Here is a 243,793-nt window from a genome sequence, read left to right as displayed (position 1 = left end):
GTATCTTTTCATGTCTTTTTTGTTTTCAGATCACAGTATCACATATTGTGTTTTCATAAATAAAAGTTTTATTTGCAGCTATTTATTGGCTATTGTATAACACACCTTACATTTAATATGCATGGTGGATTTATTCCAATTCCCAACAGTGTGAGATACAACCACATATATATTTAAATCCAGGCACCTGGACAGATGTAAATCACACAAATATTCAACTTGAGGAAAATATCACTTGAAGACCATTTCTTTCAAAACAGATTTTTTTTTTTTAAAAAAAATCAGCTTTAAGGTTAGCAGTGAAATGATTTACAGATTTTGAGACTTTTAGAAACATTTTGAGAGCAGGGCATAAAGAACTTTCTTTGAGCCCTGAGAGGACTTGACTTCATAATTCAGGCATCCAATGGCTTCTTGAAAGCTCCAACCAGTCTGGACATTTATTCCAAAATTTCTAAATAGGTCCACCTGCAAATTCCAGTAGTTTGCTAATCAAGACTAAGTGGTACAGAGTAACTGCATAGGGAAACTATGAAAATAATGCAATTTGACTATAAATATTGTTTAGGGGCCAATAGGTTTCCTTGATATATATATTTTGCTTTGAAATTGAGTATTTTCTACACTTTATTAACATATATAAAGTACAGGGATATGTCCAAATGAAATTGAAGAATTTATATTTCTGGGGAATGAAAGAATATCTTGGAGATCTGCAATTTAATTGCACAAGTTTAAACCCTGTATGATGTAGTCAGAGCTTAAATTGGTTGTATCTCTTCGTTGAAACCATGTAGAAGATTCTTTAGAGCTTTACATTCCCAGCTTCCATTAAGCTAATCATAATCATGGCTTGGTTAATTTATAGAAGACAGTTGTCAAGACATCAGGCACTCAGAAGGAGGAATGGTACAACTTATGAAGCGACTGGTTTTGTGCACAATCAACTGCTTTGGAACAAAAGTTTCATGTGAAGGCAGCTAATAGCTTCAGAAGTCGAATTGATTTTAGAATAGCCTATAAATTAGCCTACATCAATAAGAATCAGCCATCCTTAACTGAATGCAGCAATAAGTACATGCAGGTTTTAAAAAGCATGGTGCTGTATGCTGTATTTAATTAATGATTCTAGATGGCTTTGTGGAATCTTCTTAGAGACTGAATGTAGAAATTCCTTCACGTTACTAAAAGTGCCATTGTAAAAGGGTACACTAATGAACATGATCTATCCAAATACATCATACTCTTCTCAGAAATATGATGTTGGAAATAATTTTTAACTATCATTTATATTTGCTTTCATTCCAATAATTTATGCCAAAGTAACTTTGCTTACATCCATGCATCTTACAAAGAGAAAGAAAGGTCAGTAGCTATCTGTAGAATTCTAACAAAAATGTCCTATTTCATAGAGACAAAAATGTTCTATACACTGCTTTTAGAATGAAGAAATGCATGGTACTTCCCAGTTTTAAATTTCTCTCCGTGAAAGGCACAGCAGAAAATCTCGGGTCCTCAAATCTGTATTTCCCCCATCTGTTCTGAAAACCCAGTAAACAACTATGGTTCTATCATTTAAAATTACTCCTCAGATAAATCAGATTATTATAAATATGAGAAACATTTATTAAAATTTACATGCTCCTATCTCACTGTCTAAAGCAGTTTAGAAATATTTGGAAGGGGGGCATATAACCAAGTCAAAAAGATGTGTGTTTCTTATATATATCCCATTTATAGCTCTTACTATTTTGTGAATTTCTTTAAATGAGCAATCCAGATTTAAGATAGTTCATCAAAAGGTAGAAAGTGTAACAAAGGCTGAAACAAGATTAAAACAGGCTGACATCCATGTTCAAAACCATTTCTACGATATACTGAAACTAGCAAAATTTGTTTAAAAATGCAAAATTGAGAGAAAGTACCACAGGAATTCCGAAATATGCAGTTTTGCATTTTGGCTGAAAGACTTAAATAACATTGTCCATTTTCACCTAAACTATGGGATAATGGTTAGAGATATAGCATTGTCCAATTTAGTTATATAAAAATAAATAAATAAAAGGAAACAGTACCTTAATTTTTCTCTAGAAACATTTCTATCAACACAGTTTATTTTAACTCAATTACCTTAAGGCAAAAGGTTTTTAATGCAATTTTGGGAACACCTTCATTTACCGTTGAAATGCTAGTGAGAATACACGAGTTCAACCTTTAACAAATGTTCTCTAAGACATTTTTTTTTCAAAACACTGAGTGTAAAAAGGCCAAAAAATTAGTCAAAAAGCCCCCAAAGGCACAGTCCTCTGTCAGAATAACTTGCATAAGTCTCATTAAGTGAATAATTATGTGCTGATATCACTCCCATATTTCCATGAATAGAAGGATACACCCTATGGGTATGACCAAAGCCCATGTTTCTACAGGAATGACAATTTAGAATTGGCCAAGAGAAATTCGTTTTGATGACATGTTCCTGCAAGTTTCATGAATGTAAAATATTAAAAGTTACACACAAGGAACTGCATGACAATATCTTCTTTATTCAAGGCACTGCTTGGTTGCAAATCATGGCTTAGCTGTTTTTTTTTTCCCCAGGTATAGCATGCATCCTGCATAACAATTTAAAATTGGGTTTGGGTCATTTTAAGAGTGCAACAATTTTTTTTCTATCAGTAGGACTTTGGATGCAATTTTGTATTTTTTTGTGTTAGAAAAAAATTCTTTCTTCGGACTTTGCAACTGCAATGGTTCATTCCCATGAAAATTAAAAACTTCAAATATTAATAACAATATTAATAATAAAGGCTTTCATAGAAAGCAGCATTCATAGTCTAGAAACAATTATCGATATATTTTCTTGCATTAATCTCCAAGGAAACTAAAAGTCTTCTTGTCTGGTCGGTCTTGACTGAACCACATTTCTTTCCCTTGGAAAGGTTTCTGCCCCAGTATGCAAAATGCTTTGCCAAAATCTGTATTCAAGGTTCATATTACTGAAGGCATGTCATTCTTCTTCCTGTCTCTTTGAAACACAGAAGGAAAGTCCATTTTTTCTGAGCTTTAGCTTTTGTTAGCTGAATCAAAGCTTAATGTCCTGTGACTCTGACATTTTGGCAAGTGTTTTCTTAACTCGCAGGGCTGTGAGCCGGGAAGCAGGGTTATGAGCCCAGCATTCATTCATTAATTTTCTCATTTGTCGTAAGCACTGTGAAAAAGAAATAGGTATACATATATTTACATCTCTATACAAGCATTCTATCTCTCTCTTTTGCACTCACTCTCTCACACACACATATCAAGAATATTTCATAAGCTAATATTATCTATCTGGCCTTATAGACAGACCTCTTCAATATTATTGAAAAATCAAAGAACTCATCTGAGCAAGGAAACTTATACGAAAAAGTCACATTATTTTGCTCTTTGTTCTGATTATGTAGATGTTACTAGATTCTTTGTGTATATTCTGTTGAGACTTGGCCTCTGAGAGAATCCCACTCTCCTTTAAAATGAGACTAGATCAATGGAATTAATAACATTCAAACAATATGTTTGTTCTTGAAGCATTTGATGATTTTTTTTTCTTTTTGCATTGAAGAGCAGTCTGTGAAGATTACACCCAAAACGTTCTAAGACAAGTGTTCTTAGCACAAATATCCTGCTCCTGCTCTTCCAATATGGATTCAATAGCATCGGATCTCTTAAAATGTTGGGGATAGGAAGATATTTCTGGGATTGGTTTGAACTTACAAGAAGAGACCTGCAACTTATATAACATCACTACTCAGTTTTGTGTTATTTTAAACCTGAATTTCTGGTTAGGTTGCTGAAGATTACAAAGTAGTCAGCAAATGTAGTAAGCAAACATCTCTGTGGAATTTCTGCAAATTTACTCTTATTCCCCCGCCCTCCCAAACACACACTTTTTTTTAAAAAGCCCATTTTGTGTATGTCCCCACCATCACTCACTCAAGATTGTTTACAACTCTTGCCATTTTTAAGTCTTTTTAAATCTAATTGCAGAATACTTAAGTGAAGACTGCTATTCCCAAATCACAGCTGTCTCCTACAATAATAGCATTACACTGTACCACTTAACAAGATTAATGACCTCTGCATAGCATCGCCATAACTGTCGGCAGATTTGTCTGCAATACATCAATTACTAGTCTACTGATTCCAAAACACAATTTTGCTTCATTATAAATTCTCAGTGGAAAGTGTACAGACTACTTTCTCCCTCCTTCCCCTAAAGGAAAATATCAGCATATCAGCTTCAGAAAAGCAATTTCCCATATTAATTTACAAACAAGGAGCAGAAGATTCACAGCATCCCCAGACTATCTATTGCAGGGCTACTATGCTGTTTAGCCAGTTTGTAAAAATAATTTATACGGATCCATATTCTACAAAGTCTGTAGAGATTCTGAGTCATCCAGGTCATGGTTGTCCCAACAAAGTTTTTTGAGGACTTTCTTGTTTTCTCTTTGAAGACTTTTTGCTTCTCATCCAAGAAGCTTCTTCAGCTCTGACTGGATGGACGGTGGAGAATGGAAGGATTTATACTCCTTGCAGAAAGCTGGTCATTTGCATCCTTTTATAGGGTCGTTGAAGCACTAGGAGGTTTATCTGTGTCCTCAGGGCCACCTGAGTAGTGAGCTATACAATTAGCTATACAATTTGGGATGAACACCCTTTGAATGGTATGGGAGTTAAGAATGGATTTCCAGAGAAAAAAACTGCAGACTACAGGAACCAGGAGCACTACTCAGGTGATCCTGAGGACACAGATAAGCCTCCAAGTGCTTAGACCAGCTGTCTGCAAAGATTATAAATCCTCCCATTCCCCACTATCCTGTCAGAGCTGAAGAAGCTTCTTGGATGAGAAGTGAAACTTCTTCAAAGAAAAAACAAGTAAGTCCAGTTGCCTCCTGAAAAGGCACTTTTGGGACTTCATATTCTACAAAGAATTTAGTAGGACTGTATCTGGGAGAATATAAAGGGCATAGAAAAAAACACCAACCTCTCAATTCCCTCTCTCTGGATCATATATCATATTATATGATCCAGTAGTTATCCAGCCCATATTCTTGTCTTCCCACTTATCAATCCATCTCCACTCCTTTCCGTGCAAATTTTGGCCATCCTAGTTAGGAATTCATAGGGTTAAGATTTCCTCACACACTGAAGTTGAAGAATTAGATGGATCTAGTCAACCAGTGTACTTGAAAGGTAGCCATGCCTATAAATGGGTTGGTTGGATGGTTGCTTTGTTCATGAGAACAAACTATTACAATATTTCAAGCAAATATGTCAAACCACTGAAACAGCCTAGAGTATAAAAGTTACAATTATTTTTTATTCAGTGCTCTTAAGTTCAACCTGACTCCTACTCAACAATCCATCAATGCTTTAGAAGTGGCTTTTCTTCTTCCTTTTTCTAGAATATATTTTTTTTCAATTTCTCACTCTAAACTACACCTCTGGATTTCCATTATTAGGGTTAGAATCTCTTTTTTGTGCCTATATTTCATTAAATAATTTTCAAAAGCATTCAGTACAGGTAGTCCTTGACTTACAACAGTTCATTTAGTGACCATTCTAAATTTCAACAGCACTGAAAAAAAGTGACTTATGACCTTTTTTCACAGTTAGACCACTGCAGCATCCCCATGGTCACAAGATCAAAATTCAGGCACTTGGCAACTGATTCATATTTATAATGGTTGTAATGCCTCAGGGTCAGTGATCCCCTTTTTCAACCTCCCTGTCAAGCGAAGTCAGTGGGGAAGCCTGATTTATTTAATGACTGTGTTGCTAACTTAACAGCTGCACCAATTCACTTAACAACTGTGGCAAGAAAACTTGTAAAATGGGGTAAAATTCACTTAACAAATGTCTCAGCAACCTAAATTTTGGTTTCGATTGTAGTCGTAAGTCGAGGCCTACCTGTAATGGATGGATTGAAAAGAAAATACTTTACCCTAAAGTAAGAATAATGTCTTAACATTTAGGTATTCCTTTTCTTCTTTTTAAGCATGTGATTCAAATTTAAAAAAAATTCACACAGAATTGGGATAAAAAAACCTCCCTATTTTTGAAGATGATCTCCGTACCTCATCACTGCTCCATCTATTGGGAAATGAAGGCCGTAATCTTTTGATGCATACTATTTCCCTCATGTCTTCATATGAAGGATCACTGGAAACAAGGTCATGATAAGGAAGTTGGTATTCCTCAAAAATACCTAGCAAGGAAACCATTTGGCAAATATATAAGTTACGTTCAATTGAACATTCCTGTGGGATTAAGAACTTACAAATTTAACTAAACTCAACACAGATATGGATAGCAGCAGGAAAAAAAACCAAGCTATATTTTATCCTGATCAATATGATGAAAGAGAATTTATTGTAGAAAGTTGGTGGGCTTCAGAAATCAACAGAGACTTAGTGATTCTTTGAAGCAGATTTGTTTATCAATTCACACCTACAGATATAATCTTGACAAACTAAAGCAGACTACACCTACATGAAATATATATTCTGGGAACTCTCGGGGATGGGCTGTCTTCACCTCTCCCTGATCATCCCTCATCAAAGCTGATGAGCCCTGGTGATTAGAATGTAGGATTGCAGGCAAACTCTGCCCATAGTTTGGAGTTTGATCCTGACGGGTGTCACAGTTGACTCAGCCTTCCGATGTCAGTAAATTTAGGACCCAAATTGTTAGGGGAAATATCTCACATTTGTAAACCACCCAGAGAATGCTATAAAGCACTGTTGGGCAGTATATAAATCTAAGTGCTATTGCTAAAGCTGAAGGCCCTTTTCCAGTAATAGGTTTATAAGTCTCATGACAAAAACTTTAGAAAGAAAATTAGAACCTGGTCTTTTCCAAGATTAAGCTGTCCTCTGATTTTTTAGTAATCGGAAGTACTACCAAAATGTCCAATTTCCTTTTTTTAGATGACTTCAGATTATTAGAATAGATCTGCATGCTATGCCCCTTTAAAATGGGCACTACAATATGCCAATTTCACTTTACAAACATTGAAATGTTAAACATTCTTAAGACAAAGAATACAATAAAGTAAAAAAAAAATAGGGTTAGCATTCCAAATCTTCCTGAATCCAGAATTAATTTTCTATCAGGGTAATCCTACACACTTCCAGTCCTTCTAAAGTGAAGTTAACACCTGTGTTTTCTATATTTTTGCTCTTAAATCTAACTAAATTCCTTGCTAATCATGGTACCTAAGCAAAATCAACCTCATTGTATTTTTGCTCAAACAACAGCTGTGCTCTTGCTTTAGCGGTAATTTTTATATCCACAACAGTTCCCATAAATGAACTCCAAATTCCCATTACAATTATGAAATATTGCATCTTTAAAAGAGTCTATTAAAATAGAGAATAAATCTTTATAGGCTAAGTAAGACCTTCCAGAAAAGGAATAATAAGTCCCAAGAGTAGAAAGGGACTTAGTCTAGTGCCACCAATTATTTTTTAAAAAGCTATTATAATTCTTTTTCTCTGTTATTAAAAAAAAAAAAGCACACCCAAACATTTTCTGGAGAATAGTTTGGGTTAACGGGTTGCAGCAAAAATAAATTTTATGGCACCTTAAAAATCTAACTACAGGTAGTCCTGGGGTTACAAACCATTTATTTAGCACTCAACGTCACTGAAAAAAGTGACTTATGAGTGGTCCTTGTACTTAGGATTCCCACAGTCATGTAATCAAAATTTGGCCTCTTGGCAGCTGGCATGCATTTATGATGATTGCAGCATCTCAGCATCATGTAAATGATCTTTTGTGATCTTCCCAGCCAACTTCCAACAACTAAGTCAATGGAGGAAGATGGACTTGCTTAACCAATACATGATTAACTTAACCACTGAAGTGATTTCACTTTACAACTGGGGCAAATAAGGTCGTAAAAGTCAGGTATGACTCGTTTAACAACCAGCTTGCTTAGAAATGGAAGTTATGTTCCTAGTTGCGGTCGTAAGTTGAGGACCATAGGTAATACATTCCAACACGAACTCTGTAGATGCTAAAAGGTGATAATATGATGTTAAAGGCAGGCAGCCATGCCTAAAATATTTACCTCCAGAAACACATCTCCTTGCTATTTCCCAAAGGATGAGCCCAAAGCTGTACATGTCAGCCATAATATATGACTGAAAGTGATTTCGATTCAAACTTTCATCCAGCACTTCTGGAGGCATATAGCGTTTTGTTCCTACTCTGGTGTTTGGTGGGATATCCACTTCATTTGTATCACTGGAAGAAGGGGGGGGAAGAGAGAGATACGGAAATTAAGTATGCAAGCAGTTTCTCTTCGAAAACCAAAACTGCTCTTAAGAGAGAAACGCCCACTGCTTTTCAAATTAAAACGATATCTAGGCAAGTCAGAATTAACAGATAGTCTCAATGGAAATTATTCTTACAGAGAAAGCTTGTCAAGTCTTAACCAAATGCTCATTTTAAAACACAATCCCTACCAAATGTTACATTAAGCATTAAACTGCAAAATTCAGAATTCAGCAGAGGATGCTGGAGACTTTTCTGAGAGTTTGCTGGCAATAAATTGGAATTCTGATGGTGAGAATTACAATTATATTTCTCTTACAAGTGTCTTAAGATGCCTTAGATGCTAATGCCTTCATATAGGGTAACAAAAAAGCTGAAGAATTACTATTCATGATCTTAAAGAAGATATACTGTGGATATAAGATACATAGTTAATAAAAACGATGTTTAAGAACAGAACCATTTATATTAATGTGTCTCTACCTCACCATCAGAATCAAGCTGGAAGGGACCCTGGAGGTCTTCTAGTCTAGCCCCTGCTCAAGCAGGAGACCCTGTACCATTTCAAACAAGTGGCTCTTCTTAAAGACTTCCAGTGATGAAGCCTTACAACTTCTGAAGGCAAGCCATTCCGCTGGTTAATTGTCCTCACTATTAGGAAGTTTCTCCTTAGTTCCAGGTCCATTATTTCTTTTCTTGCCTTCTGGTGCTTTGGAGAACAGGTTGACCCTCTCATCTTTGTGGCAGCCCTTCAAATACTGGAATACTGCTATCCTGACACCCCTAGTCCTTCTTTTCTCTAGACTAATCAAACCCAGTTCTTGCAAACATTCTTCTTATGTTTTACCATGCAGCCCCTTAATCATCTAAGTTGCTCTTCTTTGCACTTTTACCAAAGTCTGAACATCTTTTTTGTAAGGTCATGACCAAAACTAGATGCAGTATTCCAGGTGTGGTCTTACCTTAAAGGCACTTGTGCTGTGGCAGTATAATTCAAACTATTGAAAAAGACAGTCTTCCATTTGAAAACATATTAGTTGAAACTGGTTTATTTGCATCATGCCACAAAATTCACACAGCCTCCCCCTCTACTCCTCCTAGTGGGTAATATGATTATAGGAGAGCTTCCAGTGGCTTTCGGAAATGGTAGCAAACTTAGCTGTTCTGACCCGGCTCCCAAACAGGACTAACCCTCTGTAGTAAAATAAATGTTTCCTTTATTAGGAGCCAAGCAGTCCCAGCAAAAAATCTCTGTCTCTCTCTCTCTCTGTCTCAGTCCCTCTCTGTCTCTCAGTTCCCACCCCCTCAGTCCCCCCCTCTCTCTCACACACACAGAGCAGGCTAACAATCTGTCCACAGGGAGATCAATAGTTGTCTGCCACACCTACTCATCTCTGCCCCCTGCCTTTTATCTCCAAAGCTAGGGTAGGGCTTCATTAGCAATGGTGGCTCTTCTGTCCCAAGGATCAGCCCATAGATTTCCACTGCTCTTCTCTCCTCTCCCTTCTGTGCATCTGCACATGAGGCACTGGGCCCAGCTGTTCATCCTCTTCCTCATCAGCCACCTCCAAACCCGGGAGCTGTGGACTCTGCATCTGAGGGCTGATGGACAGCCCAGACTCTGCTTCTCTGACAGCTCCATTCCCTCTTCCCCCTCAGAGCTCTCAGGTTGCCTTGATGCTGACCCTTACTCCCACGCCTCCTCCTCCTCTGATTCGGCTGTGGGAGGGGCCTGTGGCCAACAGGCCACAACTTTAGCTGCGGTATTCAACTCCTCAAAACTGTTCACTCCTACCACAACAGCTTGGCTGCTAGAAGATGGACAGCATTCCCACCTGATGTTCATTTCAAGGATCTGTATAACCCCCCCCCTTTTTTTTCCCTTTAAAAATGTTTAAGAGACTCAGCTTCCTTAAGATATGCTGTATTTTACCCACCTAATGAATTTAACCGCCAGACCAAGATCTGCTACACAGCAAGTTCCGTTTTTCTTCACCAGAATGTTTTTACTTTTGAGATCCCTGTGAGCAATTGCTGGTTTGCCTTGGGTGCTAAAAATCTCGGTATGCAAGTGACACAATCCACTGATAGAGGAATATGCCAGTTTCAGCATTGCTTTTGTATCCAAGGTAGTAGATTTTAGATAATCATAGAGAGATCCATTTTCATGATAATCAGTGATAAGATAAAGTTGTGTCCAAGATCCAGTACCTTTAATATCTGCAGCAATAAATCCTGCAAGACAAAATTAAGACAAGACTTTTCTAAAAGGTAAAAGTAAAGGTTTCGCCTATCCAATCATGCTCACCTCTAGGGGGCAGTGCTCATCTCCATATCTTAATTGAGGGAGCCATCGCCCAAAGACACTTCCCGGATCATATGGCCAGCATAACTATATGCCAAAGGAGCCTTGTTACCTTCCCACTGAAATACCTATTTATCTACTCGCATGTGTACATTTTCAAACTGTTAGATGAGCAAGAACTGGGGTAAGTAATGGGGGCTCATCCCGTCGCACAGAGCTCAGGTCTCGAATCCAGTCTGTCAGTTTTCCAGCTGACAATCTCAGTGTCTTTAACTGCTGAGCCAGCTCACCCTCTTAAGACTTTTCTAAAGTAATTAGTAATTTTAAGAAACAGCAAACCCAGATTCCCTAGCAGAGGGGTGTCAAACTGGCGGCCTGTAGGCTGGATGCCTCATGCGCAGGCCACACCCACCCCAGCTCTGAGAATGGGATAAATGTCATAAAATGTCACGTGACAGCAACATGATGCAGCGAGTTGGACATCCATGCCCTAGCAGATAAAAATGTAATAGGCATAAAAATTTAATAAATAAAATAAACCCTTAGCATTGCATGCAGCACCCTATGCCCCGTACAGTTCATTAGAATGTGATAGATTCAGAATTCTTTGTATTTAATCCAAAAGTACATTAATATATTAAATTGTATTCATTTCCCAACAATACAATTTATAGTTAAAGATATTAAGAAAGCGTAGGACAGGTTTACATTAGAGTCAGATTAGCAGCCAACCGTTTTTAAAACATTATCTTTGGCATCCAATACATCTGGAAAAAAAAGGTTAGTCTCATCTTAATAGCACAATATTACATACTTGATAGTCTTTTAGCCATTAGCCACTGATTTCTTAACATGAGATAATCCAAATTTTTATTCCAGGATTTTTATTCATATAATTTACAATAATTTTAACTCAGTCACATCAGGACAACTGATGTTTTTCTTTAATTGCCATGTGATCTTTACTATACATCATCTGCTTCTGAACAAATGAAACCTTCTGGAGAGGAAGATCTGGAACTATCATTATCTTCTTTTGTTTTCTATTCAAGGATTTCAGCTTTTAGTGACAAATGCAGAACATAGTCCTGTACTATAAATCTTTAAAATCTCACAAGAATGCTAGATTATAGAGAAAAAAAAGAGGAAATAGAAGCCCAGCTATAAACAGGTTCAGTTACAGTGTATTCTGGCTGCAATGATAACATCTCAAATACTCATTTTTCCATGAAAGGTGTTACACTCATAAGGGTGTGTCAATTTTTTCAACTTTCCCTTTCCAAACATTAGGGGTGCTCAAAAGTTGTGACATGCTTTTGGTGATTGTAAAGATATTTTGGTTACTTTAATATCATTTAGATGTGCTTGGTAAGTAACTACATACATATCATACTTTTTAAAGATTTTGTTTGCTTCATTTAAAATGGTAAAATCTGGAAGAAGGATAATATATTATCCTTCTTTCCGTTCTATCTTTCTGCTTGAAACCAATGCTCAACCCCATGGAAAGGGTAACCTACTTAGAGCTGCAATCAGTCTAGAAACAAAAATGAGTAATTCTTTTTCCGTCTTTTTTTTCCTTCCCTTTCTCTATTTTCTCTCTTCTAACTTCTTCCTCTCAATTCACACTGACATTCTGTCCATTTCAGTCTGCATACACTCCAGAGACTGCTTGCCTCTTATGTTAAGCTTTATATTATGTAGTGCTTTCCTTTTCTCTCCCTTGAAATGAAAAGTGTCACAAAAGATATGGGTGATGGAACCATTTTCTCATTTTCTTCTGTATTTTAATTCAAAACTAGAGTCCAATGTTTTGGTCACAGGTCTTTAACCTTAAGGGAAGATAATGTTTGTCAACATGTTTAGGAGTGGTATTGGTGCTTCTTGTATGGATTTTTTCTTCAAAGTTCAATTTAAATAAAAATGCCCTGAATGCTGAGATTAAATTGGGAGTCAGAGAAGTTTATCTAAATTTCCAAAGGTCTCAAGGTACTAAGACCTGGAATCCATTTCTGGTCTCTGCTAAAGGAAGTCAGCAAAAATAAGATTGGTTTACTGTCACAGATGAGAACAGTTTGTACTGCACCTTTCTGAATTAGAGAATTTTAAGGCCAAGATGCTTTACCAAAGTCATCCTACTTTCTCCAGGAACAGCTCAGATTACTCCATATGCTACATTTCTTTCTAAATATAAAACTTTACATCTACAAAATTAGAAGCACCATGGGATTTTTAGGTTTATTACCAAACCTGAAATTTGTCTCAGAACAGATACAGATTAAAAGAAGAAAACCTAAATTTTAAACATGAGTAGAGAAATTTATTATTTCCCTTTGTTGTCTCTCAGTTGAGTACAGTATGGAGTTGTGGCTAAAACTGACAACATAAGAAATAATTTTAAATTCACTGTTACTTTTCCACTTGTGACTTGAAAATAAATTGGGAAAATTACCTGCAGTATGACAATTACTTGCATGGAATAAATGCCAAGTATTTCATGCATATGGTTCACAGTAGTTACCAGTTTGTCTGTTTTAGGAAAACAAATTAAAGTACCTGGTCTAGCACCTAATAATATTACATAAAAAACTTTCAATGTAGATGTAGAGATCCAGCTTCCCACTGGAAATGATGCTCTAGGCCAGGGTGTCAAACTCGATTTCATTGAGGGCCACATCAGGGGTGTGTTTGACCTCAGGGAGCCAGGGTAGGCATGGCAAGGGTGGGTGTGGCCAGCTGAACATCACTTATGCCAAGGAGCTCAGGTGGGGCCTGAGCACTCTGCCAGTGAAAATGGGCTCCCGACAACCTGAAAACTTCTGCCAGTGAAAATGAAACTCAGGAAAGCAGCACGTGACCCTCCTGAGCTCCATTTTTACTGGCAGATGCACCATCGGCCAGTGCCACACTGTTTCCAGGGCAGCCCAACAGGCCAGATCTAAGCACCCCATGGGCCAAATCCAGCCCCCAGGCCTTGAGTTTGACACCCCTGCTCTAGGTCATAAATTTAGGATAGTTAATGGGCTTTTCAGCACACTGAGCTGAGAAATGGCCAACGATTCAGTCAAACTAGTGGAAGACCCGCTTCAAAGCAGTATCAGCTACTTCATCATAATAAAGTAGCAATGGGATGTATAACCCCAGCAATGTACTTGTTTGAAGAACCTAGCTCTACTATGAAATTACTAAAAATATTTATAATTATGAACAATCAAAATATCAAAAAAATATAAAAAAAGAACTTTTGCCAAAGTAAAAAGTACAGAAGAAATGTTAACAAATTTAAGAGATCAAAAGGAATGAGGCAAACTTCACCTCAGGGGAGACAAGATTGGACAATGCGGAGATTACATTTAGCTATGTCACTCACCCAAAATATTTTCATGCCTCATCAAGACAGTCTGATAGATTTCTGTCTCTCGAAACCAGCTGGCTTCCTCGGTGGTGAAGAAAACTTTGACAGCCACTTTTTCTCCTCTCCACTTTCCCATCCAAACCTCCCCATAGCGACCTTTCCCAATCTGCTTCACCATCTGAATCTGTTTCGCTATAGTCCTCTGTACCTGTTAAGAGACATAAAATGTTGGCATTATACCTACTTCCAACCAGACACCATTTTTGAAAATTTTCAAAGGTTGGAACCATTTTCAATACTTTATATTTCTTCTTGAGTTAATAGCATTAGGTCTTTTTTCTGATCTTGCAGGTCTTCCTTTATCTAGTACAGGTTTCTTTTCTCTCTGTGCCCAACAAATATCTTCAGTAGGCCAAAATCAGGACAAAATATACTTTCAGTTGTGTTCACTAACAAATGACGCTCAGATATTTAGTGGACTTCTATGGTTAAGTACACACATGCAATTGGATTTTCTTGGTCTTAGTCAATCCCTTAACCAAATATTTCTCAACTTTAGCAACCTTAAGATGTCTGGACTTCAACTCCCAGAATTGCTAGTCTAAAGTTGTCTACCTAAAGATGCATCTCCAATGTTTTTATACCAAGTTCACCCTGAATATTCATTCAAGTTGTGAATATTCAGTTGGAAAGTGAAGGACAAAGCTCATTTATAAGATTAAAATTCTTTCAACTTGTTTTGAAATGAAAATGAAGTTTAAAAATACAAAATTAAAATGAAGATTTTGTAATTTTAAAAATGGACAAAATCCAATCCAAATAATAAAACAAAAGCAAGAACGGAAAACCTACATAACTGAAATCTTCTTAGCTGTTCACCTGCAGCCTATAGATTTTGTCCTATATTTTTCATGAAACACTAATGCTGTTATTTTCTTTAGTTGAGATATGATGCAAACAAATTGTGCAAATAGTGACAATTCTTATATTATAGATTGACCATTATAATTATGATCCCAGTACTCTTCTCTTACCAATAGAGGGAGCCCTGAACCACTTCCTGAGCTCTGTGACTGCTCAATGAGGTCTTTCAAGGATTCTCCTGGTGGAATATATGTCTCATCTTGTTCAAGTCCAATGCTGTAAGGAGGAGGTCGCCGTCTCCTTTCTAGTCTTTTATACCTGCAGGTGTATATATAAGAATAACTACAGGTGATGCTGCCAATACTGGTTGGTCATGAAAGCAAGCAAAAGGTAATGTTTCCACCATTGTTTGCTACCATTTTTCCATCGTTAAATGCTATGAATAATTCAGCATTTTAAAACCTTTGTGACATTGTTTGTCTCTCTGTAAATTTGTACCCTTCTCATTATTATCATTATATACATACATTATAACTATCTGATTACATTTAACAATGAGCAAAAATCTATTACTTCTGTAATAAACAGGGACAAGCATATGGCAAACGTTAACTCCTGAACCGCCTCCTATCTGAAGGAAAGGAGGCTAAAATTACTCAGTACTACTAGCAGCCTGGGTGAAATCACAACCATCCTTGCAATGAAATTGAAAAACACATGCTGCCATGCAGCTGGGAGAAGGAAGGAAGGAAGGAAGGAAGGAAGGAAGGAAGGAAGGAAGGAAGGAAGGAAGGAAGGAAGGAAGGAAGGAAGGAAGGAAGGAAGGAAGGAAGGAAGGAAGGCCTCTTTTTCTAAGACACTGTGTTACTCAGAAAGAAAGAAAAAACAGAAATCTCAGAGACTTAAGCATTAAGAATGTACAATGATCCAAATTCAATAGGAAAAAGGATGATCTGAATTACCTATGAGCAAATGTGGCACACCTGCCCACCACCTTCTTAAATCCAAAATATGTTTCCCATGGCCATGAGGGGCAGTGGCATATACTCAAGAAAAGAAGCAAAGTTTAATCAGGATGTCCCAATGTGTGTCATACATGCACTTAAGTAAGTCTCAAACCACCCCACATATAATGGGATATATGCCTCTAGGCATGTCAACAAATAAATATATAGAAAAATTAATGATGCCTTTGAGAACAACACACTGTATACTGGAGTGTTATTTCCATGAGCCTAATTCACAAAACAACTCTGCAATATTTATTTCAACCCTGGCACAACCCGAAGAAGTAATGAAACTTTTAAAATTCATCATTAACCGGAAAAAAAAATACAATTTGATGTCTAGTCATGTTTAACTGATAAATCTGAATATTTTAGACATTTCAATTTATGCCTGAATATCAAATACTTTTGGAATTATAACCTCACCTCAAATCCTAAAAATCTCAATGCTCAATAATTTAAACCAGCATTTATGATGATTTCTAATATACCACGCTTGTTTTACTTTATTCACAAACCCACTTTCCATTTATCTCATACATACAGGCTCAGTTTTTGTACATTTTCATTCTGACTGTCAAAGCTGTGTCAAAAGTACTATTAAAACCAAATTGTTCTCTCAATCTTCATACAAACGCAAGAAATTAGAACACGTTAAAATGATCTTTTGTGTCAAATTGTGCTGTAAAGAAACAGTCAAGGATAAAAGTATAATTTTCTTTTCCAGACATACCTGAAGTAACAGAATATGATGATGCATACCAAGAGTATGCTACAGACAATCACTGAAATTAGCAGAGCCTTCTGGTGAACATTTCCCTTTGAAAAAACTTAAAGAAGAAAACAAAAGCCTTTATCAATCAGAGATAATGAGAACTTCCGTTTGCACATATTTGTGAACAGCAAGTAAGAGGGAAAGATAAAATTAAGACAGTGGTGACATTAAAAATTGCAGCACCCAGATGTGATTTATAAAGTTTCTCACATTAACCACTGCTATCCAGAACAGGAGCTGGAACAAAATCAAATTCAAAGAATATGCCTGTTCTGAATTTTTTGAATTCAACCAGTTTTATAATAGTCTGAATCATTTTAAATCCAGATTTCATTGGTAATTACTCCCATTCTTCTTTTTAATAGTTTGGGTATTGGACAATTCTGTGATGGTAGCAAATGCAGAAGTGACGTAAAGTATCCATGGTAAAATACTTTGCTGCACGGATGTCAAATTCACAGTGTCACATTGCCGTCATGTGACCTATTGTGACATTTGCGGAGTTGAGGTAGACATGGCATACGCGAGATGCATCCGCTCGCGGGCCACCAGTTTGATACTCCAGTTTGATGCTCACTTCCATGGATTTGCATATGGTACAATTATCAACTACACATATTGTGAGATAGGCAACTTATCTCTAAAAAAAATGAGGAGGATGGAGTGGAAGTTAAAAGTTAAAGTTTACAGATAGTTTATTCCAACTTTCAACCACCATTAACATTTGACTCTACATAAATTTAGTGGCACAGAAATTTAACAAAGAAAAATCAAACATATCTGCAGTGGGATTTCCAGGGCTAATGTGAGTCTACAAATAGACATCAGGACTCCAGAGATAGTTAGCACTCATAAAGGACTGGTCAAAACTTAGGTTAGAAATTAGAAGCGTGTTTTTATGAAAGTTACATTTACATCAGAAAAAAAATATCTAAGCCAGCCTCAGAACATCCACACAATAAATCATGACATTTGTAAATGTTTCCGGTGTAATTGTTATTAGCAACTATGCACATTCAAGGAAATTGCATTTTTATTAGGAAATGTTGAGATGTGGGAAGGTTAGGAGGAAAGAATATATTCAGTTTAAAAAATACTCCCTAAAGAAATGAAATACTAAAATATTTCATACTGAAATACTATCCAATTAATATAGTAGCAGCAACAAGATTTACTGTGATTTACAGTATATATCTCTAATAGCCACCATCACAAATATAAGACTTTAGGAGATTATGGTCTCTATTTCAAATATACATTTCTTTATCTGTGAACTGCAAACTGATCCAGCATGCATCTGGTTGTTTGAGAGAGTAAGAGGAGCTCTTTCGGTGTTCTATATAGCAAGACAAGATGAAGAGAAATCACACCATAAGCTGCACGTCCTCTATCCTTATTGATCGGCCCTGGAATATGGCTATTGTATTTCGGATCTACCAGCATGATACAACAAGGAGGTGCCTAGGGGACTCTTAGCTTTCTTATTAAGCACGTTTACTTCTAAGCTCTGATTTCATCGTCTATTTTGGCCCCTGAACAACATTTCCTTTCTGGTTTGCCTCTGAAGTGAGAGGCAGACAAGGAATCTATCTCCGGTTTACATCAGGTTTAATGTTTTCATTTTATAGTATCTACTAGTAGTGTAGAGACCAAACAAGGCTGGTGATTTTGAAATTGCTTTTATGAAAGATATGAAAAAATACTTTAGTGTTCATAGCTAAAAAAAAAAAAAAGTCGCAAAATTCCAACTTTTGGCAACTTTTAAGTCTTGTGGACCTCAATTCCCAGAATTTGCTTTGCTGGCTGAGGAATTCTGGGAGTTGAAATCCACAAGACTTAAAGTTGCCAAGGTTGGACACCCCTGTCCTAGAGCTTGAATGAGTTAAGCTGCATGGGTGTACACACTGGACACTGTTCCACAAGTCAGGTGAGTGCGCATGCACACTGGCCCGTTGCTCACTGGCCCAGTTCCAAATAATCCACGTCCCAGTAGTGGGTCATGGTCTGGGGTTTGGGAAGCAGCCATGTGGAGAGAGAAGCAGCAATGTGGGTCATCTCATGTCCTCTCTTTTCTGAAGATGTTCTGAAGAACCAGTTTATTCACTGGTTTGTTTAGTCCTTGCTACAGTTATAAGCTTTGCATTCAGAGAAATGTCTTCTGTTTGCCATGAAGACAGTTTGAATATTTCCGAGATAGATTCTATGCAATCTCCTGTAAAAAATGTATCTAAGGAAATCTCTCTGCATTTCAGAAATACCTAATATTTTCCAACTAATTTTCTTCATTCATAAACTAGAAGCATGTTCAGGTTTACTACGGTTGCAGTGAAAGTCTGCAATGAAAGCCTATCAAACTCAATTTCATGTCCCCACTTATTTCATCGCTAGCCTGAGAGCCAGACATAGTGGCACCACCATTGCAAGAGCATAAAATCAGTAAAGACATTTTTTTTAAAATCTGTTCTGCCTGAAACTTGCTTTTTTCATATCCAATATTTTTATTCTTTCCAACATTATAATGGAAATTAACTGTTTTTCCTGCTTGTCTAATAAGTATCCTGCCTAACCAGGGTATGGTCTCCTTGTTCTTACAAGGACATTTTACTGCGTAGGAAAGCTGTTTAAAACCTGGAACATTGAGTGGGGGTGAATGTTCTGTTTTTATCTTGTTTCCAGTAAATTAAGACTTTATTTTTTTGCCTTTGTGTTTGGTTAGCTTTCACTCTGACCTATCCATGTATATGTATTTCCTTCATATTTAGAAAATGATAGCACGAGGAAAAGCCCTTGCAAAGTACGGCACCTTTACTTTTCCTATGATCTCTTCTGTATCTCAGTTAATTTGTAGTTTAAGGAACCTACTACTAAAGGATTTCTTTAGACTGTGCCTTCCCTTGAGATATGACCCTGGGTTATAAGCTTTTTGAACCAGAAACATCTATTTTTCACATGACAAGTGAAAAATGCTTGTGTCTGGAAAATGATTTTGCATAGGTTGTTTCCTGTTAAAGAAAAATATTGAGCTGGAGGTTTAAATTCTTGATTTTCAGAATAATGAATTAAGAGAATTTTGGACAACTGACAATTGATAAATCAAAACAGTTCAGAAATTTAGTAAGATTTTCAGTTGTCCTTATTTGAGCCGTGGTGGCACAGTGGTTAGAATGCAATACTGTAGGGTACTTCTGCTGACTGCTGGCTGCCAGCAGTTCAGCAGTTCAATTCTCACAAGGTTGACTCTACCTTCCATCTTTCCGAGGTCAGTAAAATGAGGATCAGATTGTTGGGGAAAGTATGATGACTCTGTAAACCACTTAGAGAGGGCTGTAAAGCCCAGTGAAGTGGTATATAAGTCTAAGTGCCATTGGCATTACTTCTCAGCACATTGTAGACTTCTTGAAAAAAATTATCACTTCATAAAGAACACAATGGGCTAAAGACCTGTGGCATCAGTTGTCTGCTTCTGTGATTGTAGATAGGTAGAAGCCACAGAATATGTTCTTTGTTGCTCCTTTCATAGAAACATTTGAACCAGGTCTATCCTCCTTCTTATCAGCAGATATCTTGATTGTTCTGATCCTGCTCTGAAGCTGCTCACAAATTAATTGCCTTTTATTACAGTGGCTAAGTTTTGCTCAGCAGCATGTAAGGTCAAGCTCCTGTTACATAGATATATATTTATGTTATTTCAACCAGGTCTTCTAGTCTAACCTTTGCTCAGATAGCAAACTCTATCATTTCAGACAAATAATTGTCCAATCTCTTCTTAAAAACTTCCCGTGTTGAAGCATTTATAATTCCACCGATTAACTGTCAGGAAATATCTTCTTAGTTCTAGGTTGCTTCTCTTCTTGATTAGTTTCCATCCATTACTTCTTGTTCTGAATTCAGATGCTTTGGAGAATAGATTGACCCCCACTTCTTTGTGGCAACTCCTGAGATATTGGGATATTGCCATCATAATAAATAATAGCAATAGCAATGAGACTTATATACTGCTCTACAGTGCTTTGCAGACCTCTCTAAGCAGTTACAAAATCAGCATATTGCCCCCAACAATCTGGGTCCTCATTTTACCCACCTCAAAAGAATGGAAGGATGAGTCAACCTTGAACTTGGTGAGACCCGAACTGCCCAACTGCTGACAGCTGGTGATCAGCAGAAGTAGCCTGCAGTACTGCATTCTAACCATTGTACCACCGCAGCTCTTAATAATATTTATAAGTATATTTATTATAATATTTATAATAAATAAATAATAAATTGACTGAACTGAACATCAGCTTAATTACTACATGGTCTTTAATTGAGTGGAACTCATTGAGTGCTTAAGTGCTTAAAGAAAGAGAATCTAAAGACGAATGGGTTCACTAAGTAGATATACTGCACAAATGAAATTTCACATATTCTTCAAGGAAAAACATTTTCTTAAAATGAAGTCATTTTAACCATATGGAGTATATTGCTACATATAAACCAGTCATCTAGTTAAATAGAAACAAACAAGTAATTCAGTCCTGCATTTTAAGGCTATATTATTAGATAAGTTTTCCTGATTTCAGAGGAGCAAACTATTTAGAAAATCATCTTAGGTTGAATGAAAAAGGGCACCATACAAAATGCTTACATTGTCGTATCATCCTTGACAAACTTACGTAGTCTTTCTCAAAAATGGATATGTATTAAGATATTAGGATTAGTAATCTTTATTACCTGGATGTTCTAATGGTGGTAGAGTAGGGTGAAGATCTTTATTACAGAAATCCTGATCTGTGCAGCATGCAATTAATCTTCTTGGTTGAGACAATGGAGTGTCCTGTAATAATTATAGATAACTTTTATATAAAACAGTTCATGACAATTTTCAACTATAAGGAGACGTGTGCATGCAAACCGTTCAAAGTGCTTGTCTTAAAAACTTAAAGAGTGCACCTATTTCAACATGGATGCAATGTATAACTCAGGTTGCTTATCATTATCAAACTCCTTTGTATCTTTTTTACATGTGCAATTTAATTCCTAAAACTTACGAGGAAATGTTTTAAAAAACCATTAGGATTTGAGTTTCCATTAAAAACCAAGGGCCCCAATTTAGTGAAGACCTTACTAATGACAAATTTGGCATTTGCAGCTAGATGCAGTTATCTGCTTGTGATTTGCTACCTTTTTTGCCAATTTCCAGCAAAAACGACCCATTGGAGAAGTTGGATATGTTTAACCATCGACAAAAAATGTTGTCAAACTGGGTCCAACTTGAGTTACCACTGCAACAACTTAGGATAGAAATTCCAGTTCCAATTGTGGACATAAGTTAAGGTCTATTTGCTTAGTAACTGGGGTTAAAACAGCACTGGAAAATTGTGACTTATGACCATTTTTTCATATTTACAAATCCTGTGGTTGCATGACCAAAATTCAGATGCTTAGCAACTGGCATGTATGCACGACGGTTGCAGTATTTTCATTGCCTTTTGCAACCTTCTGACAAGCAAAGTCAATGAGGAGATTTACTTAACAACCATGTTACCAACTGAACAACTGCAGTGATTTGTTAATAACTATGGCTGCTACTACTTTTACAATTCTGAGCTGGCCTTTTCTTAGCATGGATAAGTTGGCTGTGGTTGTGTTTCTGTCAAACACAGAATATTTCTGCTGTTCATATTAATGGCAATAATATTCTCAATTTGTTTCTTTGACCTTGTAAAAATAATGCAGAACATTAATATTTTAATTCCCGACAATATCCAGACCGATTCTGAAAGGTTGAGTTCACAACATTTTCTTACTCGGCACTGGAAGTCAGAACCTTCTAAACCTATGCAGCCAGTAGTAAAACTCTGTCCTCCAGTATCTTCATCTTCCACCATCGCAAAGCAATAGCCATCCGTGCTGAATACAAGAAAAAAAGAAAGATATTTCATTTAGCCTTTAATATTCATGATTCTCATAAGTGTTGTTCATAATTCATGAAGCATCTGAACCTGGAAATCATTAAATCAAGTGCAGTAAACATTTATTAAAAGCCAAACTGTGTGATGCTCTGTGGCTAGCCATTCTTTGCAGAAAATCGCTTTTTCTCCAAAAATCTGGTACTTCTGGTATTTGAGAGTTATTTTCCACTGGTGTTTGACTAGAACAGAGTAAGCAAGGCCTGTGCAGCATTTGTTAACTAATGATTATTATTATATTCAATTATTTGACAAACTGTTATTATGAGTTTTCTGTCAGTGACTTCTCCTCATTCCTACTGCTCTGGGGACTGCCAGGAAAATGGATCAGAAAGAGGCTGGAAGAATGCATGAGCTGTGTCTTGCTATGGTTTGTTCACATCATCCTTAACTTTGGCTGTGCACACTGCAAAAAATCACAGCCAACTTATCAGAGCAAGGAAAATCAGCTTTACAATCTAGATGGATTCAATTTGCTAAGGAAGAATTGAACAACATAGCACATTCCAGCCAGAGCTGCCTATCACAAAGCAAAAGTGATGGCTGGAGAGCCAAAATGTTTGGGTTACAACAGACTGTACAATTATGCAAACTACATGGGGCCCCGACAATCATTTTTTAAAACATCTTTTTGGTGGATGATTTTTTTCAGTTTATGTTAAGCTTGCAGTATGTTTTATACTACAGTGCTACAATACTGTTTCCTGCTTCCAAATGTGAGGAAGTAGCATCCCTGTTTCTTTGGCAAACAGTCTGATTTTTAATAAGTTGTTATGACTGTGCTGGAATTCAGGATGAAAGATGCAACATTTAATTACATTAGAAAGAGGCTCTAACTGAGCCAATTCAGGTATTAATCAGGGATCCATGAACTGAAAGCAAATAAAGACCAACCCAGGCACTTCCCTTCCTCAGGAGCCTAATTTTTGTATAGACATTCTAATCTTATTAAAAAATAGGATGCTCTACAAAGTCAAAATAAGGAAACTGAGATAAAAAAAAGTTTCCAACAATCTACAATATGAAAACAAAGACAAGATGAATAACCAAAAAAAGAAAAACTTCATTATGACTTATCAGCTGAACTCAAATGTTCCTGATTTTTAAAAAAATGCTGGCATATTTTAGCATTGATGTATACATGCTCATATCAATTCTACAATCAAGTCTGAATGGAAACCGTTTTATTACTACTTTACAGTCTTGCATGGAACAACTACGAAAGCAGAAATGAAGTGTGTTGTGTTCTATGGTCAATAGTGGTTTTTTAAAATATTTTTTTTAATTTTTGCTATATAAAGAGCAACAGTTTCAATGTCTACACAAACAGTGTGTTGTCTGGTTACAGTTAATTTTAGCAATCATAATCATAGTAATAATGTTCATTAGTAGTAGTCATATAATAACAGTATTTTCTTGACATAATATTAATACTTATTAACACTAATTTATATTAATAATAAACATATCATAATAAGCCCTCATAGTAAAATTAATCCTTCTCTTGCAATTTTAAATATTCTAACTTCTGATTCTGTTGGTTAACCATTGTTAAAACAAAATCTCATATTTCAAAATATTCCGTATCTTCCTTCTCTTTAATTTCAAGTGTTAATTTACCCATTTCTGCATATTCTAGTATTTTTAAAAAATTATTATCGTCTTTTCTGTAGGGATCTCCACACCTTTCCAATTTTGTGCAAATACAATTCTGGTTGCTGTTAATACATGTTAGTATCAGATACGTAGTCCCTTTCAACAGTAATTTTTAATAGCCAAAGTAAACATCTGGGGGGGGCGATAATAAAACATGTAATAGAATTACTGACAGACCCTGAAAACAGAAGTTTTAATTAAAGATTACCTAACCCATGGTGTAACTCAGGTGTTTACTAAATGTAAAAAAAAAAAAGGGGGGGGGGACGGACATAATCCAGAAATTTTGTAGCTATTTAACCAATATCATTATCCAGTTTCTATTCTACACGTTGCAATATCTTAAATATTGATCAAGAGTAAAGAACTTGGAAGGTAATTTTTGAAAAAACCTCCAAAGGATTTTCAATTCCAATCCAGAGGAAAATATATATTATTCTTCTCCACACTGAGATAGTAAAAAGAACCTTTTCAATGGAATCAGTTTGAGTAACATTCAGAACCTTGAAACAATAAAATTATTGTCATTTCTCTCTACTCAATCCACCTTTTTTTCTTTTGTTCTCTCCTTTTGTTCTCTCTGCCATCTGTTTTTGCTTTCTTCTTCCCTTCCCCCCACCCCATGCCTTTTCTCCTTTTTTTCCCCCACCAACTGGTTTCCACTTCAAGCAAAGATTTTCAAAGCTCACTGTTCTTTTTTGCACTGACCTCATCAAGCAAACTGAAACTTCATCCTCCTGCAGACTTATTTTGAAAACTGTGCAGTCTCTTTTTCATAGGACTCTTTGGGATTGAGTGAGGCAGAACCCAAAGTGGGCAGCTGTTGCAAGCTACTGAAATTTTAGCCACATGCAACAGATACACTACTACTGATACAGGCTTTAAATACCAAATATTTCAATATATACATATTCTTCAAACATACCACATAGATCCTGGATATGATATAATAATTTGTAGCTACAGGTGAAACTCAAAAAAACTAATATAGGAGATAGACTCATTACATGCAAAGCAAGATAGTTCAAACCGTGATTTGTCATAATTGAGATGATTATGGCTTACAGCTCATGAAAACCCCAAATCCACAATCTCAGTAAATTAGACTATTAAATGCAATCAATAAAACAAGGATTGTACATAGAACAATATCGGACCTCTGAAAAGTATAAGCATGCATACATACTCAATACTTGGTTTGGGCCCCTTTTGCAGCAATTACTGCCTCAATGTGATGTGGAATGAAAGCTATCAGCCTGTGGCAATGCTGAGGTGTTATGGAAGACCAGGATGCTTCAATAGTGGCCTTCAGCTCTTCTGCATTGTTTGGTCTCATGTCTGTCATCTTTCTCTTGGCAATGCCCCATAGATTCTCTATGGGGTTCAGGTCAGGCGAGTTTGCTGACCAATCAAGCACAGTAATCCCATGGTCACTGGACCAGGTTTTGGTGCTTTTGGTGTGTGGGCAGGTGCCAAGTCCTGCTGGAAAATGAATTCAGCATCCCCATAAAGCTCATCTGCGGAACGAAGCATGAAATGCTCCAAACTCTCCTGGTAGACAGCTGTGTTGACCCTGGACTTAATGAAGCACAGTGGACCAACACCAGCAGATGACATGGTTCCCCAAATCAACACCGACTGTGGAAAAGTCATACTGGACTTAAAGCATCTTGCAGTGTGTGCCTCTCCATTCTTCCTCCAGACTCTGGATCCTTGGTTTCCAAATGAGATGCAAAAGTTGGTCTCATCAGAAAAGAGGACTTTGGACCACTGAGCAACAGACCAGTTCTGTTTTTCTTTAGCCCAGGTAAGATGCTTCTGACGTTTGTTGTTCAGGAGCACCTGAAGAAGAGGAATACGACATTTGAAGCCCATGTCCAGGATCCATCTGTGTGTGGTGGCTCTTGATGCACTGACTCCAGCCTCAGTCCACTCCTTGTGAAAGTCCCCAACATTTTTGAATGGCCTTTTCCTGACAATCCTCTCCAGGCTGCAGTCATCCCTGCAGCTTGTGCACCTTTTTCTTCCAAACTTTTCCCTTTCACATAACTTTCTATTAATGTGCTTTGATACAGCACTTTGGGAACATCCAACTTCTTTTGCAATTACCTTTTGAGGCTTTCCCTCCTTATGGAGGGTGTCAATGATGGTTTTCTGCACAACCGTCAGGTCAGCAGTCTTTCCCATGATTGTGATTCCTACTATACCAGACTGAGAGACCATTTAAAGGCTCAGGAAGCCTTTGCTGGTGTTATGGCTTAATTAGCTGATTAGAGTGGGACACTTTGAGCCAAGAATATTGAACCTTTTCACAATATTCTAATTTTCTGAGATTGTGGATCCGGGGTTTTCATGAGCTGTAAGCCATAATCATCTCAATTATGACAAATCACAGCTTGAACTATCTTACTTTGCATGTAATGAGTCTATCTCATATATTAGTTTCACCTTTTAAGTTGCATTACTGAAATAAATGAACTTTTGCACGATATTCTAATTTTTTGAGTTTCACCTGTATAAGATGTTAAACAACCTTGCTTTAATTTTTAGAAATATATATATATTACTTCAGGTAAAAGAAGTTTAATTTGTTAGTGATTACATATAAATGGAACTACAGTATGCCCTGAAGAAATATTTATACTATTTATCTCAGAAGTCTGTTCATAAGACCTAAATTCAGTTTAAAACTTGTTTTGGATTAGACATAATCCTTCTAAACTGAGAAGCCCTTACAACACTGTCTATATATTTATTTGGCACAAGGAATTACTCTCTTAAAGTATAATAACTCTACTAAATCAATACACCCAAGTTACAATAGTGCAATCTGTGGTAAATAGATTTCACTATTGAAAGGTTTTATAGCCACTTTGAAGGCTACAAAATCCATATGAAAGAAGCACATTGAGTCAAAAAAATCCTTGTGCATGATATAACTTATATACGGTTTAGTACTAGGTCATATCTATTCTGCGTAGTATAGATAAAGAAACCAATAGGACAGATACATTCTTTATTCTGGGCATATAAAAAAACCCTGAGAGTTCAAGGGAGAGAAAAAGGTTAAAAATGTTGGGGTTACATTGACAAATATAAACTCTAAATTGTTTCAAAACAATTTTGCAGCTGTGTGAAATGATATTAAAGATGAGATAATTTGCAATTATCTTCCTTGGGCAGAATCTATGTAAATAAGGTGAATATTTTACCAAAGATGTTGATTTTATTTCAGAGTTTACCAATATTAATAACCAACAGTCCATTTCAACAATGGCAAAAGGGAGACATTTATATGACATTTATATGGCAAGGGGAAAAAAACCCAAGAATTAGATATAAATCTGCAAGATGCTAAAGAAAGAGAAGTTTGGGGTTTACTAGATTTGAAATTGCCACATGAGGTTTCAGTTAACAATTGCTGGTCTCAATGGTAACCATTAAGTGAGGATTAACTATATAAGCAAGGTATTTTAAATCGGGGCTTTTTATATTTAGATTGTTTTCAACAAAAGAAGGATAGTGACTAAAACATTTTTGACAGAAATAAATTACACAACTGTTCTTTCTTATTATGAGAACAAAACTTGCTAGATTTTAAAATTGACAAGCATATTTTTTTTCCTTCTCAAAAGTGCCTTTATAATTATAGGGGTGCTTAAACATTTCCTAAAGTCCCTTTCCTGTCCATTTTTAAAAAATTAACATAATGTAGAGCTGATTCAATATGAAAAGCACACTTAACTTTGTGAGGAGAGTTGTTGTCTACTTTTTATAAGCATCAATGGCTCACAACTTTAAGAAGATGTCTCAAATTCAGCACCTCAAATAAGGGTCATGGTTGTTTTTAAATATGGTCATCTCTCTAAAATGAGCATCCGCTTGGCTGCTAATGTTCACAATTCAATGCTTTTAGAGAGATGTGTGAGTGCTTTGATAACATCCAGTGGTGGGGCTGCTACCAGTTCGGACCAGTTCTAGTGAACCAGTAGTTCCAACAATCAGCTGGCCCCGCCCCTCTGTACCCGCCCTTTCCTGTCCTATATTTCCATCTTTTTCAGCTCAGCTGATTCACATGACACAGTAGATTTCTGCGCCTCCGCTGTTCTACTTACCAGGGCTGCCCTAGAAGGTAAGCTGTAGAGATTCAAATTGATGTTTTTTGAACACTGTGCACACTCACAAAACCAGTGGTTAAACTAGTTGCAGCCCACCACTGATAACATCCAAGGTTTTATTGAAGAAAGTTGTTCCTAAAGGGCTAGGAAAATAAATGTGTGTTTGGAACTTCCCAGGTGCAGGATGTTTACATGATGATGGTTCGTGTTTGCAAAGGCTGAAGGTTAACATAACCTTTACAAGCCCGGGTTTAGGAAATGCTTTCAATAGCTTTCACCTCTCCCAGTAAAAGGTCCTTGTTAATCCATCCACCTGTGCACTCAGCCATCTCTTCCTGCAGGTAGGTTGACAGTATTTACATATTCTTTGTGGTGATTCAAGGTAACAGAGAAACCCAACACCACGGCCTTAAAAATATACCAGAGTCTGTGGGTTTCATTCTGAGCCAAAATTAAATGCTTTAAACAAATCTCGTCCCCTTCTTGTGAAATTCTCCAAGTATGATAAAAAATTGCCAGCTCTCACTAGGTGGCACTTGGACAGATAGGTAGACGTCTTATGCACTCAAGTAAATATTTGCAGTTAGATGTTTCATGTTTGCATTCTTCACCGTACAGACCTTATCTGCATGAAGTGGCACAAAAGGAATAACTAAAGTTACACTTTCTATGTCACAAAGACCGGCAACTTCTTAAGAAAGTTAGAAACAGCAGGAACACTTTTTAAAAAGTGCCTAAAAAGTGAGTTTATAAAAGTCATTGTCACATTCAACAATACAGACATCCTAATTTCTTTTGAAAGAACTGAGTGCTGAGATGTACAAACATATATTCTGTAAAAAGAAATACTATAAGTGTTTTAAATTCTGCCTATATAGAATATTGTGTAAACTATATTTGCAAGCTATGAACTTTGTTCCTTGATTTAATTCTAACAATAGACTTTAAAAAAAAAAAACACCAAAGAATTGGGTGGTTTCTTTTTAAGTAACCCAGACATCAAATATATTGTTAGAAAAGGAAGGAAGGACAACTTGAAATCCATTCAACCTTCACCTTAACTGAATGAAAAACTTAACTACATCAGTCTAAAATGTACTCGTACATTTTGCCTTTTTATTCTATCAAGAGCCATTCACCTTAAATCAGTGTAGTATGTATGATTTGGGTTTCTCTGGGCCTAAGACTTGTAGGAAAATGTGCTAGCACAGAACAAATATACTTAATATTTTCTCTTGTATTAATCAGTATTAACTCCAAATATCAAATATAAAGTTTAAAAGGTTAACAGAATCAACACCATATGGAAAGACATTTGTCTTCTTTTTCTGCCAAGACTATAATATTTCTGTAATGTAAAATGCATTATCCAGAAAAATTACCATAATAGGAAAATGAGCTTAGAAGGAGAAAAAAAGAACCTATATAAAAGCCTCCATCATATATATTAAGCAGGAGCATAAGTTAAACAACAGTTAGACAAAATTTTCCTTACCAGGTGATCCCTTTCTTTAGTAACTGATATTTACTGATCCTAAAATCTCAGTATTCATTTGGGTAGCAAAATTAACCATCATTTACAGATACATTTTTCATTATTTGGTTTAATCTTTTAAAAGCATTTAAGTCAAATGGGCATGATACCAAAGTGTGTCAATTGCACAGTGTGTGAAGATTTCTCCACCAACCTGCAGGTGTTGTTTTTTGAATTTTCGGGACAGTAGTGATGACAGTGACACCAGAGCTTCTTCTGGGTAGGAGCAGCTGCTGTGCTTCCTCCACCTTCTTTCCTAGCATCGATATTTCCTTTCCCAGAATTCCTCAAGGGCCTGCTGTCTAGAAAGTTTGCTACACAGGAGAAGAAAACAACAGCAATGCAAATAAGACTAAGAATTTTGAGTCGGCAGTCCAGAGTTCTGGAAGATGCAGGTCATAAAGGACTCACACACATAAATGACAGATGTACTCACTGTTGAAATATTGTAACTTTTTGTAATTCATAGCAACAAGATCACTTATTTTAAATTTTTATTTTCTTTACTTTTGATTATATAAAATTTACTACCCATCATCATAACTTATCTACCTGTATTTGAGAAACATTCCTATTACAGATCCCTTCCCACGTTTGACTCTGGCATCCTTGATATTTATGATATTAAGGGCTTTTCCATACAGTATTGTTTGCACTACCCAAATTCTTAAAGCTGAGTGCAGAGATATTTTTAGTTATGTAAAACAAAAATTCTATAGCTTGCAAGAAAGTGAATTAAATTTAAATAGTTTTTAAATAGGACAATATATTTAATACTACATGTTTTGACGGCAGCGAGAATTGTATTTGCACAACACTGGAAAAATGAGGAAACTCCTACAGATGAAAGTATCATTTAAAAAATATTAGATTGTGCAGAAATGGATAGGTTAACATTAAAGATAAAAGAATAAAGAGGATACAGAATATTTTTCAAGATGGGATTTGTTTTACCAATGGTTAGATAGTAGAGGTAGAAATTAGAAGTTGGAAGAATACCACTATGTACAAGTAAATAATATTATTATTACTATTATTATGTATAGCTAAATTCAGACAGTACACTGTTCATTAAGCACTTATGTATGTTAAAGAAAAATGCATAAATATTTTTTTTTAAATGTAAATAATTCTTTATTCCAATAGACTACCTGATCCATTGCTGTAAAGGAGAAGCTGCAAAGGTTCCAAGTCTGCATTTCAAAGTCTGTAGCTAGCTCTGAGGGAAGGTTTTGAATTTATGTTTACCAACAAAGAAATAAAGGGAGACTAGTATAGATCTATTCCAAGTTATTTAGTTCTCATCAGCTAGCCATACCCTCTTGGGATTTGAATGCCGGAGCGGAAGCAGTATGCTCCCTCCTATAATTGGTTGCCCTGATAGACCGGTCTCACACTCTGAGGCAGGAGTCTTCAAACTTGGCAAAAGTTTAAGGCTTGTGGACTTCAACTCCCAGAATTCCTGAGTTAACATGACTGGAGAAGGAATTCTGGGAGTTGAAGTCCACAAGTCCTAAAGCTGACAAGTTTGAAGACCTGTGGTCTGAGGGAAGGTATTCTGGGACTTTTGCAACCAGGAACTGCACTGTGATTTACCAAATTATTGTAGAAACTATGCAGCATTAAACATAAAGCAAGTGAACAAGATAACAGTATTTCTAGACTTAAGGCAATGGTTGACTACATATATTAATAGGATTAAGATACAAACATCTTCAAGGTGAAGTGCAGACAATCCACATTTAGCAGCTGCCCTGTTTAGTGATCATTTGCAGTTACCACAGAGATAAAAAACCAAACCTTGCCTTCATGACCTTTGCAGGTCTGTAAAGCAAAGGAAAATTTAAGATTGTAAGCCCAACCGCTGCTTCACTTAGTCACTACTTTGCTTAACAACCAAGTTGTGATTCCCAATCGAGGGCTGCCTGCATTAGCATATTGATTTTACCTTTCTTCAAACCACTAGTTATAAAACTAATTCCTGATTGGGGGGGGTCAAAGGTTTTGCTTTCAAAATATTTGAGTTTAACTTTCTGAATATCTGAGCAATATTTAATAATTTTTGTAGAGTCTCACATCAATACATATAACAGACGGAGTTTTTTAAAAGCTCTTTAACCCAGTGTAGAGCAGAATATATTAATAGCTACAAATTTAAAAATCTTGTTTTATATATTGAAAAATGTATTTACTTAACAAACTTATACAAGCAGATTTCTTATTAGGATAAGTAACTTCAGTTATTTTGGCTCTCTAAGAATTTTTTAGAACTTTGTTTTAGATAAGCTTTCTCACACACAATAACCCGTAAAAGATTAATTTTTGCATGATTAGGGCATTTTAAATTCCAAACTACAAAGGACAATTTAACATCAACAGATGTTAGCTTTTTGGGTCAGTGGAACAGAGCCTTTTAAAACTAAAGCTCAATTTTCAGCAAATAAGCACAAAACTGGGATTGTGACTAACATTGTTATTCATGGACAGAAGACTGACTTTTTACAAATGTTCTAGGCAGAAGTTTCAGACATCTGGCAAAGTGAAATTTAAAAAAAATTAAAATAATAATAATAATGAAGAATTAAAAAGGTCAGCCATGTACATGTCTTTTTAAAAAATGTGAATATTTTCTCACTTTTCTGAAATTTACAGAACAAGCAAATTCAATCTATCTTGCACATAACTTATCTCTCACACACAATCACCACAAGCATTTAGGAACCCAAACTAATCAATTTTTAAGATTTAAATCACTCTTTAGGATTTAGTAGAGACAGGTCACTGACTGTAGAAATAATCTATAATCCAGACTCTTATGTAATTCAGACTTGGCTACTAAACTAAAATAGCTCTTGCAAAAAAACAAAGACAATGTATGTTAGACACCTTCTAAAGTCTAAAGAAGAGTAGCTACTAGAAAAACAGACTCTGAGTTTACTTTATTAAGGCAATTTCTCCAGAGAGTTCCACTGATGTTCATCCATCCTTACATTCAGGAGGCAGATATAAACTTGCATGAATAATTTTCCAGATGATTAATTTAATAACAGAGCCCTTATTGTGTTAACATTTTTCTGTGTGATGTGCTTCACCGATTATGATGGTTTGTTTTAATATTGTCCCCAGTTTTCTGGTTTTGCTTGTGAGGATTCTTTTCACCATAGGACAACAGGCTATTAATTTCAATGTAAGGAAACAGGATGTGTAATTTTTTTTGACAAGACAGAAAAGCAGGATCTGAAGGAGAGAGCCTAAATCCACTGGCTTAATGTGGAGCCTGTTATAATGGCTAATCTTAATGATTACAAGAAACAACAATGAGCTTTCACCCAACTATAATCTGCAAATTCACTCCCAAACTGTACAAATGTTTCTGCTTTCCAGAAATTCAGAGCAGCTGTTAAATTTGGTTATGCTGGAAGCACCCTAGCTTCCTAATATTCTAACAGGAATTCAGTGGGATCTCTTTGCTCTTTTGGCAGACAGCCAACAAGCTCAGAAAAGAGGTAACATTGTAAGAAGAACTCTAAAGCCATAGAAAAAAGTGCTGTGTCAACTAACTAGTTCATAATACTTGGCTCTAGACAGAAATAAAAGAAACACATGCCAGACCTTTTCACTTGCTTTTCAATCTATAAAATCCTGTTTGCATGGATGGATGGATGTAAACGTTTATATACAGACTTTGGAGAAGGAAATCTCAGAAATTTGAATTAAAATATGAAACAAATGTTTTATCTATAAAACATGGCAATTTAACTGAAGCTCTCAGTCACAAGGACTATTCAGACATAAAGAATCCAAACACAAAGAAGTAGAAGTGGCTTTTGTTATTACTTCTGCACTTTTCCACACTACAAGGAGAAAGAAAGAACTGGAATCAGATATCCTACATTTATCTAAACACAGGATCTCATCAATCCTATAAAGAAATTACTGAGGTGACATCAGGTTTCCTGTGCTCTAAGTACTTGGTTTATTTTATCCCTAGAAAACCAACAGCACTGCTTTTGTCTGATGGAAACACCAGATTACTGCAAATTAACAGTATTTTAGCTTCTTCTGGAGAACACTGTGTACCAAGAGACAAATCTTGGAGGCTGGTGGAAAGTATGAAATGGAAGCTAGTACATATAGGTCTGAACATCAGATATTAGAAACGAAATTGACAAACTAGAACATGTTCAAAGGAGAGCGACAAAACTAATCAATGATCAGGAAAGAAAAACTTACATGATATGGTTGGAGGCATCCCAAAGGCACTTTTTCAAAAGGCAACTGGACTTTCTGGGTTTTCTTTGAAGACGTTTCGCTTCTCTTGGAAACTTCTTGGAAGAGAAGTGAAACACCTTCAAAGAAAAACCAGAAAGTCAGCTGCCTCTTGAAAAAGCACCTTTCGGACAACCAAGACCTGGATGACTGAGAATCTACAAAGACATTTAGTTGGAGGTATGTTTAATCTTGGAGAAGAGAAAACTGAAGAAGATGGGATAGCTGTTTCCAGGTATCTAAAGCAGTGTTTCTCAACAATGGCAACTTAAAAGTTTTGTGAATTTCAACTCCCAGAATTCCCCATTCATATGGCTGACTGGGGAACCCTGAGAATTGAAGTCCACACATTTTAAAGCTGCCAAAGTTGAGAAACACTGATCTAAAGAGTTGATGCATATAAGAAAAGGCAGAATAGTCAGACTTGTTCAAGTATTGTAATGAATTTAAATTAAGAGATAATACATTTTCATTGAACATCAGGAAAAATTTCCCAGTGGTAAAACATGTTCAACAATGGAAAGGATTACTTTAGGAGTAAGGGGCCATTTCCACTGGAGGTGTTGCTACTGAAGGTTAATGGTTATCTATCAGCTCTGCCGTGCTAACAAATTCCTGTCTTGAGCAGAAGATTGGACAAGATAATCCAGAGGAAGAGCCATGGTGGCACAATGCAGTACTGCAGGCTTCTTCTGCCAGTTGCCAGCAGTTTTGGCAGTTCAAATCCCACCAGGCTCAAGGTTGACTCAGCCTTCCATCCTTCTGAGGTCGGTAAAAGGAGGACCCAGATTGTTGGGGGCAATAGGCTGACTCTGTAAACTGCTTAGAGAGGGTTGCAAAGCACTGTAAAGCAGTATATAAGTCTAAGTGCTATTGCTATATAAGTATGTGTGTGTGTGTAAATAGGGACAGTTGAAGTATATTTAAAACAATGATGGGGAGCTAAAGATACCTTATACAAATGGTAAGAATCTTGTGACTGGCATCTCACTATGTCTGAAATGCTTTAAAAAAACTTTGACCAACTTATCTTGTAATGGTGATGACTCCTTTCACTCCAATAACCTGTTCTTGGTGATTTATTATGGCTTTGGCCCCTGATTGGTTTACCTAGCACTTAGGTTTTCTACGGCCTGCCAGCAATACAACTTTTGATTGAAGCCTGACTTTCTCTGATAATGAGAAAGCCTTGGCCAGGACAGCGATTGATGCAAAAAGATGCAGTCAAAAATGAGCATTCAGCCATTCTCACATCCAGGGTGGATTTGATTTAAATCAAGTCGGTTTAAATCACAATTTAAATCATGATTTAAATCACTAGTAAAAAGGCTTGATTTAAATCATAATTTTTAAAGAGCAACTGTCATCTCTGTCCCATAGCAGCTCCTCCTCTGACCTGCTATTGATTCACCAACAGTCCCAATATTGGAGAATATACAGCTTCATGCTACATGACTAAGCTCTATTTTATGCTGAATAAACTAAATTGTTAATGTATCTTAAATAGAAAACTATCTTTAGATAGACTTGTACTCCAAAAGCATTTTATTAAAATAAATTTGTAAAAATAAAAAAAATCAAATTTAAATAAAAAAAATCTGATTTAAATTTTTTAAAATCCTTTTTTTTAAAAAAAAATCATTGATTTTTATCTTCCCTGGTTACCTCTTACCAGGCACAGAAATGGATAGCCATTCTACAAAACCTCCCAAGAGGTTAGCTTCTGAAAACAGTCAAGTTTTCTTGGATGCTGCAACAGTTTGCTTCAAGTGAAATCACTGCTCTCCCCTGATAATACCACCATGACTACTGTGTTTCTCATAAAATAAGGCCGGGTCTTACATTTTTTTGAGCCCTGAAAAAACGGCTAGGCTGTCTTTTCGGGGGTGACTTGCATCCTCATCTAGAGTGCCCCGCGGGCAGCCTCACCACCAGCCGCTCCTAATGGGTGATCATGGCAAAGCGCAGAGAGCTCCCTACTCCCACCAAACACCTTTGCTGCAGACCCAAGACCTTTGGCACCCGCTGCTGTTGCTTTCCCTTCTGCCCATTCCGCCACGTTTGGAGCTGCTGCTTCCATGTTTGGAGTGCTGCTACCATTTGGAGCGCTGCCGCCATTTGGAGCACCGCCGCCGTGTTTGGAGCTGCCGCTTCCGTTTTTGGAGTGCCACTGCCATTTGGAGCACCACCGCCATTTGGAGCACTGCCATCATGTTTGGAGCTGCCACTTCCGCGTTTGGAGCTGCCGCCATGTTTGGAGTGGCAGCAGCGCTCCAAATGGCAGTGGTGCTCCAAACAGTGGCAGTGCTCCAAACGCGGAAGCGGCAGCTCCAAACACGGCGGCAGCTCCAAATGCGGCATGGCAACTCCAAACAGCGGCAGTGCTCCAAACAGCGGTGGGGTTCCAAACGCAGAAGCGGCAGCACCAAACGCGGCGGCAGCTCCAAATGCAGAAGTGGCAGCTTCAAATGGCAGCGGTGCTCCAAACAGCAGTGGTGCTCCAAATGTGGAAGTGGCAGCTCCAAATGCGGCGGCGGCATGGGCAGAAGGGAAATCAACAGCGGCGGGCGCTGAAGGTCTTGGGTCTGCCACAAAGGTGCTTGGCAGGAGTAGGGAGCTCTCCACGCTCTGCCATGATCTCCCATTAGGAGCAGCTGGTGGCGAGGAATTGCTGCCTGCGGGGCACTCCTAATGGCAAGTCCCCCCGCCCTTCCCATTTTGCATGTTTTAAAATAGGCCTAAATTTGGGGGGGAGGGGCTTAATTTCATTTTATGCCTAGAAAACATGCTGGGTCTTCCTATTGGGGGAGGTCGTATTGTTGGAGAAACACGGCATTTTTTAATAAAATATTTCTAACCATCTTTCTCCTTTCTCCAGAATATACTATGATATGTACTAATATATCAAGAATGTATAATTATTTTTTTAAAAAAAACTCTTCCTGTGTATATTGTTAAAAAAAAAAAAATTATAGTATAGACCAGGGACCTCCAATCTAGACAACTTTAAGACTTGTGGACTTCAGCTCCCAGCAAAACTGGCTGAAGAACTCTGGAAGTTGAAGTCCTCTAGTCTTAAAGTTGCCAAGGTTGGACGCTCCTGGTATAGACCATGCCTATTTACATTCATTTTACTTTGGCTTGTTACAACCTTGCCAAATCTCCATCCCCAATGAGAATCATGTGACCAGACAGTAAAACTACTGTACTGCTGCTAAGGGAGTTTCCATTAACAAAACAGAGCACCTTATGTTGGGTTAAGCCTGCACCTGTGATCAGTTATTCACCAGTTAAGAAATGCAGCCCAGGCTTGGGTGCTTAATCCATCTCAGCTGTTCTCTCCCCAGCTTCTATTCTCTTTGATTGCACAGTTGGCAAGCAGAAACCTGTTTGACTAGGCAAAGAGCTGCCTGTGTGATTTTTATGTTAATTATTTTATTTATTAAATTTTTCAGCCTCCCATCTTCCCTATAGAGTAAATCTGGACAGCTTACAACTGGTAAAACAAGTAGAAAAATAATTCTAAAATATTAAAACTACACGGGTCAAGATTTGAAAACTAAACTGAAACCAGAACTAAGAAATAACGGGACAGGGATGAGGTCTTCTAACTCATCAGCTAAATCCTCCATCATGTGAAACTGTCTAAATGACAAAAGAAAGCTGAAAGAAAAAGAATTTACTGTGGGAATATACAGAGCAGCAGTGTCAAACTGGTAGCCCCTGAACTGAATGCATCACACACAGGCCACGCCCACCCCAGCTCTGTGAATTAGAAAAAAGATGCAACCTGCAATAGTTGAATCTTCCAAGTGATCTTCAAGGAAAGACCCAAGTTGTTGTTGTTGTTGTTGTTGTTGTTGTTTCTTCTTCTTCTTCTTCTTCTTCTTCTTCTTCTTCTTCTTCTTCTTCTTCTTCTTCTTCTTCTTCTTCTTCTTCTTCTTCTTCTTCTTCTTCTTCTTCTTCTTCTTCTTCTTCTTCTTCTTCTTCTTCTTCTTCTTCTTCGGCTTGGTGGGAGTGGCATGGCTTGGTGGGCATGGCAGGGGAAGGATACTCCAAAATCTCCATTCCCTCCCCAATCCTGGGGGAAGGTTACTGCAAAATCCCCATTCCCTCCCCACCCCAATAACCTGTTTTCGGGCTCCATTGTCCTGTGCAGGGCAACCAAAGAAGACCCAGCCAATCAACTGGGACTCCGGAGACAAAGAATAGATGGGGGCAAGGCCAGTCAGAAGTGGTATTTGCTGGTTCTCCAAACTACTCAAAATTTCCACTACCGGTTCTCCAGAACTGGTCAGAACCTGCTGAATACCACCTCTGAAACACTTGTTATAGTCATCCAGAAGCCATCTTTGCAGTTTTTCTGGCTAAAGAATTCAAAATATTTGCTCTTGAAAATACTAAGAGCAATTATTTGGATTACAAGGAATGAAGAATCTTTCACCAACTGCCTTCCTCTGAAGACATCATAAATAACATCTCCCATAATGGTGTGCCATCTCTAGAATGCTTGCCGTACATTTTAAATCATTTCACACCAAGCACAATATTTTTCAACTATTAGGCAAACCTTGTTTTCATTCTGAGGTTTTCTTTAATTTATGCTACTAAACTTAGCTATATGGTGCGTTTTATTTGTTTTATAGCTGTCTGCAATTAGGTTGCCAATGTACTTTATTTTATAAATATGTCAGCAGTAAGTGAACATTAGAATGTATAACAGCTTTACAAATGATGCATAGATGTTCTACACAGATTCCATAATAAATGTAAGCTCTCCATTTCATTAGGAAAGAAAAATAAATACATCCTTAAAGCTCTTAACTGATACATAAACTATGAAAGGTTTAGAAAGGTTGTCCCAGTTATGAGGCAGAAAACAATGTTTTTCTTGTGTTACGAAAAGGTGAAGGTTTCCCCTCTTCAGTCATGTCCAACTCTAGGAGATGTTTCCGAGCCAAGGGAGCCAGCATTGTTCCATGATCACATGGCTGGCATGATTGTATGCCAAGGCACACTGAACGCTGTTACCTTCCCACTGGAGTCATACCTATTTATCTACTTATATTTGCATGCTTTTGAACTGCTACGTTGCTAGGAGCTGGAGCAAAAATGGGAGCTCATGGCATCAACCAATGCTTGGATTTTTGAACTGCCAATCTTATGGTTGATAAGCCCAGCATTTCAACTGCTAGTCCAGGGGTCCCAATCCCTGGTCGTGCCCAGCACCAGTCTGTGGCATGCCACAAACTGGGTTGCACAAAGCGAAACTCCATCTGCAGGATGCAGACAGTATGCAAAACCATGCCCCCTCCTCTAGTCCATGGAAAAACTTCGCTCCATGGAACTGGTCCCTGGTGCCCCAAAGGTTGAGGACTGCTGTGCTAGACCACGCCCCTTCATGAATTACATTATTCACACACACACACACACACACACACAATTTTACATGTGTATGCACTAAGCATATTATGTTTACAATATAATAAAAAGATAACAAGATTATTCAAAACAATTAAAAATTCAGAAAAATAAAAGTCCAAGAAACCAAGAGGGCAGCCAACATGGAGGTGGAGTCCTTTTTAGACCTTTGTTACAAATTATTTACATAGTTATAATGAATAATATCTCACATTATTTTAAAATATTTCCTTTACAGTTTATCATTCAATTACAGTAAGTGATAGGTTAGGATAGTATTTATCACATTCTGTTCTAATAAATGCAAAACAGTGAAACTCCTAAATAGGGACCACTATTTCAAACTATCCACAACTTCAACTTCCGTATGAAGTTCTTCTTCTGATTTCTTCTGTGTTGCAAGCCAGCAGATCAGTAGTTATGACTAGCAGAGTCTCAAAGATAGTATGTTGATTATTTTTATTTTTTTACCTCAGGAGCAATTTTACTGCAGTGTTTTGAGAGCTACCTATCTACATTTTTGTAGCATAAACAGGAGTCATTCTATTCAAAAGTGCAAAAATTAGAGTTACTGTTGTCATTCCACAGTAGTAAGTTTAAAAAACAGTGTAAATAATGCGTTTTTAACTGATGCAGTCTCGCCCGAGATAAATAATACTTAGGTAAGTAAATAACTAAGCTGCTGTACCCAAAAAAGGTCCATTTGTCATGACAATTCATTTAGAAAATCCACACTGGAAGGCACAATTCAAAAGACTAAATCACAAAGTAAGTATTAAGTAACAAGATATGCCAAGGACACTTAAAGTATGCTACAATCAGACCTGCCTACCAGAGTCTAAAATGTTAAAAGATAACTTTGCTGGGTGCTATGACTTTGTTTTTAAACTGTGATTTAGAAAGCAAAGCTTTTGCTTTCAAAAATCCTAGTCTTTTTAATTGCATATACTATGTATTCTGCAAAAGACTATTGTAGCTTTTTCAATGCAACATTTTCACTTTATGATAAAGAAATTAAGTGGAGTCATGAAACAAAAGAGCATATTACATCAGTCATCTGCCTTGTCACTCATCTCTTTTGGCTTCTCTATTCATCTCAAGTACTGATTTAACTTTCCATACCATGTTATTTCTATGTTTTTAAGATTGTGCTATATTCACATTCACATATAAAACCTATAGTGATGCTGTGGTTAGAATACAGTATTGCAGGCTGACTCTGCCATTGCCAAGAGTTCGATCCTGACAGGCTAAAGTTTGACTCAGCCTTCCATCCTTCTGAGGTTGGTAAAATGAGAGCCCAGATTGCTGAGGGCAATATGCTGACTCTGTAAACCACTTAGAGAGGGCTGTAAAGTACTATGAATCGGTATATAAGTCTAAGTGCTATTGCTATTGCTATTCTGCAGCTACCTCATGTAGCACGATGGTATTTTCCATATACAAATATAAGACCCATTGGGATATTTTAGGTTCATGGGCAAACTTTATATTTTGAGATCTTATGAAAACCAATCCAAAATAAAGGAATTTAGAGAATATAGACCACACAGTCAAGATCCTGGAAAAAATTGAATAAAACAACTCCTATTTCTTTGAAATTTGACAGCTCTGTGTCAGAGCTTTTTTTCCTGCTTTTCTAGCACAATTGGATCCTCAATGGAGTATTTTCTTTGGATAGTGTGTAAAAATCTCTAAACTTAGGGAAACAAGTAAATTAATAATATAGCCTTTCCATAGCCTTTCTAAGCTTGTGATCACAACTGTGATGCCTAGAATTCATGTTTTTTTTTTCTCTGAACTGTCAGACCCCTTTGTTCTCAAGGTTAAATGTAGTTCTTTCTTACAGAAAATAAATAAGGTATACCAGCTCTTCCTTAATCAATAGCATCCAATATTAAATATTTTGCATTCAAAATATAAAAAACAAAAAAATGTATTGTATTTATTGTTTACTGTACTTATATCTCCCCTGTTCTCTATTAGGAAAAATGAGGGTTTCACTTAAATTTATTCCTGTAATAACAACTCTGTCAGGTAGACTGGACTGAGACAGACACAATGACAGCTCTAAAGAGTACAGCGATCTGAGTGATTTCATTCAATTATCTTCATATTTATCATTTTTAATAGAAATTCATTTTCTTGTAGGTATGATCATTTAGGTTGCGTTCTTTTCAGTCTTTCATAGAGATTCTTTTAGAAACTGAATACATATCTTAAGTCAGTGTTGACTCTTAGCAAGTACACTACTACAGTTTCCCCAGGTGGATGTATTCTCAATTTCATCCTTTAGATCAGGGGTAACAAACTGGATTTCTTCAAGGGCCAGATCAGCATTGTAGTTTTCCTCCATGGGCCAGCCGGAGGAAGGGGGATGGGACAGATGCCTCCTGCAGCACCTGCCAGCACCCCATTTTCAGCCCCACCTCCATTTTCATCCTGGATGGCCTCCTGCAGTACTTTACCTTCCAAAACGGAGCACGGGGTGCCCACACAGGGCCCCCTGCACCCTATTTTGGCTGCCAGAGGCATCATGGGCTAGTCTTTGCTATCTCCAGGCCGGCCCCACAGGCCAGATTTAAGCACCCAGATCTGGCCCACAGGCCTTGAGTTTGACACTGCTGCTTTAGATGCTGCTGTCACTGTTGCTGTAATTGAATTCATCTTTTTTTCTTCTTCTCTTCCATCTTTCAATCACAGATGGGATGTAGGTTCTCACACGTGTTCAAATTAAGTTAATTTGAATCTGTATAGTTTGGAGATGGATTATTGTAAACCTTCAACACGATTCATGCTCACTGGAACTATTTGTATCCAGCATTTGGAGAAGTATAAGTTGTATAATCCTGCAAAACTGTGCTAAATGTTGGACTACCTCCAAATTTATCATCTCATTAAACCCCTTTTTTATTCCAACTGGCTGTCTCAAGGTGATCATTACTCTGCTTCATGATAAACTCAAACAAGGAATACATGACTGCTGAAATTATATTTCTCCTACTGGTTATGTTCTCAATATCACCTTTTGTGGGAACTCTGAGAGCTGAAATTGCAATTAATCTGGGAGACAGACAGACAGACACACATACATACATACATCCCAGCCTGGAAAAAGACTGCAGTATTATCAGTTGAAATGAAGCAAATTATAATTCTTATTTCTCCATCAACAAACAAAGAACCCAAACCTTGCACAAGATCTACTCTCCCATTACAAGTGTCAGGTGTTACAATGGCAGGCCAGAAGTGAGAATACCCAGGTGTGAATTATGTCACTAACTGAAAACAACTCAGGTTGTCTGGAATCTGATACCACTACCCACACATTCCTCTGAGCATTACACAAGCCTCCCTAAAGGAATATTACACTAATGCTGCTGACTTCTTACAAAGTCTTTGTATACCATCCCTCCTCCTTTCCCTAGATTGTCCAAAGGCTGGAAATGTGGAGATTGTTCAACTAAAGGGTTTTTATGCTCTTTTCAGTCAGTTCTTCCAGACATGCAATGCACAATCTCTTTTAAAAATATTTCCCTATTGACTCATTTATTATTTCAATTTACATTATGGTAACATCCTAGTATATTGAAACACACTGGTCTATAAATCACAAATGTATCTAAAGTCCTATTGTCTTCTCAATATGACATAGAATGACAACTTCTTTCCCTAAACAAATGCTGCAAACACATGTATTTGCTAAAATGACCTAAGTTTAATTCTGGCTTGTGAAAGAAGTGTACCTGGTACTAAATCTCAAATTATTGTCCTTTACGCACATATTAGGTTGTGATGAATTAAAAATTATATGCTGATACTCCTGGAGGGAACTAGGTTGAAGAACTCTCATCTACAGTATTTTGAATACAAAATATGTATGAATCTGTAAAACCAAGTCCAAAATATTTTTTTTTAAACGTGCAAGTCACATAAGAGCACATGGAAGAGAAAATCAAAAAAATCCTAAACAAGTCATTCTACATATTTTTGTCATCACACAATCATGTGTGATGATTACGTCACTTCAGGTAATCCACGGAGCTAACCAATATCTCCTTTTGTCTGTGTTCAATTATTTTCCCCACTTATGAATGCCTGAGCTATCAACATACAGACAAATGCTAGAGGTAATTCTTTCCCTTGAGAACACAGAGATTTCTTTTCTGTAGGGTGGAAAGTACTAGTATTGCTTCTATTGATGATTTACTCGTTTTTTTAAAAAATGAATCAAGCAGAAACAAGGATTAGTATTAAGTAGCTATAACAAAACAACGTTAGATGAATGCAGTGAGCCACATCTGATGTTCACAAGTAGGATGGTAGATGGAAAGCCAGATCCTTAGTGATTGAGATAATGTAGTTTAACAAGGTGTGTATCCTAATAAAATAGTATGCTTAATACCTTCCAACCCATTCTCAGAAGTCCTGTTTACATTAACTGTTATTCCTTTAAGCAAAGGATAAATGATTGTACTTTAGTGAGAATTACAGTTTAGGTATTTTCACCTTCCTTTATGTTTTCTCCTGCAGAGATAGAAACAAACTGTTTTCTTCACACAATACACCTAGTTGGCTTTATGGCAGACCAGTAACATTTTATATCACTTTTTACAACTTGTCCCTTGCCATTCTTGTATTGTAGAAAAATATGGTAGCTTCAGTTTATACTATTTTCTGTGCCCTTGGTGCTCTCTGAGGTTTGCTGGCAAACATACCATTACCTGACTAGGTAACATCATCAATGTGTGTGAGTGTGGAGTTTACTTCTTATTTAGATATAGGTAGCTTGACTTGCAGGATTGTTGGGAGTGTGGCTTTTTCCTTGGTGGCCCTTGATTAGGATATTTCTGCTTGATTGTTTGGCTGCTTTCAATCCCTGCTAGTCTATTTATGATTTGAAATAGTGTACAGGTGAAACTCGAAAAATTAGAATATGTGCAAAAGTTCATTTATTTCAGTAATGCAACTGAAAAGGTGAAACTAATATGTGATAGATTCATTACATGCAAAACAAGATAGTTCAAGCCGTGATTTGTCATAATTGAGATGATTATGGCTTACAGCTCATGAAAACCCCAAATCCACAATCTCAGAAAATTAGAATATTATGAAAAGGTTCAATATTCTAGGCCCAAAGTACTCTAATCAGCTAATTAAGTCATAACACCTGCAAAGGGTTCCTGAGCCTTTAAATGGTCTCTCAGTCTGGTTCAGTAGGAAGCACAATAATGGGAAAGACTGCTGACCTGACAGTTGTGCAGAAAACCATCATTGACACCCTCCATAAGGAGGGAAAGCCTCAAAAGGTAATTGCAAAAGAAGTTGGATGTTCCCAAAGTGCTGTATCAAAACACATTAATAGAAAGTTAAGTGGAACGGAAAATGTGAAAGAAAAAGGTGCACAAAAGCAGCAGGGATGATTGCAGCCTGGAGAGGATTGTTAGGCAAAGGCCATTCAAAAGTGTTGGGGACTTTCACAAGGAGTGGACTGAGGCTGGAGTCAGTGCATCAAGAGCCACCACACACAGACGGATCCTGGACATGGGCTTCAAATGTCATATTCCTCCTCTCCAGGCGCTCTTGAACAACAAACAACGTCAGAAGCATCTTACCTGGGCTAAAGAAAAACAGAACTGGTCTGTTGCTTAGTGATCCAAAGTCCTCGTTTCTGATGAAAGCAACTTTTGCATGTCATTTGGAAACCAAGGATCCAGAGTCTGGAGGAAGAATGGAGAGGCACAAACTGCAAGATGCTTTAAGTCCAGTATGACTTTTCCACAGTCTGTGTTGATTTGGGGAACCATGTCATCTGCTGGTGTTGGTCCACTGTGCTTCATTAAGTCCAGGGTCAACACAGCCGTCTACCAGGAGAGTTTGGAGCACTTCATGCTTCCTTCCGCAGACGAGCTTTATGGAGATGCTGAATTCATTTTCCAGCAGGACTTGGCACCTGCCCACACACCAAAAGCACCTTGACCGTGGGATTACTTGATTGGTCAGCAAACTCACCTGACCTGAACCCCATAGAAAATCTATGGGGCATTGCCAAGAGAAAGATGACAGACATGAGACCAAACAATGCAGAAGAGTTGAAGGCCGCTATTGAAGCATCCTTGTCTTCCGTAACACCTCAGCACTGCCACAGGCTGATAGCTTCCATGCCATGCTGCACTGAGGCAGTAATTGCTGCAAAAGGGGCCCAAACCAAGTACTGAGTACATATGCAAGCTTATACTTTTCAGAGGTCCAATATTGCTCTATGTACAATCCTTGTATTATTGATTGCATATAATATTCTAATTTTCTGAGATTGTGGATTTGGGGTTTTCATGAGCTTTAAGCCATAATCATCTCAATTATGACAAATCATGGCTTGAACTATCTTGCTTTGCATCTAATGAGTCTATCTCATATATTAGTTTCACCTTTTCAGTTGCATTATTGAAATAAATGAACTTTTGCACAATATTCTAATTTTTTGAGTTTCACCTGTGTATTAGAGATGGAAACCCTTTGAGAGCTGAATGCAACAAAATCTCGTTTTAATGTATGTCGATTAGTGTACATTCAAACCAGTGGTGGTATTCTACCGATTTGGCCCGGTTCTGGCATACCGATAGCACCTAAGATCAGCTGGCAGAGAACCGGTTCACTCCAAGCCTGTCTGATGCTGTGCAGTTGGGCCCACCCACCCAGCCCTGCTCCTAGGTGCTTTTTAACCTCTCAGCTGTTTGCTGTGGCAGAGAGGATTGCTGTATTAAACAGTTGAGAGGCACAGTAGCTTAGTTTTTACTGTTTTAATTCATGCACAAAGTATGCATTTTGAGTGTGCGCATGCATGATCGTGTGAATTGCACAATCTCACCCCTGAAGCCACGCCCACAGAACTGGTGGTGAGAACTTTTAAATCCCAACACTGATTCAAACTGACAATAAAATTATTCTAAGTCTAAGTCTAATCTGGTTGTAGGCTGTTGTAGAGCATCAGTTTTGGTGTTTTGGTGTGTCTTTCTTCGCTTTTTAAATTACCACTTTTGAGACAATATCCAAATGCCAAACCTTCAGGAATTCCCTAGTGTTTTTGGATTTAACTTAGTCTAGGATGCACATAGCTTCCCAGTTGAATTATGGTTGAGTCTGCACATGTGTTGTGATATTAAAAAGTTTTCATCATGTCTTCTGACTGCTGGTTGATGTTTATCGATGCATTTTGCTAGTCTTGCCTGTCAGTCCTACGCAATGGCTCAGCTAGAATGAGACATACTCTACAGTGGTCTAAGGTTATACACACAAAACCAGACTTTCCTTCTTACTCTACCTGTCCAAGCAGAGCAGAAGTAACAGTGATCCCACTTTGCATATGTAATCCTCCCAATTAAGAACTCTAATTTATTCTCAACCCCCAAATGGATTCATAACAGTTTGAGGGCATCTGCTACAGGAATACAGCCTCATTATCTGCATCCTACTCTTCATAAACATATCTCAAGATAAGCTTTAATAATAGAAAAAATGAATTGGGAGAAATGAATATTCTGGGGTAAAATTAATCTATGATTCCAACAGGAAGTTCTTTTTGTAAAGACTTTACAGAACATTGGAAGCTAAGAGCAACAAAGAGAAGTACAGGTTGGGAGGTTTCAAAGAAAGAATATGAAGGAACATGGTATTCTCAGGACTCTTTTTATGAACTGGGACTTTGCACCACTGTGTGCCTTTCTATTCGACATCTATTTATGATAAGCTAAAAATACAAATGAAAACACATACACAGTCACATGAATAAAAGGTGGCTTTGAAAATTGCTTTTTTAAATTACATTTTAAAAAAACTTAGCACGTAAGAAGTGAAGAGCATGAAAGACACTCATAGTTTTTTGTATTAAAGTAGAAACAGAGAAAAAAAAAGATGATTTTTTTCTGGAAAAAAAAAATTCAGAAAATTTTCTTTACAACACATTGGCACATGAAAGTAGCAACTGTCTGTGACTCCTTTAAAGCCGCTGGATTTGTTTCCAGAGTTGATGGATATTTTAAGTGTAGTGTTCATGTTATGCATATTCCTAAACAATTTTTTTCTGAATTTTATCTGGAGCATTTCACAATTCCTGAAGCACCACAAATAATTTATAAATATGAACCGTGCACTTTCACATACTCCCTACAGTAATTATGCAAGAGACTCTGAAAATGAAGTTTAACTGCCGATTATTCTGTGTAGATTAAGTTCAGAAGAAAAAATAATAAAAGACTATTAAGATAGTTCCTACAAGAAACATATCCTTTCACTTTTTACCCAAATGTATTTAGATTCTTTTAATGAACTCAGTAGAACTGCTATCTGAATGCTAATATTCATTTGCTGCAATAAAAACAGTTGGCATACTCAAATGAACTATGCTAAAGATTAGTACCTCTTAGGTTTATATTACATTGTATTTTACTCAAATGAAAATACTTTTTATTGCAGCTGATACTTTTCTGTTTCTCGCCTGGCAGAGGAATGAATGCTAACATTTATACTACATGTCTTTAAAGTATTCATTAGCAAATGGGCAAATCAGTTACTAAGATTCATTCTAATTAAGTTTGTGAAATCAAAAGCATAAAGTTCCTTTTATAAAATATGTTTATCTGCATTATGGCATTTATGGTTGATATTTGCACTGAAATATTTTCAAGTTTTATACAAACATGCCTGAAATAACAGGCGTGACAATTCAAAAAAATATGCAGAAAGCACAATGGATCCTTACTAAACTGTGTGGGATTCTGGAATATTTTCAAAAAGGACTGTGACAACATCAAAGAGATTCATTCAAACTGATCTACAGTGAGAAAAACTGGCATTCCCACTCTTCACTGTAGCTGTTAACAGGTTTAGAATCATCATAATTATAAAACTAGGTTTTGCAATCATATTTAACCAATCAGTTATCATACAAAGGTAAACTCATTTCAGTCAATTTACTTTAGAAGAAAATTAATAAAGGAAGCACAACTGCAAAGTTATTTGATATTAGAATCTTACTGCTCATATTAAGATTTCTAAATCTTAACTCTTCCTCTCCTACACAATATCTTTCATGGAAAAACAATTACCAACCTTCGTACCAAGCAATATGGTAGTCCTTGTTTAGCAACCGCAGTTGTGACTGGAAACTCCACTGCTAAGTGCTGGGGTTGCTAATCATGTGACTGCAATGGGCTTACCACCTCATTTTCTCTTTGGTCATGAAGTGAAACATGACAATTGGAACAGACTTACAACCTCACATCTCTTTTGGTTATTAAGTGAAATATGATGTGACTGCAATGTATGGTTTTATTTCCACCTACACTATTAACCCTGCTTGCCAGATGTGAAACATTCAAATGGTGACCACAACACACAGCAATGGTTGTAAATGCATGCATTGGCCATAAAAGCTTTTGTTGTGGCCTATCGACCACCAGCCCGCCAGCAACCGAATCAGAGGAGGAGGAGGTGGTGTAGGAGTCAGAGTCAGCATCAGGGCAACCTGGTCCCTCCAAGGGGGAAGAGGGAATGGAGCTGGCAGAGCCTTAATATTAAAAATTGGTCATACCCGACAGGAATTCTGAGAACTGAAAACCGAAATTCAACATGGAAGAAATATTATGTCTGTTTTCCCAAAGTTAAAGAAAGTGAGATGAGCAGAAAAATGCTCTTTGAATGTTTCATGCGTGAAACATGTTTGTATCAAAGACTACCCATCTCCAAAGGTTTTGTTTAAAAAAAAAATACTGGTCTCCCTTTGTTTTACAAACCCAAAATGTCCTTTGTGACCCATAAACAGAACAAATACAGAGTTATCTGGTTAGTTTTTAATGCTGTTATAATAACAATCTTCTAGTAAGATGGCATTTTGAACACTCATAAGTAAAAGCAAAGTAAGTAGTGACAGAAAACAAAATAATCTGGTCACACTCAAAACCAACTGAACAGAAAGCAGAATATTTGCAGATGCCTTTGCTTTTATCCGAACAAATACAAATCTTTTATAAAAGCAAATGTACCATCCCAAAAAGAAGCTGAGGGATTGTTATTCTTATTCTTGTTACTGAGGCATGTTTCATTCTTCCAGCTTCTGGTGCCACAGTTCAATCCAGCATTCTGAAGAGAAGTAAACTACAGAAGCTCTTGCTGTAAATTTCTTTTTCTGACTAGATTCCAAAAACCTTCCTGCACTTTGTTTTGCTTATATTTCAAATATTTCTAACACTCCCACAGAAGAAACACTCAGGAAAGGAAGCTGAATGTTTTTAACTGAAGAGCATCTCAGTTTGATTTATGCTGTCAGAGGGAGAAAAAACTCCTGAGATAAATACTGTTGGGATTAGGTGTTCCCCACTTCTCAAGAGCATACACAGTAAATATACCAAATACAGAAAGCTCAAGATTTCACTGTGCCCTCCACTTAAAACAAGGCAGGCTTAACCAAGAATAATTCTTGCAGGAATTGTGCCCATTTAAGATAACTGCCACCAACGTAGATTGCTAATTAATATAAGTCCTTCTTTTTTCTCCCATGCCCAAATACCTCTTCCATAGATGGCATTTATTTATTTTTATTCAAAATCTATAACCACTCATCTCAAGCAAATGACATTTGAGACCAAAGGCAGAAAATACTGAGAAAACATATGCACAGCTGGAGCATATGACTTCTGTCTGAGAGATAGGCAAAGAGGGAGAAAGTCTTAATATTCTGATCTTACTTTGCCCAACTAATTTTTAATTACTACATCACTTGATGAAGATCTTGAACTTCAGGTTTATAACAAATCAGATGTTATCTACCCCTATCCCCCAATGTGATCATATAAAGAAGCTTTAATAGAATCCTTCAGACTGATCTATATATGGTGTCTTACATGACATAGCCTATTGGCCAAGCTCCTATTTCCAGAAAAATAAACCTCTATCAATATTATATGAGAACCTGAAAATGATCAAGCTGGAAGACATAACTGGGTTTATACACAGTTTCTCTCAAATGGTAATACTGAGAACGGTAAAGTTCATTTTCACAACCAAAAATTGAATTCCAGGGGGTACTAAGTCAGGTGTGCATGCAATGGTTCAGAGATGCATATATTATGCCCATCATGGCTGGCATGTGGCGTAGTTCAGAACACTATTTGGTTTGTGAGTGTTGTCACCAGTTATAAAAGCTGGTAAGGGTGTTGAAAGATGTCTGTCATCAAAACATTCCCAAGGAAAGCATTTTTATATAAAACTCTAAACCCTAAAGAGGTAGCTCCTGAACCTCCTAAGTCTAGCAGACTTTAACCCTCCCAAACATTTTGGGAATGTCATGAATAATTGTGTACTCTATACATTTATTGTATTTATTTATGTGTTTTGTCGATCACTTACAAGGTAATAGGTATAAGTATAAACATGAGTAAGAATACAGGAAATAGGTACGAATAAATGGGGACAATAAGACAAGAACAGTAGGCATGATTGTGCACTTATGCACGCCCCTTACAGACCTCTTAGGAATGGGGTGAGGTAGATAGTGGATAGTTTGTGGTTAAAGGAGGTTAAAGGTTGAAGGAGTGTGGGTTACATGTCTGGAAGCTCTTCAGACTTTTTTTCATTTGCTGTCTTTCGTTGAAAAAGGAAAATAATGGAAGAGTGGAAGAGGCATGTGCTAATGTGGTTAAAAGGACATCAGCTGTAGGATCAATAATAACACTCGATATTTTTTTCTATTTACATCACTGATGTTGTTATAAAGTCAATTTTTATAGGGGTAACTTTTCAGCTATTTTTTAATCCCACAAAATAGCTCTGGACAGCTCCTGAGCACAACCGCTTATCTACTCTCATACAAGTATTAGATTTTGCTCTTTTAATTAAACAAACATCATTATTCTTATGGTCTGTACAGAGTAACTGGATTTGCATGAAATTGCATTTATGGGCCCTCACTGCAACCTTCTGTGATTAATCATGTGCACCATGAAAATAGTTTCCTCTTTAATAAATATATATGAGTGATTTCACTTGTTAAATGCTATTATTGTACTGTGCACATGGATAATGGCTAAAAGTTAAAAGGGAAAGAAAGATGGGCTGGAATTAAAGGATCTGGTGTTATGGGGAAGTGATTAGTTGGGTGGAGGGAAGCCATTTCCAAATACTATTCATGGCAGATGTGGATTAAACGATACATACTATTTATTCTTCTATCTTCACATTGCTTTTAAACTTCTAGGAACTTTGCATGTATTCATATAAAGTTGAAAAGAAATATAAACGATTGACACATAAGAGGGAAAAACATGCCACATCAACCAAGTTTCTTATTACAACAGTTTATGTACAAATATATTGCACATAATAGCAATAGAATAAGCACCACATAAACAAATGCTATGCCATTAACTTCATTTTCAGCTAATTGTAAAAAATCAGTGCTTCAGCAGTGGTAAGTAATCTAAATATGGATGTAGTTCTTTCTCTTCTATGGTACTGTAGCATTTTAATATTCATCTGGATACCTGAAACTTTCAAAAAGTTACAGATATTCACTAGTTGTTATTTATATACTTGAAAAACATGGTGTTATATCAGATGTTTGTGGCCATTGGGCTACAAATTCCAGCTTACATTCTCTGGTGATGTCACTGAAGAAGCTAGAGGCCATTTACTTAGGTTTATTTGGGTTTTAATATGCCCAGATGGTTTTCTATCAGAGGAAAAATATCTGTCAGTGTTCTAAGTAATGCACCCATAGAAAACAAAACTCCCAGGCATACAAGTTCTTCAAAGAACAGTTTATTGGAAGCCGACTCTGAAATTTCTTGTGGCTCTCACCTGATTAAAAGTAAAAGCTTCCCCTTTCCCACCAAGTCACTGGTCACAGTGTCCAATCCAAGTGCTGGCCAGTCACTTGGTTACTTGCTGCTCCTCTGACCAGCTCCACCTGTGAGAATGTTCTTGGTTCCCACAGGAAAACTTTTTTCTTTTGGGCTGCAAAACCCTCTCTAACTATTTTCCACCTCCCATCATTGTGTGGCAACCCTGAAGCCTCAAGATGGCATCAGCCAGGTTCACTTCAGGGTTGACAATATCCCTCCTTACCCTACTCACACATATGCATAAGCACATACAAGCATAAACAGAATTGCACACAAACAACCCTACTTTGGTTATTCTTTGTGTTTCTATGGATTCTGATTTTTATAAAATCTTTCTTCCCAAAACTGCTGTCAAATTAAACTTATATTTATGTTGATAAGCTACCTAATAAAAATTGCAGATCTGCTTAGCAATAGACTCTTTACTATTTTAATGCATTTAGATTTAGTGCACAAATTTGTAGCACAATTATTAGCAAGACAAAATATGCCAACATTATTTGTGCTCCAAGCAGTACTTCAGAAGATGGATATTGTTAATCTGGCTGGCAAAGCCAGTAGATTCTCTACTATCCATATCCTGATCCCAGTGAGTCACAGGCAAGATAAGAACTTGTGCGATTTAATTTCATTAAGAGTCACTCAAATACATTTTACTTATCACTATCAGAGCAAACACCAGAACATTTTGTGTTTCTATATTCTCGCAAGAGCTAAAATTTAGTTTATCACTCCCTACTCTCTCAAGGAAGATAGATAGAAGGTATTATCTTAAAATGCTTCTGGGCAAAATAATGCTAAATCTCTTCTTTGGCTCAAAAAAAGCCTCCTAAGGAAATCACCTAGCATAGAATTGTAATAAGTCCTGTGATTTAAGATGATATCAATATGCTTAAGCATACACACCTGAACTATACCACTATTCTCAGGACAACAGCAAAATTCTACTGGTTTTCTATCTCAACTGATTCTACTCCAATTGAAAGCCTGGTGGTTCCCTTGTCTCTCAGCACTCAAACCAGCTATCCTGTATTCTCATATGGAGTAGCCATCTGGAACAGATGTGGGCAATCACCCATCTTCTCCTTATCTATTATGTGGGATCAGAGTTTCTGTGGGATCAATCCAGGGGTGGGTTGCGGGGGATTTGCAGGGTTTGGGAGAGCTAAGATTCTGTGAAGTTTGGAGAATCCTACTCCTGTATGGCCCCGCCTCCCTCTCCCCTCCCAGGAGTCTCCATGCAGCCCATTTTGGATGCAGGTAAGTGCAGGGCATGCACGGAGGCTCAGGGAGGGAAAAAAACAGGCCTCCCGGAAGTTTGGGAAGGCCGTAAATTGGCCCATTTCTGGCTTACAGAGAGCCACCGGATCCCAGGGAGGCTGTTTTTGCCCTCCTGGAGGCTTGAGAAAAGCCTCCGGAGCCTGGGGAGGGAAACCCCCCACCGTGGTGCAGGAGGCCGACTAGCCCACACCCACCAAACAACCAGAGAACCTTTTGCTAAAATTTTTGAACCCTCCCCCCGCCGATCAATCTACCTACTAATCTTCAGTCTTAGCCATGGTTGCCATCATTCAGAAATGCCTTCGCTTGCCAAAAGGTCTACCTTTCCTAGAGAGGAATCATACATGTTTCTTTTGGGGCAGATATTATGTTCCCTCTCTTGGTAGATGTTCTGTAAGCCTCTTGACTATTTTATAAATGGATAGATATCATATATCTTTTTAAATTAATCAGCAGGACAGAAATATTTTTGAGGACAGAAGTAAGCAAGGATGTAAGAATGTGATTTTCACATTTCAGTGCCATATTCCCTTATCATGCTCTAGTACCTATTTCTTGCCAAACAAAGACAAAATCTGACTACTTAAAAAGTCCCTCCTCCCACCTCCCAATTTTTTATTTTATCATAATAACACAAAGTAAAGTTGAAAGGAAAAATATAAATGCATGAAATAGAAGAACCAACATTCTTTAGCATAAGCTTTGTTTAAATTTTCTTTTAAAGATTCAATATTAAACAGGTGAAAATAAAGAGAAAACATCATATCCAAAAAACCCACAATATACCGCCTGCGTGCATAGAAATACAACTGACCAGCTTGGTCCTTTTCCAAAGGTAATTTATTGCAGGTCTAAATATAAAGTAGGTTTCCTTGACACAGGACTGTGTAATGTCTACAAGACAAAACCCAGCACACATTGTTAGACAGACAAGGGGATGGATAGAAACAACTAGTCAGAGCTTTGTTGGCTGCCTGCCATTCTGCAAATGGTACAATTATGAAATATTTGAGATCATGACTTTTTATAAGATTAAATGCTGAGCTGTGTGCGATCAACACACAAGTTTAACAATAACTCACCTTGGATACCAAAACCATGGCCTCCAAATGATAAATTGCACATCCTTTGCGTGCATAAAGCAGTCCTTCTCTAGGGATAGATAATGCACAGTAATAAACTGCATCCTCTCCAAGAAAACTGTCATGTCAGAACAAAGCTAGGGGCTCTTGATTTAAGATAAAACTATTTTACCCATGGAAAAACATGTATCTGCAGCAGGTGACTTGCTATATCCTTCTACACTGATGAAGAGAAACATGACACCACGATATCGTGATTATAAACAGTTACAGGGATAAGTTTAGCTTTAGGCCACAGACAATGCCTGTCAGAAGGACGATAGTATTAAGAGAAACTAAAATGCAGTTAAGTACTTTCTGATTACATCACAATCGAGATGCAAGTTCATTATTATGACATGCTCAAAAAGAATGGATCATAAGGAGCTCATTAAATCTGATAGAATCATACAGTCTTTATATGTGATTTGCCCATCAACAATAAGTCAAAATGTGATGACCATTAAAGAATCATACAGTCTTTATATGTGATTTACCCATCAACAATAGGTCAAAATGTGATGACCATTAACAAACCATTTCCAATAGGCCAATTTATAGGAATATATCTTTCTATTTTTTTAAGAAATCAATATATTAACAGTTAATGATTGCACTCATCATATGATAACCTGATTATCTAAAATTCACATTACAAGGCAATTCATCATAGCAGATTTATGTCTATTTATGTCCAAGGTACAGGCAATGAAATAGGATGATACATGGAACCCACATCACCATAATTCCCATGAATCCTGGAAAAAAAACATTAAAATATTCCAAACTATCTTTCTCTAACCTTGTGTATTCCTGAATTGTGAGCCTAAAACCCTCAGAATTCAGGAGGAGATAATTACAACAAGCTACATCCTTAAAAAGTATGGCAAATTACACACAACTCTAAATTTCATGAGCATTCCAAAGGAAGAATGAAAAAGGCAAAGCAGACATTAAGAGAAATAGCACAGCAAATAAAAGATACCTCAAAAATTGCTATTACTATTATCCTTCCCATGTTTCCTATTACAGTGGTGGGATTCAATTTTTTTTACTAACAGTTCTGTGGCTGTGGCTTTGTGGAAGTGGCATGGCTTGGTGGGTGTGGCTTGGTGGTGTGGCAGGGGAAGAATACTGTAAAATCTCCATTCCCTCCCCACTCCAGGGGGAAGGTTACTGCAAAATTCCATTCCCTCCCCACTTCACTAATCTGCTTTCCAGCTTCCTTCTCCTGTGCAGGGCAATAAAAAAAGACCCAGCTGATCAGCTGGGACTCGAGAGGCAGAGAATAGATGGGGGCAGGGGCAGTCAGATGTGGTATTGGCCAGTTCTCCGAACTACTCAAAATTTTCGCTACTCGTTCTCCAGCACTGGTCAGAACTGCTGAATACCATCTCTGTCCTATTACCTTCTACAATTGATATATACTATTGATATCACTATATTATTTTATTGTTTGTGTGTACACTGAGAGCTTATGCAACAGAGACAAATTCCTTGTGTGTCCAATCACACTTGACCATTAAAGAATATTCTATTGTATATTCTATTCTGTATCCATTTCTCTTATTATAACAGCAGACTTTTCCACTTCAAAATATTCATTTTTTTTCTCTAATGCAGGATGGGAAAAGAAACAAATGCTTGCATTTTAAGCATTTCTAAAATGCTTTCAATATTACTATGGTCTGTGTCAAAAAGAATTTCAGCAACAACAATCCTAACAACATAGTTTAACAATAATTCTGCATATTTTCAAAGAGGACGCTGCATTCAGCATTATTCTTTGGGAAGGACGTAGATGATCTGTGGAAAGAACAATTCATCTCAACTTGGCACTAAGACGTTGCTGCTGCTTTTGGAAATGTTTTCAAGAACCTTCAACTCAGTTTGCACATTTTGAACTTGCATTCTCTCCTTTACCCCAAGTGGCTAACTGTAAAATGTTATGGATAATTTTAAATGACTATAAAATATAATAAATTAGGGGACAATGAAACAAGGAGAAGAACAAAAAAGAAGGGATGATTAAGATTTTATAAATTCTGCTAATGCAGATAAGCAGGATAGTTTTTAACCCTATTTCCTTAACTTTCATTTTCTTAGGCTAGCGAAATAAAAGAATTTTCCACTTCTGCTACATATATCAGAGCAAGCAATTCTAATATAGTTATGAAATATGCATACACCTAAGAACGTTCTGCTCTACTAATCTTCTTCATAGAGATGAATACAGAAATAAGAAGTAATCCTGAACTCTACTATTAAAGGATGAATTGGAATAAGTGTAAATCTTTATAGCAAATCCAAGAATCTGTACTGAAATAATTACAGTGATAAGCTAGGTGAGGTCTGATTAGTAAACATATAGACAACTTTTAAAAGTAGGCTTGTAAAAGATGATATTCACAACAGTGCCAGTCTTATAAGCAATTATATTGGGGTACTTTCCAAGTATGTACTTCTCAACACCTGTCTACAAGATGATGATTCCTATCAAAAGCACCATTAAAACTGAAACCTTAGATGTCATGTCTCTAGTCATGCCTAAAGAGGTCCCAAAGTTCACACCAAATCTCTCTATAAATTGCCTTTTGATTCTTCAAAAGCAGTAATTAACCTGTTGAGTGTGTTATATTCTAAAAAATTATGGAGTCACAGTGATTAGTAATCCATAAAATGTCACATTTCTAAGATACTTACCAGCCATTCAATGCTTTTGATTTAATCTCTAAAACAACGTTTGGGAGCATGTGGGATAATAGGTGTGTAATTGGAAGGCCCAGACATTATATCACCAAAAAGCTTTTAATTTGGTCATCAGAAGTCTTGTAGGAAATTCAAGGACTATCCCCTAATTACTGATGTAGAAAATCAATTGCATGGGATTAATTATATTAAATTTGTGTTAAAAAAATTAACTGAGGTGATATTTTACTGAATGAAACAATATCTTCTTTCTGTAATGTGGACCCAAGCAGTTCATCCAAAGACAAGTACAGCCTTTAGCTAAAAAAAGAAGACTGTGCAGACTTGATGCACATATTAAAAATTGAAATGGTCCCATATATTGACCAAAAGCATAAAAGGATATCTTATGTACAACAATGGAAAAGAATTTTTCTTTCAAGAGTTTTGCTTCCTGTAAAACTTTTGGTGATTATGATAGATCCCTTCAAACTGAACCCAAAAATAATTTCAGAATGACTGTATCATATAGCCATCTTGAGAAATATGAAATAACAGCCAAAAATCTATGAGATATGCTCAAAAATATTCAGGAAGCAAAATATTTGTTGATCAATTAAGGCAACTGCAGTGAATATTTTGCCCTTTATTTTTTTTCCTTTTCTGTTGCACTGCTTAGCAAAACATTCAAAACCAGTGACTTTTTTTTCAGTACGCTCACCCTTCTATCCAAGATACTAAGAGTGAAAGGTAAATCTTGTCATTTTCACTAATAGCCTTGTAAAGACAAAATGTTATATAGCAACTGTACCACATCTTTAATTAGCTCTTTAAAGCACTTCACTTATTGAACATGGGATTTAAAAGCTCAACCGCAAAGCCAAAGTGCGTATTCATTCAAAAGCTGCAGCTAAGATATATACAGCCACTAGAAGTTAAAGCACAGAATTTGAAAGATTTGCAAGCTCTAGGGGGAAGAGATTTAATTTTTAAAACAATGTGTCAACATGCACAAGTGTATATTTCTGATAGAAAAATGAAACTAATTATACTTATGTTATTAAATGGGATAGAATTAATATTGCAATATTAGAATTCAATTTAAATATCTGATAGGCAGAAAGAGACTTTAATAACAAAGAGGAAGAAAATGCTTCCTGGAGTTTTATAAATTAAGAGGGAAGATATGCATATAAACTACCCATTTTAACATAACTATTAAAATGGAAAAAGTTACACAAATAGTTTTTTTTTTAAAAAAGAACAAAATAACTTTTTATACATGTATTATTTTCCACTTACATTGTTGCATTTGAAGTTATTCATATGTTGCAAAACTTGCACAGAATGTAACATCCTGCTACTACTAAAATTATGATTAAAATAATTTTAAAGGTTAGGTAGTTCAAGTCAAACTATTTTGTCCCCCAGTAACTTCCACAGCTACTTCTGAAAGTCAACAGAAATTATCAATGTAATAATAATCATGGATGAATCATGTAATAATCATGGGTGAAAATGATGTTTCTTACTTCATCCTAGGCCAGGGGTGTCAAACTCATGGCCCGCAGGCCAGATGTGTCAGGTACTGGCCACACCCATCCCCTTTTAGGGGATGTGAAAGATGGGCAGTAGCTTCCGTGTTGCCTGAGAAAGAGCATAAAGTACATAATTTGTGTAAGAATAAATGCTTAGATAATTTCAAAAATCAAAGCATGAAATAGAAGCTGAGTAGCTCCAGGTTTCCCCAAATTGTAGGTGGGAAACAACTTAAGTCTTTGTGGAAATGGGAAATTCATCTTTCATAGCTAACTCGTTATGATAGTCTTCAGTTTTCAAACAACCTAAGCTCAATTAAGTTGACTCTATTGAAGATACAGGTTGTACAACACTTATACAACTATCGTGAATATTATTTCTTTACATGTGGCTTACATGTCAGGAATTTGAGAAGCAAAATACCCAGATAACAAATCAAAGCATTCATTTTGATACAGTCCCTTAGATCTTTACTGGAAGGGAGGGAATACTTCCTGGTGAATCAACATCTCAATTTGTTTCTATTATTTGTAATTCGTATAGGGAATGTAATTTCTTTGCATTCAGCATTGATTGCTATTCAACAGGAAAAAACATATGTAGCTCAGGCTGGGGGCTGTGTTGTCTTGGTTGTTTGTTTGCAGATATTTTAATACTAGACTAGGTAACATCATCAGTGCCAGTAACTGTGGAATTTGGTATAGTAGCTTGCCCTGCCAGTGTTGTTGGTGGTGTGATTTCCTCCTTGGTAATTCCTTAATTAGGGTATTGTTTTCTGCTTGATTATGTGTCTAGTACAATCCCTGCTTATCTGGCTATTAGATGCTGGTCTTTTTGTCCCTTTTGTAACTTTTTTGGGGGGTCTGTATTGAACTGTCCGTAAATGTAGTTTATCTCTATGTGTCCATTGATCACTTATTTGTCTGAAATGCCAAGCTTCCAGGAAATCCATAGCATTTTTGGATTTAGCTTGGTCCAGTACATTCAGTGTTTCCAATTGAAACTATGGTGGAGTCTGTCAATGTGTTGGGTTATTAAGGAGTTTTCACAGAGTCTCCTAACTCCTAACACTCTGCTAGGCTTCTTCCTGCCTGTCCTACTTAGTGGCTGTTACAGTCCTTACACTCTATGTTCTTGTTTTGTTTAAGGAATCATTTACAACCTATGCAACCAAATAACCAAACTCAAGAGCATCAGGGACTGCACATTAACTACATGTCAGAAACTGTGGGATATAAGCTGAAATTGTAAAAAACAGAATTACACAGATGCACTTGTGAAAGTTTTTTCTCTAAGTGAGAAATAAGTATATTAGTACTAATATACATACTAAAAGTACTGTATATTAGGAGGTTCATCCTCAACTCAGTATAACAGAGATAGGTATCAGGCTCTTTTTTTTCTGATGTTTATATTGGTTTTACTTCCATCCTTACAGCTGGCACCAGCAGACAAGTCAAAGAAATTACCAGACTTGTTATCAAATTTCATCACACAAACAAGGTATGGTGCATACTTTGTCGTATAAACTTTAAATGTATTTCAACTACTTGGATGCTCCCAGGGCTCTGCTTCCAAAGATTTGTTCTACTGACCACAAACATTCCTTTTTAGATTAAGTTTATTTATTGTCCCCAGGCTTTATTTAGTCCACTCTCCAAACACACTATTTTGCTCTGTATCTTTAAATTGTAGAGTTTTGAGGCTGATGCATATCACAAATGGCATTCTGTAAAACCCCATTTTCAAAACTCACGCTAGTCATTGGATAAATAACCAACAAATTATTTTAAAACATGAAGCTGGAATTCAGGATGGATTATGCCAAATTATAGGAATTTCCAGCTACATCTCAGTTTGTCACTATGTGTTTTGCTTTGTTTTACAGAACTATTTGCAAAGTCACCCCAAAACAAATTACAGCAGTTTCACTAGCAAAAATCAGATATTGCCTCAGAGTAAACCTAAATAAACAAATCCCAATTGGCTTGGCTAAAATATTAGAGGTTTGTGCAATATATGGTTTAGGTAGGCTAAATGAGGCAGAAGAAGGAGATACAAAGAAAAAGTAATTGTGCAGAAAGAGTGATTTTAAGCTTGCACAGAAAGGGGGAACTGCTTTTCCTGCATTCAAATGCACTGAATTATAACAGATTACCTTCCCCCCCCCAAAAAAAAAAAATCTGGTCTAATGCTCAAAGCTTATACATTATAGAATTTTACCAAACAGTTTGAAAACCTAACTGCCAAGGCAACTTCACTCCTACTTCCCAAGAAAACAAACACATCTCCTTGAAGAGCACAGAAGCTACAAAATGGAGCAGTAGGGATAATTTTGGGTGTTCCACAATGCACTGGTGTATCATCTGTGACACACAAGCTGATTAGCTTCCAATAGGCCTCCATTCAAGATGTTGGTTGTTGGCTATAAAAGCCCACAAGGGTCAGGGTTACTTCTGCGACCCATTTTCGATTGTCTCTGTTCATCATACTAGAAATGTTCCAGCACCCATCTATTAAATTGTGCCACCTTATGAGATCTAGGAGTTGTGTTTTCTCTGTCACTGGACCTTCCCTGGGGAACCTCATTTCCCTCCCCCTCCAGATTCAGGTGGCCCCAATTCTGCTGGCTTTTTTGCAAGGGATTAAAAATTTAAAAACCTGAATGTTGCCATATATTTTTGGACTAGCAAGTTAATCAAGCTGATTACTGCTGGCCAATTGCTTTGTTTTAGTGACAAAGGGTATAACAAATCTACATAACTATTTTTGCATTCTTTTTAGTAGTCAAATTTGGTTTTGACATTGGAAAATTACAATATAATTATCTCCTGCTTAAGCAGAAGAGTTGGACTAGAAGACCTCCAAACTCTGTTTTTTATTATTCTGATCAGAAACAATGCTTTCTGATAATCAGAATAAATGTCAGATGTCATGGATGATACAGCAGATCTCACTGGTTCTATCACATCTGATATACAGTTATTGTGTGGAAGGTTAGAATATTTGCCTATGCTCCCCATAATAGATGGTATACCATTGGACCAAAGTAAAATGTATCCTAAATATATTTAAAGCATTATAGAAAAATAATTGTATGTATATTAACATATGCCATGATTTTGGGGGGGAATACAATCTCCTTCAAATTACTAATTCTCCTCATGGATGAGGAAAACATATCCACATATCCATCTTTCAATCAAAGCCTGAAATCGTGAAGACTCAACTCAGCCCCAAGAAAAATGCAGCCAAGCTTTAATGCTACAAGGACATTTGAAGTTCAGCTCAAATCATCAAATGGCCAATCATGAAGCAAAGGATCCAGACGAATTTCTTTTCAAAACCCAATTGATTCAGTTCCATACACACAGCCCATACACACATCCCACTTACACAAAAGTAAGCTCCAATAGGATTTACTCCCAGGTAAGAGTTTAAGACAATCTGAACATCTAAGCAGCCTACACAATAGGTGCCTCAAAACTACATTGTTCTATTTCAGTTTTGCTCTGGATTCCCCAAACTTCAGACATGCAAGGCTATTTTTTAAAAGCAGTATTTGATTGAATTATCCATGTCCAAAACAATGTGCATTGTTTTGTTTTGTTTTGTTTTAATTTATTTTAAAAGAAGTAATCATTTTTATAAGATTAGGATCAAAGACTGGAACATTCTATTTTGTGATTAAAACTCAAATATATTGCAAAAGGCACTAAAGAGATATTGTAAGTAGTCCTTGACTTACAAACATTCATTTACAAATGGGTTACATTTATAATGGTCCTAAAATGTGACCTACAACCTTTTCTCAAACTTATGACCACTGCACCAGCCCTGTGTTCACACAATAGTGATTTAGGGACTTGTTAAGTGGCTCACATTTACAATGATTACAGAGTCCGTCCTATAGTCATCCGATTGCAAATTACAACTGTTCCACTAGCATCCAAAAAGTAAAAGCAATATGAAAAATTGTGTTTGCTTAATGACCATGTGATTTGCTTAACAACTGTAGTAAAAATGGTTGTAAAATTGAGTCAATGATGACTTGCTTAATGATCACATCACTTAGCAATCAAAATTCCAGGACCAAGTGTGTCATAAATCCAGGACTACCCATGTTTCCACGAAAATAAGACCCTGTCTTATATTTTTTTTGCCACCAAAAAAGGCATGTCTTTTTTTTTTTGGGGGGGGGGATGTCGTCCACTAATTCATTTCACTTGCGTGCATTGCCCCCGGCCTCCTTTTCGCTGTCAGAGGCCTTCAAGAACTTCTGTAGCCAGTAAGGCTTGCAAAGCTTTCCTAAAGGCCTCTATAGTCAATAACAGAGCTCTGGACCGATTCAGAACTCTGTTATCCACTGCAGAGGCCTTCAGGAAAGCCTTGCCAGCTGCAGAAGAAATGAGCCAGAAAGGCAGGTGTTGCGGTGTGCAAGGCCTGGCTGCAACTGTCTAAAGTTAAGTAGTAGGACAGCTCCATTCCCACATCCCCAGCCTAATTTTTACCCGTGCACCCTGGGTGGGTGAGATCTTAATTAGGGATTATTTTGGAAGTAGGGCTTATATTGGGCACATGTGTAAAAATGAACCTAGGACTTACTTTCGGGGTAGGTTGCATTTTCAGGGAAACACAATATCTCTCATATCATTCTTTTTCAGAACTGAGCTACATCACACCAAGAGAGACTGGCCACGAGAAACACATTCAAATACATGAAAGTAATAACCATTTTAACCATTGTAGAAAAGTGATTTGAGGATGAAAGCAGGCTAAGATATACAGATGAGCAAAAAAAAAAAAAAAAAAAGGATTGGTACACAAGATCCTGATTTCTTTCCTCCCCAGTGTTGTGCTCTCTCAGGAAGCCACATATAACCTAAAAGAACAGCTTGGAGAAACAAAGTTCAGGGGAAAATAATGAGTGGAGAGAGATATCTCATTGTCGTTACGCTACCTTGAAACTTCCCTTCAGATGCTACTGATTTCCTTCTGTTCTGCTGACCCTAGACCGCCTGGGATTATTATCTCCATGAGTTGAGATATGCAAAATATATCACAGCTTTAACCTTCTAAATATTTTCTCTACAGGATATGCAGGAGCTGCCAAAGACTGGAAGGACTGGCTAAAGTGTTAGCTTCCTCCACCGCAAGAAAGTTAAATGTTTGAGGTTTTAGGATAATTTACATTCTTTTCAAGTAATACACCAACATGACATCAATCTTACAGAAAACAACATATTTATTGGAGTGTTGTAGAACACCACAAACGAGAAAGGAAGATAAGTTTTTGAGATAATATAATGAGAGACCAGCTTCCATTTAACTCCAAATAAATCAGTTTAAAGTATCCACTTAACACAATCCTTTAGAAGTGATTATAAAAATATAGTAATAAACTTGTCAAATGTTGCCAGACAGTTAAAATGAGGCAGCCTGGAATATTAGATTATAGATTTGCATTTAGGGACCTGTTGCCTTCATTTTTGTACACTACCAAGTTATGGGCAGTATGCTGTAAGTAATAAACATAATTATTATAAAATATTAATAGCTCTGACCTATGGCAAAATGTGAAAAAGCACACCCTAATTAAGAGGTTGTATTAGAATACTACATTCTTGTCACAGCAAAAAGGGAAAAGCAATGTAAAACAATAACAAGTTTGGGGAAATTTCTCCAAAACATAATAGATGCATTTGCCAAAATCTATCATAAGGAGGAGGTAAAGGAGTCCCTGAGGATTTTACTCTGCTAGTCATTGCCAACTATAGGGAGTGATGTTTATCTCAGTTTCAAGGCCATTTAGCCAGTGCTGTCCAAAGACATTTCTGTGGTCATGTGGCCAGCATGATGTCATGGAGCACTGTTACCTTCCTACCAAAGTACCTATTTATCTATTTGCATTTGCATGCTTTCGAATTGCTAAGTTGACAGGAACATGGGCAAGGATGGGTGTTCACCCCATCGTGTGGCACTTGGGTCTCGAACCTGGGATTCCAGCTTTCCAGCCAACAAGCCCAGCTTCATAACCGCTGAGCCACCACAACACCTATTCTGTGCATTAAAACTACTATATTTATTGAATATACTTAATGCTGAGCATTAAAACTGCTATATTTACTGAGTGTATAGTTGAGAATAAAACCAGAAGTGCTATAGAATACATTTCATATTATACTTTGGAGAATTAGTTTTTAAATCAATAGAGTAAACCCATTGTCTTTCCAAGATAATTTACTAGTTCTAAATGTTCAAAAGGCCTTTTGGGGAATAACCTTTCTATCCCAACTACTGAGATGTCCACTACATTTGCAATTTGATATCTAGGATCATTTTACACTAAATGAAGTATTATTAAAGAATCTGCCATAAAGCAACAAATTATTAGTATGATTTTGGCCACTGTTTGAAACTTTACAATATCATGAGTAACTGAGCCACAATGAGTAGTAAAACAAACATTCCTTTTTAGCCTCTCCCATTATTTGCTAAGTGAATTTTGCCAAGGATTTTTAGTTCAATTTATATTTAGGAAGGATTCCTTGTGGATAAATAAAGGAACTCTAAGTTCATACCAGGATAACAAGCCAGATTAATTAGTAAACCTGTGACATATTTTTTACTATCCCAGTTTGTTAACTACTATTAAACAAGAGATACCTGATTTAGATGTAAAAAGGGAAATTTTAATTTAATATAGCATATTCTGAATCCCTAAAGCACAGATCATGGAACTCTCAATATTGTTCTAACCTGACTTTTTCTCATGATATACATCTTTATATCTACTTAGCCCAGAGTTTCAAATTGCCTACCCAAATTTAGTAAGCCTTAGTAATATTTGAGTTACAACTCCCAAAATTTTCCACTAGCAGTTCCAATAAATTTGGACACTCACAATATAGAGAACTATCTTTCAAGTTATTAAATAAAAAGTATGCTTAGTTTGCAGAATTATTTTTTACATTTCCAGATAGAATTACTCAGGAATAGTAAATTTAGGGAAGGAACAGCTGTAAGATACTGGATCCTTTTAACTTATCACCCACCCCAAAACACAGCCCAGAATAGGATTTTCATAATGCAAATCCGGGCAATTTTTATTTTCTTTTATGTCCACTGAGTTTACCTGAACAAAATTAAGAGTCATATTTTGCTTAAATAATTCTTTATGTAGCCGAATTAGTTTACGTAATTGTATGCAACAGATGAGAATCAGCAAAGTGTGTTTTAAAACCATTTTAAAAGTCAAATTAACTTTTGTCATGGAGATACTCAGAATAATTTATGGTTGCTCCGGAACAGAGATGAGCAGCTTCCCTTCGCTAAAGGGATAAATCAGATTTATATGGCATGATAACAGATGTCTTCTAAAATTGAGTGGGACAAGAACCCACTATTTTAAATATTTTAAGGAATGAAAAAACACCTCAACTCACATGCAAAATTCATTCTGACCCTTACCATTCCCAAACATCAACAATCTTAATCGATCTAAGATTTTTTTTTTCTACCTTACAATATATACTAATTTAATTTTACTGGGTGTACAGGTTTTCTTTATGAATATATATTTAAAAATAATTGCCACCCGTACTTTTAATTATGTGACCTATTTTGGAGTGATTTTAAAGATGGCTAAAATAGATGTGCCACGTAAACTCTTTGACCCCTTTAACTAGCATCAAACCAAACGGTCTTTGCTTTGTAGAAAAGCATCTGGGTAAACAGGAAAAAGTGAGATAAAGTGCAGCAACTGTGAACAACAACAACACATTTCCAAAAGAGAGTGCTACTAATTACCCACTCCGAAATTCACTTCAGAAGTAAGTTTGCACGTAGCTTAAAAAGTACTGAAGCAGTAACCTGTCTCTTAACACTTCTTCAACTTAAGGTGAAAGAGAGCAGGAAGAAACCGGTTAAGTTATATGACTATGTTTGCAACAGCCCAACTGAACTAAATAGCTTATCCACAAGCTCATCATTATATTCTCAGAGCCTTTTCCAACTATTTAAAATCAGTTCTGACTTCATAATCTGAAATTTAGGATTTTTTCATGCCTAAAGGCACTAAATTGTATTTACTTGTAAATTCCACTTCATAAATTATTTTTGTGAATTAATGAGTGCGCAAAACGTAGCTAGGTGCCTAACTGAGAGACAAGTTTTGTCTAATGGTTAAGGCACCTGGCTAGAAAGCAGAAGATCATGAATTCTAGTCCTGCCTTAGCCATGAAAACCAGCTGGGTGACTTTGGGCCAGTCAATCCCACCTTACAGGGCTGTTGTTGTGAGGAAAATAAAAAGAATGCATGTTTGATATGTTCACCACTTTTTGTTATTTGTAAAAATAATGAAAATGGGATACAAATAAATAAATGCTAACTACAAATTATGGCTATATCTGCTTTCCAGGCATAACCCCAATCTTCTGTATTCATGAAGCTGAATTTAGAACTGTTATTGATTAACATTCTAAATGATTCAAGAATTTTCAAAGTTTTTTTCCCCAAAAGTTATAAAGAAAATGGTAAGGGAATAAAGAAACAAGGCCACTTTTGAGTAAGGCAAATTCTCACGATGACATAAACTGAAACTGAGCTACCATATCTTGGTTTTATTTAAATATCTCTTATTTTAGCAACCTGCAATATACATGGATGGTTTCCTTATTCTTTACTTATCAATAAAAGAAACAGAACTTTTAGAAACAAAATTCTTCATTTTACAATGGTAGTCTTCTGCTAAACTACTAAGATGCTGGAGATATATAAATAGATCTCCCAAACATTTTAGGTGCAGGAAGATGTCTGAATGAATCATAACTGGATTAGAATCTATTAAGCTCTTCCCTCTTCCTTTATTTTCCCAATATAATTAAAACTCAACTAAAGTATTATTTGATTTGTTACAGAAAAGTTACAACTATGCATATTTTCTCTAATAAAACCAACAGAAGCTCAGAGATATCCATTTCAGTTGGGAAAATTCTGCGAAGGACAAACACCAATAGATAGTCTCTACCATTTCCACTCTATCTGATTTCAAGGAAAATCCATATACATTTAGTTTCTTGTTTAGTTTGGCCTTGGGCAACATGTACACCAAGTGATTTTTAATCTTGTTGGAGATAAACAAGATCATCCATTTTGAGATGCTAAACAGCCTCCCATTCTAGGAGGAGATATACAAATATTTCTGAAAATAATAATTTGGGCTCTGTAAGTACCAAGTGGCATTTTTCTACATGGCATAAAATATCATTTGACTAAATATGCAAAGAGAATAATCTTTCTGCTTTTATTTTTTTAAACCTGGAAATAGTCCATATGAGGAATGTAGAAGTGACCTGCTCTCTGGAGAATCTGAATAACGGATATGGATTCCATAGCCTTACTTCCCTGTAAAATACATGGATAATATTAATAATTGAAGTAGAGATGAAAGTAATATCTGTATATATGTTTTGTGCACAGATTCAGGAAAGGAAAAGAAAGAAACCATTTTAGTTCGGATTCTGTATTCATATTTGTTTAAGTTTTGCTCATGTTTCCCATTTTTAATATTCTAATCAAAAAACAATATTCAGTTCCTTTGGATGGAAACATTTTCTGTATTAGTCTTTCAGCAGTTCACTGCAGGTTTCCTGCATAAATCTCTCCACACCCTTACAGATGTTCGTATCTCAGTACAGATCTATTTCCCTTGAGAATCAGCCAAACTATTAAGAATCTGCATTTTAAGGTGGGAAGAGCTGCATGCCATCTGGGAATATGAAATATAAACGATCCAAAATCTGTTTAAGTCTTTAATTCTTCAAAAGTCACCCTTGAACTTCCTCAATAACATGGGAAAACAAGGATATTTCAAGAGGGACACAAGTGAAAAGTATCTAATGGGAGGCATGGCAAGGACCATGGGGACCACCAAACATTAAAATGTATTATACTGCAAATACCATCTTGTCGAAGCCAGAATACACAGCAGTTACTGTCCCAAGGCTCACTTTACTCAAGTAATACATTACATTAAGTGTGTAAATGCTGGTCTTTTTCACCGGAATGGGGCAAAAAGGGGGAAAAAAACAGGAGAAAAATAAGGTTAAAAGGGGGGCCACAGGTAAATGGTGAAACATTGGCGGGATAGAGGACCAAGAATGGGCTAAAAGCTTTATGAAAGCTGGATTTATCTTCCATAAGCAACTCCTTGGTGAATATAGAAAATTATTCCTCCTTATGTTGAATACCAGCCAGATATTGCTACAAGTAAAATGTAAAAACTATGTCACCATATTGCAGGATTGTATGTAAATACAGGTGATGTATCCTCAAAGAGCATGTAAGGTTGTGAGAGCTGGATATGTTCAAATTAATTGATTTCAATAGGTTAAAAGAACATATACCACTGTAAGTTACATAAAGCTTTGAAAATTAATTTCTCAACCAACAGTTAAGTTTAGCTGAACAATATTGTTCAAATTAATAGGGTTCTATTTTTGACTAGAGTAGTTTCACAGCTGTGTGTATAACTGACTTCATGGAAATGTACTAATTGCTAATATAATTTATTTAAATAAGTCTGTTTTCTTTCTTCTGTTATGTATCTTTCTAGATTTTTGAAGAACATCAAACATTTGATCCCAGAAGAGGTCATTAAATTATCTTTCTTCTTTTTCAGTCATTTTTCAGTGCCTCTGAGAGAGAAAAAAAAGTTTGCTATCCCTCAAGTGTCATTTGTATTAATTAGCTACTATATCTTAAAAATGCTAAGAGCCCAAATCTCTTAATATTGCCTTTTTAATTCCTTCCAATAGCTCTTTTAAAATGGCAACATTAAGCAGCACTTGCTACTGATTTTGAAAAGGCTTTCTGGAGCACCGCATCATTCCATTTGAAATATTATTCAAAGAACCACAAAGCAGTATTTTTAAAAGGCAGAAAAACAAAGGAGAGGCCTGGCAAGTTATAACATCCATCTATTTCTAAATTAAGCCTTTCAAGGCGCAACACTATAAACCATTTACCTTGTGGAACCTTGAACACAAATCTTTAAAAAAAATAAAATAACCCAAGAAGTTCAGAGATTCTGCCTAAGTTGCACTTTTTAGTGCAAGACGTTTCAGCACCCTATCAGAGATAAATTGCACAGCATTATCTTCTTACCCTTCGTGTGAATGGAGAGCAGCACAAGGAAGGAAATGTGAAGTTGCCAATTCGTTTCATCTAGCCAGTTCATTGCAGCAGATGCAACAGCGGCGGCAGCTTGCAGTTCTCTTCTTTTTCCCTCACTTAGTTCGCAGAGAGCTCTCGCGCTCCCGCCTTTCAGCAATTCAGATGAGTTGTGCCAGCAGAGCCTAAAGAAGAGAAGTTGAAAGACAAGCCTGTTACAAACTGGTTCTGTCACCACATAGTCCTCAACTGATCACCCTTGCAGGAAGGACAACAAAAGGGCAGCAGGACTCCAAGCAGGACTGGATTCCTGAGACAGGAGCATGGACTGATTGCTGCCCACACAGGGAATTCATGTAAACTTAGAAGTTGCAGCAAAACAGGAGAGAGAGAAGAGAAAGAGAGAGAGACAAGAGGGAGGGAGGGAGAGGGGAGGGAGGGGGGGAGGGAGGGAGAAAGAGGGAGAGGGAGAGAGAGAGAGAAACTCAAGAACAAATGAGAAAGAATCTCAGCTCCCTTGTCAATTTCACACTCATGTTCACAAAACAAAGCCATGCTGCTTCAAAAATCTAACACATAGTTTCTAGAAGGTTGTATACCAGTAAGTCTACCATGGATTATCCAGAAACAAAAATAACTAGATTTTATCCACAAATGTAACTATATTTTTTAAAAAAATATTGTTTCACTGAATGTATTACACTGGCAATTGCCCTTTTTTAACAGCTCCCCAAAAGGAACAATGATAAAAAAGGAAAAATGATAAAGCCAACATCTTTAACACATTCTTTGGCTCAGTATTTGTAAACAGCAATGGATCATGTCCAGTATTTCCTAGCCAAACCACAGAAAACTACAGATCTAATACATACTGATTTTACAGAAGACAATGTTGAGAAAGCATTACGCAATCTAAAACCATCTCTATCTATTGAACCGGATGGAATACGTGCCTACTTCTTAAAAAAAGTTATCCACTGCCATAGCCGAACCTCTAAGCATAATCTTTGAAAAAAATTTCAGGACCAGCTCCTTGCTAAAACTATGGTCACAAGCCACAGTCATTCCCATCTTCAAAAAGGGAGACCCCAGCCTAGTTGAAAATTACAGACCAATCTCTTTATGCTACATCACCTGTAAAGTCATGGAATCAATTATTAACCAATCCATCATCCTCCACTTAGAAACAAACAACCTACTCTCTAATAAATAATTTGGTTTCAGAAAAAACTATTCTGTAATCTGCAGCTCTTACACTGCAAAAACATATGGACTACACAACTTGATCAGGGCAAAGCAATAGATGCAATCTACATAGACTTCTGTAAAGCCTTTGATTCAGTGGTACATGACAAACTACTCCTAAAACTAAAATCTTACGGTATCTCTGGACATCTGCATAACTGGATAGAAGCAATCCTGTCAAACAGACAACAAATGGTCAAAATTGGGAGCGTCCTATCAAATTCTGTACCTGTCAATAGTGGTGTCCCCCAAGGCAGTGTTCTAGGACCAACTCTCTCCATACTCTACATAAATGATCTCTGTGATCACATTAAGAGCAACTGCGTTCTTTTCGCTGATGATATAAAGCTGTCCAATACCACAGACAATACTGCTACCCTTCAAAAAGATCTTGACTATGTATCAGAATGGTCAAACAAATGGCAACTTCAAATCTCAACAAATAAATGCTCTGTCTTACATATTGGCAAAAAAAATCAGAAAATAAAATACAAGCTGAATAGTCAAGACCTTGTTGATCATCCAAACTCTGTAAAGGACCTTGGAATACTCATCTCTAATAATCAAAGTGCTAGAGCCCACTGTAACTACATAGCCAAAAAGGCATTAAGAGTTGTTAACCTCATCCTACATAGCTTTTTCTCTGGTAATATCACACTACTAACTAGAGCATACAAAACATTTGCTAGACCAATACTCGAATACAGCTCATCAGTCTGGAACCCACATTATGTATCTGATATTAGCACAGTTGAGAAAGTCCAGAAATATTTCACAAGAAGAGTTCTCCACTCCTCTACTCATTGCAGAATACCTTATGCCACCAGACTTGAAATTCTAGATCTAAAAAACCTTGAATTATGCCGTCTTCGGCCTGATCGAAGTATGGTATATAAAATCATACATTGCAATGACTTACCTGTCAATGAATACTTCAGCTTCAACCATAACAACACAAGAGCACACAATAGATATAAACTCAAGGTTAACCGCACCAAACTTGATTGCAGGAAATACGACTTCAGCAACAGAGGGGTCAATGTGTGGGATACTCTACCTGACTCTGTGGTTTCTTCTCCAAACCCCAAAAACTTTAACCTTAGACTGTCTGCTATTGACCTCACCCCTTTCCTAAGAGGTCTGTAGGGAGCATGCATAAGCACACCAATGTGCCTACCATCCCTATCCTATTGTTTCTTTTATTTTTCTTATATGTACCCATTTCATGTATTCATATCTATGTTTATACTTATACCTATTATCTTGTAAGCAATTGACAAATCAAAATCAATCAATCAATCAATCAAATCTTGCACTGTTCTTTATAAGTCTCTAGGCCACCTTGAAGCCACCTGAGGTCAACAGGCTGCTACTCTCCTATACAAGTAACCCAATATCACCACAACCCCCTGTATGTGTTTACTTAGAAGTAAATTCTATCAGCGGGAGTTTATCCTTTGGTAAAGGGATCCGTACTTAAAGTATTGGATTAGGATGGAAAGACCCAGATTCAAAGCCACCTTTATCCATGGATGCTAAGAGGACAATCCCCCTCTCTTGTTTATCCCAACAAAGCTTATATGCATAAATATCTACAGCAGGGGTGTCAAACCTGAGGCCCGAGGGTCACATCTGGCCTGTAGGGTGCTTAGATGCAGCCTGCGGGGATGCCCTGAAAACAGATGCCTCTACCAGCGCAAATGGAGCTTGGGAGGGTGGCACCCTGGCAGAATGTTGCAAGAGGCTGTTGCAGCCGAAAACTGAGCTGAGGACCCTGCTTTTGCTGGCAGAAGACTTGGACTACTAAAGTTGCCCCCAACACGAGTGATGTTGAGCTGACCATGCCCACACAGGCCACACCCACCTCAGACCCCCCTCCCCGAGGTCAAACACAACCCTGAAGCAGCCCTCAATGAAATCGAGTTTGATACCCCTGATCTACAGGATCAAATGCTTATCTCTCAATGACAGAAACTCAAGCTCCATCCCAATACAAGCTCACTCCCTTCTGTACATGTGACACTGCACCGTTGCTGTTTTTGTCACTTGCCCTACCTCAAACTCCTGTGACCCCACCTGCAGACATGTCTATGTCCAGGGGGTTGGGGGATCACAAGAAAGAACTCCCCCTATTTAGTCATCTTTGAGTACTTGTAGAAAAGTGTTATAAAACTAATAAATAAATTAAATCCTATCTTTCATCTAGATCCATTAGTTTAGTTATTGTAATTAGTTTACTGTCTATGGAGCTTCTCAGTCATCCAGGTCACAGTTCTTATTCAGCTCTGAAGAAGCTTCTTGGATGAGAAGCAAAACGTCTTCAAAGAAAAACCAGAAAGTCCAGTTGTGTCTTGATAAAGGACCTTTGGGACAATTAGTTTAGTGTCCTTCTGCTGCACAGTGTTAAAACACAAACTTTCCCCTCTATTTCTATGGAGAGCATTGCTAAAGAGGCCTAGCAATGCTGCTTCGATCAAAGATTACAAGAAAAAAAAAACCTTACTATTTTACTGCTTGTAAAAAACATGAAACATCAAGAAAATAAATTGGCATTTAGCACGTAGTCTCTACTTGAGGTGGTCCATACTTGTTCCAAACTTCAGTTCAATCCTATACAAGAATTCATGCTTTAACATTATCTCTCTTTCTCAAAAAAAAAAATACCCCTCCATTCTGCAGATTTGACATCTACAACACTTTTTTAATTTGATTTTGGGAAAGTACAGGTGGTCCTTGACTTATGACATAAATTGGGACTAGAATTGCAATTGCAATTCTTGCAAGGCAATTCTTAAGCGAGTTGTGATAAATTTTACAATTTTGGGGGGGGCCTGGTTGTTATATGAATCACTGCAGTTGTTTAAGTGAATCGTTGTGATCATTAAGTGGGTTCAACTTCCCTCATTGATTTTGCTTGTTGACTGGCAAATGGCAATCACAGGGATTCTCAAACCACCATAAATACATGCTGGTTGCCAAGCAAGTTGCGATCACATAACCATGGCTGCTGCAATGGGTGAGAATCACCCATAAGTCACTTTTCCCCATACTATTGTAATTTCAAATGGTCACCAAAGGAATGGTTTGAACTGAAGTCTGCCTGCATAGCTTCTGTTCAATTTTGAAGAAAACAACTGATCTTTTTCACGCTTGTTGTGAAAGGCAGGTCCATTGCTGTGAGGAAATTCTGTCCAGCATTTAAACTGGTTTAAAAGCTTTTTGACGCCTTCTTAAATTTAAAAGCACTGAAGTTCTTTTGATCATACTACATTTCATCCTAAACTAGGGGGCTGTGATAGATAAGCAGTTAAAGACACTGAGCTTGTCAGTTGGAAAGCTAACACCTCAAGTTAACAACAGGTTGAGGTCCCGTTACTTGCCCCAGTTCTTGGCCACTTAGCAGTTTCAAAGCATGCAAATGCAAGTAGATAAACAGGTACCACTTCGGTGGGAAAGTAACAGGGTTCAGTGCACCTTTGGCTTACTGGCCATGGTGGCCACGGAAATGTCTTCAAACAATGCTGGATCCATCGGCTAAGAAATGGAGATGAGCACTAGCCCTAGAGTTGGAGATGATTAGACAGAAGAAACTTTTATCTTTATGTTTACATTTCATCCTAAACTAGATTTCTGCCAATATGTCTTCAATGTTTTCAGGAAAATTCTACATTGCAGAAAGATCACAGTGAATCGTATATGTCGCATCTGTTCATTTAGTTACATAATACTAGCTTAACACTTAGATTATATGCTATTGCATATACTGAGAACATAAATCATAAATATTGAGTCATCTATTTGCTTTTTTTTAAAAAAAATCCTGTATTATGGTATAGGATTCAAATCTATGAAGGAGAAAGTAGATCTGTCTGGTTCAAACCTCAAGTATGTATTTGGTTTATATGGCAATCATCAATTACTAAATACTACACTGCTCAAAAAAAATAAAGGGAACACAAAAATAAGACATCCTAGATCTGAATGATCTGCCAAACCGGTCATGCTGGAGAATGTTGCAGGCAGCAGAACGTTCTCCACGGCGTCTCCAGACCCTGTCATGTCTGTCACATGCTCAGTATGAACCTGCTTATATCTGTGAAGAGCACAGGGTGCCAGTGGTGAATTTGCCAATCTTGGTGTTCTCTGGCAAATGCCAAACGTCCTGCACGGTGTTGGGCTGTAAGCACAACTCCCACCTGTGGACATCGGGCCCTCATACCACCCTCATGGAGTCTGTTTCTGACCGTTTGAGCAGCCACATGCACATTTGTGGCCTGCTGGAGGTCATTTTGCAGGGCTCTGGCAGGGCTCCTCCTGTCCCTCCTTGCACATAGGCGGAGGTAGCGGTCCTAATGCTGGGTTGTTGCCCTCCTACAGCCTCCTCCACATCTCCTGATGTACTGGCCTGTCTTCTGGTAGAGCCTCCATGCTCTGGACACTACGCTGACAGACATACCAAACCTTCTTGCCACAGCTCATATTGATGTGCCATCCTGGATGAGCTGCACTATCTGAGCCACTTGTGTGGGTTGTAGACTCCCTCTCATGCTACCACTAGAGTGAAAGCACCGCCAGCATTCAAAAGTGACCAAACCATCAGCCAGAAAGCATGGGAACTGAGAAGTGGTCTGTGGTCACCACCTGCAGAACCACTCCTTTATTGGGGATGTCTTGCTAACTGCCTATACTTTCCACCTGTTGTCTATTTCATTTGCACAACTGCATGTGAAATTGATTGTCTATCAGTGTTGCTACCTAAGTGGACAGTTTGATTTCACAGAAGTGTGATTGACTTGGAGTTACATTGTGTGGTTTAAGTGTTCCCTTTATTTTTTTGAGCAATGTATATGATTTTAAAGTAAACCAGGAACAGAATTCTGTAAACATTAATTATAGAAGTAATTAGTTCATTCATTCAAGGCTCGGTTCATATGATCAGGACTCACAATTCACACAATAATAACTCTCTGGAAAGGTGGTACATACTTAATTCTATAAAGGTCATGCAAATTTTAAATTGAAAATTTGGAACAAACTAGAAAAAGCAATACACTGCATACTTACAGCTATTCCTCATGTTGATCCATTTTTTGTTTTTTGAAGAGGTGTGATTTTATCTGGAGATACTAGAAAAGGTGACTGTTTTCTCAGTCACCTTCCACAAATCTGTGTCCTATCTTGCAACATTTTTCATGTCACAAAAGTGATTCTATTACAGTTCTTAATGTATTTTGAATGTGTGTCTGCTTTGTTTCAAAGCCACTTCGATTATTTTTTTCAAACTCGTCATTGTAGAAAGTTTGCAAAAAGGTGGCTTTTATCAACCACTGACATACTTTTTTGGTGGGGGGGAGGAAAGGGGCAAGACATCCATCTGGATAAAAGCATATGATGCATTTGTTCCTAAATTAAAACTTCCTTAGTAACTTACTCTGCTAAACTTCAGCGATCTAAAGTTTAAGGGATAAATAACATTGGTAGGAAATCTGATTTAAGGAGGCAACATCCCTTATGGTTATAAGTTTCATGTTTAAGGGATATTTAACAATTTGCAAAATGATAGCAATCTACTGAAGAAGATGACTATTAAGATTATCCTAATGTTACATATGATTCTACTCTTCATCCAAAATAATATATACAGATGGTTCTGACATGATACCAGTAAAACACCTTGCCTCCTTGGCAGGGTAAACAAGTTGGCTGAACTGTAAGAAGCTTAAAGGAATTCTATTGGGAGGATCCAATTTTATTTCACTTTATTTTTTGTTTTCATAGTCCTGAGACAATTAGGAAGTCAGACTTCATCTAAATAAACACTTAGGGCCCTCTACAATAACAGCACATTTCAAAATAAATAGCATGTGGAACTACTCTCATTATGCCAGATGTATAAGAAGACTTCTTAGTTTTTTTTTATATATATATATATATATATATATATATATATATATATATATATATATTTCATTTGATATATTCTATATTATATTATTTAATTACATATTGCTAGAGCAAATATTAAATCCTGCAGGGAGGTTTCATCAATAAAACTCTTTAAAATTATCTATAAATGAAAAATCAACACTGCTTCCGTGCTTTTTAATCCTATTAGTGGTGTAATTGTACCTTCCTATTTCTAATTACCCTATAGTGTATTTTCTTGTATTGGAAAGATCTGACAGCATTTAAAATGGCATAAACCAGTGATGGCTAACCTTTTCGTCATTGCGTGCCAAAACCGCACGCATGTGCATGCCTACACCCATAATGCAATGCGTACGTGACCCCCACCCCACCCCCTGCGCTTGCGCTTGCAATGCCCTTGTGCTGTGCGCCTCTGCACATGCACTACACCCCCTGAATATGCACGCACATCTCCCCCCACACATGCACGGCAGATACCTGACAATTAGCTGGCTGACAGGGGGTGTGCGCGCATACGCTGTGGATCAGTTCCAGGAGACAGTTCACGTGCTGGCAGAAATGGCTCTGTGTGCCACTTCCGGCACGCGTGCCATAGGTTCGCCATCATGGGCATAAACCAAGAGCTGAATATTACTGTTCTTTAGCTGATATGGAAATAATAAGAAATTCTGTACATGTTAATAATTGGTTTTGGGTTGGTTTGTTTTTTAATGTTAGTTTGTTTCACAGGGGAAAAAAACAGTTTTATTGGTTAGAGGAGACAGTGATGCAGAGTTAAGATGTTAAATTAAAGTGGGGACACCCATTTTCTAATCCACTTTGAGTTACAGAACTCATTGGATTGGCCTGACACCAGGCCAATCACTGTCAGCCCAGCCCAACCCCCAAACAGTCTTAGTTATTGGAAATATAAGGGGAGGGGATAGTAAATATGCTATTTTTTGTTCCTGAAGGAAAAGTAAAACAGGAAAGAAAATGATTAGCACGTAAAAAATATTCCAGTACAGGTAGCCCTTATCTTCATGACTATTAGTGACTATTAGTCACTTCGTGACTATTCAAACAGCACTGAAAACAGTGACATGATTATTTTTCACACTTATCGCCATTGAAGCATCCCCATGGGGATGCTTGACAGCTGCCTCACATTTATTTAGTGTCCTGGGATCACGTGATCCACTTTTGCGACCTTCTGATAAGCAAACTCAATGGAGAAACCAGATTCACTTAACAACCGTGTTACTAATTTAACCACAAATGTGACAAGAAAAGTCATATAATGGGGCAAAACGCACTTAGCAAATTTCCCATTTAGCAATGTAACTTTTGATCTGAATTGTGGTCGTAAGTTGAGGACTACCTGTATATATCCATTAGCCTGGTTAGATAGTGGTTGTTCAAACATCCACAGAGTTACTTTTCCTGACTTTGAATATGCAAAGCATATTGAAAAAAGAAAAACCAAGTGAAATGAGATTCTGTATATATTAAAAAAAAATATTTCCCTGACATTTTATCTAATATGGTCTTAATATGGTTTCTTTTATTTGATTTAAGATGTGGTGCCAATACAAACAATTGTGACATTTTCTTTAAAGCATATTTCAACAAACCATGGCATAATGTAATATGAGCCTTAAGCCACGAGATGGGCGGCACATAAATTTGATAATAACAAAAATGCCAAATGCACTACCTTCCAATATCTACTAATATTGGATAGTGATTGTACAATGGATGATGATGAGGATAGTAATTTTCATGTTTAATGAATAAAAGTTTATAATAATAATGATAAACATAATAAACATAATAAACATAATAATAATAATAATAATAATAATAATAATAATAATAATAATAATAATAGATGGGCACCTGCCACATAACGCCCCAGACTTAACAACTGTTGATAAGTGTTGAAAAGTCCAGATAGTGGATGTGGTAGTACCTTGAGACAGCAGAAGAGAAGAGAAAGCACTGGAGAAGATACAAAGAAAATACAAAGATCTACAAATAGAAATAGAATGACTGTGGCAAAGGCAAGCAAAGGTAGCACCAATAATAATGTAAGTCTCAAAACAATGGGGGCACCATTTGAACACCACTGGCATTGACAAATTTGCCATCAGTCAATTGCAGAAGGTGGCTTTACTTGGAACAGCTTCTATCCTGTGATAATATCTGTAACACTGCCAACCATCCAAATTTGCCTATCCCTGGTCCTTGGTAAGGACTCAATAGATACACAAAAATCCCAAACCCAGTCTGAACATCTGACTGACTGTGAGATGATGATTAATGATGATGATGATGATGAAGAAGAAGAAGAAGAAGAAGAAGAAGAAGAAGAAGAAGAAGAAGAAGAAGAAGAAGAAGAAGAAGAAGAAGAAGAAGAAGAAGAAGAAGATATTTGTGATATTTTAAAATGTTCAGTTGACTGTTTCATGATTAATGAATAAAAGAAATTATTATTGTTGTTATTATTATTGTTCTTGTTATTATTATTAAATAAAATACAAAGACGTGCAAAAATAGAGCAACTGTGGCAAAAGAAAGCAAAGGTGGTACCAATAGTATTAGGCACTTTGGATGCAATCCTGAAACATTAACACCACGAACATCAACAAAATCACCACTCGTCAATTTCAAAAGGCAGCTTTACTCATAACAGTTTACACCCGGCAACAATACCTTTAACACATCTACCTATCTCAGGTCCTTGGTGATAGGCCAACAAAAATGCCAATACAGTCTAAAAATTTGGCCGACTTGACAATGAACAATAATGATGATGATGATAATGATGATCCCAGCTCCAATTTGCATTCAAACTTTGCCTTCTCCAAATAGAAATATTTACCCAATTCGAATTTAAATCACTGTCTCAATCAGTGACCAAATCACCAGGTCCTAAAAGAAGATATAAAAAGAGCTGACTGTTTTATATGTCAACTTGCGTCAGGGATATCAGGATAGTTTTGCTGTCCTTATCCATGCCTGGTGTTGATTTAAAATCAAGCCAGGTCCAATGGAAATGACTTTGTCCCCCAAGATGCATTACATAGGATCACAAAACGTCAATATTCAAAAACTTAGCAATATGTTGGTTGGTTAACCAAAACAACAATTAAAACCCACCCAAGGTGGGTTTTTTTCCCCCAATCGTTCTGAAAGAAAATTCAATAAACTTTCCTTTCCCCAACTTCAAATGGAGAAAGAATTTCCCTACTCCGATCCCCATTTGCAGTATTCCATGTCGCTAGACAGGAACAACCCAAAACCGTAACATTTTTTGAACCTTCCAATGAAAAGACTAATACTTTGTTACCAAAAAAAAAAAAAAAAAATCCCCTCCTGTCCCCCCAGATCTGACTTGAATGAGCAGTATTACATTCCAAGCATGTATTCTCTTTCTTTTCAGAAAGAAGTTGGGTCATTTCCCTCCCACCCATCTCCAAGATGGAAGGAGAAGGGGGAAGAGAGAAGAAAAAAAAAAACACCTCACAACTTTTCTAAAGTCTGCAAAGGATGATTTGTGTTCTCACTTATGGGGTATGACTGTCACTCTTGATCTGCTTTCAGGCCTAGATTACATGGGATAAGGGCTGACCTTATTTGAGTATTCACACATTATGCACTCATGAAGAACAAGCAGGGAAACAAAAGTCCCTCAGATGTTTTCTACATCAATCAAGCTCACAGCAGGGCGACTGCCAAAGCCGCCTTCCATTTAACTTCGGAGAGGAAAGAAGAGTCCAAGGCAGACTTAATAAAGTTTAAAGCTGTGTCACGGTAGACTTAGGTCCAATTGTCAACTCAGCCCCTCCCTCCCAAAAAACCTTTCTTCCATTTAACTTCGGAGAGGAAAGAAGAATCCAAGACAGCTTAATAAAGTTTAAAGTTGTGTCACATTAGACTTAGGTCCAATTGTCTGTTCCCCCCCCCCAAACAAAATTTTATTCAACAAATTCTAACCAGTTGCTGCAGACAACAAATGTCTTAAGACAAGTTAGCTAAGAAAAAGTCAAAAAACAGAATGGCAAAAGACGCTTTAGTACCGTTCTCACGGACTTTCAGTAAAAAGCATCAGTGGGTTTCTCTTAAGGAAAAAAAAGAGAGAATGACATCTTTTGATTAGGGGAAGAAAGAATTAACACCACTAAGTATTCCACCACTAGAATGCTTTAGATATCAGACAACCCAGAAAGTCCTATCCATTCCACTGAGTATCAACAGTAGATTTTTTTAAAAAACAATAAGGCAGACTTCTGCAATATGATATCCTCGAGATGTTGTGAGGGCAACAATTGCCAATACTGAGAGTGGCAATTCCACACAAAGCTGTGTTTGTGGGGGGGAGAAATGCCAATTCATCAGCACCCATTGTAGGAATCGAATGACGATGATTTGCATGACTTGCAAAAGTCTTTTTTTCTTTTTCTTTTTTCAAATTCCATAATCCAGATCAAAGGCCACAGCTGACCCTGCACTTTCTCAGATGCCCCTGTGAGGATTAGCACTCGCAATAAGCCATCTAGAGAATCCAAAACTGAACCCAATTATCTTCTGAATTAATATTCTGAGACAGGGGTTTAGAGAGTGAGGAGGGATGAAGCAGGGAAGAAGGAGCAAGGAAGTTTAAGGATCTCAAACTATATAACTAGGAAGATGAATACTTTTCAGTCCAAGGATTAGTTCTTTGTAAACATTTGCATGCTCAGCAAATAGGTGCAGCCAAAGAAAAGTGTGGGTTGGTATCTGGACTTTTTCACACAATTACCCCACACATCTCTTACGGTTATGAGTTTCATGTTGAAGGGATTTAAATAATTTGCAAAATGATAGCAATGCTACTGAAGAAGATGACTCAATTAAAATTATCCGAATGTCACATAAACAGGGACGCAGTGGCTCAGTTGCTAAGACGCTGAGCTTGTCAATCAGAAAGGTCAGCAGTTTGGTGGTTCGAATCCCTAGCACCGCATAACGGAGTGAGCTCCCATTACTTGCCCCAACTTCTACCAACCTAGCAGTTCGAAAGCATGTAAAAATTCAAGTAGAAAAATGCAAGTAGACCACTTTGGTGGAAAGGTAACAGCGTTCATTACACCATCAGTGTTTAGTCATGTTGGCCACATGACCAGGGAGACGGGCTCTTCGGCTTTGTAAGTGAAATGAGCACCACCCCTCTAGAGGCGGAAACAACTAGCATGTATGTGCGAGGTGAACCTTTACCTTGAATGTTACATATGATTCTACTCTTTATCCAAAATAATATATACAGATGTTTCCGACATGAACCAATAAAATACCTTGCCTCCTTGGCAGGGTAAACAAGTCAGCTGAACCATAAGAAGCTTATGGAATTCTACTGGGAGGGTCCAATTTCATTTTATTTTTGTTTTTATAGCGGAAGAAAAGTGTGGGTTGGATATCTGCACTTTTTCACACATACACCCCAAATAAAATCATGCACACATATATACTCCAACCTGAGTGAATTGGATGTTTTAAAATTCATTGTCTTCGCTAGGCGCAATCCCACTGATCTTTGCCTTATACAAACAGTAATTCTATTTTTTTTAAAAAAAATGTTATTGTTTCCAATTCAAAATAAAACTCTTTCCTCTGCTCTTGGTTTCTGTTTTCCCATTCTTCCTCAGACAGTGCAGCCTCTTGGATCATCGGAGTTTAAAAAATGTCTAAAGGGCTTTTGTGAGAAACAGTCTTACAATAATCTCCTTCAATCCTTCCTAACACTTTCTTGTTTGGGTGGCAATCTTCCTCAGCTTGGGAGCACGTGGTGTAAATTTTGTGTTTAAAAATTATTCTGAGTAGATTAATTATATATATATACATACATACATACATATATATAAATAAATAAAATAAGGACAAAGTGAAAAAATATTAGGGGAGGGAGAAAAAGATTTAGTATTAGGTACTCCTCAATTTATGACCATTTGTTCAGAGATGGCACTGAAAAATACACTTTTGACCCTTCTTATGGCCATTGCGGCACCTCGGAGGTCACATGGTCAAATTTTTGCCACTTGGCAAGTGCATGGGCTTACAACTGCATGGGCACTTCAATTACTTCCTACCTACCTATCTTCCACCCTCCCATTTATCTCCTTTAAGCCTTCCTACACTCCTCTGCCTTGAGGGAAGCAAGTAACCACAGAAAGGTTGAAAACTGGAAACCCCCAGTGGCCCCAGCCCACCCCAGCCAGCATATACCTTTGCCCAATTGCTTTCTCTCCCCACCCTACTACCCCAAATCCTCCCCAACGCAGCCCCAGCAAATGCTCACACATTCCCCAGCCTACCCAACAAACCAGGAAGCATGGGTCTCCCTTGCGGCTTTCTTTCCTGGTTCACCTTTTGTGGTCTTCTTTCTAGACACAGCTTTTGAGGCAAACATTTCCTATGGTATCTTAGCTCCACTTTTATTTCACTTGCCTTTAAAAAGTACAATTTACAAATTCAAAAAGAGAAAAAGAATCCATTAAACATCTATTCAATATGCCATTTGCATCCTATTCACAATTTGGATCACTCAATCAGATCAATCAAAATTAGAGCTGGAAGGGACCTTCGAGGTCTTCTAGTCTAACCCCCTGCTCAAGCAGGAAACCCTATATCTTTTCAGATAGATAGCTGCCCGCTCTTTTCTTAAAAACCTCCAGCGATGAAACACCTACTATTTCTGAAGGCAAGATGTTGCACTGGTTAATTGTCCTCACTGTTAAGAAATTTCTCCTTAATTCCAGGTTGCTTCTCTCCTTGATTAGTTTCCATCCATTGTTTCTTGTCCTGCCCTCTGGTGCTTTGGAAAATACATTGCCCCCCTCTTCTTTGTGGCAGCTCCTCAAATACTGGAATATTGATATCATGTCCTTATTTTGCAATATTTACAATGTAATCGCAATTGATTTCATTACTGGGCAATGAATGTCAGTATTTTCAAAATGATTATTCCAAAGGAGTTCTACTTAAGATGGCAAATGTAATCAAATGTAATCTTGAGAAGATACACTCCCACCTCCTCCATGGTATGACGCATAAATCCTTTATCCAAGGATCATTAGTCACTGCTTGCTTTCAAGGATCATAGTTCAGTTCACTGTGCCCTACAAGTTTATCTTGTAACAAGCTGCTTGTCCTTCAGATGTTGTTGGATTCTTAATTGATATTGCTTTAAAATAAACTAACTAAAAGCTGCAATATTGTTTTCTTACTTAATCTACAATATCTTGTCCAGTATTTGTTTTAAGTGAAGTGTTCTTCTAGGATTCCATTAAAATGTTAACAGGAAATTCAAATTCAATATAACAGTTATTGATCTTACTCATTTAGGAAGATGTCTATTTTCCCCATTCCTAATTCATTTAGGAAGATGTCTATTTTCCCCATTCCTAATTTAAGGTTGAGACGAGGGCAACCTTAATTTTATAAGTACAATAGCTTAATTTTCCAAAGTTGTCATTCTCCTTTCAGTGAGTGCCTCTCAGTAGGCTTAATTTTGATCAGATTGTACTCTTAAAATTAAACAGGGTTTATGGACATATTAAAGTGCTTACCATTTTCACTTATTAAGGTCTAACATCTTCATATATCTTTATTTTTAATATCTTGCTGGCTTTCCAGAAGGCCATGAAAACCTGCTTTTTCTCAAAAATTGGGCCCCAACTACTAGCAATCTCTGAAATGCATGTTTCAAGGTAGGAGGGGCTTCTAAAATACATAATTTCATTTCAATTGTATGCTGTTGGTTTTTTTTTTTACTTATTTGCTTCTTGTGTGACCATTGTAAGTTTTCTAAACAACATACTGCTCTTTGCATTATGAAAATCTAAATCATCAGCTATCTTTTAGAGAGATTATAAATGCCAATAGGACAGTCTAGATCAGAACATTTTTAAAGCACCATAAACATAAATTATATCAAAATATTGGTTACCTCAAAAAGTGTGTTCAAATATATTTAAAAGCATTGAAAAAATTTTAAAGGATCTTCACTGGTATTCACAGTAGGCCTACAAACCATAATAGGTGGAAATTACAACATAATAAACCAAGCTAAATCATATTATAAAGCAGATATTGTGTTACTGAATGCTAGAAACAATCACAAACTTGATAGATCATACTGAGGTCTTGAGGTTCTTGCATATGACTTGGCATTTTAGTATCAAAGGTACTCAATATAGAACCTTTTCTGATAGTTTACAAATAGTGTTCAACTTATTCGTTTTAAAAAGGAAGCAACCAAAAATATGTTTACCAGAGAATTTTATGGTGTCAGTAAGCTACTGAATTTATGCTACGACTGTGAAACTCACAAACATTTGGTTTACCTTAAGATGCAAGTAACCAAATACACTTCCCACCCAGTTGTTTTTTGAAAATGTGTTAATCTGAAAATAATAAACCCTACACTTACGAAAAAACACTAGGAAAGAAAAAAAGATAGTTCTACAAGATTTTTTCTTCTTAAATTAGAAGAGTTTTGAGATGCACAATTATACAAAACTGGAAAAGCTACATTACTCAATTATACAACATATTTAAAAAGTGGCATTGAATCTTTATCATAGTTACTGAAATGTAGTCTTTAGAAAAGTTGAAAAATAAGAACTGAAATCCATGTATAAGGACATATTTGCAGCTGTATCAAATCTGATGGTGTATTAAAACGTTCTATTTAGTTTACTGTTGCTTTAATCATGGAATTAAAAATTATGAACACAGAACACTAAATGGAAAATTATGATTATCAACTTCTTATTATAAACATTGTGAATACGTTTTGCAAGAGAAAAATGAACTCTGCAAAAACACATATGGCACAAATTCCTAAAGGATTTATTAAGATGGGGGAAATTACAGTTGTCATTGTTGAGAAGAATTTGTGCAGTGCAAATGAATGAGTTGTTTGCAGTAATCTTATTTCAGACAATAACTGCTTTGACAATTGATGTACCACTTAAATGGCAGCAATATAGCCAGGTTTATATGGCAGAAGAAAAAAACCCAAGAGTTAAATATAACATTATCCCAGTTGCAAAGATAAGAATAGGAATGGAACTGCCTGGTTTTAAATTGAATTTTGCTGTCTGCTGGTTGGTTTGGATGAAGGAATGGATGTTGTTAAGAAATAAGAGAATTTTAGATTTAGAAGATCATGGTTTGAGATTTGACTAATGATTAGGTTAATGATAATCAACAAAGTAATGTTGACATCCTTACTTGCAAAATTAAATAGATTTGCCACTGCTAAAATATCTAAGAGATAATGTATCACAGAGGGCCTCAATACAGGTGGTCCTCAACTTACAAAAGTTTGCTAAGTGACTGTTCAAAGTTACAACGGCACTGAAAAGTATGACTTATGACCGTTTTTTTACAGTTATGAGCTTGTCAGCATCCCCATGATCACGTGATCAAAATTCAGATGCTTGCTAACTAGTACATATTTATGACCTTTGCTGTGTCCCAAGGTTAAGTTATCCCCTTTTGCATCCTTCTGACAAGCAAAGTCTGGGGAAGCCCAATTCGGTTAACAAGTGAGTTACTAATTTAACGAATTGCAGTGATTCACTTAACAAATGTGGCAAGAAAGGTCATCAAATGGGACAAAACTCAATTAATAAATGTCTCACTTAGCAACAGAAATTTTGGACACCTGACCTGAAGAAAAGTAGGTAAGCCTTAAGATTCCTCATCCCATATTGTCTCCCAAAACCTACATGAGATATATGAATCATTTCAACCTTTAAAGAAAACCTTTTGCCATTCAGCTCAGAAAACCTAAATAAACAGGAGTGGCCAGTAACAACCGAAAAAAATTATAACCAACTATATAGGTTCTTGAACATTTAAATTCAAGAATTCTAGATTTGCCACTTTTCTCATGCTTTCCACCAATCTCAGTATAAGATGGCTACTCAAAGAAGTAGGCTTTTTTACTTTTACTTTTTAAATATCTATTGATATTTTTACAAACCTTGACTCTCCTTCGAATCTTTGGCTTCACTGTTTGTCAAGACATCATGTTGCCTACAATGCCTACAATGTCAGCTGCACTCACCAATTTGAACACGTTAATAAAGAAAATGAAGACAAATCTATTAAATGGACTGAAAAGCAACCTCAAACTAATCATAAAATGTGCTTAAAGTTCTACTTGTATCCTATTCTGTAAGGTATTTGGTTTAATTAACATTTTAACATATGCTTATTACTCCCGCCAAACAATCTCTCTGAACAAAGAATGTTTTTTTTTCCAACAGAAAAGATGTGCAAGAGCTGTAATCCACAGGACTGCATACACACCACATGAAAAAGGGTGGACCTTGTCACCTTTTGATCTAGTTTAACTAACTATTGCTATCCTAATTATGGAAACCAGCCATCCCTAACTTGCTGCCATCAAGCTGAGTTGGAGTAGAGCTCCATGTTTCTCAGTCAACTCTGCAAAGAATGTCCACATAGATTTTATAAGCTTTACACATATAGTTTCCTTGGCTACATAAACAAATGTGCACTGGAGCTGAAAAGTACTTCACATTCATTGCTTTCATTCTTAGATGGAAAGATTTAAAACAATTCTGACATGCACACACTGCCAAGCAGCAAACACCGCCACATTATATAGCACAAAAGTATTATTGTCCATATTTTTCTATAAGTGGATTAAGAGAAAGCAGTTTCATATGTCTGATATGAGACCTGAATTGCAAGTTCCGAGCTCACAATATTAATATAAAATTTTATGCAGAAACATTTTGTCCACAGTCCTACCTTGAATAGAATAGAATAGAATAGAATAGAATAGAATAGAATAGAATAGAATAGAATAGAATAGAATACTTTATTGGCCAAGTGTGATTGGACACACAGGGAATTTGTCTTACTCTCAGTATACATAAAAAAAAAATACACTGCTCAAAAAAATAAAGGGAACACAAAAATAAGACATCCTAGATCTGAATGAAGGAAATATTCTTATTGAATACTTTGTTCATTACATAGTTGAATGTGCTGACAACAAGCTCACACATAAATTATCAACGGAAATCAAATTTAGCAACCCATGGAGGTCTGGATTTGGAGTTACACTCAAAAGTAAAGTGGAAAAAAACACTACAGGCTGATCCAACTTTGATGTAATGTCCTTAAAACAAATCAAAATGTGGCTCAGTAGTGTGTGTGGCCTCCACGTGCCTATATGACCTCTCGACAATGCCTGGACATGCTCCTGATGAGGTGGCGGATGGTCTACTGAGGGATCTCCTCCCACACCTGGACTAAAGTATCCCTCAACTCCTGGACAGTCTATGGTGCAACGTGGTGTTGGTGGATGGAGCAAGATATGATGTCCCAGATGTGCTCAATTAGATTCACGTCTGGGGAATGGTCGAGCCAGTCCATAGCATCAATGCCTTCGTTTTGCAGGAACATACACACTCCAGCCACATGAGGTCTAGCATTGTCGTGTATTAGGAGGAACCCAGGGCCAACCACATCAGCATATGGCTCACAAGGGGTCTGAGGATCTCATCTCGGTACCTTATGGCAGTCAGGCTACCTCTGGCGAGCACATGGAGGGCTGTGCAGCCCCCTAAAGAAATGCCACCCCACACCATTACTGACCCACTGCCAAACTGGTCATGCTGGAGGATGTTGCAGGCAGCAGAACATTCTCCATGGCATCTCCAGATCCTGTCACATCTGTCACATGTGCTCAGTTTGAACCTGCTTTCATCTGTGAAGAGCACAGGGCACCAATGGCGAATTTGCCAATATAGGTGTTCTCTGGCAAATGCCAAACATCCTGCATGGTGTTGGGCTGTAAGCACAACCCCCACCTGTGGATGTCGGGCTCTCATACCACCCTCATTGAGTCTGTTTCTGACCGTTTGAGCAGCCACATGCACATTTGTGGCCCGCTGGAGGTCATTTTATAGAGCTCTGGCAGTGCTCCTCCTGTCCTTCCTTGCATAAAGGCGGAGGTAGCAGTCCTGATGCTGGGTTGTTGCCCTCCTACGGCCTCCTCCATGTCTCCTGATGTACTGGCCTGTCTCCTGCTAGCGCCTCCATGCTCTGGACACTACGTTGACAGACACAGCAAAACTTCTTGTCACAGCTCACATTGATGTGCCATCCTGGATGAGCTGCACTATCTGAGCCACTTCTGTGGGTTGTAGACTCCCTCTCATGCTACCACTAGAGTGAAAGTACCGCCAGCATTCAAAAGTGACCAAACCATCAGCCAGAAGGAACTGAGAAGTGGTCTGTGGTTACCACCTGCAGAACCACTCCTTTATTGGGGATGTCTTGCTAACTGCCTATGCTTTCCACCTGTTGTCTATTCCATTTGTACAACAGCATGTGAAACTGATTGTCAATCAGTGTTGCTACCTAAGTGGACAGTTTGATTTCACAGAAGTGTGCTTGGCTTGGAGTTACATTGTGTTGTTCTTTATTTTTCCCTTTATTAGTGTTCCCTTTATTTTTTTGAGCAGTGTAAATTCGTCGAGAGTCATAAGGTATGACACTTAATGATAGTCATAGGGTACAATAAGCAATCAAGTCATACTAGGAAATAGTCAATATAAATCATAAGGACACAAGCAACAAAGTTAGTCATACAGTCACAAGTGGGAGGGGACAGGTGATAAGGAGTGATGAGAATATTAACAGTAATAGTAATGCAGACTTGATACAAGACCATCAACGTTCCATATTTATTCAAAGAAAAAGTCACTTAATAGTTAATAGGGTTCAGCAATGTTTTTGTGTGTCTGTGTGTGTGATCTGAGCATCCTCTCCTGATGGCATGTACATACATATGATACATACATTATCCATCATTATCAGCTTAAATTTGTATAATAAAAGCTTCTTTGTGGATTGATGGTCATGGGGTCTGATCTATCACACTAATCCAGTACAATTTGATAGGCAGTTTGTTGTTGCTGCTGTCGTTGTTTACTTCCCAGTCTAGACTTGATAGAGAACCTGGCCAAAAGTCACCAAGCCACTTCCATGCCTAAAGGAGGAACAGTCTATCATTTCAGTTTGCTTACCTGAAATCTTTCCAGAAATCTTACTCAAACAGTTGAAAGTTTTCAAGTTTTGATAATCAAATGAAATATAGAGCATTTAAAATAATAATAATCAACTGGGGACCTTAAAATTGTATTCCCAGCAAATGCATTAGCATTCCCCTGACAGATCCTATAACAATATAGCATAATCTCAAAATATCTTCTTGTAATATTTTGCTAATATTCATAGTAAGATATGGATTGTCACTCACAATTTCCAAATTAGTAGAATTTGGTCATAAATGTTTGGAATTTGAAATACAGGGGCTAATAGATTTCATTATGTAAAAGGGTCAACTTGAATGAACATTGACATCTAAAGAGAAATTATAAGGCAGGGGTGTCAAACGCAAGGCCCGGGGGCCGGATCCGGCCCATGGGGTGCTTAGATCCGGCCTGCAGGATCACCCTGGAAACAGCCAAGGACCAGCCTGTGGTGCCTCTGCCTGTGAAAATGGAGCTTGGGAGAGCTCCATTTTCACTGGCAGAGGGATGTAGGAGGCTGTTGCAGTAGAAAACTGAGCTCAGGAGCCTGTTTTTGCTGGCAAAGTACTTGGGCCACCACAGGCACACCTGACACAAATAATTTTGAGCTGGCCATACCTACCCTGGCCATGCCCCCTGCCCCCCCAAGGTCAAACACAATCTAGATTCGGTCCTCCATTAAATTGAGTTTGACACCCCTGTTGTTAGGCAAAACTCACTATTAAAAACTACAACAGAAGCTAAACAAATAAAGAATTAGTTGTCAAGGATAAATACTATCACTGCTACACAATTGGTCAAGGATAAATACTATCACTGCAAGACACAACCATCAGTTCAGATTCAACGGGACACATGATGACCCATCAATAACCAGAAACATGTTTCACAACAATCTCCTGATTTACGCAGCAACTTACAGTACATAGGGCAATTAACAATAAGAGATCATAAAGATTATAAAGCAAGGTTTATTTAAAAAGAAGTTCCCCAATACAACTAAAATAATCTATTTGACCTTTCAGATTTTCAAATCTGAAATATAGAAAATACTATTGTCCATTTTGGAAATACTGCAAAAAGCACAGCTGTTCTATATTTAATAAAAATAACAATCTTTAGTTCATTCAAAAGCCAATATAAAATACAACTGCAGATATTACTGCAATAAATAAGTTTAATTTTAATGACGAGATATAAAAGACTACAATTCTAAATTCTACGGTGTCATTCCAATGCTGCTAACACATATATGTGATAGAATAAAATCTATAAAAGATAATGTGAGAAATGTGAGATAATAAAAATTAAAAAAGATATTTTTAATATCAATCAGATACCCAGTATTAATTGAACTATAATTTATAACATGCAAACTTTACATAATATTATCTAATGATTTGCTCTATTTTTTTTAAAGTCATTTCCTGATCAGTTTTTCTACGTTACAACACAAAAAGGAGGAACTCTGCCTGTTAAAAGGGATTGTAATATCCACGCCATTTGCAAATCTGCATGATCAGCATGCTCTGGTAGTCTTGACAGCATATCAAGAAGATAAAATATTTATGTATGTCTCTATGCATCTGGCAATGAAAAAAGATCTTCTCCACAGTGCTACCTTGATACAAGACCATCAACATTCCATGTTTGGAATCTTGCACATTCTACCACAACAATGGACAGGGATACACAATGATATAAAAGCTGCCTCTACTTCCAAATTTCTAATTTCAGCTTTTCAACAATTAATATTCAACTTCTGTGTTCATATTAATTGTGTTAGGGCCCTCATGATTCTTCCTTTTGGAGGAAGTATCTGCATCATTTATGCGACAAGTCTTTTCTTCATCTTAAAAAGGTATAAAAACAGATTATTGGTTGACTGAATTATTTATATAACAGTTGAATAGTAGGAAAAAAATAGAATTACAGCCTTGCTTAGCTTCCTTTCAAGAGCTAGCAGAATAGTTGTGAAATGTCTTTCTAGATTACATCTAACTTTTAATAACATATAATCAAAATTAGCAGGCAATGGTCAATTTCAGAATCTTCCAGATTTTATTGTAGATTGTTTTTGATGAACAGAATGAAATTCTGACTTAAAATCAGCACAGTGAGCTGATGGATCATAATTTTCTCTGTTACTTGGTATGAACCAAATCTTGATCTATACTAGTGGTCCTCCCTAAAATTTCCCTATTCTTTTGTATACTTCACTTGCCTCATTTTCCAATATATATTCCTAGAATAGAGTTCACTAATGACATACTCTAGGCCAGGGGTGCCAAACAGGGCCCCCGGATCCGTCATGCACAGGCCACGCCCACCCCAGCTCTGTGAAGAGAAAAAAACATTGTGATACATTACATGGCGGCGTGACACGGCAAGTTTGACACCCATGGTCTAGACTAACATTCTTTAATTAAAAGGGTCATTCAAGCTGTGGCACTTTACAAATACAGGTAGTCCTTGACGTACAACCATCCATTTAGTGACCATTCAAAGTTACAATGGCGCTTTCAAAAGTGATTTATGATCATTTTTCACACAGCCATTGCAGCATTCCCGTGGTCACATGATCAAAATTCAGACACTTGGCAAATGGCATGTAATTATAATGGCTGCAGTTTCCAGGGGTCATGTGATCACCTTTTGTGACCTTCTGACGAGCAAAGTCAATGAGAAGCCTAGGTTCACTTAACAACCGTGTTACTAACTTAGCAACTGCTGTACTTCACTTAACAACTGTGGCCAAAAAGGTTGTAAAATGAAGCAAAACTCACTTAATAGCTAGCTTGCTTAGCAACAGCAATTTTGGACTCCACTGTGGTCGTAAGTCAAGGACTATTTGTATTCACTACCTGTAAGCATATCTTCATATTCATCCTTTACAGTAAAATGGGGAAACCCCTCTCTTGTACACCAATAAAAGATATTAGCAAGAGAATCAAGAAATCCGTGCCATAATGAATTTTCAAATAAATTGGGTTCTAAATGAAATGTACCCAGCTGTCTGGATTTAGGTAACCTAATTCCATTTTCTTTTAAATAAAACTGGTCTCACAGTTTGTACATTTTAGCAGAACCATTTCCAAATTATGAACACATGGCTAATAAACAAAACATACTCTTCCATTTAAAATTCTCTAGGGATTATATTCTCAGCTGTGTATAAATTTCCAGATTTTCCTACCTACCACACCTGGAACTGGCTCCTCAAATTACATCCTCCCACATCATTTTTATTTACTTTAATCTCATATCAAGAGATCACACTGAACACTATTTTCTTGATAAGTCCCAGAAGTTCAAGCAATTTCCCAGGACATTTCTGAGTGAACATCTTGCTCCTCTTTAAATCTTGGGAAAAAAATGTTCATTTTTGATTTCCAGAGAATAAAAATAGACAATGAACAGTTAACTATCTCAAAATTCAGAATGAGATCATAAGTAAATGCAGATGCAATACTCCAGGATTAGAAGATAATTTTATTGTCATATCTTATATACATGGGAGGACAAGAATATTTGTAATTGTCACTTATCAAATTAGAACATTAATCCACCTAAAAAGACTTTCTAGGATTTCTGACTAAAGTCCATCCTAGGCCTATTTTGACAGCCAGACCTTTTGAATGCAGAACATGTATCTGTCCTCCCTCTTTATCACAGTTAATGAAATAAGCCAAATCAAGTGAGATATCTTTGCTTAGACACTTTGATACCAGAAATTTATTATTCATTTAAAACAGCATTCATTGTTGGAAATACAATTACTCTTGTACTTTTTTGGGGAAGAAAAAATGCAGTAATATTTTCTTGGGTGGATTATAGAGCTCTACATACATGAAGACCCTGATTACATCATGCAGTGTATAAACCGATATAGACCAGCTTTGTCTAATGTTTAAGGCACTAGGATAGAAAATGGGAGACTCTGAGTTCAAGTCATACCTTAGCCATGAAAGCCAGCTGGGTGACTTTGGACCAATCACTCTCTCTTTGCCTACCTAATCCACTTTACAGGATTGTGAGGAAAGGAGGAGCATTACATATGTTAGCTGCCTTGAGTTATTAGTAAAAATAATAAAACTGAGATAATAAATACATAAATAAACATCATCATTGCTTGTCCAGCTGACTGTAATTTCCTTGGCTTCCCATACTTCAATCAAATCTCAAACTTTTTCTAGTCACAGACTTTTTTCAGATTAGGAAGGAAAAGCAGCCATAGGGACTGCTGTATTATTTATCAATTTCTATGCCTGGATCAGCAGTTGCCAACCGGTGGGCCGCGGCCCACTGGTGGACCATGAGAAAATTTTGGTGGGCCGCAGAAAAATCTCACCCCCAGAGCACTTCGCCCAAAGCAATTAATCCAGGCTGTGCAGAAATACAAGGTTGCGCAGAGCACATGGCCTGCGGAAACCCTCCTGCCCACTCACTCCTTACCCAGCAAACTTGCCTACTAAATTGCTATTTTTCCTTTTTCCGACCATCAGGTGTTCTGCAGTGCCGGAAGATTTAGATTAGTTAGGAAGCAGGAAATGGTTGGATTTCTTGCTTTCTAGCTAGTCTTTAGATCTTTGGCTCTGCTTTTAAGCACAAACGAACCTCCCTTAGGACTGAAGGTTTGCTTGCAAGCAAATTCAGTGCAGACTCACAGCAAGCAAATTTGAGAGACTGAGCTAGCTGGTGGCAGATAGATAGATTTCTGAATGAATCTGTGATTCTGTGAGCAACTCAATCTGCCTGCCTCTTTTGCCTGATTTTGGGTAAAAGTTGCTTTTTTTATAAAAAAAATCAATATTTATATAAATATTTATAATATTTATATACAAACCATGCCCGGTCAGTCACGTGATCACCAAGACACACCAACAAATTAGGCCATGCCCAATTTAAAATTATGAGTTTGGTGGTCCCTGAGATCCAAAAGGTTGGCGACCCCTGGCCTAGATGACTCTAGGCTGCTTACCCAATAGGATTGAAACATGAACTAAGAATAACAAATAACAATACAAAGCAGAAATGTAACAGTACAATACATAGCATGCATCAAGGAAGTTAACTAAACAAACATTTCCAGCCAACCACCATGCTATTTCAGAGTCCTACTACAGTTCTAGCTATAAGACTGTGGGGGAGGGGATGGCTTTATACAACCTTCAGCAGGAGTGTCAAACTCGTGTCATCACAGCATCATCACATGATGTATTGTGACTTTTTTTCCTCTTCGCTAAACCGAGCATGGGCGTGGCCAGCCCATGACATATCCAGGCCACGAGTTTGACAGCCCTGATCTATAGGGTTGGGGCCAACCAAACCTACCAATGAGGTGAGTATCCAGATCACAGGCTATAAAAGGCTTTATAGATGTCAACCAAACCCTTTATTCCATTTGAAAGTCTACTAGTAATCAGCTGATAAAGCAATGATGTCACTCCTTCAAAGTAGACTGGACTAGGAAGTGAATTTTTAAAATGATACTACTTTCACTGTAAAGTTACAGCAGGGGTATCAAACTCATGTCGTCACAGCAGTGTCATGTGATGTACTGGGACTTTTTTCCCCTTTGCTAAACCAGGTGTGGGCGTGGCCAGCATGTGATGCATCTGGCCTGCAGGCAGAGAGTTTGACAGCCCTGAGTTACAGTGACAGAAACTTGCAAGTCTGACTGGTTTTTTGACCCTTCTTTTGTTCATTCCTATCAGTGTATGTTTGCCAGGATATTGAGCCTTTTTGTGCACAAGTTGGATATTTAAAAAAAACTCTTTGTTTTCCTAATCAGTAAATCTGATTTGTGTTGGCAGTGCCTCCACTGAAGGGGTAGTAAAATAAGATGTCCAGAACTCTTAAGAGAGGACAGCACCAAAAAGTTATTTTTCCCTATGGTTCCTAGAATCCAGCTTACCTCCATAAATTCCCAACAAATGTCAAGAATATAAGGAAAAGGAAAACAAAAAGATCTCCATAAATTTTCAGAAGAAAAATGGTCCAACAGGTATGGTAATTAGTAGGAAGAACAGATGATGTCAAAAATGAATAGAATAGAATAGAATAGAATAGAATAGAATAGAATAGAATAGAATAGAATAGAATAGAATAGAATAGAATAGACCATTATAGTCATTGCATTACATGAATACAATGAAATTTGAAAGCTACTCCAGCACACTGCCCCAAACACCACATCACAATCACACTACAGAGTATTTAAAAAATACAACAATTATTATAATAATAAGACTAAATCACAAATAGACCAGTTAGTCCACTGTGATGCTGGGAAGGCTTGCTGGGAACTGAAACCCAACATATTTAGGGGCATCAAATATAGGAAGTTTGTCAGATATAAATGTAAGAGAAGGATTAAATTTCCCTGATCTTCCAGACATATCAGTAAAAGAACAATTCAGTCAAATATGATATAAATTTCAATGCTGATTGCCTGATTTAAAAAGAAATGGCTTGGCAATGGAGCTAGTGGGCATTTATTACCAAATCAGAATGTTGTTGTTTAAAATTGTCACCAAATTCAAACACATCCAGCAAAAACTTAAACTAAGTAATGTTATGTTTTTGACTGCATGTTAGACCTTGTAAAATTCAAAGCATCAGTGCAGCAAACTTTGCATCATGTTTGTTTTTCCAAGGAAAATGACAAACTTGTTGTAAATTTAGTAGTAGATTCTCACATACTTCTATGTTGTATCTGAAATATTAAGCTTTCTTTTACTCAGCCAGCATTTATTTAAGTCATGCAAATTACAATATCATTTTCAAGGTTTTCTACCTTTGTATTCTATACATGTAGTACATTCAAATATGTGATTTGTATTTTTGGAGAAGAAATCTACAACAGAAAAAGAGAGGTCAGATGAGGAAATTTAAATTCACTCACAACTCCTTGGAGACCTGTATCTTTCGCCAGTATCAATTTGGAGGGCATCCTCAAGTAATGCATTTGAGACAGGAAGGTGACTAAAAGGTCACTTGTCCTTTTGATTCTCCAGAAAGGATTTGCCAGATGAAAAGCTTTCAAGGACTTATAGAGTAAGTTCTTGTGGCTGGAAACACTGCTAGATACTGCATCCCCTGAAATACTTGTGTTTTTGCCGTTTGCTGTTTTTTCTTTTTGTTATGGGCTGATATCAATTCTGATTTGCAATTCAAACAGGAAGCAAAATAACGATTATTCAAAAGATAGTACAACTGGTTCTGGCACATGGAGAAAAATGGAGATGATCCATTGTTATGGAGAATTCTACATATAATTCTTCTGCTCAAATTATGTCTAAGAGAGTAGCTGTATTTCAGTTGCACACAATGGGAAGAGAAAATCAGTGAATCTTCAGCACCCAAACAAAAAATATTAATATACAAAATTAAGCTGTTTTGGGTTTTATATTTTTATAAAATGGGAATGCCAGCACTTAAAATTTCTCTCTAATTTGCTAAAGTGATAGGAAACACACATCTATTTGACTACCAAGGCTCAGATATCTTTTCTTACTACAAGTAGTCCGTGACTTACAACCATTCATTTAGTGGCCATTCAAAATTACTTCACTGAAATGACCACTTATGACTGTTGCAGCATCCCCGTGTCCCATAACCAAAATTTGGGTGTCTAGCAACTGCCATATATTTATGACAATTGCACTGTCCCGGAGTCAGGAGATCACAACTTATAACCGTCCCTGTCAGTTTCCAACAAGCAAAGGGGAAGTCAGATTCACTTAATGAATGCATGGTTTATTTAACAGTTTCAGTGATTTGCTTAACAACTCTGGCAAAAAAAAAAGCTGTAAAATGGAAAAGTCACTTAACAACCTGCCTTGCTTAAGAGTGCTTGAGGATTACCTGTTTCAAACTTACCCACTACCGAAGCTTTATTTTAGAAGCTCTAAGACCTTGAACGATACCTTCTCAGGAGCATGAGCTGCACTTACAGGTGCAGCTCTATAGAGACAATTAGGTTTTAAATGCACTATCCCTTTCCCACAAAATTATGGGATGGAAACCGGCAACAGTGACTACACTGCTGTGAAGGAGAAGGAAAGTAGTCATTATGTCTATCTTTCATATAGAGGAGGGGTGTCAAACTCAAGGCCCGGGGGCGGGATCTTAGGGTTCTTAGATCCGGCCCACGGGGGCCACCCTGGAAACAGTGAAACAGGAAACAGCCCACAGTGCCTCTGCCAGTAAAAATGGAGCTAGGGTGGGCCACAGTCGGTCTTCCCGAGCTCTGTTTTTGCTGGCAGAGGGTTGCAGGAGGCCATTGTAGTTGAAAACAGAGCTCGGGAGCCCTGGCAAAGCACTTGGGCCACCACAGGTGCTACCAACTTGAATGATGTGGAGCTGGCCAAATCCTCCTTGGCCACGTCCACCCCAGTTCCCCAAGGTAAATATAAATATGTCTGTCATAAATATGAATAAGTTGCAGTATCCCGGGATTATGTGATCATTGTTTGGCCTTTGGACAAACAAAGTCAATGGGGAAGCCAGATTCAGTTAATAACTGTGTCACTAACTTAACAAATACGCCAATTCACTTAACAAATGTGGCAAGAAAGGTCATAAAATTGAGCAAAACTCACTTAACAAATGTCTCACTTAGGAACAGAATTTTTTGGGTCAATTGTGGTTGTAAGTTGAGAACTACTATACAAATGCTCCACTTTGGATGCAACTAGAACAAGAGAAGAAATTGAAAAACTCAAGACAGAAATGCATATTATGATGGTTTTCTTAGGGTGACAAATTGGCCACCTGCGGGATGGATGTGTCATGCACAGGCCATGACCATCCCAACTCTGCAAATGAAGAAAAGTCATGAAACATCACATGACCACAATGTGACATGGCAAGTTTGACACCCATGTCACAGAGGTTAAGATTGCCCAATGATTTTCCATTATTTCTCTCCCGCCTTCCACACTTTTTTTTATTGCTTCAAGAGAGTTCATAAAGATTCCCTTGATGAATTTTAAGACCAGAGTGAAAGCTGCATTCCTAATCTAAGTTATGCATATTAGAGATTTGAATATTTTCATACCGATTTTGGCAAACAAAGAATGGTAGTGTGTCCCCGCTCGCTGTGACAATTCCATAATGGGGCTTTAACCTGTGAATTAAACCAACAGCAATAACCTATCGAAGTTTGTGAGCCCACATTTGTTTTAATTAAACAAAGAGATTATACAGATGTTGCTGACAAGGATTATCAAAACAGAATGGCATCACCTGCCCTCTGCAACCTCACTAATTTGTACTGAATCTGAGGTACCAATTAACAGAAAAAGCAGGGAGGGGTCAGCAAACATAGTTCAAGGCCAACCATTTCACGCTGAGCACAAAAGCATTTGCTGCCATTATTTCAGGAGAGGGGGCTTTAAATAAAAGCTTCAGGGTTTCAGAGTTTTGAAAGCATCTTTTGTGGTGTGACATATTTCCATTGTCAGTTTTGCCTCTCTTGCTTGCAATTCCAAGGAGGACAAAAGAGAAACTTCTGTGTGGTTTGGGTAAAAAGAAAAGACATTTTCTATAGGCTTCTCAGCTAAAGAAAAGCAGAGAAAATGATCTGCATTGTGCATTTGAACCGGAAATCTCGCCTTCGAGTGGCATGATTGAAATTAAGGCTCCAGAATATTGGGCAAGAGGAGAATAGAAACTAATTTGTAATGAAAGGTAATTTAAATGTAATTAACAGCATTCATCCAAGGCAATTAACTTCCTCTGCATTTAATAATTTCACCTTCTCCCTTTCCCTTTCTACAGGTAGTCCGCAACCTACAAACATTCAGTTAAAGAAACAACAGCACTGAAATATGACTATTTTTCATAAAACTGTTTCCTGAGAAGATCTGTTTCTTCTTCTTGTGCCACATCCATCATTAGACATTGGCGATCCATGTTGGAGATCCTATTTTTATCAACAGCCACATAAAAAAGTGCTGCTGAGTTTTTTCCAAACCACTCTCTTAGATTTTGAAGCCATGATGTTCTTCTTCTGCCTGGAACCTCATTTGCCTTCAATCTTTCCCTGGAGGATTAAGCGAAGTATGTTGTATTTTTCCGGGTCTCGCATCACATGTCCAAAATATTCCAACTTTCACTATTTAATGGTTTTGATGATTTCCCTTGGCTTTCCCAGGCAGCTTAAGATCTGTTTAACTTATACAAATTTTAATCTGGTATTTTATATTTTAAATTTTATGTCCTATAGCAGGCACAATTATTTTGTGATGCTTCTGACATGAATAAACAAACATGACCATTGGTCACGTGATCAAAATTCAGATACTTGGCAATTTTCCTAAATATCCCAAAAGAGGCTTTTCCTGATAAGAACGTAATTGGTAACTGCAGTCATGAAGGTGCAAAGTCCTTCCTTCCTTCCTTCCTTCCCAGTTATCTCTTCTCCCATCTCTACTCCTTCCAATATTTCATCATGTTGCTTTTTTGGTCAGTAAAAAAAATTACCCTTGTTCTAAAAAGAAATAAGGCAGTAGCTATTTCTGTCTGCCAATCCTTCTGTGTAAGAGTGATTTCTGTTTCAGACAGACTGAATAATATACAAACATCTAGTGTTTTTTTTTTTTTAAATGCAATAGCTTATTTTACAAACTAATTTTATTGGTAATTATAACATCTTTTAATATATACCAAGCTTAACAATTTTTGAGAATACATAAATGTATATACAAGTGCGATATCTTAATACATTTCCTGGGGAAATCACCAGGATTACTCTCAGAGTAAGCATCCATAAATTGAAACAGTGAAGATGATAGGAGAAGCACATACATATATATCCTTCAAGCTGTGCTCCTTTCTGGTAAATAACACATATACATCTTGACACTTTCTCAGTTTGATTTATTTGTCTTTCAAATGAGAATTAACAGAACGATTACAGGACATAGTTATTCTCCTTGTCCTCTAGCAGCTATGCGACTCATCAAATAATGACTGATTAACTCATTAGTACTTTAGACTCAACTGACATTTCATTCTCTACTCATGTCATGTCCACAAACATTTTCTCCTTTCCCAAGGCTATATAAAATGCTGAACAAACATTTGTCTTTGGTGATATATTTATTTATTCAGCCATTCTCTGCATTTAATCAGCTTTTCAGGTTACCAATTGCACATGGGATTTTGATTTCCAAACACAGAACAATATGATGAGAAAGAGAACAAAGGAAGCCCAAAGGGCAATGAAGTTCCACCAACATGCCACCGTGACTCTATTCCATAGTTTAGGGTTACCTTTACCCCAAGACACACATATGACAAATGCAGAAATATGTATTTCAATTACGAGGACTTCCGGTTTGAGGCTCTTTGCTGATAGACCGAAACTGCGATCGTGCGCAGTTTCGATCCATGCTCGCGGCTGGAGCGCCCCGAGCCGGCTGGTTTGGGGACTAAGCCATCCCTAGAAGTGGTGAAGAGGGGGGAGATTGCCAGCAAGGTTGAGGAGAGCTGCATCTCTCCTCCTCAGCTGGCCATTACTCCCTTTCCCGAAGGCGGTTGCAGTGGTGGTCAGAAATGGCCACCTCAAAGAAGAACTCGACCGAAAAAGAATGTGCAGGAGGAAGATAAGAAGAGAAAGTTTTGGTTGACTGGGTTAAATTGCAAAAGCAACACCATAAGGTACCCTGGAATTTAAAATATAAAAAAATAACATTGTTCCCAAAGAAGATTTTGAAGCAGCGAAAGAGAGAGGGAGGGGAAAGGACTTGGGGTTTTTTTTTCTTTCTTTCCTTAACTGACAGCTAAGAGACGTAAGCAAGAAATTGAAAAAAAAATCCACTTTGACATCAATAGGCATTTAAGCTGAAAATAAAATGTCAAAGGGATAATAAAGATTTCTGGATACTTAAAAGCTTTTAAAAGCAGGAAAGGAGAGAAAAAGAATAAAAGGGCAGGATCTGGAAAAATGGAGGAGACTGCCTAGAATTAAAAGGAATTTACAATGAAATCTCAACAAGATTCCTAAAAGATACATTTGAACTGAAACCTGGCAACAAAATAATAGAACCCCAGGAAGAGAAAGTGGAAAAAAAAAGCAAGAAGAAACATTCTTTGGATTACTTGGATTACTTGGTGATCTTTGGATTTTTGGTTATTGCATTTAAATGACTAAAATCAATTGGGTGGTTGTTTAAAAGTGTTTAAAATGGCACCACTTTTAGAAGAAATGGAACTTAAAAAGTACAAAGAAGATGCACAAGAAGGGACAGGTTCTTTTGGCTCGTATTTCAACTCTTAAAAATGGAGATCTGGAACTATGAGAAACAACAAGAAACTCTTGCAAAACAAGAAGATTGGGACAAAGAAGAAGCCATCTTTAATGATCAAGTAATTTTATGTGGAGGGGGGAAGGAAAGGGGGGGAAAGAGAATGAAAAGTTTAAGATTTGAAAAAACAACCAAAAAGAAGAAGAATAGTTTGAAAAATAAGTATAATATTAGAAAGCAACAGAAGAGGGAATTACAGAAGAAAGAATTTGAAGTAGAGAGACAAGAAGGTAAAAAGGGAAGGGAGAAGAAGAGGGGGAGGAAGGAAAGGAAAAGAAGTTATAAAGAACAGAAACAAGATATAGAGAAACAGAGAAAAGGTATAAGAATTGAAAGTATAAACCTGTTTAGAGCCAATGGGTGAAAACTTAATTGTAAAAGGGATTCTGCAAAGGTACATAAGATAGTATTGTTATATTACAAATAGAAATAATTTTAGAAAATATGATTAAAATGATGGATAAAATATTTATCGTAATCTAGTGGAATGTTTGTTAATAAATAAATGAAAAAAAATGAATGAGAGAATTAAATTAGGATCGGAACATTTTAACTATTATTAATGATGTTAAGGTTTTAATGAATATTAATGATAGAATTGAACTGGAATGGAATGAGTGATATATATATATATATATATATATATATATATATATATATATATATATATATATATATATATATATATATATCCTTTTTTAAGAATATAGTGTGTATTTTAAGAATGTACCAAGCAGAATTCTATTGGAAGTTATGTATTATATTAAATGTTATAATCTTAAAGGTATACATTGAAGCTTAAATAAGAGTTGAATGGATAAAATTAAAAGGTATAAAGGTGTCATACTCCAATTAGTAACTACAGGGGAAAATTTGTTTAATGAGAAAAGATAATATGAAATTGAAACAGGACAGACAAAAGTATAATATAATGAATTGAGATGAGATAATCAAAATAAAGTTGAGAAAATTAAAAGAGGGGAAAAACTATGTACAAAATGTAAAACAGGAATAAGATATGGAATAGAACACAAAAATGAGCATGAAATTGAGTTTGTGTCTGTATGAAGAAGTGGTAACCTGGGACCATGCTGTTTTCAAAAAAAGATGTTTTATTTATATTTATATAATTTTCAAAAAAATATGTATTTCAATTATGTGCTAGTTTTAAATCTATTTTAGGTGATATTTTCAAATAAACCAACTTTCTGAATGCCTAAGCTTTACTGTACTATTTATTTAGAATATTTATGTATATACACATATACACACATACACCCCAAATGCAATAATGAAATTCTGGGCAGTACAGGTAATCCTCAAGATTTGACCACAATTGAGTCCAACACTGTTGTTGCCCAGCAAGACATTTAAATGAGCAGGGGTCTTCACTTGCTGAGTCCAATTTTCTACTATAAATTTGCCCATGATTTGCTCATTTGCTACTATAAATTTTCTCATAATCCATCACGTAACAGCTCCCGGGCTTTACAGACAAAAACACTGTCAACCTCTGTTCTAGAACTTAGGAACTGATTAGGGTAAGTCTCTCATTTAAAAATCATGACAACTAAAGCCTCAAAGAGTCATTGTAAGAGGTGAATCACAGCTAATGAAGAAATGAAAAAGAAAAGTATAAGAAAATTATTAAACAAACTGGAATTTGGTGAGTTGATCAGATAGTGCCATGATGGCAAACCTATGGCATGTGTGCCAGCAATAGCATGCAGAACCACTTTTGCCGGCACACGAGAGGTTGCCCAGAAGAGCCCTACTGCACATGTGCATGTGCGGCCCGCCCAACAGCTGATTGTTGGGTATGGTGCGCATTCGCGGGGGCATGGGGGACATGTGCGCATGCAGATGCATGGTGTGCACAGGAGGATCATGCTTGCATGTGCAGAGATATGTGGCACATGCGGGGGTCCCACACGCATACACAGGGGGCGTGGGGGGCACATGCATTGCCTTCTGGGTTCTGGCAGATGAGCGTGCGAGTGCATGCACAATTTTCAGCATGGGAGCCCAAAAGGGTTAGCCACTATTGAGATAGTGTATGATATCTAATGTCCTATAGCTATATCCAGAGTTTTGTTAAGAAGAAAACTATACACATGTATTAACCTGATTGATTACACACACACACACACACACACACACACAGACACACACACACACATTTGTTTTCTATGTATATGTGTGTGTGTGTGTATGTGTGTGTGTGTTTTCATAGATTTTCACAGGTACAGGTATGCAGTTTTTGGCATGTTCGGGTCTTATCTCATGTAAGATTGAGAGTATCTTGGCGACGTTTCAACGAGGTCCTACTCACCCAAACAAAGCTGAATACCACACACACACACACATATGTGTGTGTGTGTGTGTGTGTGTGTGTGTGTATGTGTGGTATTCAGCTTAAGTACCCGCGAAAACTTAAGAAAACATATGTGTGTGTGTGTGTGTGTGTGTGTTTGTTTTCTGACGTTTTTGTGGGTATTTGCATGTGGATCTTTGGTTATTCGGGTTTTCTCCCGCGTAAAATTGGAAGTATCTAGGCGACATTTTGATGAAGTCTCATTCATCATCTTCAGGCTTGTGTCTTCGGCTTTGTGCTTCTTGGAGTAATGTGAGCTTGCAGCTGCTTCTTCCTTTTAACTGCTAGTGGGGGTGTGACTTGATTGGGTGTGGGCTTGGCTGTGTTCTCATTGGTTGGGGGTTTGGCTGCCAAGCAGCTGCAAGCTCACATTACTCCGAGAAGCACAAAGCTGAAGACACAAGCCTACATGTACATATATTATATTATATATATATAATATTATATTACATTATATAAATATATAATATTTTCCTATAAGATTTTAGGAGCCCATTGTGTACACAGCAATCAGGTTGCAACCACCCATATAAAGAAGTCTTCTCACATTTTCTCCCATGCAAGAAAGATACTTCATTAGTCAATATGGTGTAACAGTCATGAGGCTTAAATAACGGTTAACCTCTGGATGAAACATGTTCTCAAATTCCTACAGGCTGCTTTATTGTAAAGCGCATATTTGCTGATGCAGCCATGAAACACAAAACTTCTTTCGAAGATAATTATTAGCATGATTTGAACAATCTTCTAGCCAAGCTTCAAACTCACCTCATCATTTCCTGGAGGTCATGCAACAGATGTTAAAGAAAGCCAAGTCTTGCTTATATTTCCCTAGTTAAGTACAGAGTTAATGGTTTGCCTTTTTCTCCTGAAAAGATAATAACAGCTGCCCCAAAGGTGATTCATTTTACAAAATATCAGTTAAAGAACTGTTCACTGATAACCTAACATGTTTGCATCGAGCCAATATTCCCATTATTTCTGAACAATAAAAAGATTAACATTATAATTCAGAAGTGACTCAGGCCTATTCCTGATTCACTGGAATATAAGACTGGGGAGTGGCTATAGCACAGTCAGACTGGCATGATTTTCTTATTATTATCTTCCTGTGGAGTTGATTATCTGCTCTAGTCTATCTACTGTTGCTGACATCCAGTGACAACAAAAGATAAAACAAAATATTCTCACACTACAAATCTTCTCTTTGTTTCTTCTCTTTCAGCCCTACCCAAACTATATTGTCCTTTGAATGCTACTGATGTCTGTCTAGATGGTCCCAATCAATGGTCCATGAGAAAATTTTGGTGGTCCACACAAACTTTATTTGCATTTTTTACATTGCACTAAATACTATTTATCTTTTTAAAAAATTCATATTAGTGGCCCGCAGGATTTAAAATTATGAATTTAGGGGTCCCTGAAGTCTGAAAGGTTGGTGGCCCTTGGTCTACATCATTTATGTTGCACAAGATCGAAGTATCATAGGTATAGTAGAATACAGCTAAAAATTTAGACCCTTAGTTTAATTGTGGTGACTTGTACTGCAATATATGGATTGAAACAGAAATAAAACTGACCCTTGGAAGAACTATCAGAGCAAATAGTGTTCATTTAGATGGATTAAGGATATCCTCTTATTAATAATAATGAGATTAGGTGGATAATAATGCCAAATCTAGTCTAACTGTGTGGCTAATGAACCATAGTAAGGTTAAAATACTGTGGGATTTCTGAATACAAACTGATAACGTCTCAACTAATAACAAGATTTAACTGTGGTTGAAAAGAAGAAAATGTGAATAACAGATTTAACAATATCAGGGTATAATAGAATAGGATTGGAGAAAACATAAAGTATTAAGATTTTAAAATTCGAAATTGAAAGATTATGGCATAAACCAGCCGTGACTATAGCAGTAGTTAACAGCAAACTGAGGACCATTCCAAAAACTCTTTGAGCAATGCTTAGAAAATCTGCATATTGACAAAATTGTCATCAGTCAATTGCCAAAGTCCATACTTGTTACATCTGCATATATACTATGCCATTTATGCATATACTGCACATAAACATTATGACAGTTTCCTAGATTCTTGGGAAGAACTTGACACATTTGAAGGCCAATGCTAGCTAAAAAAACGTCATCCGTGATTTTAAATTATAGTGAATAGATAACAACAACAATAATAATGCAGCGATATTGTTCAATTCAAGTAAGTACCAAGTTAAACTGGTTCCCATTACCATCCACTCAGTTTCATCTATGATACAAATTTGGGAGTTTTCCCTCTAAAGGTAGTCCTTAACTAACAACCATTCATTTAGTGACTATTCAAAATTACTAAAAAAAATTGATATAGGACTGTTCTTCACACTTATGATTACTGCAGCATCCCCATGATAATGTGAACAAAATTCAGACGCTTGGCATCTGGCATGTATTTATGACTGTTGCAGTGTCTGGGGTCTTTTGTGACCTTCTGGCAAGCAATGTCAATGGGGAATTCAGATTCACTTAACAATTGTGTTACTAACTTAACAACTGCAGTTATTAGCTTAACAACTGTGGCGAGAAAGGTCTTAAAATGACACACAACTCACTTAACAACAGAAATGTTGGCCTCAAGTGTGGCTGTAAGTCAAGGACAACCTATACATTAACAGTAACATTTGTTTTTCTTACACACATTTTTTTACAAGATAAAAGGCCTTACAAAATGAGCTGTATATTTATTTATATGAGTTATATTATAAACGAATCATAATAAAGTACTCTCAGTTTTCACAGAAACAACTCGAGTCAAGTTTGGTAGATTTTTTTTTTAAACCCACAATAGAAGAACCAACACTGCAAACTGCTTTCTATAAGCAGTAATAATTTGATCCATGTTCTTTTATAGATAAAATGTTTGAAATGGGGGTTGGGAGTCTGAAATATTATATTTAACAGAAAATAAATAGTATTATTGGTGTTTTGAAGAAGCACATCTTTACAACTGTATAGTTATGTCTCTTTTCCAGTAGTATTATAAAATTGATCGAATGAATGTATTAAAAACAGATTCCAAGCTTTTCAGACGGATAGTTCATCTGTTCAAGAGTAGTCAAAATTAGCCCAACTGAATATCTTCAAAGTATTGAGAGGTTGAATGATTTAGTGATTCTGGACAAAAAACTGAAGAAAAAAGCAGTGTCCCCCACCAGGTTCTACTTTTCTTAAAAAAAAAAAAAAGTGTTTTTCTTGCAGTAAAATCAATATTTATTTCTGTAATAGTAACCCATGAGGCCCAAATGAGCTCAATTATAGCTTTGTTATATGCTCAGTTCATGTAAACTTAAATCTGAGTATTGCCATATGAACTGGTAAAACAAATTACAGAAATCTTGGCATTATATAATTATATTATTTTAACTAATATCTCTCTCTCTCTCTCTCTCTCTCTCTCTCTCTCTCTCTCACACACACACACACACACACACACACACACACACACACATTCTTTTTCATGCAATAGTGGTGAATATTTGTAGCTCAAGTGTAGAATGAGAGCGAAAGTTCGTTCTCCGAGCGAGAGAGGGTTGGGTTGGGTTTCCAAACGTTTGTTATTAGGCAAGGTAACATCTTCAGTGGAGTTTGGGGGATGTCACTGTCAGTGTTTTTCTGTTTATGAAGCTCAGAGAACAAACCTTCATCCTCATTCTATTTCATTCCAAAAAAGCTGAATCTTCAATTCTACATTTTGCATAAATTGCATATTCAATTCATCCAGTGGCAAGTTGGGACAGTTTTTTGACTGCCAGCATCTAAGACATGAAAAATGTTCCCTATCAATATGATAATGTATCTTATTTACAGGCTTCCGTATTAATCTCTTGTACGGTGAAGCAAAATCTTGGAATCTAATTTTATTTTTTATCTATAATGCTCTATTGTAAAGCAGCAAAACTAGGTTCCCAGCACTTATCAACACTGTTTTTCAGTCCACGGAACTGAATAGAACCAGCATTTATGTATTTTACACGTACCATTTTATAAAATTACTATTAACCAAAATGCCTGTCACTACACCCCTGAATTATAATAATTGGGGTAGATGAAGCCCTAAACTTTAAGCCAAAAAATCAATAGCATAATTCCATTTGTCTCACTGGGATTCTTCTAAAGGAATTCCCCTAGGACAAGGATGTCAAACACAAGGCCCATGGGTCAGAACCTGTAAGGGAGCCAACTGTGTCACTTCGGCCTGATCTACCCAATGCAAAGAGGAAGCATTAGCCCAGCATGGCTTTGGCCCAGTCTACCCAGTGCAAATAGGAAACATGCCAGCAGTTTGGGGAGTGGCATCAAGCTGACCACACACACACCCCACTGGCCACACACAACCAGTTGCCATGCCCGACTGCCCCCCCCACCGAAGTCAACTACAGCCCTGATGTAGCCCTCAATGAAATTGAGTTTGACACCCCTGACCTAGAAGTCAAAAAGAAACATGTAAAGTAATGAATGTTTTCATGTTCATAAAAGGTCCACTTCTTTGAACTAGAGTAAAATATACCACGCAGTACTTCTATAGGCATAAACAGTTCTAGTTATCAAATCCCAAGGCTAAAAGTTCGTTTATTTCCATTTCAATCAAAATTTTAGCACTATGCTTTTGACTAACCAGAAGAAGGCAATACTGCTAAATGCTGCCAAGAATACAAGTCCATGAAGTCAGCAGAAGTTGTGCAGGAATTGGGCTGAGTTCAATTTTAAAGAAGGCTTCTAAGACAGATCCATGAATAATACATTCCAACAGTCTAATCTGAGTTGGCTACTAGGGTCTTTCTTTTGAAGTGGCATAAGAAAGAGTAATGTAATGGGTTTCATCAAAATTCAGAACCATATTCCAGTCCCATAAAAACACTTAATATGACATTTCTCTTACTGAACTGCTTCTAAAGCATATTTCAAAAGTGTACTCGAGCCTCAGGAAAATGTATTCAATCCCATGGAAAGCCAGTTTGAGTTACCTCCAATTTCTTGCTACGGACTTCCAGGTGTTTCATCTGGCCCAGCAGTTGGGCACTAGTGTTGATACTTTGCATTTGAAATTCAATCACTCGACGCTCACTTCCCATTGTACTCAAATCTTCCAGCAATGTGATTATACAACTCTCACAAGCTAAACAAAAAAGAGCCCACACAGAAGAGTTTAAAATGTTTGTGTGTGTGTGTGTGTGTGTGTGTGTGTGTGTGTGTGTGTATTGAAAAAACTGAAAACAATTATGGGACAAAAGATATTTTCAGAAAATGTTATCTGTTACTAAAACCAATAACAAAACTTTTGAAATGGTGTTATAAAACTATGTTTGTCATACAACTGCACTGCTTGTCTGCACTATTTTACTGTTACAACCATCAATAAAACCAATGAATGTAAGATGATAAAAAATGTCCACTTGGACCACCTACCCAATCAGATGCCTTGCAACCTTTGTTGGTTTCTACAGTAACAAAGAAAACAGTGGCGGGGGAGTCAAAAATTGTGGTGTCATTTTATCATCCTTCTGAACAGCATATTACTAAGTATGTGAACTACCAAGGGACTGATTTAGTCTGTAAGTATTAGGTTCATTTATTAACTCTGATTTATGACAGTCTTGATTTTAAAACAAGAATACTGTACTGCACTTCCAGCATAAATAGCCACTGGCAGACAAGTAGAATAAATATATCCTGTACTTTTGAAAGTTCAAGGTATCTAAGTTCCAGTTCCAACTGGAATTCAAGCCTTTCCTGACCTAGTGTATTTACAACTGTGTGTGGTTACATGATCATCGTTTGTAAGTGGCATGGAATTTTAGAACATTTTGAAATGTATATTGAGATTTGTTGGCATAGACAATATATCCCTGAAAACTAAAAGCACTATATTTATATGGAGAGTGGTTTAATAGCTTTATTCAGGAAGGTAGAAAAGAACTCAATATTACCCATAATGAAAAAGAACTTAGTGCTACCTCTATCAAAAAAAAAAAAAAAGACCTTAGCAAACATCCATGAACAGAGTTAATGTTTCTTATGGACTTGAGTATACTGTACATGACATCAATAACTGAATCCTAATGTGATCTGATTTTCTGGAACACACAATCTGAATTACATCTGTATACTACTAAAACTTGTCATATCTATTTGTTAGTAACCATCCATTGGGTGAATTGCCAGCTATAGGGTAACAGTGATTAAACCAAGGTAATTCAAATGAAATAACGTTGAGATAGAGAATGCCATGGCAATGAAATTTGGGACTACTGGGGTTGCTTCAGCATCACCATGCCTTCTGACTACACTTCTCCAAAAACCACAAGATGTGTAACGCAAGGGAAGATGGAATCTTTGCCCTCTTTGCCATCTTCTTCTGGTCCCTGCACCTAACTGGGTGAGTGGACATTGTCTGCATTGTATCTAAAGATGAAATTTTTAATCTGTTAATGACAGTGGTTAATGAGGGAAGAATGAGGCAGTGACTGAGATGCTACTGGACAAGTAGGGTTGGCTGGGAACACCAGTAACAGGTGAGCTCTCTTCCTCCCTTGGTGACATACCAGGATAGGGATCAGGGGTGCAGTTTTCCTCATGATCTACCACTCCTTTAGTTCCATAGGTCAGGCAAGGAGGAGAAGGTAGAGTAGGGGTGTCAAATTCGATTTCATTGAGGGCCACATCAGGGTTGTGTTTGACATCAGGGGCCGGGGTAGGCATGGCCAGCTCATCATCGCTCATGTTGGGACACCTGTGATGGCCAAGTACTAAGGCAGGACCTCCCTCCCTCTCGTTATCTCCCTCCTTCCTTCCTTTTCTTTTTCCTCCCCTTATTCTTTCTTCTTCCTTCCCCTCTTTCCTTATTTTTCCTTCTTTGCTCTCATTCCATCTTTCCTTCTTTTTCTTTGCCTTTCCTCTTTCTCTTTTTCTTTCTCCTTTCTTGCATGCTCAAATACAAAAGGGGAAACATTTCTTCTTTTGTTTTGTCTTTAGTTTGCTTTGCTAACCCCTCTCCCAGCGAAAACGGAGCTTGGGGGGGCATCTTCTCTGGCAGAGGCACCGTGCACCGGTCCTTTGCTGTTTCCAGAGCAGCTCTGCGGGCCAGATCTAAGCACCCCAAGAGCCTTGAGTTTGACACCCCTGAGGTAGAGGCTTCCCTGGGACTCTTCTGAGGATGAAAAGTTAACATTTATGGAAAGAATGACCCAGTGAGTCACATAATGTCTAGTTAATTTTAAAAGCGAAGAGAACCTGGACAATGGATAAAACGGGGCTTGTTTCCTATAGCACTAAATGAAAAATAAATTAGCCATTAACATTTACTTGAAGGAAAACAGTCACCTTTGATTATTTTTTTTTATAAAGACACAAAAAATGAGATAAAGAATACTGTCACTGTACTGGCATCATCTCATTTTAGAAATGTAAAATCCAGAAACACCATTATTTCCAAGGCATAGCAACAAAATATCTAAATGTATCATTAATTTAATTTGTGGAAGACATTGGGATGAACACCCAACCCTAAATCACCAGCACACAAAGGTTTAACTGTAATTTACTATTGGAGATGTTTAAATCATATTAACTCAGATGCTTATTTCTGCAATGGTAAACATCTTAATTTCTCATAAGCTTGTGGACATCACAATTCAGAAAAATAAACATAAAATAGGAGTAAAAAAAAGCAAAATCTCACCGTCTTAAAATAATTGGTATAAATTGATTATATTCCTTAAGAACTAGAATAATGTTATTTGAAACACACTAACGCTTGTCACCCCCTCTAATATATACAATATTCAAATATATGCAATATTCATTTCAAACCTCTAAGTACAATAGAATGTTACATATATAGAATAAAAAAACCAAAACTGCAGGAAAAAGGATTCTATGATCAAATCTGTATCTTTACTTAATTATTTTACTTATCTAATTCCAGCCACAAGGTGGTGTATTTACAATTTATTTAAGGTCACAAATAGGCTGCTTAAACATAATGTGGGTGGGTCTGCATGGTTGAAAAAAGAAACTCAAATATAGCACAAATTCAAAATCACTGATTCGGTCTTAAATTTTGCTTTCAACCACAAACCTATATCAGTGTTTCTCAACCTTGAAAATTTTAAGGCATGCTGACTTCAACTCCCAGAATTCCCCAGTGAATCATGGCTGGCTGGGGAATTCGGTGAGCTGAAGTCCACATACATTAAAGTTCCCAAAGTTGAGAAACACTGACCTATGTGATGTCTTTGTAATTGTGATTAACTCACAATTCTCAGAAAGCATAATATATACTTCTCAGAGATGTAATACAACATATTTAGAGGATGCCCAAAACTTATTCTTTAAAATTACAGCACCTTGCAAGGCAGACTTGCAAATTGATGCTTAAAGTAAAGAATAAAAAAAATTAAAGCCCATAAATAGCAAAAGCACTTAGACTTATATATCGCTTTACAGCCCTCTCTAAGCAGTTTACAGAGTCAGCCTATTGCCCCCAATAATCTGGGTCCCCATTTTACCCACCTCGGAAGGATGGAAGGATGAGTCAACCTTGAGCCTGGTGGGATTTGAACTGCCAAATTGCAGTCAGCAGGAATAGCCTGCAGTACTGCACTCTAATCACGGAGCCACCGAGGCTCATTAGTTATTTGAGGTCACTATCAAAGTTCATAGGACCAAGATATAAAGCATCTGAGTTATTAGCACTTGGATCAGACTTGGCCTTGTGAATCACTGTTAGTACCAACTTAAAAGAAACTGGCAAGCAGGCTAAATTAGACAAAAGAGAGAATATGCCAAAAATATATAGCATTCCTTTTTCTCCCAAACTATGATCAGGGTGGGTAGGCATGATACAACTTATATATCCTTGTTTAACTATAAGTAGACAGTAGACATCACTTTCTTAGTGAAATTGTGTAAAATTTTATTAAAGAAGATTATCTGAACTTGGTTCTGTTTCAAAAATAATGACTTTGAAATTTATGACTCAAAATTAATGGATTACAGGGTTATAAAAAGAGCGCTTTACTATTATTGTTCTTGAAGCAGTGAGTCCTTAAGACTCACTGACTGCCTACTAGAAAGATTGTCAGCCTGATTAGGTGGATCAGACAAGAAACACCATCAGATAAGTTAATTCTACTTTACCGTTAAGGCCATATTAACAGATTCTTGCAAGTCTGACATTCCAATTTCCAGTTTCCTTTTCACCCTAAGAAATTAGGGAGATATTTTCTAAGCCTCTTGCCCATCCCATTATCTACCTGTGGACTATCTATCTCCCTATCTCTTGGAAGTAAGCAGCTTCCAAGGTTATTCCCACGTATTATTAAAGATTCTCCAATCTTCCTTCTGATGAATTCTACCTAATCTACCCCTGGAAACTTTCTGATGTGTTTGGACTGTATTTCTTAGAATTTTTTTTTTTAAAGATCAGCCAGTTTAGCTTAATGGTTAAAGGTGCTGTAATAAAAATAGGGTGATTGGGAGTCTAGTCCTGTCTTAGCGATGGAAACAAATTCAATAATTTTGTGCCAGCCACTTTCTCTTAGCCTAGGAAGAAAGCAAAGATAAACCACTTCCCAAATAATTGCCAAGATTTGTCCATATAGCTGCCAAGGTCCATGAGGGAAAGTGCCCTCATCCCTCAAAAATGTATATGAGTATTAGCTCATCTGAAAGGCAGTAGATTTGCTGTCATCTAATGTACAACCAATAACTCTAGATAGCACCTCCGTAGATTTTTGGTATGCTTGGTTAATTTTCTCATATGAATCTTGCTGTAGCGTTCATGAATGTTATTTCTCTGTAAAACACAAACTTAAGAAAGAATGACACCAACTCCACCTAAATACCTTATTTCAATTCTCTACATGCTTGTAGTTCCATTTTTCTTCCTTTTCCCCTCCTGTCTTAGGGATTTAGTAGCTAAATATTAGCAGCTACCATATTTCTTTAGTTGGCACCAAAAAAGAGTTTATAAACCACAATTCCTCAAAGGCTCCCTATTAATAATTAGCCAGATTTTTTTTTCCATTATAATGAATCTCATTACAAAGTGAAGCAGCCTTCAAAAGCTTCCAACAGAATTCAGGTCGCTTTGCTTCTCCAACTTATTTGACTTTGCCAACATATTTGACTTGCCAAACTCGATTTACTAGCAGAATATAAACATGGAAATCGCATTTCAAAAGATTAGCAAACATCAATGGGCTGGTAATTGATTGCAGCCCAACAGCATGTGATAGACTTTGGTCACTTCTTGCATAAAATTATCTTTGGTCATTTGTTACAGTTTGCTAATTAACAATGTATGGGAAACGCCCAAAAACAGATGATGGAAAATGAAGAAAGTGATTATACATTGTCATTGGGAATGATAGCATCATCAGCTAACCAGTACAGAAACTGATATGTAATTTTCCACGTCAAGGCACAGGGACAATGGGCTTGTTAATTAAAAGTCATACTTTATACTTTACACTTCTGGAAGCAGGGAGATATGTAATAAATAACCACCACTCACTGATATATTTCAGTCCTCAACAAAAGCAGGCCCTGCTTCAATGCTTTGGCACTAAGTAAAGGATATGCTGACCTTCAGGGCAGGGAAGAAGTTTTTAAACATAAGGGTTTATGGTAACTTGATCTGGGCCACAAAGGATACAGAAACATAAGTAGATCTCTGCTAAATGAAATGGTTATTCTCAAGGGACAACTTATCTTCACAAATCAAAGTGACTGTCTCAAAAGGATATTCGCAGCATCATTTTTTATCATCCTGATTTTGGTATGAGTTGGGATGCCTCATGAACAGAATAATTCCTCCTACTTTCTCATATACATTTTTGCCATTTTCATAAAATAGAAGTTTGGAAATACTTCAAAATGAAACCTCAAATTAAAGGTTTCACTTCTACACTTTTTTTTCATTTTTAAATATATATTTTTATATATTTAATTTAATTTAAATAAATAAATAAGCTTAAATATTTTTAAATGAGATCCCCAAACACTTGTCAGTTGCTAGTGCATATTTGGATTTTAAATATATATATATATATATATATATATATATATATATATATATATATATATATATATATATATATATATATATATATATATCTCAAAGCAGGAAAGTTAGATTTGATTCTTTCACTATTTTAATTCAGTTGGATCTGACAACTATTGGGAAGACACTCTCCCAAAAAACACCGTAAATGGCTATTGCTATGTGTGAGCCCAACTAAAGATTCAACTAATACATGCACTGATTTAACCATGCAGAGGTGATAAAACAGTCTCTTTGTAATAAGTGAATGGTGAAGTCATTCTTTTTTAATCCTGTTGAGGTAATTCCCCATTAGGAAAATGAGCGCACACAGGGAGACGTAGTGAGAGTGGTGAGGAATAACACACAACCAGCATACAGATAGAGTGTATAGTAAAATGTAGGTTTTTACTTCCAGTAAACGGTTAAGCAAAGTCCAACAAGCAGTCCAAGTCATTCACAGTTAAAGCAGTCAGTTTTCAGTCCAGGGATAATCCAAATAACAAAGTCCAGTATCAAAAACAGTTCAGTAAAGGTCTTACATCAAATCAAGAATAATGATGATCAGCAACAGTCAATAGGGAAATGCATGAACAGCAACTCTCTCAGCAACAACAGAACAGAACAACCCAGGTTTCTAGCTCCATCTTATGGCCATTTGAGGAACCACACCCAATTACAATTTTAGCATTCCCTTAAAGAGACAGTATTAAAATGTCTATCCTGGTTTATATATTTCCAACCCAAATGTTAGGTGACTTACATTCCTAACAAACCCCCAGGACTATGCATTCCTGACAGGTCTTGGATAAAATTCATCTATTTTTAAATCTGTTCCATCAAGAATTATCCCAACGTTTACATAGTTCCAATGGGTCCACACAAAGAGAAAACCAGTCCAATTAATTAGGAGAAAGATGAATGTGTGTTTGGCCTGAAGATTTTGGGGGTGGATCTACTGATTCTTGACTCCTGACAACTACCTGGAGAACTCTGTACAGTTTTCTTCGCAACATTTTCAGAAGTGGTTTGCTACTGACTTCTTCCTGCAGTCTGAGAAATACACACTGACTGATTCAAACTCACCCAGACCCAGGGTGAAAATCAAAAATTTTCCCTACCTGCTCTGTAAGTGTGGCTTGGTGGGACTCAAGTCTTTAAAAGGAAGAAGGCAGGCAGGTGAACATGGGCAGGACCAACTGATTCAAATCATCCCTACCATCTCTGCCGATGTGGTGCAAGGTGGTTGAATGACTGACCCAGACAGTTGGGTGACACCTTGACAAGAAAAGATCTGGAATACAAACAGGTTTTAAAACTTCCTTTAATTGCAGTTAAAATTTGTATCCTGTAGAAAGTATGATTACAGAAAGCTACAATCCTGCTGATTGAAAAACTGTCACTCGTTACATTTTAAGATGCTGTATCATAGCTATCAATGGTGTTAAACCCTTCTTGTTTAATACTACGTGCTTGGGGGCAGGTTGTGTTCTTCATTTTACCTTGTGTAAGAGTCTTCAATTTATAGAAAACAATAGCGGCTGGAAAAATGGGAGGAACACTGCGATTTATTCCTCAGATTGAAAATCAATATGCGCTCAAGTTGGAAGCAAGAATAGCATCGGCATTATTAAAAAATACTGCACTAAAGGTACTAAAGAAGAAATTCTCTTGAAATGAATTTGTTAGCATTAGAATCCACTAGAGAAATTTTGTGTAATGTCAAGGATTTAAGTTCAATGAACATTTGTGTCAAGCAGCTTGAGAGGAGTTGTAGCTCCAAATTGGTTTGGGACACTTATAGGATTTAACTGCAACTGCATTCTATCCAATCCTGAGTTAAGGGCATACATGAAATTTAAAGAACTAATCCCCCAGCTCCTAGACTATACAACAGGGATGTCAAACTGAAGCCCCTCGGGCTGGATCCAGTCCACAGGGGCTTACATCTGGCCTGCGGGGCTGGCTTGGAAATAGCAAAGGACCGGGCCACGGTGCCTCTGCTAGCAAAAATGAGGCATGCAGAGGCTGTGTGTGCACCCTCCATGACCCGTTTTTGGCCTGGACGGCATCCTGCAGCAGTTTGCCATCCAAAACAGAGTGCGGGAAGCTGTGCACAGGGGGCCTTACATCCCATTTTGGCCAGCAAAGTGTTGCAGGAGGCCGTTCAGGCCAAAAACAGGGTGCAGGAGGGGGGCACGTGGCCTCCCCATGCCCCATTTTGGCCGGCAAGGTGCTACAGGAGGGGTCCGTTCCCTCTCCACTTCCCCATGCTGGCCCATGGAGGAGAACTACAGTGCTGATCCAGGTTGACACCCCTGCTAAACTTTTCACGTGGAAACAAAAATCATATGATGCCTGCGGATTGTAATAAGATCATTAGCTTCATATAGCTGCTTTATGTAGCTCAGCTTTAGGACACACATGTAAACAAAATCAGCCAATTTATTTAACATCTGAGACAAAAGGGAAAAAAAAATCCGCCACTTAATAACAAAAATACAATATACAGGTAGTCCTTGATTTACAACAGTTTGTTTAGTGACCGATCAATGGCACTGAAAAATGTGACTTATGACCATTTTTCACAGTTATGACCTTTGCAACATCCCCATAGTCATGTGATCAAAATTCAGACATTTGGCAACTGATTCATGTTTATGACTGTCGCTGTGTAGCAGATTCATGTGATCACTTTTTATGACCTTCTGAAAAGCAAAGTCAATGAGAAAGCCAGACTCACTTCACAACTCTGTTACTAACTTATCAACTTCAGTGATTCACTTAACAACTTGGCAAGAAAGTTCGCAAAACAGAACAAACTCACTTAACCAATATTTCACTTAACTGAAATTTTGGGCTCAATTGTGCTTAACTCGAGGGCTACCTATAACTAATAATAATTCACAATAACAGGCTATTCAAACATGTAGTCTAAAACATTCACACAATGAAGAGATTTTAAGTGGCTTTTCTCCCACTGTGAAATGTACACATGAATTTTTTTTTAGCCTAATCTTTTGATATAAGCCTTCCTACAGAAAGTATATTCCTTACTGTAAAATGAAGTCAGATTCTTTTCTTCTTACAAAATTACTATAACTGGACTATTCTTCCCATCATTTAGGGTCAATTTATATTAGCATTATTGACAACACCAGACCCAGAAATAATCCAAGTGATGCATACACATTTGTTTAAATTCAATTTAATCTTAATCAATTATGAACCACACTGGCAAGTGGTTGAGTCACGCAAAATAAAAATACATGCAAGGGAATGATATAATACTTCACTCTTTTGAAGATTTTTTTTTGAGGGCCTGTCAAGTTCACTGAAATTTAGATGGAAAGAATACATCTTGAGAGGAAATAAAATAGTGCCATTTTGAACATTATCCGTAGCTACATAACATCTGATTTAAAATAAAAACAAAAACCCTAATATTTTAAAAAAGGTTTGGTTACCAGCACAGATACTGATATAGTGATGGGTCAACTCACCATGGTAACTCGCCACAGCACAACTCCCCTCAGGACAAGAGTTACACTAATGTCAAAGAAATGGTGGAACAGAATCATTAAGAAAGGATGCAAAAGTGGCAACAAAATTAAATGTGAATGACAAACATTTAAATAATTTCCTAATTATTTTAATAATTTAAATTGTTGAATTGTCTCACAGTGTGTTGTGTCATGGCAAGTTGTACCGCAGCAAGTTGGCCGCAATGATTTGGCCACAATGAATTGGTTGTGGTGGGTTGACCGTGGTGAGTTGTCCCATTCCAGGGGTGTTAAACTCAAGGCCCGCAAAAGACCTCGCCCAAAGGATCACCCCGGAAACAGTGAAGGACTGGCCCATGGTACCTCTGCCAGCAAAAATAGAGCTAGGGAGGATCACGTGTTTTCAATCACGATGCAGCTCTCTGCCAGGAAAAATGGAGCTCAGGGGCCATGTTGGCTCCATTTTTGGCCCCACAGCTTCCCGCAGCCCTCTGCCCCTCCCCCAGCTCCATTTTCACTAGCAGAGGGCTTCAGGAGGCCATCACAGCCAAAAATGGAGCCTCAATGAGTAATGTCGAGCTGGCCATGCCAACCTTAGCCACTCCCCCAGAGATCAACAGAACCTGATGCGGCCCTCAATGAAACCGAGTTTGACACATCTGTTCTATTCCATCCAGATACACCCAGTACATATGCAAAAGAATGACAGCTGGTTCTTGAAAGTAGAAGCTATAAAACTGTAGACATTAAGAAAACAGTTTTCAACCAACAGAGTTTTCATACAGTAATCCCATGAATGGCAGTACACCACAAACCTACAGAGGCAGCTTTGCTGATTCAAACAGTGGCAGGTAATCAGTCCTCATTACAGATGAAGAAGTGAAAACAAACAACAGAATAAAAAGTGGTTACATACCTTCACAGTCTTTCCTTTAGTCAGTATTCACTGTGTTGCTGGAAGACCTTTCTTCTTAACCACAAGAAGCCCTTTGAACCTGAGGAAAAAAACATAGGTTTAAGCACAATAAACAGATGAAGTATAAAGCCCTGATCCAAATCCAAGTTAAAATTAAGCCCATTGTTGCTGTTGATTCCATTTCTTCATATATAGGTGTCTCTCCTCTTTTTCAAAATTGCTACATAGGTCTATAAAGATTATTTCCAGGCTCTCACTCATTCCTTCATTTGCACATGAGACTGGTCTGGGTTATTGTATACCTCGGAACGACTCGATAGCCAAGTCTCTCGGATGTTCAGACAAAGGCATGAATTAGCTTCCCTACCTGCCACTTTCCGCCAGGCTGGAAAATACCACTTCGCTGCCAGTTTGACAGAGGCTATAGGCCTTTTCATGAAGACTCAGATCAGGCACACAAGACTAATTATGAGACTCCTCTGAAGAAAGGAAACTCTGTGGGGGAACAGGGGAGAGGGGGAAACCAAGAAAGCAGAGGAGGTGGAGGAAACTAGCTATTCTCCTTCTCTTCCCAACTTCACATATATATTATTAATTAGGCTCATAAAATCGAATGGATGTATAATGCCACTGTCAACATGGCTAAAGGTATATATAAAATTCCATCTTTCCTTCCTCTCTATTCTTTAGATACTTCACCAACAGAGAACTCAAAAGCTTACATGAACTGAAAAGGAACTACGATAGTTTTACTCCCCACCCCACCCCCACCAAAAAAATGCATGGAAAACAACTTCTCTTCACAGTTCTCAATAGCAACAAGTTCTAGTAACCCAGAAAATTAACTTCTCACAGATTATACGAAATCTAGTGCAAGACATGGATCCCTATTGGCCACTAGACCAAAAAAGATTCTGAAGTTTTATCTGTGAAATAATGAAAATAGCAATAGCACTTACACATATATACCACTTTATAGTGCTTATAACCCTCTCTAAGCAGTTTTACAGAGTCAACCTATTGCCCCCCAACAATCTGGGTCCTCATTTTACCTACCTCAGAAGGACAGAAGGCTGAGTCAACCTTGAGCCTGGTAGGATTCGATCTGCCAAATTGCAGGCAGGCGGCAGTCAGCAGACATAGCCTGCAGTACTGCACTCTAACCACTGCACCACCAAGGCTCTTGTTCCTGTTCCATTTCTGTTCCTGTTCCAGTTCCTGTTCCAGGTCAAGCAAATGAGGATGCCAGATTCATTAACAACTATCTTATTAACTTAACCACTGCAGTGATTCACTTACTAACTGTGATAAGATAGGTTGTAAATGGGGCAAAACTCCCTTAACAACTGTCTCATCTAGCAACCAAAATTTTGGGCTCAGTTGTGGTCGTATGTCAAAGGCTACCTGTATATGGGAAGAATGTTGCTAAAAATGAAGAACTAGCTAAACAAATTTTACCAATTGTGACTGCTGGAAGTATTTATTATGTGATAGCTGTTCAAAAACCGAAAATGGCATTGTGTAAGAACAGTCAATTGCACACATTATAATGTGGAAGTGAGCATTGTGTACACGAGAGGAAATAGTTGCATGTAGTAGAATGAAAAGGGAGAGTGATTCTGCTTTGGAGTGAATGGATGCTGAATCAATGTTGATTGAATAGCAAAGTGAGTCATTACAAAAGCAGCATGTTAAGTGGTCTACTCATTTAGAGTTAATTCAAGAAAACTGAATTGCGAAACAAGAATACTCTGGTTTGAAAAGAAGGGGCAAAACTGGAAGATGTTGTAGCTGAATGGCAGCAACTCCTCTAAAAGAGACCGTTGAGAACAAAAGAACAAAAAGCAATGTATAAACTGTTGTATGGGGATGGTGGACGACAAGGATGTTTTACAAGGACAGAAAGGTATTTGTAACAGCTGAAGTGGGAACCATGGCAACTCACCTCAAGCAGAAACGTAAGAGTGAATAAAGTTTCATAAAGTAAAAGAAGTATCAATAATTCACTGACTCAAGGAGAGCAGGAGAAAAACAACCTTAAGATTTAAATCCTTGATCTATATAAAATCTATGTCTATAGACCAGTGGTCTGCAACTTTTTCAGCTTGGTGAACCAGCGGATGTGGCGGGAGGAGACCAGATGGTTTCTTGTGCGCCACTTTCACAAATGCACTATCACACGGGCTCACCCATCACTTCTGTAGCCCAGCTTCAAGCGGGCTGCGGCCCAGCACTGGGTCACGGCCCAGGGGTTGGGAACTCCCTACTATAAACAATACATTCATAGGTGGCAAATGCAATCAGGTCCAAACTCCATTTAGTGAAATGGGCCATATATTTATCTTTCCAATGCTGCAATATCAGCCTTTCAGGCATAATAAGGGAATGGAGATGTCAGGTTCCAAGTAATGCAATCATCATAAAACAAACTCAGAGGCATTGTAATTTAGTTTGGTGGTGGGATCATATAAATTCAGTTTGACAGGAGAATTCATTTATGTTGTACAATTGTAAATTCAAAGTATTTGGTGAAAGTAGCAAGGAGGTGACAAGCAACAGAGAGAAAGCAGAACTATTTAGTTTGTTTTTTGCATCTATCTTCACACAAAGGGAAGAAATAGTCCAGCCTATCAAAAACAGCACCACAAAAAACAGATTAGAAACACAAGTTAAAATAGGGAAGAAAATGGCTTAAGTTAGCACCTGTGCATCCTAGACAAGTTTAAATCACCAGGACCTGATGGACTACACCACAAGGTTCTGAAGAAACTGCCAGACATGATCTCCGAACCATTGAACTATATCTTTCAAAGATCCTGGAGCACCAGGGAACTGCCAGAGGAGTGGAAACTACTTGTATAGTTCTCATCTTCAAAAAAAGGAGAAAAAATAGATCCAGGAAACTACATGCCTATCAACCTGACCTCAATACCAGAGAAGATTCTGGAAAAGATAAGGAATCAGCTAGAAGCAAACAAAGTAATAACCAAAAGCCAGCATGGGTTTGTCAAAAACAGATCATGCCAGACTAATCTTATTGTATTCTTTGACAAAGGGACCAAATTAATAAAAGCTTATTTTCAGGTGATGCCTTATTTTATAATTCAATACGTCTGTCGTGTGTTGCAACAGACATACTAAATGTGCCATCTGGCTGACAATCTTAACTGGGACTTAAAAAAATCGTGCTAGGGCTTATTTTCCAGTTAGGTCTTTTGTGGGGCAGAAATATGGTAGTTTGCATAATGAGTCCTCACTCATGGTATACACATTAAAATGCTCAATACTTATTTCTGAAAAGTAAATGCAGGAAAACAAGCCACTGAAAATTTACTCGTAAGTTTGTATCCCAACTTTTTCTTCAGTGCAACAAAATCCTAATCAATAAAAGTCAACCACAGAACAACAACTTCTAAAAGACATCAATAATTTTTATGGGCTTCTTGTGAAATAAATTGATGCGCTTTAAGAATTTATTTTTCCCTGTAAGCTTTTTTTATTAGCTAAAATAAGAGCACAAAACAAATCATAACAATTCATGATTGCAACAATGGATAGTATTGATATGTTCAAACCCAAAATGGGTTGATTACCTGCATCCTAACATATATTAATAAATGAACAATCTCTCAGGATCATGTGTTGAAATGTTGAATTCTTTGCTTGGAGAAAATTTGCCTGCAGTAATGTTATATAAATGTTATTTTTTTCACAAATTAATCAGTAAATAAAAACTACAAGTTATCTTTATGAATAAAAATATACGCTGAAAATCCCTGAAAAGGGACGGCAAAAGTAGCATCTGGAGGGAAAAACTACATTATTTAAATGTAGTCTTTAGAAGGAATATTTCTATCTTCCACCTTTTTTTTAATGAGCAGTTGCATTGGCCCTTAAACTTCTGTGGTAATGTCTCATAAACAAAAAACTGTACTAGAAATCATCTTTCTATAATTATTTATTATACAGACTAAACCCAAAAGACTGCATTTCTGTTAAAACAATAAAGTTTGGTTAAAACAAAAGCTGATAGCTATTAAATAGGTACCATGGCATAGCAGATTGTTGAGTCACAGTATACTCAAAGTTAATAACTTTTCCATTTATGAATTTATATGGTATAGTTCACAATAAAATTAAACTAATTCACAGCCATTTTTACACTCATTGCATTATGAATTACAAACATATGGAAGATGTTTTAAAAAAACCCAGAAGACTAATATCAATGCACTATTTTTGTTTCTACCCAATAATATCTCTTGTAGGCTTCTCCAAAATCAGTCTTGGATTTAAATCCTCAATTTTTGAGTTTCAATCACACATATCTGATGATGCCAGTGATTATTGACATTTAGCATATGTTATCTGCCATCATTCTATGTGTTTTCTTAATCTGGTAAGGGATATATCGCATAAAGGAGCAGGGCAATGGCCATGACTTTACTAGGATTAACCAAGTAGTTAAAGAGGTTAAGGTAGCTGTTCTGAAATATGAAAGTAAGAGAGCCACAAAGGAAAATATGATCTTAAAAATTATAATAGTATAAAGGATTTTTTAATACTTGTCTTCCTATTCCAGGAAAAGGTTTCAGAAAAACACTGGATTTACCAATGCAAAAGCTGTAGAAACATGGACTTTGCTGTTGTGACCTATTGCAACTTGCCATGGCATTATAGATATAGAGACATAAATGAAGATTCCCAGTATTCTTTACACCAGAGGTTCCCAAACTTGGCAACTTTAAGACTTGTGGATTCCAGCTACACTGGCTAGAAAATTCTGGGACTTGAAGTCCATAAGTCTTAAAGTTGCCAAGTTTGGAGGTTCTGCTTTATACACATGTAATTATGTAGGGAATGAACATTAAGACATAGAAAGTCACTGATAGTCAAATCTCAAACCTATTTTTAGGAGATAGAAATGTAAAAGAATAATAGAATAACAGAGCTGGCAGTCATCAAATCCAACCCCTATACCATTTCAGATGAATGCCATTCAATATAAGAATTATAGAGTTTTAAAACAGAGCCAATTGATGTAAAGTTAAATGCACTGGATTAGAAAGTAAGAGGCCATAAATTCTTGTCCTGAAAATCAGTTGGGTGATCTTTGGCCAGTCAATGTCTTAGTCCTAGGAAGAATGTAACATTCCTGTAGTCATCATGTTGGATTTGATGACCATTACACAAAAGTGTAAACAAAACACACAACTTAAATTAGATAAAAGGTTTTGGAACATCTCTGATACAATACCACTTGTTGTACTATATATAAAATCTTCCAAGTTGCATTTAATTTCAAAAACAGTTGAGAGACTCATACAGAATAAATTTTAATATGTCAGCTGAACCTGCAATTTAGTAACCTGTAATGCATTTAACAGATACTCCTTATAATAATATCCTTTTTAAAAATTGCAGAACCTATTCAAAATATTCTGACTCATCATTTTGCCTAGTTAAAAGCTAGGCTTCTATTATCTCACTGTCAGAAAAGCTGCCACATTCTGTAACATAAAACATCTAACAAGTACACAACAGCTGTTCATACTTGCTAGGAAAGTATGTTATAGCAATGATGTCATGGAAAAAAATCTGGAATTGATTAAAATGTATCAGACAGTCAAGCTATTCAATCTCTTGAACAATATGTGTTCACATATTCCACCATCTGCATTACAGCTCTGGGCAATGAAGAATAGTTCCCTTTAAAAGATTACCATTGGAGAGAGGGCAATTGTCATGGTTTAGTAGTTTCATTTAATAAAACTCTGCTTGTAACCAGATAGTAATACATATGCAAAGCTAGAAGTCTCATAACTGCTAAATGAGTGGCTTGGCATTCATTATCCAATAAGAAAAAAAAGGCCAATCTTTTAACTTTTAACAACACATGCATGCGTGTACTATGTGTTTATAGCAATGCAGGAAGCTTCTAAGGAGGTTTTTTAAATTGAATTATCCATCTCCGTTCCAATGAAAATGGGTTAAATACTGGTCATAAAAATGCTTAATTCAGATAGAATTTAATTTATTTGCCCAGTTTGAAAATTCTAACCTTTGAATTCCTGATCCTGCTTATTTGTTATAAAAGTGCATTGTTTCCCCCAGTTTCGCACTTTGCTAACATCAAGCAAGAGTCTAAGGTTGGTTTGAAAAGCAATCCTATTTATTGCTGTTAAAATAAATGTTATTATTTTTTAAAATTTATATACATCTTTATGAATTTGAAAATGTATTGAAGGCCTTGGAGACCTTTCCAGTCTCATTTCAGTTTACAGATGTTCAACAAATAGGGTGGATTTGATTTATATCAAGTCCATTTAAATCATGATTTAAATCACTAGTAAAAAGCCTTGATTTAAGTTAACTTGATTTAAATCATAATTTCTTAAGAGCAACTATCATCTCTGTCCTGCAGCAGCTCCTCCTCTGACCTGCTGTTGACTCACCAACAAGTCTCAATATTGCAGAATATACAGCCTCATACTACTAACTAAGCTCCGTTGCTGAATAAACTAAATTGTTAAATAGAAAACTATCTTTAAATAATCTAATTAAAATAAATTTGATTTTAAAAAATTTAAAAATCCTATTTTTTTCATGTTTTAAAAAGGGCGTTGGTACTTACCTGATACTCCCGTTCTCTGTGAGCTGTGAAGAGCATCCAGAAGTGGGAGGTGCTTCAGTCTCTTCTGGAAAGGCTGGGCTTAAAACTCCAGAACGCTCCTCTTCCTCCACAGGACACCTCCTCAGCGTCCCCCAGTTTTGCAAAGACTGAGTGCCAAAGTCCGGGACTCATCACATAATCTACATCCCTGACTGGAACGGAACCCCACCAGACAGAAAGAAATGGGTGGGGTTGGATGCTCTTCACAGCTCACAGAGAACGGGCGTATCAGGTAAGTACCAACACACTTTCTCCCATGAACTGTTCAGAGCATCCAGAAATGGGACATACCAAAGCTTGGCCTGTCCTTAGGGAGGGACTCCGTCTGGATCGAAATCCACTCCTAAACTCTGTGGACCCTCTGCAGGACTCTTCTGCCAAATGAAGCATCTGCTGAGGCATAGACATCAATTTTATAATTTCTGACAATGGGAGATGGTGAAGCCCAAGTTGCCACTCTGCAAATTTCGTCTATGGAAGCCTGTGTGGCCCATGCTGCTGATGTTGCCGCACTCCTTGTTGAGTGGGCTGTAATGCCCTTAGGAACTGAGATGGACTGGCATTCATAACTTTTAGCTATGGTGGCTCTCAACCATCTACCGATGGTCGTCAACACCTTTTGCCCTAAAGTGGATGGGTTGAAGGATAGGAATAGAGCCTCAGATTTTCGAAATGCCACTGTGCGGTCTAGATAGATGCTTAAGGCCCTTCGAACATCAAGTCGATGCCATTGATGCTCCAGTCTATGAGATGGTTTCAGACAAAAATTTGGAAGCACCAACTCCTGCGCTCTGTGGAAGGCTGAATTTATTTTAGGAGTGAACGATGGATCCAATCGTAGAATCACTCTGTCCGCATGAAACACGCACAGGTCCTTTCTCATTGACAATGCCGCCAATTCGGAAATCCTCCTTGCTGATGTGATTGCAATTAGGAAGGCCACCTTATATGTCAGGAATTTAAGACTAGTGGTTCTTAAAGGCTCGAATGGGCCAGTTGTAAGTGCGGTTAACACCTTGTTGAGGTCCCAGGTGGGATAGCGGTGAATTACAGAAGGTTGTAAGTTTGCAGCACCCTTAAGAAAGCTGCGGACATGTGGATGGTGTGCTATGGACTGGAGGTCACCCCAGGCTATCACCGAGGATAAAGCTGCCACCTGTCTGCATAAAGTATTTGGAGATAGGCCCTTGGTCAACCCTTCCTGTAAAAAGTCCAATAATTGTCCTATTGGTGGGGCAGTTGGGTCGATCTTAGACCCCTGGCACCAGCGACAGAAGGCGGATCACGTGGCCTCGTATATACGATTTGTTGAGGACTGTCTGGATGCTTGAATGATGGCAATAGCATCCTCTGAAATATCTTGGGCCCTTAAATGGCTCCACTCAACCTCCATACGGCTAGACTGAGCCATTGTGGGTTCGGGTGAAGTATCAGCCCTTGGGAGAGGAAAACCTTCGATGGTGGAATTTTCTAAGGTTGTTCTCTTGAAAGGTCCTGTAAGTCTGCGAACCATGTTCGCCTGGACCCGTAAGGGGCGACCAATATCAATTCCGCTCGTCCCTCCAATAACTTCTGGATCAACCTGGGTATTACCAGGAGTGGAGCATATAGAAGTCCGGGAGGCACTGACAACGCAGGGCATTGATGGCTTCCGCCCCCTGAGTCGGGTACCTTGAAATATACCGGGGCAATTGGGCATTGAGAGGAGAGGCAAATAGATCGATCACCGGTTGCCCAAACCTCCACACTGCTTCCTGGAAGACAGACAGGTGTAGGTGCCACTCTGCCTGATCTATTGTGGCCCTGCTGAGCCAGTCCGCTTGTGTGTTTAAGGCCCCTGCTATGTGTTCTGCCTTGAGCGAAAACAGATCGGCCTCGGCCCACTATAACAACTTGGCCGTCTCTAGCATCAGAAGTTTGGAACAAGTACCTCCCTGTCTGTTTACGTGGGCCTTGGTTGTGATATTGTCTGTCAAGACCAGAATGTGGCATGATTGGAAAAGGGGTAGAAAACTGCGTAAGGCCAGGTGAACTGCTCGCAGCTCCAACAGGTTGATGCTTTGTGATTGTTCCCTGCGCAGTGTGGAATTGGAAGTGAGCTCCCCATCCTACCAGGCTGGCATCAGTTGTGATCATTGCCCTGTAAGGTTCCTTGAAAGGACACCCCTTGTTTATCGTTTTTTCCGACCACCAGCAGAGCGATCGGAGAACATTGTGCAGTACCTTTATTCAGACGTTGGAAGTGGCTCTTCTGGATCGCTGGAAAGGTAGCAGGAACCATTGCAGTTCTCTAGAATGGAATCGAGCCCAAGGCATAATGGAAATACAAGAAATCAGTTTCCCTAACAGTTGAGACAGCACTGCCAGGGAAACCCTCTTTAAGGCTCTGATCTCTCTGGCCAAGGACTGGATGCTATTCAACCTGTCCTGAGAAAGACCCTGCCCTCCACGGTATCTATCACTGCCCCTAAATTAACTAACCTAGTTGAGGGGATCAAATGGCTTTTATCCCAATTTATGGAAAAGCCATGACCCTGAAGGGTCTCCAGAGTAATCTTGGTATCCAATTTTGCCTGATGTCTGGAAGATGACAAAATTAAAATATCAGCCAGATAACATTGCAAGAGAAAAGATTTGATCCTGAGTGTGGCAGACAAAGCCGCGAGGACCTTGGTAAAAGTCCTAGGGGCCGAAGCCAGACCGAATGGTAGGGCGATATATTCGTAGTGCCGATTACAATAGCAGAATCTAAGATATTTTTAGTGAGCAGGTCTAATTGGTATATGTAGATAAGCCTCTGTCAGATCTATAGAGGTCCTGACATCATTCTCTCTGATGCTGAGCAGGAGAGTAGTCTGGAGAGTAGTCATCTTGAATTTTCGATAAACCAATGATCTGTCCAGACATTTGAGGTCCAGAATTGCCCTCCAGCCCCCCGAACTCTTTGGGACCACAAGCAATAGAGAGTAACAGCCGTGACCTCGTTGTTCAGATGGGACCTCTCTAATGGCCCAAATATGTAGAAGATGATTTATAGCCTCCTGCGTCAACACCCTCTTAATGGGGTCCTTGACCCATGCATCAGAGGTGGAGCTGTCCCATTGATCAGCAAACAATTTTAGCCACCCTCCAATGGGAACTGCTGTCGAGGACTCACTTGGGGCGACGAAAAAAATCGGCCTCCGGTGCCTCTGGGGTTTCTTCTGTTTTGGCCTCCCCACTGACCTCTATCAGAAGATTCAGACCTATCCTGTCTAAAACTGGGTCTGTAGCCTGATGTTCTCTGAGATCTGGGAACGTATGGGCCTTGATAGTAGGGCCGAAAGGAACCCCTTCGAAACAACTGAGGAGTTCTGTTTTCAGACCTCCGAAAGAGAGGGGGAAGCACTTTTTTCTTGTTTCTATTCTCTATAAGGAGGGGCTCCAAGACACTGCCAAATAATTTATCCCCCGATATTGGGGCTGATGCCAACTTGCATTTATGCTTGGTATCCGCCTGCCAATGTCTGAGTCATAACAGTCTCCATGCTGATACGTGAGACGCTATGGCCCTAGATGAGAATTTGACTGCATTAAATGTGGCGTCGGTGGAGAATTCTGCTGCTGCAATAATTTTAGCTATGTCCTGGTGGGCTCTGACATTTGACGCCAGCAATATATCCCTCAAGTGGAAGAGCCATTGTAGGAAGGACCATGTAAAAAAGGACGCTGCTGTAGCTGCCCTAATGGCCCAGGCGTCAGAAACGTGCATCCTACGGAGTGCCAACTGTGCTCTCTTTTCTTCTGGTCTCAGGGCTTCCTCGGCCTCATTGGGAAAGGTTGAAGAAGAGGCCAGTGCCACAATGGGCTCATCCACCTCCGGCGTTTTGAGAAAATTTGAAAACTCTGGTGCCAAATTATAATATTGTTTATCGTACCCTGTTGGGGCTGGGTAGGATGCTGCTGATGCCCATTGATTTTGTACTATTTCAGCAAACATACGAGGGACAGGAATAGTTTCCGCCTCATTAGCCGGTTGTGAGAATATTAGATCCTCGGATTCAGAGAAGCGTCCCGGAGTTTTAAGCCCAGCCTTTCCAGAAGAGACTGAAGCACCTCCCACTTCTGGATGCTCTGAACAGCTCATGGGAGAAATAATTGATTTTTATCCACCCTGTCAACAAATAAAGAAAATAATGACAAACACATCTGGTGAGTATTACAGGAGAGTAAGAAAAAAATGAACTCTCTCAAAGCTATTCTTGCTTAGTTCTTTAAGCATAGGAACTCTGCAAGTCTGAAGACTAGGTCTGGCTATAAAGAAATTGACCAATTAATAAATTCTCCTTGAACACAGTGCAAGAAATCAAGTTGCAACTGAATTGAAACTGTATTGATTCAATAAAAGTAATTCAACAGAATCTGTTTTGAGGAGTAATATAATTCTTCTGTCAGTCAGCAAAATTCTTTCCTCGTAAACCATGAGGAAAATCTGTATCAATTATCACATTACATCTAGTACAGCTGAGGTTAATATCCAGAAGAGAAGCTATATTTCCCTTAGGTCTCCTCTCAACCATCAAACATCAGCCTTCAAGAGACAGGAAATGATAAGTAGATGTAAATAGGATTCCTAGCTAGAGAATACACAACTGGGAGTCAATTAACACTTGCAAGATCATTGAAATGATATGACATACTAAAGAGTAGGAAATCTCTCCAGACTCTTAGACTAAGAATATTTTTAGTTTCTTTACCATATGTTAGGAAAAGCAATCAATCAGGAAAGTGGTTGGAAGAAAGAAAGAGATTGGCAGGTCTAGGAAGTTCAAAAGAGCTACTAATCATTCACTGACTTCTTTCAAGATGGTGTTTTTAAATGTGTTAGGATTAAAATTTCTAGGATTCCAAATAAATGGCAATTCTAACATATTTAGTGGGTGTCATGAAAGGAAAGGATGTTCTATTCTGCATAAATGTGTCATTGTAGTGTGGTACAAAGACAACCTTGACAAATATTTTTAAATAATATTAATCATTCATAATTAATACAGGCCATCATCAAAGATTACTGCTATTCATAGGAAGGCAGACGTTTTCTCTGGATCACGAAAATGCTGAAATATCATGAGATTACACAGTCCTTCCAACTCTCAGTAATCCTACAAGATTACTTTAAGAAACAGGGTTTTTTTTTTTTCAACATTTAATTTTGGGTAATCAATTCCTGTACAGTGAGGTCACAGTTGCCACAAGTAAAATATTGAAAAACATTCTGCTTTCAGCTAAACCCCTACTTCAGTCCATTTAATACATTGCAATGAAAATGTGAGGAAGAAATATTATGGCCAGTATGGGAGAGAACTTTTAACCAAAGGATAATATTTGTTTCAGCATTTGTAATAAATCTCAGGATTTGGAGAAAACGTTATTTCCATTTGGAAAGTTTATATGTTCTTATGCTTTAAAACAGAATAACAGAGTTGGAAGGGATCTTCTAGTCCAACTTCTGCTCAATCAGAAGACCTCCTATACCACTCCAGGCAAATGGTTATCCAACATCTTTTTAAAAAGTTCCAGTGATGGAGCATTCACAACTTCTGAAGGCAAACTGTTCCACTGGTTAATTGTTCTAGCTGTCAGGAAATTTCTCCTTAGTTCTAAGTTGCTTCTCTCCTTGATTAGTTTCCATCCACGGCTTCCTGTCCTGTCTTCAGCTGCTTTGGAGAATAGGTTGCCCCCTCTTCTTTGTGGCAGCTCCACAAATATTGAAACACTGCTTGCTATCAATCCTTCTTTTCACTAGACATACCCAATTCCTGTAACCATATGTTTTTAACCTGTAGCCCCTAATCAGAGTGAGCTGCACATATTTTAACAATTGGTTCGCCGAAAATGTGAGGGCTCACATGCATGCCCCTTCGTGCGCTTGCGTGCATGCACACCAAACAACTTCCCCACCACTGCAAAACCACGGAAATTTCCTCCACGTGGCAGCCAGGGTGAGTAGATCGGGTAAGGCGTGGAAAGCAGCTGGGCTGCAAGGGCGGGATACGTGAGCAAAACTGTGATATATATAGGATGGGATAGCACCTGGGCAGGTAGGCGGGCCCAACCAGTGGTCATAACTACCGGTATGGCAAGCCGGTCCGAACCGACAGCAACCCACCACTGCCCCTAATCATCTTTGTTTCTCTTTTTTGCACTCTTTTCAGAGTCTCAATATCTTTTTTATCTGGTGACCAAAACTGATTCTATTTATTCCAAACAGAAGTTGGATTATATTGTTTTATAAAGTTATGGGTTGTCCAATTCCTGACATTGTGCAATGTTGAAAACATATAAAAATAATTAACAGAAAATGACGGTGACACAGAAGTATGTGTCCATTTTAGCCAATAAAGTAACATTACAAGAAGCATTTTTCCAAAATTATTTGCAAAGCACGCAGATCTTTAGAAATAACTTTCCTACAGCAAAATGCTCCTCTGCATTGATAGGCATTTGAGTAATGCAATCAACTAAGCAGGCCCAATTTAATAGGTCTATTTCTCATACTCCGAAGAATTTATAGGCACTGACCTCTATTTCACAAACTCATTCAGGTTTCTGAAGGGATGTCATCTAATGGCGAGATTATTTTTTTCCAAATGGGAGATTTCAACATTAGAAGCTTAAAATCAATTACTGAAGGATTCCAAAGAAATTCTCCATTGCTCTGAGAAATAAAATAAGAAGACACCTGTCTCTTTTTCTTGAAAAGTTTTCAGGAAATGGGAAGACAAGCTAAGCAGACCATGAATCAAACCAGTCTGCTAGGTCCTGATTAAGACAGGTGCTGCAAAAGGCTTACAAATGTTTTTGTATCATTATCCTACTTAGACAAAGATCTGAATGCTTCTATTCTTCATACAGAGAAAAGCACGGACAACTGTGTTACCAAAAATATAGTGAATCGGTGAAATAACCCATACCATACATAAGATTCAACTGCTAGAATTTTGACATGGATTTACAGTTAAGTTATGCCATAATCAACATCACTATGCAAGCCATTCAGAAGATCAAACCTGCCTTCATTAAGCAGATGAAACATTTTTTCTTCTACTAGGTAGAATGTGTGCAAATTAACCTGGCACCTTCCGACACTGACTACATTACTCATGATTCCCAGCCAATATTATCACCAGAACTGTGGACTGAAAATGTATGGGAAACATTGTACAGCTATCTGCAAACAGTAGGTTGTGAGAGAGGCCAGCAGGGAAGACTTTTACAGGTTTGTGCAGAATTTTTTAAAATGCTGGGTGAGCCAACTCATCTTGTTCCTGTGAGCCAACTCATCTTGTTCCTATTCACAAAGTAAAATAATGTAGTGTTTTCTAATCATAAGGTACAGAAGAATGAAATATATATTTTGAGGTGTCCAGCACATCTTCAATACATTTTCAGCAATAAATAGTAAAGCTTTGTTAAACTATTTCCATAAATTCTTTGAATGAGATCTCAGTATGGCAACTCAGCATTCTTTCGCATTAAAGCTATCATAAAACACTGAACAGCTGCTAAAACCCTTCAAAGTAAGGTTTAGCCTGAATAAAATGAAGTTTATAAGGAAAATAATACCAAAGAATGCATGTAGATATTGAGCCTTATCTACCATAGAATGCCAGTTCTATGCTTCTCACATGTACACTGCTCAAAAAAATAAAGGGAACACTTAAGCAACACAATGTAACTCCAAGTCAATCACACTTCTTTGAAATCAAACTGTCCACTTAGGTAGCAACACTGACTGACAATCAATTTCACATGCTGTTGTGAAAATGGAATAGACAACAGGTGGAAAGCATAGGCAGTTAGCAAGACATCACCAATAAAGGAGTGGTTCTGCAGGTGGTGACCAAAGACCACTTCTCAGTTCCTATGCTTTCTGGCTGATGGTTTGGTCATGTTTGAATGCTGGCGGTGCTTTCACTCTAGTGGTAGCATGAGATGGAGTCTACAACCCACACAAGAGGCTCAGGTAGTGCAGCTCATCCAGGATGGCACATCAATGCGAGCTGTGGCAAGAAGGTTTGCTGTGTCTGTCAGCGTAGTGTCCAGAGCATTGAAGACAGGCCAGTACATCAGGAGATGTGGAGGAGGCCATGGCAGGGCAACAACCCAGCATCAGGACTGCTATCTCCAGCTTTGTGCAAGGAGGGACAGGAGGAACACTGCCAGAGCCCTGCAAAATGACCTCCAGCAGGCCACAAATGCGCATGTGGCTGCTCAAACGGTCAGAAACAGACTCCATGAGGGTGGTATGAGGGCCCGACGTCCACAGGTGGGGGTTGTGCAGGATGGTTTTGGCATTTGCCAGAGAACACCAAGATTGGCAAATTCACCACTGGAGCCCTGTTCTCTTCACAGGTGAAAGCAGGTTCACAGTGAACGCATGTGACAGACGTGTCAGGGTCTTGAGATGCCATGGAGAACATTTTGCTGCCTGCAACATCCTCCAGCATGACCAGTTTGGCAGTGGGTCAGTAATGGTGTGGGGTGGCATTTCTTTAGGGGGCTGCACAGCCCTCCATGTGCTCGCCAGAGGTAGCCTGACTGCCATTAGGTACCAAGATCAGATCCTCAGACCCCCTTGTGAGACCATATACTGGTGAGGTTGGCCCTGGGTTCCTCCTAATGCAAGACTATGCTAGACCTCATGTGGCTGGAGTGTGTCAGCAGTTCCTGCAAGACGAAGGCATTGATACTGTGGACTGGCCCGCCCGTTCCCCAGACCTGAATCCAATTGAGCACATCTGGGATATCATGTCTCGCTCCATCCACCAATGCCACGTTGCACCACAGACTATCCAGGAGTTGGGGGATGCTTTAGTCCAGGTGTGGGAGGAGATCCCTCAGGAGACCATCCGCCACCTCTTCAGGAGCATGCTCAGATGTTGTAGGGAGGTCATACAGGCACGTGGAGGCCACACACACTACTGAGCCTCATTTTGATCAAAGTTGTATCAGCCTATAGTGTTTTTATCCACTTTGGAGTGTAACTCCAAATCCAGACCTCCATGGGTTGCTAAATTTGTTTTCCATTGATAGTTTTTGTGTCATTTTGTTGTCAGCACACTCAACTATATAATGAACAAAGTATTTAATAAGAATATTTCATTCATTCAGATCTAGGATGTCTTATTTTTGTGTTCCCTTTATTTTTTTGAGCAGTGTATATACACAAAGCCTCTCTTATTTGCAAATCATAGACATACCTAAAACCCATCAAATATATATATATATATACATACACACACACACACACACATACGTATACGTATACATATACATATACATATATATATATATATATATATGTAGATCTTTGGTTGTTCGGGTTTTCTCCCGCGTAAGATTTGAAGTATCTAGGCAACGTTTCGATGAAGTCTCATTCATCATCTTCAGGCTTCTGTCTCCAGCTCTGTGCTTCTCAGAGTAATGGAGATTGCAGCTGCTTCCTCCTTTTAACTGCCAGTGGGGGTGGAACTTGATTGGGTGGGGCTTGGCTGTGTTCTGATTGGGTGGGGGGTGTTCTCATTGGTAGGGGGTTTGGCTGTGTTCTGATTGGTTGGGGGTTAGCCGTGTTCTGATTGGTTGGAGGCGTGTTCTGTTCAGGAGGGGGCTTGGTTGTGCTCAGGTTAGTTTTAGTTGCTGGGGGACACGCCTCCAACCAATCAGAACACGGCTAACCCCCAACCAATCAGAACACAGCCAAACCCCTACCAATGAGAACACCCCCACCCAATCAGAACACACAGCCCCCCACCCAATCAAGTTCCACCCCACTGGCAGTTAAAGGAGGAAGCAGCTGCAATCTCCATTACTCTGAGAAGCACAGAGCTGGAGACAGAAGCCTGAAGATGATGAATGAGACTTCATCAAACGCTGCTCTAGATACTTCAAATCTTACGCGGGAGAAAACCCGAACAACCAAAGATCTACATATAAATACCCTGAGAACCTCAGAAAACAAATATATATATATATATATATATGGATCTTTGGTTGTTCGGGTTTTCTCCCGCGTAAGATTCGAAGTATCTAGGCAACGTTTCGATGAAGTCTCATTCATCATCTTCAGGCTTGTGTCTTTGGCTCTGTGCTTCTCAGAGTGATGTGAGCTTGCAGCTGCTTCTTCCTTTTAACTGCTAGTGGGGGTGTGACTTGATTGGGTGGGGGTTTGGCTGTGTTCTGATTGGTTGGAGGCGTGTTCTCTTCAGGTGGGGGCTTGGTTGTGCTCAGGTTAGTCTTAGTTGCTGGGGGATTTGAGCTGGTGAGCTGTGATCCTGCAGGATCACATCACTCTGAGAAGCACAGAGCCGAAGACACAAGCCTGAAGATGATGAATGAGACTTCATTGAAACGTTGCTTATATACTGCCAATCTTACGCGGGAGAAAACCCGAATAACCAAAGATCCATATATATATATATATATATATATATATATGTGTGTGTGTGTGTGTGTGTGTGTGTGTGTGTGTGTGTGTGTGTTCCATAAAGAATCATATTAACACTTATTGCACATCATTTTTATTTCTACTTATTAACTAAGTCCCTTGATTGTGAAACTGGTGTCTATATAAATATGACAAACAAATAAATACACTACACAATACAAATTACATTTTCAGAAATACTGAATTTAGTTGTTAGTATAAACTTTTACATCACCTTTTTGATGCTGCTGCACAATTAATCATAGGAAACAAAATTAAATCAGTTTGTAATGTTGTTGTTAGTTGTGAAATCGTGTCCAACCCATTGCAACCCCATGAACAATGTTCCTCCAGGCCTTGCAGTCCTCTACCATCTTCTGGAGTCCATTTAAGCTCACGCCAACTGCTCCAGTGACTCCATCCAGCCACCTCATTCTCTGCTGTCCCTTTCTTCTTTTGCCTTCAATCTTTCCCAGCATTCAGCTCTTCTCCAGTGAGTCCTTCCTTCTCATTAGGTGGCCAAAGTATTTGAGTTTCATCTTCAGGATCTGGCCTTCTAAAGAGCAGCCAGGGTTGATCTCCTCTAGGACTGACCTTGCAGTCCAAGGGACTCACAGGACTCTTCTCCAGCACCATAGTTCAAAGGCCTCCATTCTTTGGCGCTCAGCCTTTCTTATGGTCCAGCTTTCATAGCCATACATTGCAACTGGGAAAACTATAGCCTTTACTATATGCATTTTTGTTGGCAAGGTGATGTCTCTGCTTTTTAACATGCTGTCTAGATTTGCCATAACTTTCTTCCAAATTAGTTTGTAATACTAATTTTTAAAAAGCAATTACAAAAATGATGTTTTTAAAAAAGTGATCAGTTTCAGTACTTAAAACATAAGACAAATATCCTATGGAAATTGCTAAGATGTTGCTCAAACTTCAATGTTTGCAAGAAGACACTAATTTTCTCCTGGTAAAATTGAAACGTTTTCAGTTTAAGCACAATCACTCGTAAAGCCCAACAACCCCAGAATCCATCACAGATGGACATCCGAAAGATCCTATTAATCCAACTGTAATGCACAGGTATGTTTGTATGGAAAGTTACCACAGAGTGTTAGTGTGTGAGTAATGTTCTGAATTAATGACTGATTTAGTCTGATATTTCAAATCAATTCAAAAAATTGATCCAATATTGGAGTCTGAATTGAATTGTCAAATTAGGTTGATTTGATTCCAAATTGGTTAGGACAAAACCAAGAAAATTGGTTTTGCATATTTGCAGGAGGGGTGTGTAGAGAAGATGCTCAAGTACTATTTTCCACAGTTGGAACAACAAGGACCAGGAATATTAGGTATAAGATGCAGCAAACTATATATCATTTAAGTATCAGGAAAATCTTCCTAACAATTATGTCTATACAACATTGACAAATACTCTACCTACAGAGATTACTCTTTCTTCTTTCAAGTTTTTAAGAGGCTAAACAGCAACCTCCTGAGTGTGCGTCATGTCCACTGCAGAAAGTTGGACAAATCAGAGGTCCCCAACCACCAGGCCATGAACTGGCACCAGTCCATGGCTTATCTGGAATTGGGCCGCACAAGCAAGCAAAGCTCTATCTGTGCATAGACAGGATCCAGGCAATACACAAAACCACACCTACCCAGTCTACTGAAAAAATGCCCTCCATGGAACCAGTCCCTGTGCCCGAAAAGTTGGGGGCCACTGAATTAAGATTTTCCTATTGTCCTTTCCAATTCTATAATTGTTAGATTCTATGATCATCTTAGTAACAGTAGAAAAGCAGTGAAAATTCATCCTGCCTTCAATAGCACATTCCAGCTAAATGTCAAAACCATGATATAAAAGAAAGGTTAAGGTTTTCTTTTCTTGGCACCAGTAGCATCGCAATTATTAATTTTAAAAAAATGAAACATTTGATTTTGGCACTGAAGATCAGGTCTACATCAAAACTGATGGCTTAAACTTTTGCTCAATTACCCATTTATTCAAAGCATATAAACCTACAAAACCACACTTTCTCTTATGCCAGCTGATTAATGAGGTATGGAACACTATTAAGTACTAAAGCAAGCTCATACTTTAAAATGTTCCAAATATGTTCTTTAGGTGCATAAATCACATGAGGTTTCACATTTCAATTTCCATGCCTTAAAATAGGGGCAGAGCTGGAGTTCTATCTGATACTTCTAGTAGTTTGGAGGTACAGTATCAAGTACATCATGTAACCAACATCATGTCATGTTCAGGCCACGTTAATCATTGTATCAGATCACATTAATTGTTCAGGCCAAGTTAATCATGGTTATCATTTTACTTAATTTTTTAATATATGTTAATTTTACACTAAACTAATTCTCAAGATTTGGACTGATTATATTTTTAGTGCAGTTTCACCACCCTATTTCTTTGCTGCTCAGTCTTCTCAGTTTGGTGATATGCACTGATCTGAGAAAATTAACTTTAAAGAGAAAGAGGAATGAGACTTGAAATATTATTTTGTAATCTCTCTATGATTAAGACTTTCAGAAAGATTGTCACAGGAGATTTCCTATGATCACATATGTGCATCAGATTGAATTTCAACTCATGGAAATCACTCTGAATTATCCTTTGTAAATGGGTAACTTGTAGTGAGACTCAACTATTTGAAAAAAAAAATCATATACCCATACAAAGCATTTCACGTGCTATGAGTTAAAAAAATTAAATACTCTTCTCCAGTATGAAAGTTATGGGTGTCTCAGCTCACCTGGAGTTTGAAGAAGATCATAGACATTGCCCTATTCTGACAATTTGTTCATCATACTTACACAAAAATAGGAGGTACTTGACCACAACATGCTTATAATGCCATTGCAATGTGAACCTATGTTTACAGCATTGTTTTAACTACAAACATGTTTGAATCAATAGAAAGTATGTAAAAGAGCCTTTAAAAACTTTCAACTGAAATTTCTAGCAAACATTCATCACAAAACTTTTATGCCAAAAAATATATTTGATGTAATTTAATGCTAGCAGAGTGAGTCCATGATCACCAACTAGCAGAAGACTGCTTAAGAATCCTTAATTTCACAAAACATTATCAAACTTAGCCATAGTTTTATATATAAATTTTATTGAATTTACAATTAAAAAAATAACATAACAACATTACATAAGAAACAGAGAGAGAAAAAGAAGAAAGAAAGAAGAGAAAGAGAGAGGAAAAAAAAAACGCTCGGTCTTGCGATCGAAAAAGGAGAAAAAGAAGCATAAAAGAGAGAAAAAAAACAAAGAGACGGAAGAAAAAAGAAAATACGTTAAAACCAGACAGATATTCTTTTTGACAGTCTACAAGATCCAATTCTCCTACCTTACTTTAAATATACACATCTTATCACTATTTATGGTTATTTATGCTTATTTATGCTCATTGAACAGTTTATCTCTGATATAACCAATTATACTACGCATTCCAATTATTATCAAATGCTGAAGACTCTTTATTTTTAAGAGCTATGGTTAAATTGTCCATTTCTGCGCAGTCACATATTTTCTGAATGACCAATTGATCTGTAGGTAAACGGGATGATTTCCAGCACTGGGCAAATGCTAATCTGGCCGCAGTTAGAATATGAATTATTATATATTTCGCCTTTTTTAGGAAAATGTTTATCAGAGATCCCTAGTAGGAAGAACTCTGGTTTGTATTCAATTTGTTCTTTGGTTATCTCCTCCAGCCATTTTCTAATTTTTTGCCAGTATTTCTGGGCTTCTTTACAGGTCCACCACATATGAAAGTAGGTTCCCTCTATGTTTTTACATTTCCAACATTTTGGACTAGAGTTTGGGTTCATTTTCGCTAACCTCAGAAGGGGTAAGTGCCATCTATATAACATTTTATACATATTTTCTTTGTAGCCTTTAGATTTCGTAATCTTAATGATTCTATTCCAGATCTTTTCCCATTCTGTTAATGTAATGCTTCTTCCAATATTCCTACTCCACATTATCATGTTCCCTTTCACTATCTCTTGCTCTAATTCTACCTCCAATAAATATTTATAAAATTTAGAGATATTCTTTTTATGTGATCCTAATAAGATTTTATCTAAGTGTTGTAATTTGCTATAGATTCCAAACTCTTTGATATCTTGTTTGTATCTACTATGGATTTGTATATATAACCACTGATCAATTTTAAATCCCTGTTCCTGTAAGTCCTGTTGAGTTCTTAATTTTCCTAAAGGGTCTAATAAATCTTTATATTTAGTCGTTTTTGTTATATCCAAATTGTTGGGATGAACCATTGCCTCCATTGTTGAAAGCCAAATCGAATTTTTAAATAATGTTTTTTACATATTTTTTTCCAATTAGTTAATAGTGAATCTCTAATAAGATGTCTATGAAAGTACGCCTGTTTAGTTTTCCCCACATCCCATAGAAATGCGTGCCATCCTCTCTGAAGGTCGTGCCCTTCCAAGGCTAGAGTTCTTTTATTCCGTAAATTGACCCAGTCTTTTAACCATAATAAGTTGGCTGCCCAATAATATAATTCCCAGTTTGGAAGCGCTAGCCCACCTCTACTTTTTGCATCTTGTAAGGCCTTAATACTGATTCTAGCTTTTTTCCCTTGCCAAATAAATTTAAGAGTTACCTTATTTATATCATCAAAAAATTTTTTGGTAATTTTATTGGGATTGTCTGGAATAAGTAAAGGAGTTTTGGTAAAATGTTCATTTTGATTGTGGCAATCCTGCCCAGTAAAGAAAGCTGCAACTTATTCCAAGATTCTAGATCTTTCTTAATTTGCTGTAACAGTTTATCATAATTATTCTCTTGAGTGATTTACTATGTGGTGTTAACCATATGCCTAAATATTTGACCTTTTTTGTTGCCTGTATCCCCATGGTTTTTTCTAATTCTTTCCTCTGGATCTCTGTTAGATTTTTAGTCAGTGATTTCGTCTTATTTCTGTTAATCTTTAATCCTGCTACTGAACCATATTGTTCTAGTTCTTTTATTAGATTATGTCCTTTTTCCATGGGATCCTCTAGGAAGAAAACCATATCGTCTGCAAACGCCTGTAATTTATATTCCTCTGCTTTGACCCTAACCCCTTGGATTTCAGATTTTTGTCTTATCCGCGTTAACAATGATTCTAAAGCAAATATAAATAAGAGGGGTGAGAGAGGGCAACCCTGTCTAACGCCCTTTTCAATGCTTAGTGGGCCTGTTTGTTCACCATTAATTAGTATATTGGCTTGTTGGGTATTGTAAATTGTTGTGATAATATTCTCGAATTTAGTGCCCAGATTCATGTTATAGATTTTTTGTATTAAAAAGTGCCAATGTAAGTTATCGAATGCTTTCTCCGCATCTAGAAACATGAGTGTAAATTGTTTCTCTGAATGAGCTTCATAATATTCTAAGACGTCAATAACAGTTCTTAAATTGTTTTTAATTTGGCGGAATGGAAGGAAACCATTTTGGTCTTCATGAATGTATAAATTTAAAACTTGTTTTACTCTATTCGCAATAATTGAGGTAAATAATTTATAATCGGCGTTTAAAAGTGAGATTGGTCTATAATTGTTGATATATCTGGCATCCACATCCTCCTTCGGAATTAACGCAATCAACGCCTCCCTCCATGAGTCTGGCATTTTGGCAGCCAAAAGTACTTCGTTAAACACTTCCAGCATCAGAGGCCCTACTAAATCTATTGTGGCTTTATACAATTCTACTGGAATCCCATCTGGACCAGGGGATTTATTATTACATTGATTTTCCATTGCAGATTTTAACTCAGACCATGTAATATCCTCAAACTTAGCCATAGTTTTAACTACAGTAGACTAAGAACTAGACCAAGTCAAGTACAAAAACGCTATACAATTCCTGCAAGCCTAACACTCAGACAAATCTATCATCAATAGGCACATAGAAGGAAACAACATCTACATATCATTCAAAAAAGACAATCAAAAAGCTAAAAATAAAACAAGATAAAAACACCAATAATCAACACTTAGATGAGCAGAGGTTACACCAAAATTAACATTAGACAAACTATTACGAAACAAACAATAATCCAATAAAGGAACTGCCAAACAAGCTAACAGTAAACAGTAGCCCAATCAAAAAACCACCAAGACCACTCCCACCAACACTGACAGGGCAAGCCATTAGTATATAAAATGAAAGCAAACCCCACCCGCTATTAGCACTGATTGTTACCTAGTTTGATGACGAAACATCTACAAGAAAACAACCAAGCTCAGAGCAACAAGGATCTCACAGTTCACCCCTGAAATACTAATATTCTCTTCTACTAGCTCGATATCCGTGCTTCACTATGAAATTATGTGGTCAGGCTTAGTTTTTAGTGAAGAAAATAAGGGAAAAAAGTTCTGCCTCTGCCTACCAGCATCCATCAGTATTCATCTGTTTAGCCTTCTGTCCGTGTGTGAGAGGGCTGTATGGAAACTGAAACGGTATTTGCTGTGTGAGTAAGGTGGAGACAGCAAGGAGCCTGGGCGTGGCTTAGCTGAACTGTTCTGTACTAAAGCTGCTTGCGGCTGTGAAAGTAAAACTGAAACTCCTCTCCTCTGCTTATGTTTTGCATTTGGAAGAGATTTCTTTTCAGGTGGGGAGGGGGAGTAGAACTCCTTAGCATCAGAATGTGTTGATAATAATATAGGAAATGCTAATGCTCTGATGGTCATTTCAAAAAATCCTTTCTTAGTGAGCACCTAGAAGCCAAGAGGAACATACATGACAAATTTCAAGTTTGTAGGCATTACAGTTCTGAAGATTTTGTGATGATGCATGAGTTGTATTTCACATATATATGTGTGTGTATGTATGTATGTATGTATATGTGTGTGTGTGTGTGTGTGTGTGTGTGTATACACACACAAATACACACACACATTCTATATTAAAATTGCCCTGAATTCCTTCATTTTTAAGGTAGGATGTAGGTAACCTAGCAAACAAGAAAATTAACCCAGCTGCATACATATATCATATTGTTCTTTGCATAAACAGAAGACTGAACTAATTCAAACGAAGGGAATCAAAGTAAAGGAACAAATGTCTGGCCTTGTCACAACATTTCCTGCAGCAGGAGCCCTCTTCATACACTAACAAAAAAATCCTTTGATAGCCAGAGTCCCTGAACCCCAGAGTTGATGCCTTCCATCTTCAGTGTCAAATGCTTCAATGAGCAAAATTAAATAAGTACCAAAGAAAAGATTTAGGGACATTATAGACCTTTGTGTAACCAATGACACAATACTACAGTCACCTAAAGGTCAAAACTTCAATTTCTTGACAAAGTAATATTTTAAAAAATTATTTTTTTAGGTTACAATTTGGTAACTAAAATGCACAAAATGGACCTAGCCACATTGCTTTTAAAATTACTTTTCCTGTTTTAACAAACATAGCATTTCTTGTAATATCATGAACTGTAGCAAAGAACTGTGTATATTTCTCTGGCTTAAACACCACCACACTTAATGGTGAAGATTTTGAATGGGCAATATTTATTTTCTTAATTAACACACAAAGAAATTGTCCTTGGGGGAAGGAGGGAATATTGAGCTGTCCCATAATCTATTCTTCAAAGTACCATGTCATGAAACAATAGTGGGCTGGAAAGTGTGTTGTTCTTTGCGCTCTGTTATGAGTACTGGGATAATAAATATGTGCCAGTATAATGTGCCAATATGATGAGGTCAGTTGGTATGGCATTAACATGCTTTTCTTAGCCACTTTGGTTTATTTGTCTTGTGCTATTTTTTTGTTTTTAAATGTTAACGACTGCAAACTGCCCAGAGCTGCTGGGAATCAGGTGGAATTTAAATATGTTTCATTTTGTTTATAAATTTTAATATATTTAATTATTCAATATAAATAATTATGATCTTCCATAATTAGATGATTCTGAATTATCTCAATATTCGCTTAGAAAGGCAAAACAATTTTGACTTTGTGTTTCTAAATTCTTCCTTCACAAATCTCCAAGATCCTTCAGCCTTTCATATCATGGTTGCTTCCTGCCCAAGGGCTTCTTTGATGTGGCCTAGATTGGATCAAGATTTGTCAAGCTGCCTTCTGAATCAAGAAAGTTATTGACTCCAGTTAATAAGCAGAGCTAATGAGCAAACATTAATCACAAGCCCAGGAAGTCTGCTTTAAATGCCTACATCTCTTTCCCAATTGTCTGAGAACTAACCCAGATGATCAGCCTTACACATGGTGCAATTATTTTCTGACTATAATACTCCAACTTTACACCTCTAAAGGTTAAAAGCTAGCACATGATAGATGGTATAAAAGAGATCAGAGAAGAGTGGTAAATAAATTTTTCTGGTGTTCTATTTTTAGAAAATGATGGTTTCCAACATCTTATTTTCCATGTGAATTCTAAAAGACAGAAAGACTATCTGTATATATACGGTATATATACTGTATACATGTATAACAAAATAACAACTACAATACTTAATACATTTTTTTCATGTATATCTTGACTATATTGTATATGTGTATAACAAAATAACAGCTACAACACTTAATACATTTTACATGAATAGATCTCGACCATACTGTATATGTGTATAATAAAGTAACAACTACAACACTTAATATATTTTGCATAGAAATATCTTGACTTCTGAATCAGTGTTTCCTTTTCAGTCTACAAGTCTGAATCCACACTGATTATATTTGTACCAATTATTCACAATAGAAGTCACTATTTAGAACATGTATATATTTAAAAAAAATAAAGCCTCTAAATCATAATACTTTCTCAAACAATTTTCCCACAGGGAAGTTCAAAGCAAAGCAAAGCAAGTTTATTACAGTCAAACAACAGAGACCAGAGCAAATAAAAACAAGGAATATCCAGTTAAAAATTCTAAACTAAAATAATAAATAGGTCATTATATTTAGTTTGTTTAAAAGACAGAAAGCAACCTGAGTAGTACCTATGCCTTTATACAGATTGTTCCATCTTTTGGGTTTTTTAAAAGAATTTCATTCCATGTACACACGCAGTTGTTTTGAAGCTAAGAAAAATGCATAATAGAGAAATACATTCACAGTCATTTTCCTTGACACTAAATCTATTTATTGCACTACCAGGGGTTATTTGTGAAGGAAAAGTGTATTTCTATGGAGGAACAGAGGTATTCAGCCCCTAACATTAAACTTATTTTTCTCAAATACTTTCACATTTTCAGACATTTATGACATTATATACTTTTGCTGATATAGTTCTATTTAGATTTTAGCTCTATCTATATTTGCCTTAAAATAAAATGTCTAAGTATATTTGCATAACTATTTTTTATGCTGAAACATATAAATATTAAACATATATTTAATGAAACTGCTAATTTTGTTCAAAATTAAAACTTCAAATTAAAACTTTGAATATTTGTTATAGTGGCTTCTGAATCTTACATTAATCTTTGTTATGAAATATAAGAAAGAAACTGAACTTCAAATGTATCTTGGGACCAGACCCAAAATTAGGGCAACACTAGAAAATTCTTCTTAATTTTCCTAATAGGAAAATTGGAAGTCTAATTAAATCAATTTACCAGGGGCCTTAAGATCAAATTTAAAAGTATCTAAAAACAGAACTCATGGCTGCAATGTCATATTTCAACTTGTTCTGAACATTTGCCTCTTTGCCCTCATGCCTTTGCATTTTATAATTGTATCCAACCTCACAGACAACTAGAAAATGTGAAATCTTGCAACCGAGTTTGGTTTACCCCAAGAAATGCTTTTCCAGTTTTAGATTTCTTGTCATCCAACATTGCTATATTTGTTTTATATGCAGAATATTATACACAAAAGCAGATTTATATAAATGACTGTTGCCTGATAATAATTTTGGAGATTGGTTAAAAACTATCCATTCAAATTAGCCTTGAGAAGAGGAAGGTTTACAATATTCTTTGTTGGGGTTCCCCTCCCCTCCATATTTTCATTTATCGACTAAGAACAAAAACTTTGTTTCAATCACCATTAAACACAGGAGTTCCTGAATTCACTCCTATATGGCCCAAAGCCAGATTAGAATTATGGGAATTGAAGTCTACAAGTCCTAAAGTTGCCAAGGTTGGAGGCCCCTGATCTACAGGAACATCTTTCCCTAAGGACCTCTACCCATCCTACCAGGATGGATAAGATGGGCAGCACCCCGCCCCCGCTCCATTTTGGGGCCTTCTGGTCCTCAGGGAAGCTTCCTGGGAGGGTGTTTTTGCTTCCAGAAGGCTTCCCTGGCATTCAGGAAGGAAAAAATGGAGGAGGGGGTTGCTGTGACCCCTGTTGCTGTGAATATCCTGTCAAACATTCTGAGGTAGACTTGCTTTTGAAACATAGTCTTGACTGTACTCTTCTTCATATGGTATTTTATTTCTACTCCTGCCGCTCCGGCTTTCCCTTTTCAGCCAGTTCACGCTCACGTAATATCCACCCACATTTAAAAATGCCAATCATTCACCTTCTACAGTTGCTCATTAAAAAAATGGTAATAAATCATTAAACTGAATATGAGAGAGTATATGTACATCCAACACTGTGGTGGAGAAATAAAGCTAACCGTACGAAACTTCCATCTGACAAATGCAGTTAATGTGTTAACATTAATTTTCTGGAAAAAAAAAAGGCTTATTCCAGTTTAAGTATAAGAAATCTTTATAATAAATTGATTTGGAATTGTTTGCCTGGATCCAGTGAAGATAATTGAACTTAACCCAATGTTCTCTTTCAAATCATTCAGAAATATTGAACAAGCAAACCATTATTTTTTCTGTTTTCCAATCCAACTCCAATTCAAGTTGGTATTTTTGGCATTTTAGACTTTGAATGCATCACAACATGTGCATGGGAATAAACAATAAGTGAAACATTTCTCAGGGAAAAGAGAAATAGAACACAGAAGTTGTTATAGCTATTTTTTTTTTCATTTTGCTTTGGGAATCTTGAAAAGTTTTCAAGGCTAGTTTCTACTCCAACTCAAGGTGGTTTTTTTTTTTTTTTCTGCTTTCCCAAGACTTAAATATACTTTTTCCATAGAGCTGTCTCGAGTGTCCAGGTTGGGAGGAGCTCCAGTCTCGGCTCTCAAAGGCTGAGCTTGAGATTGAGGCACGCCTCTCACCATCACGTGGTCCTCCGGGCGCGCCCCAGTTTTTTGCTCAGCCTCGTGGCAGTCAGGCTGGTTTTCCTTTTGCTCCTGGTCGCTTCTAGCACCTTGTGTTTTCTTTTTTTGATCAACTTGGACTCTCAGACAGCGCAGGAAACTGAGGTTTGAGCTCCCTAGGGAGCCTTTTTCTTCTAAGGGGAATTGTTTCACTATCCTTTTAAGGGAGAATCCAGCGCTTGAGCGCTGCCCCCTCCGATTGCTGCCTTTTCGCCTCCGTGAAGCTGCATCGCTTTCTTTCCTGCCTGTTTTTGTTCTTTGGCCGTTTCCCCCTTAACGCCCCTCTAACCCAGGAGATGCTTCCTGCCTCTCCCAGGTACTTCTTTGTGGCCTCCGGGCCTTTTTAACTTCTCCTGGGTGATAGCCGCTGGGGATTGCCTCGTCATTGCGCCTCCATTTTGGGCTCCCTGTGGCGTCAGCCATCTTGGGAGTGGCAGGAGTCGCCGCCATCTTGTGTGTGGCCGCATGGCCGGGCGCCATTTTTCAGAGGCCTATAACAGGGTTTTTCTTAATGTTTTATAGGCAGACTCAGACTGCCTATATCCTTGCCTGTTTGCACTTAGTTTCTATCAGGCTAACCAGGGTTAGTTGGCTCTGTAGCCCTTCCCCAGCAGGCGAGTTAGCAGCTCTGCCATCCCCTTCCCGGTCCGTCCGGCAGGGTAGCTGCCTGGCGTTCAACTTTTGGCTAATTGGCTTCTGGCTAGGCCCTGCTGTGCAACAGCCTCCTATTTTAAATACAAAAAAATTTTTTTGATCAAAAGGGGGTGCGAACGTGCGCTTAGGATACCCGGCCTCTACGTAGGCCGCATCCAAACGTGCATCTGTCCGAGGACCCGTGATGGCATTTTACTTTAAAATTTTTGGTTGGTAGCCCCAGGGACGCCTGCCACTGCTCGAGGCCTACCTGCAGGCCGCATTGTGTTTGATTCCTGGGCAGATCCTTGAATGTCCAAATCCCTGCTGGTACCTTGCAATCCTGCCTTGGTACTCCTCTAGATATAGGAGTCTACTGGCTACACAGTCTCTCCCCAGCAAGGGAGGTAGCAGCTCCGCCATCCCCTTCCCGGTCCGCCTGGCAGGGGCGGTTTTTGCGTCCATCTTTGGCAAATGGCTTCTGGGCTAGGCCCTACTTCTCAACAACGTGCAAAGCACCTCTGTTGCCCTTGACCTAGGGGGTGCGAAACGCAGTACTGGGTTTCCCGGCCCTTGCTTAGGCTGTGTCCAGCCTTGTTAATCACCTCACGTTAATCAAGAACTTTCCCTCCTTTCTCCTCTCCAGATGGCAGACGACAATGCATCTCGTGGCACTTCACTGAAGGCCAAGGCTAAGTCTCACCACCTGCGCAAACAAGCACAGGAAACATCCAAAGCCTCTCAAAGGGATGCCCTTAGGCGACACAGGGCCCTTGAAAAGGAGATTGACAGATGCTCTAAGGAGTCAAGCTCTGTGCCTCTGGACCCTTCCAATCCCACTCCTCTACCTCCACCCATCCTCCCTCCTCCCCTGCTTCTGCCTCTTCATCGCAGCCTGGACAGGCCCCTGAGGCCACCTTCCCCCGCTGCTGCAGGTCTGCGCCCGGAGGAGCCTCACCCACCCCCACGGTGGAAATCCCGAAAATCTCAAACGAGCGATGGAGCTGGCCATCCGGCACGGGATAGCACAACAGTTTCAGCAGCTGACCGGTCTGGCCCCTAGGCCTGAGGCCCCCGAGGCTCGAGGATCAGCAACTTCGCATGGTCAGGTAGCTCTCCACGGGGACTTGACCCTGCCCTTGGAGATGGAGGAGATGGAGGCCCAGGAACTCGGGGACCCTACCCTCTTTGGGGACGAGGAGGATCTCGAATTGGGGTCTGTCGTAGACAGTGAACTCCTCTCGGGAGCAGGCCCCCAGAAGGGGACATGTCGGAGGACGAGGGCCTCTCTCCAGGCCAGCCCGCGTTTCTGGGGCTGTTTAAACCACATCTATTTAGGTCCCTCCTGTTCAAGGCCAGGAATACCTCGGGCCTGAACCCTCCCCCCACCCAACCCAGCGGCATCGGGGTTCCTCCCGACTCCATTTTCTCCCAGCCTGTGGTGGAAACCGAAGTGATTCCTGTCCCACCCATATCCTCTGACATGGTCCCAAGGCAGCTAGCCTCCTCGGGGCCTCCTCCTCCTCCCAACGCCCAGGACAAGCGGTTTTTCAATCTTGAACCGCAGTTCTCTACCTTGCTCGATCCCCCCTGTGGACGCAGCCCGTAGTAGGTCTGGCCTCCCGCTCAACTCCCAGCGAGTCCCTCGAAGCTCTCCAGCCCGAGGACAAACGAGCTGAACTGGCCCTGCGCCGTGCTCATCTCTCTGATGCCTGGGCGGTCAGGGCCTCCACGGCCGCGTCTTTTTCACCAGAACCTCCATCAAGTGGCTCCAGCAGCTCAAGCAGCACGTCCCCGCAGCTAATCTCAGAGCGCACCAGGATATTGCCAAGATCCTGGCCGCAGCGAGTTCTCTGCAGACGCCACCTTCCAGGCTGCAAAATTCTCCACCAGGGCCATCTCGTCCCAGGTTACTGCCCGTCGCCTTCTCTGGCTCCGCCACTGGCAGGCGGACGTAAAAAACAAGGCTAAGCTAGCATCAGCCCCCATCTCTGGGGGAAGCTATTTGGACCGGTTCTCGACCCATTCCTGGCGAGACCCGCAACAAGCGCAAATATCTCCCTTCTCTTGCTAGGAGGTCTGATTTCAGAGGTTCCTCTCCCTCTTCTCGCCAAGGTTCTTCCCGCTCTTCCTCCTTCCCCAGGTACTACCAATCATCTCCCTACAGGCCTCCCGACCGATCGGAACCAGACAGGTCCGGAGGCACCTCGTCCAGGAAGCCCTCCCGGGATCCGGAGAGGTTTGTTCCGGTCGTTCCCGATAATGCAGTCGCCCCCAGGTGGCTGCCCCTCCCAAAAAAGAAAGAAAGAAAGAAAGAAACAAGTATAAAAACGAGGAGAAGGAGAGCGAGAAAGCCTCCTCTTCAGGCTTCTCGCCTAGTCTGGCTCCACTCTGACACTTAACTCCTGCAAAATCTCTTTCTCTTCAGCCTTGCCCAAACCGTTGGGAAGCCTAATCCTCATATCTGCCTTACCTCTCCATACCAAGACTCCCGGAGACCATACGGCTCCCGGACGCAGGCTCATAGTCTGGAGCACCCTTGTCCTCCTCACCTTGCCCCAGGGCATCTGGCTGGCAACACATTTATCCCCACCCCATGTTAGCTGGGGTTCCTTCTCTGGGCCCCTGCCCACAGCCTCATAATCCAGATACACGGACCCCTTGCCCTGGTCCTCACTACTACCCTTAGTTCCCTCTGGGCGGTCCTCGGTCAGTTGGCTCTTGAGCAGGGCCGACCGCCTCGCTCTGGGCGGAACCAAACTTGGTCCCCACTAGCACAGGTCACAGTTTGGGAACTCCTTACGTCTCCCCTCCATCACTCTGACCTGGAGTTCTCTCAGGGGTTCCCAACAGGGTCTATCCCATAACACCCTAGGGCGTCCCATCGCCACCCCGCAACGGTGACCCTCCGGTTATTGAGGGCGCCCCTCACTCTGGCTAGGTCTTCTCAGGGGAACTTCCATCCTCGCCTCTGCCCGGGCTCCTCGCACCGGGTCCCTAACAAGGTTTTGGCCGCTCTACCTGTCTCCTTGCCCCACGGTCTCAGTAAGCATCCGTGGCATCCCCGGCAGGGCTACCTTTAGACAGCCCCGTCTCCTTCATCAGGCCCTCTCGTTGAGGCATTCCAACCTCCGAGGGGTTCTCCTGTTGGGCGTGCCCTCCAGCGGGTCATCAGGGTTCCAGGAGAGGTCCCATTCCAGACGGGAGCCCGCCCGCAGGACTAGCCAAGCTTTGGTATGTCCCAACCTGGACACTCGAGACAGCTCTATGGAAAAGGGCGTTGGTTCTTACCTGATACGCTTCTTTTCGTAGAGCTGTTGAGAGTGTCCAGCCCCACCCGTAGGCCGTCTGGTGGGAAACCCTGCTGTTCGACCGAGCAAACTAATATTTTTTCCTGAGTAAGATGAGAACAGGACCTTCCTTCTCGTCTTCGCAAAACTGGGGCGCGCCCGGAGGACCACGTGATGGTGAGAGGCGTGCCTCAATCTCAAGCTCAGCCTTTGAGAGCCGAGACTGGAGCTCCTCCCAACCTGGACACTCTCAACAGCTCTACGAAAAGAAGCGTATCAGGTAAGAACCAACGCCCCTTCTGTCAGGGCCTCACATTCAATTCCCTCTTCTCTGAGACAAGCCAAACTTCCATCATATCAGTTAGTGATTTCCTGAGAAAGGACCATTGTAAAGAAAATTCTTTTTTTATATATTCCAATATTCACCATGTCAGGAACTACATCCTGAACATCTGACTCCAGACATCTAAGATCTCAGGTCTAAACATGCTGCTAAAGAAAAATTGTGTTTTACAGAAATATGCAGGTGGTCTTTTTTTCAATTAAAACTACAATCTACGATGGATGAGCTGAGTTCCAGTTCAAAAGGAAATATGTATTTGCTACTACTAATCAATCATTAATAAGATGACTTTTAGTGTTCACTGGTAAATTTCTAAATCTGTGCAAAATATGTCTGGAACTCTCATCAGTAAATAGCAAAGTTTAACTTAGTTTCCAGCTTTCCACCATATAGTCAGTATGCAGGACTTCTTTTAGGTTATTATCTCAAATATCAGCCAATATTATTTCATCTATTGTATAGGAAACTTTACCAGTGATTTCAGTAGTGGCTCTAACCTGTACATTGGAACAATACACTAATAAGAAATCAATTTCCATTCCCCCAAAAGGCCTCTGTTGAAACAGCCAATTAAAAAATGCAGATTGTGTACCATATAACATATATTTATAAAGTATATAAATCACTATTTCAATGACTCTTGATATAGTACTTTAACTGGTCCCCCTCAGTGCTATATGTACCTACACCTTCAAGTATCACATTTCCTCCAAATTTCCACAATAGCCCGAGTCAAAGTGTACTTTAGATACTGCAACTATTTGTGGAGTATGGATTCCTAATAGCTTTAGTCCATGGTTGCTGCTAAAAAGTGGGATATCAGTCTCACTAATTTGCCATTAAAAGCCTTGTTTTTTACAGCTATAATTTAATATTTGAATAGCTTGTAATTAAGTAAATGCAGAGTAGCCTTTCAAAAGCCAATTAAATATGTTGCCATCAAATATGCTATACGGTAGATTTCAAAAAATTCTCATCACTCAAAAGATTTTACCCAGTGATGGTACTGATCCTGAAACTTAGACCGTATTTTATTATAGTGCATCACAATAATGATCATTTCACTGGTTGACCAAATACATTTTAGTTACAAATTATACACTGTGGAATTTCCAACCCAATTTTTTCAATATCCCACCCATTCCCCTTTCAAGAATGTCCAAGGAGGTTTACTGACAAAATGGTGATTCTGGCTACCTTTTTTTTTTCTTTTTCAAAATGAAATAACACTCAAAATAGGTATGGCATAATTCTCAAACAATGATCAAAGAGTTTGTATACACATACACGCAACAACTTTTCTGTAAATCACAAAATGCCCAATGGAACAAAACAAAAAGAACCAAATTAAAGTTTCAGGGAGGGGAAAATAATGTTTATAATGTACCTTAAAACATAAAATAGAGAGAAAGATTTTTTTTCCCTATTTTATATGCTTTAAGGTACATTATAAATATGTATTCCATGTTATTATTCTGGGTTCAGAGATTCAGTATTATATTTCAAAGATTCATACAGAAATACGTAGTGAAGCCACTTAATAGTATATATTAGTATGCTTAAAGCTAACAATCTAACATCAAACTCCAATGTGACATCAAGAGAGAAAAAACTCAAATTCTGCAAAATTTACCTCCTTTAGATTAGTGGCAATCTGGCAACCAAACCTCTTCATTATGGAGAATAATAAAAAGTGTTTGTTCTTCTTTTGTCCCATTTCAGATGTGGTAAACAAAGGTAAAGAGACAAAGAATATATCTTAAGATCTAGTGTGAAAACTTGAATGAATATGTAAACAAACACATGCTGAGTCATCAAAGCATGAATGCTGCTTCCATATGGAGCTAATTTGGAACACCAAATGGGAAGTAATTACTGTTTGTTGTGCATGGACTTATATCCCTCTGTCAGTTTTTGAAAAATGGTCTTCCATTCCTAAGACAGCCTATTTCTGCTATTTTTCATTTTGAGGTAACATTATTATTCATCATCAGCCAATTGCAAAGGCAGCTTTACTTGGAAAAGCTTACATTCTGCAACAATAAATTTAATATCATCAAACAACATCTACTTAACCAAGGGAAGGACCCAAATAGCTGGATAAAAATGCCAAATGCAGTCTAAGCATCTGGCCAACTGACCAGGTAATAAATGTTACTATCCTTCTGAATGCAGTTAGTTCCCATTCTAGCAGCAACTGGATTATCCTACATAACTATTTATACAAGCAGCCACAATTGGGACCTGGAAACTCAATTGTTAAGCAAAGTGTTCATTAAGTCAACCTGTGACTGTCTTTATGATTTTACTTCAGCTTTCCTTTGCTTTAGCAAAGGTTTTATATGCAAGGATTGGTTGAATTAGTTGTAATGGTGAACAGTCGCCGTATGAGACAATCACTAAATGAGGAATACCTGTCAAGAATTATACTTCATTTCATTGCAAAACTCTATTCCGTTTCATCTACACATCTATATATTTATACTTAGTGTTACACTTTTCTCTTGCTGCATTAATTCCAGGGGTTTTTAGGAAGCTACCCAAAACTGCTTTCATCTTATCTTAGGGGGTAATAGGATGAATGTAGTGTTGGATGCTCCCCACTCTTTTAAGAAGTTTCCTCTCATAAACTAGGAGGATATCATCATTATGAAGTTCCTATGAATGCTGACATTTCAGAATGCTGACATTTCAGAATGCTGACCTGCTGGCTGGGATCGCACATTGCGTGCAGCCAAAAGATGTTTTTCAGAGTTTTGGTTTAAAGCAGGGGTGTCAAGCTTGCATCATCACGGTGGTGTCATGTGATGTATCAGGACTTTTTTTCCCTTTTGCTAAACCGGGCATGGGCATGGCCAGCGCATGATGCATCCAGCCCCAGGCCGTGAGTAAGACAGCCCTGGTTTAAAGTGTCTGCTTTTAAACTATGGTTTATAGTTTAAAGTGTTACATAAACTCAACCAATAGGACTTGTTCAATAATTCAAGGTTAAATAGTTTTAGAATAATGCCTGAACCCAGACAGTATGTTTTTGCTCTGAAATAAATTTCCAGATTATAATCTCTAATCTTCGATCTGCAGCAATCCATTCATTGTATTCAGAAAGTCATATGCCCTATCTCTGTCATTACTTCCCTGTCAAATAAATGGTCACAGCAAATGAGAAGAAAATTGCTTGACAAAATTACAAAAAAAGAACATTTGTCAGGCAGACATATAGGATTCCAAAAGTTCTGAATCAGGAGCAAATTTATCCTGCTGAAAAGAAATTATAAAATATTTTTGCAAAAGAGAAGATTCTCAGCATCAAGCACTATTTAATGTTGAGACTTGAAACGCGAGTGCTTGCCAAGCTCCACAGTTCCCCAAATTTTTAAATTAAAAAAAGAGGAAGAGTATTCTTTGTATTCTGTATTGAGATTGGAAAATAACAATGTGTGTTTGGGACATAGGATTTGTTTGCTTAGATCTTTTAAGTGGTTTAGCCTTTAATTGTTGGTGTAGGGTTGGACTGCAGCAATTTGAATGAACACCAGAAGGCAGGGAAGAGTAAGAGGTTTCTGTAAGTTTCTACTGCCATCAAGTGGCAATTGGCATTTTTGCCAATCAGATTTGATACAGACAGACAGGTAAATAGGTAGATAGATCTGAGGAAAGTTAATATGAAGGCAAACATTTAAGTCGTGTCTGGATGGCATCACATCTCTTAAAACAAGAAAGGGAGTTCACAAGATTATGAGTCAGCTCTAAAGTAATCTGTGAAGAACACCAATGCATACATAATGAACACTGAACCTATTGTGTACTCCGCAGCACAACTGCCAGCTAAGCCATCGATCTTTATTTAAATAAACATTAAAGCCGGTTTTTTTCCTTCTTAAAAAAAAACATATGAGAAATTAGATAGGTAATCCTGACAGAAGGTGCTAGGGATTTTAAACAGACCACTAAGCATATGTGCTTTATGAAGGGCTAATTGAAATTTAATTTAAGGAAAGATAAGGATCTTGAACAAATGCTTCTTCACTTAGCCTTTTCTAATAGAGCTATAATACTCAGAATTCCAACGCACCTGGTTAATGGTTATTATATTAGGATGGAGTGCTCCAAATAAGAAATTTAAGAGATTTCTGATGTGTGCAGGGGTGTCAAACTCACATCATCACAGCAGTGTCATGTGACATGTCGTGACTTTTTTCCCCTTTGCTAAACCAGACGTGGGCTTGGCCAGTGTGACGCATCCGGCCTGCAAGTTTGACAGCCCTGTGTTAAAGTAAGAACCCACAAAAGACTCCTGAGAGAAAATAATTCTGAACCAGTAGTTTTCAGAGCTTGTATGATATTGCGGTTAAAATGGATTAGAATTGGGCAAACCCAAGTTTGAATCCATGTTCTATCATAAAAAAACCCTGGGTGATTCTGGACACAACCTATCTTGCTGTGAAAAAATTGTGGAGGAAGCTATGCATGCTGCTTTCCATTCCTAAATAAAAAGTGGAGTATAAATTAAATACATAAATGCCATCCATCTTTTGCAATAATGAAATGATGTCACACATTATCCATTTATCTCCCTTTTGTTTATTACAACAATTAATCCATACTTTGCTATAAGAAAAGTTAAGTGCAATATCAAGATGTGATATTAAGTAAGTCTTTTTCTTTGTCTGGAATACTACTGCATATTATTATAAATATTTTATATTTACTTTCCCTCAATCATCTTCATTCTTTTGGAAAACTTTTCCAAATGGTTTGGGGGAGAATCTCCTAAATAATGGGAACTAGAGCAGCTATTGTGGGTAAGAAGCTATCCAAAATTGGTGAAAAAATCATATCAAATTATTGGACAATACCCCTCATGCACTCTAGGAAATATGATAAAATCGGAAACAGAGGGAGAAACTTCAGCCTCCTTATACACAGGATTTTCAGGATACAATATTATTTTTGTTTTTGTAGTATATTTAGTTTTGAGGAATAAGAAAGGAGATAAAAATGAAATCCAACTATGTCCATCAGCTTACAGTAGTTATAGAAGCTATGGTAATGATAGAGGCTACACCTGAAAGCAAATAGGGTTTCAAAATTCAAAATCCTCCAGGGAAATTGGTTAATTGAATTTTTCTAATGTCTTCTCCAAAAATTATCCACCCATTTCTCCAGAGCAAGGCTCCTTCTTAACAGTGCTCATACCACCACGACAGGTAGTCTTCTACTTACAACAGTTCATTTAGTGACCATTCGAAGTTACAACAGCACTGAAAAAAGAGACTTATGACGGTTTTTCACACTTAGAACCATTGCAGTATCCCCTCAGTCAAGTGATCAAAGTTCAGATGTTTGTCCCGGGAGTCACGTGATCCCCTTTTGTAACCATCTCACAAGCAAACTCAGTGGGGAAGACAGATTCATGTAACAACCGTATTACTTACTTAATAACTGAGTGATTAAGCCATGATTCACTTAACAACTGTGGCAAGGAAGGTGGTCAAAATGGGTCTTAACAAATGTCTCACTTAGGAACAGAAATTTTAGGCTCAACTGTTGTCATAAGTCGAGGGGCACTTGTACTGAAGAAGCCACAACTGCTATTTCACTCTTGGCTATTTCATAATGAACCAAATGCAGGAACCTTTCATTCACTGCACTCGAGACTTTCTTTGAAATGGTTTTCTCTGTTGAAGGAACTTCTAATCCTCTAATAGAACAAAGAGGCGGGAGTATTAGTCGTAGCATCACTAACAGGAAAAGTGCAACCGCTTGAGCTTTCAAGTCCTAACACCAGGAACAAATTAATTCATTAACCACCTAGGTAGCCTGAATTCCTCCAAATTTCCCTGCAGTCAAATATTAGAGAAGCTCGGGTAAAATCAAAAAATTTGTAGCAACAAAACAATAATGATTAAAGCCTCTTTATTAATCCTATCCTATTCAAAATCACAGAAGGCAGATAGATACATTTTGCAGGGAGTTCCCAGTGAACCTTGGTGTTATTAAGAGTTTTGCTTTTAGGCCCTCCTTACTAAAGAACATTTGAAAAGGAAAGAAAATGCCAGCCTTTAAAACTTAATCCTCTGCGAATAATCCCACAGAAGCAAAATCAAGGCAACCTAATAAAGCAAACTGGCCTTTATCCTGCTATGCCAATTACATGCCCCACCAGACAAATTCGGATAAAGAGGAACACATTGGAATAATTACGGAGGTAGCATTAAGGTAATTAAGGAAATTACTTAAAATCGATAGACTTCAAAAAAAACATTTGAAATGATAAGAATCTATCATTAAACTTCTGAGAGTGCAGCAAATTACAAGGAAAGTGTTACAAGATGAAGACTGTTCTCCAGGTAGTTTATGAAATGTTTCCCATTACACATCAAAATGAGTAAGAATGTTTGTATCAAAAAAAAAAAAAAAAGCGTGTGTTACAATACACAAGACACTTGGACGGGAGTGGCTGGGTATGAGGGTGTAGGAGAAAGGCACAATGCATCTCTGGAAAACAATACCAGGTTTTGTTTTTCTTTTCTTTTGTCTAAACATCAATTTAAAAAAATAAATAAAAGGAGTAACCACCTCTCGTTCTTGACAGCAAAAAGTATCTCCTATAATAACTAACTCTAATTTTAATGACTATTTTAACTGAGCACAAGGTGGAAAGGGATTAAGTTACACCCTCTCAATTCTACTGTAATGAGAGAAATATTTAATATTTTTACTAAAATTCCCACTTCTATTTTCCACATCAGAATTTTCAATCACCAAATGGGGAAAAAACCCAATTCACAGAATCTAATCATTACTATTATTATTATAGGTGGTCACACAGCCAAGATATTTAAACTGAATATGGCATTTTTATCCACCTGTGTAGTCTTTCCAAAGGACTGTCAACTCAGGGTTCAGGGCTGCCCAAGACAGGGAGGGGAAAAATAATTAGGTGGGGCTTTTAGTCAAAACAAAAAGTTTTTCTGTGGGAACCAAGGACATTTAAACAGGTGATGGGGAAGAGGAAGAGTGGAGTAACCGAGCAACCAGTCTGCACGTCTATTGGACAATGTGACTGATGACTGGGGGGAGAGGGGAACTTTCACTTTTTAATTAGGTGAAAACTGTGGGAACTTGCAGAGTCAGTGTTCATTCCATATGGTGTATCCAATAAACTGTTCTTTGAGAAATCTACCTGCCTCAGAGTTCTGCTTTCAATGGGTGCATTACTTGGAACGTTGTTCTATTTGCCAATCTTTGCATTTTGTGATTTTTTCCCCCAGTTCTTCTCTTCTATTTTGCTGTTTCCAGATACTGCAATGCTCACTATCCAGACTTTGTTGTCTTTCTTAGTGAGAATTATTAAGTCCAGGGTGTTACATGGCAGGTATTTGTCTGTTTGAATTCTAAATTCCACTTTAGCTTCTTCATTTTTTATCACAGTGGTACCTTGGTACTCATCATTAATTGGTTCCAGGAGACACAATGAGTACCAAAAACAATCAGTATCAAACGAATTTTCCCATAAGGAATAGTATAGTGGGTCCCAAACTATCCAACAAAACAAGTTTGAATTAGTACATCAAGTACCAAACAAAAATGAGCACTGGGACACATTTTTTGCATCAAATGCATTGAATATCAAATTTGATGTGTTTCAAAGCAGTTGAGTACCAAGGTATCATTGTGTTTTGTCTACTTTGTGAACTGAGCCAATCAGCAAAGCTAAATCATTTTGCTCATACAGAAGTTAGGCATCATTTTAACTATGTCTTGCAGATGGTTCCTTATCTAAATAATCTTACCTTTTACAAAGGCTAAATTAAGTGTCATACTATCACATACAACTTCATGAAGATTTGCAAAAGTTCTCTATTGCACAAGGATTTTGTTCATAAGACAGCAAAAAGGCAAATTGCTAGAGAATGTTTTCAAGGTTTGATCTGGCTTAAATTAAAAATTATTATCAGGTAGATCTATGCTGTTCTTGTCTGACAGATCCCAAACTGAAACTTTCTGGTAGTGAAAATCAAATAAAAACACAGTTAGAAATGTAATTAGGAATGGCTGGATTATTTTGAATGTATTGTTAATAGTTAACCAGTGTTGAATATTTATGGTGTAATTCTTTTCTGTATTGCTTAAGGTAATAAATTCTGCAGTGTTTATATTAAAATGGCTTTTATACTGGGTCTGTTGAATGTAACCAATTTATAAAACTTCATCAGAAATCAGAAAATTTTGGGGTGCCATCTAAGTTCCAGATCCTGTTCTACTGTTCCAAAATAAGCCATAAATTGTAAATTAAGAAAAAATAATTTTTATTCTCCTTATTTACAAAGAACAGAATAACAAAAAGTTCAGAGAGTAATTCAGCCAATTGGCTGGCCTTCCACAATAAAATTTGTATATTTGTTTTTATATTATTACTTTTTCAATATGTATTTTCAATATGTTTATATCTGTTCTTTTTATATATTTTATTTATTTAATTATTGTACACCATTCAGAGACACTTATGGTGAGATTGCAAGATATACAAATTTGTAAATAAATAAAATTCACACTTCAGCTACAATACCAAGACAGCCATTGATGGAATGATGACAAAAACAGTGCATAAAAATTGAATCTAACTTAAGATGATTGGGAAGTATTTCCAAATCTCTAGGCCAGAAGGAGAAGGGGCGTTGGTTCTTACCTGATACGCTTCTTCTCGTAGAGCTGCATAGAGCATCCAGGATGGGAGGTGCTCCAGTCTCGGCTCTCACAGGCTGAGCTTGAAATTGAGGAACGCCTCTCACCATCACGTGGTCCTCTCGACGTTCCCCAGTTTTGCGAAGACGAGAAGGAAGGCCCTGTTCTCATCCTAACTAAAAATTATTAGTGTGCTTGGCCGAACAGCGAGGTTCCCCACCAGACGGACTAACGGGTGGGGATGGACGCTCTATGCAGCTCTACGAGAAGAAGCGTATCAGGTAAGAAGCAACGCCCCTTCTCCATAGAGCTGCTACGAGCGTCCAGGATGGGACATACCAAAGCTTGGCGAGTCCTGCGGGCGGGCTCCCGTCTGGTGTGGGACCTCCCCTGGAACCTCGAGGACCCGCTGAAGGACCCGCCTGCCAAATGAAGCCTCGGCAGATGCAAATACATCAATCTTGTAGTGCTTGATAAAGGGGGATGGAGATGCCCAGGTGGCAGCCCTACAGATGTCGGTTATTGAGGCTTGGGTGGCCCATGCGGCAGAAGTAGCCGCGCTTCTAGTGGAGTGGACGGTGACGCCCGTAGGAACAGGGAGGGACTGTGCCTGGTAGGCTTTGGCGATGGCGGCCCTAATCCAGCGGCCCACAGTTGTGGGCGTCACTTTGTGACCGAGAGAAGTAGGTTGAAAGGACACAAATAAAGCCTCCGACTTGCGAAAAGGCTGGGTGCGCTTGATATACACTCTCAAGGCACGCCTTACGTCAAGGGAATGCCACTGTCTCTCCTTCTCTCGAGAGGGATTGGGGCAGAAGTTGGGGAGGATGAGCTCCTGAGCTCTATGAAATGCTGAGTTTATTTTAGGGAGGAAGGTGGGGTCGGGGCGGAGGACGACTCTGTCAGAATGAAAAATACAAAGGTCCTGTCTAATGGAAAGGGCTGCCATTTCCGAGATCCGACGAGCGGATGTGATGGCCACAAGAAAGACAGTCTTGAGGGTGAGAAACTGTAAGGAAGCCTCCCTAATGGGTTCAAAGGGGGCCTTGGTAAGAGCGACCAGGACTTTGTTGAGGTCCCAGGTGGGAAAACGGTGTATGGTCGGGGGACAAAGATTGGAAGCTCCCCTGAGGAAAGCCCGGATAAGGGGGTGATGGGAGATGGGACCCCCAATGTCTGAGGAGACAACTGTTGCGAGGGCAGCGACCTGGTGCCTTAGGGTGTTGGTAGACAGACCCTTGTTAAGGCCCTCCTGAAGGAATTCCAGGATCTGAGCAATGGAAGGAGAAAGAGGGTTAATTTGAAGCTTGAGGGCCCAAGAACGGAAGGCGACCCACGTGGCATTGTATATACGGGTGGTCGAGGGTCGTCTGGCTGCCAGGATGGTGTCTATAACCTGGCTGGAAAAATTCTGTGCCTTTAAACAGTCCCGCTCAACCTCCAGACGGCTAATTGGAGCCATTGGGGGTTCAGATGTAGCAGAGGGCCCTGGGACAGGGAGATCCTGTCGGGAGGGATTCTCCAAGGGGGGGCCACCGAAAGGTTGCGGAGGTCCACAAACCAGGGGCATCTGGGCCAATAAGGGGCTACTAGAAGAATCTCTGCCCTTTCCAGAATCAACTTGTGTATCACCCTGGGGATGATGGTGAGGGGGGGGAAAGGCATAAAGGAGCCCTGGAGGCCAAGGGCAGCGGAGGGCATTGTGATTCTCTGACCCGTGAGAGGGGTATCTGGAAAAAAACTTGGTAGTTGGGCGTTGAGGGGGGATGTGAAGAGGAGCCCGAAGATTGAGACTGCCTCCCTGAATAGGGAGGGGTGGAGGTGCCATTCTGCTTAGTCCAGCGTGGCCCTGCTGAGCCAATCTGCTTGGACGTTTAGGGTCCCTGATATGTGATCTGCCCTGATGGAGGCCAGATTCGATTCCGCCCAACGGCAAAGACGTTCGGCTTCTCTCATGAGCCTTGCTGACTGAGTGCCCCCCTGTCTGTTGATATGTGCCTTTGCCGTGATGTTGTCTGTGAGGACCAGGACGTGACGTCCGCATACCTGGGGTAGGAAGCTGCGAAGCGCCAGGTAAACAGCGTGGAGCTCCAGCCAATTTATGGAGCAGAGTTGTTCTGTTGCCGACCATTTGCCCTGGGATGAGATGGAGAGGACGTGAACGCCCCAGCCAAGGAGGCTCGCATCCGTGGTGACGGTTAGCCTGTCGGGTTCCTTGAAGTAGTGGCCCTTGTTGATGGCCGGCCTGGTCCACCAAAGGAGGGACATGAGAACTCTTGGAGGAACTCTGACCCGGAGTCGTGAGTTGCTCCTTCCTGAGCATTGATACGGCAGCAGAAACCATTGTAGGGACCTGGTATGGAAACGGGCCCAAGGGATAATAGATATACATGAAATAAGCTTCCCCAACAGTTTAAGAGAAACTCTTCTTGCCCTCCTGACCTCTTTAATGGATTGTTGGATACTAAGCCACCTGTCCGGAGACAGGAAAACTAGTTCCCAGGCAGTGTCGATCACTGCCCCCAAGTGAGTGAGTCGGGTAGAGGGGGAAAGGTGACTTTTCCTCCAATTAATCATGAACCCATGGTTTTGAAGGGTGTTAAGGGTCAGTTTAGTGTCTCGTTGGGCGAGGGCCCTAGAAGAGGAGAGGATGAGGATGTCGTCCAGGTAACAGTGGAGCCGGACAGGAAAAGATCGCAAGTGGGCGGCAAGGGCCACCAAAACCTTGGTGAATACCCTGGGGGTGGAGGACAGACCAAAGGGAAGCGCAACGTACTGGAAATGTTGTTTATTGTAGGAAAAGCGGAGAAACTTGTAGCGGGAGGGACGAATTGCAATATGTAAATATGCCTCGGAGAGGTCAATTGAGGTGAGCCAGTCCCCTCGCCGGGTTCCCGTAAGTATAGACTGCAAGGTGTGCATCTTGAATTTACGGGGGGCAATGTAGCGGTTTAGCCTTTTTAGATCTAGGATAGCCCTCCAACCCCCCAAATGCTTGGGCACCACGAACAAGTGGGAATAGAAGCCTCGCCCCAGTTCAGTTGCGGGGACGGGCTGGATGGCTTTTATGTCAGGGAGGTGGCTAATGGCGGCGTCCATAAGAGCCCTTTTTGCAGGGTTCCTGGAAAGGGGGGAGGACATGAAGAATTCGGGAGAGGAGGATTGGAACTTGAGTGCCAGTCCGAGGCGAATCGTGTCCCTAACCCATGCGTTGGAAGTGATGGCCTCCCATCGGTTAGCAAAGTGTTTGAGGCGGCCGCCTATGGGGAAATTTGTATTATCGAGATCGATGGAAAGGTCTGCTTCCGGATCCCCGGAAGGACTTCTTGAAGGAGACACCTCTCCTGGACCTGTCGGACGGATCTGACCGGTCGTGAGGGGGGGGGGGTCTGTAGGAGGGGGGTTGGAAGTATCTGGGGGGGAAGGAGGCATGGGAGGAAGAATGAAAGGAACTCCGGCGAAAGGAGGGAGAGGGACCTCTGGGGTCGGGCCTCCGAAAAAGGGAGGGGAGGTACTTGCGGTTGTTACGGGTCTCGGCCAGGAAGGGGTTGAGAGCCGGTCCAAAAAGTTTCCCCCCAGAAATGGGAGCTGAGGCCAGCTTGGCCTTGTTTTTGACGTCCGCTTGCCAGTGGCAGAGCCAGAGCAAGCGGCGGGCGGTGACCTGGGACGAAATGGCCCTGGTGGAAAATTTTGCGGCTTGGAAGGTGGCGTCCGCCGAAAACTCTGCCGCGGCCGTGAGCTTAGCGATGTCCTGCTGCGCTCTGAGGTTGGCTGCGGGGACATGCTGTTTGAGCTGTCGAAGCCACTTGATAGAGGATCTAATAAAGAAAGAAGCAGCAGTGGACGCTCTGACTGCCCAAGCGTCAGAATGGTGAGCATGGCGCAGGGCCAGCTCGGCTCGTTTGTCCTCGGGCTTGAGTGCCTCGAGGGCATCGCTAGGAGTTGAACGGGAAGCTAGGCCTACAATAGGCTCGTCCACAGAGGGGGGATCGAGCAAGAGGGAGAACTGCGGGTCAAGGTTGAAAAAACGCTTGTCCTGAGTGGAGGGAGGGGGAGGGGCCCCCGAGGAGGCTAGCTGCCTGGAGACCAGGTCAGAAAAAATAGGTGGAACAGGGATCACATCAGTTTCCACCACGGGCTGAGAAAAAATGGAATCGAGAGGTTCCTCCGAGGCCGCTGGCTGGGATGGAGTGAGAGGGGTCAGGCCAGAGGTATTTTTGGCCTTGAATAGAATAGATCTAAACAGGTGCAGCTTAAACAGCCCCACGAATGCGGGCTGGTCCGGAGTGAGGCCCTCGTCCTCCGACATGTCCCCCTCTAGTGCATCTGCTCCCGAGAGGGGCTCACTGCCAATCATGGACCCCAAATCGAGGTCTTCCTCTTCCCCAAAGTGGGTAGGACCCCCGAGCTCCTGGGTCTCCATCTCCTCCATCCCCAAAGGTAGAGGCAAATCCCTGTGGGATGCTACCTGACCGTGCGAGACCTCCGATCCGGAGAGTGATCAAACAGATGGTGCGTGAACTTCAGGGGCCGCAGGCCGTGGGGCCGGACCGGCCATGTGCTGGAGCTCTTGCGCTATCCCTTGCCGGATGGCCAGCTCCATCCATTGTTTCAGGTTCTCAGGAATCTCCACCGTAGGGGGTGGATGAGGCTCCTCCGAGTGCAGGCCTGCAGCAGTGGGAGTAAAAGTGGCCTCAGGGGCCTGTCTAGGCTGTGAGGATGAGGAAGGAACAGGGGAGGAGGGGAGAGGAGGGTGGGTGGAGGTTGAGGGAGTGGGGGCGGAAGGAGCCAGGGGCACAGAGCATGACTCTCTGGACCGCCTGTCAATTTCTTTCTCAAGTGCCCTGTGACGCCTGAGGGCATCCCTCTGGGAGGCTTTGGAAACTTCCTGTGCCTGTTTGCGCAGGTGGTGGGATTTAGACTTGGCCTTCAAAGAAGTGCCACGAGATACTTTGTCATCTGCCATCTGGAGAAAGAGAAAAAAGGTTTTGATTAATATGAGACGGTTGGCACATCTGGATGCGGCCTACATCAAGGCCGGGGATCCCAGCGCTTGTTTCACACACCCCTTTTGATCAAAAATTTTTTTGTAAACTGTTATTAAAAAGGCAGGGCCTAGCCCAGGAAACCAATCAGCCAGAAAAGTGAACGCCCATGCAGCTGCCCCCTCCGGGTGGACCGGGGGGGGGATGACAATGCTGCTACCTCGCCTTGCTGGGGAGGTTGCGGAGCCAACGGACCCTTATTGCTCGAAAAGAAGCTTCGACTGAGTACTTGGAGGTACGAGCTGTAATGTAGGCAGTCCAAGGATCTGCCTGGTGATTAAAGGTTACACGCAGCCTGCCATTAGGCCTCTAGAAATGGCGGACGGCCATGCGGCCACACTCAAAATGGCGGCGACACCTGGGCGCACCCAAGATGGAGGACGCCATGCGGCACCCAAAATGGCGGCCGCGAGCTATTCGAGGCAAAAAAAACAGCGGCGGTAGTCTCCCAGAATGAAGAGAGCGAAAGCCAGAAGGCCGCAAAAATCGGGAGAGGCAGGGAGGCGAATTTCCCTGAGCTAGGAGGCGTTCGTGGGGGGGAAACAGCGATCGAAGTACAAGGCAGGAAAACGAAGCGGCTTCGCACGGAGCGAAAGAACGGCAGACGAAGGGGGGGGCAGCGCTCGAAGCGCTAGATTCTACCCCTGGAGAAAACGGAATAAAATATCCCCCTTGTAAAGAGAAAGACTCCCTAAGGAGTTCCAACCTCAAATCCACTGCGCTGCTGACAGAGAGGGTCCAAATTTAATAGAAAACTCTGAAGAATGCTGATCGACCAAGAGCTGGTAAGAAAGCAGCCTGACTACCACGAGGCTGAGCTAAAAACTGGGGAACGTCGAGAGGACCACGTGATGGTGAGAGGCGTTCCTCAATTTCAAGCTCAGCCTGTGAGAGCCGAGACTGGAACACCTCCCATCCTGGACACTCGTAGCAGCTCTATGGAGAACCACAGTGCACTCCTTGATACGGAAATGCAGTGGTTCAAATATGTATTGTACATTCAGGAAGTGTTGCCAGTGGCCAAGCTAAATAGGGATTCTAGGATCTACACTAGTGCTTCTCAACCTTCACAACAGTAAGATGTTTGGACTTCAACTCCCAGAATTCCGCAGGCAGTAATTCTGGCAGTTGAAGTCCAGGGATCTGAAAGTTGCCAATGTTGAAAAACCCTGATCTATAAATACAACATTATAGAACTGTTTGATTTTGATCTTGCTCCTACGGGTTTTGAAGCATTAGAAAAAAGGAAAGAGTGAACAAAATGCAATCCCTAAATGAAATTTTCATCTTGTGATTTTTTTTTTCAATTCAACAAATGTAGCAGAATTACCTTATCTCCACTGCCCAAGCACTTTAGCAGTAAAGATAAAAGCATAAGTGATCTGATTATTGCTTATAATATCCACAATTTAAGATAAGAATGCACTTCATTACTTCATTGTATACTCTAAAAAATAAAATTAATGCATTGTTTTTAAACAAATCTAAACACAAATTGGCCCTTATGCAAATATTGACCAAGCCTAATCAATTAGACATCATTGTAGCAATTCTAGATAATAAGTCTGCTTCTTGGTTAAAAAAAATAAAAGCAAATATACATAAGACGCTGATTGCTAAAACAGCCATATTTCAAAATATTGTGGCACACATAACATTAAGCTAACTAAAACTTCAATTCACTTCAAAGAATTATTATTCCAAAGCAGAAGAATTATATAAACTTCTTGCCTACCAGGATTCATAAGAATGTAGAATATCCAAATTACAATCACAATTATCATGATGTCTAGTTTTGGTCTAGTTGAACTATATACCAAAGCTCTGCAACCTGATTGTTCATCAAAAACTGTAAGTGAAGTGGGTTACATAATCTCAAAATATAATGTTGAGAACTTGGAAATAATATTATCCAGATGTGAAGGAATGTTGTTAGAAATACATAGAATGTTGTTAGAAATACACAGATCAATGTGGTTTAGAATATTTCCTACTATTCAAAGGATCCTTCAAAATACGGCAGAGATTATAAATTCCAATATTTTTTTACTCAGCTTATTAGTGTATTCATTGATATAACAATAATACCAATTATTAACTATTAATAAGTGTAAAACATAACATAGGATTTTTCTCTCTCTTTTTTAGCTTTATTTCATTTGCTTAACTAATATTTTAAAACTTAAAGATTGTTTTGTTAATTATGTAGGATTTTTTTTTTAGAAAAAATAATAAAGTTTGTGATTTATGACTGTGTATGTATGATTGTATAAATAGATCACTGAGAAACAAAAAAATTAAGGTTTTTTTTAAAGGTGGCATATAACTAAGAATATCTGGAAGTAATCCAAATCCAAATAAAGTTGAATTCAGGAAAGCTAAGGCTCAGAATGAACTGAAGCTTTCAATACATGTCCCACAAAACTTTGTGTGAAAGAGAATATTCAAGAAATGTCTGTTATGCTAGCTGAAGAAAACGGCAAGATGGTGACAGCAACTGCTTAATTCCTATTTTGCACTGGCCTTTTTGCAAAAAAGAAAAGATAGACAAAACTGTCAAAAGCTATGGATGGATTAGCAGATAAACGCAGATCAGAATAAGAAAGAACAGCTAGTTGCTTTGAATTTAAATTTCTGGGCCAGGACGCTAAAGCAACTGGTAGATATGATCTCAGAACCGTTGAAGTATTCTTTAAAAATTTCTGGAGCACAAGGGAAATGACACAAAACTGGAAAAAAGCTAATCTTGTTCCCTTTTTTTAAAAAAGGACAAAATGAATCAAGGAGTAAAGAATACCTAAAAGGTAACCAATGAAAGAGGTTTGCCCCTCAAAAGTGAGTAAACAACACATATGAAAAAATGCAGATACATCTCTCTCCTCAGTGTTAATTTGTTCCTTTATATATTCAGTCACTAGCTCGATACCCATGCTTCACTGTGGTCAGGCTTAGTCTTGGGGGAGGAAAATAAGAGGGGAAAATTCTGCCTCTGCCTACCAGCATCCATAGGTATTCATCTGGCTAGCGTCCTGTCAATCTGTGAGAGACTTGAGGGTTGTTTGGAAACTGAAAAAGTATCTGCTGTGTGAGAAAGGAGACAGCAAGGAGTCTGGGCATGGCTTAGCTCAACTGTTCTGCATGGTGCTGTGAAACTGAAACTGAAAGTCCTCCCCTCTGCTTGTGTTTTGCATTTGGAACAGATTTCTTTTCAGGAGGGGAGGGGGAGTAGAACTCCTTAGCATCAGAGTGTGTTAATAATAATAATATAGGAAATACTAATGCTCTGATGGTCATTTTGAAAAATCCCTTCTCAGTGAGCACCTAGAAGCCAGGAGGAACATAACATGCCAAATTTCAAGTTAGTAGGCTTTATAGTTCTGGAGATTTTGTGATTATGCATGACTGGTATTTCACTTTTATATATAGATAATTTTATGTCCACTCCCCAAGCAACTCTGTTAAACAAACAGAAACACTTCAATTTTTTTTAGTAACTCACTGAAAAAGGTTTATCAGAAGATTTGGTATTACCCACACCATTCCTAATTTAGAGGACCTACAGGAACCACTCCAAATACACTAAACAACTACATGTGCTTCAAAGTTAATTATTACCGAGTTAATTTTGCTGCCTTCAAAATTTGTTCTGCCTGCTTCGCATAATGTTTTAGAAATGATGCCCAACAGACCGCAGACCACAGACTTGCCAATTTATTTTCATTTAAAGATGGGGGGAAAGATAATTTAATGTACTATTTACCAGTTGAAGAGTTACAGTTCACTGCAACTAATTTCACCCATCTTCCTCCTTTAAGAATATTAAAAGATCTAATGTTATACAGCAGTTAAATGTTGTCAGTGTTACACATCATTTTTCTACATCCTGTAGCAATCGGAAAACATGTAAGGCATCATTATCAAAGGAAAATGAATTAATCTTGTCCGTTTTAGTACGATGTCCTAAAGAGGCAATGCCAATGAATGTTAAGCAAATACCAAAACAGAACCATTGTTTAGGATCATGCAAGTATAATAAAAAAATTACTGAATTTTTCGCTCCATAAGACACACTTCCCCACCCAAAAAAAGTGGTGGAAATGTCTGTGCACCTTATGGAGCGAATATTGCATCATGGTGCCAGTTCTTTGGTGAATAGCAGCTGGACCACAGTAGCAGGGTCCTTTTAGTGTTGAGCCCCATCTCTTTGTCGCTGCCTGCCTTTTCTGTCTCTTTTACGTAGTGCAAGTGTCAATAGGTAGAGCTGCACATGAGAGGACACTATCTGTGGTCCTCACAGGCTCCACCTGATATTTTTTTTCTTGTTTTCCTCCTCTAAACCTTGGTGCATCTTATGGTCAGGTGGTAACAATCTGACAGCTCTTTGATAACATCCCTCCATGTAAGAAGACAATATTTTTTTCTCCCTCCCCCCCTTTTTTTTATCCTATACTTCTTTATTTCCGTCTTTCCCTGCCCTATTTTCTTACTATTTTCATTTTCATCTGTATTTTACACTTGGGTAAATTCAATAAAATTATTAAAACAAATAAATATATATAATTTAAAGGTAAGAGAAACACATACAGGAGCAAAACCTGCCGTCATGCTAGAAGTACCGTGTTTCGCACAAAATAAGGCCGGGCCTTATTTTTTTTTGACCCCTGAAAAAACGGCTAGGGCGTCTTTTGGGGGGATGACTTAATTTCCTCCCCCACCTAGAGCTCCCCATGCGCACGTACCTCTCCACGAGGCCATTTCTATTAGCCGACAAAAGCTTCCCAAAGGCAGAGTCACCAGCCACTTCAGGGCGAGGCGTGGCTGCCTGCATCCCCTCACCATGAGGCAGTATCTTTCGGGCAATGGAAGTGCCCCAAAGGCAATCACCAGCCACTTCAATCGGCCGATAGAAGCGGCCTCGGGGCGAGGGTTGTGTGCGTGGGCGCTCATCCCAAGGCCACTTCAACTGGCCGATTGAAGTGGCTGATGACTGCCCTTGGGGAGCTTCCATCACCTGAAAGACACTGCCTCATGGCGAGGGGACATGGGCAGCCATGCCTCTCCCCAAAGTGGCTGGTGACTCTGCCTTCGGGGAGCTATCATCGGCCAACAGAAACGGCCTCGGGGCGAGGGCTGTGTGTGTGGACGTTTGCCCCAAGGCCCCTTCTACCGGCCAACCAAAATGGCTGGTAACTGCCCTTGGGGAGCTTCCATCACCCGAAAGACACTGTTTTTTTCCCATTTTACAACATTTCTTGCCACAGTTGTTAAGTGAGTGACTGCAATTGATAAATTAGTACTACAGTTGTCAAATGAATCTGGCTTCTCCATTGATTTTGCTCATCAAAAGGTGATTACATGACCTTGGGACACAGCAACGGACATAAGTATGAACCAATTCCCAAGCATCTGAATTTTGATCATGTGATTATAGGGCTGCAGCAAAGGTCGCAAGTGTGAAAAACAGTCATAAGTCACTTTTTTCAATGCTGTTGTAACTCTGAATGGTTACTAAATGAACTGTTGTAAGTCAAGGCTTACCTGTACACGATACAATGAAACTTAACTTTCCATCTTCGTTATCAGCATGTATTTACAATATTTACATCCAGGTAGTAAATGAAATCTAAGTGGGTCTAAATGTCTATGAAGATTGTTTCAAGGTGCTTTTCAAAAGGCAACTGGACTTTATTGGGTTTTTCCAAGGCACAAGTAATTATTTACAACAATTCTATTAATAATCAGTTTTTTCATTGGGATTATTTTTGCATTCCCTAATTATTTAGCAGGAAATACCAGGATTAAGATTTAACTTGATCTTATTTTTAAACAACTTGCAATTATAAATTAACCTGGTGCAGCCAACAGGCAACAGAACACAAGTAGAAATGATGTAACCTTGTAATTTTCTATCTGTAACATTGTAGCTCAGGTTGTTGTTGTTTTTTTAAATGAGATTGATTAATGATGAAGGGATCAGCATTTAATAAAACTACTTAGCAAACTAGCATTTACCAGTTAAAAAAACACTGAAATTTAAGACCAGTTAAATTACCTCCTTTTCATTATAGATCCATAACAGCAGATGTGGAAAGTCATAAATCATAATGATTTATTATTTACATTCAATGAACACATATTCTTTACCCTGAGACAGTAAAGATGACCATATTGCTCCATTTATTGCTGCATTATTAGATCAGAGTTCTCCCAATATCTTTTTAAAATTTATGGGCACATTTAGAATTTTGACTGCAGGTTTTAGTAGCATCACAAAGACATGGATGGTAAGGGATCCAATAAATCACAAAATAGTTAACTAGAGAGGGTATGGTCAGTCACATATATTTATCTATAGTACTAAAAAGTGGCTTGCTAATCTCTACTAATCTTTCTTGTCCTACCCAGTATTAGTTCTTGGTCCCTGTTGAATCCCAAACCAGGCACTCATAATTTATGTAAGCTATCTATTTAATAAATTTATATTTGCCCATCTTTCTATCCAACATGACTTTTACAATATAGTAAAAATCATAAAAACATCAAAATTAACAAGAATTAGATAAAATTAAGAATCAAGAGCACAAATGATCTTTCCAGTTACTTCCAATGTAAAGCACCTCAAGCCAACAAGCAGAGCCAACTTTTAAGATTGTTCCAGAAGGCCAACAGTGGAGATGGGCCTTACTCCCAGTGGCAAGATGTTCCAAAGGATGAGGGCCACAGCAGAAAAGGCTTCCTTGACCAGATGGGTCCTCAAAAGGTCCCTTTCTGTTGAAGTATGTTGGGTGAGCCAATCCTATTAAGCTGAAATGGTTCTTACAATAATCCTTTCCATTTGCTGAGAATGCCTATTAGGTCTATGCTAGGATCAGAGAAAGTTCTGGAAATTAAAGATCATACAGATTTTTGGGGGAGAGGGCAACAATATGCTAGCTTCCCATTTGATTTTTAAAGTAAAACAGCCTTTAAAAACCCAATTTATATTAGTTGATATGGGAAACATAACAAGCATTAAAGGGATGGTGCCTTGAGCATTAAAGGGTGACACCACTGGTACCACACTGAATTCTTCTCTTGCTGCTTTCTGTTCCTTTGAATAATTCCTCTTCAGTTGCTTTTCTCTGTACAATAACCAAACCTTTTGTTTAAAATCCCTGAAAAGGAAATGTAATCATTCTCTAAATGAAAATTTTCATGTCAATGCTGGCAATGCCTTTAAAAATGCTTTCTGGCAGGTTAACCTATATGACACATGGGATAATAAATACATAAATTAACCAATGGACATTGTTATATCAATGACAAGGATTAAAATGAAGTTCAATTCTTTCAGACTTTGTTTAAAGAGACTTCCATTAAACAAAATACAACTAACAGTTAAGATAGAAAGCACAGATGTGTAAATTAGGCTTGTTGGTTTCTTCCCATTAGTGTTTTGACACACAATAAACAGTAAAGTCAATAGATGTCATTTATCTCTCTTGTTAACACTAGCCCAGGCACAGTCTACAATTTTTTTCAATGTACAGACTACCTGGGAGTGGGGGAAATAACAAAATACAAAATCTGTTAGCAGCTTGGAGAGACGTTCTTACATGAATAGTACATCCCATGTTCAGCCTGAGAATGTTATGCAATTTTCTAGCATACCTGGCTTTCCGTAAAGATGTTACTCTCTCACACACACATACACATGAATTGACCTGGTCTGATAATAACTGTTTGAAGAAAGGAAGTCCAGTGAGAGAGAGAGAGAGAGAATCCTCGCTTCTTATAAAAAAATAAGGCCCAACTTTTCACATCTAAAACCTCTCTCTACTAATGCTTAAATCTTTGCAAAGAAATCACATTATTATCAAAATGATTTATTTACTGAAGAAGGAAGCTAGCAAGGTATATTCTAATTTTATGCTGTCCTGTTCAAAACACTGAAGAACACTACTGGGCATGGTGATTTTAAATACATGTAAATAAGTAACTAAGTTCAAGGACAAAACCAAATGTACTTGTATCGACCCATTAACTTCCTTTTCATTCTTTTTATTGTTCTTTTAGTGTACTTTTTTTAAGGGCCTTAAGACATCTCATCTTTTCCCTGTTTATTTTTTGGGAATTGATATAATGTATTAGAGTAAGAATGGAAATGCCTGGCCTTTGACAGACTGACAACTGAACAGGGATTGGAAATTTGAATATCGTTGTTCCAAATCTAATCCTGTATCCCTTGAGCTATAAAACTCTCTTTTCTAAGGTGGCTAATTTATGCTTTCCTGACCAGTTAGGAAATAATATCTACCCAAGAACTTTGAAAATGTTTAAATACTAGCTTACAAGATTACATTCCAAAATAAGGTCATGGTCAAGACAAACTGAGTTTAATTGCATTGTGTAAACCCAACACTGGTCTATAAACTGTGATATATAGTTAAATGCTTAACCTTGGTGTACTGGGAAAAGGTTTTGTTAATGTATGGTGTATAATGAATTGTGTAAACCTAGCCAACCATGGTTGATTTAGTAAGCATGTGTGAAACTGTTGATATGTGTTTAATTACATCAATTTAATTAAGTGAAGAAAATTTCTAAACACCATTTCTAAATGGTGTAGGGAACTGTAATTCAGATGTTCCTTCTACATGATATAGAAGACAGCTGGGAATTCTAGGGAGTTGTGGTCCGAATCCTATATGGAGTTAAGAATACAGAATTTACAGAAATAGGCACAGATGTGAGAGATATGTATTGCTTCAAGCAGTTACATCATACCTATGATGGAAAAAATGAAAAGGCATCTTTACATTAAGAGTTAGAGGAAACAAGAGGTTGGAAGATAAAATGTGAAACAGTCGAACTCCAATTATTATCTTTTCAACATCTAACTACAATAAAGGACAATTCTTTGTATAAGCACAACCTGTTCTGAAATAGTTCTTCTACTAAAAAAAACACAAATGTTTGGTATGCAGGTAGTCTTGTTCCACATCTTCAAACACATACACACCTGTATAAATTATTTATCATGGACAGAATCTGCAGACACTTGTATGGTTCACTTCTCTAAATATAAAGGTATTAGTCATTAACTTAAGGATTCATCCAGGTGAGTTAAATGTTGGGATGCATCTAATAAGATTTGTGACCAGTTAACATTTGCCTCCCCAAACACACACAGCAACAACAGGGTGACCTAGTGGTGAAGACACTCGTCTTGTACTCAGAAGGTTGAGAGTTCAATCCTAGCTAGCGGCAGAAGTTTTTCTCCTAGGGTACAAGGAAAAAAATATCTGCCACCAACTCTGTCTGGTGTCAGGAAGGGCATCCGGCCAGTAAATCCTCAGCTCCATCCAGTCACCCTGATTCTACCCAGAATTAAGGGATTGCAGGATTGTAAAAAAAAAAAAGAGAGAGAGGGTATTTACATATGTGTATTAATCATTAACAGCATTAATCATTAAAAAACCCATCATCACTGGGAATAAAATTAATATACAATATCAATGGCTTCCAAATGTACTGACATAAGCTCTCATTAAATTCTAGGCAACAGTGTGTGTATGTGTGTATTCCAAGTGAACTCTATATTTTTTTTATATCAGTTGGTCTTTGTAATCCCAAAGTATTCCAATGCAAATCAACATCCTGACATTTCTTACCTTAACAAATATTTACAGCTGAAATTTATTTAATCCAATCAAAATAAGTTAATTCTCTCATCACATTACTCACGTTTTTTTAAGTGTATACGTATGAAATGTTTACTTATGTACAGAGCCTCTTAAAGCTGTTAGAACAATTCTGTGCAGTATAAAATGTAATATAAAGTCCTCCAACTTTAACTAGAAGTAAATTTTCAGATAGCTATAATAAATTATGAAATTATACACTGATCTAGAAGTGCAATATGAATAGGGTCATTCGACATACATTGATTTTAATGAATAATGTGTTTAACAAATAGAATTTGTAAAGCCAATGATATTATTCCAACCAACTCCAAAATCCCCTTCTTCCTTCTTTTCTTTGCAATTAGTTTACAAAGACATTTACATTTTTATCATATATACATATTTTTCTTTTCAACTGTGTCCAATTATTGGAGAATTCCCTGTAGTTTTCTTAGCAAGATTTTTACAAGTTGTTTACAAGAGATATAAAGCTAACTCTAAATGAGACGGGTAGCATATAAGAGTACCAAAAAAAATAAATTTATTTATAGGGAAATTATTGTAAGAACTAGAGATTTATCCAAACCAGAAATCCTTCCCTAGAAGAATCTTCCCTTGACCTCTGTAGAAAGAAAAGAAAATGCATTACAAAGATCTGCTCTCTATTAACCAGTAGAAGATGCACAAAATATATGTGGTCCTTATTTAGCGACTGCCTTGTTCAGCAGTTACAGCAGTTACAACAGTGATGTGAACCAATCTTCACATATATTGACCTTCACACCTCTATAAACTGAAGGAAAGATGAAGTATTATCAGAAGGATGATCACACTTTCACTTAGCAACTGCTTCATTGAAATGACCATGTTGCCAACCCTAATTTAGGTTACTACACATGTTAAGTCCTGCTCATCTTTGCATGCACATTAAACTTCCACAGATTATCAAGCAGAGAAAAGCTCTGCTTTCAAATCGGGTCCGTGGCCAAGGCACTGCTTAGTGACTGTTTCCAGTGATCCAAAAAGGGAAGCCGTCCAGAAATCAAAAGTACATTTCAAACCTTAACTATGAACAAACACAATAGAATAACTCTGCAGAACAATGCCATGTCAAACTGACTTCCCCGCTGCTCTTATAAAAGGGAAATCATGAAGAACATCCAAGCCCTTATTCATCCCACATGGAGCCTTCCTGCAAAAGGACAAACTTCGACCAATTCTAACTCCTCATATATTGTCACTGATATGATTTAGTACATCCACTTTTTCTGCCAATGTGAAGGATTCATACATTCATACGCTTTTTTTTTTCCTAACAAAACACAGCTTTTGGTGCCTTGCCCTAGCTTGCCTTCAATTTATCCATTAATTCTGCTTTTTGCCTTTGACCTTTAAGGCTGCCCGATGAGGTCACCTCAGGTCACCTTTGCATATTGAACCTTTGCTAACTTTTGTGCATGAGCTGACCTTTCCCCTTTCTTTGAGAATGCTCCATTTTGAAAGCTTCATCTTCTTGCTTGCTTTGACTTGTTCCTGGTTTCCAAATCTCAATTTTTCTCCTGTGTCCTGACAAGGTACATGGCAACCACCTTTTTCTAGTTGGATAAGTCCAGTACAAAATTAAGTGATTTCATTACTAAACATTAACCTGCAAAGCAAAAATAACTTCCCCTCATGCTTCACAATTGAACAACAATATATATTTTACCCAAACTACTACTGAAAACTACTTCTTTCAAATTGGGTCCACAGAAAGAAAAAGCAACAGAATGGCAGAATTTGATTCTGTAATGTGTAATGTGTAAAAAGAACATAAAAATTGCTAGGCTAGGAATCAGCAAATTATATGTCACTGAATCAAATGCTTCTTCATATTCATACAGTTTTCCCAACGGTAGAAAAGTAGAAGTATAGAAGAATAAGAAATGCCTAGGCCAACAGGCTTTGTTGCTAGATTTCTCCAAGTTTTTCCTCCATGAAATACTAGTAAATTTAATTGCTAACTGATGGGTTTAAATCGCATTGATCGTTCAGGTACAAATGGTGAATCTACACCAAATGTTGGTGAGCCACAGTTCTCCACATTGATCTTTACACAGGCACCCACAGCAACCGAAGTGATGAAACGTGCATCATGATGTCATATCACAAGCTCCTCCCTTTATGGATTCATATGTGAAAGCAGAAGACAATGTCATAGAATCTGTGACATGATTTACATTTTATCATTTGTTCCCATTGGTCCTTCTTCAGATACCTATATTTTCAAGAGCCGTGGTAGTGTAGTGATTAGAATGCAGTATTGCAAATAAATTCTGCCAACTGCCAGGAGTTCAATCCCAACCAACTCAAGGTTGACTCACCTTCCATTCTAACAAGGTTGGTAAAATGAGGACCCAGAGTGTTGGGGGCAATATGCTGACTCGGTAAATCGCTTAGAGAGCACTATAAAGCTCTTTAAAGTAGTATATAAGTAAGTAATATTGCTATTGCTATTGGCCAGGTTACCTTGATTACCTGGGAGATGTGTAGTACAGTAACAGCCACTGGTTTCCTAATCTAAAGTATTTACAGGTAGTCTTCAATAGCATTCGAAGTTACAACAGCACTAAAAAAAGGGACGTGACTGTTTTTACACCACTCTTGCAGCATCCCCTTGATCACATGATCAAAATTTGACTGCTTGGCAATTGACTCATATTTATGATGGTTGCAATGTCCCAGGGTCATATGATCACCTTTTGCCACCTTCTGACAAGGGTGGTCAATGGGAAAGTCATATTCATTTAATAACCTTGTTACATCGTAACAACCACAGTGATTCACTTAACAACTGTGATCACAGAAATCGTAAAATGGAGCAAGTCATTTAACAAATGTGTCTTTTTTGTTAGCAACATAAATTTGGTCATACATAAGTTGAGGACTACCTATATTTCCTTTGGTATGTTTTATAGAAATAGCTTTCCACCTGAAGGTTTCAGCGATGAGACATAGTCATTGTATCAGTATCACCCACACGGTATAATAAAGTTGAAAATTAAGCCCTTTTATACAAAAATGAACTCTTCAATTTAGCCTTTGGAAACACTCGTTTCAACAAGCGTTTTTTTTTTTTTTTAAAAAATTACCATGATTAAATCTGGGCCATTAGAAGTAGCACTACAATAGTTTAAAGGGCAGTTAAAAGATTTGTCCAATTCTGTATCAGACCTTTCCTACCACTCCTAAATGAACTGAATGGAGTTCCTGATAACCAAATCATTGACATAATTTCTTTTTTAAAAGCCTATTACCCTTCCAAAGGGGGCATAGTTGAGCAGGAGTTAATTTTCCTAACAATGCACTATAATTAAAACCTCTGCAAAATTAAAACACACTTGAGGATTCTGCTAAAAAAAATTAAAATATATCAAACTATGGAAGGTGTGTAAAAATGGGGAAAGGAGAGGCAAATAGGTGATCCTAAGTGTATTTTATTTTCTAGAACAGCCACTTGGGTGGTCCAATGAACAGCTTATATATAGGATTACCTCTAGCTCAGCCACACTTAGAAACAGATGTGCTCCCAGGTCTGGGAAATTAAAAGGGTATAGTCACAGCTGCCAGAAAAATCACAATATAATATCTCATTGTAAGGAGAATGATTGCCTGCTGGAGCATACTGAACAGCATTCAGAGCTGAAGCATTGAGGATTACACTTGTGAATGCCTCCAGCAAGAGTCCTGTTCTTCACATAAAAGTCTACCCAAGGATCAAAAATGTTTCTTGCTCAATAAGCAAAGGTCAAAGTAAAAACATCTCTTTTAAGGGATGACAGATTTGATTATATCACACTAAACAGCCGTTGATTATTCTCGCACACTGAACAGTCATGCCTGTAATTTGAGGGCAAAGCAGGCAAGTCTTTTAATATGAATTTCCAGTTCTGCTTAAGAAATCAAGCTTCGTACAATCTGCTTAGTCATATATAAAAATCAAAATTGGAATAGTCTTGTTTCAAAAAAAAAACCCACCATGAATGTGTAGCCTGATACCACTGACATCTGCCGTGAACAAATGGATCCAGTCTTCATTCTGAAAACGACTGAAAAAAATAGCCTAATTATTGAACTTTGTAACTTCATGAATTTCTTCCTCAAACTATACTTCTTAATATGCTGTGTGTGAAGGGCTCTGGAGAATCAAATCCTTATACTCTTTTGTGCCGTTTTGATACTTCCTAATAAAGTAATTACCCAACTACAAATTGGGTAATTACCTAATTAGGAATTGAAGCAGCAATATCCTATTGAGTCCAGCAAGGAACATAAGGATGGAAATTTTAAATTACAATTTCAAGCCCCATACTTCCCTCAAGAATGTGGAATCTTGCTTACAACAAATACATTTGGTCAATTACTCATAACACTTAATGCTTGACTTCCATATCCTCAGAGGTGGGCTTCACATAGTGTAACAACCAGTTTGCCTAGTGCAGAAGTGAAAATGTGAGCGCGCTTGTGTGCGGCTTTTCAAACACACAGCGATTTCATGTGTGCAGCTTCCAGCACCTTCTCGGGCAGCCAGAGTAAGTAGAGGTGAAGTGCAGAAATCAGCTGGGCTGTGTGGGCGGGGCAAGAGAGTGAGATATATAGGACGGGATAGCACCGGGGTGGGTTGGCGGGCCCAACCGATGGTCGGAACTACCGGTATGGGAGAACCAGTGCAAATCGACAGCAGCCCACCTCTACATATCCTGCTATGTGAAGACTGACTGTTATATCTCTCCAAGTCAGGGTTATCTAACCCCAATCTGTCCCTTGAACTCAATATTGTATCCATAACTACTATAATTGTACCAAATCTGCTCCTTGAACTCAATATTGTATCCATAACTACTGCTGGTTGTCCTCTCTTTCTTTCTTTCTTTCTTTCTACTTTTCCCAATATTATAGACTTTCCAAGAAAGCTGGGTGTTTGTACTAATATGTCCAAAACACATTAGTTACAGCCTGGTCACTTCAACACATTCTTCAACACTCAAGTTGAAAAGCATCTTTCTATCCTGTTTTTTCAAATTCAATTTTCATATCTCATTCAGTGTTACAAAGAAAATTGCTGCATATACACTTTTGAATTTTACAGATACAGATTATTGTATCACGGCACCTGAATATCTTTTCATTGCTACGCTACCAAGAGCTTGTCTGTGACTTATTTTTTAGCTGCTGATTTCTTTACTGCCAATATGAATCCTAAACAGCAAACGCTATCCACCAATTCACTGTCAATTGTGAGGACTGCTCGTCATTAATTTGGTCTTTATATTTAATTGTAGTTCCATTTTCTTACTATGCTCAACTTTTATCATTAAAGCTTGCAGTTCATTTGTACTGTCACTTTTATCATTAAAGCTTGCAGTTCATTTGTACTGTCAGTTATAATAGCTTCAGCCTATCAAAGTAGGAAAGCTCACCATGCAATCCATGGTCCCCAACCTTTCCAGTTCCGCAGACTACAGCCGGGACATGGTAAGGAGGAAGGGGTGGTTTTATGCTAGTGCAAATGGAATTTCACCTACTCATGCATTCATCCAACATTTTTGCAGTCCGCTTCTCAACGGAATAGGTGATCCCTGCTATAGATTAGTTCCAATGTCAAACTGATCGTAGTGACAGGCATTTGCCTTCTAACACTCCATTGCATCTGGCATCTTATAATATAATTCCATTATTCCATATCCTGGAATTTTGAATGAGAAATCTTTACCTCCTTCTATATGATATTCCCCTTAGATATTTGAGGATTGCAATCAGCTTCATCATCCTTACTGCTTTTTCCTGTTCCAAGGATTCTTGAATCTGTTCCAATTTCCAGAAACTGTTCCAATGACTCAGAATTCTTCTTAAAGTGTGACTTTTACTAATACAGCCTAAAATTTCATTTGCTTTTTTTACAGTCATATAGCCAACCACACACACTGTTTATCCACAAACAGATGAAACTTAATAATAATGGGACGTCACCAGTGGAAGCTCAGAAGGAATGGTTAAATATAACTAGAACATTATTATTTATACTAGTTCTCAAAATGGGCGTTGGTCTTACCTGACACGCCATTTCTAGTCGAGCTGCGAGGATCATCCAGAGAGTGGGAGGTGCTCCAGTCTGCATCTGTGTAGGCTGGACTTAATCATTAGGGAACGCTCCGCCCTCTGTCACATGGTCCCTTGTAGCCTCCCAGTTTATGTGAAGTCGAGAGAGGAGGAAAGTCATCTAACTCTCATCTAACTAGACCTAAAGTATCATTGGCTGAAACAAGGTTCCCCCAGACGGAAAAAAATTAAAAGGGTGGGGCTGGATGATCCCTCGCAGCTCGACTAGAAATGGTGTGTCAGGTAAGACCAACGCCCATTCTCCTCGAGCTGCTCGGATCATCCAGAGAGTGGGACATACCAAAGCTTGGCTGTCCTACGGGAGGGAATCCGTCTGGGGTGGAAGCTCCCTGGGTCCTTGATGACCCGCTGGAGGACTCGTCTACCAAACGAGGCCTCAGCCGATGCAAAGATGTCAATCTTATAGTGCCTAATGAAAGGGGAGGGAAGCCCAAGTGGCGGCCCGACAGATGTCTGAGATTGGAGCCTGGGTGGCCCAGGCGCAGAGAGGTGGCCGCACTCCTTGTGGAATGCGCCGTAATCCCACTGGGAACTGGCAAGGCCTGAGACGAATAAGCCTTGGCGATGGTGGCTCTGATCCATCGCCCGATGGTGGAAGGGGACACCTTGTGGCCTAAGGACTTGGGCTGGAAGGAGAGAAATAAAGACTCTGACCTTCTAAAGGGTTGCGTGCGGTTAATGTATATGCGGAGGGCCCGCCTGACATCTAGGGTGTGCCATTGTTTCTCCCTTTCCCGTGAAGGATGGGGACAAAAGTTCGGGAGTGTAAGCTCCTGAGCCCTGTGGAAGGCTGAATTGACCTTGGGCAAGAAGGTCGGGTCGGGGCGTAGAACCACCCGATCGGAATGGAAGATACAGAGGTCCTTTCTCACCGAAAGGGCAGCAATCTCCGAAATTCGGCGAGCCGAGGTAATTGCCACCAGGAATACTACCTTAAAGGTCAAAATTTGGAGAGAGGATTCTCTAATGGGTTCGAAAGGCGGTTTGGTGAGGGCCACCAGGACCTTGTTAAGGTCCCAAGTGGGGCACGGTGCACAACAGGGGGACGGAGGTTAGTAGCCCCCTTAGGAAGGCCCTGATACAGGGATGGTGAGAGAGGGGACCCAGATTGTCGCCGGAGATGACAGTTGAGAGGGCCGCTACCTGGCGTCTCAGGGTATTAGGTGAGAGACCTTTTGAGCCCATCCTGGAGAAAATTCAAAATCTGGGCCACCGAAGGCGAGAGCGGCTTGACCATGGATGAATGGCACCACCTGCAGAAGCTGACCCAGGTGGCATCGTATATCCGATTGGTTGAAGGCCGTCTGGCGGCCAGGATCGTGTTAATGACCTGGTCAGATAAATTCTCCTTCCTCAACTTTTCCCGCTCAACCTCCACACGGTTAGTTGGAGTCATTGGGGCTCCGGATGTCGAATGGGCCCCTGAGACAGGGAGATCCTGTCCGGAGGGATTCTCCACGGGGAGACACCGAGAGGTTGCGGAGGTCTGCAAACCATGGTCGCCTGGGCCAATAGGGGGCCACCAAAATCAGATCTGCCTTCTCCTGGATCAGTTTCTGAATGACCCTGGGAAGCAAAGCTAACGGGGAAGGCGACAGGAGTCCGGGGGCCACGGACAGCGAAGTGCGTCATGATTCTCGGCCCGGGGAAGGGAATCTGGAGAAGAACCGAGGAGCTGGGAGTTGCAGGGGATGCAAAGAGGTCCACTAACGGAGACCGAAGATCATGGTCGCCTCCCTGAAAAGGGATGGATGAATGCGCCACTCGGACTGGTCCACGGTGGCCCTGCTTAACCAGTCCGCTCGGGTGTTTGAGGCCCCGAAATGTGTTCTGCTTTGATCAAGAGGAGGTGACGCTCTGCCCAACGGCAGAGTCTCTCGGCCTCTCTCATCAACCGAATAGACTGGGTCCCGCCTTGCCTGTTGACATGGTCCTTGGCGGTAACGTTGTCCGTGAGAATAAGGATGTGCCACCCGCATACCTGAGGCAGGAAGTGGCGGAGGGCCAGGTGGATGGCGTGGAGCTCCAGCCAGTTTATGCTGCAGGCCCGCTCTGCATGGGACCATTTGCCCTGTGTTGTAAGGGACTGGAAGTGAGCGCCCCAGCCGCTCAGGCTGGCGTCTGTGGTGATGCCGAGACACTGGGGATCTTTAAAGAGATGACCCCTGTTGATGGCAGGGTTGGTCCACCAGAGGAGAGACGAGAGGACCTTTGGAGGTACCTTGATGGAGGATTTTGAGTTGCTTCTGCCGGACCTTTGAAACGGAAGCAGGAGCCACTGCAGGGACCTGGTTTGAAGACGGGCCCAAGGAATAATAGAGATGCATGAAAGCATTTTTTCCCAGTAATTTAGATAAATCTAACAGAGAAGCCATCTTTGATCGGCGAATAACCTGAATTGAATTTGAATACTCTGAAGCCTTTCCAGGGAAAGGAACACTTTTTCCTGCACCGTGTCAATGATGGCCCCCAAGTGGGCAATTCGGGTAGAAGGACCAGTTGGCTCTTTTTTGGTTGACCAGGAAACCATGGGCGTGGAGGGCGGAGAGAGTAGTCTTGGTGTCCCGCTCTGCTTGGGATTGTGAATGGGACAGGATGAGGATATCATCCAGATAGCAGTGGAGACGGACCAGGCAGTCCCTTAAGCGAGCTGCCAGGACCGCGAGGATCTTAGTGAAAACTCTGGGAGTGGAGGCTAACCCAAAGGGAAGGGCCACATACTGAAAATGGTGGTGATTGTAACAGAATCTAAGGAATTTAGAGTGTGAAGGCCGGGTGGGATGTGGAGGTATGCCTCAGAGAGGTCTATAGAAGATAGCCAATCTCCTTGCCTGGTACCCTGCAAAATGGATTGGAGGGTGTGCATTTTGAATTTGCGGGGTTTAGGAAGCGGTTGAGCCGTTTGAGATCCAGGATAGCCCTCCATCCTCCCGAGGACTTGGGAACCACGAAGAGGTGGGAATAGAAACCCTGCCCTCGCTGAGAGGGGGAACTGGCTGGATGGCCTGGATGGAGAGTAAGTGATGGATGGCGCATCCATTAATTTGCGTTGGAGGGGTCCCTAGAGGAGGAGATGACATGAAGAACTCGGGAGGTTGAGAGTTGAACTCCAGAGCGAGTCCAAACCTGATGGAGTCCCTGACCCATCTGTCGGAAGTGGTAGAATCCACAGGTCAGCAAATGCCTCAGCCGACCACCAATGGGGAAAAAGAAAGGATTCATTTGGAGCGCCGGAAGGTCTCCCCGGAACCCCTGAAGGGACGCTTAAATCCTCTGCCCCTCCTATTTCGATCGCTCGGGTGGAACGATCCTGGGAATATGATGCTCTATACGAGGAGGTCTCGGGTACCTGGGGGGAAGGGGGACTGGTAGAAGGACCGGGAGGATCCTCTTGAAAGGTCTGAGGGCTCGGGAGTCAGGCCTCCGAAAAGAGGAGGAAGGAATTTCTTCTTTCCCTAGTTTCGGCCAAGAGAGGGTCCAGGGTCAGCCCAAAGAGCTTCTCCCCTCTAATGGGGGTGGAGGCCAGCTTGACCCTATTCTTCACATCCACCTGCCATGGTTTGAGCCAGAGCAGGCGGCGGGCAGTGACCTGGGACGCTAACGCCCGGGAGGCGAATTTAACCAAATGGTACGTGGCGTCCGCTGAGAACTCTGCCGCCGCTGTGATTTTGGCAATGTCCTGCAGCGCCCATGTATTGGATGGAGGGATGTGGGCCTTCAGTTGATGGAGCCACCGGATAGAGGACCTGGTAAAGAAGGAGGCTGCGGTGGCCGATCTAATTGCCCAGGCGTCGGCTAGATGAGCCCGCCGCAAGGCCAATTCAGACCTCCTATCCTCGGGTTTGAGGGCCTCCAGTGGGTCACTCGGGAGGAGAAAGAGGCGAGACCAACAATGGGCTGGTCCACCTCCGGGGTATTGAGGAGGAGCAGAAACCTGGTTCGAGGTTAAAGAACCTCTTATCCTGTGTGGATGGGGCCGGAGGAGCCCCGTAAAACCCAGTTGGTTGGAAACCAGATCGTGGAAAATGGGAGGAGCGGGAATCACATCCTCGGCCACCACGGGCTGTTTGAACATTGCGTCCTCCGGTTCCTCCCCAGAGGAGTGGGGGACAGGGGAGAATTGAGTGGCCAGGCCCGAGGTGTTCTTGGCCTTAAACAAGATGGACTTAAACATGTGGGGCTTGAATAACCCCACAAAGGAAGGCTGGACGGGGTAAGGCCCTGGTCCTCCGACAACTCTGCTTCCATCGGGTCTAAATCTGAAAAGGGTTCCCCATGGAAGGTGGATCCCATTCAAGGTGCTCCTCCTCCCTGTATTGGTCTAAAATTTCCATTCCCTCCTCCGGTTCCCTTTCTGGAAGAGGGCTGGCCCCCGGGAGGGTACCTGACCAGGAGCAGGGTCCAGGGCGGGCATGGACATAGTTGGCACCGGTTCTTGAGTGGGAACCGTCTGAGGAAGGCTTGATCCGGCCATCTGCTGCATGCCTTGAGCTATCCCCTGTTGAATAGCCTGCTCCATCAAGTTCTCATGTACTCAGGCATCTCGATCGTGGTCCTCCTGTCTCAGGCCAGCGGCCGTGGGAGTGAAGGTTGCTTCAGGCATCCGGCTGGTAGCTGGTCCAGGGTCGTGAGACTCCTGGGATGAGCTGTGCCTGGAGAGAGGGAACAAACTGGAGGGGGTGCCTGGAAGTAGAAGGGGCGGCTGGGGGTGATGGTTGAGTCACCCTAGAGCGCCTATCGAACTCCCTCCCTAGTGCCTTATGAGCGCCTTAAGGCGACCCTTTGAGAGGCCTTAGAAGTCTCCTGGGAGGTTTCCTTAGCCTGTCTGCGCACATGATGAGACTTAGATTTCGCCTTCAAAGAATGGCGGGAGTTAGGGTTATCATCTGCCACGGTAAAACAACAGAAGTATCAAAATGAATATATAGAAATATATATATATATATATATGTGTGTGTGTGTGTGTGTGTGTGTGTGTGTGTGTGTGTGTGTATACAGGCGGTTGGCACGCCTAGGATACGACCTGGGTAAGGCCGGGTATCCAGAAACTGGCCCGCACCCCTTTTGGAATTTGCAATGAATAATCTGAAAATATGACCAAAAAAAAATTTTTTTTTTTTAAAACTGCTACAGATATAGACTTTTAATGTACAATTATATCCCACCAGGATAAGGATCCAGGAAAACACACTGCAGCGACAGTGATGGAAGCTAGGTCTCTCTAAGCAAATCTGAGAGAGAAAAATGCCAATTGAATGAGATTGGATTACCCATGTAAGGAAATATGAAGATATTCTGTATTAGACTGAATAACAACCTGGCAGTTGGTAAAGGAAGAGAAGCCAATCAGCCAAATCAACGCCAGCAATACAAGGCCTCAGGCAGCTTCCCCCTCAGGGAGGGAGTGGCTGCTTTTCTAATTCCCCACCCTGAGATCTGCTGCGAAGCCAACACTTACACCAACCATTAACAGAGTAAAAGAGTAAGAACAGCTTTCTTTTTCCCCTCTGGGAAAGGGAGATAGAGAAATCAGCCCTACTAGGCCTGGGAGCCTAAGCCTAGGGCCAGCAGAACGTCGCAGCAATGGGAGGCCTGCAAAATGTCGCCCGGCCATGAGGCAGCACCCAAAATGGCGGCCGCCTGGAAATCGAAAGTGAAAGGCAAGCGGGCGGCTCAGGGTGGGTGCATCCTGCAAGCCACGAGGCGAGATGCTGAAATTGGCGTTAGTGGGGGAAAACCAGTATAAAAAGGCTCCAGACCTTAGAAAGGCACCAGGACGGCAAGGCAGGAAAAAAGAAATAAACAGCAGAGAGGGGTGGGTGGGGGGTGTTAGCACTAAGTGTTGCTAAGCTGCCCGCCCAGTCCCCTGGGGGCAAAAACGCACACCCCTAAGTCTCAAGACACCCCAGATGCGCAGAGGCTAAGGAAATAATAAGCTTAAATCAAACCTGAACTGAAATATTATCCTGCTTGAATCAGCCAAAGAGTGGGAAGCACAATCAAAACACACAGCCTAACTCTGCAAGGCTGGACATAAACTGGGAGGCTACAAGGGACCATGTGACAGAGGCGGAGCGTTCCTAATGATTAAGTCCAGCCTACACAGATGCAGACTGGAGCACCTCCCACTCTCTGGATGATCCAAGCAGCTCGAGGGAGAACTACAGGTTTCATTCTAAAAAAAAAAACTTGCAACTTAAATTGAAAAGTAATACAAAAATGTGAAAACAGCCATTTGCCAGTCAAATGAGCGCTCTACAATATTGTAATTTCTGGAAAATGTGCATTTTGTGTTTAACTGACTTCTTTCAATGATTTCTCAGTTGTGAATACACTCTGAGAATACAAGTCTCAGAGAAGATATATTAAATGTCCATCCCCTTATTAAATTAAGTCTGGATTTCACTTCAATCTTTTCTTTGTGAATTTTGGGAATAGCAAAAACAATAATCATAAACCAACTGTTTTACAATATTCCTAGCAAGTGGGAGGTAAATGTATGAAAATGCCAGAAGAAAACATGATTAGAAACAGACACAATATTAAATAAGACCTTTTTTCTTTTGTAGAGAATGGCACCAATGTTAACCCATTGTTCTTTAGTCAAAATTCCCAAATTTGAAACATGTTTAAAAATGTATGTTTAAAGTTAAAATTTTTACATGTTATTGCAAGCAGATATTTTTAATTTTTCACCTTTAACTTCTGGATATATTTCTTTTTTTAATCTGATATACAGAAGCTGCAATGAAATGATGTCTAATTATATTGTAATTTAATTTTCAGTGAGTTGAAATTCAGTGTGCCAAGAAAGTGATTTCACTTATAATGTAAATGTTAGAAACTTCAATAACAGAAAAGTTTGATTTCATATAGCTAGCATTTCAGATGTGCTGAGGATTTTTCCTGTAGTATAGTACAACTTGTTATATCTGATATAGTATTACAGATCTGCTACTGGTAAATCAGGTATGCTGTGTCATATTACTAAGAATGAAATTAAAGCATTAATTCCACCTTTATCTTCTTAGTAACTCAAAAACCTCTCTAGAAATGATGATGAAATTCTTGAATGGTTAAGTTATGTTAACAATTCAGCACCAATATATATTCCCAAATTAACTTCATCTTCAATCTTCCTATAAGCATAAAACTGTGATACAACGGCAATGGTTGTTCAGAGGTGATTTTAAATGTCACTATATCACCTAGGATAAGAAACTAATAGTTAATCTAGCTTTGTTTTTGTTTTGTTCTTTTAGTTGATGGGTAGGGGACTACTACTACTACTACTAAACTAAGAAATGCTGACAAAGGGGAGCTGAATTAAGAAAAACATTCCAAAGCCTGAATGAGTTCTCCAAGACAGATATTACTAACACTGCAAAGCCTACTTCCTCAAAACCAACCAACCTGTTTTGGAAGATCCATTACCACAATGAACCAATCACAAGGCAAATAAACCTAAGCATTGTTGATAGATTGGTTCAACCAAAACGGTAAACCTTCCCTCCTCAAAAATGGATTGAATCCAACTATTCTTTTGTAGATTTAATTTTGATTTACTTAACTGCATGAAAACAGGGCATGAGGGCTCATCATTAGGATGAGCAATCTTATAATCTCTCTCTTCTCACAAGTTGTTGTTTGTTCATTTTTTAAAAAAAAAAATCCAGTCTTTAAGGAATGAAAGAAATTAAAACCAGATATAGGGAAGGACAACACGTACAGTGCTTAATATTATCACCTAATATATTTCTCAGTAAAATGGAAGCAAAATTCGGAGTCTTAATTCAACTAAAAGAGCAGTGATGTCTTGCCAACTCCAGTTCCACAGACAACATTCCTAAGGAACTGACAGTCTCCCCAGACCGAAAGTATTCCATAAACATTTTCATCTTTGTCTTTCTATGCCTTATCTGTACTGCCAAACATCAGACGGAAGACACTGGGATCAAAGAACACCTCTTAAGAATGCCGAATAAAACAATTTTGCAAACTTTTTAAAAATATGCACTTGTAGAAACTAACTTTCAAATAGGTTGGTGTGTTGATTTTTTATTATTATTAGAATAAGAGCAAGAAAGGGATACCACTATACTTTAAGATTAAAATACAAGGGCAACATGTTATATAAATTAAAATTGTGTTGAACATACAGATGGCCACCTGACAAGAAGCATATTTTACTTCCTAGGACACTTCCTTTAAAGTTTTCCATGAAATTGCAATTCTGTGATACTTAGTTTTTTTAAATACATCTTATTCAAGGTCTTTGTTCCCAGAAGTATTAAATGTGTAAGACCAAAAGATTCTGTTTCCTCAAATATGTTATGCCATTGGGAATTTGTATTCCAATAAATATTTCAGACACACGTACAAATGCACTGACAAAAAGTTAAACAAGAGAGTACGAAATAACTATCATAGTAGGCTTAACCCACAATTCTCTTTAAAGCTAGCTGATACTCACATGCAAGTATAGAAATACAGAGAGAAAAAACTAAATTGAGACAATGCTTGATAGCTTTCAAGGAACACTTTTCTTCCTTACAATTAAAAATGTCAACCCCCCAGTAGGATTTTTGGTTGAATTTACTGCCAACAGACCTCTATTTCACAAAGCAAACCACTTCTAGAACTCAGGAAAAATTTCAGAAGGAACCTATCAACCTGATATATTTTCACACTTTAATGTTGACAATCACCAATGAAGGGGAATATATGTGTCCCAGGATAATGTTGCAGGATCCAATCTGGGTCGGTTACCAAGACAAATTACCCAGAACAATAAGGAAACTTCAATTAAAAAAAAATCACTATGTATATACAGTATATACTGTATATATAATATATAGTATATGTTTTCTTAAGTTTTCGCGGGTACTTACATGTATGGTATTCAGCTTTGTTCGAGTATTTTCCCACGTCATTGTAGTTGTGCTGGGTGGTGGTGGGATTGGGCGTTGAGGTAGCGGTTGGTGTGTGTTTTCTTCTGGTATATGGTGTGTCCTAGCATGCCATCTGTTTTTTTGTAGATTAGTACATCTAGGAATGGTAGTTGTATGTTTGTTTCCGTTTCCATGGTGAACTTGATTTTGGGGTGTGTGCTGTTTAGGTGTGTTAGGAAATTGCTTAGGTTTTCTTTTCCATGGGGCCAAATCACAAATGTGTCATCGATGTATCTTAACCATAATTTGGGTTTATGGGTGGCATTAGCCAGGGCTCTGGATTTGAATTCTTCCATGAACAGGTTTGCAATAACAGGTGATAGTGGTGATCCCATAGGGGCTCCTTCAATTTGCTTGTATCTCTGTCCTTTGTATATGAAATATGTGTTGGTTAAGCAGTGTTCTGTTAGTTCCATGAGGTGTTTAGCTGGTTGGTATTTATTTTTGATGATTTCAAGAGTTTCTTTTATCAGGACTTGAGTGAATAGTGAAACCACGTCAAAACTTACAAGCAGATCTTCTTGTTCCACATGTAGATCTTTGATCTTTCCAAGAAGTAGCATGAGTTTTGTGGTATGAGTTCCACTTCTTGGAAATGATCAAAGATCTACACACGGAACAAGAAGATCTGCTTCCATGAGTGCTCTTAGAGGTGATGCTGAATCTTGGCCCTTAAAGATAATCTATACAGCAGCTGTACAGCACAAACCCTAAGATACAATAATACACAACAAATTGCATTCCTCCAGGATTTTCACACATATTGGCAAGAACACGGCTACTCTCAAATTAGAACTAATAAAACAAAAATGCTGAGTACACTCTTCATTATTGTAATTTGGAAACAAATTCAAAACCCTTGAACTTTTAGAAAAGGGGGCGCAGAAACTCACAAATGCTAAGTTGAAAAGAATAGTGAAAGGGTAGCCTTAATTTATTATTTAAAAAAAATATCTTGCTTCATTCACAAGACATAATATTGGATTCTAAAGATAAGTTTTAAAACCAACTTCTAAAGGTGAGCTCATCAAAGGAAGAGAGATATTAGCCAAGGAAAGGAAAAGTACATTTTTGTCTTGTCTAAGAAACTTCAGCCAAAGACAACAGCTGTTGAAATTTATACATCTGTCTCCTTTCACATATTGTTTTAGTAATTTTAAAATTGTTTAAATAGATATTAAGAGCCTTTCATGAGCAAAAGTAGCGGGTAGGCATTAGATAGATGGTTATATACTGTACCATATATCAGAGACATATATCAGAGACTCACTGTTGCAAAGAATTTTTTTTAGAAAGACCTTGTCCTTTATTTGAATGGAATTACTGCAATGAAATTCATTTTTATTGTTCACATTAAGAAATAAGAATAATATTATACATTAGGATTTTTTTGCTAGGGATATCAAAAGTTCAGGAAAGATTTTCATATGAATATTGCCAATCGAATTTTTAAATAAAGGCCAAGTTCCAAATACCTTATTTGCTAAAGGAAAATGTTTACAATTTTGGCAATTATTTTCAAACTTAAACACATATATAAACTGGATTTCATAACAAAGGAACTCCAATTCAGGATTAAGGAAAGCATGGTTTCTTTTCATAAAGTGTACATCTAATCATGTATTTCATTAAATGTGTGCTTTGCATTCTTGTCTAGGTTTTTCAAGTATATAATTCTAAATATAGGGGAAAGAGAAATTTTCATCAAATCACAGTGAATCTTTTTGCAAACAGATTTCTGACAAGAATTTCGCACTATGACAGCTGGAGGGGGCCAGAAAAGACTTCTTAAATGGGAAGAATTAAGGGATTTTCACTTAATTGTCACAAGCAAAAAGAACACTTTTAAATTAATGTTTCTGTACTTGCTCTAAACACCTAGGTATATTTGTTTGCTATTTGCTTCTGAATTAGGCCACCACAGAATGGGTTGCTAAATGTGCCAACAAGTTGGCTGTGAATTTATGCAAGCTGTTTGGGAAGTGAAGGTTGACACTAGGAAATTTTGTTTGTTCTAACAGTATCAACTTTTCCGTGAAGATTACATACATTTAATTTATGACTAACATTCATATACTTTTTATTTTAATACATAAAACTATGAGAGATGTTAAACTGGGAAAATCATAAAGAAAAGTTTATTGTAGAGATGCTGAGAAGTTTGTACATATGTACCTAGAAATGAATGCGCGCGCACACACACACATACACACATGTGTGTGTGTCTGTGTCTGTGTGTCTGTGTGTGTGAGAGAGAAATACCACTCATGCATCATCACAAAATCTTCAGAACCGTATGTTCCTCTTGGCTTCTAGGTGTTCACTAAGAAACGGTTTTTCAAAATGACCATCAGAGCATTAGTATTTCATATATTATTATTAACACGCTCTGATGCTAAGGAGTTCTATTCCCCCTCCCCATCTGAAAAGAAATCTGTTCCAAATGCAAAACACAAGCAGAGAAGAGGAGTTTCAGTTTTACTTTCACAACTGCAACCAGCTTTAGTACAGAACAGTTCAGCTAAGCCACGCCCAGGCTCCTTGCTGTCTCCACCTTACTCACACAGCAAATACTGTTTCCGTTTCCTAAGCCCAACCACATAGTTTTGCAGCAAAGCACAGGTACAGAGCCAGTTTTTAAAATAACCAAACTGGAAGAAAGTATGAAAATAGCAAGAGGTTGAAAATTGTACTGAAAACACACACTAATACCATGATTTTTCCCCTTTCCAAATAAAATCCTCCCCAATGAGTGTTACTCTCACTGTCCTTTTTGTGTGCACACATGTAGATAAATAGATATCCTCATATTAAAATTTTCTTTGACTGGCAAGGGTAAGGCTCTGGAATGAATTTCTGTAGACCAGCTGCAGGAGCAGCAGCAGCTACTGCTGCTACATACCATGAGATAACATTTTTTAGGAGACAGAACCTACAACAATCCTCTTCTACTGGACCTGATGGAACAGATAAATGTCACTAGGGAGAGATGGTCGCTCAAATTGCACAGCCCTATGCCATGTAAAGCTTTATAAGTTATGACCAGCATTTAGAAATGAACCCAGAAGCACATCTTACCTATGGTAAGATGGGCAATCAATAAATTTAATAAATAAAAATTGGTAACCAATGCAGCTTGCAGAGGTATAACATCTGCAGATATAGGTATGCATATAACTGCCCATTCCACTGTCTTGTGCACCAATTAAAGTTTCTGAATACTCTTCAATGGCAATCCCATGCAGCATGCATTATGGTAATTCATATGAGAATTGACCAGGGCAAGAGGCTCCAGATAATAGGCGCAACTGGTGCAGAATTCAAAGCTATGCAAAGGTTACCCACAGCAGGACTGCCACCTGCTCTTTGAACAGGAATAATGAGTCCAGAAAGACTCCCAGATTGTACATGAATCTGTCTGGGAAAATGCAACCCCTTCCAGAACAAAACTAGTAAATTCTAGATCCAGGTGGCCCCAATACTCAAAGCCACTCAGTCTTACCAGAGTTGAACCCAAGCTCTTGTTCTCATCCAAACCTCTACCACAGGCCTGTCAAACAGACAGCCTGTGGGCCAGATATATCACATGCAGGCCACGCCCACCCCAGCTCCGCAGAGGCAAAAAACATCTCCATACATCATGATCTGGCCCATGACACAATAGAATGGGCGTTGGTAGAAGTTACCGTGAACGCCCTTTCTATCTATGCTGCGAGAGAGCCCAGGATGGGTTGACTCCTTCCTATGATGTCATTTAGCTGAGTCTGTACTAAGATATAAAAGCCAGCCCCCGGGGGAGACCCCAACTTTGGCGAAGATACTTGACAGACTGAAAGGTGTCTCTGAAAGCCCAAAATAAATACAGAAGTATGTCTTACCCTCTCCGGACGAATCAAGGGAGGGGCTGGGCTCTCTCGCAGCATAGATAGAAAGGTCATTCACGGTAACTTCTACCAACAACCATTCTCCTCCATGCTGCATTGAGAGCCCAGGATGGGATATACCAAAGCTTGCATGTCCACGGGTGGGTCCTCGTCCGGCTCATCATACCGACTGTGGAACCACTCGTTGAAGCACCCATCTGCCGAAGGCTGCAGTTGCCGAGGCAAAGGCATCCAGATAGTAGTGTCTGATGAAAGGAGACGGGGATGTCCATGTGGCCGCATGACAAATCTCCTCCAAGGATGCTTGGGTCACCCGGGCAGCAGAAGTGGCCGCGCTTCTGGTAGAGTGCGCTGTCAGACCTCGGGGAACCGGAAGGGCTGCAGCTTTGTAGGCCTGTTCAATGCAAGACCTGACCCACCTGCTAATAGTAGTAGAAGAGGCCTTGTGGCCCAAGTGAGAAGGGAAAAAGGAAACAAACATGGCTTCCAACTTCCTGAAGGAGGGAGTGCGCTTAATGTATATTCTAAGAGCCCTTCTTATGACTAGCATGTGCCACTGCCGCTCTAAGTCATGGTGCAGGAGGGGGCAGAAGTCAGGCAAAACAATGTCCTGGGACCTGTGAAACCAGGTGTTAACCTTCGGAATAAATGAGGGGTCCAGATGAAGAACAACCCTATCATCGTGAAAGGAACAAAGGTCCTGTCTGATGGAAAGCGCAGCAAGCTCGGAAACCCTCCTGGCAGAAGTGATGGCAACAAGGAACACCACCTTCAAAGTCAGGAAACAGAGAGACACTGTTCTAAGGGGGGCTTTGTAAGGGCATTAAGGACCATATGAAGGTCCCAAGAAGGATACCTGTGAACCACCGGAGGGTGCAAGTTGGAAGCCCCTTTCAAAAACCTCCTGACTGAAGTGTGATGGGATAAGGAAGGAAGCGAACCCCATGAAAGGACCGAGGAGAGGGCCGCAACCTGCCTGTGTCAGGTGTAGAGGGCCAAACCTTTCTCCAGCCCATGCTGTAGGAAGCTAAGAACTTCTGCCAACTGGGCTGAAGCAGGAGAAAGGCTCTCCCTGAGGCACCATTGGGAAAAAGCCTTTCAGGTGGCATCATAGATGCACCTTGTAGAAGGTTTGCAAGGTGCCAGGATAGTGAGGATGACCCTTTCTGGAAGATCAGCCTCCTCTAGCCGCTGCCACTCAAGTGCCACACGGTCAGCTTGAACCACTGGGGCTCTGGGTGGAGCAGGGCACCCTGGTGAAGGGAGATTAGTTGGGCTGGGATCCTCCAAGGAGAAGCCACCGATAGGTTGACTAGGTCCGCAAACCAGGGCCTCCTTGGCCAATAGGGTGCCAGGAGGAGCAGCTCCGCATGTTCCTCCAACATCTTCCAAATTACTGCCAGAATGATGGGAAGTGGGGGAAAGGCGTAGAGGAGACCCTTGGGCCATCTGCACCGAAGAGCATTGGTCCCCTCCGTTCCCTGGCAAGGAAACCTGGTGAAGAATCTGGTGACTTGGGCGTTTTGAGGAGTGGAGAAGAGATCCACCTCCAGTGTTTCGAATCTGAGGGAAAGATCCCTGAATAGAGATGGAGGAATGGATCATTCTGCCTGGTCAACTAGGCTCCTGCTGAGCCAGTCGGCCTGGGAGTTGTCGACCCCAGAGATGTGGTCCACCAAGATCAACAACAGGTGTTTCTCTGCCCATAACCCCAACCGTAGTGCCTCTCTCATGAGGGCTTTGGACCTCATCCCCCCTTACCGGTTGACATGAGCCTTTGTGGCCAACACTGACTGAAACCTGCCACTGCAAAAGCAAGAGAAACAGTTATAGAGTTATACAGAGAAACCTGGACTAGAAGGAGACCATGGTTGATGATATCAAGACACTGAAGTATCAACAAAAGCAAGGATAGATGCCCTAACTGCATCCCACACTCACTAAAGGTCATAAAAAATTTCAATCCATACTATTTCAATCCAATATACCCATGGCTGAAATCCATCTGAAAGGGGGCTAGATAATTCACTTCATCCAGGATCCATTGAAGCTCTTGGGAAGCCTCAACAAGTCTTCCCTAAAAAGTAGAAGATTGCCCAGAATGGTTGACTCCAGCAATGGCTGTTTGAGGAGAGCATGAAGCAGCATTTAAGGGGCACTGGCATCATTTACCACCTCTGAAACCCAACCACATGTCACTTTCCTGGAAACTTTCACCAATCAGGCAGGGAATGGATGTAATAAAAAGATGGCTGAGCACACAGTCATAAAGACCCTTTCTACTTCCTTGAGCCCAATAGTGTCAAAGTCCTCCCACATAATATAGCAAGACTCTCTCCCAGGCATCTTTACAAGGCAACCTGAGGGGTTCTGTCCAACAGATGCTCTATAAGCTCCTCTCATGGACCTGAAGTATATCCCAGAGTCCCTCAATCCAAGATACAGTGGAACCTCAGGTCACTAACACTTCTGTCTGTGGCCAAATCGGGTGACGACCAGAATTTTCAGAAAAGTTTTGTTTCTGGTTGCGAACACACTTTCAAGTGGCGACCAGACACAGCCACAATGATTTTCTCTGCTGCAGTGATTTCCCCTTTGGCACCATTTTTTGTTTGCACATGTGCAGTCAGTAGTGCTTCCAGTCATGACCAAATTGGGTTGTGACTGAAGTCCCGGAACAGATTACGGTCGCGACCCGAGGTTCCACTGTATATATTTTCTTGTCAGGGGGAAGTAACAGAAAATGCTTAATTAGATTATTACAGCTAATCAGAAGAGCGAATTACTTTATTACTTTAAATGACTATAGCACAATTTTATTGAATAAGACTAGACCTCCTCAACTGGAATGCCTGCCTATATCAAACCATGATTTCTGTGTACTTTTCAAGATGAAATGCAAGTTTAATCTTTTTACTTTAAATGACTATAGCACAATTTTATTGAATAAGACTAGACCTCCTCAACTGGAATGCCTGCCTATATCAAACCATGATTTCTGTGTACTTTTCAAGATGAAATGCAAGTTTAATCCTTTTTCTTTAACCTATGTGTAGGGATGACAATATTACTGCCAACTGCTGCTGTTGCTACAGAATTAAAAGGTGGCACTTCAGAAAATATAAAGCTTGTCTTTTGTCCCATTTAAGTAGGAGAAGGCTACCTCTAACAGAAGCAGATCTACTGATTTGTCAAGATACAGAAGACATATGCAGGGCTCTAACCCTCAATTTAAATAGGATTTGTTTATTTCATATTGATGGGGTTTTAAAACATGGAATGAAAATCAAGAATGTCAAAAGAAGCAAAATTGCATTTCTGTCTCAGGAAGAGACAAAGTATAGCAGTGGGTCGTTTTGCTGCAAAATTGGGACTGTACGTCTGACTCGTCGCACACGAAACATGACCTTCCTGAAGAAAGGTGTAGCATTCAGTATCTGTAGCTTCTCCTGGTTTCCAAAGATGTCAGCCCACATAACACACACACACACACACACACACAAGCCAATTAATTTGAAAACCACATCAAAAACCTTCTATCCTGGAAAAGGATGCTAGTCTTACTAATAAATCAGCAACCTGGCTGGCAATATCTTTCCTTCTGTCAACAGCACAGGCCACCAGCTGTCTTGGTTACATTCCTTGTATACCACCTTTTGCACTGACATACAAATTTGACAAAAAAAAAAGAAAAACCTTGCTCACTGAGCTAAATATGCCAAAAGCAAGTGATGAAATCAAAAGTAAATACAAATGTGCCACAGCGAAGACACCCAAGACAGAGAAATGAGATGTAACAAAGGCTAAGGGTTGAAGCCAAAGGTACCCTACACAACATAGTTTATGTTTCACTGGCTGTTTTAATAATTTAGTCAACATCAATAATAAAAAGGACATCATGCTATTGAAGGAAGTTTTGCATAAATAAAGGTCCAAACCCTTCTTTTTCTGAAATAATGGTCCAAACCCTTCTTTTTCCTCCTTGCTCAGTACACTTTATCCACTTCCAAAATAATTGTTTTCATTTCAATCACTCCACATTTTCCATGTCTCTTAATAACTTTTACTCTATCAGATTACATATTTTTGCAAGTTTTTATTATATATCCATTTTAGTAAATATTTTTTCATAATTTTTGAAGCTATAATTCTATTATATGCATTTTTTTTCATCCACAGATTCGTTCACTTTATCGTTCCTTTTTCATATTTTGAATTGTTGTATTTCCACAATCTTCTGTGGCAAATCTGGATTATTGTCACTCTATTCCCGTGATGGCATGTGTGCCAGAAGTGGCATGCAGAGCCTTTGCCAGCCCACGAGAGGTCGGTCGGAACAGACCCACTGAGCATGCGTGCGTGTGTCCTGCCAACCAGCTGGTTGTTGGGTATATACCGTGCATGCATGAAGGAAGATGCACATGCAGGAGATGCGCATGCATGCGCAGAGGGGTGCAGCATGGGGAGAGATCATGCGCACATGTGCAGGGCATGGGGGGTCACACGTGCATGCACAGAGCCACGCAGTGTGCATGCAGATTATGTGTACATGCACAGGGGGCGGAAGGTCATGTGTGCATTGCACTATGGCACGCGACGAGAAAAAGGTTAGCCATCACTGACATAGAATATAGAATTTTAGAGTTTGAAGGGACCTTGAAGGTCTTCTAGTCCAACCTCCTGCTCGAGCAGGAGATCCTGTATCTGTGGTGGTGAACCTATATGGCATGCGTACCACAGGTGGCATGCAGAACCCTCTCTATGGGATGTGTGCCATTGCCCCAGCTCCGGCACACATGCATGCACGCCTCCCACCAGACAGCTGGTCTTTGGGTCTCTGTGGCGCATGCGCGGCAGGGTGCATATGCAGGGTACATGTATGGAGGTGTGTGCTTGCATGAAGGTGCATGTTGCATATTGGGTATGCACATGTGCACTTTGGGCACTTGGTGCCGAAAAGGTTCGTCATCACTGCTCTATTCCAAGAAGCTTTTATGTTCTCTTTCCTAGTGTCCATTAGCATTCATATCTTCTAATCCTTTTTTATAAAGGATTCATACTTCGTCCTCCTGGATTTATTGCAGGGGGGTTTTTTCCACTTCTTTTCTTCTTCCATACCTATTTTCCCAAGTTTGTTTTCAGAACTTCCTCCTGACTCTTATATCCTTCACAATTCTTTCATCTTTCATTAAAACAAGTACATCGTATTTTTATATTACTCTTAATTTCTTACCTGTGCAAAGAAAAACATATATCAGACATTTAAAAGATTTTTTTCAAATTAAATTCTTATCTAAGTGATCCTTCCTTTGTATTCTTGAATCTACAAATAGTTGATCACTTTTTAAATGTTATTTTTTCCTCATTCTATCCATCTATTCAAAAAACAAAATAAAAAATAACCTATTGAACACATTCAAATTGCACATTTTTCCCAAACATTTATTTTGGGTTCTATTGTCATCACAATTTACTGGAGTTGACATGCAACCATCACCAACCTATAGATTCCTACAGCAACCTAGATGATACCAATTTTTATTTCCTAACAAACATTATTCCCTTTTAATTCATAAATAAGCCTACACATCTATTTCCCTTCATGCATTTATCAGTGGTTGGAAGAACCTTCTTCATTTTATCATTCCCATGGACACACCACTTATCCTATTTCTTTGTTTTCATTCCATTTACTTCTTTTTCATTCAATTTGAAAGATTCCATTTGTTATAATCCTCCCCAAACGAGCCCAAAGGTATTGACTTCCATAGCCAATGACGGCAGTGGAGAAAAGAGGCATTTATATGGCTTTTTAATACTACAGAAAAGGCTAAACTGGGTTACCAGCCTTAGTCATACGCAGACTCATGCACCATTTCCTGCTAATGGAATAAATCAAACAGAATTCATTATTGATTCAATGGAAGAAAAAGCATTTGCTTAATTTATATGTATTAAAACAATGGGATTTCAGTTCCGCTGGATTTGGTCCAGCGTCACTTTATACAAAGTTATTAAGGTTCTTAATGAATGATAAAATACACAAATTAAGAGACAGAAAAACCAAAAAAAAAAAAATAGGTTTGGCTTGTTAAGTAAGGTAGTTGTGAAAAAATGTAACACAAATAAAGAACCCACTACAACAATAAATTACTTACAATCTTCTGTAATGGATCAAACAAACTTTTAAAATAAACTTTTAAAATAGCAAGATGAATCTGACACACATTCACTTAAGGGAGTCTCAAACATAATACTCTTTTTTTTAAAAAAAAATCCCTGAAGAGATGATCTGATAGTTAATTGAAAATGTCACAATATAAAAGAAGAAAGTAAAAAGTGTAACTTTAAAGTTGTATTTGAAGCACTCTTTGATGCTGATATTGTCATGGAATCCAGTCTTTTCTAAAAATAACAGTTTATAAAAACCATAAGTTAATTTTTTTAAGTTTATTTCTTCTCAGAATTATAGATATATGTATCAATATTATCCAGGATACAGCTGGTTGGTTTAATGTGTGTATTATGGTAACATGAACTGTATTCACACAAAGCAGTAAACTTAATAAAACATAGTTAAATTTATGAATCACTCAAAGCCAAATCGAAGCAAATCATAGTATGGCTTAGGGCAGTATATGTGAACTCAACCTCAATTTCTATACGATTTAGTTGACATCAAATGAAAGAAAAGTCCTCAAATATTGTCTTGCTCCATCAAAATTTACTAGCTAAATATCCATAATTCAAGTTTTAGTTCCACATTCCCCTTGTATGTGTGCATTGGTTTATAAATAAGCATTATTTTCTAAAAGCAGTTTCTAATTTGTAATTGGTAGGATTTGTGAAATACAAGATAATTTTCACCATGTGACCTATGAATGTTTAATTTGTTGGAATGAGAGAGAAAGAGGACGTAAGTTACAGGACAACCTTCCAAAATGAAGCTATGAGTCTTCAATGCATAATTTGTGTAAGTATCAGATCATTTTCCAACATGTATTTTCTCCCTATTACCTATCATGGTATTTGAGCTTTCATACTGGAAGACAACTTTTATATAATGAACTTTTGTTAATTATATTTTTCTGCATTTCAAATTCTGTAAGGGGCTCTCAAGCATAATATAACCAAAAAAAACCATAAATTAGAAGAAACAATACATAGTCATGAAATTATGAGACGTACTTAAAATTGATGTAATTTTCAGATAATATATCCATGCACTACATGACTGCATGCAAACCTCACATATAAAACATTTTGGACAAGATCCTTAAGCCAGGAGTTTATGCAAAGCAATTGTTCTCAGTGATCTGAGCAGCTAATACCTTACATGAGTCAGCCAGAGCAAAAAAAGATGTTAACAGACAGTTGTATAAATGTAATACAAATAAAACGCCTTTTGCCATTACAAGATCCTGCCTCTACCTCTATAGTAGGCCCCATCTGTCAATTCAAAATCTAATCCTTCTTTCACAAAAGATTCAACTGAGAATAAACTTTTTTAAACTGTGAAAAAGCATCAAGAAGTCATCCTTTGAAATCATCCTCATTTCACCTTTGAATATAAAATCAAAGATCAAGAAGTTGATCTTATGGGAGTGTGTTCTTCCTCTAAAAAAAAAAAACAGAAAGTAAAGCATACTTGAGACAAAGCTTTTGAGGAAAAATTGTCTCCTTGTCTGTGAGAGATATTGACAATATCTCTCACAGACAAGCTGAGAATCAGTCTCAGCTTGCACTACAGCAGGGGTGTCAAACTCAATTTCATTGAGGGTAGCATCAGGGTATTGGACCTTGGGGGCTGGGAAGCATGACCAGTTCAATATTACTCATGTCGAGGGCATCTGTGGGGGCCCGTGTGCTATACCAGAGAAAACGGGCTTGCGAGTTCCATTTTCGGCCGTGACAGTCTCTTGAAAACAGAGCTCAGGGGGACCACATGTGCCTCCCCAGGCTCCATTTTCAGCCGCGACAGCCTCCTGCTGCCCTCTGCCAGAAAAAATGGTGCTTGGAGGATCCACACAAGCTCTGTTTTCACTGGGAGAAGCACCTTGGGCTGGTTCTTTGCAGTTTTCAGGTGACCCCCATGGGGTGGATCTGGCCCCTGGGCCTTGAGTTTGACACCCCTGTGCTACGGTCGCCAGTTATATGGATTTACCATATGTTACAAACTTTTTGGGACACTCTTTCCCCTGAGACTTCATTCCCATATGGCTTTTCCCAGTTCTTCATTATCTGAACATGTTTCTCCAATTGTCATTTTAGGCTTTGAATGTTAATGGTTTTTATTATTTATCATTAAATGTTCACCATGGTACCTCAGCATGTCTTACACATAAAAATGGCATATCAATAGTTAAAGATACAAGTCCTTCTAATCAACACAGTCTGAAGGAGTGATCATTGTTCTCCTTGCTTGATAGCACAACTCACCTGGAAAAGCTTTAGCTTAGGTTTGTTTGAAGATCAGGTCTTACTTGATAAAAAATACACCATCTGTATTTTGGCTACTTGTCATAAAAAGAAGGAAGAACATTTGAACCTACATACTGATAGTTTACATTTTACAGAACTAGATGCATTTGCCAGACTTATGCTGGTGTTTCTCATATGTGTCCAAACATTGAATACTTGCATTTAAGAGTCAGTGCCAACCATTGATTCTAGATCATTCTAAGTCTCCCTAAGTGTTGGGAGGTCCATATTTTCCTAAAACACACAGTGTATGACTCTTGTAGCCCACACATTCTGATCTCTTTGAAATTTTTAAACAAAAGTCACATTCAAGCCTAATTGCACTATCCAAAAAGTTTTAAGTATATTCTCACAAATGGATCCAAACATAAGAAGCAAAATACAAAGCTTGCTTTTAAAAAGTCTCTTTCCTTAGCAGTATATGCTCTAAACGTGCATATTTGACCTGGATTATTGAGAAGAAGGATGATGTAATTGTGAAAACTGGAGTTCAGGCTATTACCACATTTTCCAACAAATATTCCTCCATGAACTCACCCAGACAGTGATTCAATTATTCAAAGGTCTCCTTAGTCATGAAACAAGACTAAAATTTTATGCCTTCACCATTTATAATTCATAGTATCAACAATATAATTAAAAACAGAGCAGCTTATTAACCTACATCAAAAACTTCATTTTTACACTGCTACAATTTCAATGTCCTGATATTCTGGTATTCAAAACAATTTGCACGATTCTTCCCCATTAAAACAGCTTGTTAAGCAGGTAAACTAAGCAGGAATACTAGAAAAAACTTGGAAAACAAAAACTTTTAATTTTTGTCTGAAATTATTGTGGTAGGTTTTAAGGCACTTTAGTGGGTGCTCCCATTATACTTTATTTGTTTAGTATAAGATACAATTAAATAGTATCTCCAACCTAATACTACCATATCTCATAATGGAATTATAGTTAAGGACATGGATGACTTACAATATTTCCAAAACAATTGAGCAATTACAGAGAAGTCTATAAGAAAATGGAAAGTTAAGAAAAGCAGAAATGATGAGAATAAACTCACAAGCATTTGCATAATTCAATTATTTCCACAACAATTTCAAATCCATGAGCTGAAGTATACAATTTAAATAGTGCGTTACTTTTCTTTTTTCATTCAAAGAGCTATTATCTCTTTTGTATAATAAACAGATTTATTGCTATTTCATTTAGCAATTTGAAGTTTACCAAGTCATTAATAAAAGGTAAAGGTTCCCCTCACACATATGTGCTAGTCGTTTCCGGCTCTAGGGAGCGGTGCTCATCTCCGTTACAAAGCCAAAGAGCCAGCACTGTCCAAAGATATCTCTGTGGTCATGTGGCTGACATGACTAAATGCTGAAGGTGCACGGAATGCTGTTACCTTCCTACCAAAGTGGTTCCTATTTTTCTACTTGCATTTTTTACGTGCTTTCAAACTGTTAGGTTGGAAGAAGTTGGGACAAGTAACAGGAGCTCACTCCATTACGCGGTGCTAGGGATTTGAACTGCCGAACAGCCGACCTTTCTGATCAACAAGCTCAGTGTCTGCCACTGAGCCACTGCATCCCCTAAGTCATTAATAGAACAATTAAAGTATTAATAGAACAATTAAAGTATTAAGTCATTAATAGAACAATTCAAACTACTGTAAATACAAACTTTCCCTAAATTCTGTCTTGTTGACATAAGTACTATGAGGAATTTATTTGAAAATTATCAGGTTCATACACTGAGCTATGACATCATTTATTTTACTATTGGCTGGGTTCATACATGCCCTAATCATAAAGCATGATCTACAAATAACAAAAGCTCAGTTCATGGAAAATGCTAAGTCAAAATGAAACAAGCCACAATATAGAATAGCACAAAAGATAAACCAGTGACGCACTAGATGTGGCTCAACTTGCCAAATTTCTAGGAAACATGGCCTGTAGTGAAGACATGAGTTCAACATCTCAAATACTACAGGTTGGCATAATATGGCTTGCTGAACCAGTATTTGAACTGGCCCTCCCACCCAGGCCTGCCCCTCCCAAGAGTCACCATGAAGCCCATTATTGATGCAGGTAAGTAAGTGCAGGGTCTGCACAGAGGGTCCGGGAGGGGGGAATGGGCCTTCTAGAAGAACTGGAAGTCTGGAAACTGGCCAGTTTCTGGCTTCCGGAGGGCCTCCAGTGCCTGGAGGAGACTGTTTTTGCCCTCCCATAGGCCCGAGAAAAGCCTCCGGACTGTGAAAAACAGCCCTCCCGGAAGTACTGGAAATCCAGAAACAGGCCTGTTCATGGCTTCCGGAGGCTTACCTTTAGGAAGGCAAAAAATGGCCCTCCCAGAAGTTCAGGTAGGCCATGCCTACCATGGCCACTCCTACTCAACAACTGGACAGGGAAGTGGTTGCTGGGATTTTTGAATCCCACCCCTGGGCATCTTTCTCCTTAAGCCGAAAACATGATGTTCGCTTCAGTTAACACATAGCATCTTAACCTAGGTAAAGACTGTGTGCTCCTAATTCAGAAAGGTAACTATGTATAGCATAAAATTTATCAAAATTACATTTAAAGAAGCTATGCATATGAAGGTTGAAAGATATTTCATGTGTGCCTTCAGTAACTCAGAACTTTATTTTAATGCTGTCTGAATTTTTAAATATTTGTCTTAAATCAGCTGAAAATTGTTTTGCATATGGCATCTTTCATGTCAGAATGGGACAACTCACCATGCCCAACTTGCCATGGGACAATTCACCACGGAACAATTCAACAATTCAATTTAATTATTTAAAGTAATTTTAACATTATTTTGATTTTTGTCGTTCACATTTTATTTTGTACGTCCTTTTGCGGTTTCCTTAATGATTCTATTCCACCATTTCTTCAACAGTGATGTAACTCCTGTTCCGCGGCAAGTTGGCTGCAGCAAGTTGCCTGCAGTGAATTATCCTAGACCCTTCCATGTTCCCCACCCATTTCTTAAAACCATGATTCAGACATCTTGGTTTAAGTAGAGAATCTGTTAAGATGATCATGGTTGATGGCAAATGTCCTTCTTATGGCTTGAATTCAAAAGGTCCACAGAAGGAGAATAGTTTCAAAACAATGTCCTCTGGAAGGCCTTCAAGTAAAGAACCACCTTTGTAAAATAGGAATATATAGATAGTTTCTCAGAGGCTACAAGATGAATCCAAGAGGAACAAAACAGGTGAAAGACAGAAAATACACTGTGCTGGTTAATCCCTTTTAGAAAAGGATTGGAAATTGGAGCAGTCAGGAAAACAGCTGATCACTTAATAGAAATGGGGCTGTGCTCCTTCACCCCATCTAGATTATACTGAAATACATCTGGATTTCCTGTATTAAGAAATATGTGCAAGTTTTCCTTGTTAGGAAGAGATTGTTCCATCTTCTGCTTTTAATTATGCACTGAAAAATGAAAATGAACCAAGCTGTAAGCAAGGAAATAATTCAGAAACAACTGAATTAGTCCCAAAGGCCCATGGAGTCAAAACTACTATAGAGATTTATTTTGCTTATTCAGTTTGTGTCTCATTTCTTTTCTAATGGTGATTCTAAGGAACAAAATAATAAAATTACAGATGGTCTGGACATTCTCAGTAGTATTTAGATTTGTGTATAACTGAAAATAGTTGTTTCATGATGTCTTTAATCTATATATACATTAATTTAGAACTAGATGGGACTAAATTCTGGATAAATAAACTAGGTACTGAACTGTTACAACAAACAAACCACTATTTGTAGCTGCATCATCTCTTAGCACAACCCTGTATAACAGGGGAGGAGTCAAATTAAAAGCCTGCAGACCAAATCAGGCCCACAGGGTACTTAGATGTGGCCCATGGGGCCACCCTGGAAACAGCGAGGGACCAGCCCACAGTCCCTCTGCTAGAAAAAAATGGAGCTCAGGAGGGATGCCCAAGCTCCATTTTCACTGGCAGAGGATTACAGGAGGCTGTCACAGCCAGAAACAGAGCTCGGGAGCCCGTTTTCGCTGGCAGAGTGCTCAGGTCACCACAGGCACCAATGCAAGTGATGTCAAGCAGGCCACGCTCACCCTGGCCACACACACCCTGCCCCCCCCCCGGACAAACACAACCCTGATACGGCCCTCAATGAAATCAAGTTGGACATCCCTGCTGTATAATATCAAAATCTTAGATTGAAGTCAGCAAGGTCATGAAAATTGTAAAAACTGAAATTTCATCCCAACTGTTGCCCAAGTATAAATGTGCAAAAATCCATTTGTTCCTGTTAAATGTATCAAATTTTCACCTAGTAAGATCTAGAATGTTTTCTTCCATGTTATATAATTTGTTGTAACAAACATAATATACATATTCTCCCAGTATTTGGATTTTCACATGCAGGCTGATTATATGTAACCTCTTGCTGTTTGAAACTGTACCAACGCATACATAGGGAAGTAGAGGCTAACCTACTATCATATTGATTGCATCGGGCTATTCCATTTCTCTTTTGCCAGGCATTTTTATACTTGGTTACACTCCAGTAAAGTAGAAATTATATCAGATATAAAATCTATGATATATAACAATTTATTCCTTTCATAAAATATTTAATGAGTTTAGCCACTTTTTAGTATTCTGAGTAACTTTATTATCTGCACACACAAAAAGTAACATACGAAAAATTTGAAAAATCCAGAATTTTTATCAGCTATTAGATTATTTTCCTTTCTTCCTGAGCTCTGTACATACAGTATTTGACATACTAGAACATTCAATTTTAATGAAAATGATATTCACATTTCACCAGTAAATAATATATACGTTGCTTTCCAGCAAAATATAATATTTATCCTTCGAATCATGGAGAACTGTACTCACAACATACAGGTAGTCCCATGTCCAGTTAATCTTACCAAATCAGAAATATCAGTGAAATGAATACAAAACCAGGAAGATAAGAAATGTCATTCTGCTTAAAGTCAACTGCAAAGAGATACAATGTGTTTCTTCTTCAAATAAATGCTGTCTCATTCTGGCTGTTTCTTATACAATAGTAAAGTTCAATATTTTTGTGGAGTCGTAGCCTATTGCAAGCCTCATGAATGTTTTCGTTGTAACTTTTGATTGGCTGCTTCAACTTTTTGCCATTGATGAACTGGTCAACAAAGGTAAGGTAAGCAGAAATCTCATCTCGCAATAGAAGACTGAGTGCTATCACTGAGACAATCCAATCTCCAGCCATTCCAACAGATTCTATCACAGTAAGTCACAGATGAGACATCCTTCTATCAATAGTTCAGAATTAGAAGGTCCATATGGAACCTAAACCATAAAGGTTTCTTCTGTTCAGTTGTGTCTGATTCTAAGGGCTGGTGCTCATCTCCATTTCTTAGCCAAGGGACCCAGCATTGTCCAAAGTTCATTTGGCCAGCATGACTATACGCTGAAGTACACAGACCACTGTTACCTTCCCACTGAAGTGGTACCTATTTATCTACTCACCTTTGCATACTTTCAAACTAAGTGGACAGAAGCTGAGGCAAGGATGGAAACTCACCCCAACACGCAGAGCTTGGGTCTCAAACTCAAGCTATCAGCCTTCCAGCTGACAAGCTCAGTATCTTTAACCACTGAGCCATCATGCCCCTATGATTGAACTCATTCTATAAAATCTATTAGAAATTGCCATTCAACTGCCTTTACAAAAACATGGGGTTCAGAACTCATGCACATTTCATGTGCCTTCATGAAGTTTTCTATGAAGTGATAAATGCCACAAGGTGCTTTCCCAAAGGAAACTGGCCTCTTGGGTTTTTTCCATTGAAAATATTTCACTTCTCATCTTCAGTTCTGAAGAAGCTTCTTAGATGAGAAGCAAAATGTTTTCCAGGAAAAAAAACAACAACAGGAAAGTCCAGTTGTCTTTTGAGAAAATACCTTTGAGACAACCATGACTTGGATGATTGAGAATCTCCATAGATATGATAAATGACACTAAATAAATGAAAAACTATTTGTTTTTTTTAGAACAAATATTATAAAATGACTAAATTTTAGCGTGTCAGTATTAACAGTTTAGAATATTTCAGTATCTGCTACATAAAACCAAGAAAACTACCAGGCTGACCAATGAGATATTGTGTATTTTACCTTAAATGTATTAAAGTAGTTATTTCTATATAAGGGCAGGTGTGGATTTTGAAAATTGTCTCCAACAGTGCTAGTTTCCTTTTCCCATCCCTATTTCATTCATGGGGCGAAATGAATCAAGTTGTGTATTCACATATCCTTACAATGCAACATAAGCATTCGTCTACATGGATTTCATTTCAGAATTACACTGGGCCACCTTTACTGAAAGGTGAGTTATAGCACTAGCAACAGAAACAACACTTAGACTTGCATACTGCCCTCTAGCGCTTTACAGCACTTTCTGGGTGGTTTACAATGTCAGCATATTTCTCCCAACCATCTGGGTCCTCATTTTACCAACCTCAGACAGATGGGAAGCGGAGTCAACCTTGAGCATCATCAGGCTCGAACTCCAGGCTGTGGGCAAAGTTAGCCTGCAATACTGCATTCTAATCAGTACACCACCAGGGATCAGTGATACTATTTTATATCTGTATTATATCTCTATTTATCTGAACCTGTGAGTCAGAAGGTCTGGTAAATCAATGAGAAACCAGAAATTTGCAACCTGCGAGATGTTACCAGGCATGGCTTATATTGTGCAACCATGTATACTTGTCTCATGTATAAAAGGCAATGGACAATCAAGATTATGACATCTGCCCCCTTGATAACTTTATTTTTTTCCAACTAAAAGAATCACCGGAAAGAAAATATGGCATATTGCACTGGTTGGGGTGCCTGAGATTCATACGTATATTCAGGGTCCTCCACATGGAAGTACTCCTCCATTTAAATACTTATGAGTTCCCAAACAACAGATATGATCAACTTTTTAAAGAGTAAAGATCATGCTGGCTCGTATAGAATCCCTGGGCAACCATGCATAATTGGATTACACACTACGCAATCACTTATATATAGTCTCATTCTCCTGTCTCATCAGCTGAACTTATATACCATTAGAAAGAAATTTTATTTGCTTCCCCAAATATCTGGATTAATGCCCTTCCAGAAGCAACAGCAACAAGAAAATAGCAATCTTGAGCAGATCAAACTTCAACAAGATTTCTATGTTTATTGCAATATAAAATCTTCAGAAATCAAATGATGGCTACTTTGAACTTTATACAAAGACAACCTCAAACCATGCATGCTATTCTAATATATCTGTTCTAGCATTACACTAGTTAGAAACTTTCTATAAACCTATTGGGTCAGCAATGAAAAAGAACTTTTCCAGTGATTTCCACAAAAATCTCCACCTTTTTATTTTTTTTCTGTATGTTAGAAAGTGTTCTGGAAAACACATGTGGAATTTAAACAAATAGGACTTTTAAAAGATTTTAAAATAACACTTTTGCCCTTATAAATAGAACACTCTTATAGCACTTTGGCAAGTTGAACACCAGAAATCGATTCAGGATAAAATGGACATGGTGGATTCATGTTTCCCACCACTGTCCTTTAGACCAGGGGCTTTCCCAGGTCCAAGTCACATTTTTGCCCTTTTGTTACCTTTTGTTTGGAAACTTGACAGATTAAACTTGAAATTTCTGTTCTTTTACCAGCGAGTCACAGCTCCTCTTTTAAATATCAATAAGCAAACAGATCTTCTCCAGGCACAGCTCTATTTAAAAAAAAAAAAAGTACCAGTTTATTTGTAGCTACTTATGGCAATTTTAAGATGTTCCTCTCGCGGCTTCATCTCACAGATTCATCACTGTGAAATTATGAATATGAAGTCATTCACTCCCTTGTACTCAAAACAATCATTCAAGAACAGTTTAGTTCTCCCAACTGATGTTTAACCCCAGAAAGAGCAGTCACTGATGTTCTCCAAAAGCCAAAGATGCTTGGAAGGTATGAATTTAAATTTCACTCTGCTCCTTGGAGGGGGGAATTAAACAATGAAAGCACAATGATTTTACAGGTTGTTGGAAAAGTACTCGTTCGTTTTACCAGATGCTGAAAATAGCAGAGAAGGGTGAAGCAGAACACCTGCACCAGCAGATGCAACTAATATAAAATCCAGATGAAGAATGATCAGTAAAGCATTCTTGGTGGTTTATTTTATCTTTCCTAATAAGCTGTGACCAATTTCCTCTCTTCACTTTGCAAAACTTGTGGGTCCCATGCCATTCCACATACCTGCAAGACAGCAGCTGTTCGAGTCCTCTAACTGTAACTTTGAAATGTGGCACTCCTGATTTAACTGCTGTTAAATTGCAAGTACAGTCGAAGTTTACAGTACTGGTTTATCCAGCATGTGTATTTTTAAAAAATCTTTCTTCTCCTTACGCAAAACTACACCTTCCATACACATCGCACCCTATTAGTATCACAGGTCCAACCTGCAGGATGCAGCTTGCTTCTCCTGAAACTTCTTAAGCCTTGTTTATTTAAAAGCAACATAGTTGTCCGCTCCCATAGGCTCTGTGTCTTACAAATATACAATTCCAAAACAACAAAAGCCATTAAAAAATGCACTACCCCACAGACAGCCCATCTTTCAAATTCATGTAACACACACATATGCACATCACACGAAGGCAGTAATATTGTTGGTCAACTGCAGGAAACAAGAAAAGCAACTTTCTCTTAAAATATGAAGCTTCAATTTAAACTGCAGAATGGAGAGTTACTGTCGGTCAATTATCCAGTTTTAATTTTCTCCTCTGCATGTGGTTGGCCACTGGAGTAAAATAATGCCAAAATTTACTTTTATCAAGTACTCTTATGCCAACTGGGGGTTAGGGGTGGGAAGAGATGCTTCCGCTACCCAAGGGTACATTTCAATACCATTTCAAAAGTCGAATTCCCTGAGACATTAGATTATTCCTTTCCACTGATTAAAATAAAAAAACCTCTTTTCCCCCCAATTTAGGGTGCTCCAAAGTTCAAAGGCTTTATTGGCATCGTACATCATATATACAACAAAATCAGTTTAGCCTCTACTGGTGCAGTCCATACAAGAATACAAGACAACATGAATAATATAAGGAATAATCCTTATGAGTAGTTGGAGGGGGGGAACCTAGTCAAACGTTTCCAATTGTACATCATATTATATTACTCTGGTGTATGATCTGATCTCATGGTACATACATGTCCTTCCATTGAGGACCTGTATACTACACGAGTCAAAAAGAGAGCTGTGAAAATATCTACAGACTCTTCACATCCTGAACATAAACTGTTTCAACTTCTACCCACAAAACAACGCTATAGAACACTGCACACCAGAACTAGACATAAGAATATTTTTTCCAGAAAGCCATCACTCTGCTAAACATCTAATTCCCTCAACACTGTCAAACTATTTATTTATTTATTTTGATTTGATTTGTCAATTGCTTACAAGTTAATAGGTATATAAGTATAAACATGAGTAAGAATACAGGAAATAGGTACAAATAAATGGGGACAATAGGATAGGGACAGTAGGCACAATGGTGCACTTATTGCATGCCCCATATACATCTCTTAGGAATAGGATGAGGTCAGTAGTGGATAGTTTGAGGTTAAAGGATTGGGGGTTAGAGGATGTAACAACAGAGTTGGGTAGTGCATTCCAGGCATTGACTACTTTGTTGCTATTTACTAAGTTTGCGTTACTATTATTCTTCTCATCCTTCCTACTACCTACCTCTTCCCACTTATGATTGTAACCGTGTTGCTCTCTACAATTTATATTGTTTTATTTGTTTCCAAGTATGATTCGATTGCTTATTAGTAACCTGGGACTATCACCAAGTGTTGTATCTTATGATTCTTGATGCATATGCCCCAAAGACAAATTCCTTGTGGGTCCCATCACACTTGGCCAATAAAGAATTGTATTCTATTCTATTACACACTACACTGGCACCAGTGAAATTCATCTTTTATCCACTCGCAAAGGATAAAAGAATAAGCAGGCGGCTCTTTCCCCAACCCGCACTCCAGCTCTTTCACGTCTGTCTCCACGTGATTCTGGAACTTCAGGCTCACTTCTTAGCAACGTCCACCAAACTTTCCGCGCCGTCTCTAACTACCCCCTCACCCCACCCACCCACCCTTGCTTCCCCCTCCCCGTCTAAAGAAGGGCTTTCGACCTACCGCTCCTCACGTTTTACTCACCGCCTAAACTCTGGCGATTCTCGACCCTGCGGAGCTTCTGGGTCGGCGCTCCTACCCTTCTCTCCCCCAAGCCGAAGGGGCTGACTTTCCCCGCAACCCCTCGCCTCCCACACTCAAGAGGTTCTCCTCCTCCTCCTCCTCCTCCCTGCCCCTTTCCCACAACGCGCACCTAAATCCGGCCCCCGAGAGAAGCCGGCCTCTCCCCCCCTTCCCCAGCTGCCTATGCCAAAGACACCCCCCGAGCTAATGGGGAGAGAGACTGGAAGGCAGAAGGAAGGGGGGAGAGAGAGAGAGAAGCAGCCATTCCCGAAGGCGCCGCGCACCGCGCCAAGGGAACGGACGCTGAGGCGAGTTTCGTCCCGCCGCCGCACCAACAAGCCGAGCGCCCGAAACTCACTTGCAAGTCCGAGGCACTGATAAAAGTTTTCCCGAGCCGCCCGGGCTTCTCCACCCCACGCCGCTCGGTGGCCAGCAAAAGGGAGAGATAGTGGCAAGAGCGAGCGGGCTGGTTTTTCTTTTCTTTTTTTTTCTTTTTTTTTTTGCCCTCCTCTCCTGGCTCTTTGAGCTTGTCTCGGCACCTCTTTCTCTGCGCCGCTTCTGGCTTCTCTTCCTCTCAGAAGCTGCTCCCGGACTCCGGAGCAGAGAGAGAGAGAGAGAGAGAAAAGAAAGAGAGAGAAAAAGAGAGAGAGAGAGAGAGAGAGAGAGAAGGAGCGCTGCTGGATTCGTGCCCTCTGCAGCTCCCACTAGTGAATGCCGAGAGCCAAGCGCTTTTTTCTTTTTTCTTTTTTTTGCAAAGGAAAAAAAAAATCTCTTAAGGCTCGGCTTCTTCTACACTCAACACCACACACACACACACAAACACCCCGTTGGGAACATGCGGCTACCTTGGTTTAAGGACTGGTGCACGTGTTAGGGAATCCGCCGTCCGCGCCCTGAGAGGAGCGTCGCGTCGCTTGCGAGTAACTCACCGGGTTGGCGCGCAACGGTTATAACGCTCCGCGTTCTGGTTCTGGGGCTTTTAGGCTCGGACGGGCGTTTTTTGAGACGGGCGGCTGCAAAAACGTGGAACGGCGCGCACAGGCGAGGAGGTCGGCTGGGTTGTACACAGCCTCCCTGGGTTTCCCTGCTGGCTGAGGTGAAAAGCCAAAAGCTGGCTGGCTGCCTGGCGTTTTGCAGGTTCGTGCCGCTCTGCTAATAAGCCAGGATTAAATGAATGTAGGCAATACGTGCAATAAACGCAGGTAGTCTTCGACATCCCAAATGTAATGACACAATCCATCTACTGTCTGTGGAGATTCTGAGTCATTTCATTTATTTATTTATTTTATTTGGTTTGTCAATTGCTTACAAGATAATAGGTATAAGTAGAAACATAGTTATGAATACATGGATACATATAAAAAAATAAAAAGAAACAATAGGACAGGGACGGTAGGCACGTTGGTGTGCTTATGCATGCCCCCTAGAGACCTCTTAGGAAAGGGGTGAGGTCAATAGTAGACAGTCTAAGGTTAAAGTTGTGGGGGTTTGGGGAAGGAATCGCATCCAAGTCATGGTTGTTCCAAAGGTGTTTTTTCTGGAGGCAACTGGACTTTCTTGTTTTTTTCTTTTTTGAAGACCTTTCGCTTCTTATCCAAGAAGCTTTTTCAACTCTGGCAGGACTGTGGGGAATGGAAGAGCTGAAGAAGCTTCTTGGATGAGAAGCGAAAGGTCTTCAAAGAAAAAAAACCGAGACAATCCAGTTGCCTCCAGAAAAAGCACCTTTGGGACAACCATGACCTGAGAATCTCTACAGATGGGTAGTCTCTGATTTAACAATAGTGTTTTTTTTAATGACTGTTGGACGTTAACAATGTTGCTGAAAAAAGTGACTCATAACCATTTTTCACACTTGTGACCATTGCAGCATCCCTGTGATTACATGATTTACATTCTGATGCTTGACAACCGATTCAAATTTATGGCATTTGCAGTGTTCTGGGGTCAGGTTTGTTTGTGACCTTTTGGCAAGCAAAGTCAAAAGGGAAAACCACATCACTTAATAACCCTATTTCTAATTGAACAATTGACGTGATTGCAGTGATTAACCAATGTGGCAAGAAAAGTCGTAGAATGGAGCAAAACTCACTTAACAAATTTCTTAATTAGCAACATAAATACTGGGCTCAGTTGCCGTTGTAAGTCAAAGACTACCCTTATCGTGTAGCCAGAAACAGTAGGACTCCCATTTCCACTCTTCATGAAAATCTAATTGGGCTCTAAAAATATTGCATTTTCAAAAAAAAACTTAAATAAGCTACATAAGTCACAACCATAATTCATTCCATAACTTTGGTCGCAACCTGATTTGGTCATGACCCGGACCTAATTTTGGAAATTTGTCACTTGCAAAAAAATATGGCATGGAACAGGAAATTTTCCGTGAAAAAAAAAATGTTAATTTTTTTATCGGAACCCGATTTTGTTGTGGTCAGAAGCGTTTGTGACCAGAGGTTCTACTGTATTTGGAAGAATATTCCATCAGATAACTAGTGGGCCTAAGAATAATATCAAAAAGTAGTTTTTCCAGAAGTAACCAAGAGTCAGTTGCTACTTTTAACTATGCAGGTTTGAGTAGCAAAGAGATAAATTTTGGAACATCAAGCAAACTGCAAGTTCCCACTTTCTATTTTAACTGAAGTAGCATAAGAGTGATGAACTTTCCACACCTCCTGTCTGACTGTTCATAATCTGAAATTAATTACACCAGAATCCAGTCCTCCCTCCAGATAGATATTCAACTATACAGAGGCATTATTACCCCAGTTCTCTGCTGATTTTCCTTTTTCTTAGTTTTTTTAAAAAATAGATAAAGGTTCATTCACCAACATTCTTAATACTGTAGAGTTCTCACCTCAATCAATCTTGGCTACCCCCTTGTGTGCTGTGTTGAAGAATCCCTAGATGTTGGACTTTACCCAGGAAATATTTTATTTCACTCCCTCGTCCTTTAGGAGAGATGGGAACTCTTCTCCTACCTATTGTCAGCTTTGGAAGTCATATTAGTACCAGACGTTTCCACACTGTCACATTCTTGAGCCTGGAAAAATGGAAGGGGGGGATTTCTTGAAGTGGGTGTGTGGTTAGACATAATAGCATTCTTCTTCTAAGTCAAGGTCATGTTATTTCTGCACCTGGTTGAGAGGAGTCTCAAGCTGGGACAGATGATGATTGGGCCTGTGGTGCAATGAGGGGTGCAGGGGGGGTGGATTTGTAGTTTTTACTTATTGCAAGGAAATCCGGAACTTTCAGATTTGAGGTTTCCCAGATGTGCCAGGTTACTACTCTAATAAAAGGAATCTTGAAGACGATGTTTGTCTCAGAGTTATTTGTTTGGAGTGGAGGTTTTCTGGAACACTGACACCTTGTTTTTGTTTATGAGTATATAATGCAATGGATATGAGTTTGGCTCAACTAGCTGTACATATTTGCATGGAGAAAATAATACTAATGGGCCATAGATAACTTATGGCAGAAGAATCTTCCAGTTCTGCATTCATAAGTCTTCACAGGTTTTCCTCAAAGCAATGCTCACTTTACAAGAAAATGTCTCTTCCTAACTAAGCAGGATCACAGTTCCACCTTAGTGGTGCATTCATTTCCAACCTGCTTTTTCTCCCAAGGACCCTACCTTGTCCCATAAATTTCCATTCATGCTCTTCCTTAATGTCTCAATTAGTTCTCAGTGTAAAAGCTGTCTGGAAAGGAATTTTTTTCTCAAAAGATTGGTGATTGAAGACTCATTTGAGATTTTATATTTTAACCCACCTAGTCTTAGAGCATTATTGATATTGGTCCGAGTCACACAAATCTTTTTTTTCTTCCTCTGTTGATGAAGGAAATTTGAGAAGGAAACAAAGAAGGTGTCTCAAGATTTTAGGATACTGAAACAGACCAAGGAGCGTGCAAACCAGTTCAAAAGCAAACACCGAGAAACAAAAAGTGCCTCTACCTGACCTGTCACCCACTTTGAGGACTAAGCCTTTGATTAAGTCCTTGACATGTTCAGTGAAATCTTGTTTGCCTTCTCCTTTCATGCACCTTTGAGCTTGTAGGCCTTACCAGTTGGGACCCAAGCCAGGACTGTTCAAAGCATGCAAAAAAAGTTTAACATTGACTGAGCCTAGAAGCGGAAATACTGGAAGTATGACAAGAAAGTTTGTTCTTATTTGATTTGTGAGTCTTATGTTGGCAAAATCTTGAGTTCCCACATATCCTCATGCATTCAGAAGGTCTGGTATCTCCAAGCAGGTTTTCTGTGCTAGCGTGGATCAATATTAATGCCTGCTACTTAGTGTAACTTTTCATCTCCCTTGTGGAAATGTTTCTTCCAATTGCTTGTATATCTTTCTTACCACAAGTTGATCTTCTTAGAATACACCCAGGTAAATAGTGCTGTGGCTAGGGAGAGAAATCGTCCTGCTTTCTTTCACACTCAGAAGGAAAGTTGATGAATGAAAACATGACTGAGAAATGCCCAAAACAAAAAGGATGTTGAATAAATTCTAATAAGTAGCATGTGAATGAGTGGTTTAGAAATAAAAAGAAAATAAAATGGCAATTAGGAAAAGAATAAGGAAGTATGTATATATGTTATAGAAAAGATTGAAGTGTAAGATGAAATATATTGATTTGTAACAAGAGTAAGGTGTAATGGTAATGGAATAAGTAATCATATATTGAAAAATTATAAGGAAATGTGAAAGATGTCTTGATGTTGATAACAATGCATATAGTTTTATTTTATGTTTTTAAATTTTGGAATATCAATAAAATATTTTTTTAAAAGAATGTGATACTGCATATATTTAGTTAGGAGATGGCTAAAGTGTGTCTGTGTGTATGTGTATAACACAATAACGATCCCTTTTATCTTTACAATCCTGGGGAAAATGTTCTGCAGCCTCCCTTATTTTCTGTATTAAAATACCATCATATGTCTTTTTCAGTAGAGATGCTGTTGTCTCATTACCAATGGAAGTGTCTATGGAGATTCACAGTCATCCAGATTATGGTTTGTCCCAAAGGTGCTTGGTCTTTGACTTTCTTTGTTTTTCCTTGAAGAACCATCAGAATACAGCTGGAAGGGAATTTGGAGGTCTTCTAATCCTACCTCTGCTCAAGCAGGAGATCCTACACCATTTCAGACAAGTGGCTGTCCAATCTCTTCTTAAAAGTGATGAATCCAGTGATGAAGCACTCACAACTCCTGAAGGTAAACTCTTCCACTGGCTAATTGTTTTCACTGTCAGGAAGTTTCTCCTTAATTAGTTTCCATTCATTGTTTCTTGTCCTGCTTTCTTGTGCTTTGAAAAATAAGTTGACCCCCGCCCCCCTTAAATACTAGAATACTGCTTCTCATCCAGTATTCAGAACTACTACTTAGATGAGAAGCAAATCATTTTCAAAGAAAAACAAGAAAGTCCTGTTGCCTTTCAGAAAAGCATCTATGGGATTACTAATGGGAAGCAGTTATCTTCCAAACACTGATTTCCCCATCTCTCTTGTAGAATGAAGCATGGAAAGAGTGTGCAGTCAAGCTCTACAAAACATATGTGTACTGTGCCTCTACATTTAAAGCTCATCACGTTACTCCATGCTTCCTGCTTATAGTGGCACAAAAGTAAGAAGGCACCTGTGTGACAGTGAAATATGATGCACGCATAAAGTCCATTATACGGCATCCAGAAAGTATCCATGATATCAATCACTCCGGGACATTTTCTCTCCAATTGATTTATTTAGAAACAGATCTGGTATGTCTAAGGCACTTTCCCAAACATTACACAGAATCCACCTTCTCTCCGCCCACTTCTACACTTCACAAATCACGAGAACCAATTAACTGCAACTGGAATTTCTTAATATGACATACAGAATAACCTTGAACTTTTCAACTCCTCCACCCCCCTTCCATGAAATATGACAGCTGAATTTTAAAGCTGACATCCATGACTACACTTTCAATATCCCTTGGGAAAATTCTTGTCCACACAAGATTGTGAATCAAGGAAATTGCTTGTGCACAGATTAGAGCAGTGGTGGCGAGCCTGTGGCAGGCCTGCCAGAGGTGGCACACAGAGCCCCCTCTGCATGCACGCCATCATCCCAGTTCAGCTCCGCCATGATGTGCTCATGTTTCCCGCCAGCCAGCTGGTCTTCAGATCTCTGCCACACATGTGGGGGGGGGTGCATGTGTGAGGCACATGCACGAAGGCACACGTGTGCCCATAAAGGAGGTACCCGCATGCATGGGCACGCTTGCATATTGCATTTTGGATATGTGTGTGTGTGTGCGCTTTGGGCACTCAGTGCCATCACTGGATTAGAGGATTGTGATTGTTTTGTTTTCTTGTAGGACTACTTCATTTGCTGGTTGCCATTGCTGCTGGCGGTGTGGTTGTCAGCTACAAAAGTAATAAAGAACTATCTAAATCAAAAATAATTTCCAAAGCAATCAGACAAAAGCGGCAAAAACACTCAAGCTCTCAAGAGGTTTTTTTGGGGGGTGGGAGGTCTTTTGAGTGATTCCACCTCCATGATTTCAAAATCTTGAGAGGTATCCTGAGCTCCTTCATATGTCCTATGGAATTAAATCAAGGCTCCTCCCAGAGCCATCAAAATGAAATAAAAGAGATATCAGCACTTGCTGACACAAACACTCACACCTCCAGAAAGCTGAGCCATTACCTCTCTCTAGAGATTACAAGATGCCTTTTTAAAATAATATATTCTATCAACATCTGAGAATTAATAAACCTGTATTGGTAGCAACAAGCGCTCTTAGCTATCCCATGCTCCAGAGAGAAATTACAAAGAATGTTTCATTTCCACAAAATGATTTTTAAATATTAACCTTGGTTTGTTCAGATATATTTTATTTCTTCACAGCTAATTTATTCTGATTATTGTTTTAGGATATTATTCTTATCCTACTTCATTAAGATGCCAATATTATCAGCTTTTGATATTACCCTACCATGTGTTACTTTTGTTTATTGAAAACCACTATGCAAGTATTAAAACTAAATGCATACCACAATTACTACTGTCTCATACAGGTTACTTTTTCCAAAATGTATTGACATTTTATGATAGCCTCATTTCCTAGCAAAGTAAAAATGAGATAATAATCTTCCCACTTATATTTAGAATAGAATAGTTGGAAGACACTTTGGAGGTCATCTAGTCAACCCCCTGCCATCAGACAAATGGTTATCCAGTCTCTTCTTTAAAACTTCCAGTGTTGGAGCATTTACAACCTCTGGAGGCAAGTTGTTCCACTGATTAATTGTTTTAACTGTCAGGAAATTTCTTCTTAGTTTTAGATTGTTATTGTGGTTTTTAAATAAATAATGGTTCAAGTTTATTTCACAATCACAACAGCAATAGCACTTAGACTTATAGACCACAATTAGACTTAGACCACAATTAATATCATTGTATAATTGGAAGAATGCAACGCGTTGGAACCAAAGGATTATTCAGTTTTATGCCAAATCAGAGCAGAAAACAAGAAAAGGCATTTTGTCCTTGCCTCTCCCCTCATAGTTCTTTTTATGCTGTTGTTTACTTGCTTCTCCATATACAACTTTTACAGAGCAGCGTGTGTTTAAAAAAGGAACAGCAGAAGTCTCAAGAGATTGTAGTTAAAAATGCCAGGAGAAAGTAATAGGTCTTAAATGTCCTCCAGAAAGCAAGCTTGGAAAGATGTTCACAAATCTAGATGCCATCACATTGGAGCCTAAGAATAGCCCTGTTTTGATCAGGATAAACAGCTTAATCCAGCATTTGGTTTCTCACAGTGGCCAACCAGATGCTTCCAGAATGCTTCTATACAGGAGATGGAGATTCTCCCAGTGTTTTTTCTCTGAAAATTGTATTTAAACTCATGATGCCAGCAAGTATACCAGTACCTGTTAGTCTTTGAACTCTAGGTAAATCTGTCCTCCATGAATTTATTCAATCCTGTTTTAAAGCTATCTGAGTTATTGATCATGAACACATCTTACAGTGATAGATTATGTGAATCAGTGTTTTCTATACAGGCTGCATTGGATGGCTCTTGAACCCAGTGCTTTGAGAGATGGAGAAAAGCCAAAACAGAAAAGATTCCATTTTCCAAGTCCAGCCATAAAACATGTTGAGACTCTAGAAAAAGTGCAGAGAAGAGCAAACAGGATGATTAGATAACTAGAGACTAAAACTTATGAAGAACGGTTACAGGAACTGGGCTTGGCTAGTCTAGTGAAGAAAAGGACCAGGGGAGACATGATAGCAGCATTCCAATATTTGAGGAGCTGCCACAGAGAGGTCAAGCTATTTTCTAAAGCACCTGTAGGCCAGACAAGGAATAATGGATAGAAACGAATCAAGGTGAGATTCAACTTAGAAATAAGAGGAAACTGTCTGACAGTGTGAACAATTAACCAATGGAACAGCTTGCCTTTGGAGGTTATGGGAGCTTCATCACTGGGAGATTTCAAGAAGAGATTGGACTGCCATTTGTCAGAAATGGTGTAGGTAGGGTCTCCTGCTTGGGCGGGGGTTGGACGAGATAACCTACAAGGTCCCTTCCAACTCTGTTAATCTGAAGAAGATTATTATTATTACATCTGAGGAAAAAGAGAGCACAGAATTGAATTTTATACATTTTCCTTGGACAATACCACAGCATGTTTATCTATGTCATTTACTGCATTTTTTTAAGTAGCTAAAACACCACTTAGTCATCAGTTTATATTTATCACTAGATAAAGACATAGAACCTTAGACTGATGTATCTATGTGCCTAAAACAGTTATTTGAAGTAAGCAAGAACAAGAATAAAGAGCCTCCCTATGAAGGAGATGGGCTGTTAATAAGTTTGATAAACAAACAAACAAACAAACAAACAAACATTATTTCTGGAACACTCCATATGTGGAATTTGATAGTAATGTTCACAAAATAGTTGCTGTTGTTTATATAGCCAATAACAATATACTGTAGCCATATGTTACAATTATGTGACGCATTCCTTTGAAAAATGGTATGTTCAATGGTCTTTTGTCCACTTCTTGTGTGTGGAAAAAATGAAGAAATATGAAGAAACAAATTTTATATCCCAATTGTACAGTATTTCTCAATGCACAAGAAATAGTGTCAGTTTCAACTTTGCCCGGTGTTAAAGGAAAGTTAAATCCAGAAAAGTTATATAAGAATAACTTTTATATAAGGAATGTTAGCAGAACAATGGAATGGCAGATCTGATGATGGTAGAATGGACTTTGTTGTCCACAGAATTTCCATCAAGGTCAAATCTAGAAATTTTCACAATATACCACAGTTATTTCATCCCTTAATTTCCAATTTTAATTTATCTTAAAAATCTATCACAGACAAAATAGAGTGTCCACATGTATCAAATAATTCAAAAGTTGATAGACAAGCAAGAACAAGAATAAAAAAGGAAAAAACAACAACCAACCTTTGAAGAGGAAAACCATAAAAGAGAAATCTGAACTGAGTGGATATAATCTGAAGAACAAGGTCCATACAGCAAGATAGTATTACAAATTGCATATAAGGCTATTGCAGATTTTAAATCTCTAATTTATTGAACAGTCTTCAGAGTTGCACCAACCGTCTACAACAACCCTACTCTTGTTCCATTCTTCCTATGTAATAATACAGCTTAGTTCCAGATTTCTTAATTATTCATAAGACCCACTTAGTTAGTCATGACTAATTTTCCTCCAATGCATCCTGTCCATCAGTTGTAAAAGTGGACAGTATTTTGGAATCCAGGAATCCCTTTGGAGAGAGAAATGAAGCCAAGAGTGCACAACTTTATAGCCAGGTTGGAGATTTCTGGTCCTTCCTTGTTTTTGACGATGATGCTTGAATTATTGTTCTTTAATTGTAATAAATCTCATTAAACATTAGTGCACTGTTTCAAAATAGCGTGAAACCAGTTTCACACACAAACACACGTCACTGAATTTTCACAGCACCCACAAAAGAGTTGGAGAGTTTCTGCAAAAACACCCTTGTCTAATGTTTGCACGACCAATTCTAGAGCTACTCCTGGATTCGCTAAGGTTGTTAAGGACTGGATCTGTGCACAAACTAGCCTTGACTACCCCCTTCCAGCAATTTTATACAGGATCTCTTCAGGGGTGGGCTTCAAAAATTTTAGCAAAGGGTTCTCTGCCCAGTTGCTGGGTGGGTATGGCCATGGTGGGCGTAGCCTAGTCAACCTCTTGCACCACGGAGGGGGAGCATTTTCACCCTCCCCAGTAGTGGTGGGATTCAAAAAATTTTACTCTCGGTTCTGTGGGCGTGGCTTGGTGGGTGTGGAAGGGGAAGGATACTGTAAACTCTGCAGTCAGAGGTGGTATTTGCTGGTTCTTAGAACTACTCAGAATTTCCACTTACTGGTTCTCCAGAACTGGTCAGAACCTGCTGAATACCCCCTCTGCTCTCCAGCTTCAGAGGCTCTCTGGAGGCTGGAAATGGGTCCATTTTTCCTAAACTTCCAAGAGGCCCATTTCCCCCCACCCCCAAGCCTCCACACACGCCCTACACTTACCTTCATCCAAAACAGGCCGCGTGGGGACTCCTGGGAGGGGAGGGATGGGTGGGCGGGGCCAGCCAGGAGTGGGATTTGGGAGTTCTCCAAACTGCACAGAATCTTAGCTAGGGGCTCTCCCGAGCCCCTGTGAACCCCCAGAAGCCCACCCTTGGATCTTTTCAATGTAGTTTATGCAGTTTTTAACTTTGGAATTATATCTGTATGTATCCATCACAATAAATATGTGACTGATCATATGGTGTTCTTTTCTGTGCCATCTCTAAATCATCTTGACCCAAGAAGCTAGAATATGATCTATTTTCCTTCACTAAGCTGGTGCCATAGCCTCTAACTCAAAACTCTAACTTTCACAGCCTCTAACTCAAAAAGACAGAATGTAAACCTTTGGATTCTGCATTGCAAAAGCCTCCTTTCGATTTCAAAATAATATAAAATAAAAAGGCAGAGTGATTGCATCCATGGCAATAAACTTCCACACAAACAAAATGCCTCAGGATAAAAATAGTGTCCTAATGGTCTCAATCTCTCATTAGACAAGCAAGTATCTAGCCATTCAGGCCAAAGATGTAGGGTTACACACAGATTTGCTAACAGACCAGCACATCTGTGCCTAGTAACATTCCTATGAATAAGTTGCTAACAACAACAATTCATAAAGAATTCAAAGATCTTTTTATCCCAAGGTGATGTTTTATTTCTCCTTTCTGCCCCATTAATTAGTTGGGTAATGTAGACCAATCCTCATTTCTATTGTCATATTCTGTGGTTTTAATTAGTCTAATCAAATAACATATATTCAGCTGTTGAGTGGTTAGAACTTAGAACTGAGTGGTTACTTGATTTCTTACAATTGCAATGTAGTCCTAAACAAATTTTCTCTTTTTAACAATTAAATTTGCCTTTGTGATCTAGTCCTCAACTTATGACCATATGAGCCCAGAATTATGGACTTAAGCTGTGCCACTCATTAAACAGGTCATTGTATGACAGACCCAGTTTTACAACAGTTTTTCAGTGGTTGTTAAGTGAATATGGCTGTCATAAAGCAAATGCCACAGTTGTTAAACAAATCTATTATTCAGAATGGGAATTTTTTTTGCCAGAAATCAGATGTAAATGCCAGTTTTCAGAAAAAAAGTTGTAAATAACAGTCATATGATCATGGGATCTGCAAATAGTTGTAAATAGAGACCAGTGGCAAGTGCCCAAAATGTGATCATGTGACCATGGTGGGGACAGACATTGGAACTTCGAGACTGGGTGGTAAGTAACTTTTTGGAGGGTCTATTGTAGATTTCAACAGTTGCTAAACCACCAATCATTAAGCAAGTATTATGTGTATATTATATGTCTCTTTTGTTTTGTTTTTGTCTATTTGCTCTATTTGAAACAGACTGTGTATACATTTTTATTAATTAAAGAAGGAATTTAGATTTGATGATGTTGCAAAGATATCAGGCAAATGATATGGAATCTCCACTTTTAGAAGTGAAATGAATTTGTTGGGTTCCAAACATCACAACAGGCAGAGGAGGATTCTGTTCATCTGAAAAATATTTGCAAAATCCTAGAATGCCTTAAAGCAGCAGCAGGACAATCACAATTTTAATATTTCTAATTTATTGTATGTATTTACCAGTGTGCTATGGATTCTAAAAATTGGCAATTAGAAGAAGCACCTCATCAGAGTGAAGTCCAGCTGATTTGCATAGGACTAATTAAAAAGTCATATTTAATTTAAGAGATAGCCCTCTCCTATTCTAACATTTGGGGGTGTTAAAATATATTCTCCTAATGCTCTTCACAACATCCTAATAGAGGTGCGTTCAGTGGATTTTCTCCATCAGACAGAACATGAGTCTCCATCATTTGATCTGATGCTATCTTTAGTGCAAGTGTTTGCCTGATTTCTTATCTGCTAATGTTTGTATATATGATTATTCAAAATGGGGAGAGAGAAAATTTTTCACCTTAAAAAAAAGAATGACAGTCCAATCCTTCTTCCTTTTTACTTAGAAGTAATAATAAAATGCCTTAGAACTATAGCCAGGGAATAATATCTTTCTGTTCTTTAGGCCTAGACTTTCACCTTTTGATATAACCTTTAGACTTCATAAAGTGAATAAAATTTCAGATGAGCCGCAAATCTTCCACCTTGAACTCCTTCTTTCTAAAAAGAAATAGTCACATAAAAAGAACAATAGATGAAACATTTCAATAAACAGACATTTTGTGAAATAGCATGGAAAAGCTGAATATTTAATGATTTGCCTATTCTCCCCCATTGCACAATGTCTTTGCGCTGTAATTATTCATTACAGTAGTTGATTAGATTTAATTGTTGAAGGCGCTGTGTTTATGGAATCCTCATCTTTTAAAGTCGTATATCTTTTAAAGTCTGTCCTTTAAGAAGTACAGGTTGTCACTGTTCCACTGCTAAGCAAGAGAGTTGTTAAGTGAATTTTGTCCCATTTTACAGCCTTTCTTGCCACCGTTATTAAATGAATCACCTGCAGCTTGAGTTAGTTACTACAGCTTGAGTTAGTAACACAGTTAAGCGTCAAGTGAGTCTGGCTTCTCCATTGACTTTGCTTTTCAGAAGGTCACAAAAGCTGACCACATGACTCCAGGACACTGCAACTGTCGTAAATATGAATCAGTTGCCAAGTGTTCAAATTTTTATCGTGTAACCATGAGGATGCTGCAATGGTCATAAGCATGGAAAGGATCACAAATCATTTTTTTTTCCAGTGGCATTGTAACTACTAAATGAACTGTTGTAAGTTGAAGACTATCTGTATTGCTATGTTACACAGTTTGCTATACAGTCAGAATACCTTTTCATCATTGAGCATCATCTATTTTAATCTAATTAAGCTCAAAAAGATTCCTCTTATTGAAAAAGCAAGTAATGTACTGGGAAGAAAAATCCATTCGTCACAGAACAGTATACCGAAATAGGGATTACATAAAAACTCACCTTCGCTCTAGTCTGCATATTTCACATCATTCAAGTAAATGCGTGAATTTTGTGGCGGATTAGCTGGGCACTCTGCATCATGAATGCCAAACAGCTTGGATATGATGGATTGCCTAAATTTTGCCAATAAATATGTGGCTATTATTTATTTATTAAAACCAATCAATATGTGACTATTCTGTGGAAAAAGCCAAATGCCTTTAAAACAAGGAAGGAATGAGGAAACAATGAGTTTGCAACTTTTGTTACCAAACCACATAAAAAAGCTATAAGAAAAGCAGTTCCAATATTACATTTAGGTAGTTTTTCTACAAGTCTCACAATGAGTGAAACTGGTGAGAAAGATGGTGTGACTGCAGAGGTGATATTCAGCCAGTTCTGACAGGTTCTGAAGAAGCAGTAGCGAAAATTTTGAGTAGTAAATGTCACCTCTGGTTGGCCCCGCCCTCATCTATTCGCTGCCTCCCGAGTCCCGGCTGATCAGCTGGGTCTCTTTTGGGTGCCCTGCTCAGGAGGACGGAGCTGGAAAGCAGGTTAGTGGGGCGAGGAGGGAATGGGGATTTTGCAGTAACCTTTCCCTGGAGTGGGGTGGGAATGGAGATTTTGCATTATCCTTTCCCTACCATGCCCACCAAGCCACGCCCACAGAACCGGTAGTAAAAAAAATTGAATACCACCACTGTGTGACTGTATAAATATTTGAATTTCACACAACATGCATACACTACAATTATACTGAAGAAATTTAAATAAGGTCATATTAGTTACACAGTCATCATGATTCCAACTTCACGGAGGATATGCGATAGCAAATTCAGGATAAAACCTGGAATCAAACATGACTGATTCTTTGATGGCTGTTTTGACCCACCATGTGGCTACTAATATGAAAAAGGAAATAAATGGATGGGTCAGCTTCATTAAGAAAGACAATTAAAAATCCAAATCACTAAATTATGCTGGTTCATGGTTTGTACACATTTAGAAGATTCTTGTTCATTTGTTGAACATAGACAATTGTTATGATTCGTTGGACAGTTAGCCAAATGTTGAAAGTGGATTTTGCATTTTTGTCCACCTATCGAGGCCTTCCCCAGAACCTGGGATAAGCAGATGTTGATGTGTTTTGGTGTTATGGGTATTGTTGCAGGATGTAAGCTGTTCTAAGTAAAGCTCCCTTTTGCAATTGACTGATTTTATCAATGCCGAGTTTACATTCATATTATCTATTACTATTGGTAGTAATGCTTTCTTTCCTTTGCTTTCTTTTGCCACAATAATTCTACTTCTGTTTGCAGGTCTTTCTATTTTGTTATCTTTTCCAGTTCTTTCACTTCTATTCTGCTGTGCCCAGATATTTCCACCTCCACTAGCCAGACTATTATTATAATCATCATTATTAGAGAACAAATGATCCATTTGCAGAGAGCTCTGCCAGAGAGTTGAATATACCTCTGTTAAGAAACCAGAGAACATAAGAACATGAAAAAATTAGAACATAGACATATTAGCTTACTCATCTATGGGAGTGGCCCTTCTTTCACCAATGAGTAATCACAATCAACATAGCATCTAAGCCAGGATACCGTGATCCCCAACAAGCTTCAGGCACTATTGGTTCAGGTTAGAGATTAAACCATTAGAAATAAGCTCATGATATCATGTACTATGACAACCTTTTAAATCCCTCAAATCTCTACCTGACAGGTGAACAGAGGGAAGAGTATATATCTTTTGTTTAGATTAAAGAACCCAGCATTCATTTTCTGCTGACTAAAATAAACAATTGCTATTGCTTACATTTAGGCCTACATAGATGTCTCTCTTGAGAAAGACTTGGCATAGAACTTTAATACAATTTTAAATGATAGTTCATGTACATGTTGACAGCTATTTTCAAGGCCAGCCCAACAGTCATCCCAGTGCAGATAGAAATGTTTAAAACATTTGTTTTAAAAAGAAACATCTATATAAATAAAAGTATGCATTAGCCATTGGATAGAACGATATCAGGAGAGGAGGAGAACAATTGGTGTGGTGAAGAAGAATCAGTTATTGCTAGCTCAATCAATAGTAGGGTTTTTCAAATTTGGCAAGATTAAGATTTGAGGATTTCAACTCCACTGATGGTTGGGAAATTCTGGGAGTTGAAGTTCACACATCTTAAAGTTGACAAACTTGTAAAACACTGATCTGTCCCATGGTAATTGGTATTCCCCTTTTGTGTGTATATATATATGCACACGCACACACCATATGGCTACAATTTATGACCAGGTTTTGTGTGTCTATGTATTCGTAATGTATCATGTTGTTTCTATACACATTAACAGAGTACATTTTCTCAAGTTCCCAATGAGAGTTCTTTGGTGTAGTGGTTAAAAACAACAGGCTAAAAACCATGAGATCATCAGTTCTAATTCTGCCTTAGAATAGCAATAGCACTTAGACTTATGTACCACTTCACAGTGCTTTTACAGCCCTCTCTAAACAGTTTACAGAATCAGCCTATTGCCCCCAACAATCTGGGTCCTAATTTTACTGACCTCAGAAGGATGGAGAGCTGAGCACTGCTATCATGTTACCCATAGCCCTTGATTTTATTAAATTAGACAGAGCCAATTCCTGCAACCATTCTTCCTATGTTTTGGAGACAAAGCTAGCTGGCTCAATCACTCTCTCTTTCTCAGCCCAAGGAAATTAGCAATGACAAACTCTTCCAAACATGTTGCCAAGAAAACTGCAGGACTGACTTGAGGGTATCATCACCACCATCTAGCAGAAACTAGTCTGAATTTTTCAGCCTGAAAATTTGCACTGTTTATGTGAAAATAAGCATGATATATTTTAGCCATTTTTAATTACTGTTTCATGACTATGCATAAAAAAGAAATGAAGGCATGCAAGCAAAATTGACAAAGCAGATACCTTGACAATGAATAAAGCAGGAAGAGGGGCCTTAAGTTACGCTGAGTGAGTCTTGGTAGCCTAAGGTTCTCTTTTATTACCACAATAACATGATGGTGCCTCAGTATTGCCTTGAATTCAGCTGAAGGCCTATTTATATAATAAAGTTGTCAAATTGCCAGCTTCATGCCTTTTAGTCACAGTGGGTGACTTGGCATCAGGGAGAAAATTTTCTGGGGAATATTGAATGTGGAAATGCTAGGAACATAAAGCTAACATAAAAATAAACAGAAAATATAAACAAAAACCATGTTCCTACCCTTTAATAAACTGCATTAGAAGTTATTCATTTATGCATTTATTTAAATTTATTATAACTGTCCAACTCCAATTTCTATTCATATTCCATTGGTATTTTTTACAAGTAAGATAGCAATAGCACTTAGACTTATATACCGCTTCACAGAGCTTTACAGCTCTCCCTTAGCGTTTTACAGAGTCAGCATATTGCCCCCAAGAATCTGGGTCCTAATTTTACCCACCTCGGATGGATAGAAGGCCGAGTCAACCTTGAGCCTGGTGAGATTTGAATTGCCAAATTGCAGACAGACAGCAGGCAGCGAAAGTAGCCTGCAGTACTGCACTCTAACCACTGTTCCACCATGGCTCTAAATGTAGAAAGATGCCATTTTAACCAGTTTGGTGGGTATGGAGGAAAAATGGTATGGAATATATAGTAAACTGACAACTTGTTTCAGTGCTGTCTGGATAGGAAAATAGAATATAAATTGACTGATTATTTTCATAACTAATCTCTCATAAAACCATGATCTTTGATTTTGTTTGCTTGGTGTAGGTTCTGTTATACTGCATTCTTGTTTAAAATGTTACAGAGAACAGGAAACAGATAGATTTGAAGCACAAGTCCAGGTAACATTACTGAACAAGAACCTTATCCAGATTAGTTTGAAAGAGTAACCTTAAAGAACTCATGCAGCAGTTTTGGACTAATAATGTTCATTCAGGACTTAAACAGATGAGAACCCTTCATAAATATTAATGTCACTCACCAGCATCACAGTAGTTTATTTTAAAGAAATCTAATTTCCTGTCAATTGCATTATTCCTTTCTTTGAGGCAAAGCAAAATGACATTGTGTGCTGAAAAGTCCAAAGATTCAAGAATTTATTTTCTTCCCTTCTATATATAAAATGATCCTAGTAAAGGACAAGAAACAAATAATTTTTCATTGCTCTTAAAAAAATACAATACTGGTATTTTATTTTCCTCATCCTCACTGACATAAATCTGTCCATATTCTAGGAAGGATGTCAGTATGTTTAGTTTTTAAGAAAATTCTACTATGTGTAACCTGTCTAGCCAACATTATTGAGTGCTTTTACACCCAGGCATGGGGGAAAAAATGACCAAAAAAGGAATATCTTTCCTTGCAAATTTTTAAAAGCTTTATTTTAAAATCATAATTCTGCCAAAATTTATGACTGTAAACCATAGGAACTTTTAAAGGGATTCCTTCAAAAAGTGATGACACATCACATAGATGTACGTTTTTGTATCCAAAATACTTTGTGGTAAAAAGAACTCCCAGAAATTCAGATTACAGGGGGCGGGGGAAAGCTTTGCTTTGTATTCTGATTTTTCCCTCCTCAAATTCTGATGAGGAATCCCATTTAAGTAAATTCTCAGGAGATCTTTAAGGCCAAATAATCAACATTAGAATTACCCTTTGATTACAAACTTTCTCATTCTTCTTCAATAAAGTAATATGTGGTTGATATTTCTCTTCACGTTTAAGTCCAACTGTTCTTTTCCAAAAAGGGGATTTTTTTCCCCATGACTATTTAATTCCAGCCACATTAACATAATTCTTTTCGAAGTCTGGGAAATCAATCTCCTTTCGTGATGGAAAAGCAATTGTTTTAGGGACATTCTTTCTTTAAGAATGATAGTCTTCAGGAATTGTCTCCAGAATTCTGATCTCGTATGAAGCACTCAGCAATTCTATTTAGAAGTTTTTCATAAAATCTGCATGCATAGAATGACTGCAAAAAGCAACATATTGGCATGGATGGGGGGGAATTGTGTTAGGGTGGTATGAATTGAAGCTGGGACAGCTAAGAAAAACTATAATTGATAAAGAATTGGTTGTACAAGAAATAGCAATAGCACCTACACTTATATACTGCTTCACAGTGGTTTACAGCCCTCTCTAAGTGGTTTACAGAGTCAGCATACCCAACAATCTGGGTCTCTCTTTTTTGTTTTGGAAGGCTGTAAGGCTGCATAGATAGAGATACAGATAATCAGAGTTGGAAGGTACCTTGTAGGTCATCTAGTCCAACCCCCCGCCCAAGCCGGAGACCCTATACCATTTCTGACAAATGGCAGTCCAATCTCTTCTTGAAAGTCTCAACTGATGGCGGTCCCACAACTTCCGAGGGCAAGCTGTGTCAACCTTGAGCCAGTCAGGATCGAACTTCTGGCAGTTGGCAGAATTAGTCTGCAATACTGCATTCTAATGACTGCACTACCACAGTTCTTACAGAAAAGGGAAGAGTTGTGGCCACCAAAAAATAAATTAATGAAAGAACACCATAGAGCACCTGAAAATTGTCTCTTATAACACTGCGCACAAAAAATGCAGGAAAACGTGTCTCTTTTGCATTTATGCAGGCTTCCATCAATAAAAAACACAAAAGTCATTTTTCACCTTCCGTTTCCTTGATTGTCTCCCAAAATACTGAAATATTATCCAATCCTCTGAAATAAATTTGGGGAAGAATATACTTCTAAAAATACCTCATGACATTCTGGAAGCCTCCACAGAATCAGTGAATCTGACAGAAATAGAAACATGCTAGAAAGAATGTATAGCCACCAGATCATTATTTATATTTAAGGTTGATTTATTGAATAAGCTATAATTGAATGAGGTTGTACAACGTATAAAACCATAAACTGTTATTTATAAATCACAATGCTTGTAGGCTGATCTGTTGATTTCTTGACTCAAGCTAAATTTCCTAGGTAATCAAATGCTTCTAAAATCTTTAAACAAGAGAAAATAGCTATTTAAACAGAATTATGAACATAATGTTATATTTGGATAGCTGTAACGTAATATTTTTTTTTCTATTGTTCACTCAAAATTGAAATGTCATGGCCCCATTGGATACTGGCTCAAAGGAAGAGGAGGCGTTGGATGGAGATGGCACATCTCCCCTGGAATGTTTGGAGGGGCCAGAGACTGAGGACAATGCTGTCCTAGGCCCCTCAAGCATGGGAGAGGTGGTCAGCCAGATGGGGAGCTGCCTGCCCTCACATACACTGGGGAGAATCGACTACAGATGGGCAATGGTGACGATGAGAGGCAGCAGATCTCCTCTGATGAGGAACAGCTGCTTCCCTCACTTGATCCAAGGGCAGGGAGAGTGGAGTGGAGGTGAGTTCAAAGGAGGTCTGTGAGGCTGCTCACGAGGGTGCCCCTCCTCCCCTGCTTTTCTCACAAGAAACACCTGGCTTGAGTTGACTTAAGCAGAGGCTGAGGGAGAGTGACTTTGTCAAGAACAAAAGGGATATTCATCTGCAGTTGGTGTTTGGATGGCAGACCATCCATGAATTTCAGGCCTGATAATATACTGGCAAATTTAAAAAATGGTGAATCACTTTCATACTAATGCAAGTTGCAATGGTTCCTGGTCTGCTTCCAGGTACAATTCAAGGTGTTGGTGATCACCTTTAAAGCCCTTCATGACAGGTATCCAGGTTACTTGAGGGACCATCTCACCCAACTGGGATTGGCCTCTCCGACTCAGAGGACACATGTTGCGGGTCCCGTCAGCTCAATTATTACAGCTGGTGGGGTCCAGGAGGAGGGCCTTCTCTGCTGTGGCTCCTGCCTCTTGGTACATCTTGCCCCCCATTTGTGCCCCCCTGAGTCTTCTATCCTTTCACAAGAGACTAAAGATGTGGCTTTGCCAGTAGGCCTGGGACCCTAGTGCAGGAACAGCACAGTGAAGGTGGTTGACTGAATAACAACTGATCCTACCTCCTCCCCACTCCGCTCCCCCCCATGTGTCCTTAGGTTTTAATGTTGATCTTAATTATTTTAATAATATATATTATATATAATATGTTTATTATGGTTAGCTTGGTAAGATGGATGGCAATATATTTTATAGATAGATAGATAGATAGATAGATAGATAGATAGATAGATAGATAGATAGATAGATAGATAGATAGATAGACAGAAAGAAAGACAGACAGACAGAGGTAAATACCAATACATACATACATACATAGGCTACTTCCACTGCTTGCCGGCTGCCTGTAATTTAGCCGTTCAAATTTCACAAGGCTCAAGGTTGACTCAGCCTTCTATCCTTCCAAACAGTGGTGGGCTGCAACCAGTTTAACAACTGGTTCTGTGAGTCTGTGCTTTGCACACCTACGCACACTGCACACACATATGTGCAGCATTCAAAAAACACCAATTTGAACCTCTACAGGGCAGCTCCGGTAAGTAGAACAGCTGAGGCGCACGAAATCCACTGTGCCACATGAATCAGCTGAGGTGAAAAAGATGAAAATATAGGACAGGATAGGGCGGGGATGGGTGGGTGGGGCTAGCTGGTCGTCGGAACTACCAGTTCGATAAAACCGGTCTGGATCAGCAGCATCCCACCACTGCTTTCGAAGTGGATAAAATGAGGACCCAGATTGTTTGGAGCAATATGCTGACTCCGTAAACTGCTTAGAGAGGGCTGTAAAGCACTGTGAAGTGGTATGTAAGTCTCAGTGTTATTGCTACTGCAAGAAAATTACACGGATGTGTCTTTGTAAGTGTTTGGGGCTAGAAATGGGGCTGATGTCATCCTAATCTCCACAGGCTTAACCGTGCTCCATTTTCTAACTGTGTTAGAGCAGGATGGACCGTTGTAAGTGAAAGCAGTAAAATAGTGAATGGAAGTTGTAGAAGGGATTCTCTTCAGCCAATGCTATGCCTCTTGATTTCCTCTCCTTTTGGCTCTCAGCTCTGTTTTGCCATCTGTGCTCTAGGAACCTTAAGTTAATTGTATACCCCAAGATTTTACAGTTTCTTCCGCATAGAGCAACAGAGATTCTGCTTCTCAACAGGCAGATTAACAATGAATACCTTAAAGCACAGATGATTCATTTCTGACCTTTTCCAATAAATTCCAGGGCATTTTTCATATAGAACCACCCTGGATCAGAAAATGTACTTACTCAAAATAACATAATGTACTGCTGGCAACGATATGCAGTCCCCAAGTCCAGATTTAGAAAGCTTAAAAAAATCTGCAACTACCTTCTGTTTTATCATTGTTCGCTTTTACTATTACCTCAATAAGTTGCATGAAGTGAGAACGCAGAGGAAAGCCCGTGTTAGCTATGTACAGGATTACTATAAAACAAGGGTGCCAAGCTCAAAGCCCGCAGGCTGGATCTGACCCATGGGGTACTTAGATCTAGCCCGCAGGGCCACCCTGGAAACCAAAAAGGATCAGCCCATGGTGACTCTGCCAGCAAAAACAGATTGATCCTCCGAGCTCCGTTTTTGGTGGTGGAAAGTTGCAGGAAGCCATTGCAGTTGAAAATGGATCTCGCAAGGGCTGCTCATGCCACCCCCCCACCCCCGCCGCCATTCTGTTTTTGCTAGCAGAGGGTTGCAGGAGGCTGTTGCAGCTGAAAACAGAGCTCAGGAGCCTGTTTTCTCTGGCAGAGCATTCAGGAGGAATGCCACAGGAGCCCCCCGACCTGAGTGATGTTGAACTGACCACACCTACCATGGCCGCGCCCACCATGCCCCACCCGAGGACAAACACAACCCTGATGTGGCCCTCAATGAAATTGAGTTTGACACCCCTGTCATAGAATATGGAACATCCCCAAAACAGAACACTTTTCCCTGCTCCTATAATACATTCAATATTACGCCTTCCACTTATGATAGAAGAAGCCCCTACATTGTGGAAAGGCAGATAAGCTGCATGCAGAACAGCCAATATTCAATTGCAGGCTGTTCTTCCTTTTCAAAAATAAGGATCAGGAGATTGGGACCCTGGGAAAACCTATTGCCAGATTAATGAACTGTGAGCTAACAGTTGAAGCAAGATTGTGAAGTGACAAATGTTCTCCCCAACTAGCATTTTTGCAACTAAACATTGTCTCCAACTTTTAAAAAATGACCTGCTGCTTCTCTTGCATGGCAAGGAGCTGGAAGCTAATTTAAAACAATAAGATTATAAATTATGTCTTATTTAAGTGTGGCTTATCATAGTTGGATCCAAGACTCGGTTTACTTCAGATTTGCATTTGTGGTTCCCCCTGCTCCAACTAACAGGTCCTAGGTATATTTATCTTTGTCGGCCTTTATTGTGTCATACTCCAGATGCTTAGGGTTACAAAAGTATTCCTGGGGGTCTATATTCTTCAATGAACTGCAGGGAATAAGTTACAGTCAGTGTATTGTACACAAACCAGAGCCTTTCTCCGAAGGAGATGGGTGATTAAGAAATATAAAATATAAATAAATATATAAATATGCATAATAAAGCATTAATGAACTATTTAATATAAGGTTATATACACCTTTTGATTTTGCTGTTTCATATTTTGTGACTTTTTAAAAATGTAAACTATTTTCAAAGTTTTGTGCCTAATGGATAATATAAGTATGCCAGGTTTTTTTTTAAGTCAGAAAAATGCAAGCAAGCAAGAAAGAAACATCTTGTGCTAAATTGTAATATTTTGTTATATTGCTTCTCAGACTCATCTTTCATTTTCCTGTCAGTCTCACCATTGTCTCCTTAAAATATGAATAGCCTTTTTTGCTTTTTTTTCTGTTCCTTTTATTCTTTCCTTTCTCTTCCCTTTCTCTAAATTTAGTTTGTATTAGTTTTTTCTATTTTAATTAACATTCTAAATAAAAATTACATGTATGTATGTATGTACGTATATGTATATATAAAAAAAGATTAAAAACCTTTCAAAAACATTCCATTCCCCAGATACATATCCCTATTCCCTGGTTTGCATGACACTGGAAGCCACAAAGCATAGTTAAAATACTGCTTAGGACTTTTTAACTAACCTTCTCAGCATATCCTATCAACAGAGCCAAGGTGAGGAAATAACAGCTCTTATACAATCATGGGTTATTTAAGGATTATGTACATAAACTTCTTTTTCCAACTTCTGGAAATAAACAGTGGAGTCTCAAGAACTATTTCGTGTTTCCTAGTAATCAATCAATTTAGGAAGTAATCAGGTACTCTTTTATGATGGAGTCTCAGAACAAGAGGAAGATAAATGTTTTTTTTTTAATGTCCAGGATATTCATAAGCTCACAACCTGCATTTCCCCACCCCCCATTTTTCTTTGTAAAAAGTAGTTTGATAAGCCACAGGTTTGGAACCTGGATTTTGCATCTGCTTTAATTTACCTCTTGAGATCTGTCTTTTATAATAAAATTGTGCAAAAATATTTATGACAGTCTCTGCAGTACATTTTATTCTTTTTTTAAACTAGTTTAGGCTGATGGTATTCCTATTTGCCAATTCCATCATTCTCACCCATCTTATTATTTCCAAAATATCATCAGTAGTTTTCCACTACCAATCTAACATTGACTTCCTCAATCTCTGAAAAGGTGATGATATGATATTTTCATCTTTGAAATCTTCCGAAAACAAAAGTGTTGCCCTTTCATTATTTAAGAACCTCCTACTGTTTTGCTCTAGAAGTAAAATAAAAATTTGAAAAGCGAATAAATCACTTATGCTGCTTATGGATTACTTGCAAGTTCAAGTTTCACCACAACATCTCCATCAATGTCTTTGTGGAGTTTTGAACAATCAGATCTACAAATCCAAACCCAAGCTGCCAGATCTGATCCAAAATATAAATAAAATAAATATCTTTTATATCGTGTTCATAAATCTTTTTCCTGCCTCAGTTCAGATCCATGTAGGAAGCTAATATACCATCTGAAGATAGGTGCATTATTCTCAGAATTTTTTTTTATTTTGTCTTGGTAGGCAATCCTGGTTTCTGAGTTATTTGAATTAGCAAAATTTGTATCTAAGAATGTAACAATAGTGCTACAGGATGAAGCCACAGGCTGCCAATCTGCTCTCTCAGTGGCCAGATATGTTTAGGAGACCCACAGGGATGATATCCACAGGGCACCATTCTGATGATCCATGGCAGGTAATTTGTACCTGCCATGGAAGTGCATTGCTTCAACTTCTAACAGAAGTAACAATTAAGAACCTGAAGATGTAGTTATGTCATTGAACCTGGGATCCACTAGTGTGGGGGACAGCCGGTTAAATGGCTATACTTCTAAACAATGAATAGTTCTTATCACCGATTATGTTTTTTACAGTTCAATGGGTTTTTTAAATGAGATTTTTCTTCTTTTTTGTGGTTGTGTTAACCCTGAAGTGAACCTGGCTGTTTTTTGCCTGGCCATTTTTGAGGCTTCAGGGTTGCCACACAATGGGGGTGGGCGAAATAGCTAGATGGGGTTTTGTAGCCAAAACAATAAAGTTTTCCTGTGGGAACCAAGGACACTCTCACAGGTGGCTGGCCAGAGGAGTGAAGTTATCAAGAAACTAGCCAGCACCTTGATTGGACAGTGTGACCAGTGACTTGGGGGAAAGGGAAACTTTCATCTTTTAATTAGGTGAAAGCCATGGGAACTTTCAGAGTCAGTTGTGCCAATATGATATATGCAATAAATTGTTCTTTGAGGAATTTGCCTGCCTCAGAGTTCTGTTTTCTATGAGTGCATTACTTGGAATGCTGACAGGTTGTTTTTTGGCTTTTAACCTGAGTTGATCATCGAGATCAACAGTTGTGCAGTTGTGAGATGGGAAGCTATATAGGATTTATGAGTAAATGCAGGAAATGGCCAGGCTAAGTCCAAGAGTGGGGTCAAACTCACCATTAGTTTGGAGTATTCTATACCCCTTTAAGAGGCCTAAGTCCAGCTCCCCACTGACTCTTATCTGACACCAATTTGCCTTGACAGTTCGTAGTTCATATTCTTATGTGTAGGTAGCATGAAATAAAGCTATAGTATTTTTGAACTCTATCCTGGTTCCTGACTTCTTGCATTTGAAAATAAAACAGCCATCTTGATTAATAGTTTAAACCATTCATGAATCTGATCAATACCTTTTAGAGCTGTCCAAGTTTGATGACTAGTTTTGGAAGAAAATACCATAAAATACCATACCATAATTGAACTACATGTATTCATAATGAATGTATTATTTAACTTCATGTATTCATCACTCTTGGGTGTTTCAAAAGATCTTTTGAAACACTACAATTAAAAGATAGGAGACTATACAATAGACATTAAGCTCAGGGCTAATTGTTCACAAGCTACAATGACATCAAAATGAGACATACATTGTGACATTTTGCAAAGGGTGGAATTTAGTTTATGCAGCACAATAATTCATGCATCATAAATATGCATTGCACATCTGTGAATGGAAATCATGCAATTTGGGTCATGGTGTCACAATGGATGTATCATGATTTGCCATCTAGGTTTCCCTACTTATTTCTGTGCTTTAACTATTTTCAAAAAGGAAATATATACAACGTTTTTTCTCTAATCGCAAACAGAAAGCTGTAACTTTTCCACCTAGAAAAGTTTGCTCTAAGTTACTTTTTTCATCTTGCCCACGAAACTTTGGCCCTTCCTCCAAATACATTTGCCTTATATTGTTTCTGTCCTTTTAAACTCCAGCCAACAATGTTGAAATACCAGACCTAAATATTTCTATTTTGCAGAATTATTCTGACTTTAGACATTGCACGCTCTCAGAGCAAAAAAAAAAAAAGTATTTTATTGACTTGTGAAGATTTTGCTCAAAGTTTATTGCATAGTTCAGATTTTTCCAATCTTTCAGATTCTTTGAGGCAACATCACTAATTCTGAGGAATGGAATCGGGCAGATTTAATATGCATTTTTCTCACAGTGTTGAAAAGCATACTGCCTATCATTTGACATTTGTTGTAACATTTATTTATTTATTAAATTTTGATACCAGCCACCTACCCTATAAGGCGACTCTTATTTGCTGATCTATTTGCATATTTTTTACTCCTTTTTGTTTCAGAGTTCTATTTAATTGATAATAATTTATTAAACTTGTACAGTGCTTGACTCTCAATAACTCTGGTCTGTCCACAACAAGCAAAGAAACAATAAAATCAATAAAATATAAAGAAAAAAGACAGCAGTATTTTGTTTCGTGGAATTTTGTTTCCAGGTAATTTCTTAATATATATTAATGAAATTATCTCTGCCATTTTTTTTAAATCTAAGCTTGCTTGAATATCTTGCAGAATCACTCTCCACAGTTCCCTAAAAGTCTGGGGAGTCCTGATACTTACTTTTCTGTTTCCATGGTTTTGCTGTGGTCACCTGTTCCAAATGCAATTAAAGTAGCATTTCTGTAGGCCAGACTTTTAATTTCTAGCCAACAAGAATCCTTTTTAAAGGCTCAAGGCACAATGGTATATGTTGTTTGGTTAGAAAATTTATGGGACAGTTTGGAAGCTGCAAGGCCCTGTGATTTTACCCAGTTGCCAGCCTTTTGCAACTTGTTCTACTTTTTGTATATGTAGTTACAATAATTCTTACTTCCATACTATGGCTCAGAGAAGACTAGACAAGACTAGTTTAGTATATGCCAAATTGTCCCTTGCTAAAGGCACCCTGTATAGTATTATTGCATGATTGCCAATCATTTGGATCTGGATCATTTGCTCTGACCAAAAGCAGTTTGCCTAAATCAGAAGCAGAATGTCCTGCCTCAGCGTCTACTGTTTGATCCCTCAGCGCAAGCACGTTGCAGATGTCTGCTTGCAAAATAACACTTTCACTTTTTTCTTCTTTCTTCAAGTGAGGTATGACTGGTCCATTCAATCATGTTCAATGTGATAACACAATCCATGTCCATAGAGATTCTCAGTCATCCATGTCATGGTTGTTCCAAAGGTGCTTATTCAAGAGGCAACTGGATTTTCTGGTTTTACTTTGAAGACATTTCACTTTCCATCCAAAAGCTTCTTCAGCTCTTCACCTTTCAGAGAAAAACCAGAAAGTCCAGTTGCCTCTTGAATAAGCACTTTTGGAACAATCCATCTACTGGCACTATCATAACACTGGTCTTGTCCCTTATCCTTTGGCTTTTATTCTTTGGTTCTTTTGCTTGACTTGGAGCAAATATCTCATGAACTTACCCTGAGATCCAAGAGTATGGAGGATTAGAAATATTATTTGGTCAGTGCAAATCTTTCTTTTGGTCAGTGCAAATCCTGGAACAAGGTTCTTCTTAGTGTTCCAATTTACCTATGAGTTTAGGGATCAGCAAAATAGGCATAAAAACCTTGTAGATGTGTCGGTAGAGGGCAAATGAATGGCACTGAACAGAAGTGAGAAGTGTCGAGTGCATTTAAGGAGGCAGCTCCCCTCCATCATATAGCCTTTGTATTTGCCAACAGGCAGCTGTTTTAAGGGTCTGCATTTAAGATGCATCTAGATTTTTCTGTTAGGAGGTCAATGAAACATGAGAAGAAGAAAAAGCAGATGTAGTTCTGTGAATGTGAGAGACTTGTAGCAAAAATTTTGTTTTGCTACAAGAATACTAATTTAAGGTAAACTTTAAAGTCTTAAGTCTGAATAATCTACAGAGCTCCAAAACCGATTGAACATTGATTCCCAGGAACCACAATCAATGTGATCTCAATTATAAGAACCATTCAGGGTGGGGCAGCACAGTTGGTTGGCTCTTGCCTTGGGTTAACTAGTACAGGTATGCAGATCCTGTTTGATAGTTGGTGGGATTTTATGGTTATTAAGCCATTCAGTATTTATTATTTTTATTTCATAGTTATTGTATAACCATGATCGAGCAATGTAAATATTTAACTCTCTGTGAATATAGAAATGCTGAAGATACCACTTTCACTTGAACACAGTTGCAGACAATAGTTTGATTTCGCACCTTGTGCCTTGGAATTAAATCTGGTGAAAGATGAGGAAAACACATAACGTTTAAAGGACTATATTGCAGAAAGAACACACATTTACATTATGCTAAAAGCAAGGAGGGAAGAAAGGGACAATTTCATGTTGCAAAAATTAAAGCTTTAGTGAGATAGTGAATCTATGGGTATGGAATTGGTTTGGTTGAAATGTGATACTCTAAAAGAAAATGAATTACACTATAAAGTTAAACTTATACATCTTATTTTATATTGACTGTTTCCTAGTATGATTTGGTTGCTTATTGTACCCTATGAATATCATTAAGTGTTGTACCTGATAATTCTTGATGAATATATCTTTTCTTTTATGTATACTGAGAGCATTTGCACCAAGACAAATTCCTTGTGTGTCCAATCATACCTAGCCAATAAAGAATTCTATTCTATTCTATTCTATTCTATTCTATTCTATTCTATTCTATTCTATTTTTATGGTATGTATTTCCCAAGGTGAGATTGCAGTCCTGTTAGGAAAGAAATCAGTCATCTTCATGTCACATTTTTCCAAAATTGTTGAACTGTATCTTAATTTGGATTACAGGTAGTCCTCAACATATGACCACAGTTTAGTTCCAAATTTATGTTGTTAAGTGAGATATTTGTTAACTGAGTTTTGCCCTACTTTACGACCTTTCTTGAC

General features: G+C 38.7%; 1 protein-coding gene across 5 annotated transcripts; it reads right to left on the bottom strand.

Moving 5' to 3' along the window:
- Positions 1-278: 278 nt before the first annotated feature.
- On the bottom strand, positions 279-215,697 carry BMPR1B (bone morphogenetic protein receptor type 1B). 5 transcript variants are annotated; one of them, XM_087935917.1, is made up of 14 exons: positions 214,925-215,246; positions 211,924-212,035; positions 120,759-120,837; positions 70,270-70,460; positions 30,042-30,201; positions 22,418-22,520; positions 21,342-21,444; positions 16,587-16,683; positions 15,017-15,164; positions 13,998-14,190; positions 10,260-10,557; positions 8,117-8,292; positions 6,120-6,250; positions 279-3,208 (listed from the first exon to the last, which is right to left on the bottom strand). In XM_087935917.1, exons 4-14 carry the CDS (start codon positions 70,340-70,342, stop codon positions 3,083-3,085), a joined length of 1,608 nt encoding a protein of 535 aa, XP_087792043.1. In that variant the 5' UTR covers positions 70,343-70,460; positions 120,759-120,837; positions 211,924-212,035; positions 214,925-215,246; the 3' UTR covers positions 279-3,082. The 5 variants fall into 5 exon arrangements, with proteins under 5 accessions (XP_087792043.1, XP_087792044.1, XP_087792042.1 ...); XM_087935918.1 differs by lacking the exons at positions 211,924-212,035; positions 214,925-215,246 and adding an exon at positions 215,412-215,697; XM_087935916.1 differs by lacking the exon at positions 211,924-212,035.
- Positions 215,698-243,793: the final 28,096 nt, after the last annotated feature.

This window comes from Pseudonaja textilis, chromosome 6 (assembly GCF_049901715.1).
Source record: "Pseudonaja textilis isolate UNSWEBS1 chromosome 6, rPseTex1.2, whole genome shotgun sequence".
Classification (NCBI taxonomy): Eukaryota; Metazoa; Chordata; class Lepidosauria; order Squamata; family Elapidae; genus Pseudonaja; species Pseudonaja textilis.
Note: the sequence above shows the minus strand (reverse complement) of the source record. Positions and strands in the feature narration are given on the sequence as shown.

What these genes read in the sequence shown, in the direction of transcription:
- BMPR1B (XM_087935918.1), bottom strand. Translation starts at nt 70,342, where the DNA reads ATGAACTGGCTAGATGAAACGAATTGGCAACTTCACATTTCCTTCCTT. An exon ending in TCAAAAAACAACACCTGCAG is followed by an intron (nt 22,521 to 30,041) that starts GTTGGTGGAGAA and finishes TCTTGTATTCAG; the next exon opens with CACGGATGGCTATTGCTTTG. An exon ending in GAGGCATGAAAATATTTTGG is followed by an intron (nt 10,558 to 13,997) that starts GTGAGTGACATA and finishes TTTGTCTTGCAG; the next exon opens with GATTTATTGCTGCAGATATT.